At 43.7% G+C, this 227,444-nt stretch overlaps 2 protein-coding genes and 1 long non-coding RNA gene across 24 annotated transcripts; 1 reads left to right on the top strand and 2 right to left on the bottom strand.

Annotated features, from left to right (window-relative positions):
- Positions 1–7,801: 7,801 nt before the first annotated feature.
- LOC116938552 (poly(rC)-binding protein 3-like) lies at positions 7,802–114,390 on the bottom strand. 22 transcript variants are annotated; one of them, XM_032945789.2, is made up of 15 exons: positions 113,910–114,390; positions 113,032–113,387; positions 23,686–23,847; positions 23,057–23,080; positions 22,881–22,922; positions 21,680–21,796; positions 20,617–20,748; positions 18,018–18,146; positions 17,264–17,413; positions 16,484–16,525; positions 15,530–15,649; positions 14,687–14,762; positions 13,068–13,120; positions 12,505–12,674; positions 7,802–10,767 (listed from the first exon to the last, which is right to left on the bottom strand). In XM_032945789.2, exons 2-15 carry the CDS (start codon positions 113,152–113,154, stop codon positions 10,368–10,370), a joined length of 1,740 nt encoding a protein of 579 aa, XP_032801680.2. In that variant the 5' UTR covers positions 113,155–113,387; positions 113,910–114,390; the 3' UTR covers positions 7,802–10,367. The 22 variants fall into 22 exon arrangements, with proteins under 22 accessions (XP_032801680.2, XP_032801683.2, XP_032801692.2 ...); XM_032945792.2 differs by lacking the exons at positions 113,032–113,387; positions 113,910–114,390 and adding exons at positions 46,511–46,544; positions 46,640–53,377; XM_032945801.2 differs by lacking the exons at positions 113,032–113,387; positions 113,910–114,390 and adding exons at positions 39,498–39,590; positions 42,905–43,146.
- Positions 114,391–114,628: 238 nt separating this feature from the next.
- MOCOS (molybdenum cofactor sulfurase) lies at positions 114,629–183,076 on the top strand. The gene is made up of 17 exons (XM_032945788.2): positions 114,629–114,916; positions 115,160–115,329; positions 116,104–116,275; positions 119,279–119,368; positions 119,646–119,712; positions 129,430–130,344; positions 137,453–137,529; positions 146,377–146,576; positions 147,646–147,762; positions 149,509–150,003; positions 155,262–155,424; positions 156,314–156,404; positions 159,631–159,746; positions 160,265–160,385; positions 163,849–163,990; positions 174,878–174,982; positions 182,381–183,076. Exons 3-17 carry the CDS (start codon positions 116,143–116,145, stop codon positions 182,486–182,488), a joined length of 2,940 nt encoding a protein of 979 aa, XP_032801679.2. The 5' UTR covers positions 114,629–114,916; positions 115,160–115,329; positions 116,104–116,142; the 3' UTR covers positions 182,489–183,076.
- On the bottom strand, positions 163,145–224,438 carry LOC142908914 (uncharacterized). The gene is made up of 5 exons (XR_012932032.1): positions 224,218–224,438; positions 168,734–168,788; positions 167,072–167,197; positions 166,304–166,371; positions 163,145–164,498 (listed from the first exon to the last, which is right to left on the bottom strand). It is a non-coding gene; the product is annotated as an uncharacterized LOC142908914 (long non-coding RNA).
- Between the last annotated feature and the right edge of the window lie 3,006 nt (positions 224,439–227,444).

Raw genomic sequence — 227,444 nt, 5'->3', positions numbered from 1 at the left:
ATCTTACATTAACATCTTAATCTCGCACATTAACATGCTAATCTCTCACATTAACATGCTAATCTCCCATTAACATGCTAATCTCTAATATTAACATTCTAATCTCACATTAACATGCTAATCTCCCATTAACATGCTAATCTCTCACATTAACATGCTAATCTCTCACATTAACATGCTAATCTCTCACATTAACATGCTAATCTCTCACATTAACACGCTAATCTCACATTAGCATGCTAATCTCACATTAACATGTGAATCTCTCACATTAGCATGCTAATCTCACATTAACATGCTAATCTCACATTAACATGCTAATCTCACATTAATATGCTAATCTCTTACATTAACATGGTAATCTCTCACATTAACATGCTAATCTCTCACATTAACAGGTTAATCTCTCACATTAACATACAATCTCACATTAACATGCTAATCTCTCACATTAACATGCTAATCTCTCACATTAACATGCTAATCTCTCACATTAACATGCTAATCTCTCACATTAACATGCTAATCTCTTACATTATCATAGCCACCTTGGCACACTCGCCGTGGAGGCCGCTCACATGTTAATTTTTACCTGGCAGCCCTTTGATTGGTGGAAAACCCACCACCGCCGCAGTTGCTGCCCACCACTTACATTAACATTGGCTGCTGACATTTTTTTATAAACAGTTTGCCTTTAGAAGCGAACCCCCCTTTTCCTGATGACGACCGCTTGTGTTGCGATCAAAACGCCGTAGTTTTTTGTTATTTTTGTTATTTTCTTTGAACCTATCTACGTGACTTTACCGAAAGACCCAAAGAATATGAATTCCTGCAGTCACGAAATCTTTAAGTCAGCATCACCTAATTATTTGTTAATTTGTATCTTCCTCATTTGTCAGGTTACAGTGCAAAAGTAGTAGTAACAACAAATCTGGCGTACATCCATAATTTCGAAATGACCCAAAAATGTGACATCACGGGAAGCGCCGTCACTTCCGTGACATCTCACCGGCGGTTCTCTGTCCAACAGTTGTGGCACGTGGCATCGGGGTTGTCACTTTTGTGTGCATGAAGGCAAGTTAAATTACTGCAGAATTGTACATGGTCCAAACACCCGTGGGTATTGCAATTGTCAAATTGTCTTTCATAACCTGAGATGTTAAAGTCTAAATTTCGATTTAAAGCTTTCGTGACTGCAATGATTCATCTTCTTTGATTCTTTTGGTAAAGTCACGTAGAATGAGAATAAAATAATAAATTGATAAAATAAAATAACACAATAATATTCTCACGACGTTTCGGCCACAACACAAGCGGCCTTCATCAGGTGAAGGGGGCGAGACTGTCTGGTAGGACAGCGCTGGAGTCCTACCAGACAGTCTCGCCCCCTTCACCTGATGAAGGCCGCTTGTGTTGTGGCCGAAACGTCGTGAGAATATTATTGTGTTATTTTATTTTATCAATTTATTATTTTATTCTCATTCTACGTGACTTTACCGAAAGAACCAAAGAAGATGTTAAAGTCTATTGTGCAGCATATACCGTATGAACATCCACGTTTATTTAGGAAACTAACTCTTTAATAAACAGCAAAGTCCCACTGAAGCCACTATTTACAAGGGCCTGGACCAGCTAGCGCTCTCACACACAGCTCTGTAGGCTGGTTTTACGAGCAAACGCTGCTTCAGATTGCAGCCAGCGTGACCTGCACCATCATTCATTCAGAGCCGCAAGCAGCTGTGCACCAACCCGTGCCGGCCTGTTGTTTATTTAAGCACATTGACGTCCACCACTTTTATAGAGTCCGTAGCACATAAAGAATGATTGGTAAGGCTTTCAGCAAATGAAAAGTATGATTTATAGGACATTTTTGGTTAGCCTAAGTAGATACAGGTTAAACATTTCACTTACAGCTCCTTTCTCGTCTTCTAGAGAATGCTGAGGCTACTGCATCATCCCCATTTGTGAGCTTTTTGTGTTTTCTTTGCCATTTATTTTCACGTATAAAAGACACAATATGTTTCCCATGATAAGAAAAAATGTAATTGTTTTTTAAAGGAGGCCTGCCACTAGTCGTGGAGTTTCTAGTGAATGGTGGGTTTGGTTTTTTCAATAATTGTTTCACAATAGCAGCACAAGCATGAATGCACTCACTCCTATCGTGTTTTGTATCGTTTGTTGCAACGTTTTGACCCCGTGCCCCTACTGAACATCTTTTAAACAGAGATTTATAGCGAATAGGATTCTGCCAGTATAAATATTCTCATCGGATGAGGAACAACAGTGGTGAATATTCAGCAGAAGGAACGGTTCTACATTTCGTCATAGTGCTCATAAAGCCATGGTCAATCCACTGCTGGATGAAGGTGTCCCCCATCCGTTGTCGTCATCTCTCACAATCCTGCGATTGCTTCAATGAACGATGCGTGAGATTTATAATTTACAAATTGCATCTTCTTTGGTTCTTTCGGTAAAGTCACGTAGAATGAGAATAACAAAAATAAAATAACACAATAAAATTCTCACGACGTTTCGGACACAACGCAAGCGGCCGTCTTCAGGTGAAAGGCACAGAACTGTCGGGACGTGCCGCTTGCATTGTAGCCGAAACGTCGTGAGAATTTTATTGTGTTATTTTATTATTTTAGTCTCATTCTACGTGACTTTACCGAAAGAACCAAAGAAGATGAATCCTTGCAGTCACGAAAGCTTTAAATCGAAATTACAAATTGCACTTAACAACATGTTTTCAGACTAGGATCGTATAAAAAAAAAGATTGCCCCTATGATGGACACCACCGGGCAAAGGGAAACCTGGGGGGGCGGGGGGGCCAAGACGAGTGCCTACTGTGGCCGGTTGGACAATACGGCCCTGCCCAAGACCACGTGGTGCAAGGACGTGAAGGACGAGCTGGTGGCAGTGATCAACCGCTCTTGGGGCGAGGATGAACACGTTGCTGAGGACAGGAAGAGGTGGAGGGAACTTATTGCGGCCTCGCGTCCCACAGGGGATGAAAAGAATTAACTAACTCACTTAACAAAAGGTCACCGTGTCTGAACTCTATAAAAAAATATATAGTTACATAAAGCCAGGTAAAGAAATTGTTTTAAAAACCTATACAATAGAGGTTTTAGTATTATTATTTTTTTCCAATATTGTAAACCATAATGTGGATTGATGGGGTTTTTTTTTTACATTTAATGAAAGTTGACATTTAACAATAACAGCTTGCTGAAAATTTTCCTGGAACCAAACACAAAGTGCGATTGCATGCTGTTCCCCATTAAGGGGGATTATTTCATACAAATTAAATGTTTTATGTCTGTTATTAATGTTCCTTGCGCTCCCGCAGCTAAAGCAGCCTCAACCCGAAGTGATCCAACTATTGTTATTAGGAAGATCTGAAAGCAACGACTTGTTCTCTCTTGCACATATTCCAAGACGTAATCTAATCTCTACGGGGAAGTGCTGACTGGATGCTTGTTGTGCGATGAGCCGTGGGGCTATTTCGAAGCTCATCAGCAAACGTAAATGGGGAAGTGCGGCCAGGATAAGTGAACACATACCAGGGTGAGAAGCTCACAAGGGAACACCATGCAAGATTCCTAAAGGAATAACGAGGTTTACTGAAATGTGGAACCATTTGTTGATTTACATGTTCTTGTGTACGGGTCCCCCCCCCCCCCTTGCCAAATGTATTTCTAAAAAAATATAAACCTTCTAAAAACATTATCAATTACCAATAGTCACTCAGGCCTATCAGCGCATAAAACACTTCGCTCTGAAGATATCAATATCCATTACCGCGGTTATTGATCGGGACACCATGAGCTTCCATAGTTCTGGTTTTGGAATGTTTGATGCAATTGTGATGTAAATTATACCACCGACGACAAAATGAGCGTTTGCATTTAACTGGACTAAATGTGAACACGGATTTATGGCCAAGATTTTAACAACTCATGCAGTGACTGAATTTTCTTATTTTTTTTTTTAAATATACATGTCATACAGCATCCGTTTTACTTTGCTCTCTTTGTGCAAGCGAAGCATGCTCACTGGCTGGTTGCGACGTTATATATTTGGGGTGCCACGGTGGCGAGATGTTACCTACCTCGCCTGGTATGAATGAGGTTCATGGGTTCGATCCTGACCCTGACGCCTGCTGTATATTTGGAGTTTGCATGTCCTCCCCGTGGTTGAGTGGATTTTTCTCCGGGTCATTCGGAGTTTCCCTCCACACTTATAAACATGCATTTAGAATATTTTGCGATCTATGCATTTCCACATAAGCCATTTCGTTGAGCTATCTTTATGATAGCCAGGTCGCTTTGGAAAAAGTGCTATGTAGCTCAGTGGACCTTACCTGGTAAAATAAGAATTGAGAGTATTTTTTTATATTTGGAGTGCCCATGTTCAAAGCCTCTTTTGCCTGTTTGCGGCTTTTCATCCCACCGAGTTAAACTGGATCGGATGCACGCGGCCCCACCACGACACTTTTCTAACGAGATCTCCTTCAGGCAATCACGCGGCTTCTTATTCTTCTGCTCCAGTTGGCCGATGACGCGGGCCGCACAAATGTCACGCTGCGCGTTTCTCGCGAGCCTGCTCAGTCGTGGAGAAGGGCGACCGCCGACAATGACACTGCTAAGGGACACAGCTGCTGCTTTTGCACTCCAGCGTATTCCAAAGAGATAATTGTGTTGTTATTTTTGCACTCTTGTTTGATCTTGTGACCCCCCCCCCCCACTCCACACACACCCATTGCAGCAATGTTCCAATTGACAGTTGTGGAAACACTACGCAGCATCATAGCCTTGCCATTGCATACCATAACGCAATGCGGGGTACCAATTATTATTCGTTATCGTTCCGCTCGTCTTGCCCAGCCAGGCGACAGCCGGCTCCGTGAACGGGGGGGAGGGGGGGACCCTGAGACCTCCGTCGAGTCCGGCTAGGGGGGGGGGGCACTCATCGGTGACGCGAGACAGAGTGGATTGTGGTCACTTTGGCTTCAGGTGTGGAGGTTGGCTGGTGTGGAGGGGTGCCAAATGAATGCTGCCAATGTCATAGGAAAAAAGCACCTCTCTTAATCTCCATAACGTAAACGTAAACATTTTGAGAAGAAAAAAGGACACACAATGGTGCAACATCAAACATAACTGGGAAACTAAATGATGATAACATGGCAAATTAAAATGCAATACTGTTACTGATTGGTTCGCCAAAAAACGTATGGATACATTTGAAAACTAATACTGTATTCCTACCGTTGGACCGAACAATACACTTATCTGTAAATGAGTGTGGGTTACAGAAAACAATATGACCAGACTTTTAGAGCATTAAAACCCACCACCTTAACCTTCTGGCTTAAGCTAGAGATGTTGACATTACGGACCACCTTGCTGATCTCGTATAGGGGCATAAACCATCACGCGAACCCGGGTCAATCCTCGCAGTGGCTTTTGGCTGGCCGTCTAACATACAGCCACTGCATCGATCGCTTTCAGATGCGCTTCTGCGGCCATCTGGAACGCTCTTCCTTTCGATATTAGGAAGCCACTGGAGCAATGCACGTTTAAATCTAGATTGAAAACTCATTTATTTAGAATTGCTTTTTTTGTTTAGTTTGCTGTCCTTCCTCCGATTAGCATAATTGGCTACGTACGATGTGAAACAAGTTCAACATACATATACTCACCTGTAAAATGTGTTCAACATCGTCAAAGATATATCACAGAAATGTTCAAGACTTGTGAACCATTATCCACATTTCTTCCCCTGAGCAAGGATTTATGTTTAAATATATTTCCTAATATGTTTTCATTGCTTAATTAGTTCAAGACTTTATTTGTGTGTCTATATAGTACGTATGCGTTAATGTATCAGTATATAACGGAAAGTTAATTGAGATCTCTATATCTTCATTTACCACTGAGCCACATCGGTCTTCAAGTCAAGCAGTAACAATGTGGCCTCAGGTGCTGGCTGTGCATAATTGCGTAATGAGACATTTCCACAGTGTTGTAGATTATTCATGCATAACTCTGGGGCTCTCTGGTAGAAAGTGAGGCATTGTATTCATCTAAATTATTTTTCTAATCGGATGGGACTGCTAGATTTTTGCATGAAAAGAAGACGCAATAAGAAGCAATAACGTTACATTGCATGCATGGGCAATTATGGGATTAAAACATATAGTTGAGCAGAACTATCGAACCATATGGCACATTGTTCTAATTAAAAAGACTAGATGTTTATTTGAATCGAGCCCACGTATAAAGTATTAATCATCATCATATAAATTACCAATTTGTTTTTACAAACATCGCACAGCAATGGTTGTTTAAATGTTTAGACATGTGAAAGTATGGGACAGAGCTTCACCGCAATCAATTAGGTAATGTATTTCTGTCATTTGTGGCAGTTTATATTTGTAATAAACAGGATTTAAGTTACAATATCATGCAAAATAATCCAGAAATAATGCTAGTTGTAGTCCGAATGCTAGTTGTAGTCCAAAAAGAAATTCAGTCGGATATAACCTTTTTATAGTTTCTGGGCGAGATGTTCACAAGAAATACAACAAAGCCAGCTCAGTGCAGCTATGGTGCAAAGGAACTGGATGCCTCCTCTCTGTATAGATGTATGGTGCAAGATGTGGCCTACATCGTGATATATTACCAGATCTCAAAGCCACTGGTATATCGCAATGCCCCTCAACTTAGCGTCCTCAAAATTGGTTGGAAACATTTCAGGCCTCGTGTTTCACTCACTCCGGATGAGATCACATGCAACTTTCTCAATTTTTTCATTTACAAGCTTGTTTGCTATCACACGCTGAACAGGGGTGGCATTTTTTTGAGCGATGTAGGAGTGTGGTTAAAACCCAGCAAATGGGATTTGCCAGTCACATGACTCGCTGCTGATGAATCACACAAATCACTGCAACCTGTGTGATGTAAAAGCAGGGACATAATTCGTGGGCAGGCAACATCACACAGTGATGTTTGGTGAACTCAGCTGGCCTCGCCTTAAGAGTTCCTCGTACGGCATTCTTGATCAGATGCTGTGCCAGAACGCATTCTATAAAGATGCCATAAACCAATTTGCAAGCACACATTAGCAAATAATACATTTGATGTATAACAGATTTTCCTAAAATCGGGCTCAAAATTAAGATTGAGGGGTCGGTATGAGAAAACGATCGCTTTTTCAGCTTTTATTGGTGCTCGTATATTATCACAAGCCTCTCAACCTCCTCCGCGCCAACGCTCACATTACAAGTGTCTTTCTCCAAAACGTGTTGCAAGATGCAACACGTAAGATATAGACCTGGGCTCATAATGTAATCGTAGTGATACTGCCAGGTCGAAACTGCTCGAGTTTGTTTGTATAAACAAATTATGCAAAGATATTAGTCTGGTAAGCCGATAGGCCGATGGTGTGAAACATGTTTTGATTTTAATGTGGACACAAAAGGGAGTTCTGCTCTTGAAATCCGAGAGCAATGTATTTGTCTAATGCATTAATATCAGAGATGTAGCACCTGGAGGACCAATTTGAATTAAAATGTTAAAACAGTACTGTGACTACTGCACGAATTACATTCACATACATGAATCCGAGTCGGTGGAAATGTTTTGTTCAGCACACAATGGTTTGTATTCAAAAACATTACCAAGATAATAAAGTTCCTGCTACATCTCATCTAATTGATACATTGCATTAAGTGTCGTATTTTAATAACAAATACAAAAAGTAACATACACACTATAAACAGACAGATGTAGAGTATTCTGTAAAGTTAATTTACTTTATTTTACAAAAGTGAACAGTTGATAATAATTCATAACAGCCACAGTTAAGCAATGTCACTAATAGTTCAAATACATGTCGCAATGGCAGTATAACAAAAAAAACATTAAATAAAATATTTGTAGACTAAGCATTTATATCTCAACACCTTATAAAATATGACAGCCTGTATGCCCGTGGAATTAAAAGCCAAATGTAATTTATTGACAAATACAGGTCACAAGCTCCCGTAAATATTCATGGATTTTTTTTTTTAGTTTAAATGTTGATATAAACAGGGCAGCGCAGATGAGCAAAGAACGGCACAAACAAAGTGATTCTGTTCTTGCCGAGCTGCAGATTTCCACGTACAATGTAACATGGGATGTTCGCGCGACTCGGAAGGTGTTGCTCGCTACTACAATGTTCCCAATCCAGACACTTCTGAAGTGAGCCTGAAAGAAAAACGCAGAGGAACCGGAGGGGCACATAAAGAGCAATACACGTCGCCAGACTAGAATGTGACCGCAGTATGCGCCAATGTGGAACCCTGAACTTGAATGTGGCAACGCGAAACTGCACACCGCGGGCTGCTGCCGGTGTCTATTTTACGATACGGCTACAACACGCTGAATGGCGAGGTATTTAAAAAAAAAAGGTGTTACAAGGTTGTCGTATATGAACGTACAGATTATGTGTTCAATATTACAGCGTCTGTGGTGGCTACATCGCGGGTTTGCAGCAGTGGCAAAACACGGAGAGGATATGGGGGGGGGGAGGGCAACAATGAATGGTTTTCGCAAAATCGGTATGAAAACACAAGAGCCCCAAGTAACAGCGATGGGTCGGCGGTCGGACCTTCCGCGTGTTCTCAGCAGAAACGGACCGTCGTCTCGGCAAAAAAAAAAAGCTCATTACGTGTAGTGCATCGCCATCAAAGTTAACAAAGGGGCAAAGCGTACATTACAGAAGCTGAATATTAATACTGACGATGGAGCGGGTTTACACGCAGAACGGCCGCTTCGGTGGAAAGCCACCATACTTATAAATACTTTCGGTAGTTTTTCACCATACATAGACCAATACCTCCACTTTAACATATCTGGGTGTACATGAGCAACTCCCACAGCAATGGTTAGGAAAAAAAAATAACTCGGATCTAATATCACAGGCCAGTATTATAGCCTGCATCACAATCTAAAAAAAAAAAATCTATATGTACAGTATGCAACTTTGCAGTGCTTTTAATTAATTTTCCATCTAAAACTATTCGCATCATGCTCATATACAAATGTCCAGTTATGCAATTACTACATACAGTAGGTAAAAAAAAATTCATATCAATTACGCATTAGTAATCCATGCAACAGGACTGGTTAAACGTATGGGTGTGCGTCAATAGGAGGCGTAACTGTACTACTGTCGTGACACAGCAAAACTAATTTCTGGCGGGGTCGATTAAAAACCGTAAGAAACCTTGTGTTCTTATTGCAGTTTTAATACCTCTCAAAACTTTCAATACATTTTTTTCGCTCACTTTAATCTCAACAGAAATATGATAATTGCATTTTAAACTTAGCGTTTTGGCAGATTTCCATCAACCCAAATAGTGATTTCCTCCACACTTCTAACGTTTCCTTTACGACAGTTATCCGATGTTCACCAGCCACGTATCTTGTACAAGGACAAGATTTTTCTCGCTTGATAGTTTGCATAAAGGCTAGTTTTACATAGCGCTGAATAGACGTTAACCGAAATGTGTATTTTAAGTTTTGTATGGCATGTGCTTGGTGTGTGCATGTGGTAGAGTCTGTCCAAATCCACACCGACGGCATCGACGGTCGAACAATTATCGAGCTTCCGAAAAGCCAAACACAGAATATACGCAGCAGAGGCAGCACATCCAAAACAGTGGAAGACATGACAAAAGTATAACAATGAATGTTATAAATAACACAATGATAAACAAAAAAGCACTGGCAATTTTACACTTTCCAACAAAGTATTAACTACCAAAAAAATATATAAACTGGATAACAGTGAGGGTTTAATGTCGACAATGAAGGTTGTTTTGCATTGTGCCCTGCAGGTTTCTATCACCATATTCTGGATTTCCACAAATTACATACTTGCAGTTTTGACATAAAACCGAAAATTTTGGAAATGAGGTTTTGGTTTGTTACATGAAAATAACATTGAGGTTTGATCCCTACATTACCTTTTATCAAATAACAAAAAATACAAATTGACACCTTGGATTACATTTTTCATTCTTTTTTTTTGTGGAGGTGGCTGGCATTGCCTTTTTTTGGTAACGGGGTAGCATTTAACATCAAATTTAGACTTATTTTTTTATTTAGTTCTTCAACACTACCAATTATTAATAGTAATTTCAACATTTTTTTTTTTACAATGCTCACTGTGACATGCAAATGTCCAAACTGCCAGTTACCTATAATCTCAAAGTGAATGCTTATTTTGTCTAATTATCTTGGGCCCTGGTTGCTTCAGATCATGAGGACGAGCAGCCTCAAGCCAGTATCATCATCATTTTGCTCCCATCTGGTCAATACGGAGCAAACTTCTGGCGCTCGCCTTTCTTGCCCCCGGTGGCAGATGCGGCTGCGGACGGCATTTTGGCCGTGTAAGCGGTCAGGCCAGCCAGGCCCGCCAGCGAGGCCCCAGGGGCGGCAGCGGCAGCCGCCGCCGCCGCATTTAAGGTCAGCAGCGGGACGGCCTTGAGGCCAAGCAGGCTGGAGACGGAGACAGGCACGGCGTAGGTGGGAGGAGGAGCAGGGTGGTGGTGGGGGGTCACAGCCGCCGCTGCAGCCAGGGGGGTGGGGGCGGAGGCTAGTGGGGTGGTGGTGGTGGTGGTGGAGGAGGAGGAGGAGACGGGCTGAGGGAGGTTCAGGTCAACGGGGTTCTGGCCGGAGGCAGACTGGTTGGCGGCTTTAGCCATATCCAGGCTGCAAACGGAGAGAGGGATGGGGATGGGGAAGGCCGAGGGAAGGGGGTAGCATGGGACGGGGGGGGGGGGGGGGGGGTTAGGGAAATTAAGGGTAAGGGGGTGGCAGGGTCAACGGGAGGGACAGGGTCAAAACATTCACGGAGGGGTTAAGTAGGCAAACACAAGGGCAGTACATGGATGGGGAAGTTAAAGGGCAGGGGTGGGAGGCAGGGGGAGGAAGAAGGGAACATGGAATGTGTTAAAGAATAGAAACAACAAAAGGGCATCCCGTGAACTGATGAAGAAACATTACAAAAACAAAAAAAGGGTGCGATGCAGCCAAATGAAATAACAAACAAGGAAGAGTTATTATTCATGGAAACAATGAGAAATAATCAAAAAAATAATCCAAAACTATAAGCATATTTAGAAGTTTGGCAATCATGCTTTGGAGGCCTTCTATTCAGAATGCTTCAGACTAAAGAGGGACATCTCTAAGCACCAAAAATCAATTCAAACTGCTGATGCATACATCCACAAGTGCCCACACGGTCACCACATAGCGCACTTTCAGATGCGCTTCTGCAGCCGTCTGGAATGCTCTTCCTTCCGAAATTAGGAAGCCGCTGTAGCTATGCACTTTTAAATGTTGATTGAAAACGAATTTCTTTACAGCTGCTTTTTGTTTTCAGTTTGTCGTCCTTCCTCGCACCTCCGATTAGCACGGTTGGCTACGTACGGTGCGAATTAAGTTCAATGTACATACATACACACACCAATTCAGTGGACTAAAACAAACGTTAACAGGAAGTATTTAAGATTCTAATGTACAAAATTAATGTAAAATATTTCTTAAAAATTGTTACTCCTTATAATTTATACTATCTTCAAGAAGCATATTAAAGCTTGCAAGCATCATATAACTGCAGTTTTCCAGGAAAATAAAACAATTATGTCCCTTTAAGCAGTGATAATATAACTGTCAATGATGAAATATTTACAATTGTCAATTTAGTTTCATGATCAGCCTCTCAATAAAGCTCAATCCTACTTCGCGTATATTTTTGTAATTGGTTAATACAGTTTATTATAAACGTTTTACACTGTGTATATTTAACACGTTTATTTTAAATGCAATATATCCTGTGTAACAGCCACATCTCCATGTGTTAAGTGCTCCTGAGGTTAAAGAACATTGGTTATTGATTTACATAGAATTCAGCATTTATGACAATGTAACGATTGTTACTTAATGGAATGTTAAATACACAACACCACCGCGATTAAGCTAAGAAGAAATCAGACCAATTTTGCAAACAGCATAAACACATACTCCAGTCAGTTTGGGAAGCTCTTCCAATGACGGGTGACATTTTAAACTGGGCCCATTTTGAAAACAATCATTTTAATAGCTGTTTTAAAATATACTAATATAACAAGCATTCCACGGTTTCGGTATATTTCTGCGTGATCACACAAACCCGGGCCCTTCTCTTAGGCGAATGCAGACTCTTTACGAGCACTATTCATATGCAGTACCAAACACGCACAGTGCCAACTGTTCACCCACGGGGCTTAAGCAACGACAATACAAGACATGCGTCACGAATGGCTGCAAACTGATCCCCACACTGACAGCGTGGAGTTCTTTGTTTTGAGCACCCTCCGATCGAGCTGGAGTCATTGTCTGGATAAGAGCTGCAGTGGACCAGGACGAGTGCAGGGCAGGCTAGGCTGTAGGCCTTGCGAGGCCTACCTTGCATTGATGAGGTACTGTGCCAGGCTGATGTTGGCTGGCGATCCTATGATGGTGATCTGTCGTTCTGCCGAGCCTTCTACCGCATTGGCGATCTTGATCTGCGCTCCGGACATCTGTCTGATCTCGTTGATTTTACTGCCTTGTCTTCCGATTATGCATCCTACCAGCTGCAGGGGAAGTAGGGATTGAGTTAATAAGAGTGCACTGTGCAGAACGCCATCTGCTCAGTACAATACACGTAAATCATGTAGACTTTAATTTCATATTTATTTTTCCATTTGAACATCTTCTTCAATCAAATTGATATTTTATCAATAGACAGCATTTCCCACCTTGTTACAAAAACACAATGGATTTTAAATAACTTGTGTACCTAACATACATTTTTGCAGCCAATATGGGGATTAATAATTGATTTTTGTATTGATTACGGACCCAACCAAAAACAAATCTATTCTGAAGCTCGTGTACTATTCATATTTCCCTGCTAGAAAAAAAATTGTATGCAGGCACGCAGTGAACCGACAAAGACATTTACAGTTGACACTTGTGACACTTACATCATTGGGAATGGTAATTTCATGTGAGGTTGTCTGAGCATTGTCCAGACCTGCTGGGCGACAGCACAAGTTCACAATTTCAGAATAAACAAATTCAATACAGATCTTACAACATAGTTCATTAAACAAAAACAATACACGTCTTTGTATTTCTTGTTGTAGCCACACCAGAGGAATATTTTTGTTTGTGAATGTTAACACTACTGTGGTGGCCATACAATGACTGGAGGTGTTCAACCGTAGAAACGAGACAAACTCAATGTGTGTTGATGATAAGTTGATCTCGTAGGTTTGATATTTATTGTATGTCAAAGAGTTTGAAACCTATACAAAATCTGCCAAAAATTGCAATTATAAATCGCCGACCAATGGATGAGAATACAATTATTATTCTTGGTTCTTTCGGTAAAGTCACGTAGAAGGGAAACAATAAAATAATAAAAAATATTTAACGATAAAATTCTCACGACGTTTCGACTGCAACACAAGCAATCATCATCACAACTTTCTTGCTGTGGTTTTCACACCTGATGATGATTGCTTGTGTTGCAGTCGAAACGTCGCTAGAATTTTGTTGTTTTCTATTTTTATTATTTTATTGTTTCCCTTTCTACGTGACTTTACCGAAAGAACCAAAAATATGAATCCCTGCAGTCACGAAAGCTTTAAATCAAAATTTAATACAATTATTTTCAAGACATGTGAAATTGTTTCCACGTGAAAATATTAGTGCAAGAATTACTGAGCCAACAGAGGATGGAGCCTGAAGATTTGAAGATATCAAGACGTACCGTACATCACACGAAGGTTGACGTGAAATAGAAGCTCTCACAAAGCAGTAAGAAAGGTGTGGATAAATCCTCTCAGAATTCATGAAGCAACTGTGTAAAACCGGTTTTCATTTCTCAGAACCATATATTTTAGCAAAAAAAATAGTAATAACCACCATTGCTGGGTTTTCCTGCAGAGGCGAGTGATATTAATCTGCATTCTTTCCCATGTACCTGATATCATGGGACACTGTTTTAGCTTTCAGAACAACATAGCCCTCATTTGCTTGCATAAAACATTTGCATGGCACTTTAAGAAAATGCTCACAGTCAACGATGGCATTTGCAACCTTAAATGTAGTTTCTGTAACGTAAATGTCGTATTGACCTGAAAATATACACCTGTTTTTTGGACCTAACCCATCCCTACCAATGAGATTGTTTAAGTATAATGTAAAGAGAAGTGCCAAAAAGAAGCAGTTTGAAGGGCTGCAACGGAATAAAACAAACGCAAAAGAGGTTTTTTGGGGTTAACATCTTAGGGAAATGGTTTGGATGTAACAGATGCAGGAAGAAGTTAGTAACACAAATGCAGAAGCCAGGGGGAGGAAACATACTCACCTTCATTATAATCTCCCCTCAGCCAACTGACGCAACGGCACGCACAGTTAAGACTAATCCAGGGCAAAGATTTTTGGGTGGATTTATTTATTTTTACAATTTTTGTTTGTTTGTTCTGTTTGGAAAACACAGAATTGTTTCGCCCAATCAGGTAGAGGCTACACAGGACGTTGAGACGACAAAATAATTGTTGTCCAGGGGGAGCCTTAAGGTTGGGCAGGTACGTACCGGGGAAACCAGGGGTAGTCTGTCCGAGGGGGGTAAAAGGGGAATGCTGCATAGCCAGCTGATGGAGCTTGGTCAACTGCAGGGAGGGACGGGGTGGAGTGTCGGGTGTGAGGTGCAGGGTTGTGTGAGGGCAGGATGGGGGTGGGTGGTGGGAGCACAGTGCAGGGCAGGGCAGGGTCAGGTGAGGGGGGGGGGTGTCGGGTGAAGGATGTCGGGAGGCAGGGGGGGGAGTGCAGAGGAGGGGGACACGGAGTGAAAGAGGGAGGGAGAGATGGGTCGGGGAGGGGGAGATTAGAGCTAACAAATCAAACGGAAGAAGATTACAGAAACAGTGCAAACTGGAATTAAAAAAAAGGATTAACGTTGTTATCACGGTGGGGAGGAAAAGGGAGGTTGAATTAGGTTGTAGTATCGATAAGTTGGAATCAATGATTTGGGGATGTCAATATGTAGCAAAGGTTGGAGAAATAAAACTGGACTAGGACACAACAGCTCAACGTTAAACTGTCTAAAAGTGATATTACCCAGCAGTACCTTACAAGGACATACCACCGTTAAGAAAGTAGCTGGACCACAGCGGATATTAAGATTGTTCAACATCTGCTGTGCATTCCATAAAATTATTTTGTAGAAGGTAAACAAACAAAAACCACACCGACACGTACAGTACTTGCTTTATGAAATTCTATTGGTGTGAGAGAGCACATTGGCTAATATGACTGTTAGACAGTTTTTTTTGTATCTAAAATAGCGCTTTGGAAGTTTATTGCCATGCAGTACTTCAAAAGTTAGTGCTGGGTAGCGGGTTGGAGTACTGGTAACAGTAAAAATGAAATCATGTACCGGGTTTTGCATTGTATGATGCATGTAATGGGCAGAAGCAGCTCCAAAAGAATCGTATGCCTTTTGCATGCTGGAGAGCCATGGTGCACACCCATATATATCTATCCCTAAGCACGAATCCTGATGTGAAACGAAACGAAAATTATGTTTTTAAGAGTACAATAAGAAAAAGTATTTCATTTTTTTGTGCAGCTCAAAATACAGAAGTGATTTGCACATTAAAATAACAATTTGCATAATTCGTAAACCAATATACCGTAAAAAACAACAACTCCACAGACATTTTACATTCTGTACCATCACCACAATGAAACACCTGAATGAACATTTGTATACTTCAGACAAATTGTTAAAAAGACTTGAGAGCAAGGAGCTCCCAATAAATTACGTCTCCCTTCTACATGTACTATTAACACAAAACAATGAGCTAAGACGCAAAGCGTAATTACGCTTAAAAAAAACCACAATGTAATAAGAGAAAGCCTGCACATCCTTTCAGTAACTTGGGCTGACGTTTATATGTTTTTACATTTGTAAAGTCATAATAATACAACAATTACAAAACCAACAAAACTATGAATCACAACTGTAACCTAAGCTGTTTATGTGATGTATAATAAAAGACACTCTTTAAAAAATTATATCAGATTGGTGATTATTTCCTCGTGCTAAAAAACTAAACTTTAGCATCTACTATGTAACATCGGATGATTAATTCTGGCAAACAACAATAACTACCAGACAAACTTACAATACTCTCTTTTACTTATTCGGTGATAACTTTTTATCAATAACAAAAATATAGATTACAATTGGCTTGCAACAAATTCATAAATAAACTGCAAACAGTTCAATCAAACGCCAAATGCTGCATGGGCAGCAAATGCATACGTCACAAGTGGCTGCCACTGGCTGATACAAATGATCTGTGAAATGTCATCAGGAAGGACTCACATCCGGGTGAGGAATGGCATATTGTCCCTGAATGGTGTACGCCTGGAAAACATTAACGCAGAGACCAAAACTGAGAAGATTATAGTATCAAACCTCGCATGATATTAAACAGCGCACCCGCATTAAAACCAGACTAATGGATATGGCCGTAATCCATACCACAGAATCAGGTCTGCACATACTTCTCAATGTGCACGCGAGCGGCAAGTCTCGTGCACAAAGCAAACATTAACATTTTAGCTGTTTCTTATGAGCATGAAAACAAATCACTTTTACCTTCTACGTATCCATGACATTTTTAAGCATTTTTTGGAAACGAAACGTCTTACATGAAAACAAGCACATGCGTAGCTTAAAACAATTCACTTATTGGCAATTTAAAGAATTAACTCTTTGCTACTCAATAAAACAGACCAGCAATAAAAACGAAACATGATCAATATTTTACATTCATTATCTTACACGTCTACAGGTAGAGAGGGTGATGTAATCCGTTTGCTCAAAACATTACTGCCATTTTAATAGAAATGTAGAAATAGTGTGAGAACTTGTTTGTATCTGTACAACAGTTTACAAAACCCTCTATGCCGTCGTTACACACTTACTTACACATTTTATTTAACGTTAAACCTTTTTTTTCTGTTAATTTATACGAGCAGCAGACCATTAATTTTTGAAAAACACATTATATCAAAAACAGACAAATAATACAACTTTAACAAAGTCAATGACATTTTAAAAAAAACAACACGTAAAAAAATGAAGGCATTGGGAACTAACTGTGAGGGCTGGCGGGTGGTGCGGTAAGACGGCAGGGTTGCCCGCGTGAGCGGCGAGGCCATCCGGCCTTACCTGACCGCCAGCGAAAATCACCGGGGCGGAAGCGGCCGGCTTGGGCCGGTACGGGATGGTGGCACCTTTAGGTGGGGACTGAGCGGGGCAAAGAGGGCAGTACGTGTGCAGGGTGGGTCAGGGGTGAGGGTGGTGGCACAGGAACACAACATGGGGTGTGGAGGGAAAGGGGAGTGCGGTGGTGGGGTTTGAGGTGGGGTGCAGTGGTTTGGGGAAGAGGGAGGGGGGGTGAAAGGACAAGGCGAAAGGGGCAAGTGAGGAGTCCTTTGAAGGTGTTTTCTATTGCAACAAAAAAAAAGATGCAGGGGAGACACAATCTTGTGAGGACATTTTATGATCTCGCACGGGAAAAATGGACATAAAAACAATAAACATCTCGCAGAGTTACCTCACCAATGTTTTAATGGCAATAAAAATGATTGACTACAATTATGAAAGTGTAACCTGGCTAAACATTGTTACGGTCATGGGAATTTTCCCATTCACTTCATGTCGGTCACACAGTGATTACTTTACAAATATTCCACGGGTAACCTCGCACGGCGCTGACAGATTATTCAATCATCTTAAGAGTGCAATCGCAGCATCGGTCCTAAAAGTCTTAGAATAAAAATTACAATTCTACCACAGACGTCAGCCTTTCATTCCGAGAGTGCGGGTGACTCGTTGCCACGGCCATTACCTCCAGCATGACCACACAGATTTGCCGCACACATTGGATGATTGCTTCAGGCGTGCCAGAAATTGTGACGGCTCGCTCTGTGGAGTTTGGCAGCAGGTCGCCGGCAACCTGCACCTGTGCCCCTGTCGACTAGAAACACAGCTCAGGATCAACATCAACATGACGGAATAAGATGTACAATTAAAATGTAGTAAAGCTCAAGCAGTCCACCACAGTTACCAAGCATACATAAGTAATAATTTATTTGTATACTATTCATTTCATGGAATGGTAATGTAGTTGCTAGAACCTTCAAGTTTATGTCCAAGTTTATTTTGTTTAACCAGGCGAGAACTCTCGAGACCATGACAGTTTAATTTTTAAGTGACCTGCCAGTATTGGGTGATGATTGCTACATATAATCCCAATCGAGTAATTTGCGGATAATTTTCAATTGATGCCAACACATAATGGCCTATTCTTGCGAGCGATGTCAGAGAATCTTCTTCTTTGGTTCTTTCGGTAAAGTCACGTAGAATGAGAATAAAATAATAAATTAATAAAATAACACAATAAAATTCTCACGACGTTTCGGCCACAACACAAGTGGCCTTCATCAGGTGAAGGGACGAGACTGTCTCGAGGACAGCGCTCCAGCGACAAGGAGAAAGGGGCAAGCGCTCCAGCGCTGTCCTCGAGACGCTGGAGCGCTGTCCTCGAGACAGTCTCGTCCCTTCACCTGATGAAGGCCACTTGTGTTGTGGCCGAAACGTCGTGAGAATTTTATTGTGGTATTTTATTTTTATTAATTTATTATTTTATTCTCATTCTACGTGACTTTACCGAAAGAACCAAAGAAGATGAATCCTTGCAGTCACGAAAGCTTTAAATCGAAATTTAAGGCAGGGAATCTCTTTTAACATCCGCTGTCAAGTGGACGTTGTGTATTGTCACGGTTAATACACACGCAGGAAGAATAAGTGCCGCCGTTGGATTCGAACCGTGAACCTCTGCAACGGGGGCTAACGTGCTACCCGCTAGGACACGTCACCACCTTAAACCTAAGGACCTCAGACCCCTGGACATGGCGAATCGGTATCTCGCGAACATAATGAAAACACATTCACATTGATGTAGTAGATCAAGCCAACGGCAAAGACAATGCCCGATCCAGAAATACGAAGGGGACATTACAGCGATACACTCCTGCACGGGATTGTGAAAGTGTAGTTGTTGCACTGCATCTACATCAGCCATATGAAGGAAGAAGATGGAAAATCGATCTTAAGCACTCCACTTTCACCCCAACCATTACTGACTAGCATAACGAAGTATGATGAAATAATGCATGGGGAGGCCTTCATCCAGCAGAACAGAAGTAATATTTATTCGTTTTAATGAATATATATTGGGGCAAATACAATGAGACAGCTTAAATTACTGTAAATCGAGGAAAGTTTCACCCGAGTCCTCGTTCTATTTTCAATGTTTGGCCCATTGCTTAATGATTCTTTAAAGACATTGTCCAACACCGATTGAATTCTGCAGGTACAACTTAATTGTAGCTCACACCACATTGTCCTGGGAGTCGTCTATACAACTGTGGAAAACTGTCACACACACCTTAATCCAGTGGGGTGTAATCTTCAACGTAAAAAAAAGTTCCCTCCAAATATCAATTGATAATTCCATTTTGCCTTTGCATACTTAATTTGAGGGAATTTATGTCAAATTTGTATCCCGTTTAGTTCAGCTCTCAGCTTTTTTAAATGCAAAATATTACATCACTGTAAGAAAACTATGTCGTCAATATTTAATTCGATAGGCCTTTATCAGGGCCCAACGTGAAAAGCTAATTATGTCGCCCTTATCCAAGTTTATGAAAGCCCATTGGCAGAAATGTCATTTATTGCATTTCTCTCCGCAGCATGAATTTAACTGATATTCTTGCGAACGCAATTAAGGCCGTTAGTTAAGCATGTCAAGAACATTCTAATCACCGTCATCGTTGTCATCATTCGTAAAGATTTTTTTTCTCGCAGTCTCCCTAACATTGTCTGCACGAAATGCAAGCAAGAATTATGATACCGCTTCTGCAATTTGAAAGTGAATTCACTCCCGAGGATGACGACACCGCGTACACTTAAACCAGTTTCACATTACACAAAGCGGTCTTCAAAATGTATGAAACTCATTTTAATGACATTAAAGCCCAACAGGCATTGTATTGACCGATCTCTTCTTTCAAATAAATACTTAATGAACAAATGCATAGTTTTTTTTAATTGATTAAATTGCAAACGCTCTATATAACTTCATATGATGGTGTGGGTCGGGTGAATGACTCACATTTCGGAAGGTTGCTGGGGTCAAATTCCTGTAGGAAATCAATTCAACCACTCTGTGCGAGGTCAACAACGATCTTCGATGGGCAGACTGGCCTCGGACACGCAAATGTGGTATTTCCACCATTGGCGCTTGGCCACTAATTGCACGTTTGGTTCGCCGATGTCGGTGCACACATCTCTGAAGCGCACATTTAGCAGGCACGTAAAAACGAGGAAAAGCGACTGTGGGTCGAGTTTTGTTTCCCCCTCAAGCTACGGAGCCGTCCCCTCACCTCTCGGATTTCACGGATCTTGGAGCCACCCTTGCCGATGAGCGAGCCACACTGGCTGGCTGGCACCACAAGACGCAGGGTGACGGGCGGCTTGCTGGTCACTGTGCTGTTTGTCATGGAGCTGTTAATGTCCTGCCCGTGTGGGTGTGCACAGCGAGAAGAAGGCATCTTACTCAACTTACCCAGTGCTTTTATCGGTTAAAGCAAACATAAGGACGACTCCATTCTGCGTGTTCACATAATAATAAAATTATGATTCTTTCGGTAAAGTCACGTAGAAATGAATGTAATTAAATAATAATAGAATACGACGTTTCGATTGCAACACAAGCAACCATCATCAGGTACAAATGAATGTACCTTGATGATGGCTGAATGTACCTTGATGATGGCTGCTTGTGTTGCAATCGAAACGTCGTATTCTATTATTATTTAATTTCTTTCTATGTAACTTTACCGAAAGAACCAAATAATTATTTCCTGCAGTCACGAAAGCCTTGAATCTAGTTTTATTACAATTATGCTTTAGTCAATAGGCGTCCTGGGTTTTCTAACCAATATTATCTAGCAGAATGTATTTAAGTACGAAGACTCGGGACCGATTTCGACCTTCTGGATCTTATCAGCAGTCAGGCTTTAAAAAAAAAAGTCTGGTGGGTTACCAGACATTGTTGGTAAGCATACGCCATCTAAATGAGGGGGCCTTGTGTTCAACACCAAGGTGCAAAGTACCAGTCGATGCTTTGGTAAACCCATAAACAATAGTGCTGTTGTGGTTTAAAGAAATACTTGAAAAGATAAATGACAATAATTCTTTCAGGCACTTGGAAATTTACAATTCAACAAAAATTCCCGATGCAATAAAAACATTTTCCCTTTTGGATCCTGTGAAAATTATCGAGCTAACCCAATGGGTGGTGGCTAAAGCAAGCAAGCACGAGTTTCAAATTCCCATGGAAATCCTTTCGAAGACTTGTTTCGAACGTCTTTCGCACACGTACGTAGCCAACGGTGCTAATCGGAGGTGCGGAAGAAATGCAAGGGCGGAGGAAACGTTTCGTACTTCTTCAAACTTCTCTGCGATCATCGCGAAGGCTTTGAAGATGGCGTCAGTGGGGCCGGTGATGGTGACGATTCGCTCAGGACACGAGCCCTCGGAGATGTTGATCCGTGCGCCGCTCTGCCCAGTGACGCACGGAGCTCTCGTTAGACGGCACCCTTAAGACCCGAGCTCAACACGCATCCCCTCAAGCAGTTTCGTCGCCGCACACGTTTTCAGTGCCCGCACACGTGGTGCGAGTAGAGCTTTGCTTCATTTTACTTGTAACAGGTTGATGTTTTGAGTTGTGTTTTATGGACATCCGATGTACATGAGCTATGGGATTTTTTGTCATCAGCTAAGAGTGCTGAGATGAGGTCCACAATTGTGTTCTTCTTGTCATATTGTAACATTATAGACGGACAAACAATTAAACAACAAAGTTAAAAGATTGGCTGAATGCAGCAAATATTAAAGCAGACTTTACAAGATTTGCAATAGCAAATCAATTGTGTTCAAATAATAAAACAATGAAACTGCAGGTAACATGAAAATTGAATATAATTTGCATAATGAGTGTAAATACATCTTGAAATGAAGTTAGAAAATATTAATGTGTTGCCTGTAACTTAATGTTTTGGATAACTTGTGAAGGACTTGCTGGTTACTGCCCTCAGGGAAAAAAGCACCCTTGATCATTACCAAGAAAACCATGCCACCTCCTTGTACCCAGTTTACCCATCCTTTACATTTGGGCCATGCCCTTGTCAAGCAAGGTTAAAGGAAAACGCAAGAGCTCAAAGTCCGTCCAGAATATTCCACAGACAGCATGGATAGAAGAGCATGCTGCTTCATTTAGCAGTGGACAAACCTCCCACAGAGGCCTATGGTTCAAACTCATTCCGCCCTGTCATTTAAACATTCCCTAGGAGTAAAATTTTTTATCGACAGCACTTTTTAATTTTGTTATTTGTGTTCAATGACACAAAATAATGTTGGAATTTTCATCAACGTACAACAGTTAATCAGCACAGGCGCCCCAGGGCTTTGGCTGTTCGCTCATGGGTACATCTGGAGAGAAGAAACAGGCACTGCCTTCTGCGTAGGTCAGTTCACTATTAATAACCAGAATGTCCTCCCTTTTATGAACAAGTGAGTGGTGCAAATGTAAGTTATTGTATATGGATACAAATTTTTAAAAATGCATAAGAAAAAGTTTCCATACCGACCGTACCTCCTCGCGCATTTTTTTCACCGTCTCCCCTTTCTACAAAAAATAAACATGCAAGGACCTTACATGGCACCAATGTGAACATTACAAATGTTAATTATTTATGTCAAATAAAGTTTCCGGAATGCAGTGTTCAACTGTATTTGCCAGCATTAGAAACCATCACTTACCTTACCAATGATGCTTCCAACCTCCTACAAAGACAAGAACACAGCTTCACTAAGCAATCAAAATTTACATTACGGGTGAAGATTATGTGAATAATGACACAATTGGTGAACCAGAGTCTATTAAATATCTATTCAGCTTCTCAGAGCAACAAAGCTCATAAAGAGCAAAGAATTGTCTTTCAAAAAATTGGAAAACCTTTTGAGATAATTAAAAATGCAGCTCACGTCAGATGAAATCAATGTAACTGAAATTATACTGAAAGGTGATTTTGTTCTGCTAGATAAAACACAAAATACATGTCTTAATTAATCCACATAACAATTACCTCAATTTGATTTTTTTTAAAATAACCACCTTTATCAGTTTAATATATACATTAGCAGAACAAACAACAACAACAAAATTAAGAAACAAAAGTGTTAGCAGAAACCAGGTAAACAAAATTTAAAAAAATGAATTATTTTTCTTCTAAAAACTAGCAGCTCTGTTGATCGATTTTCAGGAAACATGATGAGCCATCATGCGTGACCAGCTGTGAATGTCACACTGCGCAAGCTTTGCCGCCCCTCCAGCTCCCATGCCCCCACTGGCCGCCATACTGAGGCCGTGCCAATCGTCTGCTCCGCACCTTGCCATGCATGAGCAGGCGGATCGTTAGCGTGACACTCAGGCCTCCCTCCTTGGTGCTGCCGTCCATGGCGCCGCCCTCGCCCCCGCAGTGCAGGCTGATACCGTCGCTCTCTCCCACCCACGAGGGCACGGGGCTCGGGAAGCTCAGGCACGGGTACACCTGTGGCGACGTGGGCAAGGGGGGTTTGGGGGTGACAACATTCGTCGCATTTTAAGTCGAGAACACAACGAGGCTTAGTGCTGCAAAAAAGGACGCGGGCTTCATCGCTTCAGGCATACCAACAAACCCCGGTAATATTTAGATGATGGTGCAGCCCTGCAATTACTTGCCTCCATGACTGCCGGTGGAAAGGCCTCCACAAAAAGAGCCCCCCACCCCCGAGAATATATTGGCCTACCCTTCCACGCTGGCCAGCCACAATAATATTTACGGGGAAAGAATGGAAATACTGTGCTTTACTCTTTTCCCAAGATTCTGAAAGGTATTTTGATACATTGAAACGAGCCATGAGATCCCACACTTTGCATCTGACACTTTATTTTCATAGTCGCAAGCAAATCCTCATGCTCGGGTGCATAAACATTTTCATTATCAGAGATATTTTAATAACAATTAAGCCACTGTCTTCTACATTGCCAAACGATACGGGGAAGAGGGGGGGGACGATATCTATTAGTGTCCACGGTCCATAATTAGCCACAACATGGGAATTCGTTTATCAGATTGCAAGGTTAAACAAATAAAAATACTCTCCAGTGACGTGAATATGCTCTCAAGTGACATGAATATTGCTTCCATAAGCTGTTGTCCATCACAAGAGGCCGTAGAGTGCAACTGGGCCCTTTGTTAGAGATGACATACAGCTAGTGTGCATGGCCTGTTGCCGATAACCTTTTCAACATCAGAACATTTTAGGCGTTTAATTTTACGGCTCCATAATCAATACGGTACATCTAACCTTTTTCTTGCGAAGATCATTATTATAAGCTTATTGCCACGCAGAGCACATCGTTTTTTTGTAAAAAGCAAGCGTTAAAATTTGCAACAACAAAAAAAACACTTCCATGTTCTCTCACTCCAGGGACAGCCTTACAAGTGAAACACAACCGAAAGCAGCGATGGCTGACACCTAATTTTCATCTAGGCAACGTACAACATAACAATTCCAGCACCTACAAGGGTTACACAATGTATTCGGCCGCCCCACTGAGAAAACGCGATTATTAATATGCCAGCGACATCTGGACGGATTGTATTGCAACAAGAGTGGAAAGGAGGAAAGAAGACACCTTTATGTTACGTGTACGCTTTTGTGGTAGAGGTACGAGTATGATGTATATTTCCAAAATTCTAAATCACCTTCAGTGTCATTAACACAGTCCTGATAATGAAAGTACCTTGAACACACACACACACACACATTTCCACAAAAGCAGATAAAGTATTATCTTGGATGTTCCCCAAGAGACCAGGGGCGTGACGGTTCAATACCCCCACCACCTCCAACCGAGCGATGATTCCATTCAGGAATGGCTTCCGTTATTCTCACACGCACCATCAATTCGTGATTTCGCTTAATCTGTACATCGTTTCTGTTCACTCCAATGGCCAAAATTAAAACGTAAGGCCAGCGTGTAATTTGTACATGACGGTCACGAAACACATAACACCAATTATGCACCCAACGCGCGATTCGACGCACGCATCGTGATCCTTGAGTATCGAAATTCCAAGTGCTCAGCCCTGTTAAACAACCATGGCGGTGACGGAAGGGGGTGGTGAAGGGCCGCTGTTAGCGCAAACTACACACACGCAGTTAACCTGCTTCTGGCCGGAGGGGGACTCGGGAGATGGGACTCGGGAGATGGACCACGGCCAGCATCAAAGTGTGCTCTCATTACCAGGAGGGGCAGGGCCTCCGCGCGATCCTCGCTGCACGAAGCCTAGCCGTGTCGTAAAGATGCACACACTTCAGTAAATCGCAACCTGTGCGCATAAATACGGCGCTGTCACACAAAGCAAAGGTGGCTTATTACACCACTCTTTGAAACGAATATGTGATCTTAGGACTGCCAGCCACACCTTATGGTGGGGTAGTGGGGAAAGAAGTGGCGAATGCCATCAGAAACGCTCTTTTATTTTTTTCCCCCTTCTCCAACACAGCATGTCGCATAGTAAGGGGGCTATGTTTTCAGTTTGCTTCCTCCGATTGGTTGGCTTTAAGTATTCCCAATCAGCTTAGGACGTAGTTTGTGAATCTGGGTAAATTTGAAGCCTCAGATAAAAGACAAAGCAGGGACAACAGCAGACACGTATCAATCGTAGGCAGCCCTCGATCTTTGTAGGCACATGGCTGCATGTTTGATAACTATGTTAACTATACACATCAGTACTGCAGCAGTTTGAAACAAACAAAAAAAAGGAACTCATTTTATAACTATAATTTTTATGTTGAAAAATTATTCACGTTTCTTTTTCGTGTTTGGCCACGTGGGGAGCTTTATGCAAAAATTATTGTCATTAACCCTCCACCGCGCATCGAGATTGTCACGATTTTAGATATTATTAGATACACGTGGCCAATGTGTTGATCCGTATATTCACAAATAAAGCTCCTCCTCAACAGTGGCTTAAGACTTTCCACGACTGAATTCAACATCTACGGACGACGTTCTGCATGAACTGCTTTGAGCTTCAAGTACGACGTTTTGCATGAACTACTTTGAGCTTCATCAAGTAACGAACTCTAAAATCGAGTGCTCTGCCTCGTACGATTCGCTGTGACATCACCAACTGCCACGAAAAATAAATAAAAACACGGCATGCTTAATGGATGAATAGTTTTGGACGTAACACAATATTAACAGAAATCACGTGGCAGGATTGTGGGGGAAGGTGGAGGCTTGAGGAAGCCTTTATCCAGCAGTGTATGGAGCATGGCTGATGATGCTTAACTGACATGTTAGATATTCTTCGAGTTGACGGATACTTTTATGATTGCTCACCTATCTACATCGAAGCGCTGCCTCAAGATCAAATGTTTTACGTTCAAGGGACAGTGTCTTATAACGCACACAGTAAGCAGTACTATATTCTTGGATCTTTCGGTAAAGTCACGTAGAAGGGAAACAATAAAATAATAAAAATATAAAACAATAAAATGCTCACGACGTTTCGGCTGCAACACAAGCAATCATCATCAGGTGTGAAAACCACAACAAGAAAATTTGAAAAAAGTTAAAGCAGTACTGTTAAGTTTGCATTAAATAAACGCATTTAGGAAAACAGAATGGTTGACCATTCTACGCAAAATACGTTTATTAGATATGCGTAGGTTATTTTGTTTTAATCTCTCATTTCAAATGTGGATCAACAAGACTACTCACGACAGTGGTACGTGCACATACTGTATATAGAACGACTGAGATGGCAGAACAATGACGTATCAAATTAAGTGTGCCAGGTGCAGTCACCAATCTGGACCTAAATAAAGAAAGCTTTTAAGCTGGGCGTGCCAAAGACTTTGTGCTTATATAAGCATTGATTAAAATTTCGACTACCTGTCTTGCTGGCCACTTTTATTTTGCGAATGCAACTGATTAATTGGAGCAAAAATGCTTACCTCATCTATGCTGTCACAGCTTTGGGCAATAACTTAATGGTACCAAAGAAGCTCTTTTACTTTATCTGCATAGTCTGCTAATGTCTATAAAATACTAGTTATCGCATTTGAAAAAGTGGATTTGTTTTAAATCCATGTGTAAAATTACTTAATGGTATTTACTGTAATTAAAAAAGGCAAAGGTGCAGCCCTGAAATTGCTTGCTCACCAGTTAGTCGATTGGCAGGTCGCGTGTGGTGGAGTAAAATGCGGGGTCCCTTGATTAAACATCAGGCCAGAATGGAAGAGGTCAAATGGACGTATTGGTGGTACACTGGTGCAGCATAAGACACCGGTCCTCATAAAAGTCTGACGATGTCACTGTGGCCCTTGAGTGAGATAGACTCTCTGTCAGAAGTTGCCTTCGATTCAGCAGCTGCTTTCCCACTCGAACGTGCGACATGAGTCGATCTTTTGATGCCACCGACCGCCAAGAAATGCGAGAAATTAATCGAGGAACCGTCCGACCAAGCCTAGGCCACGAGTCAAATCTGCCTTTTGAACACGGAGCCAATCGTTATCGGGTTGGGTGTTACAGTGAGGGAAAAAAGTATTTGATCCCCTGCTGATTTTGTACGTTTGCTCACTGACAAAGAAATGATCAGTCTATAATTTTAATGGTAGGTTTATTTGAACACTGAGAGACAGAATAACAACAAGAAAATCCAAAAAAAGGCATGTCAAAAATGTTATAAATTGTTTTGCATTTTAATGAGGGAAATAAGTATTTGACCCCCTCTCAATCAGAAAGATTTCTGGCTCCCAGGTGTCTTTTATACAGGTAACGAGCTGAGATTAGGAACACACTTAAAAGGAGTGCTCCTAATCTCAGCTTGTTACCTGTATAAAAGACACCTGTCCACAGAAGCAATCAATCAATCAGATTCCAAACTCTCCACCATGGCCAAGACCAAAGAGCTCTCCAAGGATGTCAGGGACAAGATTGTAGACCTACACAAGGCTGGAATGGGCTACAAGACCATTGCCAAGCACCTTGGTGAGAAGGTGACAACAGTTGGTGCGATTATTCGCAAATGGAAGAAACACAAAAGAACTGTCAATCTCCATCGGCCTGGGGCTCCATGCAAGATCTCACCTCGTGGAGTTGGAATGATCATGAGAACGGTGAGGAATCAGCCCAAAACTACACGGGAGGATATTGTCAATGATCTCAAGGCAGCTGGGACCATAGTCACCAAGAAAACAATTGGTAACACACTACGCCGTTAAGGACTCAAATCTTGGAGCGCCCGCAAGGTCCCCCTGCTCAAGAAAGCATATATACATGCCCGTCTGAAGTTTGCCAATGAACATCTGAATGATTCAAAGGACAACTGGGTGAAAGTGTTGTGGTCAGATGAGACCAAAATGGAGCTCTTTGGCATCAACTCAACTCGCCGTGTTTGGAGGAGGAATGCTGCCTATGACCCCAAGAACACCATCCCCACCGTCAAACATGGAGGTGGAAACATTATGCTTTGGGGGTGTTTTTCTGCTTAGGGGACAGGACAACTTCAGCGCATCAAAGGGACGATGGACGGGGCCATGTACCGTCAAATTTTGGGTGAAAACCTCCTTCCCTCAGCCAGGGCTTTGAAAATGGGTCGTGGATGGGTATTCCAGCATGACAATGACCCAAAACATACGGCCAAGGCAACAAAGGAGTGGCTCAAGAAGAAGCACATTAAGGTCCTGGAGTGGCCTAGCCAGTCTCCAGACCTTAATCCCATAGAAAATCTGTGGAGGGAGCTGAAGGTTCGAGTTGCCAAACGTCATCCTCGAAACCTTAATGACTTGGAGAAGATCTGCAAAGAGGAGTGGGACAAAATCCCTCCTGAGATGTGTGCAAACCTGGTGGCCAACTACAAGAAGCGTCTGACCTCTGTGATTGCCAACAAGGGGTTTGCCACCAAGTACTAAGTCATGTTTTGCAGAGGGGTCAAATACTTATTTCCCTCATTAAAATGCAAATCAATTTATAACATTTTTGACATGCGGTTTTCTGGAATTTGTTGTTATTCTGTCTCTCACTGTTCAAATAAACCTACCATTAAAATTATAGACTGATCATTTCTTTGTCAGTGGGCAAACGTACAAAATCAGCAGGGGATCAAATACTTTTCTCCCTCACTGTATACACCAACAGAATGTGAAACTTCGTGTTCAGCTGCTCTGAACATTCGTCTTCCGGCTGCTTTGACATCACGAGAGCTGATTTTGACGCAGCCCGCAAGATCTTCTGAGGTTGCGAATCGTGGGAAAATAAATAATTATCACGCAAAAATGGCCTTTTTTTAATACCGCGCACCGGTTTACCACCAAAACGTTTAAACACCCTGCTGAGGACCAACTCCAGGAGCTACCTCTCGTGCAGGCCCTTCCATCAGCAGTGGCATAAGCAAGCAATTGTACTCCAGTAATAATGCACAGTCATTGCTTCCACTGCAGCACTAAAATCTAATATCGTTGAGGAGATCCCCACGTGACTTATTTGAACCTCTCTCTGTATGACGGATAGACAACTTCAGGTTCTCGTGGGATAAACAAGGGTCCATCTTTCCAATTGAACTGATTGGTCCTACAGTTTTCACATCACAAATACCACTGCGGCCGCCAGAGTTTTACTCAGAAAAAAATCCCACTCACTACAAAGCCATTAATCCTTCCAAAGATTATATCCAAACTCAAAATGGTATTTTAAATGCTTTATGGTAATGACTTTTACCAGGTTTAAGGCCACTGAAATACATTTTGCCAGGATAACGTGTATAGTGTCAGTTATGCAGAGACAATGATTGATTTTCATAACTTAGTGTATATTTAACATGATTTTTGTTTAACTGCCATTGTGATCGTAAAGTCCATCTGGTTTCCTCTGTTTTTTAAAGCATGTTAATTAGCGATTACACTGTTTTTAAGATGTGCATTTTTAATGGTTTGAAAGTTACGTGATCTCTGATTTGCTAACCGTTGACAGCCCAAAGCTCAAATTTCTGTCAAATCCTAATATGCACTCATCCAGGGAGCAGCGGGTTTTAATAAAAGTGCGCAACCAGGAATGTTACAATGGTTAGTACACGGGCGAGTTGATTTCAAGACTAAAAAAACTTGACTATGCAGCCTGGTTTAATAAGACCTTTAGACTATATTCTTGGTTCTTTCGGTAAAGTCACTGCAGTCACGAAAGCTTTAAATCAAAACCTTTAGACTACTTGCTAAAGCAGGGTTCTTTAAACAATTTCCAATGCAAATTATATGGTTCTTTTGGTAAAGTCACGTAGATAGAAAAAATATAATAACAATAAAATAAAAATGAAGTAAATAAAAAATAAAAATCACTGTGATAGTGAATTTAAAAAATATCGCTGTGATATTTTTTATTATTTTCATTCACTTTGCTATTATTATTTTGTTGTTATTTTTTTATGAATATGAATTCCTGCAGTCACGAAAGTTTAAAGTCAAAATCCCAAAGCAAAATTAATGTGACGGCATTCCTGGCCGTTTAATTTGAAGATTCACTTACATAATTAGCGTAACATTTAATACACCTCGCGGAAGCAAGTACGCCGCTACGCCACGGCGCGGATGAAGAAATGTGTCCAAAATGACCGTAACGGCAGTGATGTTCCCGGAAATGTGCCGACTAGCTCTGCCAAACCCAGCGATGAACACATTTGCTTGAACCCTTGGCCTTCTTCATCCTGGTATCCTGATCCAGCGCTGTGAGAGGGTGGCCCTCACAGCACTTGCAACACGCCATGAAAGAGCGAGGCTTATTTTTAAATAATACCGTTTCACTCGCCATCGCGCCACGTAATCCAGCCATCAACCGGCACCCATCTGCCACGATAATGCAACGGGGAAAATCACCTCTACACCCCGTGAGCTGCAAACAGCTTGTCCGGCGAACGTGTGACGGAATGCAGAATATACGTTTCAACAATATATGTAGCACTGCAGTACCGTACTGTGCAGTAATAAGGCGCAGTCTCATACCTGTCGAGTAATTTTTTTTCTTCAAAAGTTACTTGCACATTGTTTATAACCAAACCAAGTTGCCGATAACAGCTTGCAAATGTTTGCACAGTATAGATCTACTTAAAGTATTTTCTGGTACACGATCTGAGAAGTACAATGTCCTTCAAAGTAATTTCTACATGCGTGATACACATTAAATTACAATGAGCATTTTTACCAGGATAATCCCTTGAGATCGAACGTCTCATTTGCAAGTGTTCATGGTGTCAGTGATGTGTAAAATCGCAAACACATGATACATACACAAAATCAGGTATGTGTGTCACTTTTACACTTGAAGCTCATTATAGGACACAATAAAGTACGACTGTAACTACTGTACACCATGAATATAATATGTAAGGCAGGTAAAGATGTGAAGGCAAGGAAAAGTGGACCCCCAGTAATACAGTGAGGGGAAAAAAGTATTTGATCCCCTGCTGATTTTGTACGTTTGCCCACTGACAAAGAAATGATCCGTCTATAATTTAATGGTAGGTTTATTTGAACAGTGAGAGACAGAATAACAACAAAAAAATCCAGAAAAACGCATGTCAAAAATGTTATAAATTGATTTGCATTGTAATGAGGGAAATAAGTAACTGTTCAAATAAACCTACCATTAAAATTGTAGACTGATCATTTTATTTGTCAGTGGGCAAACGTACAAAATCAGCAGGGGATGAAATACTTGTTTTCCCTCACTGGATATATACAATAGTGGAGGACATTAGGGAACGCGATATTATAAAACATGGATTTAATCTCTCCGATGAATTTTTCCCACATTAAAAAAAAACATTGTTTTGCACACAGCAGCCTTCATGCCGGGCAGTCTCGGAGAGCGTCATATCTCATCTCAAACATTTGAAAGGTCTTCTTCTCCGCTACCGAAAACGAATATTCCGCCATGACACACTGCACCAAAGCACAGTACGGTAGACAGCAAGACTACTTGATTTTTTTCAAGATGATTAAAAGGAATAAAGCGACAGCGGTTAATGAAACGTTCTGCTGTTGCCTCCACCCTTTAATCCTGATTAAGAGCTGTGCCATCAGTCCATGAGCCTTGTTTAAAGGAGAAGTCAGTCTGCTGGCAACGTGCATATTCTGGCTCAGCCTAAGCCCCATCTGACGGGCCAGGGATGATGGGCTTTATCCACCGACTCATTGATTAATCGGCTTTGGTACCATGGAGACATCCGCACTGTGGCACCGCGAGTGGTCCAACAGCATCCAGGGACGCTTATTGGAGGCACAGGATGAACCATTGCCACTTTTTCAGAAAATATATAATTCCACGCACAAAGTCATACACATGATCGCTATGAATAGGACAAGTTGAGCCCCCCTTAACTGGTTTCTTGATCTAAAGCAACCACTCGGGCTGTACGAGTTCCCACTCGTGAGTAAACGTTACCTAAGCTTGTCTCTTGGCACGAGCCAATGGGTTTCACGGTGGTTTATGTGCAGTGTATGATGAGTACACAAGACCAAGGGTGCACCGGTGTCTTGGCTCACTGAGAGGGCCAATAACTGCAGTGCACTTTCTTGCGTGTGTGTTTAATATCCCCACTACACTTTATGCAAAAAATATCTATGGCGGTATTGAGCTTCAATTTTTATAATACAATTTGCCTGCGGTTGTCCAAATATCAGGAAAAGGCTTCACTGCAAATATGGTAATTTGTACGCACAACACAAAATGTAAAGATGTTCAATACAGCACTGGTGTTATTTCAAAAAGTACCCAACACAATATATAAAGTATCGCGTGTTTGACAGCTGTAGGCACTGGCACATGATGGTAAAGTATGGACAAGATAAAGCACACCATCAACATATAAAACCCGCACTGTAAAATACAATGCTCAAAGGTGAAAATCCCTCACTTGCAACGTTATTTGTTTCCCTGCCAGACACTCTAATAATGTGCTTAAGTGAAATGTCCAACAACTATCGAAAAGGCCCCTAGCTTATGGCCCCCGGAGGTGCTCAATGAACATTGAGACTGAATTTTATTTCACTGGAGTAAATTGCCCAAGGTATTCCAAAGTGCAACGGGTAATGAATGGGGGTCTGTGGTTGGAGGTGTCTGAGAAGCTGCCTTTCACACGAATGGAACCCCCCGAGTCCTGTAATCGCTGTGTTTGTGGAAATAAAAGAGACTGTGTTGGATGTCAGACTACCTCTGTGATTCACAGCTGGGGTCCCAAGGTAAGACTCGAGGGAAAAGACAGGAGTGCGGACCGGCGAGATACATGGATGCGGTGAGTTGTGGATGATGACAAACGTCCACTTTTTCATTGAAGCCACAACCCATTTGACCGTTTTTTTAAAAAAATATGGCTACAATGTCTGCTATATTTTTTATACGTTAATTTTCCCTGGGTGAATGCATTACAATTAAAAACGACGATAAAAATGTTCACCCTGGCTTTACACCCACACAAAATGTCACTAAATCGAAATACAAATTGAAGCACAATACGGTTAAGCCTGTAACTATTGTCACAACCCGAGGCTGTGATTGATTTAAATAATTGTCTCAATTCTTTCCATCTCTTTTGGACCGTTTTTCATTTGACTTGCTTGTACAGTTTTGTTGGCACCATTACCCTCATTTTAACAAAAGCATTACATATCCTTACATGAAAATAAGATTATTGCACAATTTAACTTGGTGGCCCACCCCTCCTGGATATCTGTGAAAGAAAGCTTCATAGCTCATCAGATTGCTCTAGTCGAAATACAGATTCTGATTCCATATATTACAAGCATAAAAATCAGTTTCAAAAGTTGAATCAATGTATCATTAAAAGCCTACAACGTAATGTGAAAAGTGTTTTACCAATCTGTCAACACACTCTGCAATTAAAGTGCCATGTGCCTCATTATGTAGAGAATATATGGATTTGGAAAACAAATATCTGAAAAATAGTGCAGCACTCCACAGGAAATTGAACCGTCTAATAGCTCAACCCTTTTAGTAAAGAATGTCACTGTGTGTGCAACACACCAAGAGGAATGACCTACTTCTGGAGAGTCAACTATTGTGCATTAAGGAACTGTGTGCTACTGGGAACAAAAAATATTACTTATTTACCCAGGAAGGCCCACCCCGAGTCTGAAACATCTTTTTCAGGATTGCCCCTGAATTGGGATGTTTGGTCAACACCAATGAGATGTTTTAGCATGAGAGGAAACTGGATAACCCAGAAGAAACCCACAGAGAACAGGGAGGGGAGTACATTAAATATTTCACACAGACAGCCCTCAAGTCAGGAATCAAACCCAGGACCTTTTTTTTGCTGCGAAACACGAGTGTTACCACTCCACCAAAACTGATGCCCAACGAGGCATCCTTTGAAGAGAATGCGGAAGGTGTAGTGCAAAACTGGCAATTGCTCAGTGCGCTGTCCGAATGAGCCATATTTTGCACGGTGTTGAGTGTTCCATTCTCGCGGTTGCCGCCTCCTGTAAAGTGATCTCTAATTTACGGTGACATAATTTTGCCAAAGTAAGCCATTATGTGCCGTGTCAGGGCAGGATCCCAAGTTTTAAACAATGCTCACAACCGAATGACTTTACATTTCATTATAAAACATAATAGTAATATTAAATGATAATTTGCAGACCTGTTGTTAATCCACTGCTAGTTTAAGGCCTCCCAATGTCATGTTAGTCATGAGGGTTATATGACCACACTTCATCACGCTGGCGAGTGTGGGTTGAAGGGGGACAGATAAACCGTTCAGATGTTGCTCGCCACAGTCAGTCATGCCTGAGATTCTGTCGTGATTCCATCCCCTCCCCACCTTGAGTGAGTTTTTTTTCTTCAAATTATTATTCATTTAAGGCGATATTTCAATAGCTTGAAATTTCGGGACCGCCCAATCGCCGGCAAGTTTCTATATCCACCTCTGGTAGGAATCAAAACTCATTGCACTGTGCTAACCCGCCCCCCCAAATCCGCCCCCACACCCCCCAAATAAAGAGATTATGCAGCATGCCATAATACTCTACGTCTCTGTACGATGGGTGATCGGACGGGGGGGGGGGGGGGGGACGGGGGGGGTCGGGGGGGTCTTTGTGTGTTTTGTAAAGAGCCTTGTAATCTTCGGGTGAGAGGCGCTTCAGAAGTGTAAATTATTCTTATTTTATACAACATCTTATCGAGTCATCTGAGTCTAAGGAAACTGTAAAGTGACAAAAAAAGGATGCGAGAATAGGAAATCAGCAGAGAGATTCAAGCGTGAGGTCAGCCCAAAATGGGGTTTAAGATTTTTCAAAACCACGTACGTTTAAAAAAAGAACCCTCTCAATCGCATTAACTGAGAACATAGCCCTGACGTGCATATCAACCCCACTGAGAAAACTTCGGCACTACCAATTAATTTCTATAAATAGTGGATTTTAAACCAGAGTGAGAATTTTCACTCCAGTCATTTCTAATTCAGTATGTGAAATATCATTGAAGGGCTCGTACATTTAAAAGTGTTTGCCTGTCGCACGATGCACGACTACATCACATTTATGTTCTACACGGTTCTTCGCGTTGTGCATGATTATACATCGGTTGGGCCACAAGAGAAGTTCTCGAACAAAGTAAAACAAATTCTAAAATGATACTGAACAAGAAATAGAAGTAACATATTGTAGAAACACTGCAGTAGAGGCATGTGTAATGTGCCGCAGAAAATAACCGTTGCACTATACCCAAGGGTACAGGACGTGTCTCCAAATGAATTGCTGTGAAAAATAAAAAAAACACACACTTTACATGACTCAGACCCGTCACCTAAGTAGCTGTGAAAAAAATGAGAAGCAAGAGATCACATCATATGCTCGACTGCGCGTAGAAAATGTGATGGCTCGCGCGTTAATAATGTGATGTGCCACCACTGTGAATAGTTCTTTTTGTCACTTGTTGTCCTGGGCAGCATTTGCTAATGTAAATTGTTCTTGGGCTACAATTCAAGTCACATATGACAAACACAAAACCTGTTCTACTCCTATGAAAAATGTTTGCCCTGGCATATCACATTGTATTCAATAATGTTGGATTTAAACTGTGGTTGAAAATGTCTGTACTCCATTCATCCTAATAGGACTGCTTACTGATTATTATTTTGTTTAAACATGACCATGGCAGCCAAAGGAATGGAATGTGTCCAAGTGTACAAACCCCTGACGAGATAGAGCGATGAAATCAGTTCGTGTGCAGGTGCCCGTTGGATTAAATAACATCGCAGGATCGTGAAAGGTGGTGGTGGCCTTCATCCAGCAGTCGATTGATCATGGCTGATGTTCATGACGATGTTAAGTAATACAACCAATCTTGATTTGAAGCTTTCGTGACTGCAGGAATCCATACTCTATGGTTCTTTCGGTAAAGTCACGTAGGCATAAAATAAATCACGACGTTTTGGGCGCAACACAAGCGTCCATCATCAGGTGGGAAAGCAACCAGTCTGATAACTTATGGAATTCAATTTAGTAATTACAGATAGGCCAGTATTGCAGTTTTTTGTTAACTAAAGGTGATTGATTTATTTATTTCGTAAAGTAAAGACATTTTTCTTCTAATTAACAGATAACGGAAGTGCTGTACGGTACTGAAAAAAAAATGTCACAATCGATTTACTGCACTGTATGCATATCAACGATTCAAGCAACCCATACACACGTCTGTCGCTTGAAATGTGTCGGACACATTGGGCATTGCACTGCTCTTACTGTATCGATCTTGCAGACAAGCACTTTCCAGTTGTCACTAGCCAGCCGAGGAAGAGTCTGAACCCAAACAAGGCACAGCACGTGCGACCATGCACTCAAACAAATGCAAAACTGTGCCCTTTACTATGGCACGGCTATCTTCAAGGGTGGGTGGAGAGGATGGATGAGGCAAGTGGAGAGTGTCTGTTGTGTGGCTTTTAGTGTCAGTGATCCGACTTTCAGATGTCACTTCAATCGCTCTGTGCACACAAATACAAATATTAACACGCTGTCGGCATGCCACTGTGTTTCGTAAAACACTGCCTATGGGAATAGGCACAAAATAATGAAATGCGGAGCACGCACAAGATTTAACGGGCATAAAAATCTTGATCTTCTTTAAAAAAGTGTACTTTCCAAAAACAGTCCAGTATAAATATGTATGTTGACAGTTATGTGTGCCAATGCGTTCTTCAATACGTGCACTGCCCGATGCTGAAAGGCTACGCATGGTGCGAAACAAGTTTAACATACATACAATAAGATGAGGCTGCTAAAGCTGTAAATCTTGTTTATTATTGTTACTTGATTGTGAATATGAATTTAATAAGTACCTGATTAAACGCCCTCAATTTATATTGTTAAAATGCACCGACTGCCACAACCATTTAAAAACGCTTCAATTTTTCCATTACTTTTACTGCTTTCTTTATAACACATGGAGCAGGACCTTTCATACGGGTTTTCTTTCCCTGAAAGCCTTTTTAAATAGGACTTTAAAACAAAAACACCCTCATTACGGGTTCATTATTAGTAATTATATTGCGTGCAGCGTAATGGCTCTGCACCCTCTATAGCCTGCTCTTTTTTGTGAATCATAAATGTTTGCATGTAAATAAATTACTCATTATATATACTCAGCTTAAAAGCGAACTGTTTTTTATTGTAATTCGTATAAGGCCTCTTGTTGCGCTGCCTTGCAAAGGCCTTCTCGCTGGCTGTGCGAAGGGGCATGCCTGGGTGCCTTTTGCCGTTAGAAGTTAATAAATGAATTATAAATAATGTATGCATTCATTGCTGATCTGCACATGGCCTCAATTCGTAGGCTAGGCACTTTACTTTGATATCACGCTATTTTGGGATATTGGATATTACTAACAATGTTATCGAGAAGCCTAACAATGAGCCCCAGTAATAATAATGGTAATTTTGTTATGCTGCAAGCACAGCAGCTAAAAGCCTCCTTTCACTACTGAGTGGCAATCAGATAAAAAACAAAAAGCACATCCCACTACCATTTATCATGTTTCACAAAGCAGGCAGCAGCAGCAGCCATCTGTAACACAGGCCCACTAAACAGGGTTGCCAGCTGCCCTGCCTTCCCCCTCCCCTCCTGTGGATCAATATTCTCTCCAAATGCTATTAGCGAAAACAGCTCCATTATCCATCATGCCCACACGATACCCCCCCCCACCTTCAGCCTGCCACTCCAGCTTCCCCCACCGTCACTCTCTGCACCCACCACCACTTTTATGAAGCTGCACAGTTGTAAGCGTTGCGCGAGCGCGCAACCTCTTTCACCGCTGTAGGCGGGCCACCTCCCCCACCACTTTACATTCATGCACAGCTCCAAGCGTGCGCCCACAATGCGTGCCATCCCATGCAGCATCGTGCAGCGCTGTACAGCCAAGCACAGCTACGGGTATGTGGGTATGTATGTTGAACTTCTTTCGCACCGTACACGTAGCCAACCGTGCGAATTGGAGGTGCGGGGGAAGGACAACAAGCGAAACACAAAAAGCAATTCTAAAGAAATTAGTTTCCAATAGAGATTTAAAAGTGCATAGCTCCAGTGGCTTCCTAATATCGAAGGAAGAGCGTTCCAGACGGCTGCAGAAGCGCATCCGAAAGTGCGCGATAAAGTGGCCGTCTTTGTTCGATGGCTAGCCAAAAGCCACGGTGAGGATGACCGGAGTTCACGTGATGATTTATACTCCTTGATGAGATCAGCAAGGTATTGTGGGTAGCAATGTAAAGCTACATAGAGCCACATAGAGGCCCATATTCACCGTGCAAACCACACACAGCATCGTTAGAACACGTGCAAGTAGTATACGTACAAAACCAGTCCGACTGTTTCCAAGCTGAAATAAGCATTGGAGCAGCACGCATCTCTGTGAGAAGCCCTCAGCTGGTGTTGATAATTACACATTCCCATGAAGGTGCCATTATCGCAATAGGACAACCACTGCTTGTCAACCTGCAACACAACACGACTGTAATATCTTGGATGGCGATGCAAAGCCAAATATTTGCGGGTGCAGTTTTATATATTTTGCCAATTTCTCTCAATATTATCCTGACTGAGCTCACGGTGTCATGAGTGGAAGAATCCATTTGTATCTCTCACATACAGCAGGTGGCGTTCCCAGGTCCAGGCTTTTTTCCCATATGGTCGCCAGACTCTGAAACGCTCCTCCACGAGATATCAGGATCTCTGAGTCTGTGGACATTTTTAAAACGCATCTTAAAATGTATTTATACACTTCTGTTTACTCAACTATTAGTTCATTCAGCAAATGACTTTTCAGCATTGATGTTATCATTGTGCCATGTTTTGTTTTTAGTTTAAGAAGTAATTTCTATGCTGAGAGTTTACTGCCGTGTTTTGCACTGTGTTTTGAGATCCTCATTGAAAAGCGCAATATCAATTGAATTATTATCAAACCTTCATAAGAGAAATATCCACAGAAGTGGCTATCATAGAGCTACCTCTGAAATTATTTTAAGTGCCCTCCGGGTCAACCACAGTAGGGGGCAGCATTTTCCCACTCGCCCTGCCACCGTGAGTTATGTTGCTCGCATCGCGGTCAAACCGATAATTGAACCTCTCAGAGATACATTTTTGGTGAGTTGAGTGCCGAACCAATTTGAACGTGATGGGTTTTTGTGCCCAATCATTCGTGACCGGGCTGAGACCTGCAACTCACAACATTTGAGAACTGGGCTTCGAACGCACAACCTATGAGCCACCAGGCCACCTCAATCCAAGTGTAGTCTTAAACATTCTGGACAATTCTATACAACCCAGGCCTGTGACCACCTACAATCACAGAGGCCACACGTTCTGTCCAGTCACGTCGAGGAGTGCAACTGTGAAGAAGACACGTGAGTCCCAGACAGCTCCCGACATATCGGTGTGACGTCGCCTGTGTCGGTGTGACGTCGCCTGTGTCGGTGTGACGTCGCCTGTGTCGGTGTGATTTCGCCTGTGTCGGTGTGATGTCCCCTGTGTCGGTGTGATGTCCCCTGTGTCGGTGTGATGTCGCCTGTGTCGGTGTGATGTCCCCTGTGTCGGTGTGATGTCCCCTGTGTCAGTGTGATGTCCCCTGTGTCAGTGTGATGTCCCCTGTGTTGGTGTGCTCAAGCCCTATATCAGTGTGCTCGCTCCGAGAGGTAATACGGCACCGGCCACGGAATGTCACACCACAATAGTCACACCGAGGCTGCCCACGCTCGCTGCTGGATGCGGGGGGGGGGGGGTTTGTTCAGGGAAGGGACGGCTATTTTTTGACAAAGGGCCTGAGCAGTGGTGGAGGGGGTCATGGGGGGGGGACACTATCAATCGTGCAAGCGAGTAACGTGGGGCTAGCAGCTGCAACAAAGGCCTTTCTTGTGTCGCCGTCATGTACGCTTATAACAGGACGAACAAACCACCCTATTTCTTTTCCCAGCAAGGTTTTTTTTAGGTTTTTTTGTTACGACTTAAATACATTTGGACGTGCATTCCATGCAATTACCATCGAAGGAGACCATTTTTAATCGTCTATACGAGAGATGTCTTTTATGTACGTAATACGTGACTTCGTTTTATTTAATTTGTTCAATTGAAGAAGGGCACGTTGAGTCCTAGACACTCTTTGTTCAGGTGCGGATTGCTTGGGATGTTGAGTTCATTTTGGGCTTTTTTGTTGTCGTATTTTTGTACATTGGAGGAATCTTGAATGCCAAGAGAAAACCCGTGATGAAGAAGAACAGAGAATACTGAAGAACTGCACAGACGGCAACCTAGGTGGTTTTCCCTGTCTCCAGGGGGCACCTCCCCCCCACTGTATGGGAATGTGTCACATACACCATCTCAGAATGATCCACCAATCCTGCCTTCAAATCCATACAAACATCCACCGCTATCCACAACAGGTTTTTTTTTCGTTAGATCACGTAAATAGATAAATGTGTCGTTAAACCCGCCACCACCCTACACGGCCAATTAGTAAGGTTTGTCACGTAAACAAAACGTGCCAATTCGTTACTCGCACAGCGGCATATTGGAGTAAATTCACAACATTTACAATTCGAGTACGACGTTTTGCCGGTAATTACAACTTCGCATCATCAGGCGGGACAGCCAGAATTGTCGATAAATCCTCCTGTTGTTGGACAAATGCTACTGTTTCCTTCTTAAACACACGGCTATGTCATCGTTTACCGTCTGATGACACCGTCCAACAAACAGCAAACTGCATTCACCCCGACTCGCCGCCCCCCAGTGGAGCTTTTCCGATGGATTTAATGTCAATAAAGCACAACAGTAGGGCCTTTTATAATTACACTCCATGTTACGGCTTTTGTTAAGAGGTCAAAGCCATCAACCACAACATATGCAATGCATAGTATTCCCCAAAAGAAAAAACCGCTACGAGGCTAATCCCTGCCGATCTTAATCCACATTTACATAATCACTTAAATAAGTTAATTTGTATTCGTTCAAATACCTCAACAACGGAACGCTACCGAGTGGCGTCAAGTCGACTTTACGGCAAGCAGGAATACGATGAGAGAAAAAAAATGCGCGTGTTAACACGAATCACAGTTAACACTTTACATTTAAACTTGCAACTGCACACCCCCGTGTATGTAGATATATAATTCCATCAATTGACAAGCAAGTGACGGGACACAACGAACACACAGAGCCTCTGTCTGACACACTGAAATCTTGCAATCTTTGTAAAAGCGGCCACCACCTGAGATTATTAAACCGCAGACACAACGCGCCGCCAAAAAACGTCATACAATAACTTCACAATTCCACAGGTAACGTTTTTGAAAGAAATTAAATCAATAAATAAAAAAAATCCTCCCCGCAGAACTTTCGTCTCGCTTCGTGAAGACGACAAAGTTTCAGGTTTTCAGTTTTTCAGTTTCATGTATTTTGGTATATCCCTGCGAGCCATTCGGCTCTTGAATCGGGTGCAACCACAACAAATTAAAAAAAAACACGAACAAGGAAAAAAACATCTTAGGAGCCGCTTTGCATTCCCCTGCCCCACACGACGCAATCTTCCCGGCGTGTATTGGGCAGGGGAAGGGGGTAATAATAGCACGTTGCTAAGCCTGTCGTGAAAGAAATAATGGAAACTAAAACAAAACTAAGAGAGTATCTTTATCTGTGACCAGGTAAGGACCCGCTGAAGCGACCTGGACGCAACGAAGTGGGCTAATGGGGCGGTCAAGCTCGGAGAACAAATAATCCCGAACGCGCGTTCTCGAAATGCGAAGAGAAGGGGAGGGAGGGGTGGTGGAGAAATCCGGAGGACCCGAAGAGCAAAAAAAATAATCCACACGACCACGAGAGAGAGGACACGCAACCTCAAATATACAGCAGCAGGCATCGTCGTCAGGGTCAGGGGATCGAACCCATGACCTCCTGCGCACCGGGCGAGGTCGTCGACATCTCGCCACGGCAGTAACATTACGAGCGATGTTATTTGGCGGTGCCCACCACCACCACGACGCACGAGAGAGAGATCTTACTTGCAGATATGGCGGCACAGCTGGGCCGTAGCACCCAAGGGGCTCTCCAGCACAGTGCATTGCCGGTGAAGCGGCTTCTCTTCCACTCTCTCGTCTCCCCCTCCCAGTGGCGCTCGCCAAGTCGCTACTTCCCAAAGAGGCGCAAGTCGACAGCAGCAGCAGCAGCCAGTCCAGGCTCACACGACTGCCCCAAACTGCCGTGAGAGCTCCCAAGCCCCATGGGTTGGAAGGACCAACCCCACCCCACCCCTCGCAACACACACACACATCCAACTCCCCTCCCCTCCTCCTTTCTCTCCAGCACCACCACTCGGCACCCCCCCCCCCACCCATTTACCCAGCACCCACCCCCTTCCCCAGCCCCCCACCCTCTTCCACAGCAACCACCCCCTTCCCCAGCCCCCCCACCCTCTTCCCCAGCCCCCCACCCTCTTCCACAGCAACCACCCCCTTCCCCAGCCCCCCACCCTCTTCCCCAGCCCCCCACCCCTTCCCCAGACCCCCCACCCTCTTCCCCAGACCCCCCACCCTCTTCCCCAGCCCCCCCACCCTCTTCCCCAGCCCCCCACCCCCTTCCCCAGCCCCCCACCCCTTCCACAGCCCCCCACCCCTTCCCCAGCCCCCCACCCCCTTCCCCAACACCCCACCCTCTTTACCAGCCCCCTACCCCTTCCCCAGCCCCCCACCCCTTCCCCAGCCCCCTACCCTCTTCCCCAGCCCCCCACCCCCTTCCCCAGCCCCCCACCCTCTTCCCCAGCCACCCATCCCCTACACCTGCCCCCCACCCCTTGCCCAGACCCTTCCCCAGCGTATACCAATACAAACACTTATTTACAAAGCGCCCCCCCCAACCTCCTCATCCTTTACACCCCCCCCCCCCACACAAACCCTCCATCCGTGTGCCTTCTCCATCGCTTCACTCTATCCCCCGGGGGTAATTACATGCTAATGAGCCTAGGCCTCTTGTAAAGGCTTTCACTCCAATTATTCCAATTACAGACGAGCATGCGGACATTTTACCGTGGGGCTGAACACGCCTGTCATGTTGCGACAAAACTGCAGTGGTTGACGTAAGATTTCTAAGCGTATCCACGTACAAACGAAAACTATTCAAAAGCACTTAAAAAAAAACATCTCAAACCCACGACAGTGTATTTCCCAAATGTTCTACTCGTTATGATCCACACAGCATTTGTGCTATTTGTTTTCAAGCATAACTCTTCTTCAAAGCAGCAATATATAATATGCATACAAAAGCGACATCTCCGTTAATGAAACATGGTCACGCCTGGCCTGTCACCGGGACAAAAAGGGCTTCTTCACTGTAAGAACACGCTTCTCTGGGAAACTTAGACGCGGGAGAGAGACCCACGGTGGGTTTGTTTCTTTGTTTTGCATCCGATCTACCACGAACGCCACAGTTCGGCTCGGAGCATTCGCGGGCAACGTCTTGCCCAGTGGAAGCTCTTAAAAGAACATCAATGAATATTTGAACACACGGAGGGACGAACGATTGACGGGGAAGGGGGGTGGGGGGCATCAGGGATGGCGCAGAGGAAATTGTTTTCACTCATCACTAGGTTCGCTTAAGGTGGAGATCAGCGGCCATTCGTATACCTAAAATCTAAGTGAAGTTAAAGTCTGTTTTTGATGGTCGCTGCACAGAAGCGTGCATAAGCAACAATATTTCCCAAATGAGACTGTTTATTGTGTAACACTGTACATTTATTGCTGGCAGCCAAAATGTAACTTCTGCAAGAAACAATTAATGCATACATATTTAATGCATAAGTAATAAGCCATGCGATTTCGATTTAAAGCTTTCGTGACTGCAGGGATTCATCTTCTGGGTTCTTTCGGTAAAGTCACGTAGAATGGAGATAAAAAAAAAATCTGCTCGGTTGGTTGTTAATCTGTTATTATTATTTGTATTATTTTATCTCCATTCCACGTGATTATACCGAAAGAACCCAGAAGATGAAGCCATGAGATCTTATTCCAAAAAAAATGACAATTTATAGCACATCTTAATGGATGTGATTGTGCACCAAGCCTGTCTAAGTAGAGGTCAACTCTTTTATGTATTTGTGAACGTCAGTTAGAACTGTAAGTGCAATTTATAACTTCCACAAATGAGTCTTGTCATAACCACAGAATACTATTTTTAAAGGGAGGTATTTTTTTTTACTAAAACAAATTGAAATTGGAGCTTTAGGCCACTGGCAGTAAGAAGGCACTTGAAGATTAGCGTCGAGTGCATTAGCAAATTGGCTCATTTGAGAAAGTGCAAAAAAACCCAACATCAAATGTGGTAAATAACAATCGTGCGAATTATTACAACCACCAATAGAAAACATATCGGGGGGGGGCATGGGATAGCAACTATAAGGCCACGCATCACTCAGTGCTGCCGAGTAGCACGTAAGTGTTGGGAGTATTAACATCAGCTGTCCAGTTATTTAAACGAAACTATACTTCAACTGACAGTTGTGTGGCCGGCAACCACAGCAGTGTGATACAGTACTTAAATGTTGGGAGCAATGTGGCAGGGACATCCAAATGAACGTGTCGCGTCTGCGCCGGATTCTTTCCACCACAGACGCACGTCTGCCGTTTTGGCACAGGTCGTTACATTACAACATTTATCTGTTCTGTCCGTCAGCACAGCGGAGCCACTAGTACAATCGTCTTCGCCATCCTAACACACTGACGGCCCTCACCTAGCCATGACCAAGCACATATTTTTTTCAGGGCGGTATTTCAATTAAACGTATTAATAGTCATGGCCTGATCTTGCATATGTACGTGAGAGCGAACACAAGCTCGTAGGAAAAGCCATTGTCGCTTCCCTCTGTCCAAGGGGTGGGTCTCACTCGGAGCAAGACTCTCCCCTACATGGCCCACGGATCTGACAGCAGCTGCCAAAAATCAGCCGCGAAAAAATTCAGTGTCCAGCTGCAATATGAAACAACAATCCTTTAACGCAAGTAAAGGTTCGCTTTCAACTATTTCGGCCTTTGTTCTCCAAACATTTTTGAAAGATTACATTTTTCTGAAAGTAACACCTACATGTAAAAAAAAACGACAAACCAGTTTGTGCCAATGTCTGTTTCAACGTGAGGGATTGAAAGTGATATTTGGAGAAATCGGAATTACTTTGTGCCAACGTATTCTGAAATCCACCGGTGACATGTGAGAAGATAGCGCAGCTTACCTCTCGTCCACACGTGGTCCTGACCGCTTCTGCCCCGCATCGCCTGTTATTTATTTGGCTTAAGAGATTTCTATCAATTTACAAAATAACCAATCAAATCACTTGCAGAATTTTACCCGTTAAGTGCATTATAAAGCCTCGTAGGCACATCGGCGTATTAAGGGAACTTTGATTTCCACAATTGCGCAGACATTTGAGTGTTGCATTTGCAAAACACCCTAATTTCAGGTTGCATTTCAACAATTACGTCGACGCAGCACTCATTTTAGAAAACCATTATACGAGCACTTTAAAATAGCAAATGAATGACACAGCGTTGTCATACAGCAGCTATTCACTGCACTGCTTCGCGACACAACAGCTGACGTACAGGGAATCACAAAACACAATACCTTAAAACCGCCGCCGGCAGGCAACAGCAACGCCCTGATCACAGGATAAAGAGAAATCGTCGTTCTTATTCAAGAGCAAGCTGACACCAAGCAAAACAAACCAAACTTAGAAAACTGCACATCCCTTACCAAACACTGGTCTCAAGAGTAACGACCACGAGAGAAGGGTGAATATAAAAATAAAGGCGCAAAACGAACTGGAACATAAAAAGTAAAAACACACAGACTCTGACGGCAGAGGGAACGATTGATAATGATTATGGTGGGACAGATGGGGTTGAGAGGCTTAGCTCATGTGCTCAGGGGTCACTGAGCAACTGCCATCAGCTGATCCAAAGCTGTTGCCTGGCTGTCCAATCACAATGAGTGAGGGACTGAGTCTGGAGGCCTGCTAGTCAGCCTGCACTTTGCCATGACCACCGCTGTCCTCCTTGCATGATTGGTCTCCCCCATCCATGAAGTCTTTCATCGGGCCCTTGTGTTAGCGAGGCGAACTTAAACAGACGCTGTCTGTTCTGTCCATTCCTGTTCGGTTGGTTGGTGAAAATGAACGAGCGTCGGGACAATGGTGGGGTTTGTGTCCACGCGGGTCCTTCCTCTATCTTGATGATGGCCTCTGGCAGCGACGATACGTGGTCATGCGTCTGCCATGAGGCTTGGCATTCCTGCCTGCCCACCTACAGCAGGGTTATTGTCGGGTGTCACAATCATATACATTGTGCTCTTTGCTGTAGTACGTGAACCTCAAAAGAATGAATGGCATCATATTACATTGGCAAAATGAAAAAATCTATTATTTTAAAAATCTAAATTTACATCTAAATATAATCAATACGATTGTCTAATATTAAATCTCCAAATATAAGTTATAGAAAGTCATACAATGAGGATTAAATAACAGTTTAATAAAAAATATACAATAGGTGTTTTTTATATTCTCAATTAGAGGAAAGAAATATCTCCGATGTTTGTTATTATTAAAACACTTAAATCACTGTATAGACCTCCGCAAATAGATTTTGATGACATTTGTGAACATAAAGAGACACCATTGTATAGACCGTGGTGCCTTTCACGGAATCAACATTCCCAATGGCCGATGGGATGGCCACATTATTCCATCCTATAAAATCCAGCAGGCACCGTAAGCGTGCAAAAAAACCGAAACTCTGATCTGCGTTACTTAACTACTGTACAAAGGCTGCTCCGAATTAGCACTGCTTCCAAGGTTGGGCTTATCTTGAGGGTTGCTTGGCCCTTCCGATCCACTCATCGTCGGTGCATTGTGCATAGCAGGGCACTGAACAGACAAATATGTCTCCGTGGAAAAAAAAAACACTCAGAGGCAATCAGCAAATGGACTCGGGCCCGGACCAGGCCCAGCATGCCTGTTGCGAGTGCCGGCTAGGAGCTTGACAATGGCAGGGCATCTTAGCAGCGGGGGGGAGGGGGGGCACAGGGATGTCCAGATGGAAGTCTGCTGGGCATAAATGAATGGGGATGTTTTATGTCAAATCAAACGCTGTGGGGTAACAAGAGGCGAATCCAGCGGGGGTAATCTTTGTCCTTAAGAGTTCTTCCTCTGAACTAAAACATACGTGGCCGTGGCCGTGTCAGTAAGCGGTTCTGTGTCGCAAACAGCTACATATACATTCCTAATCTTGGTAACAAAACGACAACGTGCTTTTCATTCGAGGATGCACCTAGTAAACAAAAAAATTGCCAACCATTAGACCGACCCATAAGCATTTTAACCCCAAGCCGACGTTTCACAAATTATTTACTTGTCTGCAATGCAACCATGGGGGCATGGTGGAACAGTGGTTCACACACCATGCTGTGAACGTTCCCAATAGGGTATTATTTGGTAATTAAAAAAAAACGATTTAAAGTCCTTTATCAATACACTGCTGGATGAAGGCTTTCCCATACCATGTCAGCCAATGAGGATGTTTGACCATACTTCACCACGCTGGTCAGGGGAGACTGGTGAAGGGGGATGCCCAGGACTGGTTCGGCTACATTATCCGTAGACGGGGTTCAATCTTAGGTCGCATAGTTCACAGTGCAGTGCGCTAACCGTTACTGCTGCACTCATTATTTTGTTAAAAGGTGCCTTAAAAAGAATGCATTTTCTTAAAATGATACTGAACGTCCCACTTACAAAGCACTGACTTAAAGCACTCTAGAGTTTTTCATTTTGAGTGGACCAGCACACCCAAAAATCGTAATACATTTGCACCTCTGCACACCAATGTTGGCTTTTACATTGTAATTCATGGGCTGAACACACGGGGTGGGGTTACAACCCAATATTCTATGGCTTTTTTTAATGATGATGAATAAGGGAACAAATTGCATTCACACAGTAGCACGGTGGAACGTTAGGCCCTTGACCTTTTATTGATATAACAGATGATGGAAACTATCCATGACCATTTGGAAAATGTTACGGATTAATGTACAACGAAATAGAAAACTGTGTAAGTTACCGGCGGTGTTGGTACAAATGGACGATAAATCAACTGCAGGTCCTACATGCTATTAAATAAATAAGCAAAGCAGTGCTGGGTTTTAGGAAGCCCTTGGATTACATCTGTGGCTCGACAGTCACAGAGACGGTCACTGCGTTGCAAGCTTTTCAGATGCATTTTTTGCGGCCATCTGGAACGTTCTTCCTTCTGATATTAGAAGCCACCGTGGAGCTACGCACTTTTAAATCATCTTTCTTTAGAACTGTCTTTTGCATGTAGTTTATTCCTCCCCCCCCCTCCTCGCACCTCCAATTTGCACGGTTGGCTACGTACGGTACGAAAGATGTTCCAATGTACATACATACAATGACAAGCATGTAAATGGCAGCACGCTGCAATGTAGGATGAGGAGAGGGAAACTTTGATCTGCAACAGTGCTCAATCTTCTCGTTACAAAGTGACACTTTATAATTCAGGAATGTGTTGACACTTGTAAAAAGCATATTCGCAAGATGGCCAGTCGAGAATAGTCAAAATATAAGTGCTCTGCAAAATGTATTCAACTATCACGACGGCTTCATAAACAATGCACGATATAATTATATATACAGCAATTAATTGTTGTTTTTATAAATAAAAAAATCCCATTAATCAATTATTGTGATCTGTTCACAATCTCAATTATTGATGTCCTGCACAGCATTTGCCCATTTCCCTTCTCTTTTTAGTGCGTACATTTTTAAGGCTCTTGGGGTAGCCCTGGCTCTAAAGGCGAAGCACACCGGACTTGTCGATACATGTCCACTTACTCGCCATCCCCTGCCTGGCGAGAAGCAAGCCATGACCTCCAAACCAACCACCAGGCTAATGAGCCACAGGAAATACATCTAAGATTCGCCATCACCACACAACAGTGTCTGCCTTAATATCCTATCGAAATGAGATCCGAGGCACTCTGTATTACCACTGCGTGTTGTTTTACAATTTAATTTCATAATAGATACAATACTGTATTATGTTTGAAATGTAGATGACCATTAATCATCTTCATCATCTGCCATGATCAATGTGCTGCTTGGTAAATGCTTTCCTCAAGCTGTGCCATCTCTAACGAGAATGCCCTTTAATAGACGTGCAATTCAAACCTATGACCATGTTCATACGTAAAGAGTTTGAATAGAGACATCTGTACATCCTCATCAATACATAATTTGTCAGTATCATGCCCTGAAACACAACACAAGCCTATATTATACGGCAGAGTACTGTATTTTGATTAGTACAAAGCCAAGTTGTGTCGTATTATCCTCCTCCACTTGATGCAACAAAACAAAACATGTCAAATGGTGACTGTTCAGCAGACCGGTCCGTTGAAAGTCAATTCACACATGTGACTATTTTAAATGGGAGAGAGGAGACAATTTGGCATTTGTACTAAGCAATCTATTCCAAAAAAAATAATGACGAATCATAACGATGGTCACGGAAACCTTCGTTATTAAATTAAACACTTTCGTTAACTACAAACATCCCATGCAGGGCCCGTCGGACAAATATTCTCAAAGACAAATGTCGGGGTGCTCCTGGATGAAGACTTGTCAAAATGACCTAATGAGAAAAGGAGATGACACCATTAATTACCGAACAAAACCTGAGAGTGGCAATTAAACACATGTGGACAGACTATAAATAAATGCGTACACTATTGAATGTCCGCTTTAACAGATTAATTGCCTCAAACACATTTGACTGTTCTAAATATAATGCTGGACTAAAAAAATATCCTTCTTGATTAAAATCCTTAGAATATCCTCAGCAAACCATAACGTTCAAAACCGATAATGCGTTGTCAACATTCACCTTTCACTCATCTATCGGTCGAAACAAAAACAAACAAAAAAACTGTCTGCTTAATAAATCCTGAAATTTGTGAGCCAGTTGCTGCCTCTTCGACCTGAAGAAAAGTCATCATTGCTCAGTTCACCGTTTTTCGGGGGTGTGATCTATCTATGGCAGGGCGGCCGGCGGCTTGTGTTTTGGCCATCAAAGATTTCCATAGAGCTTCTTGTTAAGAACATTGCCAGTGCACAAAAGCGGATGTAATGATGAGAGTGGGGGGGGCTATATACACCCTCTCAGTATCGACCCACGCCAAAGCATAAAGAACTGCCTGGTGTTGTGACTCCATTTTGGACGGTGCGTGTTGTCTCTCAAAGTGATTAATTCCAGAACCCCTACAAAATGAATATTCGTCAATTATTGGAATGGAGGCAGGTGCTGCGAAAGGGGTTTTTAAGCCTTCATAAACTTTTGACGTTGTATCAACACCATGGAATTTTAAATCGATGTTACCCTTTTGGATCAATTGTTAGATTTTTTTTCAAAAGCAATTCTCTTCACCATGATGAATCTTTTTTGTGACAAAATATATTGAGCAGTGACTGCTCCATTGATTTGTGTTACCTACAAGTACTAAATCCCACTGATTAATGAGCTTACAGTTACCAAAATGATAGAAGCTATAAAATATGTATAATTTACAAGCCTTTTGTCAATTCACACCTCACTGGCAGATGAAGGCTTCCCCAGATGTCGTCAGTCATGGAGGTTATTTGACCATACCTCGCCACGGTGGTTAGTTCTGGGATTGCTGGGACCACAGCGCATTGTGCCAACCACAAACTCACGACGCCCACAGTAAAACATTGCACTATTATCAGTTGTATAAACATTGACAGGCACCGAATACTCTTCCGCAAGACAATCTAAATTGAGAAAATTACTCATCATTAAGTATGCGAAATAATGTTAAGATCACGTGGAAATGTTTCATTCGTAATCTTGTCGTTGATCACGCAAATAAATGGCAGGCTCCGAGAGGGTACCATTAAAAATGCGCCCTAGGCTACGCATAACTAGCTTGTTTAACATCAGTTTTCTTTCATAAATAAAGCAAAAGCAAAGTTTAATTTGTTTTACTGTGACTCGCCGTTCGTAGACTATCGCCCCAGCACTCAAAAAGAACCGTAGGTCCATAGTTAAAATACTGGCAGAAACTTCAAGCGTGGCTCAATATCACGGTGTAAAGTGCATGCACTGACCAAACTTAATTGGCAATCCGCGCGTAATGCATCGGCAACTTTCTTAGGCAGCGGAGAGCTTGGTACTGGGAGTGCTTGTGGAGGTTGCAAAGACCCCGCCGCATAATGTGTGAGCGCCGGCTTTATCCAGTGCGAGGAAACGGAGCAAATATCGCACCTGGACGACAAAATGACCTCAACCAGCGTTGGCTGGATGACGGTAATTATGTCCGTCAGTAGTTAAAAAAAAATCTGACACTGGCGAGGAATCTCGGGGCCCAGGTGTCCGAAAAAACGACTTCGTAGGTTTCCCCCGCTGCTTTCGGGGTTTGGGAGGCGCACGCATGGCGCGTGACATCTCTGTGACCGAAACATATTTTATATTTAGCGTTGGTGTTTTGTTATTACGTTTTTCTTGGTAACACTTTGATCAATGTCACCAAGTCCCTAAATGCAAAAACGTAATTCACATGGGAGCTTTAAGCACGTTATTGCGACCCCCTGCTACAGACTGATAAGAGTCTTGTTGAAATGTGCAATGGCAGCTTGAGAAAAGGTGCTAATGACAAGTCAAGACAAGTCAAGTTTATTTATTTAACCCCGATGCAAAATCAAGAGACCAGGATAGTCAAATTTGCAGGAGTGACCCACGTCACCAAAATGACAAAAGCAAAACAACAAAAAATGTTGGCAATAAAACAGTGACCATTGAGTGTGTGAGAACATCCCCCTCTCCTCGACAAAGCCTCCCACCCCCCACACACACTTGGATTGATTTCATCACACAATTTAGTAATGGAAACAATGCGATGAGGCATATTTTAAGTGTGACGTTTCAATTACAACCCTGCACTCCCAGACTGAATTCAGAAGCGATGCCAACAAAACGTACACAATGACCTGCCTTGACTTAAAGCTTTCGTGACTGCAGGAATTCATATTCTTGGGTCTTTCGGTCAAGTCACGTAGATAGGTTAACAAAAATAACAAAAAGCTACGACGTTTCGATCGCAACACAAGCAATCGTCATCGGGAGAAAAAAAAACAGAGGGAAAGCTGCTGAGGCAGGCTGTTTTAAGGGTTTGAAATTGGTGTAGCCCAAGGGTCATAAGCGAAGTGGGTGGGGCTATTGATGTTAAAGTGAGAAATGTAAATGTAAGATCGGAGAGCTACCTGTTATTTTCTTTGAACCTATCTACAGTGAGGGAAAAAAGAATTTGATCCCCTGCTGATTTTGTACGTTTGCCCACTGACAAAGAATTGATCAGTCTATAATTTTAATGGTAGGTTTATTTGAACAGTGAGAGACAGAATAACAACAAAAAAATCCAGAAAAACGCATGTCAAAAATGTTATAAATTGATTTGCATTTTAATGAGGGAAATAAGTATTTGAACCCTCTGCAAAACATGACTTAGTACTTGGTGACAAAACCCTTGTTGGCAATCACAGAGGTCAGACGTTTCTTGTAGTTGGCCACCAGGTTTGCACACATCTCAGAAGGGATTTTGTCCCACTCCTCTTTGCAGATCTTCTCCAAGTCATTAAGGTTTCGAGGCTGACATTTGGCAACTCGAACCTTCAGCTCCCTCCACAGATTTTCTATGGGATTAAGGTCTGGAGACTGGCTAGGCCACTCCAGGACCTTAATGTGCTTCTTCTTGAGCCACTCCTTTGTTGCCTTGGCCGTGTGTTTTGGGTCATTGTCATGCTGGAATACCCATCCACGACCCATTTTCAATGCTCTGGCTGAAGGAAGGAGGTTCTCACCCAAGATTTGACGGTACATGGCCCCGTCCATCGTCCCTTTGATGCGGTGAAGTTGTCCTGTCCCCTTAGCAGAAAAACACCCCCAAAGCATAATGTTTCCACCTCCATGTTTGACGGTGGGGATGGTGTTCTTGGGGTCATAGGCAGCATTCCTCCTCCTCCAAACACGGCGAGTTGAGTTGATGCCAAAGAGCTCCATTTTGGTCTCATCTGACCACAACACTTTCACCCAGTTGTCCTCTGAATCATTCAGATGTTCATTGGCAAACTTTCAGACGGGCATGTATATGTGCTTTCTTGAGCAGGGGGACCTTGCGGGCGCTGCAGGATTTCAGTCCTTTACGGCATAGTATGTTACCAATTGTTTTCTTGGTGACTATGGTCCCAGCTGCCTTGAGATCATTGACAAGATCCTCCCGTGTAGTTCTGGGCTGATTCCTCACCGTTCTCATGATCATTGCAACCCCACGAGGTGAGATCTTGCATGGAGCCCCAGGCCGAGGGAGATTGACATTTGTTTTGTGTTTCTTCCATTTGCGAATAATCGCACCAACTGTTGTCACCTTCTCACCAAGCTGCTTGGCAATGGTCTTGTAGCCCATTCCAGCCTTGTGTAGGTCTACAATCTTGTCCCTGACATCCTTGGAGAGCTCTTTGGTCTTGGCCATGGTGGAGAGTTTGGAATCTGATTGATTGCTTCTGTGGACAGGTGTCTTTTATACAGGTAACAAGCTGAGATTAGGAGCACTCCCTTTAAGAGTGTGCTCCTAATCTCAGCTCGTTACCTGTATAAAAGACACCTGGGAGCCAGAAATCTTTCTGATTGAGAGGGGGTCAAATACTTATTTCCCTCATTAAAATGCAAATCAATTTATAACATTTTTGACATGCGTTTTCCTGGATTTTTTTGTTATTCTGTCTCTCACTGTTCAAATAAACCTACCATTAAAATTATAGACTGATCATTTATTTGTCAGTGGGCAAACGCACAAAATCAACAAGGGATCAAATACTTTTTTCCCTCACTGTACGTGACTTTACCGAAAGACCTGCCTGCCAATGACAGGCCAGCCAATAATGTCTTTCTTAATTTGGTTAACACGTGATTTTACTTATTTGAGGAAATAAATGGTTGCATAATACAATACTTAGATTTTGTACAAATGTTAATAAATCCTGATTTGCTGAATGCTGCACGGCTAAATGCTACACGGCTTCAGCAGTGATGTGTCGGCAGTGGTAAATGTGATATTTACTGCCAAACGAAATGGGCTCCACAGAGTAAGAAAGTGTGTTTGCTTGGATAAAAAAAAACTGTCATAACATATTCCAGACTATAAACAATCACGAGTACTGTTTTATTATTTAAAAATGCAGTATTTATAAACATGCAAATAATTGTTTAATATAGATTGTCGAGAAAAAAGCTACGCCCAAATGTGTTACAAATTGGCAGAAAGAGAAGCCGTAAAATATATTTTTCCAGACATACTGCACGGGCAAAAAAAAGTCAAAACATGTAATCTTCTACCCAATATTATGAGCACTCCAAATGCTCCTTAGCACTGACATGGCCCCCCCTCCCCCCCCCCACTACTGATACTGTAGTGGGCTCTGGCACTAACACATCAACCCTGCACCGGATCGCAACAATCATGCACTATGCCTATCTTTGCCCTCTACACTGATGTTAGCATGAGACGACACCTGTGGCAGCATTGTGCACACAGCTGCTTGTCCCAGATGAGCACAAATTAAAATAAAAACACACAACTCTCGACCATATGCGCGTTATGGGCCTGCTGTCATCGCGCACGGACACGTGAACTTTAAAGGGGAATACTCAAAAATATAGCAGGATAGATATAGGTGCAGCTCCAAATGTTAAATGGATTCTGCTTGGACATTTTCATGCAGGTGTGTTTGCTCGTCAAGTGCCCATGATCCACCCGCATGGATCTGAGGTGCAATTGCTGATCAAGAACATGTCCAACAAACAATGACCATATTGAGGACAAAATGAAAATCAAGACATTCTGAACTGCTGAGCCCCTGGCAGATCTCAGGGTTCAGAACGCATGTTCACATCACCAGCTGCCCTCCCTCTAAAAGCGATCAATAGCCCCCTTCATCTGTTGTGCATAACTGAAGCCTAGGGGGCTATTGTGTCTTCATCGCGGTGCGTAACGCGTCTTCTTTTTCTCCCCTCGCGTTCAGCTCTTGATGCGTTACTGCACCTTCGTACGTAGCGCAGTTGGCTACGCGCGGTGTGAAAGAAGGTGAACATACATACATACCAACCTGCAAGAGGCTGTGAATTTGATAGCTGCACCAGGAGCACATTACCCCATCCATCCATCTCCGATACCCATGTGCCACCCAGTAGATTGTATGCTAGAAAACTATTTTATTTAGGGTAATTCCCTCAAGAAGACATTGCTAATGTTACACCGCTTGCCACTGTTATCAATACGAAGTTCTATTGCTCAAGCCTGTGGACACTTTCCATGCATTCCAAACATCACGCAGCACGGTTATTATTTATGATTGCGGAGCCATCTGCACAACCCAGATAAAACCATAGATCAAATAAATAAATCAACCATTTATACTTCCTTTGTTACAACGTTTTTTTAAGTTAAATAGTTTTTTTTTACAGTTTAAATTGAGGCATATGAAAGCCCTTTACAACGTGACGATGCCCTTGATGCGTTAAAAAAAAAATGAAACCCAACAATGTTAGTCAAACTGTTTGTTTACAGTTTACAGCAAATATAACAATGTCACAAACAATGTTCACCTCTTGTCTGCTTCTGCGATAGCTGTCACTGCCAGTTTCACTCAAGTTATTGCGGCGGATTGATTATAACGGGCCGCCGCTGAGAGCAATTGTCCAACGAGACTGGCCGCGCGCTGATGGAACGGTGCGACTCGAATGGTGTGGTGGCAGTCCCCAGGGAATGTCGCTGCACTGAGCCCGACAGCTGGGCACATTCGTTATTGACGAACCGTAGAAGGACAAGGAGAATGGTGGAAAGGGCAGTGGGTGCTCGAAAACCTACACAGAACTGTCACAAGCAGGGGAAACAAAGGCATATTTATAATCGTCAGATTGTCTTTCAGCCGCATTAGAGAATTGCACCAGCAACTGCGGTACGAAAGTGCTATGTGGCGTTGATAAATAGCGCGTATTGTTGTATTTCAGTGCTTGATAAAAAACAGATTTTACAAATCGCACCGTTTGGAGGTATTTTCTGCCCGTTAAGAAAATGCCCGTCTCAATGTCACGAATGAGGGAATGCATGAAATATCCTGCACGTGGTCCTGTCAAGGTTTGACGGTGAAGAGAGCTCCTCCCATCACAAAGGGGTAAACACAGCGCATGTCCTGCCATTATACCACAGCATATTAATAATTGGCTGGCTACGTACGTACATACGTGTTCTAGCTGTCTCACTGCGAAAAAGCAAAGGCTACACAATGAGATAATACCCATAAAACTGCTACATTTCTAACTGCCATTCACTCGCATTGATGTGTATTAAAATAAATTCTATTTCACTATAGTCCATCTATGTGATGTCCATATCTAACTATCACATTTTTTCCCCATATTGCAGTAGCCTAAAGGTCAGGCTAATATTATAACAGATAAAAAAAAGATATATAACTGAATAATATATACATTGATTTTATACATCTCTCAATGAAAATTAACAGCGGCTGTTTTAATAGACCTCTATGAAAGTGTACCACAGTTATTTTATTATATTTAGATGGAAGTGAGCGACGGTCACTTTAACAGCCCTCAATGACAAGGAAATGGGCGTCTCTTTTAACACATCTGCATGGAGGTGGTGATGGTTCTAACTTCTCAATAAAAGTGAATAGTGCCCTTGCTTTAATATATGTCGCTATGGGGTTCACTTGAATACATCGCTATGGAAGTAAATTGCGGTCTTTAGGCCATGTAAAGCTTAATCGGTTTTACAGATTTCCCCCCCCACCCCCCACCCGCCTCCCCCTTATAGCGCCAGGCATTGTCGCTTAGGCCGTAACAGCCGTTCGTGAACCAACCTTGGAGAGACACAAAGCCCTGGCACTGGGCGGCACGTGGCTGCCACGCGTGCCACAGCGCCTGTTCACTCACCATATCCGTGTTTTGCAACGGGACACCAGCACCGAAAATAAGTACGCACGCAAAAAGATTTTGGCACAGCTGTGGCTGGGGGATTTTTTTTTTTCTTTTAAAGAATTGTTTCAACACACACCGAGGATGCAATATGGTTAGACCGGTGTGAATTTTACATCAAATCGAAAGGGCAGAGGGCCCCCTGACAAGTAGACCATTGTCAATCTTATATCAAATGTAAATGGAAAAAGAGCCCACACAAGGGACATCAAGGGTTCAAACACCAATCACAAACAATATCAGCAGGAAGCCTTGCCGGGTGAAAGTTTTTGTTTTTCCAACCAAAATCGTGGACGTGTTTTCACGAATTGTGGGATATTGAATTGTGCTTACAGCCTGCCTCCAAGCTTTACTTTTGACTTTATTTTAGCAATGCAAGCATTACTTTCGGGCGCATTAGACCTTAGCCCGTAATACCTTCTGTTGGGAGTTCATGTGTGACTATGCAGAGCACTTATTTTGGTCTAAAATACGTACTCATATCGATTAGTGATACGCTGTGCATGGTACCTAAGGCACAACAATACCACACATGCAATTTCCACATTTAAAATGCAAACTTAAAAGTAATACTAATGGCCCTCATGAGCCAAGTGCCTGTTCTAGGAGAAAAATTTCAATCGATATTTGAAAGAAGAAATTTTTGTTAAGTGCAATTTCAAATGTACGGGGTTTTTTGGCTGGTGAATGCAAAATCGAATGTGTTGATTTCATTTGCGGAGGAGAAAAAAAACAGTGGACAGGTTTGGGCAGAGGTTATGAAGCTGCGGAAACCATCGAGGACGCGGCGATTGGCTCTTGAGCCCCATCAATCATGCGAGCCACTGTGACAGGTCAACAGCGATAAACAGAAACACCCATCCACATCGCCTGCCACCGCATCTCTCTCCTCCCAGAGGCAGAAGCGTTCGCTTTCTTTTCTCACGTGAGATAAACCCTAGACTGACAACAGGGCTCATAGAAAACTGTACTGCCTGTACTTGAAATACGTTTACGGTTTATAAACCAAACTGTCATAAAGCACAATGTGTATAATGAAGCTATCCGTTGAAATAGTGAAATGGTCAGTTGATATACATACCAATATCACTTATAACTGATGTTTGCTGGATTTAAACGACATTACGGGGCAATATAGAAGCAAAACAAAAGACACAACATATCCAAGTAAATTAAAATTAATTTGTTTTACTATCAAGTTGAGAAAATTCTCCAAAAGACGTTATACTCATGAAAAAAGTGTAAGCTAGCTTTTTGTGTTCTTAGCAAGTGCGTTTTATTAACATGTGCTGCTGCTGAACCAGCCAACATTATTCAGTATAAATGAGTACCTATACTGCATATAGGGTACATATATAAATTACATGATTTACATAATACACATTGGCTTGCCATAATCCTGTAGACAGTATAGAACTCACGGAAAAAGCTTTTTGCCTTGGTGCTGCTAATACACGTTGTCCGCACTAGGTGGCACCTTTGCACAACTGAACATTTTCAGAAATCGGGTATAAAAAACCCCCCCAAAGCAGCCTCACCATATATTTTCAGCAGAATACGAGCGGTGCGTGACAATGCATGTTGGACCGAGGAAGTGATCCGGGGGTTTATTATTCATGATGAAGAATTAATCATGAGGATTGCAATGATTCATCATGTGAATTTCCGTTAAATGCCATTCTTCCGAGATGTATTAAACCAGGTCATTCCCAATGACGGCCAACATGAATCCAGGATGCTGCCCACAGCGTCATCCCCAGCAGTCTCAACACTCCATCATCCCTACAACCTTGCAATTATGTAATCTCCTATACCCAACACGTGTTAAACGTTTTCCCAGTTGCAATTTGCCAGCCAAACGGAGGAATGCAGAGGGGTCACGCGATGCACGCTTCGTTCTGCCTCTCGTTTCACAATTTACACATTCATGTGGTGGGTCCCCCATGGCTCATGCAAACAGCATGGGACGCACGAGGCATCTATTTGATCTGACGCTGCTCATTAGCGTTTGTTAAAAATGGCAAGTGTCAGCCGAGTCGAAGCACAAACGATACATTTCACCCCGAATACCGGGTCTTTTTTTTTTAAATGAGCAATTCTCCACACGTAGGTTTCGCATGATACAACCTTATGGTCGGCTGGCAGCATGATCTCTTTGATGGCAGTTGACCTCTTTAAAAACTTTTTGTAACGAAGAAATGTACAAGTTGTAACAACAACACAGAGGTGCTGACAAGCCGTCTTGTGGTCGGGGTATAGGGTAAAGTCAAACACTCACGGGGATGGTGCTGTGGTGATGGTTTGGCTAGGAAATTAATGTTGACAGTTGGGGCCTGAGTTACAAATAGCTTTGCTTATTTCTGCTTTGTCCACTTCAATCCACTTATGCTTCCCCCCCCCCCCCACCGATGACATTTAACTTTTTTTGGCGCATTTTATGTGCAGTTGCTAATTTCCATCACTGAATTTGTCATGTATTTTATAGCATGCGTCTTACAACGGTACACGACTATTGTACTTCACAGATACATCTTGCTCTTGTAAAGTGTACTGTACATTCACGAGCCTCTTTAACAAAAAAAAGAAACAATATTCAATGCATCATCTCAATGGGCTGGTTTTTTAAGGTATGAAGGTGACGGACTGCCAGGGAAACATCATTTCCTACAATGGATGCACGCTATCAATGGCAAATCACCGGTTTAAAATATTGTCTCGAATCCAGAATGGGTCTCATTTCACTGAAAAGGCCCCCCCAAATAGTTACCGCGCCCTCTTAACAAGGTCACGCCAACAGCATTTCAACCTGCCGCTGGGCCAGCCGCCCCCAAGGTCGATCCTCAAATAACCTTTGGTCAGGCCTCTAGAGATCAATTTGTTACAGATGGTTCTGCCAGCACAACCAAGGATATATTAAAAAAAAAACACTCTGCCTATTATTCTATTCGGAAATATTTCACGAAAATATACGTAATGCAGAAAAAAATCTGTAAGGGCTTACAGTTTGACAGATGTTGGTTATTATATTCTTAGTAATTTAGAACGTGAGCATATTTGGCAAATTTAACTTGCGATTGTAATACCCGGGGCTTTTTGGCTAATATCTAAAACATCCTCAACCTCAGCTCCTTAATCCTTTTGCCACAGTCAGCTTGTGTTCGTGATGACAATTTACCCACAGTATGTTTTAAATCTCAGGTTTCAAATCACGTTAAATACATTGCAGTACTACACACAAGGCTGGCTTGAGTAACAAAATAAAAACGATATATATAGCCGGTAACGTGCCTGTATTAAAACACTGAAAATAAATACTGCCGCTAATGCTCATCGTACAAAAACAAGAACCCACTGGTATTTGACAAGCTGGTGTATTTTAATAATAGAAGCGTGCTTTGCAAAGATATTAATTTACTCTCTGTTGTTTTTCTTACTCGCTATTTTGACAACGTGCTGTGGAGTACCCTTTACTGGTTTTACAGCAGTGACTGTCCCTTCTGAGCTCCTCACGACATCTAATGAAACTAAACGACTGCCACCAATTCGCTTATTATTGCAAAGCACTGTATCAGGACCATTACACGATAATACCATCCTGGCAAATATTGACTTCATGACATTGCTCTCTGGATGTTTGCCCAGCACATGAGCCCGTCACCCCTGATCACTGCATCTGAGCCTCAGTGCAAAATGCCCACTCTTATTCTATTCACATGTCATGGCTCAAACCCCCCCCCCCCCCAAAAAAAATGAAATTTTCCCGCAAAAAAGTAATGACTGTCTTCCCCAGTAAACTATGGTAAGCTATGTCTGGCCAGAAAAAAAGAGGTAATGAATCTCGGTGGCTTCTCTCCCGGTTAAATAAAGAACAGCGAATTGAGCCCAGTCTTCAACACATGTGGAAGGGGCATACTACGAACAGCCACTTTGTGAATTTGTGTAGTAAACGGCCACATTCCCATTCTGCAGGATTTCGCTCAGAAAACGAGACGCACGCAAGCACACACTGTTATACAAAGCACGCCTGTGACCTCCAACCCAAGAACACCTGGGCTTCAAACTGATTGGCTTTAACACAAGAGAGATGGAGAGTGAGTGTGAGGGACTGCAGTTTTGGCAGGTTGAGAATGTTTTTTTTATGCTCACAACTACCACAGCAGCATTGTTATTCGGGTGCTGGGGAATGCTGGCATGGGGCTCTGCAGGAGAGAAGTGACTGAGTGGCAGGCACGCAGAGCCCCAGATGCACAGCTTATTAGAAACATAAAAAGCATCTTCACGCATCAATTACCAACAAACATGGGCACTTAGAAGTAGTGTATTAACGTACAACAAAGAACAACATAAAGAGCCATTGGCTTAAATATTGACCACTAAATTACCTGCAGCACTAAATTCAGATACTAAACTTATGAAAAATATATATGCATTTTTCAAAAAGAGTTTCTTTTAAATAAATGAAATAATGCAATCTTAATAATAAAAAAATTCGCACATACCAGTGATTCACATCTAATTGAGCTTAAAATATGATATGCATGATATTTTTTGACACAGCACAGTTATTTACAAGCAAGAGAAATGTTCAAATGCATATTAATGCAATGCTCACTTGGCAATGTGAACTGTTAATTAAGGGCACCAGCAGGGGCATGCTTGGCTTCAATCTGCGCAGCAGTTTCATTTTAATAAAGCAAATTACTTTCAACTTGGCTTACTGAAATGTCCAAGGGACAAATGTAAGCAAATGCACTGTGGTGCATTATGTAATGATGAATAATTTTTAACTACGTGACGCAATTACTTAATTTCTATTAGGTACAATTAAAAAAAAATCACCGCATTATTTTCATCGCTTTCATATAGAGTATTTTTTTCTGGGAATGCATAAAGCCACTCCAATATTTAAATGCTCGTACATAGTGAATCCAAAAACAGATAACATACACCCCTCACGGAAACAAATCGTTTTGTTCAAAGATGACAAGTCACATGTGCATTGCCCACCGGTAGCAGCAAAATACTTTAATATCCTCCAGAAAAAAAACCCGGCCGTGGCTGCAATTGAAACCAGAAGGATGTGATAATTACGTTATTTTAAATTTGGCTATGCTCACTAACTGGCAACTTATGTCACTACAGATGGTAATGCGAAGACAAAAGTGGGCGTCGTTGCTTCAAAGCCACCTTTAAGTGTTTCACACTGGATTTTATCCAATAACTCAAGACAGCCCTTCGATGTGTTTCCAGGTTGCATCGCGCGTTATCCGGCATGCTGTCCCGACGTTCGATCAAAGTCCTGGGAGCTTCTTTTGGAAGCATTCAAAACTGTTCAGTTCCCAGCACGTGGAGCGAAACATCCAACAGCTTCACAGCACAACGTTTAAGCAATGCCGTCAATGACTTGCAGATTACGATTGACAACTACAACCTTTTTCGGCTTGACCGAGGATCTAAAGGAGGTGGAATTGCCATCTATGTTCGTAATACTATTGCATGTTCACTAGCTCACTCCTTGTTTAAGAAATGTTGCTTTGAAGGTCTGGCTCTCAGAATAACTCTCCCAAATAATCAACAGATATTGGTAGTGTGCTGCTATCGACCGCCTAGTGGGAAGGATGTTGAAGCTGCATCTGCACTGAGAGAGCTTTTTGGGGGCCTCCCTAAAGGTGAAATAGTTTTAGTGGGTGATCTAAATTGGAATTGGCTAAACCCGCCGGCCGTGGCCACAAATTTTGCAGATGAATTTAACCTGTTTCAATTAATAAATGTCCCCACAAGACCCAACCTAAAAAATCCGGGACAGTCATCTCTGCTTGACGTCCTATTGACAAATGCCCCTCACAATTTCACACTGACTGGTGTTCTGGGTAATAACCTTAGTGATCACTCCTTCATTTTTGGGGTGAGATCATCAGCCAGACCCAAAGCCCCCCCTAAATTGGTTGAGAAGCACTCTATGAGACACTTCAGCACTCAGGCATTTACTAATGATGTGCTTCACTCGGATATTGACAAGGTCTGTGATATCCCAAACCTGACTACGGCTTGGGAGACCTTCAGGTACACATTTCTCCAAATTCTTAACAAAACATGCTCCGTTGGCTAGATTTAAAACTAAAGGCAACCACCCACCATGGTTTGACCCTTTGATTACAAAGCTCATGAAAACTAGGGACAAGGCTAGGGCATGTGCTCAGAAAAGTAATTTGGTCAATGACTGGCTAGAATACAGGATTTTAAGGAATAGAAGCATAAAAAAATACGGCATGCAAACAATGCCTACTTTTCCTCCACTCTCCTGGAATCACATGGAAATGCCAGGATTTTCTGGAAAACAATCAAATGTATCGAAAAGGCATCCAAAAAAGACAGTCTGCCCGTTGAGCTTAACCGAAATGGGGAATATTTTTCAGATCCCAAAAAAATAGTTGACAATTTTAACCGTCATTTTTCTGAAGCTGGTAATCTTTTTGATAATGTATTGGGAGTCACCCCTGCTCATGCAAATTCCTACACCCCTGTCCAAACATTAAACGAATTTAGTTTCCAGTCAATCCACGAAAGTAATGTTCTGAGACAACTGTCCTACCTCAAAGGGTCCTCCTCTACCGGAGCAGATAGTATTCCCTTCTTTGCTCTACTAACTGTTGGTCACCTAATATACAAACCTATAGCCCATATTTTCAACCTGTCCATCAAAGAAGCATCAGTTCCTCTAGAATGGAAACATTCCTATGTCCATCCACTTCACAAAGGGGGCCCTAAAGATGATCCAAATAACTACCGACCTATCTCAATTTTGTCCCCGTTGATGAACATTTTTGAAAAATTATTGAACTACCAAATTAGCAGTTTCCTGTCCACCAACAATCTGCTGCATTTTATCTTATTTTTTTTGAAAAAAATAAGATAAAGTAAAATTACATATAACTACGTGACTTTACCGAAAAAAACAAAGATTAATTTCTGCAGTCACGAAAGCACCAAATCGACTTTGAACCACCTCTTCGGGGAGGTATGAAATCTGTGTCTTTGTGTTCTCTGCTGGTGTATCTACCTTTGTGTCTTGAATTGGGTTTTTGTCGCTGTGCTGTCTCTGCCTATAGTTGTGTGCCTGGGTGTCTCTAAGTGTGCGCTGCGGCGCCCTCTCTGTGTGCCTGACAACTTGTATCATGCTAATTTGTGTCACATTGTCTCTGAGACCCAGTCCCTCCATCTCTGGCTATTTAAGGCCTCGGTACAGAGCTGCTTTACCTCTTAACTGTGTGCGTGTCTCCCTCCATAGGTCTCTCTACGGTATGTATTCTATCACTATCTTAAATTTCACACCCAACTTACAATTTAACAATCTTTGAAATAGTGTATTTAACCAGACCATACGTTAATTGTGCTTTAACCGACTGTGTTGCTTTACATAGTTTCCAAATTTTGCTAAACCCTGTTTGATTTAGTGTGATGCTCCGTCTCCCTGTATCCCCTGGTATATCTGTGTTAGTTCCCTCTACTTAAGGTCTGTATATATATCTGCGGTTATGTGTTTCCTCTACCTGATGATGATTGCTTGTGTTGCAATCGAAACGTCGTATATAATGTAATTTAATTTTTTCTTATTTCTACATGACTTTACCGAAAAAAAACAAAGATTAACAAAAATAAAACTTGGTTTTCCGTATCGACACAAGCACTGCTTTCCCCCAATGTTCCGTTTGGAATTGATAAAAGCTACGGTACTGCCTCTACTTGACTACTGTGACATCGTGTATAAATCAGCCCCAAGTACTGTACTGAAGAAGCTTGATTCCATCTATCACTCGGCCTTAAGATTCACATTGAACTGCTCATATAGGACTCACCACTGTGATCTCTACATTGGGTCAAACTTAACATCTCTTAATGTTCGACGGCTTGTGCACCAGATCTTATTTATTCACGATGTACTTACAAAAAAATCTGCAGACTACCTGCTGGATCTCCTCTCTGTTTCAAAGAACAAATTTGACCTCTGGTCTTCGCTCATTTACCAGCTTCACATTCCCTATTGCCGTACAAAAACTGGAGCAAGGGCCTTTGCTATTGATGCCCCCAGGGTCTGGAATGCTATTACCAATAAACTGCAACTTGAATCGCTACCAATGAGATATTCTCTCAAAACTGCTCTAGAGGAGTTGTACACCCCTAGCTTCCACTGCTATTCATTGGCGTAAAATAAAATAAAATGTTTCGCTCCGGATGACGCTGCAAAGTATTATCTGTATTTTGATTTAGCGTGCTGATCTTAAAGGTGCATTGAAAAATTTGATACCCCGACTGATGCTTCTGTTGTTGTGGAGTAACTCATGCAGCCAGCTATGGCTCTAGGATGTGGTGTTACATGTTATTTATGTAGTAAAATTCGGTCACAGTCCCTATGATCACTGTTACGTTGCAATTATGGCTTTATTTTTTGGTGAATTCGAAAACGTTTTTTTGGTTTGGACATGTTTGTTTTGTTGTAGTACGGAGTTAGACTGATGGCCTTAATCTAAGTTTTCTTGTGGTTGTTGTTGTTTGACTTGCATCCCACTGGGATTTTTTGCACACAGCGTTGGTGTACGGTGCTTTTTTCAGGAATATTTTGCTATTTTTTCATGGATTTTCTGTTTGCACAGTCACATAGTCACTTTAAGATGTTTTTCTTGTTCGTGTTTTTGTTTTTTTGTTTGTTGTGGTTGCACCCGATTCAAGAGCCGAATGGCTCACAGGGCTATACCAAAATAAATAAACTGAACTGAACTCAAGGAATGTATATACAAATACAATGGGGCTGGCAATTTAATGTTTTACGAAAAGTAGACTGAACCGGAGGGATGTATGCAATTGCGGTTTGCACGTATGCGTCACAAAACGCAGAATTACAAAGTCCCATTTAGTCGCGATTGAGATGACTGGTGGCACAAAATGAGGTCGCACATTAAGGTAGGACCCGCACAACTCCATCAATGTACCCGTTGATGCTTGCAGTCAAACTAGATTACTTAAAAATGCAGAATTTTAAATAAAGAAAAACTGCACGCAACATTTTTAAGTGCTGTAATACAGCAAATAAACATTTTTAAACATAAACAAATTCAGATTTTTTTTATACCACTCAAGTCTCAAAATCTATTAAGTCATATGTTGTTATGAAGTTCTTTCTGTCTTTGTTACATTTATAAGGCACAATGTGTACTTTTGAGCACTTGTACACATTTAGGACGTTTAAAAATAAAGTATTTAAAACATAATTACGTTATAAATGTTCTATATAAAATGAAATTGCCCACCAAGTATAAAGCCGAGTGAAAGAACATTAGTCTTAGTATATTTTTTTACGATGCAGATATCTCAAGAGGGCACTTTGGAATTAAATTATTCACGCTTGGCCATAAGGGAGTGCCACAAAAGGAGGGATAACAACCTGCCAAATTGGCAGCCTGGGGGACGGGAGGGAGGGAGGGAGGCAGGGGGCAAATGAAACATTTTAGCCCCCAAAGAGGGTTGGTGGACTGTGGGGTGGGAGCCAGTTGTAAACGGTAAACTTCACATTCTAAATTATTTCAGCGAGTAACAACATCGCTCACGTCGGGAGATGCCGGAGCCCAGGAGTTATGACACTAGGGGGCGACGCTAGACACGTCAAGGATGCAGATTCTGTGCATGGGTTCCTTGACGAACTTGGGTAGGTAAATTGTTTAAGATACAGCAAACTCTTATTTGAGTCAGAACATGTAACACACGCCCTCTGCACGTTGAAAGACGCCGACTCGTATGAGACCTTTTTGCCATTATCAAAATCATGAATAAATAAGAACAGATTGACCTACACCGGTGTTAGTAGACCAGAGAACGCCAAAAGGCAAACAGCCAATCAGCTTTAAAGACAATGCATATATTAACAGAGCATGTTTGTTTGCATGAATTGCCCTTATACAGCTCAATGTTCATCCTACAAAGTCCCATCACCAGGGAGAAACACAAACAAATAAGACAAAAAAAATGCTTGCCCGTATCGAAACGGCTGTACGCTGTATGGACCTGAAAACTCAATTTCCCTGGACAGGAATGCGGGTAAACTGCATGGGTTTACAGGTATGTGAAACGTACACGGCTACAGTCTCTCACTTAGAAAGCCACCGCTTTTTTCCCAGACTGAACCATCACTGAGAAATCCACGGCATCGCCTAAACCACATTTCTCAAATCCCCGCCACCCCAATCCCACTATGGAATCAGGTAGCCCCCCCACCACCACCATCCCCTAAATCCTGACTATCAAAAGTTCCGAATGGTTGGCGCCACAGATTTATATTGGCATGCGTTGTATTGTTTAATTTGTATAAAACTATACAACAGCACCGTGGTGGCAATTTCATATATATATGAGCAAAGCAAAATGCATTATTTCATAATACTGGACAGCCAAGTGATAAAATAGGGGCAATATAAACAGGACATTTGAAAATCTCCACACGTGAAGTTGTCAGATAGCTCAGCAGGAACGGTAATCTTTTCGCGCTGCGGATGAACACAGAGAGAATAACTAACGCGCTGTCTCACCACCACGTCGTACATGGATACAAAATTATAGTACCTGACAATTCACACGTGCTCTTGCAAATCCATAGCCATTTAAATTGATATGCAGGACATTTCCGTAGGATAGGATATGCCCTGCTGAGCTATCTGACAATGTGTTCCAAGTGACACGTCTGTTATTTCGCTTCACGTACGTAAGATTGACTTCTTCAGGAAACCAGTGAGTTCCAGGAGAGGCTTGCAGAAGATGGAGCGAGATGTCGGGCATCATAAAGAACAATCCATGAATCAGGTTTTTTTGGATTAGACCGTGTAAATATATAAATGTGTCATTAACCCCGCCACCACCCAACACAGCTAATTAGTAAGGTTTGTCACGTAAACAGAACGTGCCAATTCGTTACTAGTACAGCACACCGGTGTGTTGGAGAGCAAAGCTACAACATTTACAATCTGAGTACGACGTTTCGCCAGTAATTACAACTAGCTTCATCAGGCAACAGCCATATTTATGGAGAAGTCATCCTGTTTGGTTCCTTAAATAGAGGGGTGGAAGGAACAAAACAGGTGGACTTCTCCACAAATCTGGCTGTCGCCTGATGAAGCTAGTTGTAATTAATGGAAAAACGTCGTACTCAGATAGTAACTGTTGTGGCTTGGCTCTCCAACACACCGGTGTGCTGTACTAGTGACGAATTGGCCACATTCTGTTTACGTGACACACCTTACCAATTGGCTTTGTCGGGTGGTGGCGGGTTTAACGACACATTTATATATGTACGCGCTCTTACCCAAAAAAACTGTATTACGGATAATATTGGTCGCGAAAGCCTGCGTGTTAAACATACAGAACAATGCACTCGGCGGTGGGACCCGAGAATCCAATGGACAGCCAATCACAGCCCAACCATGTAATGCAAATCACGGTTACTACACATGCATGTCCAGGTGCAAGGTGATTTACCAGCATGTGAAGGTGATTTACCAGCATGTGCATGATGATTTTTGGTTCACTGTAGGTTACTCAAGGACAGCAATATCTCGGACGATGATGGACGTCTACCGTGCCCTTGTGCTGCCTTGTATGGGCTTGACCCAAAAAACTAAGTATCTGTATTACCAAAGCCATTTCTGTCCGGAACAAACGCCACCGTGATGTTTCCACAGCTGCACACGCTGGATGTGCTTTTACCGGGAACCGTTACATGTGGCAATATGCATTTCTGCATGATCGGTGCCAGACGGGTCATTTACACCACACGTACACACACTGCTGCTGGTACCCCCGATTCAACGGTGAACCACCCTCACCGGATTAAATGAAGCTGAATAAAGGAGGTTTACGTGACATACTAGCAGTGGGTACTGTAATGGTAGCACAATGAGGCGAATGGATATCAGCAAGGCAAGTTCAGTGTGTATCATACGATGGTGAATATCGTTGTAGCAGGAAATACTCACGAGCACGTGAGCACACCCGTGTTGGCATTATGACTACTCCACCGTCTTTGTACAGGAATTACATTAGTCACATTAGTGTATACGTAACGGTAAAAATGCATAAGCGATGCTAATGTTCACATACAGAGTGTACTGCCAAATATGTATTGAACTGTTGATCAAATGTTAAATATTGAAGGTGTTTTTTTTTTATTTAAAAGAAGCAATTTCACAGCAGATGAGAAGAAATTCGGGACAGTGCAGCACCTCTCTCTTTAAAATACACAGCGTAGCCTTCGTGCATATTCATTCGGAAAGGTTCCGCATGTGACATCTCCTATACCTTTTCTCGGAATCAAACCATCACGACGATGACAACTGCTAGTCGAATGCGCTACGCTTATTTTTGGGCAGCTAACAACGGTCTAATGATGCATCAATTCAGTGATGATACACGCATCAAATCGTATGTGTATGAAAATGCATTATTTTCTTGTCATATACGCTTTATGTAACGGCTTGCACGTTATCTCTCCAGCCTACGGGAGTCTGTTACATTCATTACAATGTAAACTAATTTTGATCCACGAATCGGATCTGGACTCTGAAGAGTGACACACACATCATTGAATGACAAGGGGAGGCGAGTCGTTACACCTCTGGTAGTTCAAACATATCCAATCATAACTACAATTCAACCATTACTGTATTACTGTATAGAATTACCCAATGTTACACTTCCTCAAGTGTAAATGTGTGAAAGTGGAGATGTCGCCGACCCTTCTTTCGTTTTTCTCTTTGGTATCCGACTGCCATTGTCAAAAACTATATTTGGTCAATCCTAGTTCAGCCAACAAATGAGCGTATAATGCGTGTGAAGATTGCAGCTGATATTGCAGACATTGTTTAAACGCTGGACACGCATTGAGAATGGTGAGCATAATTGTTTTTCAAGAGTTGCAATTGTAAGCAAGATGAAACGAAACCTTGACAACGGATTTTTTTTCTCTCTCCAATAGCTCTTAATGCATCTCATGCCTGGCGACGTGTTCTAGTTGAGCCAACAAATGGTCCAAATAACCGTCCCATCTCCATTTTGCACAATGCATCAGTTGCCATGGCTGGAACTGGTCAGCTTGCAGATATCCATGTTACAAACGGGAACCCAGCCAAAATGTCATTAGCTAGCATGTGCACATGTGTTACACGACGTACACACCTCGGTGTGTGTGTGTGTGTGCTCGCGCACCACGGCAGGGGTGTGCCGAAAGATGTGACATTTGCACTGGTGCTTGAGTGGAGAGCTTTGTCAATCAATCAAGCAACCTTTATTGTACGTGCCAATATCGCACTCAATAAAGTAGGCATCGGTGCAAATTTGCAACAGAAAAGAAGCGGTACAGGGGGCATACAGCAGCAGGAATAACAAAAGAAACTCATCACGCTGTACCTCTATGCTCCCACATCTATGATACTCACAATCACCAACCCGCACTGATCAGTGGTGAACGGTGGGTCTATACAACCCCCATGACAACAAACACAGCCTGGGGGCAGGCCATCGTGTTACTTACTCACCACTGCAAGAAAAACAATGTCATTCCACGAATAATTTGCCACCTGAGAGCCACGAATAATTGAGTATTTTTAGTCGCATTTGCATTGGTCTTTCAAAAGAGCCTTTTGTGAAACGTCCAATTTTGGGAAGGAAAAGCAGTGTGCAATTATGCCCGTGATGATAACGCAGTGCATTTAATGTGTATTGCAGCAGGGTTCCCTTTGTTCATAGAAAATGAATAGCTTGTTTGTCCTGGTCACGTGTGCAATACGATCAAATTAAAACTTGCAACTGCAGTAATGGACCATGAGAAGCATCGATGCAGTATTTGTGAGAATCAATTTCTGGTGAAGGGGTTCAGCAACATTTCCTTTCAAATCGAAATGCCCATATCATCTTCTTTGGTTCTTTCGGTAAAGTCACGTAGAATGAGAATAAAATAATAAAATAACACAATAAATAATAAAATGCCCGTATCATCTTCTTTGGTTCTTTCGGTAAAGTCAACGTAGAATGAGAATAAAATAATAAAATAACACAATAAATAATTAAATGCCCATATCATGTGAACAAGAATGGTCTCCAAATGAGTTTATAAAAAAAGTGCAAACAATTAAAAGCTTGAATATATCTATATAGTTTTACAACTACTGTATACTGTAATCTGCATTTATATAACTCGAAATTCAAAAGATTCTGAGGTGCATAAATCAGAATCCTATTATAAAAAAATCACTCACACTTGACATGGACCAATGGCTCTACATGACTAAAACTCATCTCGATAATTATTCTGAAAATGGAGCAGTTTTAGTAGAAATGCATTGTAATACTAATAAAATAATGAAGGTTATTTTTGTGCAATGATTGTGACCCATTTGACATGCATTTTTGCAAGTACTTTAGCAGTAATAGGTTTGCCCAGAAAAAAAAATGCACCTCCCGATCTGGTTTGCCACACCACTGATGACAGTGTGGTACTGTAATCACTATTAGAGTTTCAAATGGAAAAAACTAAAACATGCACGTGCTATATTTACCATTCCTGGCAAAATCTACTTTGTGATTTAAATAAGAACCAGCATATCAGACACTTTCAATGGAGCGGTTGATATATTTAATAAAAAGGTATGCCAGTTCATATGTTTTGATCATACAACTCCTGTCATCCCTTTTGGAGGTTCTGCTGTGATAAAACAAAAATGAAACGAAGGCTCACGGGCTCCATTGTGACTTCATAAAAATGTGGCTTTGAAATAGGTGGAACACAATGCGACTGCTGTCACAGTGAGGGAAAAAAGTATTTGATCCCCTGCTGATTTTGTACGTTTGCCCACTGACAAAGAAATGATCAGTGTATAATTTTAATGGTAGGTTTATTTGAACAGTGAGAGACAGAATAACAACAAGAAAATCCAGAAAAACGCATGTCAAAAATGTTATAAATTGATTTGCATTTTAATGAGGGAAATAAGTATTTGACCCTCTCTCAATCAGAAAGATTTCTGGCTCCCAGGTGTCTTTTATACAGGTAACGAGCTGAGATTAGGAGCACACTCTTAAAGGGAGTGCTCCTAATCTCAGCTTGTTACCTGTATAAAAGACACCTGTTCACAGAAGCAATCAATCAGATTCCAAACTCTCCACCATGGCCAAGACCAAAGAGCTCTCCAAGGGTGTCAGGGACAAGATTGTAGACCTACACAAGGCTGGAATGGGCTACAAGACCATTGCCAAGCAGCTTGGTGAGAAGGTGACAACAGTTGGTGCGATTATTCGCAAATGGAAGAAACACAAAAGAACTGTCAATCTCCCTCGGCCTGAGGCTCCATGCAAGATCTCACCTCGTGGAGTTGCAATGATCATGAGAACGGTGAGGAATCAGCCCAGAACTACACGGGAGGATCTTGTCAACGATCTCAAGGCAGCTGGGACCATAGTCACCAAGAACACAATTGGTAACACTACGCCGTGAAGGACTGAAATCTTGCAGCGCCCGCAAGGTCCCCCTGCTCAAGAAAGCACATATACATGCCCGTCTGAAGTTTGCCAATGAACATCTGAATGATTCAGAGGACAACTGGGTGAAAGTGTTGTGGTCAGATGAGACCAAAATGGAGCTCTTTGGCATCAACTCAACTCGCCGTGTTTGGAGGAGGAGGAATGCTGCCTATGACCCCAAGAACACCATCCCCACCGTCAAACATGGAGGTGGAAACATTATGCTTTGGGGGTGTTTTTCTGCTAAGGGGACAGGACAACTTCACCGCATCAAAAGGACAATGGACGGGGCCATGTACCGTCAAATCTTGGGTGAGAACCTCCTTCCCTCAGCCAGGGCATTGAATATGGGTCGTGGATGGGTATTCCAGCATGACAATGACCCAAAACACACGGCCAAGGCAACAAAGGAGTGGCTCAAGAAGAAGCACATTATGGTCATGGAGTGGCCTAGCCAGTCTCCAGACCTAAATCCCATAGAAAATCTGTGGAGGGAGCTGAAGGTTCGAGTTGCCAAACGTCAGCCTCGAAACCTTAATGACTTGGAGAAGTCATCTTCTTGGTTCTTTCGGTTGATATGTAAACTCCTTGGTCAAGGCACTCTGCTCCTCCCACCCAGCTTAAAAGACGCGGCCAAAGCTTGGCTGTGTTCACTGAAGTGCTGTCTTCCCGACAGTTCTGTCTCTTCACCTGAGGAAGGCTACTTGTGCTGTGGCCGAAACGTCATGAGAATTTTTCTCTTATGTTTTATTTTTATTATTTCATTTCAATTCTACGTGACTTTACCAAAAGAACCAAGAAGATGAATCCCTGCAGTCACGAAAGCTTTAAATCGAGACTTGGAGAAGATCTGCAAAGAGGAGTGGGACAAAGTCCCTCCTGAGATGTGTGCAAACCTGGTGGCCAACTACAAGAAAAGTCTGACCTCTGTGATTTCCAACAAGGGTTTTGCCACCAAGTACTAAGTCATGTTTTGCAGAGGGGCCAAATACTTATTTCCCTCATTAAAATACAAATCAATTTATAACATTTTTGACATGCATTTTTTCTGGATTTTTGTTGTTGTTATTGTCTCTCACTGTTCAAATAAACCTACCATTAAAATTATAGACTGATCATTATAGACTGATCATTTCTTTGTCAGTGGGCAAACGTACAAAATCAGCAGGGGATCAAATACTTTTTTCCCTCACTGTACCTCTGATTTAAGTGGAGGACCTAATACATTGACGCAAATGCTATTCAGTGCTCCAGAACTCCAATAATCCGCATTGATGTGGATAAAACATTTTGCAGATCCTGCGACCCATGGTGGTTAGTTCTATAATCCAGAAAAATGTTTTCACACCGACACACTGCTGAAAATCATTGGAAGAGTCTCGAGACTCCATTCATCCGCAAAAAAAATGTCTATATTACAGGGCGAGCACGGTACTGTACGTAACTAGCGGCTAAATTAGGCTGAGAAATTTGTAAATTACGAGGTTACGAGTTTTTCTCAGACCCAAATGGCGCAAATCTGCCCAGTCGGTCTATGTTAAAGGTTATTTTAGAAATGTTTTGACTTAATATGAAAAATGCTAAAAAATCCTCCTAAAATGACAGAACAAACTAGCTGTGCTGATGCAAAACAAAAACCGAACCTCAGTGTTTCTGCAGCTCCACATTAGCCCTGCCCACTTCTTCAGATCGCGTTCAGCAGTCCTCGAAGTACTCTTTGTGTTTTTTCGGTAAATTCACGTAGAAATAAAAAAATAATAAAAATACATAATAGCGTACGACGTTTCGATTGCAACACAAGCAATCATCATCAGGTACAGAAGAGCTAAATTTTAGAGAGAGAGGAAACACATAACCGCAGATATATATACAGACACCCAAGTAGAGGGAATTAAATAGCGTAATCAACCAGACCATGCGTTAATTGTGTTTTGACTGACCGTCTGTGTTGCTTCATATGGTTTCCAAATTTTTGATAAACCCTGTTTGATTTAGTGTGCTCCCTCCGTCTCTCTCTCTGTATCCCCTGGTGTATCTGTGTTAATTCCCTCTACTTAGGTGTCTGTATATATATCTGCGGTTATGTGTTTACTCTCTCTCTTAAATTTAGCTCTTCTGTACCTGATGATGATTGCTTGTGTTGCAATCGAAACGTCGTACGCTATTATGTAATTTTATTATTTCTTATTTCTACGTGACTTTACCGAAAAAACCAAAGAGTAATTCCTGCAGTCACGAAAGCGCCTAATCAAGTTTAGTCCTCGAAGTGTTTTCGATCCACTGCAACATCGCGGGGATTACGAGAGGAGTCGCGAACCGCCAAATAAACCGAAAATTACAGCAATTCACAGAGTATTGGGGCATGAATTACCGGCGTTCTGCTGTAAAACCTCTCAAAGCCGGGCCAATTGGGGGTGAGAACCTCTTCGGTTATAGTGGATGACTGGCGGAATGCAAATAATAAAGTAAATTAAAATTGGCTTCCCCATACTGCATCAATCCTGGGAGTGTTTGACCGTACCTTATGGGAGGGTTGGTTCACATCACTCGCCACTGACATTAGTCGTGTCCAGCAATCTAAATCAAGTTGCTAAGTTCACTACGCTCCTCCCAGTTCTTGATTGGTCAAAATACACTGCAAAAAATTACGTTTAGATTTATAACAGTCATGTCTCAATGATTGAACCTTCGCCTTTACCATTATCTGTGACTATGGCCCCAGACTTGTGGCGGCTTCTGGGATTTTGCAAGTTTCTAACAGCGATTTTACCCACAAAATAACAAAGATGCATGGGTCCCAGCCAGGTGTCTTTGTCTAATGTCAAAGTGGTGAGTTTTGTAACCTTCTTGGCTACCGCCTGGCATAACCAAGTGTGGCACAGTACAGTAATTTGAAATGCACAATTATATTCTGATTTTGATTTCCTACTTGCAAATTTTACAACAACAAAAAAGCACTGCTTGTGATTAAAATTTAAATGGCAAAACCTAAACACGGCATACAGTACATTAATTATTTATAGCCGTATTGCACAATGTAGATTTACTGAGCCTATGTTTCTTAAACTGTCATCACAAAATAGTCCAGTATGTAAGGACTATTTAGCATTACAGTGTTCATTTTCTTTAATGAACACGAAAGCAAAATAGTAGTTGTCTAATTTCACATTTTTATTCAATCCGTTCTGTAATCAAACGTAACGTAAAAATAATAATATGGTATTGATGAAAACGGCACGGAGGAGCGGTGAAGTGGTTACCCGTACTGTGCTATCAAGCCCAGTACCCTGAGTTTGATTCCTGGCCAAAGCTAAAATCATAGGTGCGTGAGGTATCGTTCATTTGGTGTGAGGAAAGATAAACAAAGGGCAGTACATTATAAATACTAGCGGGAAGTACCCAGCATTGCCCGGGCGAAAAAGACACACACACAGACATCGACCCACACACACATCAACTCACACACACAAATGGACTTACACACACACATCGACTTACACACACACACATCAACTCACACACACACATCGACTTACACACACACCGACTTACACACACATATATCAACTCACACACACACATGGACTTACACACACACATGGCCTTACACCGACACACACATGGACTTACACACACACACATGGACTTACACACACAAACACATCGATTTACACACATACACATACGTAGAATTACACACACACATCGACTCACACACATATAGACTCACACACACATATAGACTCACACACACAAATGGACTCACACACACATCGACTCACACACACACCGACTCTCACACATACACACATCGACTCACACACACAGACACATCGACTCTACAATGTAGACTGCATCCTGGTTCTTAACCTCCGTGAGCGTAATGGCAGTCTATAATGGTTATTAAACACTCACTCAGTTTAACAACCATTGCCACAGTCTACATCATAGACTGGCAATACGCTCACCCAGCTTAATAACCATTGCTGCAGTCTAATATTATAGACCGGCAGTACACTCACCAAACAATAACCAGGCTAGAGTCTACATTATAGACTGCCAGTACACTCTCTCCAATTAAGAAGCAGTCCACAGTCTACATGAGTGGGTTTTCAGTTATGTATTATTTTTATTTATACTATTTTTATTTTTAATTAATTCATTTTTATTCTCATTTTTCTATCTACGTGACTTTACCAAAAGAACCAAGAATTTAGTACTCACCTAACAATGGTGTGGTGAGGCCTTGTCCCATACAGAGCCCCCGGTCTTGCCTAGATTGCCCAGCCGGCCGAGTTGGCACCTTGGCAGGCCGGAGCTGGGCCGCTACCCCCCCCCCCCCACCATCTCCCCTCCAACTCTACAGTAAGAGTAAGCGCTAAAATATTAGTATCTACCGACCCAATAGTAGTAATTGCACACATTGGGGTGAGCAGGGGGGAGAAGCGGACATCACACTTAAAATAATGTACTTCAGTCGTGTGTTTTTTTGTTGCATTTTTAACGCGAATGAGAATTCTCCCCCCCCTCCGCCCATTGTCGTCGCAGAACGCGCGCGCGTTATTCGAGGCAACCACGTCTCCGTTTTGTCGCGCATGCACAGACGTGTGCTAATTGCTTAATTAAACTACTTTAAAGTTGACGGACGCAAAATCGGAATAGCGCTGGCTCACCACGGGGCTGGCTACTTTTTTTTTTAAAAACGAAAACCCCACGGCAAGCGAGCCAAATCCTTCGCAAGTTTCGTCCACACACAGACAAGACGAAAAAATTACCTTTATAGGTAAGAGGATTACGTGAGCCGAGTTGCTGTACTCCTATGCTCGTACATAGCGGCTGTCGTATTCCTGTATTTATATTCATGGTATCCGTAAACACGAACGTGCCTGTTGATAATATAAATGAATGGAGTATGGTATGAGAATACTAATGGCAGCTATTATGTTAATACAGTAATAATGTGGTCTACGAAGTTTGGTTGAACGGAAGCTGCAGTCGGCAGGATTTGTGATGGCAAAAAAGAGGCTTCAACACACATTAACGTCTTTCTCAAGAGTTAAATGCTGCACTTCATATTTCACTGCCAAAACGATTTAGAGATTTTCAATCCTGTAAATGTACAAGGGTGCAGCTGCCCAACTACGATCAATGTTGAACAAGCATGAGTCATTACAAGTTCGACTTTACATGCAAACACGTGGTGATTTTCACCCATGGTTGGCCAAAGTATGTCCACTATTCTGAAGGTGTCTCGCATTCCATTCTATTCTTGCGCCTGGCTATATGTTCAGGAGCTAAATGCCAATGTTTAGGTCTGCTAAGCACAAGAGGGTTTCAGGAGGGGGTTTGTGTAGCTTTGCTATTCCTCTTCCACCATTGAAGGAGCGAACACTACAGCCGTTTACTCTATGGTCCATATATTGGGTTGCATCGCCAAACTGTGGCTTTTCGTTAATTCTCCATTCATGAAAAGGTTGTGCACACTCACGCTTAAAGTATATGCATAAAACTCCCGTTTACACGATTAACTGCTTGCTCATGCCACTGTTTGTGAAAAGACCGACACTAGAGGGAGGTCAACGGAAAACCACAGACGGATTGTTGAGCCTACTCTTCCACTCCCTGGAAGAGGCGTGAGTATCCACACGTTATCCCACCTCACGTGACTTGCCTATCGACTGACTGTGGTGCTCCCATTGTGTGTTACTGGGTGGACTCAAGAGGCATTGGGGGACTTCAGAAGCTTTCCCATTTCAAGTTCAATTTATTTTGTCGAGCCTGGTGAGAACTCAAGAAAAAAAAACAGGATCGTCTAATTTGTATCGCTTCAGCTGCCACGTCGGAAAGACAAAACCAATGACCTCCGTTGCCGAGGTTAATTTTCGTCAATGCACAGACCGGTGCATTGCAAGTCAGAATCGGAATACTCATTTACACTGGGGGAATCTGATGAGCTATGTAGCTCTTTTTCACAGATGTCTTTATACATTTACGGTCCAGGAGGACATCTGTGCTGTATGCTAACCATTACACCACGGCAGCATGCGTTCAATGCAATCGATACATGCATAAAGCATGCCCTTGTATAGTAGCAATACATTCTAGATGTTTAAAGAGAAAAGAACTACCACATCGCCACATGTATGATGAACTTCTTTCGCACAGTACGTAGCTAACCGTGCTAATCATATCCTGTCTCGCTGTTCTTTGTATCAAACGTTGTTTAATGACACCGTTATACATCCCTTGCAAGTCAGCCCGTCACAAAATAAACTGCCTTTTGTGTAAAGGGAAGCAATCACAACGCATACGAAGACATTTGTTCAAGTTGCAACGAGTTAAAACGACCGCTCTATTGCAATCAACGCCGAGGCACGAGTGTGGCTCCGCAGAGATACGGCAGAGCCCGGATATTCTCCTGCAAGGTGTGAACCAACCCTGCTGGAAGTGAAAATGGGTTTTCGAAGCTAAGCACTTCTATCTGGTTGAGCATATGGTACCGAGAAATTGCACAATATACATTACAAACACAAGGCAGGGTTATGCGGCTAACTATTTACGATACCTTAAATACGTGTAGGGCGCCGTCCGTAAATGACGTCACGCTATTTTGGACAATTTTTGACCCCTCCCCCCCCCCTTCGTCACACGACGTCACAAAAAGTCAGACCCCCCCCCCTCAAATATGATGTCACAAAGCTCTGCCCGCCCCCCCCAAAAAGAAAACATGCTTCAAATCGCTTTAAACTATTGTCATTGTAGTGCGTATTTTATGTGGCGCTGCACTCTGAAGTTGTAGGAGAAAACATTTATTAAAAAGTATATTTAATTAAGTAGAACGTGTTGTCTATATTTATTTAAAGTTGCGCATTTTGATGTGACGTCACATTTCTCAACCCCCCCTCCCCCCTCGTCACACATCGTCACAAATGTCTGACTCCCCCCCCCTAGGTGCGTGACGTCATTTATGGACGGCCCCTAGTGTCATTGATGAGGGTACCGTAGTGTAGCGACAGTACCGTGTGAGTGGTACCGTATGGACGGAGCCTCTCCCGGGCACCGGATGGGCATACCAGGTGAGAGGCTGGGTAAACAGCAGGGGACACGCGACCGGCCGGATGAGGCGTGAACGAGGACCAGGGTGGGGGTGAGAGGAACACGTGAACTGGGTCTTGAACCCTCGAGAAGGATCTGGAAAAGGGGCGTGGCCAAGGGCGTGGCCTGGCCACGCCGCAAGGATAAAAGCCGAGCCCCTGGGGGGACCGGGGTTCGTCCTGGCTGGGAAGAAACCTTCATCGTCGTGGTCTTCGGTCTCCAGCGTCGCGCACGTGGACCAGGTAGCGTGTTGGCTGCCCTGGTCCGATCTAGTTGTTGTCTCGTCCAAAGTGTATATAGTTAAGTATAGGAGAGGTGGGTTACCACCATATGTCGTTATCTCATTCGTGTTAAGAGTTACGTGATGTTAGTTAATAAAAACATGTTGCCTCCAAGTGCTAGTGTGTCCCACGAGAAACAAATATAGCATTTGTAGCAGTTGAGCTTTGAATATTGATCCCACATTATAAAATGGGCCAAAGTGCACTCTATAAAGTGCTCATGTTAATAATTTGTAACGTCGACATGTGAAAACATATAACCATCAATCAAATAATTTGCCACTACATTATATATGTTCAACTCGTGACCGTATACATTAGGGGTGAATGATTCACCGTGTCCCCAGAGTGGTGATTCTAAGAATTGCCATGAGCCATTAATTTATTCCCACATTGTTGTAAATGTATCGAGTGGCCTCTAACACGCAACAAACTTCACATGAATAAAAAAAGCACACAAATCTTCTTACAAACACAATTGGATGCATATATCATGATTATTAAGCAATATTAATCAATGCATTGATACATTATTACGCCCCACAATTAGCCACTGTACTGAAAACAACACACGGTATACAGACATGATTCAATCTCATCATGTTAACCATTTAAGAAAGAATACTCTAAAGTATTTGACAAATATACAGGCTTGTGTTTTTTAAAATTAATATACAGTACTATATAGATTGCCTTTGTAGACGTGTTTACTTCTAAATGCCTGCATGATTGCTTTAGGTTAGAACATAGGGTTGTGCTGTATTTAAAAAATGTACATGGGGGTGGGACCCTACATTAAGAGATAAGCTTGTGGTGAACATGCAAACAAACATTCTCTGATAATATATGCATTGTCTTTGAAACGGATTGGCCTACAACAGAGACAACCTTCTTTAGGGCCTCGTCTCACCACCAGTGTCAGAGCAGAGAACGCCACAAGGCAAATAGCACAAAGACAAAATAAACATATTCTGATGTTAGTATATGTTTTTTGTTTGCATTCTGACCACAAGCATTGTGGTTAATGCAGACATGATTCCTCGTGGAAGGTTTCAGTTTGGGGTTTTAACATTTTAACACCTTTTTTGTGGCCAGAAAAAACGGGAAAAACCTATTATCATATTTTGGTACTGGCAAAGGCGGTCCCATGATGTAGATGCACGCCCCGAGCTCTCATTACTCTGAGTGGCGTTGTCTTTGGGCTGTACGCCTCTTGGCGTCCTCTGGTCTAACACCGTTTGAGACAAAGAAAGCTGTCTCTGGTGTGGACCAATCAGTTTCAAGGACAATGCATGTATTATCAGAGTGTGTTTTTTGTTTGCATTCTGACCACAAGCATTGTGCTTAATGCAGACATGATTCCTCGTGGAAGGATTCAATTTGGTGTTTTAAAATCTTAACGCCTGTTTTGTTGCCGGAAAAAAAGGGGGAAAAAAACCTATTTTCATTCTTGCCACCTGTTTTATTGCCAGAAAGGGTAAAAAAAAAACTGTTCTTGTTTTTTTCATACTTAGCAATAAAATATTGAGCAAACAAATGTTGCTCCTCTCCACTTGAATGACGTCTTGTACAACGCTCAAACTCGGGACCCATGGCCTCCAGCACAGTGGTCTCGTCAACCTTTTATTGGCCACCGCATGGCACCCCCTCTCCTCCCTCACCTTGTCGGAACTTTGTTTGGTTCTGAGAAATAAACGCATGAATTAATGAACATCGATATTTTAACCACTTCTCCACTGTGCGAGGTATACACTCCTAACTAGCTTGGAGGGAGTAAGAAACAAGAAGATTCAATGGATGCTCTCCTGGTTACTCTTGGATGCCACATTGTTCGTGATCAATGAGTCCAGAAGGGTCTTTCAAATCGTTCTGGGTTACCATGGGGGACTTTTTTCGTTTGTTTCCCAGTTATTTTATATTGGCAGATTCATCATACATGATTATTCACCAATGACTCTCGTGCAGAATTTCACACATTTATAAAATCAGTTCACGTACACCCCCCCCCCCCAGGGGCATTGCCACGTACACCCAGGGGTCCCGCGCCTCCCCCCCCCACGTTGGGAACCACTGCTCTAGCACCCCACCACACCCTGACAAAGAGCACTAGCCGGTGGCTTGCCAACAACAACATGCTGCGTTGTAACTGAGCAAAATCCATAGTGCTCTACTTCTATGTTCACTGTCTCATGCTCACTTGGCTTTCGCCAAACGAGCACTGACTAGCGTTGGTGGAGTGTGGCACAGAGTGGGGATGCTGTCGTCCGGCAGTGGACCGACGAACACCACAAGATAACAATACATGGCTGTATGCAGGGGGGGAAAAAAACACACGAGAACAGAGGTGGACAACTGTGGATTCTCCTCATTGGCCACTATATCTTTCTAATATAATCCATTGCTGATAAACAAGGGAAATTAACATCTCCTGAAGTGTGTGTGTGTATCCGTAAACTACCTATATTTACCTGCATGCCTCGAGCAGGCAGAATGTACTATTTAAACACCTTAATAAAGGGCAACAAAGACAAGTAAAGCAGTCTGTATAGCTAAAGGCTTTCAAATCTGGTCTTGGCATGCCACCAGTCTGCCATTTTATGTTTGCCAACATAGACAACGCAATCGCTACACATTATTCACGTGACTATTCGGGGGGGGGGGGGGGGGGGGGGTGAGAGGAAGTAAATTATTGACTGTGGTGGTAGCAACAGGATGTATATTTGGGAATCCCTGCCCTAGATGAACAAAAACAAAATCTGGAAATGTATCTGAATGACAAGAGAGTAAAGGGAGTCGGAAGCATCAATGGAAAGGCAGAGTGCGCAACGATGGATGGGTTTTAAAGAACTAGTGGCACGAAGGAAAGATAGTGCAGCAATACGGGATTTAAGAAAACGTGGAGGAGGTATGGCAGTGCAGGGTGAAGCTGTCAGGTGCCACTCAAATCATAAGCAAGTTTGAGCGCATGACAGACAACGGCACTGTGCTTGCAAATTGTGTAAGCACACAGCAATGCATCAGGAGAATGTCAAAGGATAAATCATTTCAAAGACACCATTAACCTGTCAAATAATTTCTTTTCAGCAAACATTTTAACAAAAAATATATATACAGGATGAGTGTAAATGGCAAAGGAATGCGATGCATCACGTGAAATTTTCATCTAAACCTACAAGAACCATTAAATGTTTTTTACTTTCGCAGTTGGCCTTTGCAAAAAAATAGACCATTTCAAAAACCCGAGAGGTAAATTCCTCTTGAGTGTGGAAGTCACAGCACTCACAGGCACTGTGGGCTCTAAGACCACCAAGAAGGTGGTCAGTGCACCAGACACTTGAGTGGCTCTGATTGGCCCCTATAATGGCTGGGTTCTCAAAAATGTTTTAAACAGCCTTGTCTAACACAAATATTTTCACGGGGCCAATATTTAAGCCGTAGTCTGCATGTGCGGTCTACGTGTGTTTTGCATCGTCTGATTTAATCCAGATAATACTATTTGCCACACTTTTATTATTGTATTATCATGATGCACGGGTCACATCAGCTTCACAGCCAAGCTCAATGGACTTTACACCGATATCATATTTCTGCAATTTGTTCTAACTTAGAAACAGCAACTGGCAGCATTTTTTTGTTGGAAAGGACCATTCAAGAACAAGCACCAATTGTTAAGAGACCCTTAGGTCATCTGACAGATAAAACCGGTATACACGGAGCAATGTTGTCTTTAAATAGATTCTGCATTGGTTGGGAAGTGAGTAAGGACACGGAGGTCATTAATGCATACGTGGCTTAAAAGAGACCTAAGGAATAAACCATCTGTGTACAAGTGTCAGAGATAGACATGGCCACAGGCCTGTACACTGACCCATGTGAAAAGGAACTTTGTTACAAGAGGTTTCCCATGATAGCAGCGTGATGGCTGGAATTACAAAGCAATGTCTTAAGCTTTAATAAGGCGGTTACAAAATCCCTGCACAATGCGGTTCTATGTACGTCAGTTCCTAAGTCTGTATCGGCAGGGTGCCTGGAAGATAAAAGGTAAACTGAAAAGTCTTCACAAAGTGAGAAATATCTTTTATAAATCACAGTTGGTGTCCATTGCAATGTAAGGGGGTTAATGCTTGTTTGCAGAATATGAAAACTCAATTTTTAAAACATGCCCTCCAACAAGGCTGTCTTTCAGATGTCTCCTTTGTATCGCCACTCACCACAAACAGGATTGCTGTTATTGCAAAAAGATTACCGTTTATAAGAATGTGGGGAGACTAACAAGAAAAGAAATGCACACATAGTACAAGTGTACATATTAAGGGTAGCTTAACTCCTATTGCCTAATGGTTTCCATTTAAACTGCAGTATTAATGATCGAGTTACAGTTGAAACATGCATGCTATTAAGAGAAATCCAACGAATTTTACATCTATAGATTTTAATTTACACCCCATAGTGCAAATAAATACCAATAACTGTCACTTAGGAATGGCATAAATATACTCCCATATTAATTTCAATTTACTTTCAGCGTGCAAATTATCAAAAAAGTGTTAATATGTGAGCAGTGTGGTTCGTTAAAAGGGTTAATACATAATTACACAGCTTCAACGCAGGCAGAATTAAAGGCTACCCCCCTAAGCTATAATTGCAACATTTATTTTTCACTCATACATATTTATCCATTGATTACAATAATAACATATTACAGCTAACAATTTTAGTATGTTGCTAGCAATCAATTTCAGCCCATTTTCAAGGACACAAAAGTTCTGCATTCATAAAGTCAGAGATAAAAGGAGAGAAAGATAAACGGCAAACCTAGCATATTTAAAAAGATGTGCGTGCAAAGCTTGGACACGAGTGCATGTCTTAGCTGGATGAGCTCTGCGCTTTGGGGACTCAAGAGAGCGCTGAGAAGATGACCACATAGTCGTGGCCACGAGTGCACTCAGCACTAATATTTGCTATTTTTATCTTACCAGTTTAAGGCCCACTGAGCCATATAGTGCCTTTTCAGAAGCGACCTGGCTACAAATGAGTGGCTTATAGCGTGGAAATTTATAGCAGACAAATACTTTCAAATGCATGCTTCTAAATGTGGAGGGGAAAACCGGAGGATCTGGAGAAAAATCCACGCGGCCATGGGGAGAACATGCAAGCTCCAAATAGACAAGCGTCATGGTCGGGATCGATTCAACGATCTCATGCATACCAGGCGAGGTAGTTAACATCTTTTGTACAGGCTGGGCTGTTCTATTTCTGCACATGTGTGAAGATGATAAGATTGCAGGGCTTTATAAGCAGTGTTCTTTGTTTTAAGTCAATTCATGGGGATTCCGTGGCATCATCTTCAAGAGAAGAACGTTGTTTGTCAGTGCTACACCCACATTTAAAAAAAAATTCACATACAAAAATAAAAAATACACCCCCATGCAAAAGAGAATTCTGCACTTTAAGAGCTCTTGGTTCTAGACAGTTAAAACATAAAAAATGTATGTTTAAATTTACATCGCGTTGTTCATGCAAATTGCATCTCACAATCGCTGAGGAGCCACAGACAGGCTGAAAGGCTGCCGGGCGGTGAGCTGGCTCCCAACAATTCCTCTGTTCTCTACATATGAAGATATTTTTAGCCAATCAGTGAGTATTTATACATCTGGATGCTTAGCAAATTTCGTCATGAGGAATGTTTCGTATTTAGGATGAACTGGGGTACCAGAGACAACCCATATGTGAGATTAGACTCACAGGTATCTGCACAGGCTGGGTGACCAACTCACCTGCTGTGCTGCCATCTCCTGGCCACCTAGCAGCACAGCAGGTTATAATTTCACAAACCTGCGTGGTGACATCTATGCATCAACCCGAACCTCGGCAGAGCTGAATTACATGCATTATGCACCATTCCTGGGTAAATTATTCATTGCCATGCATGCATACTGTGCACAATTAATAGAGTATAATAATCTCCAGATGAAATAAATGTAGGGTAAAGTAAGACTTTGGGTCATTTTGGAAAAAAACATTTATATGGGTAAAAATAAAATGGATAAATATAGACATTAAACAAAAGTTGAGAATTATAGTACTCGGTATAAAATACAGTGAAAAGACTGTACGCTGCTTATCTTAAAATGGTTACATTGCCAGTAAAAGCATATACTGCACAGGTAAGCACAATTTTAATGGGTTTGCATATTGTATCGGTACATATTTTTTTCTTCTGAAAATCCGTTCAGCTTACTAAGTGGCACATACATTGAGTGGCACATTGACTGAATGGCAATTGTAATTTGCCTCTCCAGGTGGCAGGTTTCAGGCAACATATTCGGACTATAATCTGAAGGTGGCATTGCTCCTGAATCGTCACCTCAGCTTGCCTTGTGAAAGGGGTTATCGTATTTTAAAAGATCTTACATGGGCAAATAAGATAACTTAACTCCCACGATCCTGCAGGGTGGAGTGTCAGAACGAAGTTATGAATGCCCAATCAGCAGTGAGGTTGGCTGCCTCGCACATTTTGTTAGGTGAGTGTGTGAACTTCATCCGAGTCCACAGCAGTCGGATTTGTCAGCGATAAATGAAACGGTATTTCGTTATACGTACTTATTCATTTATTTCACTCCTCATACTGTATTGCTATGTAGCTTGTATTCACAATTATGATAGATTGTGTACATTTATTGGAATTTAAATGTATTTTACTATATTAGTAGGTGGCACATCCTGTAATTAATACAGAGGTGAGTACAATATAGAATAAACGCATGTATTGGTAAACTAGAAATTAGTAATTACATCAACATCTTCCATAATAGAGATTTTTGGGTTAGATCGTCTAAATGTGTCGTTAAAACCTGCCACCACCCGACACAGCCAACTAGTAAGGGTTGTCACGTCAACAGAACGTAGCCAATTCGTCACTCGTACAGCAACACCGGTGTGTTGGAGAGCCAAGCCACAACATCTACAATCTGAGTACGACGTTTCACCAGTAATTACAACTAGCTTCATCAGGCGCCAGCCAGATTTGTGGAGAAGTCCACCTGTTTGGTTCCTTATATAGAGGCGTAGATGTGGTGACCACGCTTCTGTGCTCTTGCACATTGTGGGGGGGGGGGGGGGTGTTACTGAGGCAACGTACATGATGCATGTGTATTAGGATTAACTGCACGTGTGGGAAATGTTATGTTGGGCAAACAGGACGAATGATCAGCACGAGACTAAAATAACATCGGAGAAATATTTAATCCTCCCAAATACAACTGTCAGCAGTAGCAGAACACGCGTGCCAACAAGGACACTCAATTGAGTTTGATGTTGAAGTTCTGTGCAAAACTAGCTACTACTGGCCAAGACTAATTAGATAATCTATCGAAATTGAAAGAAATCAAAGTAACTTTAACCGTTCAGATAGCTACCGCCTTAGTGCTGCGTGGAAGCGAATAATTAAATAATACATTATTTAAATGCATGCCTACAAAGGGCAGCGTACTTCAATAGGGATAAGCACAATAGACAGGAAGGACAAGTTAAAAGGGCAAGAGCGCACAAGCGTGGTCACCACATCTACGCCTCTATATAAGGAACGAAACAGGTGGACTTCTCCACAAATCTGGCTGGCGCCTGATGAAGCTAGTTGTAATTACTGGCGAAACGTCGTACTCAGTTTGTAAATGTTGTGGCTTGGCTCTACAACAAACCGCTGTGCTGTACTCGTGACGAATTGGCCACGTTCTGTTTACGTGACAACCTTTACTAGTTAGCTGTGTCGGGTGGTGGCGGGTTTTAACGACATTTATTTACGTGACTTAACCTAAAAACCTCTATTATGGATGATATTTTGATTTAAAGCTTTCGTGACTGCAGGGATTCATATTCTTGGTTCTTTCGGTAACGTCACGTAGAAGGGAAACAATAAAATAATAAAAATATAAAACAATAAAATTATCACGTTTCGACTGCAACACAAGCAATCATCATCAGGTGTGAAAACCACAGCAAGAAAATTTGAAAAAATTGGCGTTTTTTTTTTACGTTAGCACCAAGGAGAGCGATTTGGCAGTTATTCAGATGGACGAGTCCATCTATGTTCGGAAAAGAGGAGGGGGGAGATGAAACTAATGGATGCGGTCTGAAAGCCACCGTAAGTGTGAACTATAAATTAAGACCCGAAATGCTTTATCAAATCCTTCCAATGATTGCAAGCCATCTGGCTACCATGAGAGATTCGTTCATGAGGCTATCCACATATACAAAGAGACAATTTCAACCGAGAAGATGGATTCTGGCTTAGCAATCATTGGAAGGATTTGATAAACCATTTCGGGTCCTCTTTTCCGAACATAGATGGACTCGTCCATCTGAATAACTGCCAAATCGCTCTCTGTGGTGCTAACGTAAAAAAAACCGCCACTTTTTTCAAATTTTCTTGCTTTGGTTTTCACACCTGATGATTGCTTGTGTTGTAGTCGAAACGTCGTGAGAATTTTTATTGTTTTACATTTTTATTATTTTATTGTTTCCCTTCTACGTGACTTTACCGAAAGAACCAAGAATATGGATGATATTGTTTGCGAAAGCCGACTACGTGTTATACATCAACATCTTGCCTGTTATGGAGATTCTGTTGTGTTCTCCAGTAGCGTCCCTCCGACTTTTGTCGGTATTACGTACTTTTTATTCTATTTAGTTTGAGCGCACATTTTGCAGCCTTGTTTGTTTACGACTATGGCATCAGAAAATCTGAGGTGGTTCATACCATTTAAGTTCTTGCCTTTATTTCTCCAATCCAATTTTTGGAACACATTGTAATGTCACTGTGAATGTCCTTGGTGAGAGCGTCGCTCCTTGCCCGACTCTAAAAACTGACATCTCAGTGCAGCTGATCACATCTTCATATATAATTTGAGATTTCTATGCACGTTTTATCAACAATTGTACGTGAAATCTTGGATGACTGCATACATTCCCACTTATTCAGATAAAAAAATCTACAAAAGAGAGGCATAATGGTATTTCATATACATTTATTTTGATAGAATATAAGGGTGTATGCAGTCTATAGTTAAAAGTAACGTTTCTATCACCACAATAAGCTATCACTTGTATTTAATGTGTACATAGTAATTATAGCATCATGATGTATGTATTTGTTCTGAGACCAATACACAATCACCTGAGGTATAAAAATCACTCTTTCTACGTACAATTACTGTTTTGTTAGTTATTCCTTAATTGTAAAGACCAAGTGTGTGCTACATTTGTCGAATGTGGTATAAATCCCACAGTTTCGAATTTACATTTTCAAGACGGATTAACCTTTTTCAAATTGAATGATTTGCACACATTGACCCTTAGGGATTCCTTAATACATCTGAATAATAGATCGATTGTCAGACTAAATTGTATGGAGTAGATTTTTAGCATGGTATAAATACGATTAAGGTTGGTTATTTTCAATATTTAACCCCTGCCTTTAAATAAATACAATTAGTTTTCAGCTGCTAATGCTGAATGCAGTAATTCTACCAGTAAATGACAACTTAACTATATATGCTTGGCAGCTAACAGCAGAATTTTTTTTAATTATGAAATTAATTTGTACCTAATCGGTGCCTTACACAAACAGCATTGATGCTTGTAATACATTGTTTGGAATGCATTAGGTTTCAACTTTGTTTCACCTAACAATTGTATTTTTCGAAGATTGAGCAGCCATGTTAGGCAAAACTATTCGACCTTTGCCATTTAAAAAAAACAACTGTAATCTGTGTCATACAGCAGGAGCACACATTTTAGAGGTTATCAGCCCATAATGCGTGTGAGAAAACACCGTTCATCAGCATTTGCTGAAGTTGCCTTGTTTGTAACAGGCAAGATGGCACATAGCCACCGATTGTCCATGCGCTCTATTAAATGTGAGAACCTATTTCCTGGCTTTGGTTTGTACTGCTCCTAATTGACATTTTTCAACAATTATTTAATCCAAATTACATTTTCTGTCCAATACATGACAGTAAAAAAAAAATCTGTTAGTCTGTGAATTGTGCTCCTAAATTGTAAGGATTACAGAAATGCAGTGAAACTAAAATGTGCTGTTTGGCTTTAGTAACACCTTTGACCGAAAGTCATCGAGCTACACAAACCAATCGGGAGCAGCTCGCTGCTTCCACGGTAATCACTGGTGTAGAGCTGCTGTCCACATGGTGCCACTCACAGGAAACCATTAATGATCACGTGCCGCTCCCAGTGGCTGTTTTCTTTGATCTATGAAAAGCCTTTGACCCGTGCTAAATTTACATGGAGAATTTGTTTAATTATTAATAACTATTTCACTGTATCACACCAACTTTCGAGACCCACTGAAATCCTGTTTGGAATTTAGCACATCAGCCTAACAATCGACACTCATTTGTCAAAGCAATAGCTTTCAAATGGAGAAAAAACGTTTAGTCACTTTTGGTCCAGTTCTTAGTCACACAATCAATGAAACCCCCATCTAAATTATTTGCGAACTATGCAATTTGGGGGTACAAACACGTTTCACCCTGTTAGTTTTTTTCCATGCCAATGCAAATTATAGAGTACTATACCAATATATATTTATCCACTGCCGAATGAGAGCCTCCCCAAAGCCACTGCCATCTCACGCGATCCTGCGAAGTAAAAAAATCCACCGAGCTCCTGCATGAGCCAAATTCATTGCTCCATCTCGACAGTTGAAGTGCTATAGGACGTGTTCCATTCCTTGGTCACCCCTCTGTCATTATCCTTGACCACTTGCCATCATCATCCCTTCTAGCGAAGTAGCCTGCCCAAGCCCAATTACTTTCTAAAGCACTATACCATACTACACTTAGTTTCACACAAAATATAAAATAGAGTTGGCTCGTTTATACATTGTACATACAATATTATTACTGTCGTTATAATTATATTGTAATAATTTAACAGAAATATTTTGTAAACGTTTGCAGGAACCATCGGCATATTCTCATGACCTATTTTTTCAACAACCTATTAACCTCTAACAGACCTCACTTTTACATGACCTTGGTAGGCGGCATTAAAATTCACACCAAGTTGCACACAAACGATTCATATTCCAACACACAACCCCCGTGGGTGCTAATACAGCACACTTATGTGTTTAAAACTATCATATCCGGAGGCTACATCACATTAAAGTGGCTCTCCCTGCCTATAAAGCACGAATGAATATTGCTTTTTCTACGAACTGCACGTAAAAAAAATTAGAAGAGTAAAGTACCCGCATGCATCTAAAATAAAACTATTTTTTCGTGCTGCTATTGTACAACACGTAACTGTGTTTATACGCGTACGATAAAAGTCACGTACATCTCTGGTGCCTCAAAAGTGAATCAAAGCGCAAGATGGCAGCAGTTTTTTGTTGTTGTTGTATGAAGAATGAGACCAGAGTAGCACACGGCCGCATTTCCCATCGTGCTCGATGCTATTGTGACTTTGCATCGTTTTGACTCTAATTGGCAGGCCGGGTTTGGCGGATAGCCCTATTGACGAGTACCTGAGCCGAGGTTGATTTAAATATTCCTTCTACTGCAACCCCCAGGGAGATTGTTAGGTAAACGGCGGTGCTTGATATTCTTGGAGCAGAAATGTAATTTGCACTCAAGGTGACTTGAAAAGCACTAAAATCTCATTATCAACCAATCCCTCAAGGAAGTTTCATGAAAGCAAGAATAGACAAAAATTTAATTGGGACAAAAATTGCTTACCCCAGTAGAGCCAGTTTTTAATTTAAGGTATACAGTTTATATGATCTGCCTTGGAACTTTGCATCAGTAAACCTTAATAAATGTACAGTACTGCATCACCATAATTCAACAAAAGTTACACATGCAAATTAACACACGATTGTACATACATTAGAAAGCTTGTTTTACAATCATCTTAGCTTTTTAAAACACACATTTAGAATTCTTCATCAGCCATGATCTATTCACTGCTGGATCAAAGCCTTCGAGTAATTTCGATCTTTCACAGTCCACAATGCATCCCACTCGTGTTGTTCCACTAAGGCTGGATTCCCTCCATTTGCTAATTCAAAGAGATTAGTTATTAGTTGATTATTAAAGTTGACTTGATTATGAACGGAGTTATGAGTAACCCTAACTGATCACGGAAAAGCTTAACCATCCGTCTTTTTTGAAGCGCCAATGTTTTTCATTTGTATGCGTGCCACATATGCGCACGCTGATGCTTTGTTTAAAGCTACCAATCCTCTCTCGACAACACTACATGCTGTCAATGACATACACATACGTTACTGCAATTCTTTGCTGAGCATTTAAAAATGAAATATGTATTTCCATACATATGCTGGGCTGTTGTCAGCACGCTCATGATTTCACGAAAAACACGGTCCTGCTTGACCACCTCCTCACTCCACATTTCTCGCACACGACCGCTCGTGCAAAGCGGCTAGCAGCACGGCGGGCTTCGGGCGAACGGAGTCCTCAATGAAGTAAGCGTGCAAAGGGGTGGCGAAAATTCTGAAGCAATTTGTTTTCGTCGACCCATTCACAAAACGGGAGCAGTTTAAACACCTGTCCCACCTTGCTCATGCATCACCCCCCCTGCAGCAGCAGCGACGCGACTGGCGCGCTTGGAATTGATAGCGTCTCACCGGCAGTTGTGAATAATGAATAAGGCCAGATTACATCACTGCTACCGTATTACCAAGGATGGAGCTTGCCGACTTGTTAACGGTGACACAAGAAACCCCAACATCGAACGGGCCCCTGACCAAATCCCTTCGGGGCACTCCGCACTGCTGTTCCACAACAACACAATACAAGCCCGAGTTTTGTGAGATTGGAAACATGGCCAAGGTTAAAAAGAAAATATTTTTCTCCTTGCAGGGTCGACCAAAATAACCTGCTACGAATGGTGTGCACTCCGAATTTCTCAATGGTATCATAATTTTTACTGCAAGTAAAGCTCAACCACTCAAAATAAAAACAAATTCTCATACCGTGGCTGCTGTACCAAGTAAAAACAAATTAAATTTTGATTTAAAGCTTTCCTGACTGCAGGGATTCATATTCTTGGATCTTTCGGTAAAGTCACGTAGAAGGGAAACAATAAAAGAATAAAAAATATAAAAAATAAAATTCTCACGACGTTTCGACTGCAACACAAGCAGTCATCATCAGATGATGATTGCTCGTGATAATTTGTTTTATATTTTTATTCTTTTATTGTTTCCCTTCTACGTGACTTTACCGCAAGAACCAAGAATATAAAACAAATTATGTTCGACATCCGGCACGTGGGAAACCTTCTCGCGCTGTTTTCTCGACTCGACTCCAGAAGGGTCCTACCAAGTTGTCCGCAGTAGGGGATGATGTTGCTATATGAAGTTCCAATTGTGTAATCTGCAGGAACAGTATTGTAATATAGCAACACTAGCTAGTTTGCCCGTCCAAGGACGGGTGTATATTGCAGTAAATCTGAAATATTAAAGATAAATTGTTCAGCTCATGATTATTAATTATGGGTTTGCCCCATGCGGAGTGACGTCACCTGCTAATGGTTATTGGGGAGGGGTGCAGCATGTGGAGTGACGTCACCCTCTCATGGTTATTGGGGAGGGGTGCGGAATGTGGAGTGACGTCACCCTCTCATGGTTAATAGCGAGGGGTGCGGAATGTGGAGTGACGTCACCCTCATGGTTATTGGGGAGGGGTGCGGCACGTGGAGTGACGTCACCCACTCATGCTTATTAATGAGGGGGGGGGGGGAGGGCTCATGTGGAGTGACGTCACACGCGGGACACACATTCTTGGCGTATTATGAGTAATTGGGATGTTTGGTCAATGTCAGTTACATTTGTATGTTTTTTTTAAGCCGTGTTGAAAAAGGCTCTGTATTAACACTGTCATGTTGGCCTAAACATCTCCCCTCCAAAGAAACAAAGGGCTATAACTATGATGTGTCAAATATTTATTATAATGAATTACAGTCACTATGTTGACAGAAGCATAGCCATCATGTGCATTCCTATATTTTGGCATAAGCAATCAAGGCAGTGTTTCTTTCGGCTTATCATGCATGCCTCCAAAGTGTTCATGTATTGTGACTTATCAATTTCATTCCCGCAATCATCATGCACTACTGCGAATTAATTAACCTTCCTCTTGAGTGTTTCTGTTGAGGCAATGAATTCAAATACAGTAGTCGCGCATTACTGGCCACGTACAAAAGTAACGGATCGTTGAGTTCATTGTCTAGCATAGCGAGTATCTTTTGAGCCTAATGAGCTGCTATATTCTCGTCTTTAAGTGTGGAAATCAGTCTGGCTAGTTTCCGATGTAAACTACACCGAGACTACCTAGCCACGTCTGCTGTGGGCTTGCTGAAACTCCTCTGGAGTGAAATATCCCAAATGCAGCCTCAACCGAATTACACGCCATAATGCTAAGTGGCACATCAAAGGTGCAAGTCAAACCAAAATGTCAAATTGAAGTGCGGCCCTTTGAAGTGCAGAGTCCCACTGCTTGCAGGGCACTTTACTGAATGACAGACACAAACAGGAGGCCATCTGAGATATGGAAAACCTGCCGACACATCGAGGTTAGTGCAGAGACCCAAAAAAACAGATAACCTTCACCTTTGTTACCGTGCAGAAATGCCAGTCTAGCTTTTAAAGCTTTCTCTTTGCAGAAACATCAGTCGGTCTTTAATCCCTTTCATGTCTTGATACACGAGGAGTGCTTAATTCAAATTAGACAATGTGTAAATACTATCATAAATACATCTGTGAAAAGACTATAAATCAACTGCACCACCAAACTACAATTGATATACAAAGGGCATTTTTGTTTTCAATACACCTGGCATAATGTATACAAGCTAATGCTTAGTTGTAAGCTAATAAGCACATTTCTTGACGTATTGGAAATATTAAGCTGTTAATTTACCTGCCACTTATAGCACAGGACAACCAATCTGTTTTGAGATGCAGTCAACAAATATATAAACTGCATTTTTATTAATTTCAGGGGCTGTGTTTTATATATGCTGCAAATATATATAAATTTTGCACAACACATCGAACCTGTACTATTTTACATATGTGGGATGTTTGTGAAACTCTCAGCAGACACATTACATGTGCAAATAATACATTAGTTTACACATTAAGTGATATTCATAATCACGAATCCAAATCTAGAAGCAACTGAGAGCTCTATACATTACACCTTTATGTAATTACTTTGGAAGTGTCGAGCTATATTTGGTCAAATACTACATTAATTACTGCAGGCGCATTTATTGATGCTGATGCATTGGGTCTCCTTTCCACGCTCAATGATTTTTTGCCTTTCCACGTTGGAATAAAAGGGCAGACCCGGTTTCGCTAAAGCCACAATTAGTACACCGACAGGCAACGCTCCCAAATATAGCAAACGTGCAGAAATGAGAATTAGAAGTGTGCTTTGTTCACAGTCTCAGTGGGCACTGGGAGCAAGGCTCCGAGTCTTTTTGATCAGTCATGGTGCACGGAAAAGACTTCTTGCTCACCTATGACAATAATTAAATGGGTCGTGGGTGGTTTATGCTCGAATTAGCTAATGAAAGAAAGGCACTTCGGCTAAACGACTTTAAAATACAATTTTACGTAATTGACAGTAGGACCCAGCTGCCGTTTTCAAAGCAACTGCCACAATTCAAGAAATTTACGCTCGGCATCTTACGAAGTAAAAGATGTTTGTAGTTTTTGACACTGTATGCTGTCAAACATACAGTCCCCGGGTTATGGAAGGGTTAGGTTCCCGAGAACGATCCGCAACCCGAATTTTCCGTATGCTGGAAACTGAACAATTTTCCCCCCAAAATCAAAGATAAATTCTATTAACCTAAATCCTAGTGAAGCTCGCTCCACGTGTTATTAATCTGCAATCTTACTATGCAGCACCTACTTGCGCTTACGTAACGCCAAAAATTCGGCTTATTGTATTTTTTTTAACAACATCATGGCCCATACACCTCCTACGTATATCGTGCTCATTTCTATACTAATTCCTTTGTCAAGCGTTTTGCTTCCTCCCACACAGCTTAAAGGACGCGACCTGGGCTTGGCTGTTTTCACTCCAACGCTGTCCTCATGACAGCACGGTCCCTTCACCTGATGAAGGCCACTTGTGTTGTGGCCGCAACGTCGTGAATTTTTTTTATTTTTTGTTGTTTTTTTTACGCGACTTTACCGAATAGAACCAAAGAGTATGGATCCTTGCAGTCACGAAAGCTTCAAATCTAGAAATGATTTAGGGGACCATTTCCGTAAGGTCGGATTTCTGCAAGTCGGGTCTTCCGCAACCCAGGGAGACTGTCTGTACACTACTGTACACTTTAATTGTGATCAAGCAATGCCTGGATCTAATACAGCAAAGCATAATAACCGTACACGTTCAACCTGTTTATAATGCTGGCCTCATTTAAACGCAGTTGGTGACCACAGACTCAAAAGGCCCAAAATGTCAAACGGCCAGCGACAAACAGCACTATCGGAACGCGTCTTGGATCGAGCAAAAGTTGGACGAGCTTTGGAAATATAGCCAATGCGAGGAGCAGTGCGAGGGAAGAAGCAGAAATGGATGTGCTTTCACCTGCAGTGCGGAGGCTGAAGGCAGCGTGGATGAGATACCACCAGTCGATATGGTAGAACACAAGCCCTCAAGATGGGTGGAGGAAATCAATGGGTGAAGTTCACGGGAACAGGGACGACGCTCGTAGCGAGAGAAAGTCTGTTTAATTACGATATTAAAAAGCGTCAAGGTACAGCAGAGTCTATCGATGAAAGGGATTTGACGTAAACATCTGTGTTGGAACAAAAAATAATTTCAAACAACCTGAAAAGTTAACAAGGTAAGTAGTTTTTTTTTGTACCTTCGGGACACAAATACCGTGAATGTTGTTTTATTTGAGGCAAGGCTACGACTTCCACGTTCACATGCTTGATAATCCTTCACGATTGCAAATACCGTAACTGTGATGATTAAAATTTTTATTATAACCACGACAAAAAATCCAACATTTGCCAAAGCAATACACTAAAAAGCAGATTGTTTTCTTTATTATTTTGCCAACATTACCATTGGGAGTATGTACTATATTACCCAGTCTGCACAACCTACATGACCAAGTCCATAATTTAACAACAATAATAGAGGTTTTTGGGTTAGATCACGTAAATACAAATGTGCCGTTAAACCAATCACCACCCAAAAGCCAATTGGTAAGGTTTGTCACGTAAACAAAACATGCCAGTTCGTTAAAAGTCCAGCACACCGGTGTGATGGGAGAGTAAACCCACAACATTTACTATTTGTTTAGTGACAAAGCTTACTAATTAGCTGTGTCGGGTGGTGGCAGATTTAACGACACATTTACATTCACGCGACCTAACAAAAACCCTCGATTATGGATAATATTGGTCGCGCAAGGCTACGTGTTAAACTCCATACTATAATTTGGTAGAAATTACACAAGCCCCTCTAACTGTGATACTTCGGCAAAAGCCCTGCCAAGGGCACAACAGAAGCATTAATGAAAATCACCACACCCAACACAAACTTTACAAGGAACTCCAAACATAACATAGAGGAAAATATATTAAAACTGGCACACTCCGAAATCTCACATTACCCACACAAGCCATTCCTTTTTACAAGTATATACACATACATATATATCACACAAGCAACCTTGTCGTCTACTTTTCCGTGCAAAATTCTTAGTTAAATATTCATGTTTTATTAATAGATGCATGCACAGCACGTAAACATACTATGTTGTTTTATATGCTATGAAGCGGGTAGGTAACGAAACACTCATCCCACAATTGTATTAATTGTCCAGATATGGGTGGCAATTCGATTAAATTACATTTTAATATCTGTTTTGTATTCTGATTGATTTACATCTCATTTTTAAAGTTTTGTTCATTCAATTAACCCAAATATAACATGTGCATATAATTTGCATATATTTTAAGTAAAATTGTGAATACATTCTTACATCTACTATGTCATGCATGTATAGTAAAACCCATATACTGAATAACTATACTTGTATATTATACATAAATAATAAACATTTTCTCCTGAGGCAGCCTGCTGTGAAATCATTGTTACAGCCACTAATAAACAGCATCTTAAGAAATTAAATTTTGGTGCTGTTAAAATCTAAATTGTGTTGTTATTTTTTACATTTTATCGTATTGTGCACCATATTCACTCACAGAAAACCGATCGTCTCAACAGGGCATGGTGCTCACTGTTTTAGCCGTTCCGCCAACAGGCAATGATCTTCGTTTGACTGAAGCCCCACCGGAGTAGAAGTGGGTTTTCATTTTCACTCAGACTTGCGTTGCACCATCTATTTTGGCTTACCCTAAAGTAACCACATCTGGCAAACGTTATATCTAGAATATATTTGTTGGGAAATGAATGCACACCGCAAAATGTATTTTAAACTGGCTGCTGTTTCAGTCTCGACCTTTTTTTGTATTACAGTAGAGAATATCTGTATCATCGACAATTGTTCTTAACAATTATTATATCAATAATATATATAATGCAGTTGTCACACGAGTTTTGTTGTTAAAATGAGCGCTTAGAATACATATTAAATAAATATATTCTTTGGCTCTTTCGGTAAAGTCACGTAGATAGGTTCAAGTTAATAAAAATAAAGTAAACAAAAAAGTACGACGTTTTGATCACAACACAAGCGATCGTCATCAGGAGGAAAAAAAGAGGGGAAAAGCTGCTGAAGGCAGGCTGCTTTTAAAGGATTCAAATGGGTGCAGCCCAAGGGTCATAAACGAAGTAGGCGGGGCTATTTATGTTAATGTGAGACGTTAGCTTAAGGTAAGATCGGAGAGCGGCCTCCACGGCGAGCGCGCTGAGGTGGCTATGTTGATGTGAGAGATGAGGATGTTCAAGTAAGATCACAGAGCCGCCGCCGCCACGTCAAGGTCGGCGCGCAGAGGTGGCTTTGTTGGTGTGAGAAATGTAATCTGTTAATCTAAAATCGGAGAGCCGAAGCCACGGGGAAAAGAAAAAAACTGACATCGGAAGGTGGCATCATAGCCAGTTATGACTTAAACTGGTTGATGATGTCCTTACAATGATTGCTGAGTTTGTACCCATCCTCTCGGTTGAAATTGTGTCTGTGTCTGTATATATGGTTGGCTTCATGAACGAATCTTTGTTGACAGCCAGTGGGCTTACAAAGTACCTTCGTCGTAGAGAAATCAATTTCGTGCGAGCCAACCGCATTCAAACAATGATCAGCCACGAAGTGTTGGTCCTACCGTGTTTCAAATCTGCCTTATGCTCACGTTAGTTTCCCCAATGTAACTACTGCCACAGACACAGCTTAAATTATTTTTGGTGGCCCCTGCTATGTATGGCAAGGTGATGGTTTTGATTGGGTCCTCAGATGACTCTTTCCCAACGGTTGGGGTGATAGCTTTACGGATTGTGTGGTCCACGTGTTTCAGTTCACTGGCTAGGTGATGATGGTCGGAGATACATCGAGCTCTATGGTGTAATAATTTTACTAATCAAAATATTGAAGAAAAAACACAAAAGCAAGACTGCACTTACTATAAAATACTGTGCTTTCAATAAATACATAAAATAAATATACAAACTTGTAATAAGTTATTTAGATTAAAAAGGATATACTGGCAATTCTCCCTGTGGAATTTACGAAGGAACATTTATTCAGAGCTTACTTTCTTTTTTCTAATACGAGAACTAGGAAGCCTTTTCAGGCCTCGGAAGGTCACCTTCCTCACACAGTGTGCCCATTTTCTTCATGCAACTCTTTGCTCAAAGCCATTGCTTTGGTGGACTGTATGCCTTGGTGGACTAACTTTACTAAAATATAAATCGTGTATGACTGTGTGAGGCTTTTAGTGTCACTGTGAAAGTGTAGAATGTCTGTCTAGACCAATGCGATCATGCAAGTACATATGCATGCATGTTTATGCAACCGTATGATTAGTGATGTACATTGTGTCTTTATGTATTCATATCAACGTTAAAATTATCTTAGGTACTGGGATATATACAGTATTACTTATTTTAGGGATGCATGTTCAGACGAGGATTATAAGCCAAAAGGTTACAAATAGTAAAAAAATGAAAGCAGATTTTTCTGTTTGGTTTCCACACTTCCTCTAAACCTTAAGAGAAGTCATCCTGAACCAATTTATATCTGACACTTCTGTGCGGCTGACACATCAATTATTGTGTCTAGCGAGCAGGCAGCGTCTCCTGCTGATGCACTGTTGCACGCGGTGTAATGTGGCTACCAAGCCCAGTGCCGCCAACCAACATCCTGACAGTCCCGCTGCACGTCTGTGGCCACCATCGGTGTGGGTCTGCATAACAAAAAAACCTGACAGGCACTGCATGTGAAAATCGGATGTTGGGGTGGGGGAAAAAGTTACATTAGCGATGAAAAGTAGTTTAATTAGTTGTTTTTTTTAACCAAAATGTCAACATACAAAATGTCATTTTTAAAAATAGGTGTCCACGGACATGTAATTGCACAAATCGATGTACAATATTTAAATTGTTTCAGGATTTAATTACAGAAATTTCAGACTTCATACATTCACACTCTTGAATGGTTTATGAAATGGCCTGTATAAAGTTACATAGGGTTTTAATGATCCCATTCACATAACCTGTCAATCCCTTATCAGTGCTTACATTACAGACCAATTCAGACCTTATTGGTCACCCCGTGCCCTTATAAATCTCAACGTTCATCCTACAAAATCCCATTACAAGGGAGAAACACAAACAAATAGACAAAACACGTTTTTTTGCCCGTATTGAAACGGCTGTATGGACCTGAAAACTCAATTTACCTGTACAAGAATGCGGGGTACACTGTATGGATTGGACAGGTATGCATTCACACAAATTGTAATATTTAACTTCATTTTTTAGCCTTCGAAATCTTCGAGGCAAGCACACAACAGCTTTTTCCTGTATTTAAATCACTTTAGTTGTTGTTGTAAAATTTAATTCAGCTCATAACTGTCATTCATCTGGCTATTTGGAAAAAAACAAGACATGTGCACAAAAAATATTGCATACAATTCGTGTATATCAGTGTTAAAAACTATCATTAGTGTATATCAGTGCCAAATACTGCAATTACAGCTAGTCCTCTACTTACGATGGAGATGCGTTATGACGACCCCATCGTAAGTCGAAAATATCGTAAGTCGAAGATGGCCTAGCCTACCCAGGAGTGTTAAAGAATGGTGATAATTTAGCAAAACAGAGCAATTTACAGTACCGTACTGTATAAACTATATACTGTATGTATTTATTAATTACAATACTGTATTGCACAGTGAAATGTAAAGTAAAAAAAAACGAGGTAAATTCTTAGCCTACCTATATGAACTTGCAATTTAATAGAAAGTTTTTCCAGGAAACAATCCTATCTGCTATAAAAACTTTTAACATGCATTGAACGTATTGTATCGTGGTAACCCTAAAATGAAACCGCTAAAGTTACGTATCATACATGCATTGAACGTATCGTTCGCTGATGCGTTTGCCTGCCGCGCGAAATTTTAAATATTTTACAATTTTGTCGTATCGCTATCGCCATCGTAAGTCGGACCATCGTTTGTCGGGGACTGCCTGTAGTGTATATCAGTGTTAAATACTACTCCACTGCGATGCAAGTCCTTTAACTGAAAATCTAGGATTGTATTTACAAGCTACTCTCCAACAATAGATTTTTTTTATTAGGTGTATAGGTATACTGTGCAAGTTGTATTAGCTCTTTTTGATCCCCTACTATTAACATACTAGCCTTTTGCCCGTCCAAGGACGGGTGTATTGCAGTAAATCTGAAACTTGCAAGTGAAAAGCAAACCGCGACGTGATATTCATTGCATTCATGCGTGTGCAATTTGTAAGGGCGCGGTGACACAGACCTATTTCATGTAAAGGTTATAATCCCTTGTTCATCATGACGTCCTTTTTACTTCTATGTCTCAATAGCGTTACGGAGATCACGTGACGTGAGGGTTCTGCCTTTGTAGTGAGGGTTGTAAGTTGACGCCGAGGAGGGGGCGAGGAGGCACACATTAAATAGATTTCTCTAAGACTAAGGTACTATGCAAACCCACTGGCTATCAACAAAGATTTGTTCATGAAGCCATCCAGATATATAAACACAGATACAATTTCAACCGAGAAGATGGGTACAAACTGAGCAATCATTGGAAGGACGTTATTCACCAGCCAGGTAAAGTCATAACTGGCTGTGATGCTTCCATCCTACCTGCCGATGTTAGCAGTTATTTCCGACTCTCTGAGTTACATTACCTTGTTAAATGTCTTTACATTAACAGGATACATGTCTCACTAACATAGCTGCTGCTCCCTTTTCCTCGATGCGGCGGTGGCGCTCGTTGTTTAATAAGCTGAATGTCTCTCATTAACACAGCCGCTGCTGCGGGAGCCATCTAACATTGACATGCTAATCTCTAATCTCGAGCAATACCATGGCTTCTTCAGCACCGTAGTCGTGGAGTTACATTATCAGATTTACATGCTGATCTCTAGCAATACAATGGCCGAGGTATACCTAGCTCTGCGATCTTACATTTACTTGCAAATTCCATCTCTAGCCCCGCCCACTTACCCTGGGGTTGTACCCATCTCAAACCTATATAACCTCTGGCTGCAGTAGCTCTCTCGCTATATTTATTCCTGCCTCGGCAGTCCACCTGCTGTATTTTTTCACCTGAAGACGATTGCTTGTGTTGCGATCGAAACGTCGTGATTTTTTTTATTTTTCTATCTACGTGACTTTGCTGAAAGACCCGAAGAGTATGAATTCCTGCAGTCACGAAAACTTTAAGTCAAAATATAAATTATGTATACACCTTTCTTGGTAAGGGAGAAAGACTCAATACCATGGTGACTTTTTTTTATTTCCGCTGAGATATTATGGCGCATTTCGTTTTGTGTGTATTAAACCATTTACCTATTCCACATTCAGTATACAGAACGCCTCTTATCTGTCGCCCTATTACCCATGACTCCTATTATCGGTGGCAGGTTTAGGGCCCTAGTTCTTCCTATTATTTTCGATTAGCCACGATTTTACCCATAATGCGTTTAGAAGCTACTTCCTAATACTCACAATTTGTGCACAGATAAGAAGAGTCACGTGGCAAGTTACTCCTGATGTCCCTGGGTTATCTGCACTCCATGTCATGGGAAGGGACTTTATGCAGAAATGTATTTACAAAAGGACTGTGCATTACTAAATCGTTATTAACATTTGAAAAATATACATGAAGTGAACTAAATATGAACTACTTACCTAATATGAATTACAAGCATGTAATGTTGCATTTCATACAAATATGATTAATCTGGAGAATAAACACTCACATTGGCAAATAACAATATATATAATTCAGGTAAAAGATTTACAGACGTTTAAAGAGTACAGTGTAATAATAAGCTGCCTATAAATACATAATTCACTTGTAGTCTTGTGCTCCATATGGCTATTACATAACACTGACATTCAGGTGACTTACGCTTCGTGATTATCAGGACAGATAAGGTTTGCAACCACAAAATAAAAATTACAATGACGTTTATTTTTTGTAATGCATATCACGAAAGATGTGGCCAGGTGGCTCAAGGTTCGAACTTGGCACTGCTGAGATTGTAGATGATGGACAACCATGCATTATTAAACTGGGGTCTCTCAGGTTTAGTTCGATTGTCAGCCCGGGTCACCCATGAATGCAATTTGGTGTTTCACTTAATTTGGCTGAATTCAAATTCCGAGAATAAATAACAGTATGGGTTTGACTGGCATGAATTAACATTTTCTCTGTAGCAGCGTGTGTAGGGAAGTGTTGGGCAAACATTTTTATTCTTGCTTTTTTCTTACCAATGTGGCAATAATGTCTCCATCGCCAACAAAGGGATATATCCCCAAGGCCACGTGTGTTGATAATTTTTTAAATGTGTATTGGGTACACAAAACGAGGGCATTTGAAAAACAAGTTTTTGAATGTGTGCAAAATCACACTTAGGAATCTATTTACTTTTTCACATTGCGCTCACCATTCTCAATTCCATAAATTCTGATAGAAAAAAAGGAGTCCACTAACTATAACTTGAAACCTTTGCATTGCACTTTTCTGAAGCTATTATTTAATTTTTACTTTTAACCCGTTTACTGTCTGTTTTTTTTCTAAAACACGTTACAACTTAAAATATGAACAAATTGTAGAAAATGTAAGCTTATGTAAATAGTAGTTGTAAATAGTCTAGGGGGTTGACAACATGGAGATGCATTATTTCATTTGCTAACCCATTCACACATACTTGAAAACACAATTTTTTTTTACAAATCTACAAAACAAAACATTATTCTATTTAGAAATTACTTCAACCATTCTAGAAGTTATTCTTACAAAATACCTCGTCTTAAACTTCTGTTGTTTATTCTAAGCATCATAACAATATTTGTAAATACATACATTCTAAGAAGCTTGACCCTGGTCATCTACAATAATACAGTATTATTAATAAAGCCTAGAATTCATTCATAGAAGACATCCTGTTTGCTTGTTTGCACAGATGACCAAATGTGTGCCCATTGAGATCTGGTGTTTTTACTCAAAATATTATATATTTGACCATATATAATTAAAGAGGAAATGCTGATTTTAAATCAATATGGCAAGCATTGGGATGAATGGAGCTACATCATAAGAAATTTAAATCTAAGGCTAAATGTTGAAAAACGATCTGTAAATTGAAAGGTGTCACGTCACCAGATTCAAAATAACAAGAAAAATCAGCAGTATCAATTTCCAAAAGAAGCTACAATTTCCTCAGAAAATATGGCAACACAAATGAAATATATATAAAGCTGACTTTAGCATCCATTATTAAATGCTGTCTCTAGTAAGAAAACACGCTAATATGAAAACAAAATCTAAGTATACCAGCAAATGTATACTGTATAGGAAATTGAATGCATTAATCACTACTACATACAACACACGGACTCTGGTGACCAAAAACATTGTGGAACTGGGGAAAAACTGACATAAATAATTTGGGATATATGTGGAGAGAAAAAAAATCAGATAACTCAGTCCATGTAGTCCGTACACACGTGTACAATCAAGAAGAAAATATTTCACCGAGGCTATTCAACTTATGTCGTCTGAAAATTTGGAGAAATACACGCGTGAACATAAGATGGGAAAGCATTGACCCTCTCGTCATGATGACGATCAGTATTGCTGATGACAATCCAATGGCAGTGATCTATCTACAGGATATGAATGAAGGACATTGTAAAGCAGGCTGTGAAGGTGGGCTCAAAATAAATAAAGCATGGCAAATCAAAAGAATGTGCGATAAGTTCACTTTATAAACAAAAATACTTCGAGAGACACTGCTGCATACAAGATAGTATATCCCAAAGGCAATTATTGATGGAAAATCAAAGACAAAATGATGAAATAAGGAGGAAAAACAAGAGCACTGTTGGAATAACAATGCTAAATGTTGTGCCTCTAAAGGAATGCGTTACCACAGTACATATTAGTTGCTATGACACATGGATCAGAAGTGTGGACATTCGCAAAGTAAATGGAAGCGAAGCAAGGGGAGGGAAATGCATGCTGGCATTTAAGCTGGGAGATAAAATGAGCAACATGTGGATAGAGAACAAAATGCAGGCTAGAGACATATTGACTGTAAAGCAGGTGGGCTTTTGCGAGAAAAATGGTGAGTGATCGAAACTAACGATGGAGTGGCATATAAAGGAGGGAACACGAACGCCAGGATACATCCACGGTGGAAAAGGGGTGCTGAAATCTGGTCATATGCAGGCGCCCTGGATGGGCTGTTTCATCAAAAGACTGAGCTATGGCGATAGGTTGAAGAGGCCTTATCCAGCAGTGTATATAATATCATGGCTGCTAATGAGATTGAGAATATACTTTAATATTGCTCACAAGTGCATGAAAACAGAGGGTGGGCAAAACAAGGACAAGGTTAAGTAAACATACGCCTACAGTCTTGCTCTCACTGCTACACAATGTGATGCCCTTAAACAAAACTGTTTCAGATCTTTTAATAACGTCGACAGGAGTGCAAGGCTGTGGATACGATCTCTCTGAAGGATGGAAAGACCACTCGTGTTACACTGCCTTTGCTAAACAGGGTCTGAACAAGGATAACATTTAGCATTAATTCAGTTCTTTATATATTAAAAAAAACGCACACAATTAAATACATTTCATAGGGTGCTCTTTATGTGATTCAATGTCTGGATTCATGACCTAAAACGAGATACCCGACCACACCTACAACCGCTCCCAAACAAGCTCCAATGACTGATTTCAGTGGCATCACTAAGAGCTGTTAGTAAGGGACTGCGTGTAAGCTGGAGTGACCGTTCGGGTGTACATGACCCCCCTCTCTCTCCCACCATAAATAGATCGATGCCAACGGGCCTCTTACATGAGTGGAACAGTGGTGAAAAAGGCAAAGTATAGAGTTAAGCGTATGACCAAATGACCATCAGATCTTGGAAGCTAAGCAGGAATTGAGCCTGGATAGAGCTTGGAATGGATGACCACCATGCACACAAGGTTATCATATGCAGCTACGGGGCTATGCTACCTGAAGGTTATCAGCAAAATGTTTTATACTATACTTCTATGCTTCCATATCTATGCTCATCACCATCACCAACAAGCACCGATCAGTGTGGTGAACGGTGGCAATATAACCCCCATGGCAAACAGCCTGGGGAGGCCATCATCCAGGCGTGGATTGACAAAGGGGATGTTCAATAACATGAACATATCCTTAAGTCCTTTCATTCTTCCATAGTACTGCCAAACCTTAATATTCCACACTATAATACAGTATATAATCGATTGTGAATTGCATGTTTTTTACATTCATTGCATAAATACCCAAATTGTTTACACAAAAACACACCAATTTTTTCAGTCTAATTCACCACCACTTCATCTAGAATGCTCTTCACACATATGCTAATTGCCGCAAGCACATTACATTGTCAAGTCTGCCACATTTGCAGATACTGGGTAATCTCTGCATACATTACATGATGATAAATGCATGTGGAAATTATTTCGAAAAAAACTGTTATAAGGTACCCTACTCATAAGATGAAAAACACACGTGCATGCTAAATATTGGATGCCCCTGTGATATTCAGACACAGTCTGCTTTTGTACAATTTTAATTCAAGCAATCGGCTGCTGAAGTTGGTCTGTGCCTGTCATTCTTTCAATGCATGCATTTATGATGTATGCACTTTAAAGAAAATATATAAACAAACCATACTTAAACTAACTTCATGAGTTTAACGCAAAAGTACGATTTTGCAGGCCATCCAGCTCATTCCATTAGTTACAGTTCTTACACACGTCAACGTTATGCCAAATGTAGAGCCATGCCTGATACTTTACACTTCTTCCTTCTACATGTGTATTCATGAATTGTAATTATTCACAGTATGAAGAGTTGAATAAAGAGCACAGTTATTATAACCTTATCACGGTTATCACATCTTCAATGTGCATTAATGCAGTATGCACGCTAATACCTGTCATGCCCTTCATGACTTTTTAATGAAAAGCTCTTAGGGAAATGTTCCATTATAAAGCACTGTACAAGGGAAGCGTGTGGCCGCTGACAATAAATGGGAACCTTGCCAATGTTACCTAAAGTCAATGGACCAACCTTTGTACAATGGTGTGGATTTACAGTGAGGGAAAAAAGTATTTGATCCTCTGCTGATTTTGTATGTTTGCCCACTGACAAAGAAATGATCAGTCTATAATTTTAATGGTAGCTTTATTTGAACAGCGAGAGAGAATAACAACAAAATCCAGAAAAACGCATGTCAAAAATGTTATAAATTGATTTTCATTTTAATGAGGGAAATAAGTATTTGACCCCCTCTCAATTAGAAAGATTTCTGGCTCCCAGGTGTCTTTTATACAGGTAACGAGCTAAGATTAGGAGCACACTCTTAAAGGGAGTGCTCCTAATCTCAGCTTGTTACCTGTATAAAAGGCACCTGTCCACAGAAGCAATCAATCAATCCGATTCCAAACTCCCCACCATGGCCAAGACCAAAGAGCTCTCAAAGGATGTCAGGGACAAGATTGTAGACCTACACAAGGCTGGAATGTGCTACAAGACCATTGCCAAGCAGCTTGGTGAGAAGGTGACAACAGTTGGTGCGATTATTCGCAAATGGAAGAAACACAAAAGAACTGTCAATCTCCCTCGGCCTGGGGCTCCATGCAAGATCTCACCTCGTGGAGTTGCAATGATCATGAGAACGGTGAGGAATCAGCCCAGAACTACACGGATCTTGTCAATGATCTCAAGGCAGCTGGGACCATAGTCACCAAGAAAACAATTGGTAACACACTACGCCGTGAAGGACTGAAATCCTACAGCGCCCGCAGGGTCCCCCTGCTCAAGAAAGCACATATACATGCCCGTCTGAAGTTTGCCAATGAACATCTGAATGATTCAGAGGACAACTGGGTGAAAGTGTTCTGGTCAGATGAGACCAAAATGGAGCTCTTTGGCATCAACTCAACTCGCCGTGTTTGGAGGAGGAGGAATGCTGCCTATGACCCCAAGAACACCATCCCCACCGTCAAACATGGAGGTGGAAACATTATGCTTTGGGGGTGTTTTTTCTGCTAAGGGGACAGGACAACTTCACCGCATCAAAGGGACGATGGACGGGGCCATGTACCGTCAAATCTTGGGTGAGAACCTCCTTCCCTCAGCCAGGGCATTGAAAATGGGTCGTGGATGGGTATTCCAGCAGTCTCCAGACCTTAATCCCATAGAAAATCTGTGGAGGGAGCTGAAGGTTCGAGTTGCCAAACGTCAGCCTCGAAACCTTAATGACTTGGAGAAGATCTGCAAAGAGGAGTGGGACAAAATCCCTCCTGAGATGTGTGCAAACCTGGTGGCCAACTACAAGAAACGTCTGACCTCTGTGATTGCTAACAAGGGTTTTGCCACAAAGTACTAAGTCATGTTTTGCAGAGGGGTCAAATACTTTTTTCCCTCATTAAAATGCAAATCAATTTATAACATTTTTGACGTGCGTTTTTCTGGATTTTTTGGTTGTTATTCTGTCTCTCACTGTTCAAATAAACCTACCATTAAAATTATAGACTGATCATTTCTTTGTCAGTGGGCAAACGTACAAAATCAGCAGGGGATCAAATACTTTTTCCCCTCACTGTACTTACCTATACTAAGCTAAACGATGCTTAAAGGACAAAGTCTGAGATATGTTTGACCTTTGTTTAACCTCGGGCAAAAGGAATATACAAAGTGATAAATGAAAGGAAGAGCAATGCATCCTGGCAGATTCATCCCCCACGTGCCAGTGATGTTTTTTTGTAAAAGCCAAAAAACATATTACATTTGTATGTTTTGAGGTTTCACTCAAACCCAGGGAATATATTTCATTTCCTCGGGGATTGCAACCGTTGGGATTACAGTCGAGCCATTGCCTTGGAAAAGCAGATAATAAAGTGGTGCTTTGCAGTGCATATTAAAACATCAACATCATTTCCTGTAAAAGGAAACACCAATGTAAAATATTACACGGCTAATGTGCTCAAAATATTTATTTCGTATCGCCTAGATTCCAACAAAATTATAACATGTACATAGGACTTATTAAGTTGCTGAATAACAATTGCGTTACCATTTGTTCTTATATTGCAGTTCATTAGCATTTTAGGCGGGAAAAGGAATATAAAATGAGCTTAGATTGCCTTTGACCCTTAACACCGATTTAACACGCCACGTTCCATTAAGCTATGAAAATGTGCTTAATGCTGCTGCTGTAGGATGTCCAACCCCAGACAATAATAATTACATTTTTATAATTATGGCGACTAAAGAAAAACACAGTTGTCACTTTGGAATGGTGAAGCTTTCATTTAATACTACTTCACAGTTTGAATGGTCTAATTTCTGAAGGAAAATTGGAACCAATGTTTAAAAAAAGCCTTTGTCAGAACAACACAACGGGAAAATACACTTTATCATCCTTGAAATATGTACTTATTTCACGGAAACATATGGCATGGATGTCAAATTATGAAAACGATGCAGCCAATTCATATTTGCAACTCAATTTTCTTCATGGTGCTATCACGAATCAACTACGCCACCTCTGCGTCAGAGTAATTATTTTACATCCAACATCTTATGAGCTCATTAAAATATTTCCCTGTCAGTGTGAATTGATTACACTCATCGTATTTTGTTTGTTAGTCAATTCAAGACAGAATTCTTTTTGTGAAATCGTTTTTTTCAAAGGGTCACAAGAGGCCAGTTCATAAAAATAGGTAATCTCGCATTTAAAAAACCCCATAATCCTTGTTGGGTCACATTTTGAAGGTAATTATCTAGTTTTAGAAAATATGGCTGACTTGTGGAATGTAAGTGGTGTTAGACCCAGTACTGAATATACAACTAAAAGTATTGAGCCTTTTTCCTTGCAAATATTTTTTTAAAAATTCTGAATTAGACCTATTTAGTTGTCATACTCTGAAGAGTACCAGTACTTACCCACATTTAAAGTGTCTGAAATGTACCTCTTAAATCGTTGACATTCCCAAGGACATTTCACAAACCTGCACGTGTATTCATTTATTATCCTGTGCAGAAGTAGATCCAGAATTGTATTTGTATATATCTCTTTAATACCCTAGAAATACAAAGTTGACGTAAATTTTCCAAGAATTAGCACCTAAAAGAAAGGTTAATAAATTCACACTGAAAAAATATAAACTAAGATTGCCTTGATCTGGCTCTCAGACCCACAACGTAACATTATTCACCCTTGTTTTTCAACTGCGTTCGTGGTTCCCCATGTTTGAATAAAAGCAGGCAATACTGTCGTTTAGTAAAGTGCAGGACTATTGCACACAGTATAATCTTTTTTACGTTTTTGTTCACAACAAAGTACTGCAGTTAGGTAACGAACATTTATCTGCATGCACTGTTAACGGAAATTGATTTACGCCATCCCAAGACCGCGTTTACTCAGCAATGGATGCATTCTTCTCAGCAAATCAGCCTCGTAACACATTGCTCATAACGCCTAATTATCTCATAGAAACTTAGCATTTCATGGACCATAATTTTTCAGAGCCTTTATCGCCTTTTTCATATTTAGACCTTTGGTAAGCACAATCGTCGTCTTAAAAAAAAAACACATTTTTAGACATTGAATAGTGATTTTGCAAGTTAAAAAAAGTTCAAGTTTTGTTTCTAGACTTTGCAGGTAGCAGACGTTTGCGCACATTACATATAGACGAATTGCAATGCGGTGCCACCACCCCTCCCCCCAGTTGCACAATGACCACATGACACTACTCACTCGCGACTACACACTTTACCTGTTCACACGGGTATACTTCCGTTATAGAGTAGAGCTGTGATGTTATTAAGTCCGTAGTATAAAAAAACCCACACACAAATGCCACGCACACATATACATACACACGGCACACTGTATGCAGGCACACAAGCTGGCCCTGGACCACAGTACAAACAGTAAAAGCGACAGAGCTCCCATTGACTTAACAGTGCAATTCACATGCAAATCACAGCAAACGCATGCACGTTCAGCACCACGGGTAGGAAACGGAAAGGTGACATAAATCCCCTCCCCCGCCCAAGCATGCACACAATAAAAATGTGCAATTAAATATGAAGAAAGCATAATAATGAACGTGGAGGGGGGAGCTGTCAATATTGAGAATTATAATGCAATACAGACTGGAGTAACAAAATCCACAGAACCAAGAAAGGACCAAAAGTGGCCCACAAAAGGACGCAAATGGCAATGCAAAAAAAAACCCAAAAGAAAAAGATTAAAAAGGGCAGACAATTACCGGCATATTAAACAAGGCTGGCAGCGTGTAGGAGGAATTAGCGTAAGCCATTGCTTCCAGAGCCCGGTTGGTCATGGGCCCCGTGTGGTGGTGAGGTCTACTCAGGGCCATGGGCCACGCCATGGGCCCCTGGCCAGAGAGGGCCGGCCCTGGTGACCCCGACCTCCACTCCAACGTTGTAGCTGCTGCCGTTTCTGTTGCTGCTGTTGTTGATATTTCTCCTGGATGCTGTTCCCGTCCGTCAACCCTGTCACGTCAGTCTATCTTGTCTGTTTGTGGAATTGTGGCGGCGGCGGCGGTGGTGGGTGCCGTTAAGTTTTACACGTACGGTCTTTTTGAAAGGTTCACCGCTATCACTATGAGCACCATCGTCGCCATCAGAGAAGCAGCATCACACGTGGGTGAATGGGGAGGGATGGGAAGGGGGGAGGGGTGATGAACGAGCAAGGAAGGTCGCGCGTTTTGCAAAACGGCAATAGCTTCGACTTTGCGAAACTCCAAAATGAAACAGGGGGGTGGTAGAAGAGGGAACACTTTAGGGCAGAGGATCGCAACACCCAGCGTGTACGGGGAAATGCATATACCGATAAACACCGAGCAAGCACAACGCTGGGATATTCACAGGTACAACAAAAGTGCCCTTCCACCCCTTGCGAGATGTCACGATGCCAATGTTAAGCGCTGCACCGCGTGCGCGGCTCCCAATGAACGCACATCCATCACATCATCATCACACATTGCATCGTGCATCACAGCGATCACACATCACCCATACACGACCACGCAGCAGCAGCAGCGGCGCTTTAAATGCAACACAGAGCAGCGACGGAATTACAAGAACAAAAATGAAGATAATGGATGGGAAAATACACACTCACCTCGGGGTTTTTTTTTGGTAAAAACGGGGTTTTGTTTTTTTTTTAAAGGTAGGTTTTAGGAAGGAGGTTGATGCACGGGGGAGTGAAGACAAAAAGGAGAGGGGGGTGGGGTGGTGGGTTCTGGCTGGGGATGACTGCGCGAGGACAGGGTTCTCGGGGAGCCAAGGAGCAGCAGCAGCAGGAGGAGGTGGTGGTGGAAGAAGAGCAGCGGGTTTTGGAAGGTGCTGTCTAGTTTAGACCCTGAGCGCAATTCTCACTAGCAAAGAAACCTTTCCCCCCCGCCCGCTCACTCTCTATATATAATAGCCTGGCCGATATATATTTTTGGGACAAAACTCACAACCACCAGCCCAGCCAAAACGCGAGCCCCGTCCAACGCGAGCGCCGCCCTAACAACGACAACACGCGAGTCGCAGGGAGTACGCGCCGCTCGCTACTCGGCGTTGCCTCGGGTGTGGGGGGTGCAACGGGGAGCGAACCACACAGCGCGAAAACGCGATTTATTTTCTCTTCTCTCGCCGCCCCCCACCCCTCCTCTTTGAATTTTGTCCCCACGTGGCGCGCCGTAGTAAAGGGGGGGGGGCGTGTTCCGTCGCTCCCATTGGGTTGTTACCCAGTTGCCCAGGGCGACGGGTCCCCGTGCACTCCATGGCGCCCCGCCCCCTCCTCTATGTCTACGCCCCCCCCCGTCCACCTCCTCCTCCCCCACAAAACAAAGACAAAGATCCCTCCCCCCCTATAGCCCACACAGACTGTTGGGGCAAGTGCTGACAGCGAGTTAGCACGAGGTGGGGTGGCTAACAAACCACGCCCGGCCGCCTTTGTCTACCCACAACAGCGGCGATGTTTTTGTTTTTTTTACACCGCACCAGCTACTCATTTGAGGCCGAGTCGACCTAGGTGGGGTTGAGGAGGAGGAGGCGGCGGCGGCGGCCCAGAACCGGTTCAGATAATCTCCATCACCGGTGTTGGTGACCGTGAGCAGGGCATCGAACTCGCCTCTTCGGGTTCGTAGCGCAGCGCGCTAACCGCTGCACCACCACTCCCCACCCCCCCCCCCCCCTGACTCCTCGCCCCCTCCCCTTGCCTCTGACCTTTGCACTCTCGGTCCGCACGCGTGACAAGTCGTTCGCGTTGTCCGCCGTCGCTCGCCACCTCTTGAAGCAGCGTGCAGCAGTCTCATTCAATGTTGGGTTTTTTGTTGTTGTTTTGTTTTACCCTTATCGCATCTCTCTCTTATCTTCTGAAAGATGTCCACGCGTGGTGTGCAGGAGGAGGCCCCGGTGGACGCGGCGCTGATTTGTTGACGAGGAAACTGACCCGCAACTTTGCCCGTGCACGCGGCGCCGTAGATGTGTCAAAGTGTGCGCTTGACCGCGCCGCCGTCACCGGTTGTTCCACGTCAGCTCCAGCTTGACCGGTAATTTATGGGGGGGGCGGGGGGGGGTACGGTATTCGTTAAAGCCATATTGTCATTACATTTGCTGGAAGATACAGTTGTAGAGCCCCGAATATCCTGTGACGATATCGCCCGCTTGATCGGTATTTGGAACCACAACGTGAGTTTACCGCAGAAAATTCTCACAGTCTTGTTTTTTTTAAAGGAGGGTTCTGCCAAGCGTTCGCAGTGCATCGTTAAAACCGCGTGAATGATCAGGGCGGCCGCTGGAATCGAACCGTGAACCTCTGCGGACATCACTTCGGCTAGGCTATTTCTGCATGCCAGCTCAAAGACCGAGGCTTTGTTAATGGAAAAAAAAATACGTTCAAGGCAGAGTGACGAGCACTCTAGTGATGTCACTTGAGCGTTACTACGGCACTCTTTAAAGTTACCTGCAGGACGATATGAGCGGCTCCTGCCTGTGATGTTAAAGTCTTATTAACGTGACTTTGAACTCGCCGCGTGTCGGCAAGAGCTATTTCCCCTTTGGGTTGCCTCTTTAACGCAAATTGTACACGTGGCTAACACTCTCACAAGTGCAGAAAATTAGAAACTATTTCGAAGTAAGTGCTCTGAAGCTACCACGTTTTTCTAAAGCATCCCCTTCGAAGAGACACATGATTAAATAAGTGACGGCGAATACATTTGGAGTATGAAACTAATGGATTGAACATCTGATGTGTACGTTGGTGCTGTGTTGTGATGTAACAACCGCGATGTTAATGACTGTACTCAAAAATTACTCATTGACAGGTCACACTCCTCCTGCAGCAGCCTGAGAGCGTTTCAGGAATGGACAGTGGTGTGCAAAGCCCTGCTGGAGAATTCTTGGACCTACCCAACTTTCTGGATAGTGCCAAAGGGTGGTACGGCTATGATGGCCAAATAGAAGCAATAGTGGAGAAGGAATTTAAGAGACTCCAAGGTACTTATTTTGCCAGTGGTTATAGGGTAACTGCATTGTATTCCCATGAATTTACCCAGTGTGATTGTTGTATTTTTACTGGCATGACTCATACAATTATGGACAAATGAATGGAGACCTTTGATCATTAAATAACTTTCACCCACAGCAGAGTTTTCCATTGTTCTGTTCTACGACTCTCACCTAATTGAAATAAAGGTTGCCTACTCACTTAATAGGGCCATGGGGACTGTATGTATGGCAGTCTATAATGACAATATTAATACTATTTACAGTAAAAAAATATATGGAAGTGTCACCCTACTCACCTCAAAGAATGCAACTGTGCTTATCCATCTTTTTTCTGTGACCAGTTATGGAAATTCTACATTTCCATAGTTGGGCACAGTCACTACATAGTACAATTGTTGTCGTCCAAATTCGATGATAGGTGGAAATGAGTCAGGAATAGGATTTCATTTGACAACTCTCTGATTGAGTACTGTATAATGCTCTTAACCAAAGCACCGATTTATATATAAAAGTGGACTTTTAAAAATATGTATCTTGTAAAAATGTCCATACTTGTCACCATATCTTTGGAACTCTTTATGTTATGCAACTGGGCAGCAGGGCATTGTAATATTTCAGACGTTTATCAGCATAGCTTGATGGACAATAATTTACATTTGTTCATTCTGTGTTCATGCTAAAGTTTATTCGTACAGTGGTTGAGTGTTTCCTTTTGTTTTATGTGGTTTATTATACAATTATTTGTGTATGTTTTGCTTTAAAATATTCAAATCCACAATTAATTTTCTAAAGATAAATCATGTCATTGTGTACCTATGCACTAACCAGGTCAGTACGGAGAAAAGATTAATTCACTCTGTGTCACTGGTATTGTCACTCTCTACATTAAATCATAAATATCCTGACAGCTGCACAAAGAATGTGTGGCACCACAGACCTGGGTAATTGTCAGATATGTGTCACATTTGGTCATGAAGGATATTTACAACTTCACCTCAATACCGATATGATTCAGAATGATGGTTCCATTTGGAATCACTAATAAAAACGCACATTTCAGCATATGTGCATTCAAAGGGCTTCTAAACTCAGGAGCAAGAACACTCGCACAATTGCACACCTTCCACTGCTATCCATGCTGTGTCATGTCTTTTGTAAGCTCCATGGCTCATGCTGTGTTGCACTAATCCACTGTTTTGCAGCCTTTTGCTGGTTTTAGCAAAAATCCTCCCATCACAGCTCCCAGAAGTCATGCAGTCATGATCGTACCACAATTATAGCTGGCTCGCTGCTTCAGTATTGACAGAATCTTCCTTTTTGTTTCTTGGCAGCAGTGGCAAATCCATGGAAGGTGGGGGGGGGAGGCAAAATTCCCATCTTGAGACACCAATTTTTTTTATTTTATTGCTATTTACCAGAGAAAATATATTTTATTTGGTGCAAGGCCCTGTATAAAAGGTTTAAAATTCTTGGACCGACCCCCCTCCCACCCACCTTGGGAAGTTTCTTTATCCACTTCTGCTTGGTGGTGGTGCTTCTTGACCAAAGTTATAAGCAAATGTCCAAATGTTGTTTTTGGTTCCATCGCAAACCAATTGCATTGGCTTTTTAGTCTAAACTGTGCTAAAACTTTGTAGTATTATTACAAACCTTGGGTGAACCACACCAGCTTGAGGTCTTCTTCTGCTCCTAAAAAAATATAAAATACTAATAGTAAGGCTATTTCAGATTTTTTTTTAATCTTACAATTCTCAAAGTATTAATGATGTATAAAACAACACAAGGGATTACATTTAAGTAAATATAACCACCAAGTTGCTGAAATATCTCCCATCCATAACTTCCAATATAAACATTAGAATTTTAATTAGTGACTTAGAAAATACCTTTAATTCTACTACATTAATTGCTGCTACAGACACAGCAGTCCAAGTAATGATTCAATACCTGCAATCGTATCGTGACATGTGACCGCTAATTTACAAAAGTATGATTATTTGATTGCGCGGTATTATAACCGAGTAGTGTGGACAAGCATAGCCCTGATCAACTCGCACCCATATCTCAAATGTCTGCCAGACTCGTTTGTCAATGCATACCGCTGTTTTATCACTTTTTATGTAATTCTTTTCCACTTGTGTCATTAAATACCCTTGGGTAGTCTGTTGACATTTAAAGGCAATAATTTTGTAGATTTCTGCCAAATAGAGTATTTTCAAATTTTGATTTAAAGCTTTCGTGACTGCAGTGATTCATATTCTTGGTTCTTTCGGTAAAGTCACGTTGAAGGAAACAATAAAATATATATTAACCAATAAAATATATATTTTATTAACCAATAAAATATATATTTTATTAACCAATAAAATATATATTTTATTATTTTATTGTTTCCCTTCAACGTGACTTTACCGAAAGAACCAAGAATAAGAGTATTTTCATTCAAGAGTAATTTCTCCTTTCCCAAAAGAACATGCATGCCCATTATATGACTTTCAAAAGGGGCTTGCATAGTTTACAATGCTCCTGTAAAATATTGAGTGGATAAGCAATATGGTGACTGATTAGTTGAGTCCGATAAATTATTGGATGAAATATTGCTTTCAGAATTTCTAACCTGTTTACATAAACTATATAAGCTTCCAAATCACAACCATTAATTTAAATTGGTGGAGCAGTCTGTATAGATAACTGCTCTTCACATCTCACTCTAGATATTGCATTAATATCTTCATAAACATTAAGTGATGTACATAATACTTATACACCTTTAGAAGTTCTGCTCTACTACGTTAATATTCTAAAGGTTGTGCTACTAAGCATGCCGTATGTTAATCTACATCGGAGAATCTATTATTTGCGTGCAGCTAAAGCTACAGAGGGTCTTGTTGCTTCATTTTAAACCATTGCCCAGATTCATGAATGATGATGTTAATCAATACCATGAGCATGGTGTCTATTCAAGCGTTACCCTTGTGTCTTGGAGTGCAGGTACGACCTATCTCGATCATGCTGGGGCCACTCTCTATGCTGAGAGCCAGCTTCAAGGCTTCATGCGTGACCTGTCGTCCAATGTTTTCGGTAATGCAAATTGTGCCTCATTTATCGGGGGTTTTATTAGAATGTATGTATTTATTTGTAGCACTAATGTAGCCCAGGTTTCCCCAGGCGACCATGTCAATTGCATTCATTTTATTAAACTACAGTTTAACTATTAGGTCTTTTCAGTTTTTACTAAACGTTTACAATTTAATTGTAAAGGCACAAATATTTCTTCCTTAAATAAACTTTCTTAACATTTATATAGTCCATATATATGGAACTGTTTAAAAACACGTTTTATTTTTTGCAATTGCAGGTAATCCACACAGTCATAATAATGTCAGCAAATTCACCCATGACATAATTGAAAATGTGAGATACAGGTACGTACCTTGCATGTATACTCGTAATAGAACATTAAAAACAATACACGTGCTTGTCACCGCTGATGGCCATAGTCCTCAAATGTGGAGGCATTTATTCATTTGTAATCTATTCATTTTCAATAAATATTCACATTTTGTAAATTGTTCAACAATTGTCAGTTTTGTCATAGTTCTCCATCGTTGAGACATTTTTTTAATGGTAAATATGCCACTGCTGCAAACCTCAGCCACCGCTGTATTTGTCAAATGTACAATATATGTACAGTGCCGTATGAAACTGGCTATGTTATAAATATCACAGAAATTTCAGGAATTTGTACACGTTTTTCCAAATTGAGTAATCAGGATGAAACGTCACACGTGTCAAGTCCACAATAACTTTTTTTTACAAGATCATAATTTGATCAGGTTATGGTCGGGTTGTGAATATCTAATGGTGCCCATTCATCGATTAGCATTTTCCAGTAGACAGTAGCATATTTTGATTGCCATGGACCCTGGTGCAGGGAATGATATGGGGCCCCCTCTCAGATTTCTCCCCTCATCCTAGCACGGTGCTTGCACCCCACTGGCCCGTGGGTCCCGGTGCAGTCACAGCCTGCGCACTTGATTACTACACCACACTCATAATATTGACGCATAAAATACAATGGAAGAGCATTCGTGAGCAGGTTGGCAACACTGTTTACGCTTGCACGATCTTGTGTTCAGCATGAAAAGGTATCTGCTATGCTCCAGTGGACACCAAGCAGGCACGCAATGCACCTGTGCACACAATGCACCTGTGCTTGATTAAATTAAGTATCAAAAGCCCCATGAACTTACTGTCATTACATCGCAATGTAATATTTAGAAATTGCATGCATCACTTACGCCCATAAATAGAATACCATCTTTGGGTGACATTACGTTTTCTCAAGTGGTGTGTCCTGAGGCGACTGCCCAGCATGCTATATATATCAATCTTAAACAGCTTTTACCCACTCTATCAATCTATCGTATTCTGCAGCATGCCTGCCGTCTCTGTGTACATGACCGGCCACAGGAGGCTTCCAATGTTCTCTAAGCATTTATAGCTTGAGCCATGTTTGAGATGCATTGTTCCTCAGAAGGATTTATTTCTCTTTTTATATATCACTTATTCTTCATGGCTACTTTTCTTCCTGTTCATTCCACCACCTGCCTACCACTAAATTTACCATATGAGAAATCGAACCTCTTATCCCACACACAGTAAAGTGATGTTTGATTGTCAAGTGGCACTCTCGTTGAGACTGGGACATTTATACGGTATATTGATGCAAGTTATATATTTTTTAGTGGAGTGCCTAAAGATTGCAATACAAAAGCCCTGGAGCATACACAAAGAGGGCAAACAGTATTTCATTGTGGAGTGCCTAGAAATGTTCGTAGAAGAATAGTTGCACGTAACGCAGTACATTCGAATTTGCTTTGTAAGATAAGGCACAACGCTAAACTAAATATGTTACGCACATCGGCTGGGTGTCCCGGGCTGTCCGACATCGGTTGAAAGCTTTGTTAATCAGAACAAAGACTTTAAAGTTACATACAGGTTTGTCATCATAACCCTCCAGTGATGTCACCTGATGATGTCACTCCCATCAATCAAAACAGTGACGTGACGAAAGCAAACTGTGGCAGCAAACTTGACAATAACGTATTCTTGGTTCTTTCGGTAAAGTCACGTAGAAGGGAAACATTAAAATAATAAAAATATAAAACATTAAAATTCTCACGACGTTTCGACTGCAACACAAGCAATCATCAGGTGTGAAAACCACAGCAATAATTTTTTTGAAAAAAGTGGCGTTTTTTTTGTTAACGTTAGCACCGCGGAGAGCGATTTGGCAGTTATTCAGATGGACGAGTCCATCTATGTTCGGAAAAAAGAGGGGGGAGACGAAAATAATGGATGCGGTCTGAAAGCCACCGTAAGCGTGAACAATCAATTAAGACCCGAAATGGCTTATCAAATCCTTCCAATGATTGCTAAGCCAGAATACATCTTCTCAGTTAAAATTGTCTCTGTGTTTGTATATGTGGATAGCCTCTTGAACGAATCTCTCATGGTAGCCAGATGGCTTGCAGAGAACCTCTGTCTTGGAGAAGTCAATGTCATGTGAGCCTACTGAATTATAACTGATCTGCCACGGCCGAGGTGTTGGTCCTACCGTGTTTTAGGTCTGCTTTGTGTTCACGGATGCGGTCCGATACATGTTGTTTGGTTTCTCCAATGTAACTACTACCACAGAGGCAACTTAGTTTGTAGACGCCAGGGTACTGTATGTCTGGAATCACATCTTTTACAGACGGAACCAGATCACGGATTTTATGTAATGTGTTGAATCGGACCTGGATCTTGTGTTTATTCAAGATTATGGAGATCTTTTTTGTGATCCCCGCAATGTAGAGTAAAGTGATGGTTTTGAATGGCTCCTCAAGAGGGTCCTTCTTCATGGTTGGAGTGATACAGTGAGGGAAAAAAGTATTTGATCCCCTGCTAATTTTGTACGTTTGCCCACTAACAAAGAAAAGATCAGTCTATAATTTTAATGGTAGGTTTATTTGAACAGTGAGAGACAGAATAACAACAAAAAAACCAGAAAAACGCATGTCAAAAATGTTATAAATTGATTTGCATTTTAATGAGGGAAATAAGTATTTGACCCCTCTGCAAAACATTACTTAGTACTTGGTGGCAAAACCCTTGTTGGCCATCACAGAGGTCAGACGTTTCTTGTAGTTGGCCACCAGGTTTGCACACATCTCAGGAGGGATTTTGTCCCACTCCTCTTTGCATATCTTCTCCAAGTCATTAAGGTTTCGAGGCTGACGTTTGGCAACTCGAACCTTCAGCTCCCTCCACATATTTTCTATGGGATTAAGGTCTGGAGACTGGCTAGGCCACTCTAGGACCTTAATGTGCTTCTTCTTGAGCCACTCCTTTGTTGCCTTGGCCGTGTGTTTTGGGTCATTGCATTGCTGGAATACCCATCCACGACCCATTTTCAATGCCCTGGCTGAGGGAAGGAGGTTCTCACCCAAGATTTGACGGTACATGGCCTCGTCCATCGTCCCTTTGATGCGGTGAAGTTGTCCTGTCCCCTTAGCAGAAAAACACCCCCAAAGCATAATGTTTCCACCTCCATGTTTGACGGTGGGGATGGTGTTCTTGGGGTTATAGGCAGCATTCCTCCTCCTCCAAACACGGCGAGTTGAGTTGATGCCATAGAGCTCCATTTTGGTCTCATATGACCACAACACTTTCACCCAGTTGTCCTCTGAATCATTCAGATGTTCATTAGCAAACTTCAGACGGGCATGTATATGTGCTTTCTTGAGCAGGGGGACCTTGCGGGTGCTGCAGGATTTCAGTCCTTCACGGCGTAGTGTGTTACCAATTGTTTTCTTGGTGACTATGGTCCCAGTTGCCTTGAGATCATTGACAAGATCCTCCCGTGTAGTTCTGGGCTGATTTCTCACCGTTCTCATGATCATTGCAACTCCACGAGGTGAGATCTTGCATGGAGCCCCAGGCCGAGGGAGATTGACAATTCTTTTGTGTTTCTTCCATTTGCGAATAATCGCACCAACTGTTGTCACCTTCTCACCAAGCTGCTTGGCAATGGTCTTGTAACCCATTCCAGCCTTGTGTAGGTCTACCATCTTGTACCTGACATCCTTGGAGAGCTTTTTGGTTTTGGCCATGGTGGAGAGTTTGGAATCTGATTGATTGATTGCTTCTGTGGACAGGTGTCTTTTATACAGGTAACAAGCTGAGATTAGGAGCACTCCTTTTAAGAGTGTGCTCCTAATCTCAGCTCGTTACCTGTATAAAAGACACCTGGGAACCAGAAATCTTTCTGATCGAGAGGGGGTCAAATACTTATTTCCCTCATTAAAATGCAAATCAATTTATAACATTTTTGCCAGGCGTTTTTCTGGATTTTTTTTGTTGTTATTCTGTCTCTCACTGTTCAAATAAACCTACCATTAAAATTATAGACTGATCATTTCTTTGTCAGTGGGCAAACGTACAAAATCAGCAGGGGATCAAATACTTTTTTCCCTCACTGTAGCTTTCCGGATTGTGTAGTCGGAGTAACCATTTGCCTTAAGAGCTTGGTGCACGTGCTTCAGTTCACTGGCTATGTGTTCCTGGTCGGATATGCATTGGGCTCTATGGTGCAGAGTCTTGATGAGGGAATTCTTATGGGATGGATGGTGGTGGGAATCCGGTTTCAGGTAAGCATCCGTATGGGTGGCTTTCCTGTAGACAGAGCGGTTCATTGAACCATCAGGTTTATTTTTTATTAGGACATCCAAAAAGGTAGCTTGCCATCTTTTTCGACTTCCATGGTAAATCTGATGGCTGGGTGTATGGTCGAGGAATTGGTCTTGAGCAGGCCGGCAATATGGCCAGATGACAAAAGTGTCATCCACGTACCTCTTCCATAAGGTTGGGCGCAGAGTGGCAGTCTGGATGGCGTCGGTCTCAAATTTCTCCATGAAAATGTTGGCTACAACTGGAGATAGAGGGGAGCTCATTGGGGTGCCCTCAGTTTGTTTGTAGAAAGTTCCATTCCAAGTGAAGTATGTATTGGTTAAGCAGTGTCTCACCAGGAGGAGTACGTCAGTGTTTCGTCCTTGATGAACCAAGTCTTCAATGATTGCGATGGTGTTTTCTCCTATAACATCAGATTGCAGCGCCACATTAAAGACGCACTACAATGAGAATAGATTAAAGCGATTTGAAGCATGTTTCATTTTCAAAATGGAAATATGGTTTGGGGGGGGCATAGCTTTGTGACGTCATATTTGAGGGGGGGGGGTCTGACTTTTTGTGACGCCGTGTGACGAGGGGGGGGGTCAAAAATCGTCCAAAATCGCGTGACGTCATTTATGGACGGCCCCTTATGGGGCAGAGGAAGAGACCCAGACAGGGTTGTTTTTTTGCTGCGATATTAAAGACGTAAGTGTTTGAACCGCACGTAATTTAAGGCAGCGGATAAAGTACAGCCATTCCTGTTTGATAGTGCCACAAGTAAATGCATTTATTTATGATTTTCATACATAGTGTACGTGCGAATGCCGAGGCATCAACTCTTAAGTATAATGAGCGAAGCGCTCTAGGGCACGTGTTATTTCGCAGTAGATGCGTATATAAAGAAAGCCAGAGCCGGGTGAAGTGTTTCTACGGGGGTGTGCAGGTTAGCCTGGTGTGCTGACTGAAGCAGGCACGGGAGTGCTTGCATAAATGATACATTAGACCAGCTTGGTGATTCATATATTATGAATGATGGATGGCACAGCCTAGCGATTGCATAAAGAAAGAGGGAAAAAATATATCTAAGAAAATGTGATGTCCATAATAATTTATGCAGTGATGTTGAATGTCAGTTTTCATGCGGTTAGTTAAAGTTGCTTACAGGCATATAGACATTTTAAATCGCCATTGTGGGAAATGACAAAAAGGACACTTAGCATTCCTCGTGTAACCACATTTGACCCTACATTTACATCTTTCTGATAAAAAAAAAACACTTCCCGGTGTTAAAATAAAATGTAAGAAATGTATGCACGCACACTGTACACCCTACACATATCTGTTTCTTAAGTACAGTATATCGAATGCTGCATAAATACATGCATATTATTAAACCTGTCACAGAAGAACCCTTAATATAATGACTGCAAAACCGGTGGATAAGGGATATGACTCATTAATACAGTTTGCCTGACCTGTCGTGAAGCAAGACTCTGGCTTAATGCATTTTTTTTTGTGATTGATCATCTCGGAACCAAAACCACAAACCTTTCTCTGCAACATTTATGATAAATGGAAGCAGATATTCAAGCCGTTCATCTTGTACTTGTGTTACACAAATCGAAAGCACGATGTTTTTTTAAATTAAGGAAACATTCGTACTCTGAGAGCACGAGATCAATATCTATAATATAGCTCCGTGAGTTTAATATTTTGGAATGTTTAGGGCATGTGTATATTTTTCTCTGCCACAGAAGGAAACCGAGTCTAATATAGCTCTACTGCTTTTCTTCAGGTCAGTTGTTGATTAAGGAAACGGCCCACAGCCAGGCTACCTACCGATCTCGGGCTAGTTGTTCAACCATCTCAAGAGTCAACCAATCAATTTAAGGCCATATTAATTTAGTGCTTTGCGGGATAGCTTCCTATTATCCGTGATTTTTCCTTACAGATAAGTGGATAAAAATTGCGGGTAACCCCACAGACAATAGGATCCATGATATTGGTCCCCCAGATCACGACAGATAAGAGTAATGTATACAATACCCTCCTGTCTGTGCATTTCTGCAACAAAAGCAGCAACATCAGCAAAGTGAAAAAAATGTGTGCTTACACATCATTCTAATACAACTCACAATATCTCAAAAGGCTATATGTTAACGGTGGAAAAGCATTGTTTCATTTTCCCCCCCAAAAAACCCACCTGAGATTGAGAAGCTGTGCAAGTGATTGTGAAAGTGCCTCAGGAAAATCATTCATGCTGACCGTGCCGGACATATTTTTCAAACATGGGAAGAGCTGAATTACAAAACCCGCACGTGAGGTGCATCTGTAGCCATCGTTGGGCTCTAAAGCAGCCACTGCTGGGGTCATCGGACTGCACTGGGCAAAATATGCAACAACCACCCTCCATGGTTGCTATTCTGTGCATCAGTTAAAGCCATTGGGGTTAATGAGAAATAGTTTTACCACTGTTTCGTTGTCACTTTATTGTATTTTCTTGCATTGGCAGATGTGGGTTGGGGACTCCCTGATTTAATGTGGACACTTGCATACATTTAAGACACCCCTCCTGAGATAATTACTGGTGGTAGACAAACTATGCACGGGCATCCATGTGAACATACAAAGTGAAAGATTTCGTACCATAGCTATGTGAATGATTTGATAAAATGTGCAAAACTTGGCCGAATATTCCATGGACACCCCTTGCAATATTTGCATTACTATGCTTTTCCTCTTTCCCACTTACATTTTTCCTTTTGTCACATTTTGTTTCTTGACACCAACTTTAAAGTACCGATGTAATCTGTTTCGTTTGTCATTTATATCATCAACATCAGATGCGTTCAATCCACTGTTTTATGAAGGCCTCCCAGAGCCACTGCCGTCCCTCTTGAGCCTGTGATGTAATAATCCGCCTATGCACCTGCACATGAGCTGATTTCATCACTCCATCTCCTCGAGTACATCCTCTTGGACGCATTCCATTCCTTGGCTGCCACTCTTGTCATTATTCCTGATCAAGTCACATATCCTGTCCAAGCCCACTTAATTTTCTGAACACGTTGAATTATATATTTAACTGCTTAAGTGCTCTAATTCACATGCTCCTCTTCAGATCTCTAATTGTAATTTTAAACGTGCATCTCTCAATACTTCTTTGTGCACCTTTGTGTTGTTTGTTAATGACCATGTTTCTGTACAATGTCATGATAAGTAGTTTGCGCTGATAAAAAATGTTCTTTAGCCATATTGGAATGTTACTTTTCATGATGAAGTTCAAAAACACCCTAAACCCACTCTCTTACGCCTCTTTATTTCATAATTTTGATCCCAGTCTGCTTTCAATAGCTTTCCGATGTACTCATTCTGCTGTTTCCCAGTTGTATTCTCCCAACAGATATCTCCAATGTAGAGTATTAAAACAGTGATTAAATTGAAAGCCGCTCTTCATTAAGTACATTTTTATATGAATTAACACGTGTTTATTTAATTACTGTAAACGTTTAGATTATTCCCCTGCACAGTATAATCAGTAGTAGTAACTGTAATACTGTTGAATATAGCAATAATGTAACAATCTCCATTATAATGACTGTAAAAATTATAAAAGTACAGATTATTTGAAAATCGTGGTGCTTTCTAAAGAAAGTTACCGTTGTTTAGCTCTTGTGGGAATACAATCTAATTTATTGCCCTGTTGGAGGTATCTTTGGAAATTACCTTGTTAAATTTTGCTTTAAAATGGGTTACCAAGACATCACTTACCAACATGGATTAGCGGTGCTCATAACAGTCACTTTATTAATCGGGGAATTTCATGAGATTGTTGTGGGATTTGTTCTCTCTTATTTGAACTTTAGAAGAAGAATTCCACATTCATCCTTGTTTTATATTTATTAATAATTACACGAGTTATTGACCATGAAATTGTTTCGTGCGTCTGATTTATAGACACCATTTCAACGTTTATGGTGAATACTTTCACTGTGTGAGATTTTGATGTTGATTCACTCTGGTCAACATATTCATTATGTACTACTGTACAGTATAAGTAGACGTATGTGTCCGGACTTTGTTAATCAACTCTGCAGTAAATATGGGATTCCCCCCCTCCCCCCATTCTGAAAATGAGAAGCGGCATTGAACTATCAAGGTGGCATACTCTTTGGTTCTTTCGATAAAGTCACGTAGGTATAAAAGGGGACTTATTTATTTATTTTATACCTACGGTAAAGTCACGTAGGTATAAAATAATTGTATTTTTTTTATTTTATACCTACGTGACTTTACCGAAAGAACCAAAGAGTATGGATTCCTGCAGTCACGAAAGCTTCAAATCTAGGTTATCAAGGTGGCATTTAGCATTATTGCAGCCAATCTATGGAGCAGCCACGAGATACAGTATACAATTATGTTAACGTTTTGTACTTGGCTAGGACTCTTTTCGTTGGGTTACCGCAGGCTGCTTCTGTGTTTCAAGTTTGTTGATGCAATTTCATGGTCTGACACCATGTGATTTCGGAGAGTTTTGGCAGCTTAGACTTATGCATACATATACCGTTGCACACTAATGCACACACGTTTATTCGTATCATCGCGTGGAAAAGCGAAATTGCGCAATTGGTTTAGTTGGAAAATAAATGGAAAAGTTAACTGAAGTTTCGGACCATACTGCTGGAGTGCACATTCACCGCAGTGAGAGTTTTTTTTTCTTCCCAACAGCACATCTATAAAGTATGCTATTACCACAAAATGAAATTGCAATTTTAATGGGGTACACTAAACAGGGCGAGTATTGCGATGGAAGTTATTACAAAAAGCGCTTCTACACAACGGCTGAGTTGCAAATGTGTTGCAGAATTCTGAACCGTTGAAAATATTTTCTTTTAATCTCCGTGTCAGAATATTGCGAGTTTAAAAGGCATCACCTTTTCACTAGTGAATTGCTATGCATTAAGATATTTTCGATTTAACACGTAGGCTTTTGCAATCAATATTATTCATAATTAAGGTTTAGATTGCGTCAATATAAATGTCGTTAACCCACCACCACCCGACACAGCCAATTAGTAATGTTTCCACGTGAATAAAACTCGCCAACTAGGAGTAAATCCACAACATTTACAAACTGAGTATGACGTTTTTTTCTGGCAATTACAACCAACTTCACCAGGCGATTTGCCTGTTAATGTTGTGGGTTTACTCTCCAACATACTGCTGTGCTGAAGTAGGGACTAATTGGCACATGTTGTTAACGTGACAAACCTTGCTAATTGGCTGTGTCGGGGGGTGGTGGGTTAACAAGACATTTTATATTTACGCAATCTAACAAAAAAAAACCTTAATTATTAAATTAAGATTTTCATTTGTTTGAACACAATAGGGACGGTTTTAAAAATATATTTTGTTTCTGTGACCAGGATCCTTCAACATTTCAAAGCCTCCCCTGATGAATATGCCGTTCTCTTCACCTCGGGGTGCACGGCAGCTCTCAAATTGGTGGCAGAAAGTTTCCCCTGGTCCAGCGGGAAACAAAAGAAGCCATCTGCGAAGTTAACGGAGCATGTCCAGCCCTCAAACAGAGAGGACGTGTGCAGTTTTAATGGCGGTGGTGATGCAGCATCTGAGCTTGACAGGCAGAGCGGGAGTGTGTTCTGCTACCTCACGGATAACCACACGTCGGTGATTGGCATACGTGTCTTGGCACACAATGCTGGTGCCGGATGCCTTGCAGTGACCCCTGAAGAGGTAGAATCGGGCCCGGCTCAGACCTTCTGTGGCCCAAAGTGTAAATGCGATATTAACAGAAATACAGCTGCTGGCAAGGTTAGTGAATCCTCAGTGGGCCACCAGTGTGTACAGACCCAGCAGGACGGAGGCGAACCGCAAATTCACGAGCCACCGCCTCCCAAAAGGCTCGAGAGACCTGCCGATGTCAAGGAGCTCCACCACCTATTCGCTTTCCCGGCGCAGAGCAACTTCACGGGCAGAAAGTACCCGCTGCGCTGGGTGGCAGCTGTGCAGGAAAGGGGAGCGGCGGCCCTGCTGCCAACCCAAGCAGTGGTGGTGCCCGAGAGTGGTCGGTGGCACGTCCTGCTGGATGCCGCGAGCCTCGCAAGCACTGCCCCACTCGACCTGTCGGTCCACGCGGCCGACCTCGTTCCCATCTCCTTCTACAAACTCTTCGGGTTCCCCACCGGCCTCGGCGCCCTGCTGGTTCGGGCGCCCTGCCAGGCCCTGTTACTCAAGCATGGGGCATACTTCGGAGGGGGCACGGCCGCAGCTTATTTACCCGCGGAAGACTTCTATGTTCCTCGAGACTCCTTCTGTGACAGGTGTGGTTCATGCTTGCTTTTCCACAAGCGCGTTAATTTATTGGTCAGTAATTAAGTGCAATTGGACGTAATAATTGGAAAGCTGCCTTGGGAAATCAGTTACTGGCTGTAACAGTGATTTATTTTCGTGGCGGAAGTGGCTCATTGTGTTTTTTTACACCGAGTTTGTTGTAGTAAGATTCGTTTTAAATAACACTTGATATTTTTTTTATTCCACTTTAGAAGCTAAAAACAACAAAAAATCCAAATATATATGGAACTACTATTATACACACATCATCGGTGACTAAAGGTGTGCTTGTCTGTAGCAGGACATCCATTCTTAAGTTGGTGAATTAACAAATTGTGGCAGCATTTCATGCATTTACCTTTTGGAGTAATTTGTCAGATAAACAAACTATAGTATAGTAATTTAGTTATAAATAAAGTCGAAGAAATTCAACTTCCCTACAATTATGCACGTTATTCTGACTGCACTGGTTCTATGTGGATGTATTTATCATCTATTGCAGTGGTTCTTAACCTGGGATGCACGCACCCACTGGGGGTGCGAGATTCCCTTTCTGGGGGTGCGAGACATGGCCAGATTTTTTTAGAAGGTAAATCATAGAAAACACAAATTAAGTACAGGCACGTAAGTACAGCTACTTTGTTTCATCAAACCTCCTATGTATTTATTAACATACATGTTTTTCACGATTGAGAACCATTGGGGTGCAGTCTGCAGTTAAGGTTAAGAACCACTGATCTAGTACAATGCTTTTAAAACGTAGGGGATCATTGCAAGAGTGCGACAATGTGAACTTATCGGCGACAGATCCCCAACCTCCATGCTTCTCTTGAGGGGTGTAACGATGCATCGATTCATCAAATGTCAATTCTTCTAGCTCATGATACCTGCACCGAATCGCATGAGTAAGAATTGATGTTTATTCGATTTGTTTGCGTTGTGCAGTGGGTTCACGTGGTCCATGTGACCACTAAATGACCCACTACACTCATCACAATGAAACAAATATATTCTTCAATTGAATTGTGATCCTTGTATCGCAAAAAACTTAATTGAATTGCAGTGGGAGTGGATGGTTCCACCCCTACTTTTCTCCATCTGAAATCTTTCACGCAATGTATTGTTCATCATCGATGTACACGAGGGTGATATATACACGCATGCTCTGTGGCTAAGTGGTTACAAAGTACAGCAGCAGATGTGTTAATTTGCACGTGAATACAAATAAACCTCACTTGACAAAAAATGTCAAGGCCTTACACAAATGTCACGCCTCCAAAAAAATTTGGTAAATGTCACCAATTGATATGATGGCTTCCAAATTGTCTTCCGTCACAGATACAAAACGTAGATGTATTTATATTTTGTTTGCTGGATCTAAGCTTTATCAGCCTTACCTCCCCTAGTGGGATGGCATGCCTTTTCCCCCCTCATCTTAAAGGTGATCATCTCCCCATTTAATATATCGGTTTGACAATTGCTGTAAATATTGAATGGAAAGGAACCCTCTCATCTTCAGCAATGTTGCTTAGGAAAGAAAAATTTGCACGCATTAAAATGTTATCTCAGAAACGTAGGGGGAATTTTCCACACCCTCTTTCAAGTATTTATCCAACCAGTAACAATATATGGCAATGCATGAATATATTCCCAGCCTGGATGGTAATCCTAGAGCTGTTAAACAGTGTTCAATGGTGGTGGGAAGCAGTGACCTTTATGTTTTGGTAGAAATTACCAAGCACTGGAACTGGGAACCTTCCACCAGTGTTGGAGGAGAATATATTTTGAGGCATTCTTGACTCGAGGTTGTGCTTACAATCCTGTGTTTCCCTTTTAATGTTTCCTAATTAATGTTTATTGCCCCCAAATTGTAATATATTTCAATAACGAATGACCATTTTGCAGACAAATGCACATTGCTGATTACAAGCCAGTCCTCTTACCGTTTTTAGTAGACGTGTAATTATTCCTCCACCCAGTTATTGAACAAATTGTCACAATTTGGGGTTGCAGTTCAATTAAATAATTTGTAATTAATTTAAAGATAATAAACGCCATAGTTTTTAAGTCTCGATTTTACCGTTGAATTTAGTATTTCTCTTTTTTTTTATTTTGCTCCATTAGCCTAAATATGATTCGCATACAATTGACGTCATATGCATATATCATAAATATTCTTCAAATATGATTAAATGCATGCTGAGCACAGGAATTGAGGTTAATGAGTGACTCAATGCATCGTTACGTGCCTATCGACATGCGACAGACAACAAACTGCTGAAATTATTGGAAATCAAATGCTATGGAATATGTCCTGAGGCACAACCAACTGTCAGATGGTTTGTTTTGCAACAGCTTTGTTGGCCGAGTCAGTTCGCGATCGTACTAACGCACTGTATGCGATGACAGCTCCTGGCTTTGTTTTCGGCAGTAACTGCCAGTGGCGGCGAAAAGACCGTCCGTCCAGAATGTTGGGGTGGCTGAGAGGGCTGCGATTGATCCCCTGCGTATGCACCATTTGTCACACTGCTGTTCATGCTTCGGGTGGTGGAGATCGATAGGGCCCAAGCGAAGCTCGCTCGTTCCCCATTGCCTGGCACACGGCGCCACCAGGGGAGGCTCCAATGCCAGCGAAGCGATCTCAGCAATTAAATATGTGCTTTGCTACTCCTCCATCAACCACGATAATTAAATTAGCAGGCAGATAATTTAATCAATAGCATTCATAATAAAGGTTTTTGGGTTAGATCGCGTTATTTATAAATGTGTCGTAACCCTCCACCACCCGACACGGCCAATCAGTAAAAAAAAATGTGTCACGTTTACAAAGGACAAATAGTTCACTACTTTAGCCCACCGGTGTGTTGAAGAGTAAATTAACATCATTTAAAATTTGAGTACGACGTTTCGCTGGCAATTACGTCCAGCATCATTGGGCATTTCGCCAGAATGGTAAAGCCCTCACTTGCTCCCGGTCTTAAATAGAGCAGCAGGGTGACGTCATCATTTAACTCATTCAGGTGCAGTGATTTGAGGCGGAGGGGGGGGGGTATTGGTAATCAGTAACACATTATCAGCCGATTGTTGTGTTATGGTATCGATTATATTCCAATCGTTTGGTATTACCTTTGAATCTCTGCACCTTTTGAGGAACGCCAGTGAAGATATCAATTTCATCCGCTTAATGTGGAGCTTCTCCAACTTTCTGGTTTTAAGAAAAGTATCCTCCCCATAGAGGTTAGTCAGTTTAACGCTTAGGCTTTCGCGACCAATATTATTTGTAATAAAGGTTTTTGGGTTAAATCGCGTTATTTATAAATGTGTCGTAACCCTCCACCACCCGACACGGCCAAACAGTAAAAAATGTGTCACGTTTACAAAGGACAAGTAGTTCACTACTTTAGCCCACCGGTGTGTTGAAGAGTGAATCAACATCATTAGTGTCATATAAAATTCAGCAGAAAATGTTAGTTAAAACCTTTAATTAAGTGAGCGTTGTTTGTAAATCGTCAGATTCTATGCTAACTATTGTAAATTTTGCTGTGACTAAAATGTATATTCCTTTAGGGCATTCCACCGCCCCTACATGATTTATAATGGGGCACATTCTAATTTACTCCCTTATATCATTCGTTATTGTTTGACTGCAAGTTTATTTGCACGTAATGCATTGCAATAACTGTGCATAATATTCAAATATCTATAAAACTTCATCTTTATGGATTTTTCTATACAGTGCTTATTTATTTTTGTACTTAAAACTGGAATACTTAAGAATGTAACTAGTGCTGTAACCATTCATTATTTCAGTTGATTTTAATGTACGCACATGTTAGGTAATAACAGCAAGTAGATTTTATTGAGAGCCAATCAGAAATGAAGTGAGTTATTGATAACTAATGTGGAAGTGGCAAAAATTTGGCTGCATTTCTATCCTTACAAAATATCAATGGGAATCATTAAACAATACGTAGTAAATTAATGAGAAACTGCATTGTAGCACTGCAAAGCGGTGATGTAGCTATCAAGTGTGCAGGTGGTACAACTGGTTCATGGGCCGGAATGGCCCACATTCTGAACTACGAAGAGGGTGGGGACCCCACCCCCACCCTCTTCGTTAGCGGGGCCCATATAATTCCTTGCAAATGGGCCCTTGCTAACCACATTACACCACAGCTGTAATGACACTCAGTACAGCTAATAAGCAATATAGTGCATTCTCTGGGTTATGAGATGCTCCTAAAAGTATGAGTGCCCTAAAATTGTGACCAGTCTAAATAAAGTTATACAAATTTTGTCACACGTACACACTTACTGGGGATATAAAATATAACCCCCAACTTTAACTTTAAAGTACATGGGGGGAAATTGCGTCATAATCCAGTAAAAAATAATACTCTATCATCAGTTTAACAGCACAAATCTGTGGGATGAGAAATCGGTTTTATCGTTCACAAGCCTAGGTGTTTACTCAAGTGGAATTGGACAGTGAAGGAGCACACCCAGTAAATGTCCAATCAAGATAAAACAGTTTCATTTCAGCAAATAAACAAATAGGACACAACTAATGCCATTCATTTGTACGTGACTCACATGTCACGAGACGCGCATGACACATGTGGCATTTTTTTTGCCCACTGCTTTTCTGCACATTTGTATGCTCCTTAGGCTCAGAACTTGTCGCACATGTTACAACCAGATGTACATCGTGACCTTTGACGCTGAAGCCTGGGGGAGTGCCATGGTGGAAGTAGGTGGGGGGCTGTGACAAAACAATTTGGAGCGGGGTTTTTGATGAGAGCCATGCATAGTGCACTGCCACAGCCGACTGTACTTAGAGTAGTGTAATGCGAAACGCCACACCTCCACAGACGCTGCGCTGACGGCACCCCGACAGCTTTCAATTTAATATCCTTAATATAATAGTGATAATAAATATGTTACAGCCCTTTGTTAATCTGCTTCTGGAAGAAGGCCTCCCCATGCCCTCTCAGTTGTGAGGCTAGTTTGACATTGTACAGGTTAGATGAAGAGGCCCTCGCGAGAGCCGTTCATATGTCACTCTCCACTGATATGAGCCATGGCTGAGAATGATCGAATCGAACTCGCGTGGCCGGGTCCATTGCATAGTGCTCTCCATACATTTTTTTATCCTTGGTGAAAACAAAAACAGTAAATAGAGCAAAATAAACATTTAAAATTAATTCAGTTCATGCTCAAAGCGAGTGTGGGGTGGTGTGCTTTATCTGTTTCATTTCTGAAGCAGTGGTGAAAATTCCACATTCAAATGGAAAGGACCAGTCTCACCATACCACAAAGTTTAGTGCAGTTGAAATAATGATGTTGATTATTATATAATTGAACACATTTGCATTGAAGGATCACAGCAATTCTCCAGATCCTTGAACCCGGCCAATGTCCGTCCACTTGTGGCTAATCAAGAAGCCAGCAAGCAAGGCACGTTTTGTGCAATTGTGTGCTCATGCATATGTCTGCGTTTGGTGCATTTTGCAGTGGGGAGCAGTAGTGCGGTGGTGAGCACACTGCGGTATACACCCGGCTATCTGGGTTCGATTCTGGCTCATGCCCACCACCAGTGACGGTTATCTGAACCGGTCCCTGGGCCTCCCAAAGGTCATAACAGCCTCAAATCAGTACCTGGTGCAGTGTGTAAACATCGCTACTAGGGAGACAAAGCTACACCCACCCCCTCGTGTGCCATGCCGGCCTTCATAGGTGCTCACGAACAGCACTTACCCAACAGACTATTTAGGGTACATCGGGGATATGTCTTTGGTGCATCTGCCAGTGATTTCAGTCAGTCAACCCATGTCGCCTGGGTCTGTCCCGTGACCTGCTGCCAGCAGGCCTTCGACACTTCACCTGGCCTCAAAAGTGTACCTAGCCTGGTAAAAGCGCTATGGTAACATCCACTGTTACTTAGTGGTGAATAGTGGCTGTTATCGTAGCGTAGTGGTTAGAGCACTACGCTATGAACCCAGTGATGAGAGTTCATTTACAACACAAGGCCAACCTCACTGACAAATATCTGAACTAGTTTTGGGCCTTCCCTAGGTTGACTCGGCCTTTAATAAAAATCAGTACCTGATCCAGTGTTTAAACACCAAGACTCGGGATACGAAAGTGGTGGGGCATGGTACTACTGTCACGTGTGTCAACAGCGATATAGAGGTTCTTTGTCTTTGTGTGTGCTGCTGGTACAAGCCCGATTAGCAGTCCTCTACAGAAGCCAGGAGAGGATCTAAGGGTAAATAGGGAACACACCGTTACTGGCCGCCTTTGTCTCCCAAGTGCTAGTTTTGATACTTTACACCAGGAAACCAATTTGAGTTAAGTTGACTTTGGGGAATCCCACATGGCATATGTAGACCTCAGATAATCGGTGCTCAAAAAAAGCATTTCTCCAATTAGTCTCTCACATGAGATGTAATTGTTTTCTCTTGATCTTTCTCAGTGCATTTGTATGCAAAGAGTCTAAGTTACACTTAAAGAGCAGATATTTAGATGCCACCATGTAAAAATGTTCACAGCTCAAATGAGATGCACTTTCGCCTTAACTGCACATACTGCAATTGCTTTAACATTTGCTATCATTTATCGTTAAACAGAAGGTAAAATTTTAGCACCGATTATAAGTGCCGCATCATCGTTATTTTTCAAGAAAAATGATCAAACACTTTTTGACTGCATATTTTAACAGTTTAAAACTCGATATTTTAATTCAAATAGATTTTTTAGAATAATCAGACTGCATCAAATTATGCATAGTACAGTATAAGTACCCTAGAGCTCAGTCTTACGGACATAATTCATTGGCATCAATATTAGATTAATATTGTAATACAAATTCAGTTGACCTTTGTGCACAGTGCAATATTGACTGAATACAGTTATCTTATAGATATAAGCAGAGATCGAACAATGAGGTCATTTTAGCGAGCTTATCATTGCAAGGTTCGTCTAACGTGAAATGGGAATTGGTTCCTGAGGTGGCCTTTTAAACACACCAGCACAACAACCGCACGTGTTGTGACCACATTTTGTGTCTCTTTCGCTGTGCCTCGGTATTCACTCCAGGTTCGAAGATGGCACCGTCTCGTTCCTGGATATTGTGGCACTGAGGCATGGATTTGACACCCTAGAAGGACTCACAGGTATGCCCCCCCCCCCACTTCGGAGAAACAAAAACACGATATGTATCATGGGAAGAAAAATATAATAAACTCCATACACCCAGCTCCCTGTCCCTCCTTCCCAGGAAGGCTTACATGCCCCACAAATATATTTACCCACTGGCTGCCACTGAGTGGTGGATTATTATCAGCGAATAATAAATCTGATTTTTTAATGTCCTGGGAAGAATTACAGATTTCCCAGGATGGCAGCTACCCCAAAAAGAGGGACGATGCTGAGAAAAGCAGGGACAGGTAATGAACCCACTCACAGCTACAGGCAGTAGGCGCAACCTCATTAGGACGCACCCTATGTGAGCGTAGACCAGCTGCCACTTTCAAATAGAAAGACCGTGGATTCAAGAACTAAAGAAGCAGTAATGATGGTTTGGAAATAAGCATTAACACGGCAGGGGGTGCGGCCCAACATACAATTCATTATTACGAATGTAACACTAGGCTGCTGCGGTATGTATACTTTATACAGCATTTGTCTGCATGCTTGTGAAAAATATAATTATACCCATGTAGATAAAGGGAATGGTTTAATAATTGGGGCTGCTGAAACAGCTTAAAATGCCTAAACTCACACACATATAGGTTACACGACATTTGGGCAATGATTGCATTTGTAATGGATTCGACTGAGTCGCAGACGTAGACTTGGAGGCAACACATTTATTCATTTCCAACACACGGGGTAACTTTCCCCTTAACGGAATAACAACCTATGGTGGTGACCACCAGGCTAACTACACGAGTTACAACGTAACTGCTACTACGGAACGGGACCAACAGCTTCGGCCTGGGTCCACGTGTTGGAGACTCATTGAACGGAGAATGTAGACGAAAGGTTTCTCCCAGGATGAACAGCAGCCCTGGTCCATCTCGGGAAGCGGCTTATATTCTCTGTGGCGTGGCCGGCTCCGCCCTTGGCCACGCCCATCTTCCAGAATCCTCGGGAAGGATCTGGGTCCCAATCACGTGACCACCCCTATCCCCTACTTGGGGCCCCTTTGTAGACTTAACTGGTCACGTGTCCTTCCGGGTCAACCAGAGTGCCATGGCCTCAAATAACCTCATCCTCCGGCTGGCACCCACACACCCTGTCCTGTAGGGTCGGCACTGCACGCAAAGCGTGGTGCCATCAAGCGCTATCATTCAGGGCTCACCGGGTCCCTCTAGGGGCGGTACTACACCCACACCACTGTGGTATCCGCGATGTCGCAACAACGCACGCCGTACCCCTCTCGGGCCGGCATTGCACCCAGCATTTTGACATCCAGCGATGTCCCTTCACATTCATGAGATTGCCAAGATTGCCTCTGTATTTGCATCATGCATATCACAGGCACTACAGGATATATACCCGTTGCCTTTGATCTGTTTTGTTCCAGTACCAAATTAAACACATGAGGTTCAATTGGAATTTTCCCTGGAAGCCTCCTGCGTTTCGGAAAGCTTTTGAAGGGGAAAGCGCACGGAGTCAGAAATTTTAGATTTGGCCTTGTTGGGTGCGGCTCGTAACTGGACATCAATCGGGGGTTCGTGTTCTCTCCCGTACATTAAAAAAACGGTGAGTAGCCGGTGGATGCGTGAGGAGCCATCCTATATGCAGCTAGGACTCCGGGAATATGCAAATCCCAGTCGAGTTGGAACTCGCTGACCTGATGGCTCAACATGGAGGTCAGAGTCCTGTGTAGTTGCTCAACCATGCCATCCGTCTGCGGTTGATACGGTGACATGTGTACTTTCTTTGTTCCCAAAAAAATCGCACACTTCACGCAACAATTTTGAAGAAAAATTATTGCCCTGATCGGTCAGAAGATGTTCGGGAGCACCTTTGTCCATTACATAGCCATTGAGGAATGCCTCAGTGATCGTTGCCGCCGACTGGTTGGGGAGCGGCCAGGCCACAGGCCATCGTGAAAAATACTCGACTCCCACTAGCAAATACTTATTCCCACGAGGGGTAGTGGGAAATGGACCCAGGATGTCCAGAGCAACTAATTCATTTACGCGGGAGACCTGAATCGATTGCAACGGTGGACAACAGGGTTTCGCTGGCGGTTTCCGCCGTGCGCACTGCACACACCCTTTCAACAAATTAGCGACATCCTCAGCCATGCCAGGCCAGAAGAAGTCCAGCTTAAGTGTGGCCAACGTCTTATGCACACCCAGGTGCAACAGGCGCTCGTGTACCGCCCAAATGACCTTACCCCGCAGGGCAGTGGGCACAATAATGTTATAACGCCGCAACCCTCCATCCCAATGCATGAGCAATCCGCCTCTAAGAATGACAGAGGCAACACCCCGTCGATGCCTGCCCCCAACAGCCTCCCTGACACGGCGTCGCAGTTTAAGCAGGGAAGCGTCCTCAACCTGGAGGCGCCCCCATTCTTCCTGGTCCAACCCAATGATGGCGTCACGCGCTACTGGACCCTCGGCCACCTCAGATGTTACAACCTCGGCCGACACCGCAAGGGAAGGAGGCGAGTGCTCGTTGGGCAGCTTACAGCGCTCCGAGCCCGATAAACACGCGCACCCCCCCCCGCTCTTTGGTAATCCCGACAGGGTGTCAGCGTTCGTGTGTCTGGAGCCTTTGCGATAGGTCACATTAAAGGAGTAGTCCTGGAGGACCTCCAACCAACGTGAAAGTTGGCCAGACGGCTGTTCAACACGCAGCGCGTACTGTTGGTCAGAGCACACCTTAAAGCGTCTACCATACAAATAGGGGCGATACTGTTGTACGAAAAAGACAATAGCTAACAGTTCCCGGCGTGTGACACAGTCCCGTTCTTGGGCCCGAGACAGCACTCTGCTTCCGTATGCGACAACACTCTCGACGCCATTGACAACTTGAGACAGAACAACTCCAATTCCGGTGTTACTAGCGTCTGTATCAAGGACGAACGGCAAGGAAAAGTCAGGGTAGCGGAGGGGAGGGGAGTTCACCATGCCATTCCGGACGGAGCGCAACAAATGCGGCCTCCTCCTCCTCCCCCCAATGGAATTAATTACGCTTTGCCATCAAGGCGTGGAGAGGTTTAGCGATCGTAGTGAAACTGGTGACAAAACGGCGGTAATAGGACGCGAATCTTATGAAACTGCGAACCTCCACCACCGACATGGGGGTCTGCCAAGTACGAACACATGCGGTTTTGTCTGGGTAAGTCGCAATACCCGATTCACTATGTGGCCAAGATAGCCAAACCGATTTTTGGAGGAGGTGACACTTTTGTGGTTTAAATTTCAGGTTGGTCGCACGGATTTTGAGAAAGACAGCGCATAGCCATTCCAGGTGTTCGTCAAACGTATGGCTGAAAACGATAACATCGTCGAGATATATGAGGCACGAGTCCCACTGGAGACCAGCCAGAACCACTTCCATTAATCGCTGGAATGTAGCCGGCGAATGAAGACCCATCGGAAGCTGATTGAATTTGAACAAGCTTTGTGGTGTACGAAAGGTTGTTTTGGGCTTAGAGTCTTCGTCTAGATAGGAGATCAAGAGTTGAAAAGAACCACGCCCCTGCTAGAGCATCCAGTGAGCCGTCCATTTGGGGTAGAGGGTATGCATCAGCAACAGAGACCTTATTAAGCTTATGGAAGTCAACACAAAAGCGCAAGCTACCATCCTGCTTTTTAACAAGTACAATTGGGGCTTCCCATGGGCTGGACGCATCAGCAACAGAGACCTTATTAAGCTTACGGAAGTCAACACAAAAGCGCAAGCCACCATCCTGCTTTTTAACAAGTACAATTGGGGCTCCCCATGGGCTGGTGAACAGTGAAATAATATCTGCGGCTAACATTTCGTCAACCGCCAGCTGAACGTGTTATTTTTCATAGGGCTCAGCCAGTAGGGATTCTGCCGGATGGGAGCGGCGTCACCCGTATCAATGTGATGACTCAAAAGCGTAGTGCGGCCGATGTCAAATTTCCCTTTGCTAAAAACGTCCGATAATTCGCGCAAAAGCACCCTCAATTTCCCCCGGACAATTCCGCATTCTCCGAACAAAGCGTATCGATCCACCCCTCATCAGGACTCTAGTGCGGCCGCGTGTTCGACGCGGCACCCACACTGACAACGATGCTTCCCTCATGAAGTGCTGGTGACGCATGAGCTAGCACGTTATCTTTTTGGATGACCGACGTGTCTAACCCTGCGTTAAGAACCTGAATGAAGGGTTCCTGATCGTTGGATACCAACGTCTGGGTCCCTACTAACGTCAATCCACGACTGGCTTTATTATAAGGTCCCAAGAGGATTCCACCCGCCATCGCCTCCTGGTCTAGTGGCTTCCGCAATCGTAAGGGGACCAACATCTGCGCGCCGGGGGGAATCTTAACCGTCGTACGTGCAAGTGCTTGCACGGTAGCGTTAGCTGTGCACAAGCCAGTGGGAGAAGGCAAGAATGCCATTCGACGGCCGGATGGTAATTCCAGGCACCCCTGGTCAATCAAAATTTTCAGGGGCATCCTTCCCAAAAAGTCGGTCCCGAGCAAGCAAGAAATAGCAAAGGATGTTGACACAAGAACCGGCCCCGTCAATTTGACATCCGCAATGCACACTTCCGCTGTTATTCTCCCAATGATGCCCAATGAGCCGTCGTTTGCGACAAAGCACGGAGTTTCGACAGGACATAAGGTATGACATCTAGGGGATAAGATGTTATAAATCAATTCTGAGAAGATGATCGCTGATGAACCGGCGTCAACGAGCATCCTGATCTCAACCCCCTCTACCAACCCAGTAACAGCGGACGAACCTGCGGTCGCGGCAACCATTCTTTGGGCCAGCTCTGACCACTGACCCGGTCGGAGCGGCCGGTCAGCCTGATCAAAGTCCGAACCCTCCCGCACCTATGCACGACCGGAACAGAACCCGAACGAACGAGATGGGTGAGGTGGATTCAGGGGCCGAGTGTGTGATGTGTCGCGACTCGCCTTTTGGTGCAGTGTAGTGGAGGACGGTCGGGCAGATGACAGCGGTGGTCCGGGGAGGCGTCGTCGCGGCACGCGGCAGCCCGACGAGATGTGTCCCGGCAGGCCGCAGTTGTATCATACGACGAGTCCGCTCGAAGGATGAGGAGATGTCTTTTGCCATCGTTGGTTGTCCGCCCGTCGCACCATGCCATCCCCTCGCCCGCCTCCGCTCTGGGTCGACGCGCAGGCTAGGACGGGCTCCACGTCTTCAGGTGTATCCGGCCACTCACGGGACGCGGTACATGCCGCTAACTCCTTGTGCCGTTGCAAGAGCTGTTGAGCCTGGATGCTTCTTGCAACCTTGATAGATGAAAGGTCATCGTCTACAGCCGGCAGGACGATGTTGAGGTCCTTAGCCAAAGCCAGCAATCCATCGAGGACCAGTGAGTCGACTCTGTCGTGGTCCATCCTCGGAAAGGCAGCCTTCGCTAGCACCAAAAGTGCACTACGGAAGGCGAGGGGCGTCTCGGCTTCTCCTCTCCTTCGCGTAGTGAACATATGACGCATGTTCGATGGCGGCTCATAAATTGCTGCCATTTGGTAAAAGGCTTGAGTCAGCGTGGCCCTCTCCGACGGCGGGATGGTGGGAAACGCTGCCAGGACGTCGTCATCAAGGGCAGCGGGCAGTGCTTTCAGCGCCTCCAACTCCGTCCACCCCGCCAAGTCAGCGTTCATCAGAAACCGCCACTTGAAGGCCACCCAGTCGCGTCCGGTGGCTGTGAATTATTTCACGAAGGACAGTTGTCGCCGGAGAGATGGAACGTCCACAGGCTATTTCGATGCAGCTTCAGATTTGGTGGGCTCCACGCTCCGGTCTTCTGTAAAGATGGCGGCCGCAAGCGCGGGCTGCGCCACAGAGGTTCCCGCTTGGCGGGAAATGGTGGCGGAAACCTCATTTCTGCACGGCTCCACTGCACCTCCGTCCACCACTGGCTCCTCTGCCGACAGCACCTCGCCTCCCTCCTCCGGGGTTGCCATCCCCGGGGCTGTTTGAGGAATGAGGTCCTCATCTTCATCGTCCAACGTCCTGGTACGTAGTCTGCGTCCCGTAGTCATGACCTAAGCCTACTAACTTTACTCGAGAATGTTTGGCCACTTCCGTCACCACTTGTAGTGAATTCAACTAGGTCGCAGACGCATTTCTTGGAGGCAACACATTTATTAAACCAACACACGGGGTGCTACCCCTTAACACATTAACAACCTATGGTGGTGGACCACCAGGCTGTCTACACTAATTACACCGGAATTAGCTACGACGGACCGGACCCTGGCCTTGGTCCGGGTCCACGTGTTGGTGACTCTTGTAGGATGTCGAAGGTAGAACTTAGATTCTTCAGGATGAACAACAGCAGACGGTCCCTCTCGGGGACCCGGCCTTTATTCTCTGTGGCGGGGCTGGCTCCGCCCTTAGCCACGACCACCTTCTGGAATCCTCTAGCAGGTTCCTGGCCCTGACACGTGACCAACCCTAGCTCCCACCTGGGGGCCTTGTGTACACTTTACCGGTCACGTGTCCTTCGGGGTCAACCAGAGTGCCATGGCCCTTAGTAACCCCATTCCCATGGCCGGCACTCTCACACCCTATCCTGTAGGGGTCGACACTGCACGCGTAGTGCCATCCAGCACTGCCAGACAGTGCTCACCGAGCCCCTCTAGGGCTGGTACTGCACCCATATGTAAGTGGTGCCCGCAATGGCAATACATCGCACGCCGTGCTCCTCTCTCGGGCACAGTGACATCCGCGATGTTACTACATATGTATCAATAATGTAATGATTAAAAATAAGTGGGGTTTAAATGCGTATCATATCATCATTATGATCTACCATCCTCAATTCACCACTGGATTAAGGCTTCCCCAACCCACCATCATTTTTCTTGAAGCTGCGACATAATATAATACATATTTTTTTTCGTTTTCTGAAACACATTCATGAGGGATAAGTGAACAGTGCAGTATCTTATAGCTTAGTTTATTTCTTATTGTAGTTGTATTTAAATCACACTGAAGCAATATTTCAAGAGCGGTTAATGATAATAGTTTGAGGAAATTGGAATACTGGAGTGAGTAATCAAGCTCATTGGTCTGTGAAGTGTTAAGGCAATGTGTCTCACCAAACTTGACCTCAGGAGGTTTATCTTAAGTTAATGTTATTGAGTATGTTCTGTTCATGCAGCTACTTGGCCTTGACACTTGGTATGTAAAAATAGAACATTGTCTACATCCAGAGATTATTCATGTCTCGGTATTTAAAAAAAAAACATTAACAATGTTCTTTGAAATGGTGAGCACTTTGTGTGTGTATGTGTGTGCATTATCCTAGTGGTTTGCACTCTGTCGTATGATTCAAATATACGTTTACAGCCATTTGTCAATCCACTGCTGGACGAGGGCCTCCCCAAGCTCTGCAAGTGATGACGAGTTATTTGACCATATTTCACAATGCCAGTCAGTGCGGGTTTGTGAAAAGGATCCGAATGACCTAGCATAATACATTGTTGGCCATCATGCGCAACAGCAGCGTTTGAAACTGGCCTGAGATTTAAAGCTTTCGTGACTGCAGGGATTAATATTCTTGGTTCTTTCGGTAAAGTCACCTGATGATGGTTGCTTGTGTTGCAGTCGAAACGTCGTGAGCATTTTATTGTTTTATATTTTTATTATTTTATTGTTTCCCTTCTACGTGACTTTACCGAAAGAACCAAGAATATAACTGGCCTGAGAGTTCACCAAGTTCGCTCATCCTCCACCTTCCCCCAAACAAAATGTATATTTTTTTCATGTACAAATGTCAATCACGTGTATTCGATTTATAAATCCAAGTGCATTGTAGCCTAAGCACTGCAGAGACAAAAGGGTGACATGGTCGGACTCTCACTTCCCTTTTTGGTGCCTTGCCACCTTGAATATATTTTTACTATCAGCCCTTGCTACGCAGGCTTTAAGGACAAAATCTGAGACTCTTTTTATTGTTCTGTACTTTATGTAAACTACACCAAATTGTCACTTGCTTATACACTACGGATATTTTAAAACGTGCTGCCTGATGTTAAACCATGTTTAGATTTTTTTTTTACAAAATCAATTGAAAGCACTTCCTTTGATTGACCATGCAGAATTGTTTTTAGAAAATCCATACATATGGCCAAATGGTTCGAAATGATATCACTCTAAAATGCAGCCAGTCTCTGAATTATCCTTGACACCCGTGAACTGTAATACTCAACGAAAGATAAATTCAAAGGAACACAGATTTTGTTTTCAGATAGATGCACCTGCGTTTACATCCCTAAGGATTGTGTCTCATCACAAACAGTGATTGCTTACAAACACGTTAGCCCTTCGCAGTCTTTATTTATCCTGCAGAAATCCGATGAGCCATGAAGCTCTTTTTCACAGCTGTCCAGTAGGGGCGGGTCAGCAAACAGAAAACATCAATGCCTTAAAGTTGTCAATTTAATGTACAGTATATCTGTACATAGGGAATTATGTAAAATGCTGAATATCTATCAAAACAACTCGTTTATCGTGATTATCCTACTTCTGCAGCATTGAAAATGTGTTCACGCCATAGAGTTCGAGATAAAATGTGACTGTAAAATTGACTGACAACTTGCAATTTGGGATTGAATGAACATTACCTCAAAATTGCACCTCGTAACCTGCAAAGGACATCATCCAAGACATCAGAGCCTCACTACATTTTCGCACACGCACGCCACATTTCCATTTGCACTCGCACCTCTCAAGCGTGAGGGGGAAGTGCGAGTTGTTGAGCACCCCAAAAACCGCACGGCATTGCTGGACCCCAAACGGAACGTTGCGGGGTTTCGCAGGCGGCATGGAGCGAGTCATGAGACACGCGTTCAGCCTGGCGCGGCACACGCACCATGCGCTCGCGTCGCTGCATCACGGCAACGGGCGCCCCGCTGTGCGGCTCTACGGGGCCACAGACTACGAGGATCCCAGCACTCAGGGTGCCATCATCGCCTTCAATGTGCTGGGGCCTGACAGCGACATCGTTGGGTACTCGCAGGTGAAGCGGAGAGGCGCCGTAGGGAAAGCGGAGTATAATGCCGATCTCGTCAAGGAGCATAAACCATCACGCAAACTCCGGGCATCTTCGCAGCGGCTTTTGGCTGGCCATTGAGCAAAGGCGGTCAATGCATCGCGCGCTTTCAGATGCGCTTCGGCAGCCGTCTGGAACGCTCTTCCGATATTGGGAAGCCACCGGAGCTATGCCCTTTTCAATCGAGATTGAAAACTCATTTCTTTAGAACAGCTTTTTATGTTTAATTTGTTGTCCTCCCCCTGCACCTCCAATTAGCACGGTTGGCTACGTACGGTGTGATAGAAATTCAACGTACATACGGGGGTGCGGCCGAGCCCACCGCGAGGGCGCCTTCTGAGAGTCGGCATCTAACGTGCGTGCATGTGCAACGAGATGTTAATGTTTCGGGAGCTGCACTTGCGGTGGTGTAGAAGCACAGGTGGAAAAATGCCTGACCACCACTATTGTCATTAACGAATGCAGCAGTATAACACATTTCTACATTCTAACGTTTTAGCTCTTAGTGCTTGATCAAAGCAGAAGACAAGCTCGTCCGTTATAATAAGTGCATGTAGAAACAATAAACTACTTTTTACGACGTGCACAACAAAGACAGTCGGCAAACACTTTTTTGCAGAGAGAATATGGACTTTGTCGAGCATTGAGTACATTATTACTAATACATATTGAAATTCTGGGGAGGGGTGGTTGCTATGTAGACAATCTCATATCATTAATATGGACAATCTTATTTTCTTAGCTCTTTCGGTAAAGTCACGTTGAAGGGAAACAATAAAATAATACAATAATTTATAATTCATATTACTGACTGCAGTAATATGAATTACTGACTGCAGTAATATGAATTACTGCAGTCACGAAAACTTTAAATCAAAATGGACAAACTTGTTGCATCCTGGGACCGTGGAGGATGGCAGTGAATTTGGGAGGTCTTCATCCAGCAGTGTGTTTGATCTTGGCTAATTATGATGTTTGTGATGAACAATCTTACCCGCGCCAATGCAATGTGTTTCCCGGATGTCGTTAACGTCAGGTGGACCAGCTGGCTAACCTGCACGGGATCTGCCTGCGCACTGGCTGCTTTTGCAACACAGGGGCCTGCCAGATGCAGCTGGGAATCAGCAATGGGGATGTGAAGAAAAACCTGCAGGTGACGCTCAACAAAGTTTTTTTTTTTTTGTCACTGCGTGGGTATTCGCAGTGGCGTTGTGTAGCTCTCTGATGTATTTTCGGGTTGTTACCGCTTGTTGTTCGGCATGATGCCCGACCTTTTGCTCCACACGCTGGGAGCATCTTACGGAACTGGGAGCACGTGGAGCGGGTCTACCAGACATCTGTGAAAAAGAGCTTCATAGCTCTGGATATCTCAGTAAAGATTCTGATTCAGGTATTGAATCGTCGTACGACCAGAAAGCATATCAGAGAGCAACAGCCCAGATGCCTCAGTGGCGTTCTACTGTCGTATCATCACTGAATGGCGGTTGATTTATACTTGTAACATTTTTATTTTTCACATATTTTCCTTGATATGTACATATGTTGAACTTCTTTCGCACCGTACATAGCCAACCGTGCTAATAGGAGATCCCATGTCAGTTCCATGTCAGTGTCATGTCTGAGATCCTTTCAAGTGACCACTGGTGCACATAATGCACTCAATGGTAATGCTTCATTTTCCTACCAGCCTTACCAGATAGAGTAACATTTGTCACATGACAGTCAAATAAAGTGCAGAAACATACCAAAACTGTTTTCTTTTTTCTTCTTCTTTGGTTCTTTCGCTAAGTTAGCTTAGCTATTTCAAAGTTAACTTAGCTATTTCAAGTTAGCTTAGCTATTTCAAAGTTAACTTAGCTATTTCAATGCTAAATTCTATGCTAATTCCTTTGTCAAGGGGTGCCTTTGCGGATGTGTATGCTTTAACTTTAACATAGCCTTTTCTGTGACCAGTCACAAGCTAATCACTCAGCCATTTCAATGCTAAATTATATGCTAATTCCTTTGTCAAGGCGCTTTGTTTTTTCTCACACAGCTTAAAGGTCGTGATCTCAGCGTGGCTTTCTCACTCCAGCGCTGTCCTCCAGACAGTCTCGTCCCCTTCACCTGATGAAGGCCGCTTGTGTTGTGGCCGAAACGTCGTGAGAATATTATTGTGTTATTTTATTTGATCAATTTATTATTTTATTCTCATTCTACATGACTTTACCGAAAGAACCAAAGAAGATGAATCCTTGCAGTCACGAAAGCTTTAAATCGAAATGTTTTCTTTTTGTTTGTGCAATTATTCGTGACCAAGCAGAGACTATCAGCTTACTCCACATGAGAACCCGGTTTAATGGAAGGCGGTTGCTTGGATTCGAACCCAGGTTCTCGGTGGTTTGACCTCCGAGCCGCTCTGTTGTGACCCGGTGGCTTTTAAATAAAACGCACAATTTCCATGTTTATGAATAGTCACGTACAAAAGGAAGTCACAAGACATATCTCAATTTGCATTTAAACCGTTACTGTGAATGTGAACAGTAGTTAGCTGGCATGAATGATGGTAGACTAGAGTAACACAGCACCACGTGAACTGAAACAAAGCATCACCGCGGAAACTCGCTGTTCACGTTAATTATCCTGCCTCCAGTAATATTCAGTTAATTTATAGTGACGGGTGCAAAAAAGTAATATATGAACACTTATTTTATGTGCTTAATTACTAATTTACCTATGATCATCTCCTATAAGTGTGTGCCCTAATTTTTTTCACAACCTACAGAGTTGTGGAAGTGTCACATCTTAAGTGCGCTGCTATGTTCACTTGCCTGTTGTGCCCGTCTGTGCCTCTCCTTACATATCTTCCTGCACGTCTCCCCTGCCCACCCCTCGTGCTCACACGGCGTGCCCTGTGCAGGCCGGCCATGTGTGCGGAGACAACATAGACCTGCTGGATGGCCGCCCCACGGGTGCCGTGCGTGTCTCCTTCGGGTACATGTCCACCTTCCACGACGCGGCCCGTCTCATCCGCTTCATCACTCGGTGCTTCGTGGAGGAACGTCTGCCCCGCACCGCTGCAGCCGCCGCCGCCGCCGCCGCCGTGGACATCCGTCACGGCCACAACAAGGAGGGCACGAGTCCGGAAAAAGCGTCCGGCACAGGTTCAGAGGAGCTCTGGTCATGTCCAGTTCGTGCCGTCGACCGGGGGCTGGCGTCTCCGAGCTTCGGTGCGGCGTGCGACGTAGGCCAGGCCATGTGCCCTTTGGACGTAAAGGCGGACGGAGCTCAGCAGGAGACATTGTCCCGCAGCATCGCTGACGCTAACGCGGCCAAAAGTTCAATAGCAGATGGCCGTCAAGTGGTCCTGACCAACATCTTTCTCTACCCCGTAAAGTCCTGCGCCGCTTTTGAGGTGCGTATCTCCAGTCCAAGGTGGGCTCTGGGCACATGGCTTTGGCACACGCAGCCATGAGTTGGGTTGCTTCAACCCGACACGCCAACCTTCATAAATTGTTGGCAGAGGACCTAGCCTCTTTAAGCTGCTTTTGATAGAGTTGTTACTCTTTGCCTGGCAGACGAAATGTGCCTGCCTGACATCCGTCAACAATGAATGCATAGCTGGTTGGTTGGCAGGGAGTGCTGTACTGAAAAAACTAAACCCAAAAGACTCACCCCGCCTGCATGAATCCTTAAATTTTGTCCGTCTCTAAATTGCTTGAACCTTTTTGATTAATTAATGAACTGCATAGTGGAATTAGCCATACAGATCATATTCTCAAATAAGTTTTGTAATATTGCTTTATAAGTTAATTAAATCTTTTGTTTTGATGTCGGCTGCAGGCAATGATCGTCAATTTTACTAATTGACCTAACGCTGAGTGTGAAGGTATAGCAACAAATGAAAGGGTATGACTAGATGTGAAAACTGTTAAAGCTTAAACCTTGCACTACATCCCAATGTTTAATATCACACTTAGAGACGAGTTCAGCATTTAATTAATCATAATCAGATTCTTTATTTAGACTGGAGGAATCCGATGAGCTACAAATTGCATGAGTACATGCAAAAGGTTTCTGTTTGGTGTTTGAACATCTTAACAACTGTTTCATTGCCAGAAAGGGTATAATCTATTCTTATGCATACATTCGTGCTGATTTTTCTACACTAAATGTGAATAGTGGCTGTCTGACCGCTCTCATACCATTCATGTACTCCCAATTAAAATAACCTATTTAAATTTCCAGCCTAAACAGTTAAAACATGAGGCATGTTTTAATGCAATATTGCTCCTGCCTACCTATCAAGAAGTAGTTATTTGATACTACAGTGAGCTTATTTGTGGATTACTTGAGGTGGGATAATAATGTGACCTCCTCATCACAATGGTTTTTGCTATTCCAACCAGCCTGAAATGCTAGACTACATTTCCTTCATACAGATGAGTATGATTGTTTTTGTGTGTACTGACATTTTCAACTGTAGATTAGTGTGGAGGGGTGTTGAGGGCAATGCCATAGGGATTGTTGAGTTCGATTCCCAGCCATGGCTAACATCGGTGGTGAGTGGCACTGTATACACACCGGCTTTGCGCACCCCCACTTCACTGATCTGCGCTGCCCAGCGAGGTGAAGTATGGTTCATTAAACCCCCATGATCGACACAGCGTGGAGGTGCCTTCATCCAGCAGCGAATTTCCAAAGAGCTGCGAGTTATATATATATTTGCAGGCTATTTTGCAGGTTTACCCATTGTTGATGCGCAAAGTGCTCTCTCCGTGTGCTGTTCCGAAGCATCGGCCACGACAGCAGCAAGCCAACGTTTTGTGACCAAGCCAATCCCCGAAATGCACCCGGAACCCATTCAGAGTCACTACAGGACTCTTAAATGCAAAGACATGTGACGTGCGGCATGCCGTCAGGGCACTCGGTTGTAAGCAAGAGCCATTTTCAGAACCTTATTACATTTGGATCGATCGCAGGACCCTGTGAACGCCCTTCTGCAAACCCGGCCCCATTTCACTTACGTCCATGACACATCCATTTTCTTCAGACGGCCTTGCTGTTTCCGTAATGGTTTTAGGAACACTTGGGCCCCTGAGTTTCTGAACGCCACGTGTATTGCAATCCACAGGTGCTGTTCCTTAAAAAAATGTCTGGCACATTCTAATAAAAATGTTCAATATTTCTAACGATTAACTCACGAAAACTGTAAATGCACGACGTTTACAGAAATTGAAGTTAACTTGTCCTGCAGCTCTACCCATAATTGTGTGTATTTTTTTTTTATAACATCTGATGTTTCATCAGTTGTTGGCTAGGCTGTTCGCAGTGTGCTGTACAAACAGCCTGCCTTCTGTAGAATATAAAAACAAAACTGTAATCCTTTTTTCAAATTTTTTTGCTGTGGTTTTCACACCTGATGATGATTGCTTGTGTTGCAGTCGAAACGTCGTGAGAATTTTATTGTTTTATATATTTTTTTATTTTATTGTTTCCCTTCTACGTGACTTTACCGAAAGCACCAAGAATATGTAATCCTATACTCAGGAAAGCCTCACAAAGTTTCTAGATTAATTAAAGTTGGGGCTTGCAAGGGATACTTAGCAATTTCCTTTTTAATGCTTTCTAATATTGGTTGAAAGTGTTTATGCATTTGCTCTGTCTGCCTAGAAGAGAAGTGGGTGCACAATAGCTCTCAGCATGATTATGCAATATGTACACAACTTAAATTCAAAATTCTGTTGCCAAATGGAGTTACCCTATTAAAAACCCTCAAAATTTGTTTATGGATTGCCAAAATATGTCCATATTTTGGAAACAGTATTCTGTTCCATAGACGCTGTAATTTTAATGATCAAAATGGTATTGCTCATCCATGCTTTGTGTCTAAATGACACCACTTGTGCTGGTTGTTTTATTCTTTATTTAACCAGGACATGAATAAACCCATTGACACACACATAAACATTGCCTTTTTTGCAAGTGGGACCTGGACCAAACCACTCATCCAAGAGTTTTTAGGACGGTGACACCAGGCGTTACTGGTCGACCGAATTCTGACACTTCCGTTTATATTTTGCACGTCCATTTTTTTTTCATGAACTAAGAGTTTCCTGGCCATGCACTATTTATCAGTGTCTCTGCTTGAGTGTTTCACAAGTCTTTTTTCAAGCAGCCTCTGAGTGTAGTATGAATTTGTTCTTGCTCATGCATATTTAAGTATGCGTGTATGGGTATGTGCATGTGTGACTGTGTACGTGCAGATGTATGCTTGTTGAAATGATTGTGTGCAAGTGTGTAGGTGGATGTGTGTGATAATGTAGCAGTTAGCACACTGCGCTATGAAATTGGTGACCCACATTCAATTGACGCTTATGGCTAACATCAATGGCGGATATCTGAACCAGTCCTGGGCCTTGTGTAGGTCAACTTAATCTGAAATTAGTACCTAGTGCAGGATTTAAACATTGCCACTTGGGAGACGAAGGCAACCAGGTGTGTTCCTGGCCACACCACCCGTGCTGGCCTTCATAGGTGCTCGCCTTCAGCACTTGCCCCCAACAGCCCTTGTATACACAATAAGAAAAATCATTGTCTTTTATATGCAATGTGTGTGTTTGTGTACCTGTGCACACATTCCATGTCAGTTAGTTCAATTGTAGTGCATGGGTCTCTTCCAGGACCTCCTGTTAGCTAGCTTTCAATACTTCACATCACCTCAAAGTGCATCTAGCCGAGTGCAAGCACTGTGGTTATGGCATCACCACCACTGAGGGGTGAATAGCACCCTTTGTCGTGCACGTGTCTGTGTTGAAAAAATGGGGAGCACAGGTGGTATCTGCCAGTCATCTTAGTCAATTAACCCATAACACATGGGGCTATATTTTAACCTGCCAGCAAGCCATTCACACTTCATGTGGGCTCAGAGTACACCAAGCCCGGCACAAATGCAGTGGCAAGGTTGCTGCAACTTACAGTGAGGGAAAAGAGTATTTGATCCCCTGCTGATTTTGTACGTTTGCGCACTGACAAAGAAATGATCAGCCTATAATTTTAATGGTAGGTTTATTTGAACAGTGAGAGACAAAATAACAAAAATCCAGAAAAACGCATGTCAGAAATGTTATAAATTGATTTGTATTTTAATGAGGGAAATAAGTATTTGACCCCCTCTCAATCAGAAAGATTTCTGGCTCCCAGGTGTCTTTTATACAGGTAACGAGCTGAGATTAGGAGCACACTCTTAAAAGGAGTGCTCCTAATGTCAGCTTGTTACCTGTATAAAAGACACCTGTCCACAGAAGCAATCAAATTCCACTCTCCACCATGGCCAAGACCAAAAAGCTCTCCAAGGATGTCATGGACAAGATGGTAGACCTACACAAGGCTGGAATGGGCTACAAGACCATTGCCAAGCAGCTTGGTGAGAAGGTGACAACAGTTGGTGCGATTATTCGCAAATGGAAGAAACACAAAAGAACTGTCAATCTCCCTCGGCCCGGGGCTCCATGCAAGATCTCACCTCGTGGAGTTGCAATGATCATGAGAACGGTGAGGAATCAGCCCAGAACTACACGGGAGGATCTTGTCAATGATCAAGGCAGCTGGGACCATAGTCACCAAGAAAACAATTGGTAACACACTACGCCGTGAAGGACTGAAATCTTGCAGCGCCCGCAAGGTCCCCCTGCTCAAGAAAGCACATATACATGCCCGTCTTAAGTTTGCCAATGAACATCTGAATGATTCAGAGGACAACTGGGTGAAAGTGTTCTGGTCAGATGAGACCAAAATGGAGCTCTTTGGCATCAACTCAACTCGCCGTGTTTGGAGGAGGAGGAGGAGGAATGCTGCCTATGACCCCAAGAACACCATCCCCACCGTCAAACATGGAGGTGGAAACATTATGCTTTTGGGGTGTTTTCTGCTAAGGGGACAGGACAACTTCACCGCATCAAAGGGACGATGGACGAGGCCATGTACCGTCATATCTTGGGTGAGAACCTCCTTCCCTCAGCCAGGGCATTGAAAATGGGTCGTGGATGGGTATTCCAGCATGACAATGACCCAAAACACGGCCAAGGCAACAAAGGAGTGGCTCAAGAAGAAGCACATTAAGGTCCTGGAGTGGCCTAGCCAGTCTCCAGACCTTAATCCCATAGAAAATCTGTGGAGGGAGCTGAAGGTTCGAGTTGCCAAACGTCAGCCTCGAAACCTTAATGACTTGGAGAAGATCTGCAAAGAGGAGTGGGACAATCCCTCCTGAGATGTGTGCAAACCTGGTGGCCAACTACAAGAAACGTCTGACCTCTGTGATTGCCACAAGGGTTTTGCCACCAAGTGCTAAGTCATGTTTTGCAGAGGGGTCAAATACTTATTTCCCTCATTAAAATGCAAATCAATTTATAACATTTTTGACATGCGTTTTTCTGGATTTTTGTTGTTATTCTGTCTCTCACTGTTCAAATAAACCTACCATTAAAATTATAGACTGATCATTCCTTTGTCAGTGGGCAAACGTACAAAATCAGCAGGGGATCAAATACTTTTTTCCCCTCACTGTAGTGGTGAATGGTGATTGTTGCCGTTGTGCGTGGGTTGCAAGTGGAAGAGCAGGCTTTGTGGTGTGTATGCGTATCTGGGTGTATTCGTCGTTGTGTGGCGAGGCAGGTTGAGAGCTGGCCAGTGGTGGAGCAGGGCTTGTGGTGTGACCGCGTGTGGATGGTGGTCACGTCGGGAGGGACCTGCCTCAGCCAAAAGCGAGAGCCACGCCTCTGTCTGATCCGGCCCGCCGTCGACCGTACCACGGGGCAGCTGTCGCTCACCGCATCAGGTAGCACCAAGCCCAGCAACGATGGGCACCAGCATGTATGTGAAAGGATTCGGCTCGCGCAGTGTTCAGGAAAGGCTTCTTTATTTGACAACCCAAAAGGTAATGTGCCCGGTCACACAGCAGGTGCGTTCTTTACCACCTCGGCGCTCCCGCACTCAGAACTCCTGCTCTCCCCCCTTTATCCCCTGGTCTGCGTTCTTGGCCAGGCAATAGTTGCCCAGGACTTTGTTCTAGAAGATGACTCACTGATTAAGCATCTGTGAGTCTCCTATCAAATCTCTGCACGGCACTTTGCCCCAGGTTATGATTAACTAGCTAGGTGCGATCCAACATGTGTTGAGATTCTTTCACACCGTATGGAGCGAACCATGATAAAGTGGCGGTGCTGCATGGTGGCGCACACCTCTCAGCCAGCGTGTTGAGGGGAGGGTTAGAGGATCACACCGAGATCACACGCGTGATCTTCCCACGTTAAGCACATTTGGGTGCATATTTATGTGGCAGAGACGTGTTGGTCAGATAAATAATTTGTTGCCAGGGTTACCTGTGAACCAATGAAGCAGTTGTTGCCAGGCTTTACAAGAGTTTTTTTTTAATAATATGTTGCTATTGTTTGTGAGTGTGAAACCAAGTACTTGATACTGCCGTAATAAATATATATTTTTACAGAATTATGAGCTTGACCTCAAGACTCTTAATACAAATTAGTAAATGCCTTTGTCAATAATATTTAGATTGTCTTCCAATTAAATAACCATATTTTATGACATACCTTAGAAGTGGCAATTGAGTTGCATTTTACAGAAAGAAACCATGGAGTTTACACATTGATAAAGTTGGCACAGTAATTCTAAACTTGAGTACATCTATCCTTGTCTCTCCCATGAAGGAATGAAGGTTCTGGTGGTTCCCTTGCGAGGAGCCGCAGAGGCGGCTAGTATGGACGTACGCCTGTGTCACAGCAAGGTGTGCGGTGCCAGGTACGCAACTGTGTACGGACACACACATATATATAACATTTATAAACGCAGGTGCACATCTTCCAACACACATTGCCTGATACTAGCACGATTTTATCGGCGCTATTGCACAATACGTACGCATAAAATGAGCGTAATGTAACTCTGATCTGGTGGAATTCACTTCAGTCATGCATCATTTAGTAAAGCAGGCCTTTTCATAAGCCACGTTACAATGCTAGTGTTGATGTGTTTGGCGAGCATAGGACTAGCTCGGTGCCAGTGGGTATAACCCTCCATCTGTTGGACGCGCACACACTAAAACGCGTATTAATTGCACGTGGTTATGCATTCATTAGAACCATGTACAAAGTCAATTAGAGTATTGTATTTGCACTCAGATGCAGTGCTTGGTCTGCATGTTTTCACCTACCTTAATTCACTCCGATTTTAGCATTTCTGTGTGGTTCACTTTTTTCCATGTTATTGGACAGTTTTATTGATGATAAATAGTTAAAGCATTTTGACAAATGATGTAGTTGAGTCCCATCAGCCGACGTTTTTCCCCATTGGAATCCCTTTGTTTTTGTACTTGGGAAGGCACCTTAATGCAATGGTTAGCACCCTGGACTCACAATCCATGTCGCCGATTCCATCACCCCCTCCCCCCCCCCCCCCCCCGCACTTGAAACAATGGGCACATTTCGTAAATTCCTCCCGCCTCTTGTCTATCCTGCAGTATAATGTGATACACCACCGTTTGGTTGGCAGATCGTGTGTGTGTGGGGTGAAGTGTGGGTACTCTCACCTCTAACAGTGGGACCAAAATACCCTCCAGAGGGGGCTCTCTAAGAGTGGAGGCCCTTCTGCCAAATGCAGGGCTGCACGCTGACCCTTATTATCTGTGTGTATGAGAATAGGTTTTCCCCTTCTTCTCTGGCAACAAAACAGGAGTTAAGATGTTAAAACACCAAACTTAAATCTTTTACAAGGAATCATGTCTGCATTAACCACAATACTTGTGGTCAGAATGCAAACAAAAAACGTACTCTGATAATATATGCATTGTCTTTGAAACTGATTGGTCCACACCAGAGAAGGCTTTCTTTCGAGCCTAGTCTCAAACGGTGTTAGAATGTTAAAGAAGATCAGGCTAAACATTGTTGTAAACGTAACACGTGACTGTGACTGTACCATCAGTGTTATTTATTTGTCCAGGAAAGCCTCACGGAGACTCAAGTGATTTATTCTGACAGGTCCTGCATGTCTTTTGGCATGTAAATGTTACGAATTACTTCAGAAAAAAAACTATTTTGCAAAATATAAAAAGTAGGTCAAAATGAATGAGATATTGACAGAATGCAAATTAATTTTTCCAATCTGAAAAAATTCCTGTGAGCAGCATGGGGATCCAGGGCCCTCCTGGGATGTCGCTTTAAAATGGAATTTTAATTTGTCAATTCCACGTGATTCACACTCCCATCCTTTCTCAAGGGCTGCTAATTGGTTTGAAATCAGACGTACTGCTCAGGTTTAAATTTAGCAGCGTACATTTCTCGAATGTTTTTCTAAACCAAGCTACTGTACACCTTCACAGCTGATAACAACATTAAACGACTTCCAGATCAGCCAGCCCAAGATATTTTCCGATTGCGGATGAAATAGAGGATGCTGTTTTTCCATGCCATAATAAGTTTGTATTGACGTGTTTTTATCATTTGTCAATCCACTGCTGAAAGCCTCTGTGCCATGTCGGTCATAGCACATTGCTTGACCATTCTTCACCACACCGGTCGGTTGTGAGTTTGAGGAGGCAAGGATGGGTTCAGGTATCACTTGACACTGATGTTAGCCATGGCCGAAAATCAACTCGGGTAACGAGGTTCATAGCGCAGTGTACGAACCACTGCACAACCACTCCACCTAGCTTACAGTATTCATAAATCGGAATATTGTATTAAAGTATTCATACATATCCCTTGTACGAGCAGATATTTAATTTAGCCCATACATTAGGATGTAGCGTTCTTGGTTGTAAATGTGGCCCACGTCTTGCCAGAAATCCCCTGGCCCAGGTCTCTGCAGAGACTTCGTTGACATCACTCGCACAAGGAGGTCATTATTTAGCAGCAACATAGTCCAGACCACAAATGTTACCTGCAACAAACGTAAAAAATGTACAGCCTTCCTTGTAAGAAAATACACTGTAGTTTAACAGACTCCCACGTAATTTCAAATAATGAACATTTTATTCACAAATGCAGTACTGTGTATATAAAATGTTGTTTTGTAATTTAATGCTCCCCACTATCACCAGTCCACACATACCGGTGTTGTGAAGTATGGTCAAATAACCACAACCTGCATGGCGTGAGGAGACCTTCATACAACAGTCGACTGACAAAGGGTTGTAATGTTTTTGTTAAATGTACATACAAAGTAAGTACATTCATCATGGGTACTATTTACCCTTTTGACCTGAAATGGCGCACAGCTGGAAGTATGTTATTGCCATTGAAAATGTAGGAAAGTGCATACCATGGGAAATAAAAAAAATACCAAAAAAACTATTGCAATGTGGTTTTGAAACTGCAGTTGCTTGGCTACACCACGGGTTAGTTATCCTCATTATCGAATCCTCTCTACTCATTAGATAGTCACCATTCCACGACTTAATTGTGCAGAAATCTTGGAAGTGCTGGACTGGAATTGAGGTTGGAAGCCTGGAGCCTGGGATGCATTGCTTTGGAGGATGTATTATTTCACACTGTGAATCACTGTTTTCCACTTCATTTTCACTGAAGCAAAGGCTGCCTCATCAAAATGTATCAACCCTTTTGGTGATATTGCCAAGCTGGAATTTGCCACAGGCTGTGCATAATCCCACACCTTTATTACACCCGTATATCACATCTGCAAAATCCCACTATGCGAGCACTCAAAGCTTCCTTTCCCAACAGAACAATGATAACCATATGTGAGCTGCTGTGTTGTTGCCACTTTCAGTAAAACCATTGGCATCCCCGAGGCTCAGGTGTCAGACTTTTGGCACGGAGGGATGGACTGACGACACATGCCATTAGCTCAAAACATGACCTGCTGTGGTGCTAGCAATTCAGCGTCGCGTCTTGTATAGGTTCCTGCCAGTATTTTTTTTTTTACATTGTGGTGACTGCAAGGTGAGGAAGAGGAGCAGGAGGCACGAATTTAGCCTTTCGTCATGATGTGTGTCTGTCTCCTCGCTCAGGGTCACTGGCCTGGACTGTGAAGATGAGGCAGCCGAGTGGCTGACAGAATTCCTAGGGAAGAGCTGTCGCCTGATTCAGCAGGACCCAAGATCCAATCGCACAATGAAAGCAAAAGGTTAGGGGGAATGCCGCTCCTTTGGCATGAATTGCTGCCTCACCACTCGTTGCCTTGTTTGTATGTCATCTTTGACAATAATATTATTGCAGCTGCTTAAGTGGCTTAGCGCCACTAGCAGAAAAAAATCCATAACATTTTCACATCATTGGCACTGCGTTTTGTATTGGTGCGAAAATTATTAATCTTGAACCATCATCCAAAGTGTGCATATTTATATGAAATCCAGAAAAATACTCTTCTCTTGTAACCACAGTAGATAACACATTTGTTGATGTTTGATATGTAGATCTGTAAATATACAATACGTATTAGATATATATACACACACACACATTCTAGATGGGCTCTATAGAACTCAATCTAGTGAAGGCCCTTTCATCAGCATTGGCATGAGCAAACCATTGCAAGCCTGCAACTTTATCCTTTAACTTTATATTACGCGGAAAACCGCGATCGCATTGGACCAGCAGTGATGCACTGATATTTTCTGCTGCCGTGTTGTGTGTGTGTGATAGGCCAGAGGCAGGCGGGAGGTGGTGCGGAGGCAGGGGCCCGCCTTTCTCTGGCCAACGAAGCCCAGTACCTGCTGGTGAATCGCGCCAGCGTGGCGGACCTACTCTGCAACGTTCACGAGAGGTGCCAATCTGGGGTCTTGTTACATTAATAACAAGCCTTTGTCCGCAATATGTCTTGGAAGTTGCGTTCGTTAAAAATTGGCAAAATAAAAGGGGAAATTAATTTGACATGCAAAGAAACAAACGTGTCAAATTGAGCACCACGGGGGGAGGAGGAGGGGGTGCATGTGTTAATGCTTTTTTAACGATTTAATTCAATTCTGTGTTTGGACACCATGCTTAAGCCTCTTGTTAATGAACTATTGCACATGCCCAACACATGCTAATAACAAAGGATAGCTTATTGAATGTATATGGACAGTATTTCCAAAATCACAAAAACTAATGATTTATGGCAAGTATTTGTAGAGGTGTTAACTACGCACTGTTCGGTAACCTGCATTGCCACCAGATATCAAAGGGGCAGTGCAGCGTTACCTCTGGGTACAACGGTTGGGGTCAGACGAGGTGAAGTGGATCGTAGCCACGGTTTGGTAAGAACCAATCAGACAGTTCCACGTGGGAATGTGCGATTGGGGTCAGACGAGGTGAAGTGGATCGTAGCCACGGTTTGGTAAGAACCAATCAGACAGTTCCACGTGGGAATGTGCGATTGGTTCTACCTGGTCACGAACGAGTATAAGAAGGGTGACCCAACAGAGCTCGGGGAGTTCTCTCCCTACACGAAGACCGAAGCCTGGGCTGAAGACTAGCTAGGACCCTGGATCAGCCTTCCAGCCCTTTTGAGGGCTAAGGCTCGGGTACCCAGTGGTCAGGACCCACCGGGCCAGCGGTGGGTCAGATAGCCTCCCCTAGGTCCCAGCCGGAGGACTCTAGAATAGCGGTAGACGTGTAAGTCCCGCCAAGCTAGGAGGCTGTACCTCCTTAGGCTAGAATAGCGGTAGACGTGTAAGTCCCGCCAAGATAGGAGGCTGTACCTCCTTAGGTATCAAGGAGACCTGTGTGTAAGTTACGCTGAGTCCGGAGGCTGTACCACCTTGGGGTATCGGGTGAGGGGACCGGATACCCCTCTCTGTGTGTTAAGGATTGTATGAGGAAAGAATAACAATAAACAGAGTGTGCCTCCTAAGAAGTTACTCGTCTTTATAAACACTACATTAATTTTTATTTAAAGCTTTCGTGACTGCAGTGATTCCTATTCTTTGTTCTTTCGCAAAAGTCACGTTGAAGGGAAACAATAAAATATATATTAAAAATAAAATTCTCACGACGTTTCAACTGTAACACAAACAGTCATCAGGTGTGAAAACCAACGGCAAGAAACATTTGAAAAAAGTGGCGGTTTGTACTTATTTATTTTCAAACGGTGTTTGCATTTATTTATTTTTAAGCGTTGGCACCATGGATAGCGATTTGACAGTTTGTTTAGAAGGACGAGTCCATCTATGTTCGGAAAAGAGGAGGAGGGAGACGAAAATAATGGATGCGGTCTGAAAGCCACCGTAAGCGTGAACAATCAATTAAGACCCGAAATGGTTTATCAAATCCTTCCAATGATTGCTAAGCCAGAATCCATCTTCTCGGTTTAAATTGTCTCTGTGTTTGTATATGTGGATAGCCTCATGAACGAATCTCTCATGGTAGCCAGATGGCTTGCAGAGAACCTCTGTCTTGGAGAAGTCAATGTCATGTGAGCCCACTGAATTATAACAGTGATCTGCCACGGCCGAGGTGTTTGTCCTACCGTGTTTAAGGTCTGCTTTGTGTTCAAGAATGTGGTCCGAGACATGTCGTTTGGTTTCTCCAATGTAACTACTACCACAGAGGCAACTTAGTTTGTAGATACCAGGGTACTGTATGTCCGGAATCACATCTTTTACAGACGGAACCAGATCACGGATTTTATGTAATGTGTTGAAACGGGGATCACAAAAAAGATCTTCAAAATCTTGAATAAACACAAGATCCAGGTCCGTTTCAACACATTACATAAAATCCGTGATCTGGTTCCGTCTGTAAAAGATGTGATTCCGGACATACAATACCCTGGTGTCTACAAACTAAGTTGCCTCTGTGGTAGTAGTTACATTGGAGAAACCAAACGCCATGTCTCGGACCGCATTCGTGAACACAAAGCAGACCTTAAACACGGTAGGACCAACACCTCGGCCGTGGCAGATCACTGTTATAATTCAGTGGGCTCACATGACATTGACTTCTCCAAGACAGAGGTTCTCTGCAAGCCATCTGGCTACCATGAGAGATTCGTTCATGAGGCTATCCACATATACAAACAGAGACAATTTAAACCGAGAAGATGGATTCTGGCTTAGCAATCATTGGAAGGATTTGATAAACCATTTCGGGTCTTAATTGATTGTTCACGCTTACGGTGGCTTTCAGACCGCATCCATTATTTTCGTCTCCCCCCTCCTCTTTTCCGAACATAGATGGACTCGTCCTTCTAAACAAACTGTCAAATCGCTATCCATGGTGCCAACGCTTAAAAATAAATAAATGCAAACGCCGTTTGAAAATAAATAAATACAAACCGCCACTTCTTTCAAATGTTTCTTGCCGTTGGTTTTCACACCTGATGATGACTGTTGGTGTTACAGTCGAAACGTCGTGAGAATTTAATTTTTTATATATATTTTATTATCTTATTGTTTCCCTTCAACGTGACTTTACCGAAAGAACCAAGAATATGAAACACTACATATTCAAGGCAAGTTGTCAAAAATAATGTCAACCCCACGGAGCTTACATTATACAAAGACGTGAACAATGCAGTTGTGCACTCGAAATTTGAACACCAGGAACAAGACAAAAACCCCTGTTTAATGATAACAAAGCACACAAGGGGATGGTGTGGCCACACACACCTGGCCACCTTTGTCTTCCCAGTTATGTCGATTACATCAAATGAATTTCACAGTTCATCCACCCAGCGATTATTTGAATGGTCCCGATTCATGGTCAGAGTTTAATTCAAATAAATCTTTGGTCTTATATTTGCCATCTCATTTGAATTGTTATGCTTTCCCTGTCGTGTACAGGTTACACAGTTTTGTTTATACGATTACCCTAAAGGTTAGAGTTAACATATTGTGTTATCATTTACATGATGATAACATGAAATAATAAAATAATTAATCCCAGATTGCTAGGATCATAGCATAATGCCTGAACCACTACAACCCCACAATCACACATACCACAATACATTTATTGTAATCTGCCATACCCATACGTACCCACGGACTCGGAAATATATTGTGTCATGTTGAATCGATGTAAGGGGAAGCCCATGATCAGCTCGCCAATGAGGTTGGCCATGGTTTGGAATCAAATTCAGATTTCTGGGTTTGTAGTACATTGTGCTAACGACTGCACCACCACTCCCACCCCACACACAAGGACAGAGATCCCCCATGTAGCCTTCACGGGCTGTTGGGGTAAGTGCTGTTAGCGAGCGCCCTCCAAACACACGAAAACACAGGTGTGCGTGTGTGCGTGCTCAGGCAGGGAGAGGTGGGAGGACCCCCAGCACTTGACATGGAGGCGCTGGTGAATCGATTTCGAGCCAACCTGGTCGTTAGAAGCGACGAGCCTTATCAAGAGGACTGCTGGGCAACCGTCTCCATCGGAGCCCTGATTTTTCAGGTCCATTCACCCTTTCTCCTCCGTGTGTCATGTGCTTACTGCTTGCATGCTGGCTTTCCCCTTTCGGTTTTGCATCCTGTATTTTCATTGCACGGTGGCGTTTTTGCACCGGGGATCGCTTTTGCCTCTCAGCCAGCTGCCCCGTCTTATTTGGTGATTATGCGGGCGTTCGCATGGATGTCGCGTTCTTTATTTGAGCTCCGTTGTCAATGCCTTAAAGCACCAATTCCATTTGTTACAGCACTATAGCAATTGGTGGGGGGGGGGGGCCGGGGGACCCGAGTTGCCCCTGTTGAACTCGGCTCCCCCCCTCCTATCTAGATTTCTTTTGGTGTGGTAATGACTGTGTTCCACACATTTTAATGGCTGCTCAGACACACAGCCGTATCTGGCGTTTAATTTGCGAGCTCTACTTGACGATATGCAAACAACCTGCAATCATTTCAGAGGAGGTGGGTTAAGTGATGGGGGTGCCGCAGCCTTTTCTCATACACGCAGCGGGTGAGAGCTAGAGCAGAATGCACAAAACAAAAGCAGATCTTATAGATACTCATTCTGTTGAAAGTTTAACATTTGTGTAGTGTATCATGGGACCTCCTTTGCCAGTACTAAAATATAAGAATAGGTTTTTCCCCGTTTTTCTGGCAACAAAACTGAAACCTTTTTACGAGGAATGTTGTCTTCATTAACCACAATACTTGGTCAGAATATTTTTTGTTGCATTCTGACAAGTATTGTGGTTAATGCAGACATCATTCCTTGTAAAAAAAAGACTTCAGTTTTGTTGCCAGAAAAAAGGGGAAAAACCCATTCTTATTGCATGCTCTGTGTTGAGCAGCTGCTCAAATCTACTCGACTTGTGTTTGTTTCACTTTCGTTGCATCATTTATTCCTCATCTCGGTGCATCAACCCTGCACTGACCAGCAGGGTAAAGTATGGTAAAATAGCCCCCACGGCCCACGGCACAACGTGGTGAGATCCTCATCCAGCAGTGGATTAACAAAGGGCCGTATATGTACATAAATCCCAGTAGTATTCCTCTTACTGTTGGTAGTGTTTATATTAAATCTTGTCTTAAAGCTTTCGCGACTGCAGGAATTCATATTATTTGGGTCTTTCAGTAAAGTCACGTAGATAGGTTAAAAGAAAATAACAAAAAACCTACGACGCTTTAATCGCAACACAAGCGGTTGTCATCAGGAAAAAGGGGGTTAGCTTCTAAAGACAACTGCTTATAAAGGTTTGAAATGTGCAGAGCCCAAATGTCAGCAGCCATTGCAAGTGGTGGACAGCGACCGCGGCGGTGGTGGGCTTTCCACCAATCAAAGTCCTGCCAGGCAAAAATTAGCATGTCAATGCAAGATCGCCGAGCATCCTCCACGGCCGAGCATGCCAAGGTGGCTATGTTAATGTAAGAGATTAGCATGTTCATGGTGGATCGTGCAGCAGCAGTCTCGAGGATGGCGTGCGAGATAGCTGTGTTAGTGATAAATGTAATCATGATTAACATAGCCACCTTGGCACGCTCGGCCGTGGAAGATGCTCGGCGATCTTGCATTGACATGCTTATTTTTGCCTGGCAGCACTTTGATTGGTGGAAAGCCCACCACCGCCGCAGACGCTGCCCACCACTTACATTGGCTGCTGACATCTGGGCTATGCCCATTTTAAACCTTTATAAGCAGTTGTCTTTAGAAGCCAACCCCCTTTTTCCTGATGACAACCGCTTGTGTTGCGATCGAAACATCGTAGTTTTTTAAAATTATTTTTCTTTGAACCTATCTACGTGACTTTACCGAAACACCCAAAGAATAGTGTTTATATTCTCATACTCAAGTGTAAAACTGGCATCAACAACAAAAGCTTTATTTTGTATTCATATCACCTGCTATGATTTTATGACTCACTGGAGGACCATATAGATGTGTTTCGTGATCATGCACCTGCTCATTTAAGCGTTGTCATATGTGCAGTTTAAACTGGCATTTCATGAACAGTTAATATTTTAACTGGCTAAAAATAACACGTTTGGGGCACATTTATCAAGGATATGGTGTCAGATTTGGAAAGAAAATAAGTTAATGGATATTTTTTTCAGTTTCTCGATGAACAGATGTATGTTTGCATAGCATTATGGGAAACGGCAGGTATTAATATATGCTCACAGCATGCATATCAAGTCTGGGGCTGGAGGATAACTGCCTGCAGTAATGTGACATTGTGAGTTTTTTTTTATAGAATGAAGAGGGGGCTATGTAGCCACATGTTTAGCCTCGTGGTAGTAGAGGCTGTCAAGTGTGCTTTGATGGCACCTGTAATGATGTGGTGGGCTTCAAGAATCCACAGCTTACAGTGTGTGCTTCACCGTGTTCCTCAGGATCTGCAAAAATTTACAGGAAACCTATAATTATGAATTATATGCTACATTGCTTCCTTTTAATGGCATGGCAGCATGGAGTGTATGAATACTTCTCAAATTATGTGCTTTCTATGGAGAGACAAAATTAGTTTTCAAACTGTCACTGTGATAATGAGAACCAGGAAAAGCAGGCGTCTTGTCCCCTGTAAATTATGTATTACGCTAGACTTTTATAAAATGCTAACATCTCTTTGCATATGCATACAAGATAGCTGTATTTTCTTTTTACTTCTTTCCCGTCCTATAAATTAAGATTTGCTATTACTGTTAATTACCATGGTGTCATGTATTTTTTTTTTCGCAAAATCACCACAACTTTTCCCCACACACTGTCATTTCAATTAGGTACAAAATGGACCTTTAAGTAAAATATCATCTCGTGCGCAAACAATTCCACACTCGACGTCATTAAAAGTGCGGGATTGCTCTGCGAAAAATAAAGCTGATGCAACACACCCTTCTTGCAGGCTGCAAGCGTAATGAGCCGAGCGGGTAGCAGTCACGACAGCACATGACTCTCTCTGTGTTACTGTTTAATGCTCATTACCTGGCAATCGAAGCGATGCCGTCTTACCGTTTAAAATCATTACGTGCGCTCGTGTTGGGGTTGTGTAGTGGGGCGGGGGTTCAGAATCTCTCCCCCGCCACCCCCTGCGCCCACCTTGGCTGCTGGAGATGTGCACCCTGTGGCTTGAGTGGAAACATCACTCGCGTTCAACCGGCGGAGAGAGCGTCTCCGAGTCACTCACCGCGTCTCGGCGTGCGTCGCAGTTACCCGGCGATTATACTGGTAGGAACGAAGTTGTAAACTGAGTGTACCAGCCTGCAATAGATTAATGTGTCCGTCCGTCCGTCCCCTTTCAATACTTTAACGAAGTGAAAAATTCCAATGTTCCTACCAGCCCACCCTGCAGGGACCTGTTTTAAAAACAAAAACAGCCGAGATCCCGGGGGCCGCACCGCACAAAACGGAGGTCACCACAGCAGCCCAGCCAAACTCCTACCCCCCCCCCCCCCGCCATGAGCATGCTTAAGACAGATGGGGAGAAATACATTTGCTACGTAACATTATGCTTGCAAGGACAGGAGAAGAAACAAAGCGACTTTATTCAACCTCACAACAGTCACATAATTCACTTGCATGTGCGTTACTGTGCACTTTTTCTGCGACCAAATTGCCCCGAAATGTGTTTCGAGCTCATTATATCCCGGAAGCAAGACAGGTGGGCATTGTGGGCAGGGCAACATGATTGCAGCCCACACGACGTGGAGTGGCCGCCCTTATCCAGCAGTGGATTGGACAAAATGGGCAGTACATGTGCAGTGCACTTTAACGACAGAGCTTGCAGCAGCGTTTAGTGCTTAAAATGCAAATGGATTTCAAGTGGACACACAGCACGTTTATGGGAGCGAACAGGTAGTTACAGTACACCAATTTGTAACAAAGTACATTCACCATTATTTTGCCACTTACCATAAACAATTAACCCACTGTCCAAAGTTTCCAGCTCCAATGGCTTTTGTCGTTGTGTAAGGCGCTCTGAGATGCCCTGGCGTGAAGGGTGCTCTACCAAACAACGAATTCATATTTTGAATGTTGCTTGAAACGTTGAGTTGGCACACAGGACATAATTGATCAAGTTTGGGATATTCTGAGGAGGACCAATTTAAGTGGTGCTCGACCAGATGACGCACCAATTGGGTCGAGGGTCAAAAGAAAGCCATCCCTTGGTGTGGACCAATCAGTTTCAAGGACAATGCATATATTATTATAGTATGTTTTTGTTTGCATTTTGACTGCAGGTATTGTGGTTAATGCAGACATGAATCCTTGTAAAAAGGTTTCAGTTTTGTTGCCAGAAAAACGGGGGAAAAACCCTATTATTACATTTTGGTACTGGCAAAGGAGGTCTAATGACTCGGGTACTACTTGGCGTGGCCAAGCCAGGAGGGCTTCTGCTTGGCCACGACGACTTGGGGCTTCAGTCTTCATCCCAGGCAGGAACAGCCCTGCTCCCCGGCGTGGCCGGCCACACCCCGGCCACGCCCCCCTTCTCGAACCCTTGAGAAAGCCCCGGACCCCAACCACGTGACCCCAAGGTTCCCCCCTGGGCCCCTGGCCCCCACCTTGATCCGGTCACGTGTCCAGCCGGGGTCACTCAGAGTGCCACGGCCTGCCACGACCCCCGTGGCACTCGTCAACGGCCTCCGCATTGCCCGACCCGGCAGTGACGTCATCTGAACCGACCCGACCCGACATGGTAGTGACGTCATGTGTCACTACAAATGTATACAAATACGTAATGGCCACTCGCATACATACCGGATTGTTAGATGCTCCCCCAAACTTTTTCTTTAAAGTACAGGTTGAGTGTGTCCTGTAATACAAAGACGTTGATATACCGTATGCATATATCCATCATATACATAGCCTTTGAATACATATAGCCTTTGAACAATTTCCTGCATTTCGCACACTGTTATCTGAATGTGCCCACCTTTCGCGAGACAGCGAGGAGGAAAACCCGTGGCCGAGACTTTCATGCAACTTAGGCTGGCCCAACTATGAATGTGAGGCCACGACAGATTACTGAGTGTGGAATACATTAATTATAGTATCTTTCTGGAGTCTGGTACTCCTTCAGTTTGGAAAGTTGCAGGTTAATCCATATATTTATTGTGTGCACGTGCTTATATGTATTACATATCAGCAAAAGTCCTTGACCACTCGGGTCGTGAAGGTGGTAGTGGTGCCTGTGAAGATGATGGTGGCGGCACTAGGTGGTGACACGATGCGATCCCTACTCTTTGGTTCTATTGGGTAAAGTCACGTAGGTAAAAACAAAAATCACGACGTTTCGGCCACAACACAAGCGGCCTTCATCAGGTGAAGGGATCAGGCTGTCTTGAGGACAGCGCTGGAGTGAAACACAGCCACGCTCAGACCGCGGACCTTTAAGCTGTGTGCGAGCAAACAAGGTGTCCTGACACAGCTAAAAGGTCCGCGGTCTGAGCGTGGCTGTGTTTCACTCCAGCGCTGTCCTCGAGACAGCCTGATCCCTTCACCTGATGAAGGCTGCTTGTGTTGTGGCCGAAACGTCGTGATTTTTGTTGTTTTTTTTACCTACATGACTTTACCCAATAGAACCAAAGAGTATGGATCCTTGCAGTCACGAAAGCTTTAAATCTAGAACGATGCGATCCCGTCCCACCTCCACTCTGCCCCTCTCACTTGGAGTCACTTCTCTCTCATTTTCATGCATCACAGCACCATCTGCCGCGCTGCAGTTTAAAGGGTCCCACCGCTAGACCCCGTGCTTTTGTCTGTCCCCACGCATAACGGCAAACAACAGTTTAACTCACGGCTGTATTGCCCGTCCCCAGAACCTCGCCAGGTGAAATTGCCAGCACTTGGGAGTGCTTTGGAGATTATTCTTCGGCACTTGTGTTACATTAAGATCCCGTGTGTAAAACGCCTCCACAGGCTGTTAGAGAAAGTGCTATTATTAGCGAGCACCTATTTTTTATTACAGCCAACACGGCACACAAAGGGGGCAGTGGTAAGTACCACTGCCCCGGCTGCGTTTGTCTCCCCAATGCTGCTGCTGAAAAACCACCGCAGTTTTACACCGCAGTGGTTTTTCGGCACAGTACGCTAAACGCTATACTACCCCCCCCCCTACGTGCACAATTATAATTGAGATTTACAGAGCGTCTAAATTCAACTACATGTCAAGATAACATACAAAACGGTGCAATGTGTATCGTAGAGCCAGCGGAACCATATACCGTATCAAATATATCTACAGTATTCTTTTTGAATTGGAACAGTCAGTGATGTGTTCCTTTGAAATAATCTATTCATATCTCTTCATATTTTGCAAGGCTTATGGAAAAGACGAGTCCTAATTGAATTCACATTGATTTGGTAGGCCTTGAGGTCATTGCATTATTTAATGGAGTCAGTGCTACTGTGATTTGGTTTCGCAAGTGTATTTGTTGAGATGAACCGTACATTTGCAGGGTGATGATTTTTTTTATAAAGTGTACATGAAATTGTATCACAGTACACATATTTAGTGCTTATAATGTAAATGATATAAACAATCCATAAATTATGAGACCTTTGCCAGTAACAAGATATAGTAATAGGTTTTTACCCTTTTATCTGGCACAAAAACTGACACCTTTATACAAGGGATCATGTTTGCCATAACCACAACACAAGTAGTCAAAATGCAAACAAAAAAGACACCTCTGATAATATGCACTGTCCTTGAATTTGATTGGTCCACACCCGAGACGGCTTTTCTTAGAGCCCAGTCTCCACTGGTGTTGGACCAGAAGACGCCAAACGGCGTACAACTCAAAAACAGCGCACCATCAGAGTATTGAGATTATTGAGAGCTTGTGCGCTGTTTTTGAGTTGTACGCCTTTTGGCGTCTTCTGGTCCAACACCAGTGGAGACTGGGCTCTAAGAAAAGCCGTCTCGGGTGTGGACCAATCAAATTCAAGGACAGTGCATATTATTATCAGAGTTGTCTTTTTTGTTTGCATTTTGACTACTTGTGTTGTGGTTATGGCAAACATGATCCCTTGTATAAAGGTGTCAGTTGTTGTGCCAGATAAAAGGGTAAAAACCTATTACTAAATCCATTAATTATATATATAAACATATACAAAAGTCACATGCACATATTCACTTAGAACAAGTTAATCAATCCCGATATTCAAATGTAAAAAAAATCAGCCACTGTATAGTAGCATACATTTGCAGAATTTCACCGGTTTCATTGGCTAAAAATTTGTATTCATAGTTATTTTTATGGCACCTATAAAACGGTCCATTTAACTCTTTAAAAATCTATTACAAAATTAACTTTGAAAATAGACTTATTTTAGAAGCTTAGACCTGTATTTACAGCAGCCTTTAATAGAAACCATGAGGATGGGGGCGCTGCACTTTCACTCAACAATTAAACCGGGGTAAGTGAGATGCCCTTGCTCAGTGTTTTTTTTCATGGAGTGCCCTTGCCAATAACATCTGGTAATCTAATTCTAGATTTTAAGCTTTCATGACTGCAAGGATTCATACTCTTTGGTTTTTTTCGGTAAAGTCAAGTAGGTAAAATAAAAAACTCAATTAAATCACGACGTTTCGGAGGCAACACAAGCTTCTGTCTTTAGGTGGAACAGACACAGCAAAGATAAGGTTAGCGTCTCGATGAGCTGTGACTTCTTATCTCGTTGTCTGTTAAAAGCTCTAACAGATAGGTGAAAATCCTCCCCGTAGAGGTAATTAATTATAGATTTAATCTAACAGCATTTGTTTAAACACATTCCTGCGGAGGGAGCTGGTAGGAACGTTGGGTTGCTCGGCCAATGGCCAGGGTCAATGGCCAGGGTCAATGGCCAGGGTCAATGGCCAGGGTCAATGGCCAGGGTCAATGGCCAGGGTCAACGGCGGCGTGGTAAGGGCGGGCACAAGCCGGCGTGAGTAGGTTAAACTTTGAGTTTTATAAGGGCACCACGGGATGACCAGCCCCTCCCCACCCAGCCCCACCCCTCCCACCCCTCCCACCCCCCACCCAGCTCCACCCTCCCCTCCCAGCCCCTCCCCACCCTCCCCTCCCCACCCAGCCCCTCCCCACCCTCCCCTCCCCACCCAGCCCCTCCCCACCCCCTCCCCACCCCACCCAGCCCCTCCCCACCCCCTCCCCACCCCACCCAGCCCCTCCCCACCCCCTCCCCACCCAGCCCCTCCCCACCCCCTCCCCACCCCACCCAGCCCCTCCCCACCCTCCCCTCTCCACCCAGCCCCGCCCCTCCCATTTTTGGATGCACGACGGACGGACACAGTAATCCCCTGTGGGCTGCTGGTGTAGCCAGGAGGTTCCTACCAGTACAAGCCTGACTCTGATAGTGAGATCCAAAAGGTCAAAAATGGTCTCGTTTGCTTTCTTAAGTGGATGCTCAAACGATGAAAGTTTCTATTTTACCAGGTACAACCCACTGAGCTATATAGCTCTTTTCAGAAGCGACCTGGCCACAAATGATAGCTCGACAAAGTGGCTTATCATTTTTACATTTATAGCAGCCAAATACTCGAAACGTATGTTTCTAATTGCTGCTTGATATCGGTCTGGACAGCCAATAGGCTGACGGATTTACAAAAAATGGAGACGGAACATGGTTCAGCTTATATTTTGCTCTTGCCCACAGCGATAGCTTTCCTCAAAGTGCATATGTTTTGCATTTTCACCTTTGCAGTCATATAACCATGGGCGGGTTCACACATTTTTCATCACTAGGGCTGTTTTGCATGCATGTCCCTTGCCGGAGTTCTGTAACATTGCAATGCATTTGGGTGGTTGAACATAATATCATGAACATGGCCTTTGCCCTCAACAGTTCACTGTTGGCAGCACTGCTGACGCTCTCTGATTGAGAAGTACCAACTTTATTATCGATAGCTCCGTACGTTTCACGAGCATCATGGTCGCATGGCACACACACAAAAAGCAACCTCCACGCATCTGCTGCGCAGGCAGGAAATTTCGGTGCTCTTGCAGATAGCAACAACTTGCAGGCCTAATAAGCTGTATGAATGCTGATGGTTTTTTTTCAAAATTGGCTGGAATACCAACCACATGTGACCTCATTGAAAGCAATCACGCGTCTCTGCTGTCTGCATACTAATGTAATGGGGAGTATAAGAAAGAGGAAATAAACTCCGTGCGATGCGCGTCAAAAGGGGCTTCCTATTAAAATGAATTATAAATGACAGCATTTTTAATTTGCGCTTTTATCCGTGTTGTTGAGTGTTGATAATTACAAAGTGCTCCGAATTTAAAAGCGTTTTAAATAGTTGTGTATTCTTTGCAGCATATATACATAAATACCTTATGCACACTTTTTGTCAGGCAAATTAGTAAAATTGTATATATACATTTTGTCATTGATGTTGGTGGGAGCACCTTTTCCATTGTCATTATTGGTGAGTTTAAGCCATCAGGCTCGGTGGAGCTGTGCCGAGTGCACTTAACTACATCGTAAAGTTGCAAGCCCATATTCTGCTGGGGGATTACTCAGGTTATCATCTTTTGGGTACCAATAAAATTGGTACCAGTTTGTGGAAAATCAACATGGGCCATCTTTTGGAGAGATAAGCTCCCATTACCGGAGTGTGGAATTTCCACCACTGGCTCAGGGTTGGGGATGGAGATGAACATTACCCCATCGCTTGTTTGAGCAGAGAGACACGAAGGGTCACCGTCAGTAACGCGCGGCGGCTCTGGTTTGGCGTCCAAGATGGATCGGATCGGCTCAGGCTGAAGCTGCTCAGTTGTTTTCAAATACACATGAGTGGCTCAGCGATGGCTTGGCTCAGCTCAAGGGAATGCTGAGCATGGCTGGGACCATGCTCATTAGAGTTGGCTCAAGTCATGTGTGGCTTTGAGCTGGCGAACTTTTGCCAGAGCCAAGCCTTAGCCGAGCCATGACTAAGAATACAGTTCTAAGTCTTCAGTTTCAACCACAATGGAGTGACGAGCAAATAAGCTCTCAATTGTATTTGTCACAATGTAATTGTTGTCTTCATGGCCTGTTAAACCGTATGTTATTTGTAATATGTATGTGTGCTGTAAAAGTGAAGTATATCCACGCTGAGCCCTGCAGTGGCAACAGTTTAAGCAACCCACAGTTCACCCTGCTCATAAATTACTGGAGTTGAATAAAATGCCTGAAGCTTTGAAAGCTGAAATCTCGCATCCTTATGGGACAAAGTGGCGAACAGTGCATTAGATACAATATAACATTATACATTAAATCCCAAGCAAAGTGAAGGATAAGCCCTGGGTCTTTTTAAAAATGCGATATAGTCATGAAAGATTTAAACTTTTTTTTTAACTAAAGCTCTCAGTGGCATAAAACAGATTATATATATAACAAAATATCTAAATATGACTTTATTTTGTATCCCTGTCTGTATGTAGTATGCATAACACGGTATACCCTGTATGACAATCAGACAGAGTATAAACCCTAGCCATCTTTTCACTGAATCTATAATTGCATTTCTCTCAGGGCAATAAACTCAGTAGCATTATTTTGTAAGTAAACAGTGGTCATGCTATGATTACACTGGTCCACACCTTAGGAATACACAATTTAAACTCCTGGCTTGGAATCATCAATGGAGATGAGCACCACCATGTACCCACTTACTCATTCTGTGGATAGACTGATCCCCACTTTACGAATGTGGAATTGCCACAGATGGCTTGGGATCACCAGTAGAGATGTGCATCGCCTAATGCTCACACAGGCAAGGGGACAAATTCCACTTGGCGTTGACACAAGCGAACCTCGTCTAAGCTGGCAGGGGTAATTTTTCCGTAAGCAGTGTAAGCCAGGGCCCAGCGTGCCCACTAATTAATGACTTGTGCTCCATGTTCCCTGGGACAGGTGACCGGTGGCTGCAGCCGCTGCCAGATGATTTGCATTGACCAGCAGACAGCAGAGCGCTGCCATGAGCCTCTGCGCACACTGGCCAGCCAGCACCGCAAGAAGGTAACCACCAACCAGCGCTGTTTGCTTGATATTTTACATCAGGTTGCCAGTGGAAGTGTAGGAGTCTGGCAATGTACGTTTCTCGCACTAAACCAGGTGTAGATTTTACACATTCCTGTTTTGAAGGTACCGCCTGTGTTAAAATTGAAAACCTGAATCCACATAAGCCAGGCATTCTTACCAGAGTCTGCACAGCCCTTTAGGGCCACGTGGATCATTAGATTGTCTATATATATAAAAAAAAAGCTATTCCATGGTCCGTAATTATAATACAAATTGTACTTGTAAAGTGACATGGATTACATGACGTCAGAGGCATCTGTACTTACATCTGTCGTGATTTAACACGCGCATACAGGGGGGAATGGTAAAGACACGCGAGTTATGGACAGTGGGGGTTACGTCGGGCCGGCCAGGTGTGGCGGCGGGAAACGGTGCAGTAATGACGGGCCAATTAAGCTGGAGAGCGATGTACGGCTGTGATTGGCTGGGGTTGTTGTCAAAGGCGGAGTGGCGCCGGGATGTCTGGGAATAGAGGGGGACAAGTAACAGGTGCGAGGGGACGCGGGGCGTTGGTGGCACGCGGCCTAATTAATTGGTTGGTAATAAGAACGGGGATATATTTGGGAGACGGGAAGAACGGGGGCGAGTTGTGGTTGGGACTGGAATGACGCAGGTGTGAGAGAAACGGGGAGAAGACATAGGAGACAGAACAGCTAGCAGTGGAGCAGAGACAAGCGGAGACAAGGAGCGACTGAGAGTGATAGAGAGAAGCAGAGACAGAGGGAGACAGAGAGAGACATAGATACAGAGAGAGACAGGGAGAGATAACCAAAGTGAGTCATAGAGAGAGAGGGAGACAGAGAGAGATAGATGGAGTGAGACAGAAAGAGACGAGTGAGAGACGGAGAGAGACAGAGATGCAGAGTGGGAGAGAGACAGAGACAGCGAGCGACGGAGAGAGACAGAGACAGCGAGCGACGGAGAGAGACAGAGACAGCGAGCGACGGAGAGAGACAGAGACAGCGAGCGACGGAGAGAGACAGAGACAGCGAGCGACGGAGAGAGACAGAGACAGCGAGCGACGGAGAGAGACAGAGACAGCGAGCGACGGAGAGAGACAGAGACAGCGAGCGACGGAGAGAGACAGAGACAGCGAGTGACGGGGAGAGACAGGGACAGCAAGTGACGGAGGGACAGAGACAGCGAGCGACAGAGAGAGGGACAGAGACAGCGAGCGACGGAGAGAGGGACAGAGACAGCGAGGAACAGAGAGAGACAGTGGGAGACGAGGGAGGAAGCGGAGCGAGCGAGACGGGCAGAGCGCGGCGAGCGAGCTGCGGCAACAGAGGAACTGTGAAGTTTTAGACGTAATGTGGAGAGTTGTAATAAAAGTGGTGTCGGAGAAAAGAATAAAGTTGTCCGCGTGAAGTCGACCACTACACATCCACATGCGAGCACCCATGTTCCAACCACTGGTCTAATATCGCAAAGGTAAATAATTGTGACCCCTAGGTAAATGCTCGAACATACCCTACTTAACGGCAGCCAACACCACCCAGACTGCTAGCTACTTTTTTTTCTTGCCGTTGGTTTTCACACCTGATGACCGTTTGTGTTATGGTCGAAGCGTCGTGAGAATTTTATTGTTTTAGATATATTTCATTATTTTATTATTTCCCTTCAACGTGACTTTACCGAAAGAGCTAAGAATATGCTAGCTACTTGTTATTCATTCATTATTTTTAGGATTATGTTACCCAACAGCGCACCTGTACTGTGGTTCCTGGTGGGGGTGAGGATATGGTAGCCTCTCACAAATACACAAGCCAAAATTCTGGTTACTATCCAGGGCGCTTGAGATCCAATTTATTTGTAAGTTGTTAAAGTACGAGCTCCCGTTTCTGCATTATTTAAATTCATACATTTAAATGTTATTCTGCGGTTAAGAGTTTAAACGTTTCAAATATTAGCAACAGCGACTCCCCCAAGATGATGCCACATGAGACCTAGGGAAGCCATTATGGCATATTATTATGATAGAGAAAATGTATCCTATGCATTATTCTATGCATAATTTAGTGAGGGTGTTTTTTTATTTAAAGGTCGAATGCAGGGCTTTTATACCTCTCACAAGCCTGACTCGTACCAGGATGTCCTGACAGACAGCTCAGGTTTTTCCATTGGCTGGGGAATCGTTTTAGCATGTTTTCTCTTGTACTCATCCAATGACACAACTGAAAAGTAACTGTATGTGATGTACTCGTGACAAAAAAAAAATTGGACGTCGGCATACCATCCCCTGGCAGACAGCATGGTGGAAAGATTTAACAAAGCCCTCTCCGCCACATGGTCCCACATAATGAATGGCTGTCAACAGCTGGGATAGGCACACAGACTCGGCTCGATGTGCCAATCGAACAACACCGCACACCGCTACGGGGTATGCACTCTTCTTCCTGATGTGCGGCCAATGAAGTGCGTCCTCCTATGGAGGTACCATTGGCACAAGAACACCCACGGTGGTGACAATGGAAGCTGGAGCAGGAGTAATGTTGCTCACCCTCAATTCGGCTTGTGGTCAAGCAGCCAGAAATGCGGGAAAAACAGAAAGCACAGTTTGTGGAAGACCAGGAGCAAAATTCAGGTGCGCCGGACATTCAGGAAGGTAATAGAAAATGGCTTCACTGTATTACTTTAGGAATAGCAGCGACAATGCACCTAGGTCCGGTAGCCCGTATGAACGATACATCCGAGCAGATGAGAGCCCTCACAGGTAATTAAAGGGTGCACGCATTCTTGTTTAAGTGTGACATTGAATGTCATACACCCATGTCAACCTCACGGGACCTCCTTTGCCAGTGTCAAAATATAAGAATTAGGTTTTCCCCTTTTTTCTGGCAACAAAACAGTTGTGGCTCAACAATGTATTGCCCCATCGCATAGAGAAAGGCATTGTTTCTGTGCTGTGCATTCATACAAAGTCTGTGCTTGGTCACAGTTTACCATTTTGGGAAGAAAAAAAAAATGCCACACATTTCATTATGATGAAGTGTTGGTGCATTTTCTTTGGGTCTTTCGGTAAGTCAGGTAGATAGGTTCAAAGAAAATAACAAAACTACGACGTTTTGACCGCAACATAAGCGGTCGTCATCAGGAAAAGGGGGTTAAGCCTCTAAAGGCAAACTGTTTATTAAGGTGTAAAAATGGGCATAGCCCAAGTGTCAGCAGCATGGGTGGGGTAGCTAATGTTAATGTAAGGGAATTCTAGATTTGAAGCTTTCGTGACTGCAAGGATTCATACTCTTTGCTTTTTTCGGTAAAGTCACGTAGGTAAAATAAAAGAAAACGATATTAAATCACGACGTTTCGGAGGCAACACAAGCTTCCATCTTCAGGTGGAACAGTCACAGCAAGATAGCTGCATCAAGTCTTGATGTGGAACAGTCACAGCAAGATAGCTGCATCAAGTCTTGATGTAGCCATCTTGCTGTGACTGTTCCACCTGAAGATGGAAGCTTGTGTTGCCTCCGAAACATCGTGATTTAATTTAGTTCTTTTATTTTAAGTTTTATTTTACCTACGTGACTTTACCGAAAAAAACAAAGAGAATGTAAGGGAAGTTGCTGCAAGAGGTGATGGTAGTTGTTGGTCGTAATGGTGCTGGTGGTGGGCTTCCACCAATAAAGGGAGTGGGCAGTAATGGTCCTGGTGGTTGGCTTCCACCAATTAAAGGGCTGCTAGAGGTGATGGTAGTAGTGGGTGGTGATGGTGCTCATGGTGGGCTTCCACCAATAAACGGCTACTGCTAGTGAAGATGGTAGTAGTGGGCAGTGATGATCCCGGTGGTGTGCTTCCACCAATTAAAGGGCTGCCAGGTCTAAAATGGAAACATTACAGCCAGTTATGACTTAAACTGGTTGATAACGTCCTTCCAGTGATTTCTGAGTTTGTACCCATCTTCTCGGTTAAAATTGTGTCCATGTCTGTATATATAGATGGCTTCATGAACGAATCTTTGTTGATAGCCAGTGTGTTTGCAAAGTACCTTCGTCTTAGAGAAATAAATTTCGTGCGAGCCAACCGCATTAAAACAATGATCAGCCACAGCCGAGCTATTGTTCCCACCGTGTTTAAAAGTCCTGCCTTATGTTCACGAACACGGTCCGAGACATGTCGCTTAGTTTCCCCAATGCAACTACTGCCGAAGACAACTTAGTTTGTAGACGCCAGGGTATTGCATGTCAGGGATCACATCCTTCACAGATGGGATCAGATCGCGAATTTTATGTACTGTGTTAAATCGAACGTGGATCTTGTGTTTGCTCATGATTTTGGAAATATGTTTTTGGTGACCCCTGCTATGTATGGCAAGGTGATGGTTTTGATTGGGTCCTCAGATGGTTATTTCCCAACGGTTGGGGTGACAGCTTTATGGATTGTGTAGTCCGAATATCCATTCGTCTTGAGAGCTTGATGGCCATGTTCCAGTTCACTAGCTAGGTGATGGTGGTCAGAAATACATCATGCTCTATGGTGTCGAGTTTTGATGAGGGAATTCTTCTGGGATGGATGGTGGTAGAAGTTAGCTTTTAGGTAGGCATCCGTATGGGTGCTTTCCTGTAGACAGAGTGTCCCATTGAGCCATCTGGTCTCTTTTTGACTAAAACATCCAAGAATGGTAGCTTGCCATCCTCTTCCACCTCCATGGTTAATTTGATGGCTGGGTGTATGGAATTGATGTGGTTGAGGAATTTGTTCAGAGCTGGTTGGCCATATGGCCAGATGACAAACGTGTCATCTACGTACCTCTTCCACAGGGATGAACGTAGAGTGGATGCCTGGATGGCGTCCGTCTCAAAATTTTCCATGAAAACATTGGCGACAACCAGGGATAAGGGATAACCCATTGGGGTACCTTCAACTGGTTTGTAGAATGTTCCATTCCAGGTGAAGTAAGTTTTGGTGAGGCAGTGTCTCACCAGGGCCGGTACATCAGCATTCAGTCCTTGGACCAAATCTTCAATGATTGCAATGGTGTCAGGCACAGGAACTTTGGTAAACAAAGAGACTACATCAAAACTAACGAGCAAATCACCTGGCGATAGTGAGATCTCCTTAATTAACGATACCAAGTGAACTGAGTTAAGTATAGCTGATGCAGTCTTACCAGTGAATGGTTGTAAGGTCTCATACAGAAATCGAGCCAGTTTGTAGGTGGGCGAGTCAATGGTGGAGATGATAGGACAAAGGGGTGTACCTTCTTTATGGATTTTTGGTAAGCCATACAATCTGGGTGGTCTAGCAGCAGAGGGTTTTAAGGAAAACCGCTTGGTTGGTTCGATTAATGAAGCCGAATCAGTGATGATATTGTTGGTTTTCGTAACGAGGCTGTTGGTGGGATCTCTTTTAATTTTGTATAGCTACCATCATTAAGTAGGTCCTGAATTTTGTTATTGTATGTGGTTTTGTCCATGATGACCATGGCATTGCCCTTGTCGGCTGAGAGGATGACGATGCCATCCCTCTTTTTTAATTGAGAAAGCCCAAAACGCTCATCTTTACTGATGTTGCTGATAGGCGTCTTATTTTGAGGATTGCAGCGATTTCTGATCTTGCCACGTCTGCAGTTATGTGTCCCAAACCCTTAAGGGCTACATCGACCTAGGCAATGATATCATCAACTGGGATGTGTTTAGAGGTGACTGCGAAATTCAACCCCTTAGCTAGAACCGATTTTAGGCTGTCGGAAATTAGACTATTACTCTTGCCAACGTCTAGCTTTTTAATGTGTGAATCTGGCTTCTTCTTAGGAGGTTGAACTTGGATATCAGGTTATCTTTGCATTTAGCTGTTGGTGCATTAATAAATGTGTGTATGTGTTTATTTTTACTTACATCAAACATATAATAACACATCTTCCCAGGCTTTCAAGTCAGATACATCTCATGCTGAAGACTCCCTTTAGAGACTTTGCCAAAAGACCCAAAGAATATCCCTTAGGCCACAGATGTTTCTCGTATCAATTGCTTAGATCTCAAACTGAAACAGATGGATACAGCTCATGTCTTAAAAAAAGGGGTTGAGAACTGTGTTACTACAAGATTCAAAATGTACCCACCAGGTATCCCACTTAATTAGTTCTTTTCATGCTCTGAATTTTTGAAAAAGTCTGTAAATGTTTACATTTCATACCATATTTTGTAAACAAAAAATAATTATACATTTGTGTTGCATTTCATTATTTGGTTATGTTTGGTGTGGAACTGAAAACAGGTTCCCCCGGGAAATTAGATCTCGGGGTAAAAAAAAAAAAATCCTGGTTAAACAAAAACTATTCTTGATACTATCGACGTATTTATATTGCCACAATTCCTGGAATATGTGATTCATCTTGTATTTGCTTAATTTTTCTTAAAATCATGTGGAAACGTCGAATGCAATGCATGCACATGCTTGATATATTCCGTAAAATCTATGATAATTTATGCTCTTACTGCCGTAGTCAATTTACGATAGAAATGTAACCTCCGATATTAAACACATGAATAGTATTTTTTTTATTCAGATGACAAGTATACTGTTTCGATCTCTTATACCAGTTTAAAGTGGATTGCATAAATTCATTGTTAAAGTGACTTTGGTTAACCTTATAAAGACGTAATTTTTTTTTCATTTAATTAAATATGAGTAAGAGCACCTCCCAGGGCACTGACGAGACCCCTGGCCTTTCTACTGCAGCTGAATTTCACATCTTTATTCGAGCATTATAGATTTAAGTGGCCATGGATTGCACGTTGTCAAGTGATATAGACCAATTCCTTGATCCATTGTTCACCAGAGAGCACCACTAATATGCGTAATTCTAATTTCCCACTTGACCACGTTTAATAACCTTTCTCGATGTCGAAGCATGGACAAGTTTACACCCCTAGAATAATTACGGTGGGAAAATAAATACAAACGTAGGGGTTTCACTTCAAGAATAAATGAGCAAATTTATATGAATTATTATTGCTTCACTGGTGATGCAAATCGTGGCTTCCCAAACGCTCAAGCTCCATCCAATTTCTCTTCATGAAAAGCACAGTATACTGTACACACATTAACATTATAACGTCAACTGTGAAATATTAAGCGATCTTAATCACCATCAACCGTGATTAATCCACTGCTGGATGAAGTCTTCGCCCAATGTGTCACCATCTCTCTCGCAAGATGCAACAATCCACCCAGCCACCTTCACGTGCCAGTCTCATCTATTGGTAACTTGAATCTTTTAAACTTCACAAATTGATTTTGTTGTTGCCATTACGGCATTGCTATTTGGCATTGCTGTGATAGCCCGGTGTCACTTGCGGGCCGTTGACCTCTGGGTGCGCCGATTTTGTGCCGCAGATGGAGTTTGGGATTTGTCTGATGCAGAGCCGCCTCCTCCCCGCGCAGGGCAGCGTGCTGCACGTCGGCACCGCGGTGCTGCCACGATGCAAGGATTCATCCCCTTAGCACCATGGGCTACAGTCGCCGCACACGCTCGAGACTACACTTTAACAACCCCTATTTGCGCTTCTGCGGCCGTCTGGAATGCTCTTCCTTCCGATATTAGGAAGCCACTGGAGCTATGCACTTTTCAATCTAGATTGAAAACTCATTTCTTAATGAACTGATTTGTGTTTAGTCTATGGTTGGCTACATATGGTGCGAAAGAAGCTCAACATATACACATACAGAGTGAGTGCACAGGGAATTACGGCAAGATGTCACACTTATAAAAATTGTACCGCCAATGCAATGTTTCTGAATAATTTTGGTTTGATCACTTGGATTTGATTACGTCCCTATAATCACTCAAATTTGTAAAAAAATTATATAATCTTTAAAACTGCAAGTGATGATACACTAAAATACTGGTATGAAAATGTACCATAATCATGTTAATTTGATCGTGTGCTTGGGATGGATTTTTTTGTAAATGTTAACATTCTGTGTTAAAGCACTGTTAATTTATATTTCTTAAAAGAGCAGCTTTAATATATGTTTACCTTGATTCATGATGCGTTAATGTAAATAAATGTCAGCGTTTGCCAAGAGTAATTGCGTTTGTGGGATGAATCGTAAATGTTGAAAGGGACACATGGCACCCACATCGATTGCTTTTAATATTTGGTATATGCTTTTCATGTTTCACAAATAAATATAAAATAACACTTTTATATGCCTCTATTTAGATACAGAACTCCTCTTATCTAGAACTCTATCACTTCTATTCTACCGATTGAGGATTTTGCCATCCTGTATTTGAGGAACGGCTTCCTATTCTCCACAATTATTTCACGGATAAAGACTACATTTTTGCATCATAGGATCAGCGATTTATCCCTTACATAACTGTAGATAAGAGTTGTATTGTATTATAATGCAAACCATTTTCACCTTTTTGCATTTCACACTTTTCACTCCTTTTTACGGAGGAGCTATCCTGTAAATCAATCTGAACATGAAAAAGGACAAACGTATCATTCATCTTTCAGCTTTTAACTATTTTAGCTCTAAAGTTTTTTCTTAACATAAATACAAGTGAATATATATTTTTTGTAAATGTCAGCACTTTAGCAATGAAATTAAGTGACCTGGAAAATCACATGCTGCCACTCGCTCCCCTCCGACCTGAATTTTGAACCTTCAAGATGGCGTGACATTTTGATAGAAGAGGTCCAGCGAGCTCGCATTGGTCAAGTAAATTTGTGAGCCGTATATCTCATTGCCATGTCTTCTCTAAATCAGCACTGGGAAAGCTACTGGCAGTATTTCTTACGCTGCTGACATATATACATTATTTTTCGTCTCGCATCACGAGACGCGCTGGAGCACCTCCCTGCCTCCCACCACCGGCGATGGCCACAGCCTCATGCAGTGACCTTTACTCCTCATGTGCAGCACGTAGATGTGCGGTCTATTTATGTCAATGGATGAGATTCTTCCCTACACCACGCGTAGTTTGACCATACCTCACTGCCCTGGGTTGGTGAAGGTGGTGAGCATAGAATGTGGGGAGCACAGACGTACAGTACAACTGTGAATTTGCTTGCACTGCCCTCCGCTGCCCCGCAACCTACAACAAAACACCCTGGTTTTGCACGTTAGTCACCCGTTCGAACACTATCCCAACTCAACCCTGCTTCGACCTACTGAAATTTGATGAGATCGGGGGTACATTCTCTGGGCGATTTGGTCTTGAGCCATATTCTTCATGCAGTTTATAAAGTCAAGCACATCCCAAATGTGCGGTAAACCAATAGCAGCCTGGCAGCTATGCAGCAGCACAGAAGCAGCAGTGCCTCAAAATCTGACATGATTCTGTACAACTATCAAAGCAGCCGAACTGCAGCCAGAGAGGGCGACATTTCATGGTTTCTGTCCCTTGGGAGAAAATTATTCGTTGTAAATTTTACACGAGGCACTCGTTTTGGTTCACAGTCATTACATCGACCATGTTCATTGCAAAAGCCCGAATGGCAGCCTGAAAACAAGCCACTTGATATGCTGCCCTGTGTGTATGTTGAACTTCTTTTGCACCGTACGTAGCCGACCGTGCTCATCGGGAGGTGCCCTGTCTGTAATAAAGGCCATGGCCGTGTAAGCCCGGCACCTCGCCAGCTTTGTGCACTCCCGCCAAAAAAAATGCACACGCTCATTTATAATCGTTGAAATGCAAAAAAAAAACCTATAGCACTATGATGAATCCCTCGATGCAGATTGGTGGATAGCTTAATCGCGTCGCTTTGGGCGTTACAATTAGATACGTGCCAAAATAAAAAAAAATGGGCGTTGCCCACTTAACCTCTCCTTTAGCTTACAATTCATATTTAAAAAAAAATCACTCGAAAGCGAGTGCAAATAACCGCGGTGATTAACAATGCACGGTACAGACGGTACAGTAATTTGGCAACGGCTTGTGGCAAAGCAGGGGAGAGAGCGATTGAACGACATTGGCGCGGTTGGCACCTCCGATTAGCGCGGTCGGTCTACGTGCGGTGCGAAGGAAGTTCACACACATTAAGAGCGACCCTCCCCGCGCCCCCCATAAACTATAACAGCCCTGGGCCCCCCATTAAAAAGGTCAACCGACGGCTGCCGACGCTGGGAAGTCGGCTGCTTTGCTTTGAGCTCCGCCTGCTGCTCACGAGGGTTCAGCGCAGGCGATTTTCGGGCCCCGATGCACGTGGGTCCCTTCTTTGCGTTTGGCATCAAAGCGGTGAAAATGACCAAGTTGAGGAGTCTCAAAGCATTCATGGAATATTCAAAACCCACCTTGGGAGTCAAATTAATGCTGCGACCAAAATGGATGCTAAAAAAAAAAGTTAGCCTAGGGCGAATGCGGATTCAAAAGTGAAAGAAACACGCTTGTTGGGTTTTTAGTCAGTTCAAGTATTCTAAATCTTAGTTACAAATCGTGTACTCCATCTTATTCACTTTCTTTTAATATGCAGTACGTATAAACCTACACGTAGATGTACTTACTACTTGTTGTCAGTCCACCGCTGCCGGAAGGCATCCTCATGCCGTGCGGCTTTGGGTTGTGGCGGGTTATTTTACCATGCTTTCGCCTGACTGGTCTGGGTCGGCTTGGCGAACAAGGGGAGCGTAGACATTGCGGCGAAGTACGGTAGAGCAAATAGGAGTCACCTTGGGTGGCATACAAGAATAATGCCGCAGTGTTTTTGTGATAACTGAACCAGTCATACCCCCCCCCACTCTTCACGAACCAGCATGGGGAAATATAGTCAAACAACCACCACTGGGCCAGCATTATGAAGCATGGTCAAATAACCCTCATGAACAACATGCACTATGGGGAGGCCTTTATCCAATGTGGATTACCGTGGCTGCCGATGGCGCTAATACCCAGCATTCACCAGCAGCAACGATTAGCCGCTTGTCTTTATTAAATTAACCAAAGTGTGCATTTAAAATGTAAATTTCCGATTTTTTATTATTAAAATAATATTTAAAGAGTGTAAATTATGTACGAAGAAAATTATGTTACACTGCTCACTAATCAGTGCTAATCAAGGAGGAATTAATGTTGGGGCGGGGGGGGGGCAGAATTGAAGTGTTTTTTTGTATCTTGTAAAAAAGAATGGAGGTGATTTTTTAGTTTTTATAATTTCTGGGGATTGACACTGGCACTGTGATGCCATCCACATTATTCTGTTCCCCAGAACCACACGGAACATTGCGACATACTTCTGTCGCACAAAAAAAGTGTCAGAACGCATCATCGCACATTTTTTATATTACAAATAAATCGTCCGCAAAAGTTAATGTAGCTGTATTATAAACACCATTGAGGGGGCCTGTTGCACAATTCACTCATCTGAGATTTTTTATTTATTTAAAAAAAGGCGCAAAAATAACCTCTGATAAGGTTAACTATGTCCAGTTCATTCCAGAGATTCTGCCAGAATGAAAACTACAGCTCTTTGTGCGAGGCCTCCTGCCCATCACCTCAGCTGGATTTGCTCAAGCGCCGACGACGAGGCACTGGTACGTTCATGCCCACTGCAGCGTGCGCTCATTTGCGTCTGGGCAATCGGTGCGTGTTGGGTTGAAGAATAACTTGCGGTGCGCTCATTATTAAACTCGTGGCCTTTGGCCCCGGCTTGGCACTGCCTTTTTACGGAGAGTGCTTCTATAGGTTTACGCGTCTCTGGTAGCCGAGAGCAACAAGCGCTGGCCTGTCAAACCCGAATGACATCACCGATCACACAATTGCCTTGGCTCATTTCTACGGCCTCCCGGTGACTACAGGACTTCACCGAATGTCATCTGGCACAGACATGTGGGCGGGGGAAGGCGACTCGATCGTTCACTTTCATTAGATACACCTTCCACGGCATGAATTGGCTGTAAAAAAATGGGACTTGCTGACTTTATTGGTCGTGATATTGTGACAGCATTAGCCGAGTCATCGGTTACAATTGCAGTGTTGTGCTGGTGAAACAACTGTTAAATCAAGAGCATTTTGTGAAAACTTTCATTTGGGGAAGAATGTGGTTCATTACATGACAGGATAGTGTGAGATGGCGCTGGCTTGGAGAGGCCTCCAACCAGCAGTGAATTGATCATGTCTGCTGATGATGATCAACAGTGGTTGACATGTCACATGTGCCCCACCATAGGAATGTGGAATTACCAACAATGGCTCAGAATCATCAAGGAATATGAGCGCCGCTCAAGTTTTGTTTATGTGAATGCACTTTGATGATTGTATTCATCCAGGTCACCCTTGCAAGTGGCAATGTATATCCTTAGTTCTTTCGGTAAAGTCACGTTGAAGGGAAACAATAAAATAATAAAATATATAAAACAATAAAAATTCTCACGACGTTTCGACCACAACACAAACGGTCGTCATCAGGTGTGTCGGTTTGCATAAATGTATTTATTTTTAAACGGGGTATTTATTTATTTATAATAAAAAAACGTTAGCGCCACGCGCAGCGATTTGGCGTGGCGCTAACGTTTTTTATAAATAAATAAATACCCCGTTTAAAAATTAATAAATTTATGCAAACCGACACACCTGATGACGACCGTTTGTGTTATGGTCGAAACGTCGTGAGAATTTTTATTGTTTTATATATTTTATTATTTTATTGTTTCCCTTCAACATGACTTTACCGAAAGAACTAAGAATATGAATTACTGCAGTCACGAAAGCTTTAAATCAAAAGGCAATGTATAATTTATCTCAACGGGCCTGCATTTTCATCTGGTTAAATTAATGATACAAGTACTTCATTAAACCAAACAAATAATGTCAGCAAATGGCCATGTCTGCGTTTCACTCAACTCTCATTCAAAGCGAATTCTCCAGCACAACTGAACATATTTACACGACTGAATGTGTCAACAAAGACGTGCTCAAGAAACACGAGGATTTGTGCCTGGGGATAGTCAGACGAGCGCAGGGACAGGGTTTGTTCCCCACTCCGACACACTCACTCACAACAGATGGGGGGGGGGGGGGGGAAGTGTTTTATATTCATAACAGCTGAGGGTAAGCTGCCCTATTCCCCGGAGCACATTGGAATTAGTTTAATGGAATATAATGTATACATAACACGGGGGTAATGCTCCCGAGCTGCCCACCGAGTGATGACAGCCACCCTGGAGTATCGAGCCACGCAACACTTACCCAAGGCACTTCGATTGAAGCAAAAATGCAAAACTACCAGCGATGGTGGTGGCCTTTTCCAATCTCGGGAAGTGTGCTAAACTAAAAACTACTTTTATTTTACCAGGTAAGACCCAACTGGAGCTATATAGCTCTTTTCAGAAGCAACCCGGCCACAAATGACAGCTCAAACGAAGTGGCCTATCGCGTGGTAATGTGTAGCAGCAAAATACTCCGAAAAAGCGCGTTTCTAAAATGTGGGAAAACCAGAGGACCCAGAGAGAAATTCACACGATCATGGCGAGAGAGACACGCGAACTCCAAATATACAGGCCTCAGGTCGGGATAAAACTCACGACCTCCTGTATACCAGGCGAGGTAGTTAACATCCCATCACCGCGGCGCCCAGCCGTACGTAGCCAACCGTGCTAACCGGAGGTGCGGGAAAACGACAACAAACTGGGCGCCAAAACATCACTGGATCCATGCCTAGGACGCAGAGCCGTACAAAACGCGCGCGCCTCGCTCGCATGCATTTGTTCTTCATTTCATTCATTTAAGGTGGCACATCGTCGTCATGATGCGTTTTTAGATAGAGGGTATGCAGTCATTATTTATCTACCTCTGGCCTATGTGCTGAGGAGAAGGGCCACGGCCTGAAACGTCGCTTACTGTATACTTTTCGATTTAAAGCTTTCGTGACTGCAGGGATTCGGATTCTTGGTTATTTCGGTAAAGTCACGTAGAAGTAAAATAATAAAAATAAAACAATAAAATTATCACGACGTTTCGGCCACAACAGCTCTGTTCTTCACCTGAGGACGGCTGCTTGCGTTGTGGCCGAAACGTCGTGAGAATTTTATTTTATTTTTATTATTTACCTTCTACGTGACTTTACCGAAAGAACCAAGAATACTGTATACTTGTTTTTAAGGCTGTGTTATTCACGAACGCGTTGGAGGATTTCTTTTTGTTAATTTGATTATTAGTAAAATGTGCAACCCTGTGTCCATGACGGTTGTGTAGGTAGTTTGACCATACTTCACCACACTGGTCAGCGCAGGTTGGCAAAGGGACGCAATGCGTCTCACGTCGCTCGTGGCGTTAGAACTCGGGTCGCCAGGTTCACAGTGCGGTGACATCACCGCTCCAAACCCGATGTAATGTAATCATTTATGAACATTATTATTTAGGATGGTGCCCTTTAAAATCAACAAACCCGTGTATGCCATCGGCGTTTCACTATAAAAAAATTTTTTTACACGCGCTTGAATTTATTTTACGCGAAATAAGCTTGTTTATAAGACACCCGTACACATGCATAATGTACACGTGTATGTTGAACTTTTTTCGCGCCGTACGTAGCCAACCGTGCTAATCGGCGGTGCGGGAAAGGACAAACGAAACACACTAATAAATGATAATAAAAAACAGGAGTATCAAACCAATAAACCCCGAACCGTGTTTTAGTGTACAGCATTGAGCCACTTGTCATCACTGTTGTTTGTTGTGGCGATGGACGGAAGGGGAAGAAACTGGAGCCCCATATTCAACAGAGATCAGGCCCCTTGTCTCCAAAATATGTCAGTCTACCAGGATTGGTTCAAGCAAGCCTGACTGCTGATGAGACATTGTGTGTCGAAGCCGGTCTTGCCTCAGCTTTTGTTGAAAGCAATGCTGCGCAAATGATTTGCGCTGCCAAAAGGCCCGTGGTGGCTGATGGGATGTGTAAAAACGAAACAAAAAATGACGTGCAAACGCCAAATACGTGGCGGTTTGCCGTACTTCATTCGCCAGGGTTCGTTCTACCGAGCGTGTAAAGCAAAGGCGCAGCCCTGCAATTACCTGCTCACTCCACTGCTGGCAGACACGTCACTGGGAAGGGATGATGGTGATGGTGGTGCTGGTCGAGACTCAAAAGGACAGAGTGACTGCCGAAAAACAGAACAATACCGTGAGCGAGGGCAATGGCTTGGGGAGGCCTTCATCCAGCGTGGCTGATGGTAATAATGATGAATAACATATCAGGGAATGAGACGTGTTATTTATATTCTCCACAACGACGCCGATGATTATTTCGAATGTGCGGTATTGCTATATAATTGTGCGTCGAAACAGGTGGGGCCCCGATATCGTGCATTGATTCAAGCAATCCTGACTGCCGATGGGAAACTGCATGTCGAAACCGATCGAGGGTTTCACTTGCCTCGAAAGACAATGCTGCTGAAAAAGATGCACTCCCAGAAGGCCGTGCGCCTAACAGGTTGATGCAAGAAATACCTTTAATTTTCTCACGCGAATAGACAGACGTGCGAAGGAGAACGTACATCGGCTGCTCATTTATTTTCGTCGCGTAAATAAGAGACCGTATTGCTCTCTTCCGTCGTTGCTGAATCACTGCGCGTGACGCAGCCACCGTCCCCGTGCCGTTGTGTCCTCAGATTGCCTGCGACCTCGAAGATGACGCCATTTCGGCCACGCGAGATCGATAAACGGCTGCAGTTGTGGAATTACATTTTTAATTATGCAGCGAGCTCAGCCGTGCGTGGCTACCACAGATTGTATGCACCCAGACTGCAGTGTGTACTTTGCATACGCGTGTATGTCGTCAGGTCCCCTCGGTATGAAGTGCAGTCTCCAACTCTTATGCACTCTTTCTAGATTTGAAGCTTTCGTGACTGCAAGGATTCATACTCTTTGGTTTTTTCGGTAAAGTCACGTAGGTAAAATAAAATATTAAATTGCTTTCTTTTATTTCAATTTATTTTACCTATGTGATTTTACCGAAAAAAAACAAAGAGTATTTTTATGCACTCTGTCTGGGCCATAGCCCAAAACGTCATCTATTTTATGGTTTTCCTTTTAGGGCAGTGTTATTAATGTGTTGTGGTTATTTGTATATGTTAAGGTACGTGATTGTGTGCGCGTGCCCATACCAAATGTATTTAGGGCCCACATTTATGAGTTGGTGAATATTCATTTTTGGCCCATGTCCGTGAAAACGTGCCCATGTCTCGAGAAGAAAAAAATAAGGGGGCAAATCTGTAAGACAAAATGCATTTTAATCTGCGGCGTAGCTTACTGTGCTGCACTTTATTTTTTTCTAAACATTTATCTGTGGAAACCTTTGCCACCGTAATATATGTATATAGTTGTGTTGGAGGCAGTCTACACTTTTCAGTTTAAGAAAGTGATTTCCAAAAAAATTGACAGCTGTCTTTCATTTTCATTGCTTTGGGTTTTCTATGTTCTACACCATGCAATATATGTACACACTGTTGTTGGTCTTTGCACCGTGAGCAGCTCTGTCCCTGTGCACTTTTAGTCGAAAAGGGAATATAACAGGGAGCATTCTGGTCAGTAACACTAACAATCCCTTGCTCATAAACGAGTCCGAAAGCCTGGATCTTTCATTACTTGCTGCTATCACACACACAAAGCTTCCGCCCGTTGTCAGAGGTGAATGGAGCGAATGCTCGTTTTTTGCTCGGTGGTCCAAGACAAAATAAATTATGCCCCTTAGAGCCAGCAGTGGGGCTGTCAGGCTTTATAAAACGCATCGAAAGCCCTCGGGCAAACGCACTGCAGAAAAGAAGATGGGTTTTTTTTGGCACTCCCTATTAAAACAAAAACTTTCAGGATTAAAAACACTAAATTAACCAAGTTTATCAGTTCGCATGAGAGCCCATAATTCGATAAACATTGTTTTCATATGTTTTGGAATAGGTTCTGTCATGGGTGGTTCGTGGCTACCAGAAGAAAATCGGGCTTAGGAAAATGTCTGTACTCTTGCAATATAATTATTTAAAATATATATCTGGCTGATATTTACAAAAGCCGCTTATGCACACGTTATTAATGCTGCACTGTTCCTCTTGGGACGCTTAATCAAACATTCATTATTTAGACGGCACGAATGGGTCACTGGTCGGGTAACAGCCACAATATTTTACAATCTGAAATCAACTGCGTTATTATCATGACAACGGTCTGCTTTCATCTGCGTAAGAACTTCAAGGTGAATCTAGAAAATAAAAGTACCGGAAATAAAGCAAAGTAACTAAATATATGTATTATTTAAAAAAGGGAGGTCATGCTGCCGCCGCGACTCTCACCAGGACATTCAGACTGAGAAACGAACGAACGATTCAAAAAAGGAGCATCACTATTTGTCAGGGTCCTAACATTCCTCTGAAAACGTGTGATTGTATTTGTGAGTTGTCAATAGAAACGCAATAGAAGGATGCATTTCAAGCAGGAATCATGACAATGAGCTTGTTTATTGTACAAACAGGTGGCTTTTGGAAAGCGTTTCGCTAATTGCCCCCAAGCCTCTTCCTGAGCAATCAAGGTACCCCAAGTGGGGTAGCGATGAGCCCGAGTCCTTGAAATATTGATGCTATTCACAATCGCGATGGTGCCCCCTGGGGCATCGCACAGGGGGCTGGAGTGCGAGGTTATGACACCCAGTGGGAGTCGAGTCAGGAGCAGAAATAAACTGAAGCGTGTGCGAGAGACATCGGGCCAAAGCAGAAGCTCCTCTCTTGCCGGCACTGGAAGACTCACTTTATAACGATGTGTGTGGTGTTGCTTCTTCGAACTTTGTAAAATTAGTTCGGAGTCTGAATGTACACCCTACATGGACAGGGACGGTTAATTAAAGTGGTTTGAGAATGTGTGAAATATATGATGAGGCTGACTCAATAATTTATTTTAATGTATATTTGCAATGATATGATACACTAATACAGCTGGGATATTCAATCATTCGATTAATGACTAATTATTGGTCCGGATTACTCGACGAATCAGGCAACACCAAATTAGTTGTGGAAAATAATCTAATCTGTGCTCCCGTGTGCCGCTGGACGGGAGGTGATGGACGGAGCTTGGTGACAACCAGAGAACATTGGCAATATACAACTTATGTGCGAAAGATGGGTTGTTTCAAAATAATCAGTGCTCGTTTTGTTAAACATCAGCGCATCTCACAAGTTCATTGTAACGGGTAACTTTCTGCCATTAGTATCTTTGGGGTGGATGTGGCACGTGTATAAAAATAGAAATTTCCTCGCAGCCTCAAGCCTTTCAACACCTTGGTATACCTCGTCTTCCATCCAGACACTTGCCAGGCTCCACTCTCGTTCGCTTACAGCTTTGTAAGACCATAATATTGCCAATGCAGTTACTGCGCACAGCTCTATGTTATCATCGGAACGTCCTTTGCCAAAGTGACGCATCTGGGCATGAAAACGACCTGGAGAGAAACACCGAGTCAATGCTTGTCCCCCGCCCCCCCCCCCTCACTTGCCCTGGAGAAGACCACGTTGCTGCACAGAATCTCACACTGATCTTAACCCGCAGAGCTAACTGTGACTATGTAAGGATTTTATCTCCATCAAGTCATCGTGGATGGGCTGATATCTTTAAAAATCACCTACACATTGCATAATTTCAGTTGTGATCCCAGGATTCTCGGGGATACTTACCGGACTACACTACATTGGCAATGTACGCATGAACCCTTCCATTTAAATTGTTTTTGTGTGGAACTTTCACATACAGCAGTCCAACCTGCAGCAGCATTAAGCCACATCTCAGCATCTAAAAAGGTAAGCTCATTTCACGTCAACGCTTCAAAGCTCTGTACTTGCAGCCTACGGATTAGAAGCTGAAATATAAGCGGGGAGAATGGAACCCTTTGTACCCCCCCTCCCCCCAATCCCTCGTGGTAATTCATTCCATTCCCAGCGCCTGGTGCAAGTGTCGGGAGGATTTGTAGCCAGAATCACCGCACAGCCGCGAAGCCCGAGCCGGCCTGGATGCGCCGCAGGTAACCTGCGTCCCAAAGCGCCACATCAAAACGTCGCCCGCGTGTCCTCCGTGGTTGCCCGACAACTAGCGGTTATCAGATGACACTCGGGATGCAATCAAAACGCTTGCAGTGGCTCCGTACTTATGTAGCTCATTAGGTTCCACGTGCTCGAACAATTTAGCTTTCACTCGAATTGTGTCATGCCAGGGCTTCTCTTTGGAGTTTTTAATTAGTGCAGTACTGCATGGCGGCGGTGGTTACAAATGAGGTGATTGAGCTGTTCACCTTGGTAAGTGGTGGTTGGACGACTCACCACAGCCTTCTATTGTGCTCATGTAATCTGCTCTAACTACAGCTGGAAAAGCAGTAGAGTTTGGTGCAATGAAAATAATTTGAATCTGCAAGGAAAATTATTTGAATCAAGATACATTTTTCTGTTTTTATGTGAAATGTATGTACGATCATACTTTTTCTGCACCATATACGTACCCAACCGTGCTACTCAGAGGTGCGGGGGAAAGAGGGTATGTGGAAATATTACTATGGCAGGCCCAAAACAAAATCACTGCGTATAAATATTTACAATTAATATTGCACTGTATATTAAAAAAATTACATGGCTTATTCTGTTTTATAACTAGACAAAAGGTAAGGTATTGTCTACTATGTTTAACTACATAGTCCTAAAAACATGTATCCATGTACTGTAGATTGTTTATATGATAAGGTGGCACAAAACAAAAAGCAGTAGCCAAAATGCGATTCGATATTACATACACTGTACACCATAAATTTACTACACAATAGAGTTGTATAATGACATCGATATATATTTAGACACATCTTGAGATGCTGTACGAAGCGTGACAGGGTGATTTGTATTGACACACACCGATAAATTACGTAAATATTAAAATCATACATAAACCTCGAGCTCTAATGTGATGTCGTGGCTGAGATTTGTGAGCTAATTTCGCACCGAGGACGACAACTGTGGCACCGTACAACACCAGCCATCCTCTCTTCCTGCCACAAAAAAAAGAGAATTCGAGCAAGCAGAGACAGTGTTGAGCGGTGAGCCTGAAAAATGCGAAGTTATAATCTTGGCTTGCGAAATTTACCGACTCGCCACAATTTTATGGCTTGCCGACTGCAATATTTATCGCTTTAAGGACGCGATTTTGTATTGTTTCAATTAAAGAGCATTATCTAACGTTAAGGTGTATGTCCGTGGTATATCATCTTGCCCCTGAATGTTTGCACGAACATATTTCTCGCTCTGTGTCCCTTTACATCGTTGTGCTTTACGTTAATTTGTGACATCAGCGCTGATCAATCCACTGCTGGATGAAGGCCTCTGAAAAAAAGCTGCCTCCGTCTCTCACAACCTGCGATGTAATAATACATCTAAAGCCACCGGCACTCAAGCTGATTTCATCGCTCCATCTCCTCTCAGGCACGTGTTCTCCCTTTGAAAGGACACGTGTCTGCATGGGCTCGAACCTAGTTAAAATAAAAGCAATTTGCTTATTGAGGAATTATAAATACCAAGTTTACGCCAAATATATTGATGACCCCCCACCCCCTTCCAGGCCCTCACCTCCACCACCACCACTCAAGGTAATTTAGCGACTCATCGCAATTTAGAGCCAAGAACCGACTCTTTTTTTCATAATTTACCGTCCACGTTGGCATCGTTGTTTTTTTCGGTCTCGTTCGTAAAATTTCAATCGCAATTGCCTTAAACGTAACGGCATACTATTTTAACGCAATTACACGAATCCCAAATGACGACGAGTCTTGCAAACACGGTTCATTTAATCATTACCTAAAAAAAACCCCTACCAATATAAAACGTCCTTGTCCGCTATTAGGACACCATCATCATCACCATCAGCCAGTCATTCTACCGCAGGATGATGAACGCCTCTCCAAAACCGACACAACGCCGCTCACGATCCTGCCATGTGAACAATCCACGGGGCACCTGCACCCACAAACTTGGTTCCATCACTCCACCTCCTCGATGTACGGTTCTCTCAGATGCATTACATACCTCGATGTACCAATAAAGAAAGTAGTAATAAAAAAACCTCCATCAATAGAAAGTTCAAATAAAAGTTGTGATGCTCATCAGAAGAAGGAAAAACAACATTTCAACAACAACAACAACAGTTTCTGGAGGCAAGTCAGCAATATTCCCATTACAGCGCCGGGCCATGCTCGCGTTGCGCATTTTAAGAACACGATGGTGTGCAAACAGCTGCGGCGCACAGCACGGGGTGCCAGCCTCCCTCCTACTCCACCCTGCCTGCGTGGCCACGGTCAAGATGCCTCATTTGCGGTTCAGCTCCGCAACAGCTGCAGCCTCTAAAGAAAACATCTGCACGTCCAATGTTGTGCACTGCCCACCCGCGAATCGTCTCCCGCGTCAACGCTGCATATATTAAATCGCATATCCCTCGTCGCACGCGTCAACGTACGGCCCATTTTTTTGCAATCCACCTCCAGATGAGGACCTTCTCCAGGTCCTGGTTATTCTTGTCTTGCGCACGATGGCAGCGATACGTCCAGGAGCTTCATGCCAATGTCGAGGTCTGCTAGCCACGGTGAGAGGGCTTCAGGAGAGAGTTCGTGTGATGTTTTGCTCAGGAGTACAGACTACAGTGGTTTAGAATATGGTCCGTGGTTTGGGTTGCATGTCCACAGTCGCATTGCGGCTTGTCTTTATGGAACCTCTAGGAGTCTCCATGTATCCTCTAGGCGTCTCAAAGTATTCGAGTCTACGTATCTCTACGAGTTCACGATATGGTCCACAGTGCGAGTTGCATGGCCACAATCGCACTGGTGACTTTTTTTATTTTCCGCTTACAACGATGTGCACATCAGCATGTTGATGTTCTAATGCGGTTTATGGTTGCACCACTGTCTTTGAAGAATGTCGTGGGGGTTATTAGACCATGCTTCACTACTCCTGGTCAGTGCAGATTGGTGAAGGAACGGCACATAGACGTGAGAACCTAGGAGCACTGCACAACAATCTATGTTGCTGGACTGACCTATGGCTACCTTTAGCTGCATTAAATCCCAGAATAAAAAAGTAATATCACTGACGAGTCTTGGGAACTGGCATCAGCATTTCTGAAAATACATTTACATTCCTTGATCTGGGTAGGCACTACAGGACCACATGGACATCTCAATGCAGCGTTACAAGCCTCATTAATCATAACGCTTTAATAATTTACTATAGCCTCAGTCATGTAAAGTGCGCAACTAAAACGCACGGCATGAAAACGCTCAAGGCTTTAAAATGCACGAAAAATCACGTCGAAATTTAACTCTGAAATAATTACTCCTGGACGGTCTAAGCAGAAACACGTAGAGAAGAGTTGTTTTACCGTTGTACACTTTGTGTCTGTGTATGCGAGCGAGCAGTACAGTCAGTCATCTGAGTCGGTCAACCCACGGCACCTGCTGAGTCTGTCCCGGCAGCTCCTACCAGCGAGCCTTCGACACTTCACGTGGCCTCAAAGTGCTTGAAACAAGCCCCGTGGTTACGTTGCCGCTTGTTAGTGGCGAATGACAGCGGTTGTTGTTGAGTGTGCCTGCATGTATGTGCATACTTAAACGTGTACCAAAAAGCAATGGTTGATGAGATACACTTTTTTAGTAAAAATGTTCATGGAAATCTCGATTGTGAAATGTGTGCACGTGTATGTGGCCACGTGCGTAGCGGTTAGCACCTCGCCCCGCCCCGCGCTATGAACCCGACGCCCCGAGTTCGATTTCCGCTCACGGCCAACACCGGTGACAATTATCTGAACAGACCCTGGGCCTCCGCCCTAGGTCCACTCAGCCTCAAATGGGTACCCGGTGCGGTGTGTAAAACATCACCACTGGGAAGACAAAGGCGGCCGGACGTGATGTTGCCCATCCACCCCGTCGTGTGCCGTGCCTGTCGTCAGAGTAGGTGGCTACTCGCTAACAGCACGAGCCCCAACAGTCCGTCATACAGCCTGCACCGGGGCGGGATCTTTGTGTTTGCGTGCACGCACTATTTTAAAAATTCTAGTGGATTTTTTTTTTAAACCGTCTCCGTTTTCCTGTGACATTTTGTATTTTGTGCACAGGTTACTCGCCCGCATTCAAATTATGGTCCGGAACCTGCTCGTGCACAGTTGTAATAAATGATGCATTTCCAACAAGTTGCTCGATGGATGCAATATATTATTCTGTCAAACGCGATGATTACATTGCATTATATATACACACACACACAGTATGTGTGTATATATATTACATTGCATTATATATATTGAAGACTGCCAAATGGGAAACGTGACTTCGCCATCGCCACACAAAGAAACCCCAAATGAGATCGTGTCGCACGGCACGCATTTTATTTCCCATTGTCAAGAGTACGATCTGAAAATTAACACGGCCACAAACAATAAAAAAAAACATGCGATAGCTGAAGCAAACCGCGCGGTCACACCCTTTAAATGTGCGCCGATGTTCAGCGATGTAACCGAAGCTTTGAAGCAATTTCACTTGTCAATTATTTAATGTTTATACCAGTGCAGTGTTATACTGCGAGGCGGCATATGGTAGCCGAATTAACTGGTGGCACGCACGCGTGGACTCGCGTCGCGGTGGTGGTGTTAGTTGGGAGCGCTCTCCCGAGATTCGATTCATGGCTAACGTCGGTGACCACGAGCACCGGGCCTCCCCTAAGTCGGCTCGGCCTTAAAACGAGCACCTGGTGCGGTGTGTTTAAAATCATCGGTACTAAGGGAGACAAAGGCGGCCGGGCGTGGAGCTGGCCACCCCCACTCGTTGTCCGGCCTTATTTTCTTAAGCGCTCGCAAACAGCACTTGTCCCAAACAGTCTGTTAGAGGCGGGCGGGCGGGGCGGAAATCTGTGCACTACTGGCATTACATTTTCGGATTGCTAAAACGTACAGGCACTGCACTTCGAAGCCAGCATTTGAATTCAGGCAAGGCTAACATCATGAGTCACCCGGGGTCCGTGAAATATTGTGCGGGTTATAAATTGCATTGTTATTATTATTACGACCAGGGCCAGATTAAGATTTTGTAGCCCCTGGGGCTCCAGGTCCTGTGAGGCCCCCCAGTAATATTAAAAGGAAAACAAAGTTAACGAAAAATGTAATTTATTTTTACAAGGCTAACAACAAATAAAAGTCGGCATTCACAAATGAAAGAACTTTTCACTTAATCTCTGGAGGCCCTCCAGCTGGCGGAGGCCTCTGGGTTGCAGCCCCTAAAGCCCCGTGCCTTGATCCGGCCCCGATTACGACTAGTACGTGGCTCGTGATTATCTAACAGAATCATGGGCCCCGTGTTCTCACAAATCCGCACTGGTCAGCATTGTGTGGTCACACAACCCCATGACTGGCGCGACCTTGGGGAGGCCTTTATCCAGCAGTGTAGTGACAAAGCTGCATCAGTTTTTGTTTACGATTATTAAATTCCGATAGCCGTAAACAAGGCATCCCATCATATTGGAGGCATCTTCATATTCCCCAATTCCTTGCACCACGCGTGTTTGTTATTTGACTTCATTCATGAATGCATAGGGAAAATGTTCTCCCCGAGACGTATTAAAACCTTTTCAAGTCGTTACATTTTCATTATCCATGTAACCACACCGCAATTAATAGATTTCCGTATCCTTGATTGCACTGTTCTCCTACCATCATCGATGTTCGTGTGGTTTGCAATGTTCAGTCTTTAACGACGCACTTTGCATACATTACGCTTTATAAAATATTATTAAATGGGTAATTTTACTTACAATATATTAATCCAATTATACGTCATTTGTGACAAAAGCCATAAATGTGGCTGGTAGTATGAATAAAACCGCACAAACGAGAACTAAAATAAGCGACAGATAATGAAAAATCGAGTGTAACTACTGTACAAAGTAAAACAATAGATTCTTCAACTGAATCAACACCCACAATGCATCGAATCGCCGGAGAGAGGAGAATGATCGCATGTCTCGTAAACTATTAATTAATAATTTAATGCTTTAATGAATGCATTAGAAAAAGGTTCCACAGTAATATGGCTGATAAACAGCTTTCAAGCCATTGCCTTTTTCACGCGGTATCACCATATGTAAGTATAACCCCTGGGCTACAAAGGCTCAGGCTTTCATCTTGCAAAAAGAATATTAAGCTGTCAGTGAAAAACATCAAAGGCCGATCCTTTTAGCTCTGATGAGTTCTGTTCCACTTGTATCCATATATAGTCATGTTTAAAATATTCTGCAAAGTTGACTTTCAAAGACAAGAGGTATTTAAATAACATTAAATATGCTTTCCTAAGCCCATATGGTTTGATGTTCACTGCCACAATTTAATGACAAAAGTGCCAGAGTTTTGATTGTGTAATTCCTCCCATCCATAAATGTATCAAAGGTAGTTGGAATTGAAGGGAGTTATGTGAAGTCGGCCTTTCCAGAGAGAACCCTTTTCAATTGCCGCTGGTTGTTACTCAAACATCGATGTGACTGCACCTTTACGTTTTTCCCCATTGAATACGTTTTGTCTTCAGACCAAAAGTATTTCTGAAACCCACGTCTCCCGAGATATACATCCCAACAGGAATCACAATTCAGTCCCTGAAAGTTCCCACTCAGAACGTGGAGAAAACATGTAGGACATCGTGCCGAATAACACGCGGTACAACCCACGTGTCCCGAGATAAACACATCCCAACGCCCATCTCACGCGAAATCAAAAAATCAGTTCCCGAAGAAGATCCCAGCACGCGGAGGAAAAAAAAAGCGCGATGCTCAACACGCGGTAAAAAGCTCACCTCATCAGAGAGCTACACAGCACGGCCACGTAAACATAAGCAGTGTAATCTTTCGTCCGTATTACAATCCAACCTTTCTAGCTGCAGATCATTTATGGTTTCAACAAAACTCAATGTGCACAAGTATTGTAAAGAGTGACCGGCGGTGTCATATTGACCTTTAAAAAAAATGCAGTGTTCGTATAATAATTGCCTGATACGCTATTAGACGGCTTATTAAAAAAAAACATACATTTTAGTATTTTAAAAAAAGGGACTCAAAAGCAACGCTTAGAAAACAATTTCCCCTAAAAAAAATAGAAGGGGTGAATCAATTTGGTACATATTTATCTGATTTTAAAACCTTGACTTTGCTAGCTCTCACGAGACATCATGGAGTGGGGGGGGGGGGAAGTGCGTCCATTGGAAACAGATAATTCCATTGTGAAATGTCGCCCATTTCACGGTGAACTCCGAGTGCCGCCTCCAAGAACATCAGACTTTTTAAGAGCCAAGAGAAGAAGAAGGGGGTGGGGAGGGAGGGGGGGACATCGTAGCGTGCTAAGTGGTTTTCACACGTTTTGCTAGGCTGTTGCATTTTAATTGGCGTGGGCAAAAAAGAAAACCTGTCCATTTATGAAGGGCACTGCAAGGGCACACAGCATCATTGCATTGCAGCACTGGAATGGCACTTCTTGTAGCAGCGCAATGTAAAAACAACGGGTAAAGGTGCAGCCATGAAATTGCTGGCTCACACCTCTGCTGGTGGAAGGTTCTCCACTGGAGGGAATTCTATAAAGAGCCCCCCTCTAGACCCGTCTCGAGGGTAATGTTTGGCCTAATCTTCCACGCTGGCCAGACGCCATGGAAGAGGTGGGGGTTATATCCATTTTACTCTGCAACACGCGACCTGCACCCCTTTATACTGCTGGGTGCACAGAGGATGTTGGGGGGGGGGGGGTTAATAAACTTGTTTGAACTGCCTAGGGGACCGTCCATAAATGACGTCACGCGATTTTGGACGATTTTTGACACCCCCCTCCCCCCCCCCCCGTCGTCGCAAAAAGTCAGACCCCCTCAAATGACGTCACAAAGCTCTGCCCCCCCCCCAAATAAAACATGCTTCAAATCGCTTTAAACTATTGTCATAGTGCGTATTTAATGTGGCGCTGCACTCTGATATTGTAGGAGAAAACATTTATTAAAAAATATATTAAGTAGAACGTGTTGTCTATATTTATTTAAAGTTGCGCATTTTTATGTTACGTCACATTTCTTAACCCCCCCCTCCCCCCCCCCTTGTCACACATCGTCACAAATGGCTGACCCCCCCCCACCCTCTAGGTGCGTGACGTCATTTATGGACGGCCTCTAGCCTGGAAATCCAATTAAACCAGCGACCTCTGGATTGCAAATATAAAAAGTAGCATTCCGGTAAAAATAAGTCAAAAGACATATTTTGTGGTATACAGTGGCCATAGTTTATTACTTTGTGCTTCAAGTTCCACTGGTGCGGGGAACCATCTCAGTTAACCCAAATTGCCTAAGTTAGTTTTACCCATAACGCCTGGGTCAGTTAACCCACAAGGCCCGGGTGAGTCAATTGACCCATAACACCTGGGGTCTATTCCGTGACCTCCTGTCCGAGCCTAGGACCACTTCATGCAGTCTCAAAGTGCACCTAGCTTGGCACAAACACCATGACGACGTCACCGTCATTTTAGGTGGCGAGTGGCGGCTGTCGTAACCGTGTGACCATAGAGTATCCACTGGTTTTGGGGTTTTTTCCCGACAAAATTACTCCCTTGCCATATAACTCATCATCGTCGCCATCATCATTTTCCAGTACCTTTTTTTTGTTAATCCACTGCTGGATGAAGGCCTCTCGCGTAAAGCGACGTGGTCATTCACGCGCGCGCCCATGCCGCGCCCAGAAAATAAATGTCACAATTGGGCGTCTCGGAATACATTTAACAATTGGAGTTCTTTTTTTGTCGATATTGTTTTTTACTCACGAGTTTCGTTTCTCATTATTTCTAGTTTTATTCAATCCGGTAGCGTACAATGAACCTCCGCATAAACACATGACACGTAACTTGCACAACGCGTGCCATACGGCTTCATGCATGTTACTCTATCGCATTTTTATCCCACGAATCCATGCATCACAATGTATAATTTCATCCAGAAACATGGTTAACCTGAAGAGGAATATACGTTTTATATTCATGGTAGAGAACTGCCATCTGCTGGATGAGACGTACGCTGCAAACCATTTTTTTTATCCAGATAAGTCTCATGTTGCTCAAAGAGTAATGAAAGTGGCAGCCATGGGTATGATAAATACACACACACACTAGAGAACGTCCACGGAGACGGATCGACGAAACACGCTCGTGTGTGCACATGCTCAGTGGAGTTGTTGCATCGCAGGATTGTGAAAAATGTCCCCGATCTAGCAGCGGGTCGATCATGGCTGATGATAAATCAAGTCTCGTGGGGTCTCAAGGGATACGGGGTTCGTTATGGTTCGGGTTATTGCTCGAGTTAAAGTTGGTTACGTTTAGTTCGGGTGGGTATGGGGCAGAGTTACGGTTCGTTATGGTTAGAGTTAGGGTTGGTTAGTACGAGGGTTATTGTTAACATTAAAGATTGGGAAAAGTTCATCGAAAAAAACCTGTTAACTTTGTTTTGCGTACGAGCGTAAATCAGAGTGCCTAGAGAATACCCATACCGTCGAGATGGACTGTCACCGATCGACCGTTATTGTCGACCACGACTCTTCATCTTCTTCTTCCACGTGTTCCGTCCCACTCATGTGGGGTCCGCTGTCCTTGCCAACTTTCTCAACGCTGCCCTGCCCTGCACCACTTCTTTCCGCTCCTCGGGCCATCGTGTCCGATCGCACCACATCTCCCCCCACCTCTTCTTCTTCTGCTGCCTTCCTCTTGATCTCTTTCCTTCCACTTGCATCACTTGCACCTTCTGACCCACACAATTTACCTGTTGTTGTCTCTCCGCATGACCGAACCGCACTAGCCTTTTCTCTCTCACCTTCTCTGCGATTTCTACCACCTTGAGTCTTCCTCACCACTTATTAATTTATCACCGTGTCCTTCCTTGTTACACCCAACATTCACCGCAACATCATCATCTCTGCGACTGCCGTAGCTTGGTCCTCCCTCTTTCTTGTGCCCCAGCACTCGGCCCTATAAAACAGCACCGGCCTCGCTACCGTCTTGTACACGTTTCCCTTCAAGCAATCTGGGACCCTCTAATCTTACATCACACCAGTCATCTCTCGCCCTTTCAGCCTCTCCTTCTGTTAATCTCGCCATGAAGTGATCCATCCGCACACATCATTGCACCCAGGTACCTAAACTCGCTCGTCTTCAAATTTTGATTTGAAGCTTTCGTGACTGCAGTAATTCATATTCTTAGCTCTTTCGGTAAAGTCACGTTGAAGGGAAACAATAATATATATATAAAACGTCGTGATAATTTGTATTGTTTTATATATTATTATTTTATTGTTTCCCTTCGTTCGTCTTCATTAACTGGTCACTTCCAATTTGTAATCCTCCAGCATTATTTCCACTGACATTTGCCACCATAATACTCAGTCTGTCCGACTGATCCTCAACCCATTCCCTTCAATATTTTGCACCCAGATCTTCAAATCATCTTCCACTACCCCTCTGCTTTCACCACATAGCATGATATCGTCTACAAACAGCATACAGCAGGTGGGCTCCCTCTGAATACATCTCGTGTGTCCAGCACCAGGATGAACAGGAAGAGGCTCAGGGCGGAACCTTGCTTCACTCCCGCTTCGACTTGAAAGCTCTCAGACCCCCACAGCTACTTCGCACGTGCATGTTCCCTCCTTCATACATATCCTGGATCAGCCGGACATATACCTCCAGGAAAATTAATTTCAATACACCACCAGATGAGCTCTCTAGGAAACCCTGTCGCACGCTTTCTCTAGATCAGAAAACACCATATGCAGGTGCCGTTTCTTCTCTGAACTTCTCCATCAATACTCGGTGCAAAGATTGCATCCATTGTTGACCTTCTCTGTCTGAATCCAAAACTGTCTCTCGCCAAAATCCACCAGCTTCCCAAGTCTCCTTTCTATGATCCTTTCCCAGAGTTTCATGATGGGACTCATCAATGCTATTAATCTGTAGTTCCCATACTCTTGTACATCGCCATTCCCGTTAAAGCTGAGGACCAATGTACTCTCCACCCATCCAGCATTTCCTTCCCCAAGCCATAGTTTCCACAAACAGCCCAATCAATATCCCATCCAGCATTTTCTTTCCCCAGCCAGATTTTCCACAAACAGCCCAATCAATATATCCCATGCAGCATTCTCTTCCCCCAGCCAGATTTTCCACAAACAGCCCAATCAATATATCCCATCCAGCATTGTCTTCCCCCAGCCAGATTTTCCACAAACAGCCCAATCAATATATCCCATCCAGCATTTCCTTCCTCCAGCCAGATTTTCCACAAACAGCCCAATCAATATATCCCATGCAGCATTCTCTTCCCCCAGCCAGATTTTCCACAAACAGCCCAATCAATATATCCCATCCAGCATTTTCTTCCCCCCCCCCAAGCCAGATTTTCCACAAACAGCCCAATCAATATATCCCATCCAGCATTTTCTTTCCACAGCCAGATTTTCCACAAACAGCCCAATCAATATATCAACACCCTTTTTCTCCCATGCAAAAGAAAATGTGCAGTGCCTCCTGATCGCCCTGCGGACATTAAATGCATCTTCAGGTCACGCTGGAAAGTGAACTCATGCGCTTTGTTCGCAAGTTTGTCCGGTGGAGCATTCCACGTGACTTGACCCGCTCGCAATATTAATTTCGAGTGCACCGAGCAGCAATCAATCATCGCTTCCCTACCGGCACACTAATGCTCGTTTTGCAGGCCAGGTGCCAAGTCACCTCGTGTCTACAGGGACAGCTGCCACTGGGAGTGCCCTTTTCAGAATGCGCTGAGAAGAGATGGAAGGCGCCATGAGACGGCTCGGCTTAAAGGGCAGAATATCAAAAACAAGTAACTTTTTTATTATTCTGGAAGCGTGGTCACCGTACGTTTTCAGTCGGGCACAAGATCATCACTGCAGCAGAGGGACTCAAGTGTTGTCACCTCAGGCACGCACAACTCTGACAATTTCGGCATGAAAGGGTGGTGTGTGTAATCTGGTGGTGCTGTGTGATGTCTTCCATCTGTTCTCTTTAACCGTGCCTAACCAAGGAGTGTCGGTCATCATAACGTGTCGAATATTTTTCACCACATAGATTAGGGACACCGTCACTTCATCTCCTTCTCCCAAAAGGAACAGCATTCGTCTTAAAGCTGAAAACCACATTATTATTATTTGAAAAGAGTATTCTCTCCTTGGAGTGGGTTCTGCTGGCAAAGGGGGCTCTGTTTATTTATAGTGGACTGATTTATTAACTTTCCACGAAGCAGTGACGGAAGTTCTCCATGGGCTCCCTAATTGGAAAACACATTGCGGCTCATCGAGTACGTGAAGCTCCCCATTCGCCTTTAAGTACAGTAAATGGATGTGGAGGGATGCTGTAAAAAGGGTACTTCAGACCGTGTTCCCTCTGAAGACCACCAAGAAAGCCGTTGTACCATGTGGTGCGCTCTCGTCACCACGTCGTTGACCTCGCCCATGCGAGCGCTCGTCCACGGGCCCCATTATGTTGACGTTTCTAAGAAACGCGAATGGTCAAGCGTGGAATGAAAGAAACCGAAAATAAATTAAAATAAGTCACCACAGCAGCAACATCCCATTTATATACGTAAAAAAATATTCTACCTGCAGCTCTGGCAATGAGCTTTCGGGCTGTACCGCCGTATTGTTTGGCATGTTGTCCGGCGTTTCGCTCCACGTGCTGGGAGCCTCTTTCAAGAACCGAATTGAGCATCCTGTTCGAATGAGGAGCAATGTCCTTCTACAAACCCCCAGTACGAGTCTCACCCGATGGCAAGTCAGAATTGTGTTACTCTCGCACGTACAGACAACGACGCATGAGATTTTTATTTTTTACACGGGTTAAAATATTACTCTCGGTATGCGTCTAGGCAGTCTCTGGTAAAAAAAAACAAAAACATATCATCACCAAATCGAGGAAAGCGCGTGACAACCGATGCTCCGAGACAATGCTTAACGCCACACAATGCAAGAGAACTGTTGTTACGTGATCTAGTTATCTGTGATTTGACCCGGTCTGTGGGATATAATCGTAGGGCCGTTGATAATGCATTTTCATGGACCCAGTGGCTGCCGCAGATAATTACAGGAGTCACGGATAAGAGGAGCTCTGTCCATGGTTTTTATGAAAACCAAGCATGCCAATTTGTTGTGCTTCTTGGGCTTTAGGGAAGAGTTGAGAACCGCTCGTGTACAAAGTAAAGAACATACTACTTATATTCTTGCTTCTTTCAGTAAAGTCACGTTAAAAGGGAAACAATATGAATCACTGCAGTCACGAAAGCTTTAAATCAAAACATACTACTTAATGACGTACAGCCTCATGTCAATCCACTCCTGAATTAAAGACTCTCCATGGCTCCGTGTTGGCCATCACGGTCGTTTGACCATACTTTACCCTTGGTGGACAATGTGGGTTGGTTGAAGGGTGGGGGGTGGGGGGGGGCAGGGGGCTCAGGGCCAGCACAAATATCGCTCATCACCGACGTTACCCGCGGCTGGAAATCAAACTCGGGTCACCGAGGTTCATAGCGCAGTGCACAAACCACTGCGCCACCGTTCAATGGACCCTGCTGGTTCGGTAATGTTCGTAAAAGTGAACACAAGGCGACGGACTTTCAAAACCTTTACGCTAGCGTGCAGATGACAGCTGGCGATCATCGCCAAGGAGGTGGCACCGCTAATCGTCACTTAATCGTAAGTCCTGCATCGTACACGTTTGTAAACGAGCGCTCCAGGGGAGCGCTAAAAAACAAAACATTGTAACATTTGTTTAAAAAAAAAAACCCGCAAACACAAACGGACGCGTGGGCTGAAATGTCAACGTGGATACCTTTTGAAAAAGCAAAATGACTCTTCCGCTTGTCAGCTTCCTCGCACGCCCCCTCGCTTTGGGGAAATCTTAAAACTCGGCCAATGACCATTCCTTCCATTCGTTCAATTAGTCAATCCATGTCACCGACTTCCGGAGCATCACGACGCCCATCAAAATGATCAAATGCCACCGCAGCAGACAACGCCTTCAAATGGAGGTCGTTCGTTTTCAAAATTGCCGGCGAGTCTCCTCTTCCCGGTGACTTATTATCTTTATTTATTTATTGCTTCTCCAAGTACGGTATTTATTTTGCATCTGACGAATCCTAAGGTCCTCGTTGTCAATGCTGGGTCGACCCAGGTAATGAGAGGACATTTACCTAAACCCGCTGGGCCAAGGATGGGGAATACGTACACGTGGTTATAGTTGCCACTATACGACAATACTACTACGGCGGTACGGCAGCGAGATGTTAACTCCCTTGCCTGGTATGCAGGAGGTCGTGGGTTCGATCCCAACCCTCACGCCTGTATATTTAGAGTTCGCATGTTCTCCACGTGGTCCCGTGGATTTTTCTCCGGATCCTCCGGTTTTTCCCCTCTACATTTAGAAGCGTTCGTTCAGATTATTTCGCCGAATACGTTTCCAACGTGATAAGCCACATTTCTGTCAAAGAGTTAAATAGCTCTGTTGGCTTTACCTGGTAAATGTAGAGGAAAAAACCGGAGTACCATGGGACCACGTGGAGAACATGCGAACTCCAAATATACAGGCGTCAGGGTTGGGATCGAACCCATGGCCTCCTGCATACCAGGCAAGGGAGTTAACATCTCGCCGCCGCGGCGCCCCACACTATTACGACGTTCTGCCTCTTCGATTCCCGTGTGCCACGAGATGATAAAGGGCTCCGTTTTGCTGCTATATCACGGCCTTGAGTGTGACCCGGGGATCTCGTCAGCCACAGGGGCCTCCTGCAGCCACATATTCTGCTGATGAGCGAGACCAACCGCACTCGCTAGCCACACAGACACACATTAATCCCCCGTATAGCCGACAGACTGTTGGGGCCATTTGTTGTGAGATATCGCAGAGTAAGGCTGGGATAGGTCTTCCCCTTTTTCTGGGAACAATTTTGTTGTTTCCCTTCAACGTGACTTTACCGAAAGAGCTAAGAATAACAAAACAGGTTTTAAGATATTCTTAGTTTTTTCGGTAAAGTCACGTTGAAGAGAAACAACAAAATAACAAAATATATATTTTGTTGTTTATATATATTTTGTTATTTTGTTGTTTCTCTTCAACGTGACTTTACCGAAAAAACTAAGAATATGAATTACTGCAGTCACGAAAGCTTTAAATCAAAATTTAGGTTTTAAGATCTTGATTTGAAGCTTTCGTGACTGCAGGAATCCATACTCTTTGGTTCTTTCGGTAAAGTCACGTAGATAGAAAATTATTAGATCACGACGTTTCGATCTATTAATTTTCTTCTATCTACGTGACTTTACCGAAATAACCAAAGAGTAGGTGTTAAGATGTTAAAACACCAAACTGAAACCTTTTACAAGAAATCATTTCTCCATTAACCACAATACTTGGTCAGAATGCAAACAAAAAACACTGATAATATATGCACCGTCTTTGAGTATGTTTTTTTTTTCATTCCAACCACAAGTATTGTGGTTAATGCAGACATGACTCCTTGTTAAAGGTTTCAGTTTGGTGTTTAAACATCTTAACTCCTGTTTTGTTGCCAGAAAGGGGGGGAAAACCTATTATCATATTTTGGTACTGGCAAAGGAGGTCCCGTGATGGGGCACTCGGGGTTGTGTGCCCAGGAACCACGCCCGACCGCCTGTATCTGCGCAGTGGTGATGTTTACACACTGCACCATGTAAGGCCGAGTTGACTGAAACGAGGACAAGACCTAGTTCAGATATCACTTGCCACACGGAGTCTCAGACTTTTTTCAGGATGGTCCTGCCAAGTGTTTGCATTAGGGGGCGGTGTTGTTGTCATGCCAATTGAGTACTTTGCAGGTAATGTTTAAGCATTGGGATGTTCAGCCAATACCAGTGGAATTCTAAGGTTTGTTTAAGCCATGGGAGAAAATCGGAGGACCATGAGGAAACCCACGCAGAACAGAGGGGATGGAAAAGCTACGAACTCCACGCAGAAAGGCACGCCCCAGGTCTAAAATCGAACCCAGGCCCCTTATTGCGGCGAGGCGCGAGTGTTAACGGTGCTTTTGTGTGCGCGTGTATATGCGTGTGTGCGCGCGCGTGTGTTTTGGCACGTTACGCACGCAATGATGGGAAGGACCGGTTCAATAGCCGGTGCCGGCTCCAGCGGGCTTCGCGCGCTGGCCCTTGCTCGAGTCTCGCGAGCGGCCCCGTCCGTCACGGGCATGGCCTGGAGGGAGTCTCCACGGAGACGGCACGAGCGCCTCGTCCCAGCGCGCGCGTGACAGAGAGCAAGAGTTAGGGGAGACGCGCGTGCGCCCCCCCCCCCAACACCCCCCCCAACACCCCCCCCCTCCATCTTCCGCCGCCCCCCCCCCTTTCCATTAATCAGCAGCCGGCGACGTCACATGCCAATGCCACCCCATGCCAATTAACAATCGCGGGTGTTACTCTGATCACGTTAGAGCCATTAGCGGGCGCTTTGTGCCAATATCTCGACGATTTGCTGCCCTTGCTGCAGACTAGCAGAGAGGCGGCTGCGGCTGCTGCTGCTCGTGAAGTCGACTTTGTATAAATGTGGGGACGGTGTCGGGAGGTAAAACAGAACAGGTTTGTTCGGCCAAGAGGATGAACTTTAAAAGTCAATGGAAATTACCATCAATGGTGGCATTTGTACTGCAGCTCCAACTAAAATACCCCAGTAGTTTTGTCTTGGCTTCTTGGCCATGTCTAAATTGGAATTTTTAACGATTTTAGATAATTACGCGTTTTATTTTTGAATGCAAAATATGTTCTGAATGGTAAGTCTCAATAATAATAATAATGTACAGTCTTTCGTCAATCTACTGCTGGATGAAGGCCTGCCCACAATGTGTCAGTCAAGGGGGCAGTTAGACCGTACTTCACAAACACTGCTTAGTGTGGGTTGGTGACAGGAGAGCCTGAGGATTAGTTAAGACACCACCTCACACCAGCGATGTTTGCCGTGGCTAAGACTCAAACTCACATTGACAGATTCCCACGTGCAGTGTGCCAAACACAGCCGCCACCCCCACGACCTCAAATTGCAAATAGTTGTGAACATTTACAAAAGCATGCTCTATTTAGCAGTTTTATTAAGTTTCAATGCTCTACGTGAAATAAAACAGTCCTGGTTAAATTCCAAAAGGGCTCTCTTTGACCCGAGTATACCCTGATTTACCCATTACTGTAGCAGCGTTTCCGTTGTTTTATATATTTCTTCCATTACGATGCCAGGGCATGCATTAAAACTACAGACGATTGTCAAGCGAGGCTGTTGCCTAGTGTGTGTGTGGGGGGGTATAACTTTTTGTTGGTGTAGAGCCTATTTTTGTTCATCCACTCTGGATGAGCCCCCCTCATGTCTTGTGCGCCATGAGGGATAGTTTGAAGAAAGTTGGCCACGCTCGTCCTTTACTGCCAACAACGTATACTACACACACCTGGCTTTTTACACTTGGTGGTTACCAATTTAAGCTGAATATAGGCCCCAACATCTGCTTGACTTATTCTTATCTCTTTCGGTAAAGTCACGTTGAAGGGAAACAATACAATAATAAAATACATATTATTTTATTGTTTCCCTTCAACGTGACTTTACCGAAAGAGCTAAGAATATGAATTACTGCAGTCACGAAAGCTTTAAATCAAAAATCTGCTCGACTTATTGGGAAATTACAAGATTTTCCACGTTGTGTCATTTAGACTTAGGCCATTTTCTTATAAACGACAATTTCGGCCGTCTGTGGCCGCCTTATTTTAGCCCCTGCCGGAGGGCTTCTCGGCGCTTCATACCTCGCCCGTCGCCTCCACTGATGTACTCCCCCCCCCCCCCCCCCCCCCCCCGAATGTGTGCAGATACTACCCTCTGTTGTGTAGCACCAGATGGAACCTCGTACCGTCAGGGGAGGGGCTGCAGCGCCAGCCCAAAAGGGGAGGGGCTGCTGGGGGCTCAGGATCCCCATACAGCTAAGCCCCTTGGCGCCCCCAACGGGGGGGGAAGTGCGGGGGTTCTAGGATCCCTCGCAGCCCAACCCCTCAATGGGCAAGGGGCATCAAAGGGGACCTCCCCAGCCGATCTGGGACCAGTTGAAGACCGAAGCCGAAGACCAGCAGCTAGATAGGACCCTGGACCCCCTCGACCCGCTGACCTTGTCAGGGCCGGGATGCTGCGCGGGCCGGTGGTGGGACTCTGGGCCGGTGGTGGGACTCTGGGCCGGTGGTGGGACTCTGGGCCGGTGGTGGGACTCTGGGCCGGTGGTGGGACTCTGGGCCGGTGGTGGGACTCTGGGCCGGTGGTGGGACTCTGGGCCGGTGGTGGGACTCTGGGCCGGTGGTGGGACTCTGGGCCGGTGGTGGGACTCTGGGCCGGTGGTGGGACTCTGGGCCGGTGGTGGGACTCTGGGCCGGTGGTGGGACTCTGGGCCGGTGGTGGGACTCTGGGCCGGTGGTGGGACTCTGGGCCGGTGGTGGGACTCTGGGCCGGTGGTGGGACTCTGGGCCGGTGGTGGGACTCTGGGCCGGTGGTGGGACTCTGGGCCGGTGGTGGGACTCTGGGCCGGTGGTGGGACTCTGGGCCGGTGGTGGGACTCTGGGCCGGTGGTGGGACTCTGGGCCGGTGGTGGGACTCTGGGCCGGTGGTGGGACTCTGGGCCGGTGGTGGGACTCTGGGCCGGTGGTGGGACTCTGGGCCGGTGGTGGTGGGACTCTGGGCCGGTGGTGGTGGGACTCTGGGACTCCCGGCCCCACGCCCTTGTGAGGGCGAGGTTCGAGGAAACCAGTGGTCTAGACCCGCACCTTGGCTGGGTCGGGTCAGGGTAGCCTCCTCTAGGGTGATCATAGCCGGAGGACCCGAGAGCGTAGCCAGTGTCACGTCACGCTAGGAGTAGACTGTGTCCCTAGGCTGAAGTGTATCAGGACTGTTGGAGTGCTGTATTGTAATAAAGAAGTTGCCTATCCGAAGTGTCTCCGGAACCCACTACAATTGTATGTAGGGTGTGTAGACATATATACCTACAAAATAAATTGCCTTGGGGGGGGGGGGGAGGGGGGAAGCGACTCTTCTGGAGAGAGGCAACAATTTTTGGAAACCCTCAGCCCATATCCGGGAGCGGGGGGGGGGGGGTCCATCACTTTCTATAACTTTTTGATTCAGGCCTTCTTCTAAGGCTCGAAGAATTTAGTTGACGGACAAATGGAACGCCGGGCTTTTGTAATAAAAGATATAACGATCGGAAATTCTCTCGAGTTCACCCGCAGTGCGCAGACGACAGTTCTCCTCCTTCCTTACGTGCGGCTGATGCAGGAGCAGGAGCAACCACTACAACTTCACATTGTGGCGGTCAAGCCAGATCACCGCGTCAGCAGGAGCAGCAGCAGGGTGTGTCGCTGTGATGTCCCCTTCGTATTTGTGGATCGGGCAGTGCGCGTCTGTTCTGGATGACCCACAGCTCGCACACTGGAGAGGTTTTAAAAAAAACATATATTTTACATTTGTGCATCAGGTATCCGCATTTGTTGCCATGGTTTGTGCAGTGGGGATGCGGTTGAGGGTAAACATGGAGCTTCGTGGACGATCAAACCCAGAGAGATATTCTGAATTGGGTCTTTCACAAAGACGTCAGTGATGTTGTAGAAACGCGACCGCTGTTTACTGGGGTAATGGTCGTTACCCCCTGCCCACCCCCTGCCCACCCCCTGCCCACCCCCTGCCCACCCCCTGCCCACCCCCTGCCCACCCCCTGCCCACCCCCTGCCCACCCCCTGCCCACCCCCTGCCCACCCCCTGCCCACCCCCTGCCCACCCCCTGCCCACCCCCTGCCCACCCCCTGCCCACCCCCTGCCCACCCCCTGCCCACCCCCTGCCCACCCCCTGCCCACCCCCTGCCCACCCCCTGCCCACCCCCTGCCCACCCCCTGCCCACCCCCTGCCCACCCCCTGCCCACCCCCTGCCCACCCCCTGCCCACCCCCTGCCCACCCCCTGCCCACCCCCTGCCCACCCCCTGCCCACCCCCTGCCCACCCCCTGCCCACCCCCTGCCCACCCCCTGCCCACCCCCTGCCCACCCCCTGCCCACCCCCTGCCCACCCCCTGCCCACCCCCTGCCCACCCCCTGCCCACCCCCTGCCCACCCCCTGCCCACCCCCTGCCCACTCCCTGCCCACCCCCTGCCCACCCCCTGCCCACTCCACCTTTTTCACGCGGCAGTCTTCTACATTCAGACGCCGAACCAAAAACAACCGTCGCGCCATTAGACAGGAGAACCTTCACCAACCCGCACGGACCAGCGTGGTGACCGTACGGCCAAATATCCCTCAAGATCCACAGGGATGTGGACAACTAGCACCTACATGGGGGGCGGGGGGGGGCACGAGGCCTGACGTTCGCGGATGCTATGCGCGAGATACCCAGGTTGCGAGCAGTCTCTCTCGCATAATAAAAATAATTAATCGGATAAAAAAATATCGCATTAGTCAATCTAGTCAATAACGTTTCTTTATCGAGGAGACGTGACAGGCAACGTTTCGGTCAATGACCCTTCATTATAGTAGAGAGAATGGTCATTTACCCACAAAACTGTCCTCCAAAAAAATACATGAGGTGACATTTCAGGCAATGGCCCTTCTCTCTGCTATGAAGGGTCATTGCCTGAAACGTCACCAGCGTTGTTGCGGAAATGTGTAGACTTGTTTATCGGTGCACCACTGCCAACGGCAGTGTCACAACAGCAACTAAACAATGGTGTTGCCGAATATTAGACAGACACGAACTACCCCGTGTTGGTCACTCAAGATTGTGACCTTTCATGCAATAAACCACACATTCCTGCAAAGGCGAGCCCACGATGGCAGTGTAGCACAGGGATCTTAGTAAATATGGTTTTGAAAAGTGATCAACATTTACGAGCGCAGGACTTCAGTAATCTGCAGGCGATGACAGCAGAACCCCTGTTTGGGTGTGCCCATTCCGCACAAGTGCTGTCAGAAAAGCCGATGCCTTTTGGCGTCCTCTGGTCTAACACCGTTTGAGACGAGGCTCAAAAGAAAGCTGTCTATGGTGTGGATCAATCAGTTTCAAGGAGAATGCCACATATATTATCAGAGTGTGTTTTTGTTTGCATTCTGACCACAAGTATTGTGGTGAATGCAGACATGATTCCTCGTAAAAAGGTCTGTTTTGTTGCCAGAAAAAAGGGGAAAAACCTATTCTTATATTTTGGTACTGGCAAAAGAGAAAGTTCACGTTTTGTTTCATAGGATGAGACCACCACACACAAAAAGTGAACGATCTGAACGAGATCACTAATACGGTGACATTAACCGAGACTCCATCCGCCGGGAGGATTTTACGAATTCGGCCCTCGCTCAAAGTTTAGCGTTTTGTACAGCGTCCCTAGTCCTGGCACATATTTGTGCGCGTGTGTACACGCACGGCCAATTTTTGTCAATACACTCCTGGATGTTGGCCTCCGCACGCTGTGTGGGCTGCAAGGGTTATTTGGGTGCATGTCTGCTGAACTTCTTTCGCACCGTACGTAGCCAACCGTGCCGAATCGGAAGTGGTTCGCCACGCTCGTCCGTGCCGGTTGGCGAAGCCTCGGGGAACAGCGAGCGGGAGGAGTGGTGCAGGAGAATAGATTTCGCTGCAACTCCCTCCCCTCCCCCGTATATTGCCCACCCTGGTGGTCACTCATCCACGCACAAGCCAGGCTTAACCCCCTACTTAACTTCCGAGATATGAAGAGATCGGGCACATTCCGATTGATTAGATCATAGGCCAGTATTGTATTTAAAACTATTAAACTAAACATTTTAATAGGTAACGCCCACTGAGCTATATAGTTGTTTTTTTCAGAAGCGACCTGGCCACAAATGGTCGCTCAACGAAGTGGCTTATCAAGTGGAAATTTATAGCAGCAAAAAAAAACCCTAACGCATGTCGATTCTAAATGTGGAAGGGAAAACCCGACAAGACCCGGCATAAAATTCCACGCGACCACGAGGAGAACATGCAAATTCCAAATATACAGCAGGCGTCAGGGTCGGGACGGAACCCACGACCTCCTGTGTAGCAGGCCATGTAGTTAACATCTCCTAGCCACCGTGGCGCCACAGTAAAACCTACATTAAAAAAAAAAACATCAAGTTTGTGGAGTCCGGGCACTTTCGCATCCACTGCAGAATTAGACAAAGCTTGGAGTATCACAGCGTGCAAGTAGTTTATTTAAAAATCACCCAAGAACGGCAGTCATCTGCATCTCACTACATAAAAAGGTCCCGGTCCATTGTGGTGTTCTCATTACGCCACTCTTAAGGAGAGAGTGAAGTACTTGCCTATCCCGTTTATGTAAACATATTGACAGAGCGCCGGCAACTCCAATCAGCGAACACCTGAAGTGGAGAAAGCGCAAGAGGTCCTTCCCAGGCCCAGGGAGATGATGAATGGCATCTTGAGGGTGGAGCGACAACAACAATGGTTGTCTTCCAAAAAACCCGTGCAGTTCCCCCCCCCCCCCCCCACCAATTCGGCAAATGACGCATGGTCTATTCGCATCAACAAAAGAAGCACTGTCTGGTCATGGCTTGGCCGCGAATGGCCCATGCAGGTGTGTTGCGGGGGGGGGGGGGGGGGTTACGGACAGGGCAGCTATAAAACAGCCTCCTGGACACCGACGCCTCCCTGCATCGCAAGAAGCGTTGGGCGGAGAGGAGAGCGGCACGGAACGTCCAACCCCGTTTGGCCTCGTCGCGAAACGGCAAAAGTTTGTACGCAGAGCCCTCCTTCGCCTGTGTCGCTAACGCAGCGATGGCACAGCTGAGCAAGAACAGGTATTTGTCGATCGCCAAACAGGTGCCGTAATATATTACTGGCCGATCCGTCTATATATATGACAAAAATAACCCCGACCAGATGTATGTATAAAACGAGTCGATTTTATCTCAACGGGTCAATTGAAAATTGTGGAAGCGATGGCTCCCACGTCTGATAGGGGAGTGTGTTAAAGGGATTAACACTTGTGGATTGTTTTCTCTGTACTGTAATTTCATCCTATGGGTTGTAGAAATGAATCATCATTCATTAGGTGCATGTAAATATGCTTCAAACAGCAACCATCGTAATTTTTACATCTAGATCTGGGTTACACAAAACCACTTTTTGCCGATTGTTAAAAATTGATCACCAGCAACACCATCATCATTATTGTCGTCGTCGTCACTTCTTACACGTGATGATGACTTCGCATGCTTTAGGCGATATTTGTTGGATTGTATAAAACAAATTGTATCATCTCTTGAAAGACGACGGAATTATCATGCGGGTCATGTGGACTTATAACAATTATAGCTCTGGACTAATTAACCAGTCATTACTAAAAGTTATTGGTAGCGTTTACATTGTTATTGTGGCTGTTTGGCTTCTAAGTATACAGTAAAAATACGTATTTAAAGTCAATCGTTTAATGCAGCCAACCTGAGGACGAGCCTCCTGGAAACCTGAGACTCAAGTTTCACTTTCTCTGGCAAAATGAACATTTTAATTGGTCATTCTCACGAGCCATGTTCCAGCCACTGATGGAGTCGGGGCTTCCCCACCCCCACGCTGTCGTCATCTGTCAGTTACCCGATGCCCACGATTAATCTCGCTCCTGCGCAAAAGCCGATCTCATCCGCTCCATCGCCGCTGGTGGTCATCTTCGCCCCCATGCTCTCTTCCACTTAGCCTTGTAGTAATTAGCAAGGTTGGCTACGTACGGTGCAAAAGAAGTTCAAAATACACAGCGCATACTTAATTAGTCGACCAAACCCTTGGCATGAGGCCGATCTGACTTCGCCAAGCAAATTAGTCATAACCTTGGCAAGTGGTTAAAAATGCAAGTCTGTTCCGTGAACCTCATACCGTACCTCAAGTGATGACAGCTTGTAAATGAAGGGGCTTATCACCTCTCCATAGATTATATTTAAAAAAGGTGTGATAAATATCGCTACAATTATACGAACGGTTTGCTCATAAGTGGGATGTTACTCTTGCACGTTAAAATGTTACAGATTTAATTAACCGCGTATCAATATTGATACTGGTTTGGAGCGGTGGCGCAATTGTTAGCGCACTGGACTATGTTTGTTTAAAAAAAAGTTATTACCTGTAACCGCTAAAAACCGGTTACCGATTTGCCGCACACATCAAAATGTCTCGCAATAAACATACAATTTCTAGAAACGGAAAAACCAAAAGCAGCTGCCGTTGCGTAATGCTTAGAACGTCGGGATCTATTCCGTCTCCCAGGGCGGCAGCTGAGACAATGTGACAGGTTCCCTGCATCATCCACGCCTCTCGTCAACCCGACAGTACAAACGGGTTCATCACAGTTGGTCGATGGGCAGCCGAGTCGCGTGCGCTGGGGTAAATTGTGGGTACGCCCACCACCTTATTCTAAGACGTCTGGTCAGCGTGAGCAAGTAATTGCAGGGCTGCCCCTTTATGTATTGAACCAAGACCCCAGCCTTAAGTGATTCGCTTTCAGGATGGCCCCTACTTCCAGCGTTTGGCGAATTATTTATTTTATTTAGTACGAATCTTTGTAGCCACAAGTTAAATGCATTAAGCAAAAGCGATACCATTGTTAAAAACGAGATTTTTTAAAAACTATATATATAAAATAAACAGTATGCGGGCATGTATAATACCCATACTTCACCAGGCTGATGAGTGCGGGTCTGACGAGATGGTGAGCCCCAGCCAGCATCGTCTTTTCAGTCCAGGCCACTACGGTGGCGAGATGTTAATTCCCTTGCCTGGTATGCAGAAAGACGTGGGTTGGGTCCCAACCCTGACCGCCTGTATATTTGGAGTTTTCATGGTCTCCCCTGTGGTCGCGCGGATTTTTCTCCGGGTCCTTCGTTTTTAAAAATAAAATCAACATGCGTTTAGGAGTATCTGGTTGCTATACATTTCCACTTGATAAGCCACATCCGTTCAGCTATCATTTGTGGCCAGGTCGCTTCCGAAAAATAACTATATAGCTTCGTGGGCCTTACCTGATAAATGGAAAAAGAATAGTTAGCACTCGCCATTGATGTCAGCCTTGGCCTGGAATGGAACTCGGGTCGCCCGGGTTAATAGTGCGCAAAGTGCGAATAACGGCCCTTTCTGCTCCACCTCGTAAATATTCAACGAGACTACAAACACGATTACGCTTCTATACTCGACATTATTACGAGAAGCCCTGTGTGCGTGCGTGCGTGCGTGCGTTTCGATCTGTGTGCACTTGCATGTGTGTGCATGGTGTGCAAACATGGTTTATATGTGCCCCTGTGTGTGTTTATTGGCGGGGAGCGGTGGTGTAGTGGTTAGCGCATTACATAAATACAAACCCGGCTATCTGGGTTATATTGTCGGCGATGGATATCGGAACTTACCTGTCCACTGTTTGTGGAATCCCCCCAGTCGCCTCAGCTCCAATGTTAGTACCCGAAGTGGGTGTCCGAACATCGGCGCCGAAGAGGCGACAGCGGCCGTGCGTAAACTGTGCACCGTGCCGGGCCTTTAAAATGGGCCCCTCGCTAACAGCACTTGTCCCCAACATTCTGCTAAGGCAGTGTTCTTCTCGCATTCTCAGGAAGGGGAAGGGGGGGGCACTCTCGCCGATAAGACATCGTCACTGCGAGGGCCGCCACGCATTTGTAACCATTGGGGGTTTGGGGGGGGGGGGTTTGACAGCAGCACGATGATGACGACGGGGGGCGAGTGATTTCACATTTGTGTGTTGTCGGGAGGCCACGCGCCCAGGGGTCGTACTCAAGGCCACCATTGCTCCCGCGGGCCTTGCAACGAAGAGCACCGTGCTGAGGCTACAGTGTCGGAGCGTTGGGGGGGGGGGGGGGGTCTGTGTGTGTGCAGGGCGCTGCTTGCCGCCTGGTTGGCCATGATGATCGTGGGGAGACTCGCGGCACAAGAGCAGCGGTGCAACAACGACGCTCGGCAGTGCCTGAACCCGGAGCGACGCAAGGCGGCGGAGCAGGGTAAGGTGGGGGTGGGGGGGGGGGGTCGGTGTCTCCAGCATCATCGGCAGCAGAAGCAGCATCATGATCATCAGCAGCAAGCATCATCATCATCAGCAAAGCCGGCGGTCCGGTCCACTTATGGGCGCAATAATTAATATGCGCACGGGAGTGAAAGCAAACGGCGTTTCAAGCGCGCCAATTCGCAATAGTTGAGAGAGATTCGCGCAAAGTTAGATTCCCTTGGACATGCGGAAGGAGAAAACAAAACGGCGAATGATAAAAAAAAATTGCGTTTTGACTTGAAATATTATTAGGCATCTCAAGAGAATAAATAATTTGATGCAGCTGGAATAACCGAATGCAAAGTTCCGGAGTAAATATCACGGACCGAGACAAATAGAAGGCCGACTTCTTTGTTGACCTTTCTTGTAATTTGCACTCCTATCATGTTGTACTGTTTGTTGTTGTAACGTTCTTACCCGCCCCCTACTGCATATCTGTGAAAAAGAGCTTCATAGCTCATCGGATTCCTGCAGTATAAATGCATAGTATGATTCGGATTTCTTTGAGAAAGGACGTGGCACACCGAGACATGGATCTGATGACGTCTCTCGTGCATTCTGCTCCGGTTTCACCGCCTGCTCTGCCCCCCCCCCCCCCCCCCCCCGTGTCCAATGTCCCAATTTTTTCAGTTCCTCGTGCCCCGAAACCCCATTTCTTGTGGTCCCCGGTGCAGTTGCAGCGCCTGCACTCTCGATTGCTACGTCACGTGTGAGCGTGCGATGGCAAGTGGGGGCATTTGGATGGTGCAAATAACAAGTCACCATAGCCGCTTAAAAGGCAAAATTCCGGGGTCTGTGTCGTGACCTACCAGCGAGCCTATGCCTCGGTCAACTCGGCCTTGAACGACCACCTGCTTTGGGTGTGTAAACATCAGCAGTGGTGAGGTTAATATGGCCAGGCATGGGGTGCAGGCCACCACACCTCTGTGTGTCGCGACAGCCCTTGACTATGTGCCGACTGACCGCATTGCCCCAACATTCCAGGAAAACGCATTACGGAGCGGTATTCTACTTCGTCTTTCGCGCGCGCGGTGCAAACCCCCACACTCGTGTCCGACGTTCTTGCTCGCGTCGTTTGCAGTGTCGGAGATGAACAAGGAATGGTACCGGTCTCGCGGTGTCAGGCCAATTAGCCGCTACGGGAAACGGCAAATGAGGTTCACGAAGACGCAGGGCGTGGGAGCCATGCCCCTCGCCATGATCGTTCCGCGGTTTTACAAGCCCTTGGCCATCCGCTTTGCGGCAAAGGTCCAGGAGAAGCCTCAACAATTTTGGATCTGAGCCGAGCCCTTTCCTGTGGCGAAGGCTGCAAGCCACCAACCTGGATTCACCCTGGGAGGTAAGAGCAGTGACAGGCTCCACCTGACTACACCCATCCCATGCGGGACCCTTTCGTGCTAGTTGCATTATTCAATACCCCCCGCTTTGCAACAGGGTTATGGCCGCAGACATGCCAAGCCAGCTCCAGCCTGTTTCTCCCCCCCCCCCCTCCCACTGCAGAGTCCAAGCCGCGTCGTTGACATCACACGCCCCAAAACGAGTCGAGTGCTGACCGATCCAACCTATAACGAAAATTATTAACACCACCTCCACATCCCCGCTTGGCTCGGAGCTAGAGGAGTTTCACAGTTTGGTGTTAGATCGGCGCGGGCAAAGAGGCAGTGGACAACCTCCTGTAACGGTTGGGCGTCTGGGCTGGTCGCGGCTCGAATGTGTCGGTGAAAGTGGGGGGGGGGGGGGGGGGGTACAAGGAGCACCATTTAGTGCACGGCCCGACGGATGAGCGCCGCTCCGTAAGAGCGGGATTTGTTTGGAAACGGATTGCATTCACCTCGGCTTTTCTATCTTCTTATGAACATTAGAGCTCGGATACGTGCGTTTACGAGTCATCTGAAATTTATCAAGCACCCGTTTTGAATGCTTCGCACTGATCAGTTAAAGCTGCTTTAGTCATACCTTGGGGTTTTTTTTTCTCTAGTACCTCGGATATTAAAAGGAAACTATCGATTCCTATATTTCTACGTATTTCGCACAGACGGCAGTCATAGGAGCAAAACATTTAACCCAGTGGTGAAACGCTTTTTGACCCAGCGAGTATAAGAGATGCATGCATAACTACATTTTCAACCCAATTTAAACTGACCTTTTCACAACAACGCCCAATGGCCCTCTGCACGAAAAACGTTTTCAAGGAGGCCCATTGGCAGGGCCATCTTAATAATTGGGTGGTCAAAGACTTTTTCAAGTACATTATTACCGTTTCATTTCTGCATTCCGCTTAGCACGAGACTCGTACATTGTTAATCCAAGTAATGCACCGTGATGAAAGTCACACGCGAGCGATTAGGCGACGGGTGTGACGTTGCAATGACCATCTATAAAACCGTCTGCGGCGTCACCGATGTCGTTTTGGCGAGCCGGGTCACTCGTGCTCGCGTGGCGGGGTTAAGGTTGACGGTCCTTAATTGTAGGCCAGGTCAAGCCCGACACATTTCCACACGATAGCGCAACTTCGAACATCAAGTCACAAAGACAAAGATCTCCCCCGTGTAGCCTTAACTGACTACAGGGGCAAGTGCCGTTAGTGAATAGCACCTATGAAGGCACACGAGGGGGTGGGTGGCCAGCACCACGCCCGGCAGCCTTTGTATCCCTAGTGGCGATGTTTTTTTACGTACCGAACCAGGTACTCATTTGAGGCTGAGTCGACCTAAGGGAGGCCCAGGACCGGCTAAGATAATCGTCACCTATGTTGGCCGTGAGCGGGAACCAAACTCGGGTCGCCAGGTTCGTAGCCCAGCGTAGCGCTAACTGCCACACTCCCGCTCCCCACATCAAGGTCACAACACATACTCACCAGTGCCTTACAAGTAGTAACGACCAAATACGCACCCACTCCACACTTACCTCTCTCCTCGGATAAGAGACTACCTCAGAATCAGAATCTCTTTATCCCGGGAGAAATCCGACGATTTACGAAGCTCTTTCCCCACCCCCCACCCACATATATCCAATAGGGACGGGTCAGAAAGTTACAATAATATTATCCACCGTTGTGACCATAAAAGGCCGTTTTGCCGATCCTTCCGGATATGGGGCCGTTCCCACTATCCGCTACAGTAGCGCGAGTCACACCGGTGGTTCGCAACCGTTGCGATGTTGACTCTGCTCTCCGTGGGGTTCGGAGAGTTGTTGACACCCCCGAAATCAGTGGTTCTTCACATTCACTGCAGCCTTGCACCCCATTGATTCTCAATGTTAATAAATAAATCAGGTCTGATTAAACTAAGCAGTTGTACTTACGTGGCCGTGGTTAATTTGTTTCGATGATTTACCGTAAAAACATCTGTCCATGTCTGGCACCCCCTAGAAAGGGCATCTTGCACCCCCAGGGGATGCTTGCACCCCCAGGTTAAGAAGAACCACTGCCGTAAATACTTCTAACATCCCTTTGATGCGACACCCTTTCCACCGCAGAATTCCCACTGGGTGCTCAAACAAGTGACCTTACGTCGTGACCTCTGCACTCTGGTAGATGGCACTCCTCACCATGGCGAACCCCATGTGGCCCTCCGAGCTAATATTCTCGTCACCCACAGGTCTAGCTCTTCTCGGGGGTTCAGGGTACAACACTGCCAGACCACCACCCCTTATCAGCCACTGCTTATCATGCCGAGCAGGACTGTTAACGGCACGAGTCAGACCGTAGTGACGGCACGGTTGGCTACGTACGGTGCGAAAGAAGTACAGCATACGTCAGACTATTGACATGTGGGTGTTGTTGGGTTGGGGGGGGCTCAGCTGCAACGCATCGCACCGCTCCCTTTCCCCCACAGGATGGTGCCAGAGGCAGCCTCCCTTGCCCTCGCCCCACACTGCTGGAATGTCCTTGCTTGACCTCGCTCGTCTTCTCTCCCAGACCAGACCACCACCAACCACCACCACTGAAACCCACCCAGTGGTGGGGGGGGGGGGGGAAATACTCTTAATTTACAACCCTGCTTTGCTGTATAATACAATATTTTCAAAATCATGACCAGCCAGCAGCCTGTGGTGGTGCAATGCAGCTACTTACAGCATTCAGCGTGGCTGTTCTCCGTGGTCACGCCCCTCTCTCTCCACTGCTAGATGGATAATGGGCAGAGATGCTCGTGGCGGGTTGGGCTTCTGCTGTGGTCTCTCGCCGCATATCCGTACGGTGGAAATTAGGGGGTCCTCGTGCAGTGTATATGAAACTTGGGCTGCATTTGGCACGGTCCGTTGCTTAATCTCCTGATGAGATTAAGCCACGCACCTGTTCTGTATAGAACGACGCGCGTGTTTTCTCTGCACGCGTCCTGAATTAATATCACCGCACGCGGTTCCTTCACTGATTATTTAATTCACAACGCATGCTGCGCCTCTGATGAATTGGTGACCTCAATGAGGCTCATCAATTCTTTCATCACCTGGCAAACCCAAAGCAGCTCTTCCTGTGCCAGTTCACCATCACCCTAATTTTTACATCTAGATTGAAATTGTATTTCTGTAGAACTGTTTTTGTGTGTTTAGTTTGTTGTTCCCCCCCCCCCGCACCTCCGATTAGCGCGGTTGCCTACGTACGGTGTGTGAAAGAAGCTTAACACACAGTACATCCAGTACATTCAAACACGTGGTCCACCCCATACACCCTGTCACGGGATTGAACCCCCCCCCACCCCCACGATAGTATGGCACCTCGATGCCAACAGGAAGGAAGCTTCGCAACATTTGTGTGATCCATCAACCCTTATTATTATTATTATATTCTTGGGTCTTTCGGTAAAGTCACGTAGATAGGTTCAAAGAAAATAACAAAAAAACAACGACGTTTCGATCGCAACACAAGCGTTCGTCTTCTTGATGACGAACGCTCGAAAGGCCCAAAGAATATGAATTCCTGCAGTCACAAAAGCTTTAAGTCAAGTCAAGATCTATCAACCGTTGTCTGCACAGTGCTGGATAACAGGCATGCGGTGCCACCATAGTGGAATAAAGTTTTATGTGTCAATGCGGGTCGGTGGCGCGGTGGTGAGCGCTCCACTACCGACAATAAAAACCCGTGTTTGATTGCCAGCCACGGTTACCATCAGTGGCTCGTAATATCTAAACCGATCCGAGCGACCGCCACAATTTAGCAACCCACACTGAACAGTGTGGTGAAGTATGGTCAAACAATCTCCATGATCGAAATGGCCTGCGGGAATCTGTCATACAGCAATGGATTGACAACAAAGGACTCCATGAAAAGATATACCTTCCTGTAAAAATATATCCCTCTCAAGACGATACATATTTACACACGCTTTATTAATGCATTCAGAAGGCAGTGACGAAAATATTAGTAAAAATAACTTCTCTGTATGAACAAAACACGTATACAGTAAAACCTTGGATTGCGAGTGTTTTGCAAGACGAGCAAAAAATATAAATGATTATTAATTTGATAAACGAGTGAGGTCTTGCAATACGAGCAGCACGTATACGCTTTGTCTGCCGAGCGTCACGTGATCACGACTGACATACGACTGCTTTGGATTACAAACACGTTTCCGGAACGAATTATGCTCGCAATTTCAAGCTTTTACTGTATTTCTTTTGTTGTTGTTTTAACCACCCAAGTGTTTTTGTTGACGTGAAATTTCTCCAGCGTGGCGCTAACACGTCAACGTGTCCGTGCCGCCGTCTCTTTCCAAGAGTCTCCTCCTGCGACACCACCCCCCCCCCCCCGCCCCCACCACAAAGTCCGTTCGCCAAACTCGTCGGTGCCCCCGTCACCCCTCAACGATGTCCCAACGCTTCAGCGACGGTGGCCACGGCGGGCCGTCCCGGGCGCCACGGTCACCCCAGGGCCCCTCCCGGGACACGCGCGTCGTCTCCGGCCGCGTGAGCGCGTCGCGTTGCGTTTAACCGGGCGGCAGCGAATGCACAGAAACGCGCTCTTGTTTCCTGTAAGTAAAACAAAACTAAAATAGAAAGTGTATTCTTTGATTTTATTTAAAACACCGAAAACGATGCAGAACTTGTCGCGTGGTGTGGTCTCTGTTGTTGCCCATTAGTTTCAAAGCTGTGTGAACCCCGCGCTGATCGGAGGGGTGCGGGGCGGCAAATGTCAACAAACTAAACACAACACACATTTCCGACGTCTTCATCTCTCTGCGGAGGATATTTGGGTTGCGCCGAGTGATGCCTGGGATTTTTGCCCTCCGTGCTGGGAGAAGAATCGAGACGTCGAACTTTACAAAGCATAGTGACGAAAACACGGTGATCTCGAAACGGCGACTCAGGAACATACATACCTGGACGCTGTAAATACCCGAAACGCATGACACTTAGGTACACGGATGGAACGACACATGTCAGAGGCAGGTTAGCCAGTGGGGGGGGGGGGGGGGGCCTTGAGAGGTTCCTAACGCCCCCCCCACAGCCACAACCCAACCACGTACACTCCCCCCCCCCCCCCCCCCCCCACTTTCGAATAACGACTTGGCGCATCCTCCTGTTGAGTATTTCGCTTGCACCTCACTCACCCGGTCCCCAACTCCCCAACCAACAGTGGTGCTCCCACAAAGACCGAGGCGGCGGACAGGGAGTGCACAGTGAGCAAGTCGCATAACGCACCTCTAGCGGGGTGCCGACACATCGTTGAAGGAGGCTTCCAAGCAGATCAAGCTACTACGGGGGACCTGTGGCATATGTTTATAAAGGGGGCATAAATAAATAAAAACGTAACTATTAAAACGCATACATTTTCACTTGCATAGTAATTGTATTTTTGCATTTGCTATACAGCCAGATAATACGACAAATCGCTAACCTTAAAACGCCAGTCGTTCATAATAGTTGAAGGCGGTATAGTACTACAGTAATGGAGCAAGTGCAGAATCACTGAACCGGAATTGATAGCTTGAAAGCGTTTAGTGCGGGGCCCTTGAAAGTGCGGGGCCCGTAGCTACTACATATGTAGCTACTTTTGCTACGAGGATAATCCGGCACTGCTTCCAAGTTGTCCGGTACAAAAGCCGGACAAACACAATGTGTCGCCTGCGATTCCAATTGTTTACCAACTTACGGCAAGAAGCGCCGCCCGGTTTCTTTCGCGTTGTGCTCGCAGCCGTGGCCGCTGCACACGCGAAAAAAAATGTTTGGTTGGACTGTGCCTGCATAAATTTGTCTCTCTCAGCAAATATAATTCGAAAGATGAGTGGATACTGTCAATCAGAAACGACTTGGGTGTGCGACTGTCACAGGGCAGCAGCAGCCACTGGCTGCATTTGCCACATC

The sequence above is a fragment of the Petromyzon marinus genome, chromosome 4, assembly GCF_048934315.1.
Source record: "Petromyzon marinus isolate PM22_M1 ecotype Great Lakes invasive population chromosome 4, UKy_Petmar_22M1.pri1.0, whole genome shotgun sequence".
NCBI classification, from domain to species: domain Eukaryota; kingdom Metazoa; phylum Chordata; class Hyperoartia; order Petromyzontiformes; family Petromyzontidae; genus Petromyzon; species Petromyzon marinus.
This window is presented reverse-complemented; position numbering and strand designations above follow the sequence as displayed.

Coding starts and splice junctions, on each gene's coding strand:
- LOC116938552 (XM_032945789.2), bottom strand. CDS start 113,154: ATGGCGTGGCCCATGGCCCTGAGTAGACCTCACCACCACACGGGGCCC. Junction 23,081..23,685: donor GCCTGCTCATGCATGGCAAG/GTGCGGAGCAGA, acceptor TTGTCTTTGTAG/GAGGTTGGAAGCATCATTGG. Junction 13,121..14,686: donor GACTACCCCTGGTTTCCCCG/GTACGTACCTGC, acceptor GCTGTCGCCCAG/CAGGTCTGGACAATGCTCAG.
- MOCOS (XM_032945788.2), top strand. CDS start 116,143: ATGGACAGTGGTGTGCAAAGCCCTGCTGGAGAATTCTTGGACCTACCC. Junction 116,276..119,278: donor GGAATTTAAGAGACTCCAAG/GTACTTATTTTG, acceptor CTTGGAGTGCAG/GTACGACCTATCTCGATCAT. Junction 146,577..147,645: donor ACATCGTTGGGTACTCGCAG/GTGAAGCGGAGA, acceptor CGTTAACGTCAG/GTGGACCAGCTGGCTAACCT.